General features: G+C 36.4%; 1 protein-coding gene across 7 annotated transcripts; it reads left to right on the forward strand.

Moving 5' to 3' along the window:
- The first annotated feature begins 60,076 nt into the window (after nucleotides 1-60,076).
- On the forward strand, nucleotides 60,077-238,660 carry NLGN4X (neuroligin 4 X-linked). 7 transcript variants are annotated; one of them, XM_030476301.1, is made up of 10 exons: nucleotides 60,089-60,488; nucleotides 79,127-79,335; nucleotides 89,357-89,518; nucleotides 91,295-91,376; nucleotides 114,460-115,305; nucleotides 158,970-159,029; nucleotides 162,363-162,515; nucleotides 223,139-223,324; nucleotides 224,743-225,532; nucleotides 233,236-238,660. In XM_030476301.1, the coding sequence occupies exons 5-10, from the start codon at nucleotides 114,834-114,836 to the stop codon at nucleotides 234,083-234,085; spliced, it is 2,511 nt and encodes an 836-aa protein (XP_030332161.1). In that variant the 5' UTR covers nucleotides 60,089-60,488; nucleotides 79,127-79,335; nucleotides 89,357-89,518; nucleotides 91,295-91,376; nucleotides 114,460-114,833; the 3' UTR covers nucleotides 234,086-238,660. The 7 variants fall into 7 exon arrangements, with proteins under 7 accessions (XP_030332165.1, XP_030332161.1, XP_030332160.1 ...); XM_030476300.1 differs by lacking the exon at nucleotides 79,127-79,335; XM_030476304.1 differs by lacking the exons at nucleotides 79,127-79,335; nucleotides 158,970-159,029.
- The last annotated feature ends 49,698 nt before the right edge of the window (nucleotides 238,661-288,358 follow it).

The raw sequence follows: 288,358 nt of genomic DNA on the forward strand, positions 1-288,358 counted from the left end.
GCAACGATAGGTGGTTGAATCCTAGCAACTTCATTAGTTAAAACTTTGTCAGCGAAAGTTAGGCCACACTGCCTTAGCTGCTCCTATGACTGTCAAAGGGAATGAATTCTCTTCTTGTAAGTAACCCACCAAGAGAAGTCAACCAAAAAAGCTCCCCAGAACACATGCCAGACTGAAAGAGGTTAGCACCTAAAGATATTTAGGACTTATTATGGGATGCCAGGTAGGTAGACTGCATGTTGAAGACCAGCTTCTGGGGGGGGGGGTGTGTATGTGTTAGAGTGGACTTCAGTCCTGACCATCTGGAGAGGAAAAACAGGACTAGAGCATCTGTACTGCTTCTGTTTATGTAGATGTCTGTAAAGGCATCATTCTCTGCCTGTGTTAATTCATTATCTGCTGTGCTATTGCAGGGCTTGTGGGTGTGCATGTGAGTGTGCGTGTTGAGAATGTGCTCGATCTTGCTGTCGGATGGACCTGGGGACATGGAACTGCAGCAAATACAGCATTTGGACAGGGAGAGGTGAGCCCGCCTTTGCCCAAACCCCATAAAATTTGGCAACCCCTAAGACTTTCCTACCGTATTGCATTATTTATTATAGCTATTATACACATAATATAAGGCTTCAGTAAAAAAAAAAAGTAAATTAAAACATAAATTGCAAGGCTAAATGCTTGCATAGAGTTATTCAATATGTTAATTAAAGAAGAAGAAGAGAAATACTAAAAGTCATAAAATTATTTCAATTCTTAGTGCTGTTTCAGTAATATTTCGTTAAATTACAAAAATGGAGGTAACTGGTTACACTAACAATATGGTTGCTTGTGGAGATTGGAAGAGTATATGCAGGAGATAACAAAATGAGAGCTAGCCAGGAAAATGCAAAACAGTAGAAGAGAGATAACGAAAAGAGAGATATGTGAAAGGCAGGAGAGTCTAGAAAATTATCTAGCAAGAGTGGAAAACACTGTAGCATACATATACCAGCAGCTGCAGCAGTCTATAAGGCATCAGCCAAAAAAGCTGGAACTTTGGGTTGCAAATGAGAATCACAAGACAGTTGTAGCACCACAAAGAAAAGAGGATTTCTCTCTCTATTGAGCAAAACATGTAATGCACACGATTGGGTAGCTCAATATACAAAATATTCCCAAGAAATTAAATTAAATTCAGAGGGGAACAACTCAGAAACAAAAAGACATCTATGATATTAGCCTAATATGGTCTTTCAGTTATCAGTTATTCAGAACAGAAAATTTTCCGTAACTCTATTGTCTAACATCTATTTCCCCTATACCTTGCTAATCCCAAGACAATGTTTTCATCACACATGAGGAAAGATAGGGATTATTGCAAAGTTAAATCATTTGACTGCAAAATGTATTCTCTTCTTTATAGGTCACTCTAGACATAAAGAGGTAGTTGTCATGTCTCATCATATTTTTATACTACTCTGATGTAAATATACCAGCTGTATTTCCTGCTATTATGATTCCTATATGCTTCTATATGTGTAAGAATCTTACAGTATACATAAGGGATAGAAATGAAATATTTTTCTATTCCAAAATGTCAGAAGTAATTCCTATAGACTAATATGTTTTACCTGATTCTTTTAATTTAAATACATAAAAATTAAGTTCTGTTCCACAAAAGCATTAATTTTTTTTAATAGCAAAATAGGAAAATCATCAAAGTATTTAGAACAATTATATCATTCTATAATACATGTTTATTACCATATTTTATATTCATTTCAGTAGTGACTAAAGGCCATATCCAAATCATAATGCCACTCTTAGAAATATTATATGGGGAACTAGTATTGTATTCCTATTTTATTCAAAATCCTGAACTCTCATTTGTGAAAGTTCCTTAAGGAGCTCCTTAATGAGTTGTTATTAAGAAGTTCAGAAAAGTAGCTATGCCCCAATTAAATTCTACTAACATCTTCAATATTATTCAAAAGAATTCAAGTAAGATTTTGCAAAGGATGAAAAGGATGAATTTAATTTTCAGACTTTTGAAATTACTATGTCAATAGAAAAAACATTTTTTGGAAAGGAAGGAGAAACTTTGGACATCAAGAACATATTCTCTCTCATCACATAAAATTTATTTCTTTAAATTCTTTGAATTTTTTTAATGATCTACAGTAATTCCTAATGAGTGGTTTGCTAACCTTAAACTTATGTGACATTTTGCATACTCTAGACTATTAAAGATGTCTGGATGGGACTGACAAAAAAAGTTATACTTCTGCTGTTTGCTGTCCATATATACAGTAAACAGTAATTTAAAAACCTATTGATCTTTTTTTTTCTTTGCCTATTTCTCAAAATTAAAAATATTCCATAAAAGATCATATATCTGAAAAAAAGAAATTGTAATCATATGTGGAAGGTGAGAATGTCTGCTTCACAGAGGTGATCCTATTGAGTGCAAAGGAGGTGATAAGTAAAGGGGGAAGTGATAAACAGGAAGACACACAGGCGTTAAGCTGATAGACAAGGGACAGCAGAGACTTCAGCCACAACCTGATGGGCCACTGAGAAACTCCAAGCACAGATTTGGAGAACAGCCTGGGTTTTGCCACCTGTAAGAAGTGGCAAAGAACAAGCAAAGAAACAAGAACATAGGGTCTGGGGGTATTCGAGGAGAGTGTCAGTGGACTATGCAAAACCTATGGACCATATAGGGGAATGGGATGGAGAGGAGCGAAAGAAGACCAGGTGGACAAGGTTATGGATAAGAGGGTCTGGCTGTGTTCAGACCATGGCCAATCAGCAGGCTTGTCTGACCTGGCCCTGCACCTCATGCCCCCAGCCTGGCCTCTCTTCTCCTGAAATCCTGTGGTAGCTCTTCCTGTGTCTCCTCACATGCTATCCCTTGCAGGCGTGAGTGCTGTAGGGACAAGGTACTGGCTGCTGGGAGAAGACATGAGTGGATTTGGGGTCAGCGGCCAGCATCAGGTGGTGTAGGTGCCTTGGGCCGGTGGTGTCAGCAAACGGGGGGTGACTGATGCAAGTGAGGGTCTATGTGCTGACAGCTGGAGCAGGGCAGCAGACACAGATGCTGGCTGCTGACATGGTATGAGTGTCTAGATCTCTCCAAAATATTCCTTAGCAGAAAATGTGGCCATAGTTGTCTCTTTATTATTGTTGTATCTCTTGTTATTACCTTTGAAAGTGATCATTTGGAGGAGTGGGAGCAAAAAACTTCGTTCATATAAAATATTAATTAAGCCCTTTTATCTAGCACTTTAGGCGAATTCATTCAGCCTTTTGTGTTTTTGAAGTCATCTGTTGTAAGATTTATAAGATTCCAAATATTTTTAAAACTAGTTAATTTAACAAGCTCAAATGCATCACTAATTCTAGTTTTTCATTTCCTCAGGTAATTTTAGATATTTTAAAGTCAGTAAACAGCTTCGCTTATTCCAAAAGTCCTGTTGCCTGGAATATTTTTCTAATATTATTTTATTCTTACATACTAGCCTTCTAAAGAGGAATGACTTTCATTTTCTAGCCCAAAAAAAAAAAAAAAAAAATCAAAGCAGGAGTCTAGGGACCATTCAAGTTTATTCTAGAACAACTTAAAGGATTTTTCACGTCAGCTAAACGTTCTGGCAGCAATTACATCCTAATCTTGCATTGTTTGAGTAAGTCGCTTGAATTCTCTGACTGAGCCTTTCCTCACATGAATCTGTTCAATACCCAAAGGCACTGAAGGGCAGATGGTTTCCAGTAATTTTATATTGTTTCACAAGGAATTATGAAGTTATAATAATTTGCACTGCTATAGTGTCAAGGAATCTTAGGCTTGAATGATAAATTATTCCTGCTAAATGCTACACATATGTAAGAAGTAAAGATAATCTTTGTCTCAGAGACTGAGATATTGGTATAAACTGAAGGTGTAATAGATTCATAGAATCGTAGAATAGTTAGGGTTGGAAAGGACCTAAAGATCATCTAGTTCCAACCCCCCTGCCATGGGCTAGATTGATACACTCTAATCAAGAAAAGCAAGGAAACATTAAGATCATTGACGCAATTTTATTACACTGGTAGTCAGCTAGTTGTCAAGTTTAAGTGGCATCATAGCAACATAGAATTAATACATTTAAGTAAATTATAGGAAGAACAATCCAGTGAGTGTTTCTTAATGAGAATTATAGCTTAGTAGACTCTTCAGGGCTTCCTCATCTCAAGTGACATTAAAACTTCAGGTAATCTGATAAATTATTTCTTACTGAAGTCTTACCATTTCAGCAAAGAAACATGTCCAAAACCATACTGGTTTTCATTCTGGCACAGATTCCAAGACCAGAACTCCACAGATGTAATTCTTTCTAACGTTTCCTATTCTGACATTTTTTTCTACAAAGAGCCATAACAGGAAACCAGAATATATACCTATCCCCACATGACCTATTTTACTTACTAGATCAAACAGATGTGGGTGTTTTTTATCTACCTTATATTTCTCTTCAATTGATTCTTTCTGCAAAAGTCCACAGATGTCTTGATTCCCACAACATGCATACATATAAATCACTGTAAGTATATTAGTATAAATAAAGGTCTTGTGCTTAATTTATTTTTTTTTTTCCCCAAGCTACTAATCTTTCAGGGGGAAATACGGAAGGCTTAGAATGCAAGTTTTTGATTCAGATATGCATGAAATCTGCGATACAGGCAAGATTACTATGTGCACTGATTTAATTTTTTTACAAAAGTAGGCTTCCCTCTTGTAGCCGGATTCAAAATCCAACGATTTATCTGTGCTTTCTGAATGTATCTCAGAAATTAGGCAAGATGTATATATAGATATCTCGAATGTGGAACAGGAGAAATAAACCAACTTGTTTTGAGTGGCTTCTATCTGTGTCAATAAAATTATTAAAAGCATTTGAAATACTGGTATTGTACTGAAGAACAGGGAGAACTGGGTTATTCAATTCATATAGTTATGTTATAAATACTGTTTTATGGATTGTTGTCTGGTGTCTGGTTTTTTTTAAATCTGTACCTCTATCTTTAGATTTCTAAATATTACATGGTCAACTTAGACTCCCTTTAAAGTCAGCATGAGGAACTAAAAACTTACTAAGGGAATTAATCTCTGTGATTATATGCACGTATTTTGGGATGAGAAGAACAGCTTCCTGGAAGTGCTTATTTCTTCCTACTATTAAGAGAGTCTTCAATGATTAACACACATTTGTCATGCTTAGCCTCCTTGGTTAGGAGTAATGAATTCCATAATTATTTTTCTATATATTTTCAAAGGAATTTATAGGAGCTTTAGCCTTTAGTATATTATCTTAGATTATTAATTATAATTTCTGTATTCTCTAGCATCCACATTCTCTATAGCCATGAACACTATAATTTTTCTTACAGTTCTCTTTCTCAAAACCCTAAACTCCAAGTTGGTAAAGTGTGTATTTTTTACTGTTTGAGAAGATACTTAGTATAAAAAAGTATATAAAATGTTACATTTAGTAGACATTCCTTCAGTAGACTTTATTAAATAACATTTGTTCATCCACTATCTCGAGGAATGGATTGCTCCTCTCCTTTCCAGTCTCAAAAATAACCTCTGTAAAACTACTTTGCTTCTTATGAACCTAAAGGTATGTAACGCACACAATATATTTCTATTTCATTCTGTTAATGTAATTAAAATGTTAATAAAATCTCACTCAAAAAAATCTGTCAGAGGAAGAAACACTGATTTAATTTTCATGGAGCACTCTGTAGGCTGCTAATCTTCCATTTGAGCAATAAAGTAAGGAATATGCATTAGGAGGCTGAAATGTTGGTGGATTTATCCACCCACAAAAACCTCAAACATCTCCTGATATGCATTTTAATAAGCTTTTCTATATGCCCTTTTATTTTTCTTCTTATATTATAATACCACATTTTTGAGGTACAGCCAAATATGCTTATTAGTAGCAATGTTATTGATAACAGAAGAAACATAGAGAAAATAAATATTGAGCATGAGGCATTACAATTTGATACTTTTTCCTTAACAATACAATAGGATGAAGAATTTACCAGACTGCTTGTGTTTTTTCTGTTTGGTTGGTTCGTTGATTTTGGGGTGGGTTTTTTGGTTTTGTTTTGAGGTTTTTTTGTCTCCTGGATTCAAGGTGACTGGCAAGTAACTATTCTGTGATTCTATGATTTTGGATTTTAATCTCTTAGTAGCTATAAAGCTGACCATATGGCCATATAAAAAAAGACAGGAAGTTATAAAAGAAACAGGGTTTGCTTTTAATAAGCTTACCAGGCAAAATGGGAAAGAAAAGCGACAAAGTCATCAGACAGAGAGAGTGACTTTGGAACGATCACAGCGGTTTCCAGTCTTAAAGTGAGGAAAATTGTCAGATTAACACTTCAGTCTCATGAAAAGTAAACAATTCACTAAAGGAAGAAAAAATATAAACTTCACTTGAACAAAGTAGGGAAACTTTTTTTCCATGCAGTTGTATACTTCTTTGGTTTAATCCATATCTACTTAGCCTAATATTTGGGCTGGAATATTTGGGCTGGGACCTCAGAATAGTTTGTCTTTAGAAGTAGTACCAAATAAGGACTCCAGATGTAGTAGCTGGATACTGTTCAGAATAAATACTGGGGTTTTGTTTTTCTTTTTGAATCAACATTTAGGATTAAGAGGTATAAGCCAAGCAAAGTAACCCACTATGCATCCAGCAAAAATGTGGCAAATAGGGAATTCTTCAGTGTCTGCAAAAAGAAGGAAAGTCAGGTACCAACTTAACAACTGCCACATTCTTTTTCCCATTTTTTTTTTCCAGTTCTCCTAAAAACACCCCCATCTCTTTTCTTTTTGTTTTATATTTATTTTTTATTATTGTTCATCTGTCATGCACAAGCATCTTCCAAGGATAATCTATCTATCTATCTCTTTATTTCTGTTCACAGCATCTACAACATTTTTTTTTCCAGGTGAAAATTTCGGTAGAATTTTTTGGCTGCCTGGATTCGGAGATGGGAATATCAACAGTGTTCGGATTGTATTTCAACATTTCTAGGAACCATACTGAAAAAAAATAAGATCTTTCGTCATAACCTTTTCTTTACTGATAGACTTAGCCTATTACAGCTGAAAAAAAAAAAAGAAACCCAGCACAATTTGGAATACCCTTATGACAGAAACATTGCTTTTAAAGAATGCATATTTATCTAATTTCTGAAAGCAAGTCAGATTTCTGGCTGCTGATTCTGGTGCTTGAGCAGTTAATCTCTATGGCAATAATAAAATGATTCAGACTATTTGTAAAAAGATGGTCACTTGATCCTGTACCATGCATTCTAGTAGAACTCTGATTCAGTGCCTACTCATTTTTCATTGTAAAACTTGGGTACATAGAAGAAAACAAATACTGTCTTTGTAAGTACACATAATCCTTTCTATGTAAATGTTATGCAGTACTCCTACTATTCTTAGCTTCTTTCTTCAGGGAAGCATGGTAGGGCCCAAGATAGTGTGGACTGCTTTAACAGCATGGATTTGAAGAGCTTCATGTTTCTGATTCTCCAGGTATAACTGAGATGGCACTTCAGAAAACAAAACAATAGAGTTTTTTGCTTTTCTACATTGCCATTGTTTTCATACCATATTCCAGTATTCTACAATTTTTTCTTGACCTTGAGAGGAAAAAAACAAAGCAAAGGCTTTTTCCACCAATCATTTTCATCAGGAATTTCTCAAAGGAATGTACATAATTTTCTTTTTTATAGGCATACCACTGAAAATTGCAAGGGAGACCTGCACAAGTCTTGTCTTTTCTGTAAGTTTAGAAGGCAGAATAAATATATTTTTAAAGTTATCAGCAAGTTACATGCTCGTTCCAGCATCTCCATATTTGTTGTTCCTTCCTCTCTGCAAGAGATCTTGCCACACCCAAAGCTAAATTTGATTAGATAATGGTTTGGACATAAATAATTGAATATGAATACATTTTTCACTTTTCCAGCTATCAGATCACATTGGGTGAGTTGGACTGAAGCTGGGCAATAGACACTGACCGCAGGCTGGGAAATCATAATTCAGGTCTGGAAAGGACCTGAATTCAGGTGACATTTTTATTTAGTAAAACACTAAGACCCATACTCAAGAATTCATGCTGTGCTAAACTGAAATGGCCTAAGAATTTGCCCAGTGTTTTCCCTAATTATGTTCCAGTAAATTCCACTTTCCAAGTGCTAATAAACCACAGCCTCCTGGTATTACATATTAGTTTAAGGTGCTAAGGTGGCTTGGTGTGACAAGATTCAGTTTCTATACTGAAAGATCATTAGTCTGCTTATGTTCAGGAAATAAGTATTGTTGTACAACTCTCCAGATTCATATCTGAATATGTCTTGTATAACAAAACTTGAATATTCCACACAAGAAAGAGAAGAAAAGACAAAAATCACAAAAAAAAGAGACCACCTTCCACACCCCCCAAAAATGAAAAGAGATTTAGAAATGATGCTGTTATTTCTCGGTACAGTACAATATCTAAAGCTATTAGTATGATATTTTTTTCTTGCACCTCTATAAAACATTTTACAATGCCATCAACTTTTTCACAGTCTCCTAGAAGCAAATTTGGTATTTTTTTCTATAATATATATGTGAAAGAATAAATCAATTGAAATACAACCTTCAAGAATTGTATCCTGGCAGAGCTATTTTGTGATGATGTTGCTTTTCCTTGATAACTTTGAAACACGACAGATTCAGACTTGAAATACAGTGAAAATTTTTTCAAATGACAGCTATTAACCATGACTGGTATACATAGCCAATGTTGCATTATCAGATTTTGTGGTGCATCCTCTATCAATGGTAAATTTAATATCATGAATAAATATTTTTCTGACATATTCTCACTGAAGGGAGATTTAATTCTGGGTCCTTTTGCCTCTGTCATACAGATCAGATTAACACAGTAAACACAGGTAAATTACACATCAACAGATAAGAAAGCTCATGCAGTTTTGCCTCAGAATATACTGCATATCCCATTGTTAGAATTAATGAAAGGCTTGTTCCAAGATATACATACATATATATCTCAAACAGATACTTTTTTTATTTTTTAGGAATTTTTGGTTGTAATTATCACACTGTAATTATCACACTGATTTAGGAGAGTCAAAAGATATGTGGATGAAAAAAACCCTCATTCTTTGGTAAAAACAAATGCCCAATCTCCAACCTTTTATAAAAACATCTGTGTGTTATACCTAGTGGAAGGTGGCATCAAATAAGAGAAAAGCAATGATAAAAATGGGGTCAGTGCACCCATATCAAAGTGCAAATCTTCACATAATGACTACAGCAACACATCATTATAATTTTAGGCATAGAGTATTAAGAGTTCCCCAAAGTAATTAGATATTATGGTGTAATTGACTATTCCATATCTTTAGAAGGATATTAGTCTGACTCTTTAACAAAATCTGTGTAAATTATATTGCAAGAGCATCCTAAGGTGCATGTTGTGATTTTAAATATATAATCATAATTTATATAACAAAACATATGACCACTAATTATTCTTGTAAGAAATTATCAGTAAAGCAAAATGGTGTATTGTTTGAACTAGAAAAGAAATAACTGTGTCTGGAAAAGATATTTTATTCAGGTGCTTGCTTTCTTGTTTTAAATGCAAGCAATCAATGGAATCTGCACTTTTTCAGAACTTCTTACAGAATTAGTTTTATAAATGATCTCTGACAAAGACGATAATGTAAAAAACCTATTATTTTCCACAGTTCACCGGCAGATATTCTTCTGCCAAGCCGTAATTTAAGAGTACACAAAGAAATCTTAGGCAAGGTTTTTATAAGACACTAGTGGTAGTAGCCAGCTCCCACTTGTGCATTTGAAAAAATCCTCTTAATCCATTTTCCACTTACATCATTGATGCATCTATATTTTTACTATTTCTGATACTAAGGACAAAATTTAATGTAAGACAGATGTGTGCCCTAATGGTCCTAATCACAGAGCCTCTCAACAGTGACTGATATAAGGACCCATAGCATTGTGGTTGTGTCTGATTCAGAACTATGGGAGGATTCAGTTCCAGCTGCAGCTTAGAAACGTCAGAGAACAGCTGTTTTTCTGATTTTATTTTTTTCACATGTTGGGCTCAAAAGTTTTACGAATATTGCTCACGAGTTTTGCGCACATATAATTACCCACAAGAACTGGCTAATGAGATGTTAACACTAAAAGGGAAATTGGACTCTGCACATTATTAACATATATCATAAACTCTGGATTTGTTCCAAAGCGTGCTGTAGTCACTGGAAGATACTCGTTTTATTGCAGTCAGTGTTGGATGAGGCTGCCTTCTAAATTGATAGTTCTGGTAAAGAAAGCAATGGAACTCAGAAACTTCAAAAATTTTTCTAAAATAAACTATCTTTTGGGAAGCATGGTCTGAGATATGTTGTCACAGACCAACCTGATTTTTCTTCCATTCTGTTGCCTTGAGAAAGTTTCTAACTCCTTTTCCATTTATCTGATAAATATCAGCTTTGTTCTCGAAGAATTGGGCTGTATTTCCTGTATTTCTATTTTCTTGCCTATACATGGTAAGTTGGTCCCCCTCTATGCAATATATGCAATACTAGTTAGGTTACAAAATAACAAAATTATCTCTACTTGGGTGTGACCAGGTGTAGTGGGTTGACCCTAGTCTAGCATGGGTGCCCTGCAGCATCACCAGCAAACCTGCTCCAGTGTGGTCTCCTCTCTCCATGGGTCACAGGTCCTGCCAGGAGCCTGCTCCAGCATGGGCTTCCCACAGGGTCACAGCCTCCTTTGGGCATCCCCCTACTCCACTGTGGGGTCCATGCAAATCCAGTACATCAGAATCTTTATCTTTGTATCAATGGAAAACATTAGATGAGCAGTAGGTAGACACCTTTTTAACGGATTTTTTACAGGTGTTTCTTTTCACAAGAAAAGTACCCCAAATCCTACCAACTTGCATGGTTAAAAGTGTTGGATATGTAAATCAAATAAACATGTAGCATAGTGTGATGTGGTATGATATGGCATGGTGTAGTATAGTACGGTACAGTACAGCATAGCATATCATAGTATAGCATAGCATAGCATAGGACAGCACAGCACAGCACAGCACAGCATAGTGTTATTTGTGCAAATCCTGACTGTCACAAGACTCATGAACTGTTAGGAGCCTTTTACAGGTTGTAGAAGGTCAAGGGGAAAAGAAGGGAATTTGACATGATGAGGAAAATTAAAGACCAAATCAGACACAGCTGACCAGAATTTAATCTCAGCCTAGTCCACAACTAAGCCTGGTTCAGAGAGAAAGTTATCCTCAAACAATACAGTTATTGAACTCTGAGCAGTACAATTTTGACCTAGAATTGAAGTGTTATCAACAACTATCCACAACTCCAAATACTTCTGCGCTGATCAGTACCTTGGATTGGTAAAAACTATCTGCTTGGTTCTTGAAGATTGTACAAATCTGAGTTAATCTTTCTGGAAACAGTCACAAAATATCGTTCTGTGAGGAGTAAGTCTTTAGTTTTCCAAGGCAAAAGGCCATTAAAGTGACAAAAGCCACAAAAAACATGTGTTATTGAGAAACATATTCCTTATGGCTAGAAGAAATCTGTGACATATCTGACTTTTTCCAACAGAAACCGTCAAGGCATTTTTTAGAATAGCGTGTAGTAAATTACAGTGGTTTGAAGATCACTTAACTGTCTAGATCCTCTAAAACTAGTGAATATCCAACCTTTTTTCAGAAAGACAAATAATAGAAAGTAATTGTTAAGCTATCTGTTTTTCTTTCTTCCTTCATGTGCTATATGACTCCTAAGGGAGCTTCTGTATAAACATAAGTCAGAAAAAGTAAAGAGTATTGGTGACATTGGATTTCAAGAAGGGGAAAATGGAAGACCCAGGGAACTACAGACCAGCCAGCCTCACCTCTGTGCCTGGCAAAATCTTGGAGCAGATTCTCCTGAAAACCACGCTAAGGTACATGAAAAACAACGAGGTGGTTGGTGACAGCCAACATGGCTTCACTAAGGGGAAATCCTGCCTGACCAGTTTGGTGGTCTTCTATGATGGGGCTACAGAACTGATGGATAGGGGCAAAGCAGTTGACATCACCTACCTGGACTTGTGCAAAGCATTTGACACTGTCCCACATGACATGTCTCTTGTCTCTAAATTGGAGAGACATCAATTTGATGGATGGACCACTCTGGATAAAGAATTGGCTGGATGGCTGCATGCAAAGAGTTGTTGTCAATGGTTCAATGTCCGACTGGAGACTGGTAACGAGTGGTGTCTCTCAGGGGTCGGTGTTGGGACTGGCCCAGTTCAACATCTTTGTCGGCGACATGGACAGTGGGATTGAGTGCACCCTCAGCAAGTTTGCCAATGACACTAAGCTGTGTGGTTTGGTTGATACGCTGCAGGGAAGGGATGGGATCTGGAGGGACCTGGACACATTCAGGTCGGATATAAAGAAAAAGTCCTTTACTGTGAGGGTGGTGAGGCACTGGAACAAGTTGCCCAAAGAAGTGGTAAATGCGCCATTCCTGGCAGTGTTCAAGGCCAGGTTAGACAGAGCCTTGGGTGATATGGTCTAGGGTGAGGTGTCCCTGCCCATGGCAGGGGGGTTGGAACTAGATGATCTTAAGGTCCTTTCCAACCCTAACTATTCTATGATAATTATTCCATTTATATGACCAACAGGAAGAGGACATTAGTATTTCTGAAGTAGTCAACAGTAGTCATTATCATGAACAAATTACTTCATAGAAGTGGTAAGGGCTACTGTTTAAATAATGGGATGAATGAATATCTCTTCTGATTTTTCTTTTTTTTTTTTTTTTTTTTGCAATGACAGTGAGGATGAATTGCTTTCTTTCTAATGTAATTTCTTCTTACAGTAAAGACTCTTCATTTTCTGCTGTAACATACTTTCTTCGCAAGCAACCAGAAGGCATGAGGTTGTTCTGTAGCCAGGATATTACTATCAGCTACTAATCTTCACTGGAGGCTGAAATCAACAAATGGAAGACAAGAAATGAGCAAGTTTTAATCCAAAGAAGTGGACAGCAGTGATTGATTCTAGTGGTACAACAAACTTAGGAATCTGTTAATGACTTATCTGCAGTACTTTTTGAGGAATATTGGTAATCAAATACAGCTTCTGAAGTTCTCTGCTTTTGGACAGAGTGGCATATCAAAATTACCTTCTTTCACAAGTGTTTGCTGGAAAAGCTGTTTATCCTTTTGTTGTTTGATGACTGGGTATCTGCTTCTTAAGGATTTCCTTGTTGAGCTATTGCAAGTCTTTGTACTATATGTATGAGTACAAAGTTACTTTAAAGTGTGTATTGATTAGTGGCCCTGATTTCCTTCAACAGTTGCATTTAAAAAATGAAAAAAATCAACTAACATTTTAGTGAAAGCAGGACAAGTCCCAGATGTCAAGATTGATAGAAAACAATCTAAAATATTTATTTATTCTTCCCAGAATACAGCAACACCAAAAGAAGCTTAAACAAAAATGCACACTAAATAAAAAAATAAAATTAAAAAAAAACACAGGAAAAAATATACCTCAATAACATTTCGGAGAGTAGGGATAAAATCACTTGTTCATTTGTTCAGCCATATCTAAAATTAAATTTCCTCTTTGTAAGGCACTCAAATATGACAGTGATGTTAACTTGAATAGAACTCATGTAGACAGATCTGAACTTTTCTTGAAGTGGAAATGATTGATGATGTCTGCCATTACATGAAGGATGGGTAAATTGCTGTGAATGCTGTTTTATTGACAGTGCTTGAACCTTGACTGATCTTAGATGAAAAACAATGGATATATAATGTCACTTCATCACACAAGGAGCTTTCAAGACACTTCATAAATTATTTGTAATAATGTTTTACCATGTGAATTTCAGATACTACTTTGCTATAATTTATTTCTTGTATTTAAAAGCAGATAAATGTAATTAATCATTGATAAACTATGCTTGCTTATTGCTTAGAAAACTAATGCCTCTTGAGAACAAATACTATACACTATTATTTTAATGTGTACTTCAGAGACTGAACTTTTGATTTGTGCTTTGCAGCAGTGACCACTAGTAGGACTCAATTGCTTTTTACACAAAAGTCATTTGATACAATTCTGACAACCAAAAAAAAAAAAAAATTGATTAAAGTGAAAATTACTTTAACTTCTTCTTAGATTAAACTATTACCTCACCAATATTATTGCAATCAAAAAGAAGACAATTGTTTTATTTAGGAGGTCATGCTGGTTTTTTAAGTACTATTTCAGCTATCAGTCATGAATGGAAAAGAAAAAAAAAGCAGCTTAGGAAGTTACAGGATCCCTTTATAGGTGAGCACCAGGCTGTACAAAATTAAGTAGCATATCCTGGGGCTTCTGACAAAGTCATGACCTAAGTTTATGCCCTCCACCCATGCTAAGCTTCATTTGAATTAAATACTAAACTGTTTAAATTTCTCTTATAACCTTTCAAAGGTCAGTTTGATTTTTACTTAATTTTTTTTTGTGTCTGTCTTAATCTGTCTTTAGTCCATGCAGTGGACTCTAGTTGTCAGAAGTTTATCTTTGACCAAATCAGCTGTTCATGAACAAGAGCAGAAGACTGGTAGAAAAGGTAAGCTTATCAATGCTTTTGAGCTAAATCATCTTCATTTATCAGCCAGACTCTTAACCGCATGTACAAATACTGGACATACAATGTCAGTTCCTGATCCATATCATAAAGGAAGTATTTTGCACTTCTGAACTAGTAAAGTGCTATTTCTAATATATTCACTGGATCTAAAAGTTCATCCACAGAAAGAAAACTTTTTTCAGTTTGTTATCTTAATTTTTTAAGAGAATATCCTTAATATTTTTTCAGAAAGCCATTCTTGTTGGTTCCTAATTCCTTTCACTGATGGGCATTGATCCCCAGATAGGTGGACTTCTTTATTGAATAAGAGATTTTGCTTCAATTTTAAATAAAGTTTTCAGAAGATTTTAAACTTTTGACATCACTAAGATCCAATCTGCAGACAAAAATGCTTCAGTTTAATTTAATTTAACATTTTTTATAGCTGTAGATATAGATCCCTACCTCACTCCTCCCCATCTAATCTCTGGTGCTGTTTTGTCTCATGTCAATGATCCCTCTTACAGACACTACCTGAGCATACTTTGGAGGTTATTATGGGCCAAATACTGTTCTTATTGACTATGACAGATGACAGCACCTTTTCTTTTCCTGGTTAGGAAGTGTGGTGAGAGGGAGAATGTAGTGAATTTTAGGAAAACAAATAACTGGCTCATTTCTAGTAATGTAGATGTAACATTGGGGAATTTAGATAAAACATTCTTAACCTTATTTTGACCTTGAAAGAAGACTATGTTCTAGATAGTGACTTTTTGCAATGTGTGAGAATGCAGCATTCTTTGTTGACTCTCATTCAGCGTTTTTTATTTAAAATTATCTCAGTATCAAAGTGATCAGGCCTTGACATGTTTTTTTGTTTGTTTTCTTTCTTGTCAGACCTATGAATTCAATCTGAGATTGAAAAATTGGTCTGTTATGTCTCCTTTTTCCTAGACTCTCATCATGTGTAATAAGGATTCTTGAATCAGAATCAAATATAATATCAACAAAAAATAACATCTACATGAAATGGGGTAAAATCCAACATCTTCTGTAGCTGAATTAGTACTCTAGTGTTAGCTATTGTTAAAGTCTTCTCTAGGCAGGAAGGTAGTCATGATTTACACAAATAAACAATATGTTAAATAACAAGCTCCACATTGACAGCCACTTTTCTGACTATAACCACAGGTTTCAGCAGTCCATTCTAACACTTCTTCTGACAGAAAATTCACCTAGAAGATTGAATTTAATAAGGCAAAAGCATTCGTCTTGTTCTGCAAATATCACTTGCAGTGCCACCAGCATTCATGTTAAAGTGACAACAAAATCCTTCCTCTGATAGCATTTCCTTGTATTTCATACTACATAAAATACCCTGGAGGCAGGAAAGGTTCTGTGAGGTTCTCAGACATAGGTATAGGTGATTAACGAAAAAATCAACATATTCATGAACACCTATATGAGAAAGACACAGGTTTTACAATTGTACTTTCCTATCCCTGCCATAGTCCCTGGATAGAGCTAGTACCTGAGAATAAAGGAGGTGAGCAGCTATTCTGTGACCCAGAAAGAATGATGAGAAAGCAATTGGGTGGCTAACTAACTTACAGAAATTTCAGTTTATAAACTTTTTCCTGCTTATTACATGACAGGGATAGCATCTTTCCCCCCAAACATGAATGATCCTAAAGTGACGCACTTTAGTTATCCTCAATTTATTTACCCAAATTTAGAGGGAAGAGAATGGAAAAAGTGTAGCATCAAATCATATAATTCGGGGCAGGGTACATGGTGGTTGCCACAGTTGGGTTGTTCATCAGACAATTCCTGTACCCAAGCAACAGCTAGAATTACAGTTTCTCCTCCGAGCCCCATATTCTGTAAAACCTATTTCTTTCCCAGCTTGAATACCCGCTGAGGGTTAGGAGAGTGCTGTTTAAAATTCATTGTATACTAAGAAGTTTTTCGTGCTCTCAGCTTTCTAAAACTCTGCAGGTTTGAAAGAAAATAATTCAGTGTTATAAGTGAGTTTATGACTCATTTCATGCATACAGAGTGTTGTTAGAGTGCTCACCTGAAATACAGGTGCTTTTTTGAACAATTTGTTTTAAAGCGTCTTGCTGTGTAAGTCCTGATACACAATATTGAAGAGATACTTTTTTTGGAATGTCAACCTCAAATTAGATGAGAGCTTATAATTATGATCTTAACTGAACAGCTTTCAAGTCCCAATTTATAAACTTGTCATTTGTATCCCAAGGGCAAGGAACATTTGTATATCAAAACTTTGCATTTAGGATGTATTAGCATGATTTTATAATGCGTAGTCAAAATGCATTTTACTGACTTATGAAGCTATGTTTTAACTAGAAATGATGTTTATAATAATAATCTCTAAATCGAAATCTTCTGTGTGTTTTAGGACGAGGGTTTTTTAAAACCTTTGGAAAATATATTTTTCAAACCTTGGAAAGTGTCCATGTGAGGTACACAAACAAAAAATCAACAGGAAAAAAAATGCAAGAAGTTATGATGTTTATTTTCCCCTTTACCTGTCCAATTTCTGAGAATATTTTTCCATGTCTTTTAGAATATTTTACATGAGAACTAATTTGGACCGAAAACACTGTCCAAGTTACAGCTATCTGAATTGGTGTTTAAGGGCAATCTTATAAAAGCTGTAATTTAAAGACATCCACATGGTTACCAGTTTTGCTGTTCAGCAACCTAATCAACTAAAATAACCTAAAAAAGATTAAAAAATTCAAATTCTGCTTGAAAAATTGTATTTCTTTCTGTCCTAATTAAATAATTGCGTTAACAAAGTAGTAAGAAGGTGCTATCTTAATTACAGCTTTCAGTTTATCTTAATTGAAGACTACAAGGATGTTACTCTTCTATTACGCTTTCTGATACCAATGCCAAAAGACTGTTGAAACTATGTTTTTCTAAGAAGATTATACAACAACTTGAGTCGCACATTGGGAATTCACATTTTCTAAACGCATGTAGCAAAACTCCCACATATACAGAAAAGCAGTATAAAGCCATGTCCTACTTAAATCTCCCTCTACTTTAATATATTTGCAAAGGACTATATAATTGTTAAATCTCAGTAATATCAGGATGAATTTATGAAATATATATTGTCTCTTATTTAAAAAAATCATTGTTGTAGTCAATGACTAAATATTCCCAGATCAAACCAGTAGTCCTTGCTTTCTGTATACTATCTGAACACCACCATTAAAAGAGGGGTTTTTCCTGACTGTAGGACTATATCTAGCATATAGTAAAACCTGGAACATTAGCAAAAGAGATCTTTAAGCATTTTATCACTTGTTTGTTCTCAGTATTTCCTACCTATCTTGCACTGCGATTTTCATCTCTCTACAAGGTTTTCTGAATTCCTGTGAGTGGAAGGTTAACTTCTAATTATTTAAATAGTAAGTCATAGTGTAATAGAATCATTGAATGGTTTGCATTGGAAGGCACCATCAGAGATCGGCTAGTCCAATCTCCATGCTGTGGACGAAGGCATATTTCACTTAATCAAGTTGCTCCATGCTCTGCCTAACATGACTTTGGACACTTCCAGGGATATGGCCTCCACAAAAGTCAGGGATATTGATTTAATTTGAGAAAATCTTTCTAGTAAGAACAGTGAATTATTAGAATGGCTTGCCTGAAGAAGTTTTGGAAAGTTTCTCATCATTTACAAAGAAGTTGCGTAAACTTTTGTCATATACCATGTAAGTATGTAAGTCATGTCCGGAAGCAGAAGACTAAAGTGGATGATATTCTGATGTAATCTCCAGTATTTCATGTTTCTATATTTCTGTATTACCTAATGATGAAGCCAACCGTTCTGATATTATATATTGAATTAGATACACTCTGATACATATTGAGTTAGTGATGTATATCTATAGAATTGTCGTGGTTTGAGCCCAGCCGGTAACTCAGAATCACACAGCCGCTCGCTCACTCTCCACCTTCCTCCCCCCGCTCCCGGAGGGATGGGGAGGAGAATCGGAAGAATGTAACTCCCACGGGTTGAGATAAGAGCACTCCCGCAACTAAGGTATGATACAAAACCACTACTGCTACCACCAATGATAATAATGACAATAATGACAATAACAAGGGGAGAGGATACAATTGCTCACCACCCGCCGACCGATACCCAGCCCAACCGAAGCAGTGATCTGGGCCTTCCGGGTAACTCCCCCCGGTTTATATACTGGGCATGACGTGCTGTGGTATGGAATACCCCTTTGGCTAGTTTGGGTCAGGTGTCCTGTCTCTGCTTCCTCCCAGCTTCCCCTCCTCCCTGACAAAGCATAAGACTGAGAAAGTCCTTGGTTGGAATAAACATTACTTAGCAACAACTAAAAACATCAGTGTTATCAGCGTTGTTCCCAGGCTGAAAGTTAAAAAACACAGCACTGCACCAGCTACTAAGAAGGAGAAAAATGACTGCTATAGCTGAACCCAGGACAGTATCCACCCCTTATTCCATACCATTCACGTCATGCTCAGATCCCACATCTCTCAGCACACCACCACCCCTGTCCCATATATACACATATATATACACCCACACCCACACACAGAGAAAGACATCATTCCCTAGTCCATGGACCAATCCCTGTAAAATTGCTGAACTCATCCAGTCCATGATGTCAGGCTCCATCTCTTGTAATAGTCTTTCAGGGCAGGAGGGACGGTATGTAGTGTTGGGTTGTTGCCTGCTGATGATACCGCCAAACTCGTCTGGTCACTGCTGAGCTCGTCTGGTTTCCTCAAAATTCATTCTTTGTTGAGGTGATGATCGGAGGGAAGTCAGGGTCAATTGCTGGCGACCTGAGGATATCTAGCTGGTGGGCTATAAAAGTGTTATAGAGCAGGCAACAGCATACAATTGAGTTCATTGGCTGTTTTGCCCCAAAATCAAATCCCCTTGAGGTACACATCGGACTTCCCCATCTTCCCGCATTACTCACCAAGTATATCCAGGTCCCTGAGCAAAAGCAACCCCACGAGTGGGTTTGCCTTTACCTGAAGCAGGAATAACCCAGACTGTCTTCCCCAACAAATTCTTTATGTGCACCACAGGAACTTTATCCCCCTCTACAGTACGTAAAAGTTCTGATTGGGCTGGGCCAGCCCTGTTGGCAGATCCCCTACTGTTGACCAACCAGGTGGCTTTTGGTAAATGTGTATCCCAGTGTTTGAAAGTCCCACCACCCATTGCTCTCAGTGTAGTTTTTAACAGCCCATTGTACCGTTTGATTTTCCCAGAGGCTGGTGCATGGTAGGGGATGTGACATACCCACTCAGTGCCATGCTCTTTGGCCCAAGTGTCTATGAGGTTGTTCCGGAAATGAGTCCCATTGTCTGACTCAATTCTCTCTGGGGTGCCGTGTCGCCACAAGACTTGTTTCTCAAGGCCCAGGATAGTGTTCCGGGCAGTGGCGTGGGGCACAGCGTATGTTTCCAGCCAGCCGGTGGTTGCTTCCACCATGGTAAGCACATAGCGCTTGCCTTGGCAGGTCGGTGGGAGTGTGATATAGTCAATCTGCCAGGCCTCCCCATACTTGTACTTCAGCCATTGTCCTCCATACCAGAGAGGCTTTAATCGCTTGGCTTGCTTAATTGCAGCACGTTTCACATTCGTGAATAACCTGGGCAATAGTGTCCATCGTTAAGTCCACCCCTCGATCACGAGCCCATCTATATGTTGCATCTCTGCCTTGATGGCCTGAGGTGTCATGGGCCCACCGGGCTAAAAATAATTCACCCTTATGTTGCCAATCCAAGTCCATCTGAGCCACTTTAATCTTAGCAGCTTTATCCACTTGCTGGTTATTCTGGTGTTCCTCAGTGGCCCGACTCTTGGGTACATGAGCATCTACGTGGCGTACCTTCACCACCAGGTTCTGCACCCGAGCAGCGATATCTTGCCACAATGCAGCAGCCCAGATGGGTTTACTTCTGCGTTGCCAGTTGCTCTGCTTCCATTGCTGCAACCACCCCCACAGGGCATTTGCCACCATCCATGAGTCAGTATAGAGATAAAGTACTGGCCATTTTTCTCGTTCAGCAACGTCCAAGGCCAGCTGGATGGCTTTCACCTCTGCAAACTGACTCTATTCACCCTCGCCCTCAGCAGTTTCTGCAACTTGTCACAGGGGACTCCACACAGCTGCCTTCCATCTCCGATGCTTTCCCACAATACAGCAGGACCCATCAGTAAACAAGGCATATTGCTTTTCACTCTCTGACAGTTCATTATGTGGTGGGGCCTCTTCAGCACGCATCACCTCTTCTTCTGGTGACATCCCAAAATCTTTGCCCTCTGGCCAGTCCATGATGACTTCTAGAATTCCTGGACGACTGGGATTTCCTATTCGAGCTCGTTGTGTAATTAGTGCGGCCCACTTACTCCATGTAGCATCAGTTGCATGATGTGTAGAGGAGACCCTGCCTTTGAACATCCAGCCCAGCACAGGTAACCGGGGTGCCAGGAGGAGCTGCGCTTCAGTTTCGATCACTTCTGAGGCAGCTAGAACCCCTTCATAGGCTGCCAGTATCTCTTTTTCAGTGGGAGTATAGCTGGCCTCGGATCCTTTATATCCCCGACTCCAAAAGCCAAGGGGTCGACCTCGAGTCTCCCCTGGAGCATTCTGCCAGAGGCTCCAGGGAGGACTATTCTCCCCAGCTGCGGTATAGAGCACATTTTTCACATCTGGCCTGGCCCGGACTGGTCCAAGGGCTACTGCATGAACTATTTCTCGTTTAATTTGTTCAAAGGCTTGTTGTTGCTCAGGGCCCCATTTGAAATCATTCTTCTTCCGGGTCACGTGGTAGAGAGGGCTTACAATCAGACTGTAATTTGGGATGTGCATTCTCCAGAACCCCACAACACCTAAGAAAGCTTGTGTTTCTTTCTTGTTAGTTGGTGGAGACATTGCTGTTATCTTGTTGATCACGTCTGTGGGGATCTGGCGGCATCCATCTTGCCATTTTATTCCCAAAAATTGAATCTCCTGTGCAGGTCCCTTGACCTTATTCCGTTTTATGGCAAAACTGGCCTTCAGCAGGATTTGGATTATCTTCCTCCCTTTCTCAAAAACTTCTTCCGCTGTATCACCCCACACAATGATGTCATCAATGTATTGCAGGTGTTCTGGAGCTTGCCCCTGTTCCAGTGCAGTCTGGATCAATCCATGGCAGATGGTAGGGCTGTGTTTCCACCCCTGGGGCAGTCGGTTCCAAGTGTACTGGACGCCCCTCTAAGCGAAAGCAAACTGTGGCCTGCATTCTGCTGCCAAAGGGATTGAGAAAAATGCATTGGCAATGTCATTGTGGCATACCACTTGGCTGCCTTTGACTTCAGTTCATATTGAAGTTCTAGCATGTCCGGTACAGCAGCACTCAATGGTGGTGTGACTTTGTTCAGGCCACGATAGTCTACTGTTATTCTCCACTCTCCATTAGACTTTTGCACTGGCCATATGGGGCTATTAAAGGGTGAGCGGGTCCTGCTGAGCACTCCTTGGCTCTCCAGTCTGCGGATCAGCTTATGGATGGGAATCAAGGAGTCTCGGTTGGTGCGATATTGCTGCCGGTGCACTGTTGTGGTCGCAATTGGCACTTGTTGTTCTTCAACCTTCAGCAACCCCACAACAGAAGGATCCTCTGAGAGACCGGGTAAGGTGGACAGCTGCTTAATTTCCTCTGTCTCCAAGGCAGCGATACCAAAAGCCCATCTATACCCTTTTGGGTCTTTGAAGTATCCTCTCCTGAGATAGTCTATGCCAAGGATGCATGGAGCCCCTGGACCAGTTACAATGGGGTGCTTTTGCCACTTCCTCCCAGTCAGGCTGATTTCAGCTTCCAGCATAGTTAATGCTTGGGATCCTCCTGTCACTCCAGAAATATAAATGGGTTTCGCCCCTTGATATCTTGATGGCATCAGAGTACACTGTGCACCGGTATCTACTAGAGCCTTATACTTCTGTGGGACTGATGTGCCAGGCCATCTGATCCACACAGTCCAGTAAACCCGATTATCCCTCTCCTCCACCTGGCTGGAGGCAGGGCCCCTCTAATAGTGATCACAAAATTCTCCACTTCTGTCTTGTAGAAAGGGATTAGTATTCCTTATCACAGGAGCTGGAGTAAAATCAGCTCTTTCACTCCATCTGGGAAACTGCTCACCAGAGACTGGAGCAGCAGCTTTCCTGGGAGGATCATCCTTGACCATTGTTCTCCTCTTCAGTTCACGCACCCGTTGCTCCAGAGCTGAAGTAGGTTTTCCATCCCACTTTCTCATGTCTTCTCCGTGATCCCGCAGGTAAAACCATAGGGTGGCCCGTGGCGTGTACCTCCTATATTTTCTTTCTCAAGCAGTAGGGCGCCTTCTGTTAATAGCTGAGACATGGGTTGGTATGCGTGGAGAGCTGGATAGATCGGATAAATCGTCTCTCAATTGTTTGAACTCCTGGGACAGTTTTACCACAGCTGAAATGATGGAAGGGGTGAGATTGTCTTCGAACTCTCGGAGTTGACGAATCAGGCAATCCACTGTTGGTGATATTCCGTCATTCCAGGTCATTGATGCCAATGTGTGGGCATATGATGATGGCGCACTCCGTGTAAGTTTCTGCCACATGGGTCGTGTACATTCGACTCCATCTGGATCTACGGATGTGTTCCTGGCATCCGGCCTACGATAGATCATCTCTATAATGGCTGATTCCCTCAGGGACTGGATGCCTTTCTCTATCGTGGTCCAGTTGGCTGAGCGATTCATAATATCGTCTTTGTAGGGAAACCTTTCCTTCACAGCTGCCAGGAGCCGCCTCCAAAGACTGAGGGCTCGCTTCTCTCTTGCAATTGCTTTGTCAATTCCTCCTTCCTTAGCAAGTGATCCCAGCTGCTTGGCTTCCCTACCTTCTAGTTCGTGGCCGTCGGCCCCATTGTCCCAGCATCGGAGCAACCAGGTGACAATGTGCTCCCCTGGAAGACGGGTGAAATCTTTTTGCATATTCCGCAGCTCAGTTGAGGTCCGGGGTCGAGAAATGACCTCTTCTTCTTCTTCCTCTTCCTCTGACCCACATAGTAGTAACTCTTGTTCCGATGCTGTTGCATGTAGTAATGGCATTGGGTCTTCATCTTTCTTCGCTTCGCGGGTTGCTCTTTGTGCCTCTCGTCTGCTTTCGCTTACAGGGGCAACAGACATTGTCACAAACTGGCCATTTGGTTTAGCTGCAGTGTTTGTCACTGTGGTTGGAGTGGCTGCAGTGTCTGCCACTAGGATTGGAGTGGTTGCAATGTCTATTGCTGGGATTGCTGCAGCTGTTGTGCTTGGGAGTTGAGTAATGCCAACAGCTGCATTGTCTGTTGCTGTCGGGGTTTGAGTAGCTACTGTGCTTGTCACTGGGGTTGGTGTAGCTGCAGTGCTTGAAGTAGCCATATTGTCTGTTGCTGTCAGGGTTTGAGTAGCTACTGTGCTTGTCACTGGGGTTGGTGTGGCTGCGGTGCTTGGAGTAGCCACATTTTCTGTTGCTGTCAGGGTTTGCGTAGCTGTTGTGCTTGTCACTGGAGTTGGTGTAGCTGCTGTATTTGAAGTTGGAGTAGTTGCGTTGTCTGTTGTGGTCAGGGTCTGAGTAGCTGCTGTGCTTGTAGTTGGCATAGCTGCATTGTCTGTTGCTTTGCCATCAGATCCAGAGACATTTTTTTCCCTTTGAAGGTGCTGGATAGTGTTGAGCAGGGCTCTGTAGGCATAGGCCAAGCCCCAGCACGTTGCCAAAATTTGTCCCTCTCTGGTATAACCAGGACGACAGCACACCTCATTTAAGTGTTCTACTAGTTTTTCCGGATGTTGCACTTGTTCAGTGGTGAAGTTCCAAAGCACTGGAGGGGCCCACTGGCCTAGGTACTTGCCCATACTATCCCACACACCCTGCCTCTCATAACTGTCCAGCCTCAGGGAAAATCTCCTGGTGGTCCTCCTATACCGTCGTCTAATCCTAGACCAGATTCAAACCTGATACTGCTGAATTTTTGAGATTAAACGAAATAGGATGTTCCTACGACGGGATGGCCGTGGGTAAAACACACTCCGTATGTTTGCCAACATGCTGATCCCCAGCACAATCAGCAGGCAGGTTTCAAGGGTATTCAAAGGCCATCTAAAACCTTCAGAATTCTCAACTGCTGTTGCAAATAGGCTGGTGGGGGAACGGGGGGTGAAAGAGAATGCTTCCTTCGTAAGTTTACCCCCCGAGGAGAAAAAAAAAGATATGCAATTGCTAAAATATTTCATTATATACCTCCCAATGTATAGAGGTGATGGCCACACTGGAAGCACAAACCGGACCAGTTTCATGATCAATGAGTCTGTTGTATTACAAGTCATTACCATGAAGTATAGTGAAACAAGCCCAGGCCCCCCAGTCGATAAACACTAAAACAGCAAATAGCGGCTGTAAGTAAGGTACAACATGCTGAAACTCTGAGATCAAGCGCAACAAGTCTGAGAGCCAAATAATCACCATTGTGACGAGTAGTAACAATGAATGCTTATCACAAATATGATTAAACACACTCTGGTCAGATCTGTCGTTATCTCAACCTTTCGAGCCCCATGTTGGGCGTCAAAAAGAACTGTCGTGGTTTGAGCCCAGCCGGTAACTCGGAACCACACAGCCGCTCGCTCACTCTCCACCTTCCTCCCCCCGCTCCCGGAGGGATGGGGAGGAGAATCGGAAGAATGTAACTCCCACGGGTTGAGATAAGAGCACTCCCGCAACTAAGGTATGATACAAAACCACTACTGCTACCACCAATGATAATAATGATTAGTGAAATAACAAGGGGAGAGGATACAATTGCTCACCACCCGCCGACCGATACCCAGCCCGACCTGAGCAGTGATCTGGGCCTTCCGGGTAACTCCCCCCGGTTTATATACTGGGCATGACATGCTGTGGTATGGAATACCCCTTTGGCTAGTTTGGGTCAGGTGTCCTGTCTCTGCTTCCTCCCAGCTTCCCCTCCTCCCTGGCAAAGCATGAGACTGAGAAAGTCCTTGGTTGGAATAAACATTATTTAGCAACAACTAAAAACATCAGTGTTATCAGCGTTGTTCCCAGGCTGAAAGTTAAAAAACACAGCACTGCACTAGCTACTAAGAAGGAGAAAAATGACTGCTATAGCTGAACCCAGGACAAGAATGCTTTCAGAATCTCCTATACCCCACACTGACCTGATTTAGAAGTGCTTTGTCTGCATTTTTGTCTTCCCATCCCACTCCCCCCAAGCTCTTCTGACTATCAATTAAACTTTCAGTGAAAGAAAACACTCTTGATTAAGTTTCTATGAGAAAAGATTTTATTTAGATTGATCCCTACCACTTTTTCAAAAATCTGCTGGAAAATTCATAGCCATTTCTGTCTACAGGGTAATGAAATCAGCTTCTGCTGTTTGATATTGATAAGAACTTTTTTTTTTTTTTGTGCACTTTCATGGAGGAAAATGTACATAGAAGAGGAAAGAAAAATACGTTGTCTATAACAAATGTCTATAAAATATTTTTCATTTTTAAAGATCTCTGAAATGTTTAAAAAATGTGGCTCTAGTCTTGAATTTATTAATGTGTTTCTTAAGCCTTTTGCTCTTTGTGTTTAAGAAGGCCAAGCATACATGTAACACTAAAGCTGTGTAAAGATTTATGGAATAGTATCTATCATCTGTACAGTTTTATCTCTGAAGTTAAAACACTGAAGGTTTTTTAAGATTCCTTACTTACATGAAACTATAATTTCAGTAAAGATCTTGGATTTCTTACCACTGCTTCTCCCAGGATTTTCTTTAACCTTAATTGGAGAACAAAACGTAGACTTGGACAACTGGCTTCTTGGTCTGCTCTGATCCTTTCACACATTTCATACCACTGTCAAAGGGACTAGTTGCTCTTGCTGTGCAGATATTTTTAGTATATTTTTATAGTTTCCCTTACAATATGTTACCTACACAGAACATGATAAGAAAATACAATTTTCTTCTACCAATCTGCAAACTAATTTCTTCTAATTAAGTTGCACTTTTATGAGAAAAAAACAGTTTACACCTAACACTTAGTTCTTGGATACTGGAATAGTGAACTGTAGGACTATAAGAGGGTCTAAAATCTTATCCCAAGTTATCTCAAAATCTTTAGCTTTTCAGCAATGGCCTAAGAAAAGTTTTCTGACTTTAAAGCAAAATATATTAACCTTTCAGAAAACAAATAATACTACTTTCATTTTTTCTGTAAGAAATAAGTTTAGCCATTAATAAGATTTTTCTGAAAAGACAAGATGTTAAGAGTTGAAAAGTCTACATTTTAACTGATAGGAGTTTCTTTTGAGGAAAAAAAATAGAATAGAAAATAATTTGTTAATGACTAAAATTCTTATTAATCAATACCAGCCTCCAGGTAGGAGAATTGCAATTAATTTATGTTTCCAATTATATTAATTGAATATGTAAATTAATTTATCACTTCAGTTGACCAAGGTATAAGGCAGTTCACAAACTGGTATTATATTTACATTTCATTGTGTTGAAGATTATATATGATTTTAGGAAACTCAGGTTAAAGCATCAATAAAGTAATCAGGACAGTCTAATGAAATACATAGAACCAATTTAATTTCCTTTTCTCAACTGTAGTTGTACTTTTGTTTCAAAAAAATGCAGCTATATCTACCGTTTGTCATATTTTCTTACCTCCAAAACAGGTACCACCTGTCTGAGTTCTTACCTTGTAAATGCAGGAATCTTTGTTACTGTCCATACAAACTGAACTTTGAACATCATAGGCTTCTTAGAGAGAGTGGGAGGAAAGTGAGGACAAAGTAGCTAAATGACCTTGCATTCAGCTGACATAGCACAAATTCAGGAAAGTTTTATTCTAAACATTACAGAAGTCATCTAGCACAATTTTAGGTGTTTGCATGTATTCATGAATGCAGCAAGGCCATGGTGGAATGGGCTGTTGTTTTCCCCAATCAGAGATACCACGTAAGTTAGTATGCTCAGAAACTAACAAGGTATAAGCCCATCTCAAAATATTCATTGGCTGTAAGTGTACCTTTAGCCAAAATGGATGTGGTCAGGCTTTTCACAAACAAAGTTTACTCTCTTGTCCACCTCTCTGAAACAGAAGAGTCTCTCAAACCTATTTCAAAGTTCAAAAGCCAGGGGCACAGAAAGTTCAAAGGGCTTGTCTCAAATTACTTCAGGATTTTCTATTATATCTAGGAATTAAATCAAAACCTGATGTTGATGATTACTTCCATAACAGCAAAACTACTTGTCTATTTTTGCTCCTAAAAAGGAAGGATATTTCTCCCTTATCCTATTGTTATATTCTATAAGTGCCTTGTCAACTTTTCCATAGAGGATGTTTGGGTTTTTTTTTCTGTGTGTGCTATATTTTATTACCTATTTTTTTACATCTAGAAGAAAAGCCTGTTGCCATGACCATAAGGACCATTTTGCCTTTAGGAGTCACAGGCAGAACTGTCTCTCTCTTTCCTCTTGCTGGTGAATATTCTAGCTGTTGCCAAATTTTCTGTTTCTTGTCTTCCAGAAGAGAAGTAGCGTATCCTTACCAAGGCATGCTTAAAATAACATGAACACATTATTCACAGCTTAAATTTTCTACATAGAGTAAATGCATCATTTTGGAAATAATCTAACAGTACAATAAAAATGCTTAATTTTAAAGGCTACCTATCTGTAGGTATCTGATTACCCTCTGTAAAGTACATGGTAAAAAACACAAAGCACATGACAGTTATAAACCCTCGGTAATTGCTGCGAATGAATTTGCTCCATTTCAGGGGTTAGGAATATTATTAAATATGGCTTAGATAAGCCTCAGCAAATTATTTATTGGGCAATAATCCTTAAAATAAATTTACTTTTACTGGTGGTTGACCAGTTATAACTGTTTAACAAACCATTCATAATACAATAAGTACAGGCATAAATGCTACATAAACATCAACCAAGTAATTTTAAATTAATGTAATCATCTGTTTATAATACTTGGTTTGATTCAGTGATTAAAGCAGCCCTTACAAGAAAAGGAAGCCAGCCAGGGTTATTTCGTTTGGGTTTATTTTGTATATGCATGTCTTGTAGGTTTGTGGGGAAAATACTGAGATAATCATAAGGTCACGCAATGAACCTTTAAGTCACAGATTTGATGGGTGCATATTTTTGCCCAATATAGATATATGTTGCAGCTGTTATTAGCTACTCTTTGAAAAATGTCTTTGCAAGCAGGGCCATTTCCTGTCTTCCAAGAGTTAGCTGTTCTCAACTTTCACATGATCGCTGTGGACAGTGAATATCCAGCAGCTGCGATGATTCACTTACCTGATACAAATCTTAAAAGGTAGACGACTACCATATTAACTATTTTTAGTTGCAGTCTATTAGAAGACCCACTGAATTTTCAATTTGTGTTAGAAAATGCAGATGATGCAATAATGTTTCACCACACTCTCTGGAATCCTGAATTTTAACCATTTTGATGGATACTTTCCATGGCAAATCTTTGCCTCAGGTTGAAATTTTCTTTTGGAAAGTTCTGCTAAAAATAATTGGTTTGTAGATCTGTTGCTACTGTTAACTGTTTTCTCTAAATTGCCCTTGAATTTTGGTGCAGGGATTTGCATTTTTGCAATTGATTTTTTCCTTTAGAAATTTGGAATGTTTTATCTATTAATATCTAACACACAAAAAAAAAAAATCTCTAAAACTTTGTGCTTGCTCACATAACTATCTTTTGCGTCCCATAAAGACTAACTGGAGCAACTGACTTCTAGATGAAAGCAGGGTAGAAGAGAGGAACAAAGCTTTGATGTAAGAAAGGCTGATCTTGACTAAAAGATGGAATAAAATGACAAGTTTTGACTTCATTATTTCATGTTTCTTTGGTTTTCTTTAGTCATCCCTGTGAGAAGACTCTCTGGGGAAAGCAGGCAGCTATCATTCATCCATTTTTACAAACAGAACTAAAAGATGTCAGAAGTGCATTTGATTTTAAAAACAAACAAACCAACCAACCAACCAAATACACAGACTTCTAATATGATGGCTTCTTAATAAAGCTAAAGTTACATGTTCTTTCCTGCAAAGACTAGCTCATGGTTTCTCAAGGATGTGGTGCTCTGGCATACAGCAAATTCTTTTGGTTGGGACAAGGTGCTCTTGACATACAACAAATACTTTTAAGAACCATTGACTACATAAGTCAGGGCCAGGTGGATAACATTAGTTCAGTCAGTCTTTTGCAGTATACAGATGATACTAATTTTGTAATGTTAAGATGCCAAAATATGTATTTGTTTCATTTGGTGCTTTTAGTTTTTCTAGCTGTTAGCACTGTGTACAGAGTACAGTATAATGTTTTGTCAGATAAGTTGTCCATGAATCATACAGAAATCCTGGAGCAGAGCATGAATGCTAGCAGAGCCATCTCTACTGCAACAAACTAGGAGACTCCTACCCATCCTTTTTCAACCCCATTTTCTTATTCTTAAGAAGCTGAACTTCTAAACAGAGCATGCTTCCCCCTTCCCACTTTCTCATGCAGCTTTTGGGACCGAAGAAGGAAAACTTTAGTCCATTATCTTTATAACAACCTTGGAATTTGAAAAGAAAACTGTTGCAGTATGTAAAACTATAACATATTGTCTTTACTTAAAATATGAAAGAAAAAAGTTATTTATTTCATTATGGCTTACTGTAATTTTATTTATATTTTACATCTAAATTTATATTGATATTGTATATATAAAATTTGTTTCATACTAAATTTACAACCAAAGTAGATGCTGTGAAAATATGCACCAAAAGATTAAATTTAAAGTTGAATTTCCTAAATTCCCTACAATACTTCTGATACTAATAAGTATATAGGATTTTACTCTGTTACTTACATTGAAGCTTTGGAAATCTAGCCTGCCTACACTGTTAATGCAAAGTTTCTAAAATCTCATGCTCCTTCTTGAAATATAAGATGGGAAGATTGTGCAGACATCTGAGCTGGCCCTGCCTTAGGCCTAGAAACAGAATGGCTGCATTCAGACAGTGCATTCTAAGAGCAACCCTACTGTAACTAAATGAGTTTTTTCATTGAGTCAAGTACAATCATGTTTAGAAACTTTATGCAAAAATTGCATGGAAGTTAGCTTACATGCTCAACATTAGCAGACTATCAAATTTAAGAGTGTGGGGGAAGCCCAGTAGGAAAACAGAAGCCCAGTGGGAAAAAAGAACAAGATTAAATTTCTGGTGGTGTGCAACTGGATGATTGTAAATAATTTAGAAGAAATACTGATATTTCAGGAGGAAAAAAATAAAGAATATGTCCTAAGTTATTAGAAATGTAAGTAATTTATAATGGCTATAGTCTGGACTTGCCTCAAACACTAATCAAAGACTGAAGTGTATAAATATAGCAGAAGACTTCTTGACTGAGTTCCAGTGGCAAACACTTGGAGGGAATATTTGATGAAATTATAAAGGAGTTACACAGTTTGAGTTTTGTAATGTTTTATTAAATATGGGTAATTCAGAGTCCTGTATGTTAGCATGCAGCATTAATAATACAATGACAGCTGGACAGAAGGAAAAAAAAAAAGAAAATGAGCAATTTTTCTATGAGATTAGTTTTTGCAGAAGATTACAGTGAACCATTAATTATAATGCAGATTTCTTGCAAATTCCCCACAGCAGGGAGGAATTTGCAAGACAGGAATTTAGTTTCTGAAAGAATATCAGAGTGGATAATGGAATCAAGGCTGTGAAGAAACAACTGCGTTGTATAGTTGTAGTCACCCCTTTTTGCTTTGGCTTTTGTTTCTAGCACCTAATTAAATATAGACGGGTTTAGCTTGAAATAAACTTTTTCCTTACAGTGACTGTTCCGGTTGATCACAATATCCCATTTTTTTTCCTGAAGACAAATTTCTCATCTGAGGCAAGAACTTTAACGTGAAATGAATCCTGCCATAGAAATTTCCTTTCTGTATTTCTCTTATTTAACATCATTACTGTAGGTAACTGTGGAATCCATGCATCCTTCACTGTGGTTAGTATACCCCTCTTCTGTCCACTACAAGTTAATGCTAATGACTGTTTCAGCTTGTGTTCGCTTACCTGAAGGTGAACAGATAGATCTCCAACTCCATTGTTTTCACAGAGTAATTAAGCTGTCCACATCGGTAGGGAAAATCGCACTAAATTGGTGTCTTCACTATAAGTTGTCCCCATGCGGTAAAAAAAGCAGGAACATGCTCTTAAAATTCAGGGGGAAGGGAGAAGGAGTAGGGGGGGGAGAGCCCTTTAGTTTACCTATGATTAACACTGAAACCCTATTCTAGTTACAGGATCACATTATGGAATTTAGAAGGGTTTAAGAATATTTTTTGTTTGCTTTCCTGTACAAGCCATCATCCTCTGCTACCCAATATATTAAAGAAAAGCACTAACACCTGCTTGTATAATTCCTAGTGTTTCTTCAAATACTGCCAAAAAGTCTAGGACTGCTTTTGCAGTTTCTGTTGCAGTAAATACCAATGTTATTCACGCAGCCCTAAAAAATTGTGGATTGCTGGGTTTGTTGGGTTTTTTTGTTCTGTTTTTTTTTTTTTCTTTTTGAAAAGCAAGTTTTCAGTGAGATTAACTATAAGGAACCTCTAAGAAGAGTTTTTTGAAAGCTCTCATCATGAGGACAGAATTCTGCTCACTTGTGATCTGTGATTGTGTCACTCACATTTTGGTTTTCTAGCTCAAATTTCTCAGGAAGGCAACTATAGGTGGTGAACAGAAGTTCACCTTCCCCCTATATCGTATAGTAACTTTGGTATGCATTTTTGTGCGCATAAAAAATAACCCCAAATTTATATTCCTGCAAAAATATCTCTGTTTCCTTGTTATATACACACAGGTATAAAACGAAAGAAGATAGAGGGTTATTCACTTTTATGACATTGTTGTCTATAATTGCTTATCTTGGTTCTCTGCCATGGTTTAATTGTGTTATCGGTTTAACATCCCAGAACAGAATATTCCCTAGTTGCTTGACATCAAATTTCGTTTGCATAACATTTTAATTTAAGTTACTGTTTAAGTACATAATGATCTCTTCATATTGCCAGATAAAAAATATAACAATGTGCCTGTTTTAACTTTACGTAAGAAAGCAGGGTATGTACTTTGAGTTAATTTCCATAAGGTCTACAGAGTATAAGACATACTAAAATTACCCTTTTGGTCTATTTGAAAAAGCTATTGGTTTTTTAAAAGGGCAGTAACCTCAAGCATGTATCCAAAGACCTCTTGTAAAATACAGGCATGAAGACATGGTATTTATATTGCATGTTCAAAGTTGTCTTTGCTACAGAGATAATTGCAAATGGGTGAGCTTTTTTATTTCTAAATTGAAAAAGTAATTTTAGCTCCTTTTATGTATTGAAACACCTAGAGACTGTAACAAATAAAAATAGCAATAGCTAACACCCATAGCTTTACGCTACCCAGAAGGCCTGATCGGAAGAGAATTTGTGACTGCTGTGAGGTCTGCTCTCTGCAAAAAATAGGAGTTTGGAGCAGTTTAGTAAACTAGGTGAAAAAGACATGCAGCAGAATTGCTTAGGTGCAGAATATTCTGGAGACAGAACCTCAAAAGTACAAATGAAGGAAGTGCCTGCTTTTGATAATTGTATATCTAGGGAAACAGGCTTTATGCGTATGGTTTCTCCTATTAGAACTTTCCTGTTAGGTGCCAGATATTGCTAATCATTATGAACAAAGGAACAGTCATATGCAACGGGTAAGTTAAAATGGGCATTGATAGGAGATGCATTTTACTGTCCACTTTGCCATGCTAGCAGTGACATTAAACTGTTACAGTAACAAACATGATATCTTTGTATTGTAATCTGCCATTAGAGGGAGATGGGTTTCCTTAACCCTCTACGTATATAGCTTCTAGTGGATTAGTGTCCTTACAAGTACTAGTAAAAAGCACTCTGTAAAAAGAATAAATATTGTTGATCTGTAGCTGACCCGAATGGCTGTTCATGAGCCTGATCCAGAATTCTCATGTACTATGGAGGCCACCAGCTTCTCCTGTATCCATGTTAATAAGGAATCCAAGGTTCTTCCTGCATTTTCAACATTTGATACAGGTAACAGTTTGATCTTCTCAGATATGGGCTTTATCTATTTCGTGTACTATTCAGGAAAGTAAGGAAAGCATTTAAAATGTTATATTTTAGAACACATATGTTGACAAACAAGCAGATTTAAAGCCTCCTGGGTATCCTTGGGGTATAGTTGAAGTATTGACTCCATGTTGTCCTTTTGGGAGCTTATAAAACTAGAACTGCCAACATATCACAAGACATTCATTCAGAGCAAATCCTCTTTAAGTGTGGCTGATCAAAAATATATGGCACTAATAATAAGCATGTGTAGGAATACTGTTCCTGGGCTTGTGAATCTGGTTATCTATCTCCAGAAAAAATAAAGCAAAAATAAATTTTTACTTTCTTCAAGCACAGTTTGCACCTCAGACTTAGGTCAGATAAACCAGCTGATTTTTGTTGAAGCAAATCTACTGGTTTATTTACTCTTTCTTCAAGGCTTTTATAAGATTTAAAATAGCTCATAGGATAAAAGGAAAGTCACATTCTGTATCACAGCATGGCAAACTATTTGAGTAATGCTTGGAAACTTACCAAATGCTTTATAATAAGTTATAAACATCATCCCAAAATAGTAATAAACAATTAATAACTTTCTGCTTATCTTACTTTTCAATGTAAAAGAAAAAAAAAAAGTGGGTCACTGCATAAAGTTTAATGTATGTGGCATTATTACCAAGTATTTTGTTAGCTCCACATTATAGAACCATAAAAAGGTTCAGAACTGGGGGCAAATACCTGCAAAAAGCACAATGATTGGGAATGAATTTTCAGAATGGAAACAAACTTTCAGAAGAAGCTGACTTGTATGCAGACTTCCCTTTGGTAGGATTTACACATGAGCACTGAACAGGAAGACAAAAATCAATCTGATTCCCAAAGAAAGCCCTATGTAAAAATTATCATTTGCTCAAAAAAGAAAAGGGAGAGAGTGCAGGGGAGGGGTGAAGAGGGAAGCACTCTGCTGTTCCTATCAATATCTTAAAAATGGGCTTTTATTTCTTGATTTTAACTCATGCTGATGTGGATAAAGGAAGCAAAAATCATCAAGGCAAAGATTTCAAGAAACAGTCTACATCATTCAGCCTTCCTGTGAACAGGAACATGGGCAGAATATTAAGAAGAAAAAAATGCTGTCATTAATAAGCTACAAGGAAGTACATGCATACAGAGTGCTGCTACATTCATTCTCCAACCATGAGGATGTAAAGGCTTAAGTTACAATATTAAGGACCAAGGGATCTGTCTGTAGATGCTGCTCAGAAAGCATGACATTGAACAGGGGAGGGAAGAGAAGGGAGGGTTATTTCTCTTGGGCGGAAGATGGGATGGGGGGGTAGTGATAGAGAGTGTAAGTTTTCAAAGCTGTTACACGAAGTAAATGTGTTCAGCAATTCGAAAACATACCTGCTAATAGCACGCTGCAGTACTCAAGTGGATCTTGGTGTTCCTAAGCTAATTGGTATAAAAAATAATATGCATTTTGAGGTAGTGAAATGGCATAAATCATGCCACAGCAAGCCATCAAAATAATCTGCTGTGAGCGCTCTTGGAGATTATTAACTTGAATGTGAGTTTCATTGGGTTCCTGTGTCTGACTCTAACCACAAAGGAAAAATAATCTTAAAACCAAACCAAACCAAAACCAAAACATAACCAAAACCAAAACCAACAAAGCAGCTTTTGGGCAGAGTTTGTCTGGATGGATTCAATTTGACAGGTTTAGAACCAGGTGATAACAGAGGAGTCAATTTGTAGCCATATACAAAAGCCACAGTTGCATGCCACAGAGAGGAAGAAAACGGAGTTGCCTTATTTTTTTCGCTGTTTTATTTCTTTTTGTGTGTTTTTGTTTTGTTTTTTTTTAATTCCTGTTTTGCTACATCTAGCTAAAAGATTAAATAAAAGAAGGTTTAATATACCAAGGTCAATCACTGCAGTTTTAACACCTTTGTAATCTGGAGAAAGATCTTTGAAGACATTTTTGAGGTGAGTTCTCAGAAATCTGTTCTTTCTCAGTTTCTGCAGAAAGAATACTAGTGTTAAGCAACCTGAGCATTTTAGATTTTGGAGTGAAAATTGTGTGACCTTAAGTGTGTTCCCTCACTGTATTAGAAAAGTGATTACCTTTTCCCCAGGGCAGACTCTTTTCATTCACATGCAATTACTCTTATACTTGTATATGTTACACACTTAAAATGCACACTGTGAAATCTGTATCAGCAAGGAAACTATTCTGGATTCACTGAACAGACATGAGTAATCCTACACTGCTTGTAATATTGCTGTATCTGGCCCAAAAATATTACGGCTGGCAAGGGCAATAAATAGCATTTAGGCCAGACATAACTTAAATCATTTTAAAGTATTAAATTGCTATTTTGTTTTCTAGCAGAGAAATAGAGGTCTATTGATAACGAAAAAGCTGACATATTTCTCATGTTTCACTAGAAACATTGGTCTATGTGTTTAATTGTTTGTAAGCACTATTCCCTGGTCTACTGTGGTATGTCACTTAACTACCTTTGCACTCTTTTGCTTCTGTTCTCAGAAGAGGCAATTCTCCTAAAAGACTTGAACGGACTGCTTTGGTATGCCTCTCTGTTGAGCCTCTCTTTAATAGTCTAAAAGATGCTTTACCCACATCACTACAGTTAGTGACAGGTCAGGGACTTGCCTTGTTTTTTGTGCTTTCAACAGAAGTCTAAATCTGTCTCTAACCCGTCTCTTCCATTTTCTTATATTTCTTACATTCCAGTAAGAATGTGAGTTATTTATTTGTTTATTTATCTACATATTTATTTATTTTGCCATGGGCTGTAAGAACCTCTCCTACATTCAGGACAAGCCTTGCATTTGTGTTTGTACTGTTCCATGGTGGGGCAAAAAAAGCATCTGTTATGGAAAGAAAAAAAGTTTGGTCTTGAAGATCTGTCTGTTTCACACTTCTCTCATAAACACTCCTTAAATGAAGAGCAATAGACCTACAGTATATGAATGGCTATTCAGGGGGCTTTGTTTCAACCCAGCCAACCTGGCATGGAAAGACCTGAGGTGGAAATAACTCAGAGTTATTATGTAGATGTATTTGTTCAGCTTTCATATGTAAGGGAAATGAAAAGAGATACTGCTGTAGGAGCTAAATGATATTTCATGTACCTGTTCATGAATGCAACTGTGAAAATATTTTGTCCTCTCAATTCCTAGTGGAAAACAATAAATAAATAAATCAGGTTTTTTGGCTGATAAAGAGGAAATTCAGATAGGCATTTTGTTATTGAAAGGGGGCAGGCTGCTAAAGAGGAAGTTCAGATAGGCATTTTGTTATTGAAAGTGGGCAGGAGAAGTATGTATATAATGCTGTCTTCTATGGGTGTATTTTTAAAATTCATTTTCTCAGACTAAGCAAGAGTAGTAAGGCAAAAAAGTGTAGTAAATAATATTTATGTTATTCATTTCGCACATTCAGATGATAACCTCTACTTGAAACCAAGGAAGGAGTAGCATATGTTAAAAACTGTATTGATTTCCTCTGGCCCTCCTATATTGATATCCAATGGGTCTGTTTAAATAGCCATGCTCTTTGTATGTGTATGTTTGTTGCAAAGAAATTAAAAAATGAAATTTTTCTAATCAGTGTTTAACATTACTTATGAAATAAAGCAAATCAATTTTATATTCCATGTAATGAGTTTCAAAGATATGAAGATATCTTTGATATCATGGTTGGAGGACTTCAATGAGATTTACCTGTAAGAGTTTTCTGAATTTGCTTTATCATGGCATGGGTCAGCTCTAGAAACAGTTTAGAAAACCCTGCCTGGATAACACTGGGTTGTTTCTGGATTTTCTTTCTATTAACAGTCTGTGAATAGGAAACATCACTCTAAAGTAAAACAAGGTACTATGAGAATCTCAAAGCATCTGTTGTCACTATAAACTCTTAACTTTTAGGGTCTAGTACTAACTTGTAGGAAATATCTGGTTTTAAACAGCATTTTAGTAATAAAATTGTACTTTTCTAGATGTTTATTATCATCTCAGGACTATGAAATGAAGCAGCAGAGGCTCTGTAAAGTCTTGCTTTTTGTCTAGATGAAGAAGCTGATGGTCTCAATTGGGAGACAGAGTTAGCTCATTTTACTAACTATAGGCCATGTAGCAAAGACAAACCTAGAAGGAATAAGGAAAGAAAAAAGAATGCATATCAGAGGTAGCTTTTGCTATTTTTATATGGAAAATATCTTCATGGACATACCTTACGTTAATACTGTGATTTGTATCTTAACTACTAATGAAAAGAGCAGATAAGTAACATTGAAAATAAGGGAATCTCAAATATTTTTTCTGATTTTTTTCTTCAATTTTTATTTCAAATCATTACATGGCCTTGGGTAAGGTGTAACAGAACAGAGTATCTTCTTTCACAGTGCTGCAAATAAAATATTAAAATGGTGTGTTATATGTGTTATCATCTTTTTATAACTAAACACACAAAAGAAACTGTAACATCAAAAGCTGAATATAATTGTATCACAAATTGTTTGAAAGGACGAAGAATGAGTGGTGAATGGCTTCATCCAGAAAGTCTGTCACTTAGACTAAAACAAATCAAAACAGAAACAACCAACACTTCCCGAAACAACCAAACTCAAATTGACACATCTTTTATTTTGCTATGCCTGAAATTGTTGCCCGGGAGGCAGTGTGGTGACCTCTGCTCTCAGCCGTGATCATGGCATCGAAAAGTGTCATTGTGAAAAATTGGAAAAGTACAGAAATTCCATCAATGACTGAGTAGGCACACACAATACAGGATGTGCTTGTTACAGAAAAAATTGACACATTACTTATAAGATAAATGCAACGAGGCTGCCACCTGGTACCCTGCTTTTCTAGTTTTCTCAGGTTTTTTTCTTTTTGTCTTCTCTTCAGATGTTGTACACATTCTAGTCACCAAAATTTGAACAGTTATAAAGACTGATAAGAGCATATATACATATATATATAAGTTAACACATATGAAGAAGCAGGCTACATTTGCACTGAGAAAACAAGGGCTTGTGGGCTGCACTGGTGCTGTCTAGCACCGTTCATTTATTACTGGATAGCGTGCTGTAACAACAACTTAATTTACAAAGAATAACGTGTCAGGGACAGCCAGTGGTGGTACTGATAGTGGTGTACAAAGATTTCATTTACAGCATTAGGACACAGTATAAATTGTTTGTGTATTCCAGGAAAAAAGATTGGATATATTCTTGTTTAGAACCACCTAAGAAAACTCAAGGGGTTTGAAATGGCATTTTTAAGTACACATTATGCTAATATTTGTCTTTTATTTTTGTTTTGCAAACACAACATTTTTAGTTGTTATTTGATATCCTATTCCTTTCATCATTCATGTCTTGAATATCCTCTTTCAAAATTATAAATATGTTTGTGGTAGTGGTCTTCAATGATAATTATACAAGACAGATGTTAAGTTTTTGAGAGAGGATTGTAAAATATGCTTTCCTGAAGAACGAAAGTGTAACAAAACACTTAAAGCACTCTAACCCCTATTAAAGATAGCTTTCACTGCATCTCTGCTTCTTATGGTCTGACACTATTTTGTTCTGTAACCTTGTCAGAAGTATAAGATGACTTTCTTTTGTACTAGTAGTGCATCTGAGGTGTATAACTACCTCAAAATGTGTACATCTCAGAGTGCTAGATGAGCTCACTTGTCACTCACTGGTGAAACTCTCGTTCTGCTGCTTAAACCAATGCTTAAGTAGCACTGCCAGGACTGTGATTCTCCAGTCACATATGATAAAGGAGAAGGAAATACTTCTTGTAGGTGTACCTTAGGCTGCTATTGCTCTGGTTACTTGTAAAACTGAAGTGATTATAGCACACCGAATAATAAAATCAAAGTTGTTCAAAACATATTTTGATTTATAAAAATACATCTTTCCAGTGTATGGAAAGTCCTTACAGAAAGCATCAGAGATATTGATTATCTGTCTTCTTTCATAGAACTGTATTACACAGAAACACTTGGAGAGCAGCATACCACTCCACATACACAAGACAGATTTAGGCCTTCAGTCATATTTGCAGATCATCACAATACAAGTGTGATTCACATATAGTATAGAAATGGCTTTGATTAACGCAATGTTGTGATTGTAGTCACAGTGCTCAGTTTCTATATGGAACATTAATTGGACAGGTTTTTCTATTATTTGATATATTTAATAGAATGAGAGAAATAGGAATATTTACCAGGGGAGGCACCATCTAGACTGAGTAAGTGTATCATAAAGTATCCTTTGAATTTGGATTCTGGATTTTCTGTCTGTAATAGCTTCAGATATCAGCTTCATGTTCCTATTCAATTTACTTCTACTTTCTTTTGTCTTACGCACTTGGAAGGGAAATGAAATTCTCTTGGTGGAGAAGATATGCTTTAACTTGTCACATTCCTTACAGGATATTAGTTGGAGGGGCATCTCCAAGGAAATTTCCAATCTTGTTAACTCTGATCTTGCAGAAATATTATTCCATCTAAAGAGAGGGAAATGTTCCGACTGACTTGACTGATCCTTTATTTCCAAATTGTTCCATTCAAGAGAATATGATTACTAAAGATTACTTTCAAAGTAAAATATTACTCATTGTAGACTACAGCATTGGAATTTGGCCTATGTTTGTAGTATCTCTTTTGAGTGGAAGGAGGGAAAGGCCATAAAAATGGCAAAACTGACCACACCACTGTGAAATTTCTCATGCGAAATACTTTCTACAGATATCAATGCCTAAATGGTGAATCTAAAAAAAATAGTTTTCCCTATCAAATCTTTTCAGCATTTTAGTGAGATATGATGGTTTTTGTTATATTTTGGTGTGTAATGCGACTTATTACACTCTTAAGTAGCTACATAGTCTGGCTTCAGGGATGTATTTCACTGAAGTCAGGTGTTATGTCAGTTGATTCCAGAAGCAGTGAAATAAAAAGTATAAGAAAAAAGCAAAATGCTAGTCTGTTTCTCTGGGGTTTTTTATAATCATGCAGTAAATTGTTTTTGTAGTCAGATATACAAGAGAGCTATTGTTTCCATAGAAAAGCAATAGAAGCTGAAGCACACAATGAGAGAAATGAGCGCTAGTCATCCACTCTTATCACTCACTTGCTCTGTGGCCTGAAGAACCCCTGTTCTGTACTTTTAATCTGCTGAATGAAAACCATTTAACAGCTGATGACAGCTGTTGTGCGTTTCATGCTTTCACTTAAACAGTGAGAAATGAAACACTTTCAGTGTGGTTGTATGTTCTGGATATGAACATATTAAATGAACCAAAACAAAGCAAAGGAAAACAAAACAAAAAATTTAAAAAGCCTCTGAGTGAACTGGCAAGAACTGATTATGCCTTAAAACTGAAGTTTTCCTGCAAACCAAATTTAACTGTACTGGGAACCTCCATCAGAAGATTAAGTGATCCCTGAAAAAAAAACCCTGGAATTAATCTGGGATGAGCTAGTCAGATGGCTAGGCAGTACCTTATTAAAATTGTCAAATGACTAGAGATCAACATTTTGTGATGTCACACTGGGAAATACAGCAGAACATGCCGCAAAAATTTATTCCTAAATTTGCTGATATTTGCCTTTAAATAACATTGGTTTTGAAGTGAGACAGTAGTTTCAGAACAGAGGCAACTTATCATTCTCCCCCTGAGCTTCATATGGGTAGCCCAAATGGAGATTCATTTTTTAATAATCTGGAGATTATTAAAGAAAGTCTCTTTCTGGAGAGACTTGCATTGAAACTCTGCAAAAATTTGGGATAAGAATATTCCCATTAGTGAGCAAAGGAATTTGGATATTGAAGTTTCTGGACTCTTGGTGTTGACACTTGCTAGTATTGCCAGTGTAAACAGTTTGTCAGGCATTATCTTCTGTTTCAGGTATGTCAAATATCTGACTATCTTAGTAGCAAACAAACTAGAAAGCTTCTAAACAGGCAAGTACGGGCATCTGGGATAGGATAGGTCACCAGCATCCTTGTAAGCGTGCGACAGCAATTCCCAACCTTTTCAAACTGTGATTAGTCATCTAATTGCGCGTCCAAATTTAGTTGGTGCATTTTGCATGCATAATTAAGTTATTTCCTGAAGATCTATCCTAATTTTTAATTACTGCTGAAGCTAGCGTTAAATATGGAGTTAGCCAGTCTGCACACCAATTTCCTTTAGAAACTGGATGCAGACAGCTTGTGACAAGCGTGAGTATTCATGGAATACAGAAACTGGCTGCTGTCTAGGCTAGGATATGTGAACTTGACCACAGGTTCAGGTTAATTCCCTCACTGTCTGGCTACAGTGAAATCATTCAGTATTAATTGGTTACTGAAGCATTGCTCTAATATGCAAAGGAAGAAAACTTTTTACGCTTAAAGAAATTCTTCTGAAGCTCTTGCTGTTTATACCTGTTATTATACAAAAATGTAAAAGCTTAATACAGAGTGACAGAAACCCTTATCTAATCTGATTTTCAGTGCTGAAATAAAAAACTAGATGACAGTGTGGCTGCCTTGTTTTGGTATATATTTCCATATCTTGTCAATCAGATTAAAATCTCTGTATGCTACAATTATCTGAGTAGCAGCACCACTGAGACAAGCAGGAGCTTTGCCCAAGTAAGGATTTAGTAATTTGGCCTGCCTCTTTCTTCTAATCCATGCTGCTTTGTGAATATGAGGAATTTTTCCTATAGGTGTACATCCCAAAGCTCCACAGATCAGTCAACACACTCTGAAAACAATAGTAGCACTAAACTGATACTCTTTATGAGAGCTTTGCATTTTGCTAACAAAGATGGTCACAAATTTGCTGAATATGTCTCTGTTAGCAACACCCTATTTCATTCTCCTTCCTCCATCATTCAACAACAAATGTCTTTAATAATAGCTCAGATGCTGTGTTCTGATTTTCATCTCAGTCTCTGCTCTGCTGCTGTAAAGAAAACCTTAACAAAACAAAAATGGAGGTCCTAGCTCCATTTTCCATTTGCTCTTTCTAGCCTTGTTAAGTTAAACTCTTAGTGTGTAAATTAACCTGAATATGCTCCACTAGCCTTTTCCAAAGGGGTAGTGTTGGTCAAAGAGATCACAGAAAATAGTATTTTTCTCTTGCACGGTTTCTTCTTCCTTAACATCCAAAAGCACTTTGCAAAGTTTGACTGCATTTAACCTCCTGCACTGTAGGAGGCAAATGTTCAAATCCCAAGGAAGTAGCAATATGAAGAAGGAATAACTGATCTCCTCATCTGCAGGAGGGCTGTAGGTAAGATTTAATTCATACAATTACCAAATGATTTACATATATTGTATATTCCCAAGACTGATATTTCTGTACTGGGATTTATGTAAGAAAACCCCTTTTTTGTTATGTATTTTCTCACTATAATCAAACATCCATTTTATTTTATCAACACTGTGGTGGTAGATGTTATCAGTAGGGTCATAAAGGGGCAAGACAAATTTGTGTGCAGCAGATCAAGAAACGGACATTGAAAGGACCATTCTGGTGTGTCCTGTCTAGCTTTTCTAATATAACAGGTAGAGATATGCGTAAGTACAATGCTTGGTCACAGAAAGTGACCAAGCTTATGTGTTTAAATATGGTTTCCTATTGCTGCTACTGCCATGCAAAAATATTTGGCCACAGAGACTACTGGGCTGACCCAGTACAGCATTTCCTCTGGTTTTATGTAGGTTTCTTCCTGTTGATATTCCCATCACCAATTCTAAGTAACAGAGCGGCTTAGGTATTACAAAAAGTATTAGAGGAATTTTCTTTCCTTCTCTTTTCATGAATGTACCAGATACACTTGTGACTTAAACTTACCAAATCTTCTAATTTGAATTTTGTTTTTAAAGAAACTGTTAGAAGTGTTCAAACAAGAGGTTCAGTAAAGGCTTACAGGTTCTGTTTTGTTGTGGTTTCTGTTTTTAAACTAAACCCGGTCTTTGACTAAAAGATAATCCTAAGCTTTAAACTGAAAACTGATTCTGTCTTTTATATTAATCCTTCATCATGGCTCAAAATGATTTTCAGTTCATAAAGATGTGGCTAGTAAGTCTTTCCTTCCACTCATCTCTTGTGTTGGTCTATGCTCTTTTCACTCTGCACTTTGCTTGTACACTGTCCTGCGCTTAAAGCAAATTATATCCATTCATAGTTAATTATATACTTCTAATAGAAGCCAACCTTTAAAAGAAGGGGAGACCTCTTTTGAGACACTTTTAACTTGTTCTTCAAACTATAAAATCTCTTTGTCCTTTCCTGGAGTTTCAAAATTGAAGTAACAATTATTGATTTTTAACATACTCTTCTATGATTCAACCCTCACTCATGTGCACATTTTTACACCTTTCTTTTTCATCTTTATTTTGTTGATTATTTATTGTACTCAGCTACCATAGCTATACATTGCTTTATAATTTAGCAGAAAACACGTGGGTATTATATGCCCTCATAACTCCATGAAATATATACCATATAAAAAAAAAAAAAGTATCTTGTACTGGTATTCCTCAGTTTTCCAGTGCGACCAAGAATATTCACTGTTATTAAGACCTGCAGTGTCAATTCTGACATAAGAGAAAGACTGTTAATATATATAGGGGATATCGTAATAGTACCTTCATCATAAGAAGCTTTGTTAGTTCAAAGGTAATAGTTCACTTAATAAAAGCCTTAAGTAATAGAAAAGTGTAAAAAGTCAGTTTCCCTGTGTCAAAAACCAATAGTATGGCATGCTTTTGGTTGAACTTTCCAAATATTGTACTGGAACTAAGTTGGGAAAAGTTCATACTTAAACTTCGCCTATCAGGGTTAAAAGCTTTTCCACATCTAATAGATACAGCTATATTATTTTCATCTTTGGCTTTAGATATTTGACTTTAACTGTGTAAGAATAGGGACTTGTCTGGGTGTTTTATGTGACTGTGGGGTTTCGTGCTACAGACAATAAAATTTGTCTTGCTGTCTTCTCTGGTTTGCTCTCTTAAATTTCAGACAATTCTAGTGCCGTTTTTCATATGAAATTAAATTTTACACCCAGCAGCATATGGAATTTAAGCTAATGGGTCCATCTGGGCTTCCACTCAGTGCAATTATGAGATTTAGGATGTTCTCTATGTAGTTCCCTGTGATGACAAAAGAAGGGATGAAAACTGCATGAAAACTACCACCCTGGTGCATCTTTGCTACAATTTTAAAATACACAACACATATTATGAGTTTGCAGACAATCATTTTGGAATGAGATCATATCTGACTGATGCTTCTGCTGCAATAAATACCATGCAATGTAAAAAGTATGGAAACGTGATCTTTTTTTCAAAGGCTTTTATTGATTTTAGCAATGTTTTCAGTATAATTTTTCTTTGTGATGTCTTCTGATTTCTGTTTCTAGCATATAAATCCACTAGAGTAGTATCATGGAAATGTTACTGAAGGGAAGTTTCAGAAACTAATTGCAAGATTTTCTTAACAGCTGCTGTTGGTTATACAACTCTGATACTTCTAAATTAGTAGAGGGTTTTATGTCCTGCTAATAATACATTGCCAAATAGCTCTTTTCACATAGATTAGACCACCAGTTGCACACTGCGGTTCTGACAGGGTAAGGCATGAGGAGAGATGTATTTGGGTACATCCCATGTCATATAGGGATTTCAAAGGTTTCTGAAGTCAGATTCTGAAATCCTTCTTAAAGCTTCTGAAATCAGATTACTCCTCCCCCTCACTCAAACACATCCTTGAACAGAGGTTTCATGTCCTTAATAATGCTGTATTGTACAACTGGGACGGCACATTTTGGATCCCCTGAAGTTCCTTAGTAGATATAAAATAAAATTTCAGAATGAAAACCCATACACATCAGGTGCAAAATTAGCATTCAAAATAAAAGGTATTTAAAATCTGAAAGAAAAATACTGCCCTTGCTATAGCTATTCTTTGGGGGCTTGGGGGGTGCATGTGTTTTGTTGTTTTTTTCTTTGTCTGAAAAATGTAAACTTCAGTGATCAAGAGCAAACATACACCCACTGTTCAGGGCGAAATTATTAGTCCATGTACTAGACCTTCTCTCTTCTTAGCCAATAAGCACTAAATGGTTTTTTGTCTGGTTGATTTTCTGCTGCCATTCGTTATCCTTGAACACTGGGTAATTGAATTAAATGACACAGACATAACAGCATAAGAACTGATTCCGAATAGTTAGATTAGATTATCCTACAATCTTAAATTAAAACTAAATTTGGTGTGATTGTAAGTTCACATACAAATCCACACACACTTTTGCATTTCTGTAACATATATAATTGCCTTTAATTACAGGACAATATGTCACAAAGAAAAAAAACATTATTTTCATTTTAATTTCCTACCTTAATATTACTAAAATGTTAAATCTTTTATTCATCTGAGATAGAACAGTAAGAACAGGGACCATGAGTGTCCATAATATTACTGACACAAAAGATATACAAACAAGTATATGTGTGTATGTGTATATACATGCATATTGGTCTACATTTCTGCTTGTTCAATTCAGTAGTAGATAGATAGAACATCTTTATTGGCAGGATCTGCTTGTCCTTAAGCTAGCATGTTAAGGACTTCATTTTTGACCGGGGAGCTCCTTGTGAGAATGTAATATAACTAGGTTTAGTCTTGCCCCAAATAATGTTTTCCTTTACTTTTCACAATATTCTATTCATCATTTTGAGGGTTGAACAGTACCAAGCCAGCCTGTTCTGAACAAATGTGACTGAGAAGCCTCTGCTCTAAAGAACTAGCTTATAATGCAAATAGGGAAACAAAGAACATGTCCTATTATCAGCTAATGCAGTGACTCACAAACTTAGGATTTATTTCAGAGGCATGACCTTACAGAAGTCATTTGACTTCACAAAGATGTTTCCAACTTAAGCCAGAGTGAAGTATTCACACTGACAGGAGGTTGCTGGCAACTTCATGTTGATATTACTGAACTACGAATCAGAAACATGCTATGGATTCTCTAATCCACTTGGAAAGTTGAGAAATCGGCATTTTATCTTCTGATACAGCTATAAAATGGAGAGAATGGAAACTGTATTGTACTTGCTTTTAATTTCTGCACATTCTAAACATTAACAATGTCCTGTATGCTTTATGTAATAGGGAAATATTGTAGTAAATGAGATTCTTTCATTGGTGAAAACTTCTGTATTTGTAAAACAACTTCTCAAAGCTTCTAAGTGTTATGATTAGAAATGCAAATATTTCAGAGGATTTTATTTGCAATATAGTGTAAATATTTTACACACACATATTTCTATACCTATATGTGATGCTGGCTGATCATACACAAAGAGTGCAACATTTTGACTTATGAAGAAACACAGTACAATTCTCTGATAATGAGCTGGAATTTTATTTTATCTCTTGTTTTAGTGACATGTACTGTGCTTTCATCTGGAATGCCAGGGGTGCTACACAGATCAAAATTCTCAGTATCTACTCTTCTAAGAAGGTCATTTGTATTTGCTTCAAGACTAAGATTAGATCATGAAATATGTTTATTGGCTAAATCTAGACTCCAGGAGCATTTAGAGAAGTACGTCACAAAATTTCCCATGGGTATATTTTGGCAATGAAAGCCTGCAGTATCAGAAATGTATGTTGACTACTAGTAAAAGTCATGAACCTTTCACTATAATTTTCTTGATTTTAAGTATGATGGCAAATTAGCAGACACCAATCACTTTTTTTTCTTTTCTTTTTTTTTAACAAAAAAGGTATCTTTCTGCAGCAGAAGTCAGTGAAAGATGGTACTTTATAATTTTTGATATTGAATTCCTGACAATCATTAGCCACAACCTGGACTGGATCTGATCATGCTACTCTTTGTTTTCCTTTGTCAATACTTTATCTCAGTTTTTGGAAACTTCTCAGAAAGCAAAAGAGTACAGCTGAAAACTAAAAGACTAGACATGGCTTACATGAGCAATAATTACAGAATTACCTTAGACAGATTAGGCGAGCATCCCAGACCTATGGATCCGAGGACATATTTAGTTTCAGTATCACTGAATCCCTATCACAAATATTAGTTCATAATTTAATTTTTATAAAATAAGTGATTCCCATAATAAAAGATTTTCTCAAAAGGTATGAAAACATGCCTGGTGGAAAATCATTTATTATATCCAGAATTAATAATAGTGTGTTACAGATACTCATTTATGTATTCTCTCCTCCCCCTATTTTTTTAATTTTTGGTGTAAGGAACTATTACATTTTTTGACAGTCACAACAAAAGAACAAGTGACAATATTTGAAGTGTTATAATTATTCATGACTTAGCAGGAAGAAAGCCCTCTTTCTCCCTCCATGCTCGCAGGCCCTCCAAAGCATGCACCGTTAAATGATCAAACATTCCAGTCATAGTTAGGGAACAATTTAACGTCTGCTAAAGTCAATGGGAATCTTTCCACTACTCTTTGCATTAGCTTGCTAGATCATGGAGTTTTTAGAATAGGAATTGTCTTTTCATTAGGCACACACCATGCAAAGCAAATATAATCTGAATCTTGATAACATAATTGTACAGATACAATTATCATAGAAAATAGTAGTGGGTTTTCAATGCAATGTGTCAATGTGTGGACTATGTGAGGGAAAAAACTTGTAATCCTTTAAAATATTTCCCTTTTTCCTTCCTTTTTTCAGTGCTAGGTAAAATCCCAGCCTCCTTTACACTAACTTGCCTTTGGTACTGGCTTTAGTAATGCCAAGATTTCTCCCAAAATATGAGTTCAACAGATAAGCCTACATGATTTTATTTAAGATAATTTGATACTATGACATTCTTCATTCTTTGCTAATTGATTCCCATTGGCTACTTTCTAACAAATATTTGACTAAACCACAATAAAATAAATTTTAAATACTGAAAGGTAGATTAAATTAGATATTTTACAATACTTCAGACTTGCATGTAAACCATATGATTCCTATAGGTTAGAGCTTGTTTATCAGCTACCACTAAATGTTTACTGTAAGGTATATCATTAGTTTTCCTTTTTTTCCCATACTCAGAAGTATAACCTATCAAAAGAATATGCCTTTTGCCTTGAAGTCTAAGTATTTTTAGGTCAATTGATTCACATCTATAGCTTACTGTGTGTTATTAGGTTAGTCAGCTACTGACAAATGTAACAGAGATTCCAAATAAGATTATTTTTATACCACTGTTTACAAATCTTAGTTCTCAGCTGGGATTAGGGAGATTAGAAAGTACAAACCATTAAAAAAAAAAATCATGAAGATGTGTTAGCTTGTGGCAAACCAGCAAATCTGTTATCATCTTCAGTTATCTTGTCTGTGTTTAGAACAGAAAAGTTGCCTATGGCTGAAATTATTCAGTAGAGACAAACAGTAGACACACATGGCACATCCATACCATGCACAATGTTCAACATATAAATTTGATTTTGGGTGCTAGCTGGATCCAGCTGGCCTCTAGCACAGCCTTAGGGCTTATGTCATCTGCACTGACAGACAGAAATGCCCAAGGAGCTGCTCTGCCAGAAAGAATCACTCAGTGCTCACTGTTTAAACCCCTTCCACCTTTGACGTACCATTATGATGTCTGGAGTTGGCAAAAAGTCAATGTTTGCTTGCATCAAGATGCTTCTGCCTGAAGATATCATTCAATTCTTTTACACTGCCAGACTGACTCCAGTTGTATCTGCGAGGGGCAAAGCCTGGATTCCAAGTTATTTAAAGCGTGTCTGAAATAATAATAAAATGCTCCCCCAGCTAATTGAGTCAAGTCCAAAGGGATCCATAAACAGGATTTTTTTGCCTTATTCACTCAAAGCCTAATGCATAAAGGTAAACTGTCATTAACTTTTCTTATAACAAAAGCTGCCACTTACAATAGTGAATGCTAGTCTCAATTAACAAAATAATGGTAAACTCTGAGGATCAGACGTGCTACCCATGCTGTTGACCTTGCTATGGTATGACAGCACCTCACAGAGTGGTGGGACAGACAGTTGTATATAATAACCTCCTGAATAATCAGAATCTTGTAAGCCAGAACACTTAGAAACCACCTTCTGAATGGAGCTAAACAGCTGCTTGTATTGTTCAAATTTATTGGCTGCTATTTTAAAACTTGTTTCCTCCAAACCAAACTTGCAAGCAAACACATACGCTTTTCAATTTTCTGTGACCTTACCAAGTCACACCTCACTTCACATAACCTCAGGGTTTCAACTTGATTGGGTTTGGTTATTTATTTACTTATTACTCCTGTAAACGTCTAAAACCCCAGCTACACTGACTTCATTCTGTAGGTTAATTAGGAGCAACAGTGTGGTTCACTAAAGGCCTAAGTCATGGCTTTCTTCGGAGTCCTCTCAAATTATTTCATGATAATACCCACTTCCAACATAGAATGCCATTACGGTGTTATCATATTCACTATGATCTCCCAAACTGCAAGCCTAAGTATGTTTAGGTCAATTGATTCACATCTATTGCTTACTGTGGAGACACAGCAGCAAAATGTCAATGCTATCTGATATTTTACATTTCAAGGAATCCAAGTTTGAGAAATTATTCATGTAATCATCATATTTTAAAAGGCCATAAGAAAAAAAAATGCAGGAGAGAGGCTTTTTTAAAGTATTGAACCAACAATTATTCAAAATGTGTAGGAAAACTACATGTACATTCTGTTAATATTTGCCAGAATACAGTATTTCTTTCACAGCTTGCAAGCTTAACTGACCTAGTTGAAGTGAAGAGGCAAACTGCATTTTTTTCCACCTTTGGTCTTGACAAATGCACTTTTAGAGATGAGCTATAAAATGTTCTGTGAGTCATGTCAAACTGTGATAGAAATCCACAACATTCACCTCACTCTCTTGAGTACAGTGAGTGATCAAGGGATGCTGAGAGACAATAACTGCATTTGATCATAGCAGATGGTTTTCACTCACCCTGCTGACTGCATGGAATGACTGACAACCATATGAGGAAATAATAAGTGTTAAAAGGGGCAATGATATGTTGGGACAAGGGAAAAGAGAGACCCATAAATCACTCTTTTGTTAAAAAAGAAAATTGTTATGGTTGTGATAGTTGCTTACCATTTTTCATAAGTGTGTAACTGTAATCTTATGCAACTCCTCTTCCTCCTGCTGCACCCACCCGCTGCCTCGAATATTAAATATATGTAATAAGGGCATCAGGGTAGACAGTGCCTTTTTTTATGCAATTGCTTTAAGCCTCATGGGATGAAACTGCAATAATATAAGTTTTAATGCAAATAAGGTATCAATTAATATTACAATTTTATTAATAATATGATGACAGCAAGGACACATGTTGACCAGTTATGACTGTCATGAGGTATGGCAATTTTGTGCAGGTCACCTTTTTTAACAGGATAATACAATGCATCTTTTTTTACAGTCCTCTGTAGCACACCGTCTGTGTTGCTGTTTGACAAAGAATTAGGAGATTATTTTAGACTGTCTGGTCTTAGATGTATCCTTCCCTCTCCCTTCCCCAGGCTGCCACATGTGTAGAATTATAACAGAATCACAGAATGGTTTGGGTTGGAAGGGACCTTAAAGATCATGCCATTCCAACCCCACTGCCACGAGCAGAGACACCTCTCACTAGACCAGGTTACTCAAAGCCCATCCAACCTGGCCTGGAACACTTCCAGGGACGGGGCAGCCACAACTTCTCTGGGCAATCTGCCTCACCACCCTCACAGTAAAGAGCTTCTTCTTAAAAAGAAGTGTTTAAAGCCATTTCCCCTTGTCCTATCACTACATGCCCTTGTAAAAAGTCTCTCTCCAGATTTCTTGTAGGCCCCCTTTAGATGCTGGAAACAGCTCTAAGTTCTCCCCTGAACCTACTCTTCTCCAGGCTGAACAACCCCAACTCTCAGCCTTACTTCACAAGAAAGGTGCTCCAGGCCTCTGATGATCTTTGTGGCTCTTCTCTGGACTTGGTCCAACAGATCCATGTCCTTCTTATGTTGGGGCTTCAGAGCTGAGTGCAGTACTGCAGGTGGGGTCTCACCAGAGTGGAGTAGAGGGGGAGAATCATCTCCCTCAACCTGCTGGGCCACACTGCTTTTGAGGCAGCCCAGCATATAATTGGCTTTCTGGGCTGTGAGCACGCATTGCCACGTCATGTTGAGCTTCCCGTCAGCCAACACCCCTGAATCATTCTATCTGCTCCTGTCTGTCTATAGAGGGCCTTATCCGCTCAGTCTTCCTGGTCAGACAGCCTGTAGCAGACCCGCACTATAATGTCACCTGTCCCTGCCCTCCCTTTCAGCTTGACCCATAAGCTCGCAATTGTCTCCTCACCCATCCCAAGGTGGAGCTCCATGCACTCCAGCTGGTCATTGACATAGAGGGTGACATCCTCTCCTCGTCTCCCCTGCCTATCCTTCTGAAGGGCCTGTATCCTTCCGTTCCAACACTCCAGTCATAGGAGCCATCCCACCATGTGCCAGTAAGATCATAGCCCTGCAGGCATGTGTATGTCTGTAACTTTTCTTGTTTATTCCCCATGCTACCTGCGTTTGCCTAGAGGCATTTAAGCTGGGTCCCTGATGAGGCTGACTTACTGGCTGGAGTGGCAGAAATTCCTTTGTGCTGCTTGCTATAGATGACAAAGAAACTAAGCAAGCTTGACTTTTCATTACTTGGCATGAATTTAGCACAGCTTAAAGTCAAAGCAAGCAGCAGAGCCATAAAACTAATGCAACACATGGTTAAATAAGTGTGCTTAGTTACATTTATTGCATGTATCTACAGTAGTTTTGAACGTGTGTACTGTGATGGTGTTCAAAGCCCCTTATAAAAGTTAGGACCTGAGTGGGGATAGATAAGAAAATATGTCTCCCGGAGAGTTTATATTGTAAATGTCACACAAGAAGATGAAGGCTGAGAGGGATACGACCTATAAATAAATGAACATGATGATGACTGACAGAGTTTTATTTATTAAATGTTTGTTGTTGCTGCTTTTCCCTAGATAACTCATCCTGAGGAATTATCTTTCAAACTTGTTGAAAATAATTAGCAGAAAATATCCATGGCAGATGAGGCTTTGAAAGCTTTTGATAGATCCTGTCTAGGTCAGTGGAATACTTTGCCAATGAGGACTCTGATAGCACTAATGGAAGTCCACCTGAGCCCTACTGATGATAATACTACCAGCAGACACACTGATAAATTATAATGGGCACAGCAGTAGCAGCAGCCACTCCAGAAACATCCTTAAAGTGAATTTCCTTTAATGGCTGGGAAGACAAATGGCTCACATTTTATCATTGGATTCCTCCTCTTTCAGAAAATTGCCAATAAACTTCCTGTTCTTAGCCAAAGATTTGGCAGGGACTTGAACATACCAGATTTAACCCATTCAGTAGCTTTCATCCATTCATTTATGGCCGTTATTTGTTCACACCATTCTTCTTAAGCCAACCGATCTTATGTCTTTTCATACCTGAAATTAAGATAATTTGTTTTTTAAATGGTTCACAAACTGAAATGGTGTTTCTAGGGAGATCAAGCTCTTCTAAAGTTGTTATTCGGAAGCGATTGCCTGTAAATACTTAAATTCATGAGGTAGTTCCCATTTAGATTTTGGAGTTTCTTTCTGATATTCCCAGACCCTCTCAGCACGAACAGCTTGTACCTAACTTCCTAAACACAGCCAGAACCCCAGAGCATTAACTGTGGGCACACAAACAAATGTCACCAGATTGCTGGGGCTTAATGAGCTACCTCACATTGGCTGAGCTTGTGTGCTCTGTTAGCTCTCCGATTTTCTTTCACTTAGCAAACATTTGCAACAGCCACAGTTTAAGACATTATTCCCCCATCCCAAGTTGTTTGCTCTTGTTCTGCTGCTAAAGACCATTCTTGCAGCTAGCGTGGCAGAACAAATATTCCTTTTCTCTTAAAGGATAGTTTAAACTGCTATTCATTGCTTATTTAATATAGTCTGTTGCCTTATTCTAAGTGGTTAACACATGCAAACTTTTCTTATGCTGATTTAATTTCAGAGAATGATGATCTCTGGCAGAGGGTGGCACTAAAGCTGGAGCTAGTTTCCCTAGTGCTTGTCTGTAAATGCTTTTAGCTCTTTTATTACAAAGTAAAACACATTACTTGTAATCTGTGAAGGAAATTGCCCCACATTTGGGATAGGCTAACAACATGTTGATGAATAGGTGACTCAGTTGACAGGCAGAACTTGACAGCGTTCTCATAGCTTGAGGATCTCAGGTCTGGTAAGTGGCTTGATACTTGAGGCATTTCAAAGAATATTTATGCCTATACAGATCTTTATATGAAAGTCACTGTCAGGGACATTAGTGCTTCCAGAATCGCCTGGTCACTATATAATGTCTCTTTTTGCTCAAACATTCAGAGAGAGAAGTTAGGAGACTTGGATTCAATGCCTTCATTAGTCTGTGGAGTTTCAAAAATTTATTCTCAAAAGACTGCAGTACAATAAGGGTTAGTTTAGATAGAAAGCACTGTCCACACTCCAGCTGAAACTGTACTTTGAGTAGCAAAAGAAACAGGAATATTTTGGCCAGGAAAAGCATGAATGATATAATCCAGTGAGAAGGGCATTTGGAAACAGGTATCACTATACTACTGAGACTGTCTTTTATGTAATTATTTTGCAAAAAGGAAAATAATTCCACACTTCTGATCTTCTAATTGCCTCTCTTTGTAGCCCAAAAGCAGGAGATTTTCTAACAACTTCTAAGAATTATTTTTGCAGAAAATTTACTTGCCATTTGAAGCTTGCAGCTATAACATTCTTATGAAGTTCATAGGTCTGTGAGCAACGTCTTACAGACCACCAATTGTCAAAGGAGTTACCTGCAGAGCTATTATGTTTGGTTTTGAACATCCAGATCCTGAACACTGTGGCTGTGGATGAAACCTAAATTGCTGAGGAGAGCTGACTTGTGAATGCCTGTCACATTCAGAGGTGACATTAGCATTAGGTATTTAGGGACTGTATTTCATTTCTCTTTGCTTTCATTTAATAATACTTCTGCTCTCCTTCCTGTGCTATTCAACTGCAATTAAAGATGCACACACATACTGGTAAATTGTTTTTTGTTTCTTATATGGTGTTAGGCATATGCTTTTCTGTAATCCTTAAATTATGCTATAAATAATTCTTTCTAATAGTAATAACTCATCAGTCAGCATAGCACCTTAAAACTTAAAAGGTTATGCAGAGCTTGTAAGGTCTGACTTCAAGGCACTTTGTGTCTGTTTCTAACCTAAAAGAGAATGGAAGCAGAGGTGGATAACTAGCCTCTGGTTATCTCAATCTTTTATATCAATGAAAGTTACAAACCACATTTGTCATGATCAAATCAAGATTCCTATGGATATGTAGGGCAAACTGCACTTTCAGCATTTATGTGAACAGTACATGGAAATCCCCCCAAAGTATTAATCTGAATAAAATTCTAACCATATAAACCCCCAAAAAAAAAAAAAAAAAAAAAAAAGGCTGATTATACAGCACAGGGAATAATTCAACTTATTATTTAAGAAGACATGGTTTTGTCTGTTTGCCTGTGGTAGGAGCTTTTTTAATGCTATTAATCATATTAACTACCATAGCACTCAAGCAGCCTAATTGTACTGTACCTGTATAGTGCCTAATACAGAAGACATAAAGGTCCATCCTCCAAAGATGCAGACCTGAATGGCAATAGGGATGTGAGCTGTGAGTCTGAATAGGGATTGTCTTGACTCACTATCATTATAAATATCACCTCAGACCTTGTGCTGTGTTGATTAGATGCTGTGGTTTCTGGGCAAACTGCATTGGCAGAGCACATTTTCAGCTGTCCAGAATATATTGCACAGAAACATGCTGCATACCCTTTCCACATATTTCCAAACATGCAAACTGAAAATAGCCGTAAGTTAATTACTGATCTCATGATGAACTTATTTGTGTCTGAGTGATATTTTGAAGATTAAACACACTACATTATAGAAAAGCTGCTATTGTGGTGTTGCCAGATATTGATCAGGAGTTTGTCTCCTTAATTAGGTCTAGTTTCAGATAAAAGGAAGAGCCTTGTTTTGAATAATCATGAATGCAAAGAGAGGGTATTCAAGAACAGGAGTCAGTTTCCAGTTCAGACAAGTACACTGATAACTGAGGGAGGGTCTTCATAGAGCAAGTGTTAGCTTTTTTTCATTATTATTCTCTTTTTCTTGTGGAAAAAATCCAGCAAAGGCTAAGCATGTAGGATCTTGGTAAGGATCTCAATGAAAGTATTAAATAATTGCAGGAGAAGTTTGCAAATACTATCTATAGTGAAAAATATTAATGACAACCCTTTTTCCATAGATGTTAGGAAACATCTATGCACTGTAAATTGATTTCTTTATAGAATGATATATATATTAAAACTGAGAACATAGGTCTCACTTTAAGATGAGAGAATGCATTTTTGTAAATCAAAGGAAAAAATGTTGAAATCATGATTAGTAACTAGGAACATGAGTTCCCAGCACATACGAAGGTCAAGATCAAATGTGATCCTTGTAAAAATAAAAATGACAGTTTGAGTAAAATACTGTATTAATAGGACCTCAGTGACAATTCCATATTCTATTCCAGAGTTTACACTTTTAAAAGGATACTGATAAATGGTGAATGTTGAAAAAAGCCTTGCAAAGATAAATCATAGTCTGGAAAGCCTTGTAGTAAGAGACTAAGGAAACAGAATCTAATTATCTCAACAATAAGAAGGTTAGAAGGTTGACTAATAATGATCTGTAAAGTCTGTAAGGTCTAAAAACCAAGTTAATACTAAAAGGCTCTTTAATTCGATAGACAAAGCCAAAGCGAAGTTCAATTTTGTAGGACTACAAGTCAGGAATGTGAGTTTGACAGTGAGAGTAATTAGGTACTGGTAAAATTTACTCAGATGTTGTACAATCTGCAAAATGTGAAAACTTTTACTTTTTTCTTTTTTTAAGGAAAAACTCACTTTAGTTCAACAGTAAATAGACAGCTTTATGTAAAAACAAACAAACAAACAAACAAAACAAACCAAAAAAAACCTCCAAACCAAAACCAAATAAGCAAACCTGAGGAAAAAAACCCCAAACTGATGAAGCACTTAGCTGAAATTATATGAAAGATCTCTGTAGATAATTATAATGGCTCTTCTAGCTTTGACTTTACAGAAGGATGTTTAGAGCCCAGCAACAGTTTCCACTCTTCCAGGACTGAAATATTGGCTCTGTTAAAGTCAATACCTGTAATCCCCTCATGAAATTTAATGTTGCATCTCAAGAGGGGTATAACTACAAATTCCTGTATTTTGCTCCCTAAAAAAGGACCTAAATATATGAAGTGAACTTTCTGTGTTATTATCTACATCTACAACATTTTCCGATTGGATCTTTCTCAGAAGGAGAAAACACCACATAAAGTTTTAGTAAAAAATGCTAAGGAAAATGTAATTGGAATGCAATTCCCTTCCCTTCTGTTATACTTTCTTGCTACAGAAATGAAATTGTGGGAATTTTACTGTGATTGGACATGGGAGACGAAATCATGCCTCAGTTTGACTGACACACAAAAAGAGGTTGCATGGGGTGGAACCCAGGAGAGTTTGGCCTGTCTTCAGTCAGACTGTCATGTATTGTGATTTCTTTAGATTTCACTGCTTACAAGTAGAGTTGAGTTGGGTTAACACTATAACACAATGCCCCCTTGTAAGAAGATATGGCGTTAGCAAGTGGCATTCTTCTCTCTGAATGATTGCTCCTGGGCTCCTGCTTGCTGTTGTAAATATGCGGTGGATTGCTGCAGATACTCTCCCAAATAAGCCACAGCTTCCAATTGTACATTTAGCTTTTCGAAAGTTGTAAGAGGAGAAAAGCACATTCCACTTTTCTGAGCAAACACCTTTTACTAAAATCCTTTGATCGTGTAGTTGTGTAGAGTCTATGGAAATTTTAACTTTATTGCTGTGTTTAAGAATATTTGGTTCACAGTTGCAACCATTAGTTGCAAACATTAGATATGATCCTTCTGTAACCTGCAATAAATTGCCTCCTGATATTACAACACAGGTGGGAGATCATTATTCAGATTAACTAGTGCATACTTTAATATCCTCCAAATTTATCTTGTAAAATGCATGACATACTCATCAAAATAAAGACTGTCCTGCAAAATTTGGGACAGATGGCTGTGCAAGATGACATCTTTTCTAAATGTGTCAAAATGTTCACTCAGTCAAGCAACATGATTGGTTGCACATTCTGCGTACATTATTAAAATAACAAAACCAGTAGAATTCACTTGCATGAACACCTGCTGTTAAGAGTCACTTAAAATAAGTAATGCAAAACATATAATTAAGTAATATAAAAATAATTATTTCCCTGACAAATAAGTTAACAGATTAACATAGCTATTGGATTGCTTCAAATGTTTTAAGTCAGTGAATTACACCTGTACTTAGATTTACAACATGCAAAAACCAAAACATGCCTTCCTAAATGACACTGAATGAAGTATCCTTCATACCGTATAACAAAACACTATATAAGAACAGGCACACAACAAGCCTACTGTTGCCTGTTAGATGGTATCTTTAGATCAGATAGTATATATTCCTTTACCACTTGAAAGAGGAGAGCATAGAAGTGATTGATACGCCAAATATCACAGCCAGAACACAGATTTGAGAAAACAAAGCACTATCTGCTCTCTTCTGAGAATCTGACGTCGTGGTAGAAACAAAGCATCTAGAAAAGGAGAGCTGCTGCTATATTTTTTCCTTTTCTTCAGCATGTGAAAATGTCAGAGACTTAGCTTATGAAGTCTAATCGAAGTTTTGCAGCAGGAAGTCTCCTCAAGGCATGAATATGATTTTTGCTTCAAATTACAGAAAGATCTTCAAGACCTCTTTATTTTGTTCTCTGTTTTGTTCTCAGAGATGTCAGCCAGTCCTCACCTGATCTCAGTGCAGGGTCTTGCGCTCTGGGTGATGTTAAGTGCTGTTATTAAATCTATCAAAGGAACATGCTGTGGAGTGAAACAAGGCGTATGTGTTGGAGGCCTGAGCACATATTTGCTACACCACCCTCAGTCTGAAATTATACACGGAAAGTGAACCAGAGACCCTGCATTGTAGTACTTTGCAACAACCACAGGCCCTCCTCTTCAGCCCTTATACTTGACCTTCACAACAGTGGTTAGCCAACTAAAATAGGGACATTAAATAACCGGTCTCTTTGTGGGGGGGGAAAAAAATTTAAAAAATCAACCAAAACAAAATCAACCAAAACCACCACCACCACCAAAAGTCTAACACACAAAACCGCCAACCACAACTGAAATAAAACCCTGTTCAAAACGATTGGGCACTGCGCAAATGTCTACTTTGCTATTTTTGTATGGGAGGAAAGGCAACAGGAACAAAATGCTTCAGTGGTTGGTATGCAACTATACTGCTCGTTGCGTGCAAATGCATCTTGGGGAACATGGTAACGACAGCCTGGTACTGTAGAGACTGCAGCTTTCAAGGGTTAACAGAGACCGCACTTGCTGAATGCGATCCCGGAGCAAGGAGAGCGACAGGCTGAACTGCGTGATTCCCTCCCGGTATCCACACCCGTACCGGCACACTCACCCCGCGGTGTGCACAGGCCCCCCCCTCCCCCGGTGCCGGCGGCCGGCCCCTGCTCCGCGGGGCTGCGGCGCTCCCAGCCCGGGGCTGAGGATGGAGACGGGGTTTCTGTAGCGATGGGGCCGGCGGCGGGGAGCCATTGGCTGCCGGCTTCGCAAATTTCATTCAGTTTGGTCCAATCGCAGGAGGAGAGAGCCTGGTACAGCCTGGACCTCTCCCCCCACCCGCTCTTCCCCCCTCTCCCTCTCCCCCCCTCTCCCTCCCAGCTCGCCTCGCCTTGCAGATCAGTCTCTCCCCGGCTCGGTCTGTCTGCATAGGCAATCACGGCTCCGGCTCGCAGACCCAACTCTCCCTCTCGCACTGATTGCAATGAATTTTCTGCCCGAATGTAGGTCGCTTACAGCCGAGAACACGAGTTTCCTCCAAATCCAGTGTTGCTGTCTTTCTTGTCGTTATTTTTAAAATTTTTTTTTCCGCGCGCCCCCCCCCCCCCCCCCCCCCGCCGTCATCGTTGCATTCCTGTGGAGAAGGGAATCGCGTTGGATTCCAAAAAGGAGAGCAGGAACCGTGTGTGAATAATCCCGGCTGCATGATAGCCCGAGAGGATTTCCTGAAAGAACCCGTCTGTGTGAAAAAGACCGCTGTGCTTCTGCAGCTATTCCGGTGTTAAGGTAGGAGTGCTGGATTTGCCGTTCGAGTGCTCATTTTCATTTTTTTCTGTTGCTTCCCCCCACCTTTTTTTTTTTTTTTTTTTTTTTCCCCCCGACGAGGGTGGGGGAGAGGGAGAGGTGTTGCAGTTGCTACTCTGGCAAAGGGCGAGCAGTTTGCTGCAGTCGTCTGTGCTTTTACTTTTGCCATCGTGATAAAGCGATACTTTCTTTCTGCCATCTCCACCATCATCTGCGATCTCGTCACATATGCATATTTATGCAAATTTTTTTTTTCTTCATTTTTTTTAAATCCGCTCCGGTCTCGTCCCCTACATTCCCCCCGTGCACCATAATTTGTTTGTAGGCATTTTGCTGCAATCAGCTATTTGGAAAGGCTCTGGGGTTCTGTGTGAGATGTTTACAAAGTAGCTCTGCCTTACAGCCAAATAAACAGAAGAATGTGGAGGAGCTCAGGGAAAAAATATCTGCAGTACAGGCAGCGAGGGAAAGAGCGAAGCTACAGTTTCCTGCCAGCGGGGAGAGGGGCCCGAGCGGTACCTCATGCCCTGTGTGTGCCTCTGGTTATCGGGGAAACACAAAACCAACACGTAGGGTTCTGGTTAACCACTTCCCTGGCCACCACCGCAACCACAGAGAGGCAGAAGGGGGACGGCGGTGGAGGGGAGAACGAGGGAGGCTGCTGCTTGGTGGAAATTCTGTGTCTTCTTGGATTAAGCGGTTCACCCGCTTTGGCTTTAGCCAAACCGCGGTGGGTTTGGGGTTTGCCGCCTTCCATTTTTATTTTTTTTTTTTTTTTTTTTTTTTTTCCCCTCTTTATTTTCTTTTTCTTCTTTTTCCCTCCTTTTTCCCTTTGTGGGCTGAGGTAAAACGCCCGCTCCTGTGGTGGGCATAGATTATCTGCACGCGATGGAGGGGGGAATCGGCGCTGGGCAGAGACAGCGTGCGCAGAGCCTGGCGGGGGGGGGGACACAAGAAAGAAAAAAAGGCACCCCCACTGCTCCCCCCCGAAGACAGATATCCCCCCCCCCAGCGCCAGCTCGACAGTAAATCGTCCCTCCGCACAGCCGGGGGGGCTGGCGGTGTGAGGCGCCGCCGCGGTTTGCCCCTTTCCCAGGGGAAAGGCCCCGCAGCCCCCACCGCCCGCCCGGCACCGGCCCATCACACGGGTGGTGTTGGAATGGGGGGCGGGGGTGGGGGTGAGCAGCGGAGACGCCGGCAGCCGCCGTTCAGCCCCAACACCCCGCACACGTTTCCGCGGGCGCGGAGGGCCGGGGCGGACAGAGCGCGCCCCCGCGCAGCGTCTGCGGAGTGGGGGTGTCGCGTGGAACGGGCCGGTGCCAGTGCCCCGCGCGGGGCTGAGGGCCGGCGGCGGCGCGGCCGGAACACTTGGCTGGTTCGGGCGCGCGGCGTTTGGGGCGGGGGGGGGTGCGGTGAAAGAAGAGAAGTTTGCGGGGGACGCGGGTGCGGCAGCGGCGGGGCGCGGCCGCCAGGTGGCGCTGCGGGCCCTACCAGCCGCGCTGCCGCCTCCCGCACCGCAGGGGCCGTCCCGCGCCCGCCGTTGGGTCGCGCCGTTGTTGGGGCGGGTCGGGCGCGTTGGGGCCGGGGGGTTCGGTGCTGTTGGGGTGGGGGTGAGCGCGGGGAGGGGGGAAAACGTGCCGGAGAGGAGGTGGGGGCGCAGAGCGCCCCTCGCCCCAGGGGCAGGCCGGGTCCGGCCGGGCTGCAGCGAGCAGGGACAGGTGGCAGCGGCTTGAACTGATGGTGGTGCGGGATACCTGTGGTCAGTTTTTGCGTCTAGAGGCAAAATGTGCGGAGGTACTTACTGCTACTTATTGTCCTAAGGGTGGCAGGAACGCGTATGCAAGTTTAGATGTTTTGTATTTAAAAAACAACCATCACTGGAAAAAAAAGGGGGAGGGGGGGAGGAATAAAAGGAAAAAAAAAAGGAAAGTAAAAAGAAAAGAAAAAGGAAAACGAGAAGAGAGCTCTTTAGCCGTATTTGATCAGTGTTGGAAGCAAATGCCTGTAAAATTCTAGACTTTTTTTTTTGTTTATTTTTAAGTGGTTGATAGTGTTAAGGGCATACATGCGTATGGTTAGAAGTAGGTGATCAGAAAGCAAAGGTTAACTGGATGAATTTACAAGCAGTAAATGGAAATCTCTTATTTTTCTCCTCCCAAGCCATAAATATAACTGCTAATTTAGATATCTCATTAAATGGAAGGGCAGTAGTCCACATCCCATGGGACACAAATTAAGTTTAAAAATTATCAAATGGAAAATCCTGTTAGCATTAAAGAAATAAACTGATTTTTCTGTCACCGTAAGAAAAGAAGTAATAATTTTCACTAATTTTAAGTCCCAGATATGAACACAACTCTGCTTTGTAAAACTCAGCTGATTTTGTATATTAAATGAACCCTGCATTTTATTTTCATTTTGCTTACAACATAGGCATTCAATATTCTATTAATATCACCTATGTGCTCTTCTATAAAAGTAGCATCCATATAGAGGTCTGTTAAGGCAGGACATTTCAAATATTTTTGCCTGTACTACGGAGTAGAGGGTTGAATGCGTGGTCTTATGAGTCATATTCCAGCGAAAGATTAAAGACTGAGAACATGAAAACATGACGTGCAGTTTCTGGTAACTCAAAACAGCAAGATCTATGATGGCATACAATTTTCTCTGAATAATATAAAATGAAACGTAACTTTGACCTCATTTTTATAATCTTGAAACTATTACCCTTTTGTGTGTAAATACACCTGTTATTGCTCTCTTCTCTAGTCATATGGCTGTATATCATACAGATGCAGTTACTGTTGGTATACTGTATGCAACTACCGTCTAATAAGTTGTACCAGATACTAAAACTGAAATTCATTTTGGCATCCAAAATGTCTTGGTCCTCAAGAGGATTCTAATTCAAAGCTAATTCAAAATTTTTTAATTTTTTTTCTTCATTTAATTTAATGGCCCTTAGGTTTGGTCTCTACTTGAGAACAAGACAAGAAAATACACGTTTTCTTCCTTCTTCATTTCTGGAGGGCGTGATTACTTGCCTGGTATTTTTTTAAATGCAGTGCTGTATCACAAATATGTAGATTGTAAATTCAGAAATTCCTAGTGTTTGTTCTTGATCAGTAAAACGCAGTGGTCAGTGGTGAAGTGTCATTTATTTTAAAGGTATCACAATGCAAGCAAACAAAACCAAGCCTCATAGTGTAAATGAAACAGGCCAACTGTGTTAAAATAAGACAAGTGGCAAAACCAGTAGGTTTACTGGAGATGCTGTGCTAGCCTATCTGTTGTATATTCTTTCAAATACTTTATCGTTTTAGCTGATCCTATGTTCTTGGGCAGATCATTCACCTGACAATTTTTACATTTGATAAAAATGTCTATCTTAATAGGCATCTTTCAGCTGAAGACCTGTCACAGAGAGATGAAGACAAGAGGCAGAAAGAAAAGCTGTGTAACTGCAGCTTTGTGTAAAAGATATCATATAGAAGCAAGGATTTGTTTGGGCTTTTTTTTTTTTTTTTTATTTAACAAAAGAGTGATTCAAGGAGCATTTACTGACGGCTGCATAGAGGTTTGCACATTTGTTTTTGACAGGTTCTCAATACAGCCTCCTCTTGGCCTTTCAAACACGCATGCTGCTATTTGATGGCTGAATCACATAGCGTAAAGAACAGCTCCACCTGGGTAGGACAGGAATAAGCATCATGCTATAACCAGCATATAATTTAGTCATTCTGTCACTTGAAGACTTGTCATTGAGATTCAGGATCTTTTCTGCACGCATAAGGTTGCTTAGTTATGTGCACTGAATCGTAAGGCTGTGAGTCTTAAAAAAAAAAAAAATCCTAATAAAAGCTTAAACATAAGCTGCGCAAATCAATGTAAGTATCTCATGTCTAGCTGCAGCTATTCTCTATCACAGTTTAACTCAGGTACTCTAAAACAATGTTTGTAAAGCATCTCTGCTGTGGGCCATTTCAGTCCTCATACCTGACAGGGTTATGTACTCTGTCAACTTTTAATAGTTCTGTACTTCTCATTGTATTTGTTTTAGTAGTTCCCAGACTGGATTTGAAGAGGAAAAAAACCAAAACAAACAAAAACAAACCAAAACTCCACACCAATAAGAACTCCATGAACACCAAAATAAAAAAAAACAACTTGCTGTCCAGTGGAGGAAAAAACACAAGTTATTTTTTTTTTTCCCCCAATACTCTTGGAAAAATTATTTGCAGTGAGATAGGGCACAATGCTAATCGACTTTAAACAACTTGAAAATGGATATAAAGGTAGAGAAGATAAAATTGAAAAATATGATTTATAGACAGCTCGCAGTGGTTGAATTTAAAGGTAGGAAATTATTCTGGAAGATGTTACAGGCAAACGTTACCCTCTTTAATCCATGTACACTAATGGAGATGAATTCTGATATTAAAAATAAGCTGTGTATGAAGCAGGTTACTTTATGGCTTGCATGCATAGCTTGCATGAGGACCTGAATAGAAGCAGCCCATGTAGAACACTGGCTTTTCCTGTGAGATCTGCAGTTGGGCTTTACCAGTGGCATGGCTAATTCAAACCAAATGCATGACCACATGCTGGAATGATCCCTAGGTAGGAATGCTCAGATTTGTACTCTAATAATCTAAAAATAAATTGTAGTCACAATGCATGGTTCTTCCTTTTGTCTGTCTTCTGTGCTGAGCCCACCCACCCCTCAGTGTCATAGGATACATTTCATTAAGTATATGCCTCTGACTAGCTTCCGTAGAGGGTTAGGATTTTCCATGCTTGTCTGTCTTCTGTTATTTATGTGCTCACTGAGATTTGCAACTTGGTGGGGAGGCTGAGCCTTTCAAGAGAGGTAAGCCTTGAAAATGAATGGCACTCTTACTAATTCTGCAGTGGCTGTTATGATTTCATATATAGAATGAATTAGCTCATTTTTATTTACTTGTATATAAATATAATTTAAATAAATTAAAAAGAAAAAAACCCTGAGATTTGGTTACACAAATCATTGAGACTAAGCCAGTTCAATATTTCACCGTACCATGATAGGTAAAATAGTAGTGGCATGATTTGATGGTAGCAGACTTTCATCTAGCAGTATATTTCAGATTTACATCTATTGAATGCAGTAGACAAAAATACATAGCCTACTGTTTCTCAGCGCAAATGAGTCCAGAGGTAAGACCTTTCCTTTGTCCTCCAAGTGGAGGTAGTCACTGTCATCTAGGAGAGGTCTAGTACAGCCAGAAGTGGAAGAGGATAGTAAATAAGATTTCTGTCCCTAAGTGTTGCTTGAAGTGGTATAATGGCTTGATTATTTTGGAAATGCCTACTGCTGTAGTGACTGGGTCAGTAGTCACAGACCCGGTACAGACCTGGAAGGAACAGATCTTCAAACTCTTGGGACTGTGCTCTGTAGTGTTGCTGTCAAGTTAATGGTCTTTCCAAGTAAGACTGAGCAGCCATACTGATCAGTGCCATCATGTGGTGATTTTGTGATATTGTTGCCAGACATCAGTGGGTTGAAGGTCAAGTTTCTTTATGTTTTGAAGTCAGTTTGGACCCTTAGTGAAAAAAAATAGTCAGTTTAATAGCAACAAGTCTTCTTTCAAAAAAAAAAAAAGTGTTTAGAAATACTATGGAGAGGGCTCAAATAATTTAGTTACATTTTCTCTAACAGAATTTCTTTTATGCTTTTGAACTCTGGTAGAATATGAGTTCATGAACTTCAATAACACTTTTGTTTAGAGTTTTTTTATTCCAAAACAGACTGTGCAGTAATTAGTTCCAAATACCTATTCTATTCCAATAAACAAGTACTACATTATGTGTCATACTTTTGACTTCTGATATATAAAAGCCCTACTTTTATCCATCCAAATGTAATAAAACAAGGACAAAGCTGATAGCCTCATTTTTAAATAAAGAATTTGGAATGGAACCAGATTCTTAGTGTTTTATTTCTGTATCTACATTTTGTACTTACTTTTGTAGTCCTGATTTTAGATGTAGTTTGTAAGTTTTCCATAAATCTTAATCTTGCAAAGTAGATGTGCTAGTCAGTTTTCTTTTCTGGTAAATAAAGTTCTTTGCAGACCCTATGCAGTACTCTACTATTAAAACCAGCAAGGAATTACTCAAAGTTTATCGGTAGTATAGTTATAAATCTAAAAATATTTTTTCTGATAATAAACTTTTTTTTTTTTTCTCTCTGCTACTTTATTTACTTTACTCCACCAATCTATATCTCTTATCAATGAAATACCTCTTTCTAGCATTTGGGCATATACAGAACAAATTATCTGAAAATTATATAGGGAATATATTTATGCTTTCAGATATGATTTTACCTTTTTCTGATCTACTGTGAATGATTTCCAGATCTGTATTTTCAAATAAACAAAATCAGTATATTATTCATATAGGGCCATATAACATATAAGCCATATGCTACCTAATGTACAATAAATTTTTACTCATTTTCTTATTGAATCTAAGCATAAAACATTAATATTAACAGACTTGTGTAATAGGACTGAGATTAACAGACCATTGACAGATTAGTGTCATGGGACAAGGTCTTGTTGGATTCAGTGCAAAGATTCCTATTAATTTGAAAGGCTTTTGGTTAGGTCCTATGCGTAGGTACTATTTGGATAGCATTATATGGAGTATTTGCATAGAACTGACAATGTCATGCAGCTTAGACGTTTTCTCCCAACTTCATGTTAAGTTCTGCTGATGAAATTGCCATCAAACTTTTGTTCGAAAAGTAAAAAAAGAAGCAGTAGGCTCTGAAAAAATAGATACATCTGCATCTCTTCATTGAGGAGCTTCTTACAGGTGTGGATGATTACGTACGCTAGAGAAGTATCCTAGATGACATATGAGCATGTACTGTCTCAACTCGTGTTCTATTGGTGTCTGTTGATAAAGTCAAATACAGGCTTGTTACTGTCTGTGATTTCTCCCTGAAGTTTCTTGGATTTGCTTTTCAACAGAAGCTGGGTATGTGGTAGTAACCAAACTGATGTAGTACACACATCCAGTTTGTACACTTTTTCATGCAGTCATCTGGTTAGGTGTGGTGGTGCTGATGAGAGTTTTTGCCTTATCTCCAAACTAGCTTTGTAATATTGTTATATCTCCTTGGATGTTCAGTTGTACTGTTTTTGGATCATAGATGTCAGTATTATTTTGTAGGCAATTGTGACAAAAAAGGGCAAAAATCCTCTCCTGGATTCCAGAGGAATTGTGGAAGAAAAGGTGAAGCCCACGTGAATCTTTGGTACATCTGCCATTACTGAAACTCTGAAGTTTGTAAAGTAATAAGACTGTATCTGGATTTAATGGGGTGTCTCAGGCAAATAAAAAAGTTTCTAGCAACAACCAGAGGAAGCAGAATAGTGAGTTATTGCTGTATGAAGTGTACCCATCACCCAAACTTTAGAGCAAACAGTTTAAGGCAGTATTTTGAGACAACATTCATAAATCAGTGTTGCTTCTCAGTCAGGTACAGAGTCACTGATTTGCTGGCTGGAGTCTCCCAAGCCAGATACATCTCTATCACTTATGTAATTATTATAATGTCTGCCTACTGCATTTTACGTCATATACATGAAAATAAAGATAAGTTCTCAATGCACAATGGCATGAGGGGAAGTAGAACTTTCTGCAAATTATGCACAGCTGGACAGATGAACTGGGGTGCCCAAGGGTGTGAATTTGTATTAACATAACCAGCAGTAGGTCTGCTGCCCAAATTAGATATATTCAGTGTGTATAGATTCCAGTGTGCAGGTGGTGAATTGGGGGACGGATGATGTAGATCCACTATTTTTGACATATTAAATAATGCCAAGTGGCATAACTGGAAATTAATCGTGGAGCTGGAGGAGATCTCCTTAGGGAAGAGCTAGCATATTAATTTCATGCTCATTGTGATAATACTTTGCTTTCATTCAGGTGCACAAGTTACAGTGCATGATAGGTGGACCTACTGCTTCAATTTAAACAGGTTAACAGTTATTAAGAAAACACACTACTTTGTTTAATATTACATTTGTTATGTTCCCCCCCCCCCCCAAGTTCTTGTAGCTGGACCATGTTTGAGTTATGTTTTTTGACAATAAATGCTTGGTGTTTATATTGGTTTGATGTCATCTTTACGTAGAGGTAATGTTTCAGATACAGTGCCTTAGGAATTTGATAATGTAGGCCTGATAGTACTTATATTTAAAGAACAGAGTACATTATAATGGCCAGTAAGATTTTTATACTACTGGAGTGTGAAAGGCATGCTGCATTGATTCGTCTGGTCCGATCTGGTAGAGAGGCGAGATGTTGCTGAAATGTAGCAGGTTAATGTGCAGTTAGCATGTACTATTATCTTACATTGAGTTGTTATGGTCATAGAGTGGCATGAAAGGACAAGCAAGAATAGTTCCCTGCCAGAAGAGCTGGCCCGTCTTAGTTTGTGCTCTAGTGTAGCAAATATATATTCCTCCTTGGAATTGTCAGTCTGTATTTTTCTTTCCCTGTTTGGCTTGGAAATAAGAAGTTGCAGCGAACTGTCCTCCTGCCCAAATCTGTCTTGTCTAAGAGCTTTGGCTTCATAAAACTGGAATTAGAACATATAGTTAGGATCTCTCATTTTCTCTACTTCTGCCTTTCCTGCAAGGTTTTTTGTTTGTTTCTTTGTCTGTTTGGTTTTTTATTTTCCTGTAACTTTGTAATTTGTCTTAGCATTCCAGATCCTTTGAAGTGCTTTTCATTCATGACTTATTAAATGTGTAATACTGCTTAATATGATGACAATGGCTTCAACACCTAAAGCAGAAACCCCATTACCTCTTGGCAATTTGCATTAGCCGTTCTGTTATGCTGAATTTGAGTGCCTTTTTGTGAAGGGTTTCTTGTTCTGGCAATAGAAATGGTATTAGCAATGTAGAAGTTATATTGGCAACGCTGTAGGAAGGACAGGAGATGGGAGCGGTTGTAATGGTAGTGTGCGAATTCTCTTAGCTCTTAGCTAGTTAAGGATGGGAAACTAAATGGAACTTGCATTTGGTATATGAGTAAATGGTCACTGGACCATAACACTTCACAGAAAAATCCTTCTGTGGTAGATTTTAGTTTCTTTTTGCCCCGGAGGGTGACCATTTGGTTAGGCTTGATAGTGCACTGCTTTCTGAAACTAGTTGGAGCTGGTTTATTCAAGAGGAACTAAAATGTGTGAAGTCAAAGAAGATACTGTTTGAAGCCAGAGGCATCAATAAGGATGATGGAGAGATGGTCCAGTTCCATTTTGGAAGAAAATTCATGGATTTGTTAACAGCAGTGATAGCATTTGTAACACCACTTCTACCTCTTAAGGCCTGAAATCTAAGCAGTGAGCATAATTATGTCTAAAATAAGTCGACTGCATATTGCAGTTCTTACCTTTTCCTCTGTGCAAGATGAGGATGCTTCTTCAATGGCCAAACCCCTCCTTCTCTTATATATCATCCTCAACTTGTGGTGTTTTCCTTCTCATTGCCTCAAGGTGAACATCCTAGTCAGAGAATGTAAACAGGCAATGAGATATAGACAGATTACCAGTTTCAGAAGAAGGATAACGTGATTAGCTTTCACAGAAAAAGAATAATAACGGAGTAGAGTGAGTGGGAGGAGGTAAGAAGTCACCTGCAGTTTCAGTAGAGTCTCAAAACAAGTACAGGGTGCTCACTAAAGAAACAAAATGAGAATATAAGAAAAGGAGTGACAGGTTGACTCTTAGGGGCAGCAGGCAGAGCATGGAGAGTAGAGTAGTAAGAGAAGTGGCAGTACTGGATTCTGGAGAGCTTATAATAGTGGGATATGAGTCAAGGCAGACTTACAAGAGGAGGTGATGCTTTTGGACATGAGAGTTTTGTTTAGTCTGAGGGAGTGCAATATTTTAGAAGGAAATTTGCTGTATGCATCAAGGCAAAATATGATTCTTAGTATCCTCACTCTCTAGGGACCTATATTGTTCTCTTTGAGTCTGTTTTCTTCTGAATAATCTTTCAAAATATTTTTTTTTGTCCAAATAAAGCATTTATTAAAATATCACCATAGTTTTTTTAAGTAAACCATACCCAGTGGTATCATCACTGAATATATGTCTAGTTAGGATTGTTTGTTTAGTTTTACCCTACTTTTCCAAAGAATCATAATAAATTGTATTTTCTGTTGAATATCAAGTATATGGCTTTTTTTTGTAGTCTTTTTTCCTTTTTTTTTTTAGTTTTTTTGTTTTGGTTTGTTGGGTTGATTTTGTTTTTTCCCAGTATGGCAAATTGTACTTTAACCTGAAGTTCCTCAGAGAAATTAGTGTTGCAAAGAAGTCCATACAGAACGTGGTGAAAAAATACCTAGGATTATATAAAGGCAGGCTTAGCAAACTACGTGGGTTTTGATGGTTCTGTCACTGGTAAATGGAGAGGCGAGGGGAAGAAAATTAGAGTAAAATGTATCTTCATCCTACTCGTATACATCACTCAAATATGTTAATGTAATAGTTGATGAGAAGTCTGTGTAGGGGCTGCTGTACCATTACTTCATATCTAAGATATATTCCATAGTTACAAACCTTTTCTCTAATCACTTTTTAAAGCAAAATCATATTGATTTACTTCTGCCTAGCCCAAAATACCATCTATTAAAGTGGTAGATTTTTGGTGAGAAAGCAGCCGGTAGAAATCAGTTTTTCCTCAGAGTACACCTTTCTTTCATGTCCTTAATAAACAAATTTCCCCTATACATATAAATGGACATAATGCATACATCATCACTTCTAAGAGCCATTTTTCTTCTCTTGCTGTGAGCTGTACATTTAAAAGATTGCAAGCATGACTAAGATCTCATTAACACTGTTTTTATGCTGGTTTATACTATTGGCTTCAGTGGCACTGTGCCTAATATTTGAGTGTCTAGAAGTATTATTGAGTGCTTAAAAAAAGAGTCAGGTTCCAGGATTTTTCTCCTCCTTCTGCAGCTAACATCTCATCATTTAATGTATTAATTTGGCACAGGTCCCTTTTCAGCTAAGAACTTGTTCTCTGTGGAGTAAATTGTTTACCGGCTATCCATATATGTTTGCCTGAGTGAATGTGAGTGAAATGGTCCATCACAAATTCATGTAACTGCATTAACCTTCTTGACATGGTGACTCTGAAAAGTCAAGACAAGGACAGAGGTGAATGACAGGAGGTGGTGAAAATGAGATTCTTGAACATGACATACACATTTTACTATGTGTAAATAGGCTTAAAACTTAAGTGATTTTTAGAGATGAAATTATCTTTTAAATTTATTTTTCACCTTTAGATGATTCTTGTTAAACAGGAAGATTTTTTAATCAAAATTTAAATTCAGGTGGAAATGTTTTAAATTATGAATCCATGCTAACTTCTAGTATGTGCTCAGATTTTGTATTTAGACAGGTAGAATTTTCATGTACAGGAAGATGAAAAATCAAATGGAGGAGGAAAAAGAAGCTACTACAACCTACTTTATTACCTTATAGCAATTTCTTTTTCTGCTCTGACACACATCAGGATTGATTATTTATAGTACATACTTTCTATGAATAAATAAGCACTGAATTTTACGTAAGGAGATATCTCAGCCTAGAATTAGTTTTCTAGAGAAGATTGATAAAGAGTTTGGCTGAAGAACTCAATTTTTTGTAGAACAATATTTTGCCTTTATTTGCAAAAACATAAATATTTTTTCCACCAAAAAAAAAAAAAAAAGGAAAAAAAAAAAAAAAAAGGATAGGTTAGAAAAGATAAAGAATCTAGTATCTAGACTGTTACATGCTTTCCAGAGCCTTTCATGTATCTTTGAGAACAGTTGGTGGTTGTTGGTTGTTTGAGGTTTTTTTGTTTGTTTGTTTGTGTTTGTTTTTTTTTGAGGCAGGAGGGAGAGCAAAGGAATGAAATTTCTTGTGAGTTTCTGGTTTTGTCTTCTCTTTTTTGTTTGTTTAGTTTTGATTTGGCTTATGTTCTGTAGGAGGGGAAGTGGTTTTCAGGTATCTAGATTGAAAAAACCCCATGCCTGCAACACCACTCAATCCTGCCTGCTTCAGAAATGCACAAGATGGCTACTTTGGGAAAGAGAGGAGAGGGCAAGAATATGATACAGAATCAGCATATAGTTCCAGCACTTAGACTGGGAAATGCTTCTGCGTTCTCTAATCTGGATGTAACTAAAGTCATGCCAGGAGTGACTCTGGCCTATCCACCACAATTTTGGTTGCCTTCAGTTCTTTTCTTTCTCCTGGGCTGGCAGCCTAGAGACATAGGAAAGAATTCTCATTCTAGATTTTTATAAGTATTTTTGCAGAAAGGGTATTGGGTCAGGCTTACATAGACAAGGTTTTATTAGCATAGGCAAATGGTGAATGCTACTTTAGCCAGAAAAAACAAGAAAAACAGGAAACAAATGGGAAGGAGGTAAGAAAAGGGCAGACTCTCCCCAGTGGCAGGCCAGGAAAAATAGTGGCAATGGTGAGGGGTTCCAGATGAGCATCTTTCTCTGGTCTTTTGCTCTGGTGCAGCAGGTGGAAACAACTAAGATGACAAGGTTGATGATTTTTTTTTTTTTTGGCATGCTTCTCCCCTCACACTGTATACAATAGACCATGTGAAAATTACCACTGGTTGTTTCAGTTCTTTATTCTGTAAGTGCTGATAGCAATACAGTAATTTTTAGGTTAAGGTGTTGCACATTGGTTATTAAAATCAGTTATTGGACAATATTTATTAAGCATTTATCTTGCTATTATCTGTTTTGCTGTGCACTATATTTTGGTTATCCCTCATATAAACTAAAATCTACAAAACAAAAGGTAAGGAAAGCTCATGTGGAAGGGTGGGCAAAAGAGCGACCATTCTCAATGCAGTGGTAATTGTTTCCACAAGTGCCTACCATAGCGAAACTGCTGGGATTTGCAGTTGCAAGACTGTGAAAATAATAACACAAGACCTGGAGTTTGAGAACATCAAAGGAAAAAGAAAAATACTGCTATGGAGTGTCTGGAAAACACTGCCTCAGTGTCAGAGGAAAGCTTACAGAGCTGCGAATTGCAGGCCCTTGGCATTACCAAGACTGAAGTACTAGCATACTCAAGGCAACGGCATTTGAGAATCAAAAATTCCTCTTAGATCCCTTAAGCTTAACATCAAAGATATGAAAATTTGGATCATGTGGACATAGCTTAGAATATTCTGCATATTGCCTTTTCCTTAGAAAGAGTAGCGAGAATTCCAATGATCTTTAGCTTGTTTGTTTAGCTTGTTCTAGGCAAGGCATAGTATGTCAGTAGAATACCTTCATTTTTAAACTATTTAGTGATCTCTTAAGAAAAAAAAAAGTCAGTTTACCTTATTTTTTTTCTATATTCATGTAACTAGAACCAGTACTTGTTTGTACACTGTTTCAAAGTATGAGGTGACTTTGTATTCCCTTATAACTTCTAGCATTTCATTATATATCTTTTGGAAGGAAGGGCATCCTTTCCTCCTAAGACTACATCATTTATGAAACAGTAATTGCCATGGTCCATTTAGATGCACTGTGACATTGTAAATCACCACAAGAATTGCCCAATATCCACATTACCTGATGCCTCAAGGTATTCCAAAATACAAAATCTAGCCACAGGCATTAACAACACACACAGTGATGGCTGTCATATCTTGGTGCTCTTCCCAGAAATGCCACATTCAGAAAGGAATGATGTTGCAAGATCAGATGACTAAATTCAATAGAAGCTGAGGTGCCACACAGAGAGTACAGAGTTATCCTTGATGGTCTTGGCTTTTGTAGTGGCAAACAGCAATGCCCACAGAATTCTTGAGCTGGATACCAACTGATTCAGTCTTCCAAACTAATTCCATCAGTGTCCTATTTTTTTCAATCATATCTTTAAGCCTAGCTGCAGTTTTCTTTCCTGAAAGAGCTATGCATTGAAGAAATGCAAAAGTTTATTAATAGTCCAAGAACTACTTTAGATCATGAGATCAGATGTCCAGTGGCTCGATGTCTCCAAGCAGTTATTCTTAGAGGTTGGCTGATGCAAACAGAAGCAGCTAAGAAATTGTGACTGTAGGTTCTGGACTGTTCTGACATAAGAACTGGGGAAAAACCCAAGAACAACAAAATAATTTTACCATGTGCCTTAGTTATTAACGGTTGATGAAAGATCTTTGCAGGGTTTGCCACTGTGAACTGTATATGCATTCAGTAAGGCTGTGTTTAAAAAAATTCTATCAAATACCTATTAGAGCAACAGAAATACAGGTGAAGAATTGCTGTTGATAGATTCGCTTACTGTATTAGCATTAAAATCCAAAGCTAGTCATTGCTTAATTGAGCTCACATGGAAAAAGTGATTGGTAATTTATTAAGCTCAGTTCCACCCGGGTATCATGTGACATAGTTGGGGGCGCAAATCTTGCCAAAGAGGCATCCATCCCTGCTTTGGGAAAGGGAGACGAGCAAGCCCATCAAGTTACCTGAAAAGTGGGATCATATTCTCACCCTCTGCTATAGAGAAATACAAATACCAAATTTATACTTTTGAGAGAAATGGAGGTGAGACTAACCTGTCTAGTCAAATCACCTGCTGCTGCCATCATAGATGGTGTGGGGGCAGCCGCTTTCTCACGTTGGTGTATTTTTGTATGTAAATGAGGAATAACAAGAGTTTCTGTTTGAGGGCTGTGCGACTTGTGCAAGGCCAGAACAGAACCATGAAATGTTAGCATCATTCTCCCTCTTCCACCCGACAGAGGCAGCATTAAGGACCATCTCACCTCCACCTGATGACCTAATGACTTCTATTAGCAGCCAATTACACCTATCAGGGTGTTGCACACACCATGTTAATACCTTCACCACATAGCTCAGGGCCTCAGGCCTCATTCCTACATTAAACTTAACATTTATTACTCTTTCAGTCTAGACTGTCCCATGCTGACCAGATGATCTGCCTGTTAGGATCGTTAAAAGTATGTGCAGATGATTGGTAAGATTTTTTCAAAATTTTAAGGAAAGACCTTGCTGGAGCTCCCTGTGGGATGGTTCATCTTGCATGTCACAGAGGCCTGATTTCAAACTGTAGACAGGTGTGTGCAAACTAGTTACTCTAGCCTTTCACTGCAATTTTTGGGAATAAGTAAGAACTTTGGGATGCAATTTACTTTTTTTAAGGTCTTTAGAATGAGGTTAATGAGATCATGAGATTAAGCACTCATGATTAATGTTTGTAAGTAATAAGGTGAAACCTGATCAATGAACAGAGATGTTATCTTGGTCATTTGAAGTTGTTTCACAGGCTATGTACTGTTGGCTTTCCTGTTTTAAGGCCTTGCTTGAGACACCAGTGTTATTTCTGGAGCAAAGGTCCCCTACCATTGCCCTTTATCATTATTTCTGTGAAAGTTACGGGTCTCCTTTTAACGTAAAGGATTGCTCTTTTCATGGTAGTATAGTTGTTGATGTTTGGTCATTTGTGTCATTTTCAAACACATTTTCCTTATGAAGGTGTGGGATTGTTGGATGTCTGATATGCTTGAATGCCATTGATAGTCTAGGCTCTGGCCTTAATTTGAGGTTATTATGGCACATATCAGAGGCCTGAATGATCAGCCCTTTTTGAACTTTCACATAGTAGCAGGTTCACAGTTTATTGTGGATTATTGTGCGTCAAGAAACTTTGTTCTTCCATCCAACATTGTCATTCAGTGGTTTTAGTCATATGTGAAAAGTAGAGGCTACTCGTTATGGACGCAGACCATTATGGATGAAAGAAAGAGAGTATTTTATATGCTGGTTATCTATGAGTACATTCTGTGCGAGACACTATCTTGGAAAAAAAAATCTGTGGCATTTCATAGGGTTTTCAATTATTCTGAATTTAAAAGGAGTGAAAAAACCCTCTCATAGTAGGCATAGCATCTGTTGGAAATAATTATAATTAATATGTTTTACTGTGGATAAAGTTTAAGGACTCAGACTACCATCTCTTACTCCTTTATGAGTTTTGCTAAGCAGGAAACAGTGGGCATGGTTGAATTTTGTTAAGGTGGCAAAGTGCAATATAGAACACTTACATCTAGAGGACAATATAGACAGTGAAAATGTCATAGGTTCAGAAGGAAAATCTCCATGTAAGTTGCCTGCCTAAACTCAAGACACAAAACGTAAACTTCCAAAAGCAGCAATATAAACTGCAGTTTCCATTATTAGCCAATCCTGAACGTCCTAAACTCCAGACTTTCTTACGGCGTTACGAGTTAATTGGAATATGGAAATTTTCATAAAGCAGAAGACTTATCTTCATTATTTATAGTAATGGTTGAGCATGTTATATAACTCTAATTTATTTCAAATATTTCAATTCTATTTTAAAATTTTACCAAAGGGTACCAGTCAAGAGAATAGGTAATATACTGGTTGTTACAGCACAGCTCTCTCAGTTCAGCAGCAACAGTTAATATTTCTCACATGAAAAAGGCTGAAGGATTAGACACATTCGGAATTTTTTAATTGAAACTCATGTTAAAAAATTATTTTTCAAATAAAAGGAGTTCTAATAAAAAATGTCTATGCATATGTGTATGTATTCTTCAGATCTTTTAAATGCTTTAAGTTTTTTATTGCCAAGCAAAAGGTTGCGTCATGTATCCACTGGGTAATCTTGACTGGCTTTTATGAATAGCCTTTTTTTTTTTTAATTAGTAATTAAAAAAAAAGACAAATGCTAACTCAAATTAAAAAAAAAAAAAAAATAGCCATCTATAGTGGTTCATTTACTGTGAACATCTGTCTCTTGAATACCAGATAGGGAGGTTTGTTTTTGTATCACACAGTCAGATTCTTGAGTGAAGCAGTAACATTTCTTTGTGCATAGATAATGAATAGCAACAATTTCTGTTTACATGTTTGGAAGTGATTACATACTATAGTCCAAAATACAATAATCTCAGAAGAATATGATCTGTGTTTTCTATAGATGTGTTGTTTTTTCCTCAGTATCTCAAGTTCATTTTCAACTTCTGAAGAATATTAGTAAAAAAAAAAATAAAAATAAGGTTTTCCCTGAGATAATTCAAATTAAGAGCTCTGTTAAACAAAAACAACAAGGTTTTGCCATGATATCCTATTGTTTACTGAGGAGATTTAGTAATTATATTATTAACTGAAACTAGCTGATTACTACAACAGAGGCATTTACCACTTGTCCATCTATGAGTCTCAGTTGCATCAAGTTAATAGAAGAAAAGAATCAAAAATAACTGCAAACAGCAATGCTTTTATGTGTTTGCAATTTAGATTATGTATTAGTGGAAGATAAGGTTTATTTGTAAAAACTTCAAATGGTTACTTTCATGCAGAATATCTTTGTTAGCATAGCTACCTACAGTGATAAATTTTTCCACAAATAGGCAAATTACATTGTGAAAAATAACATACAGAACTTTTGGAGTTTGCAATGTTCAAGACAGACTAGGGTTTTATTGCTGCAGTGTTCTAACACCAGAGGGGTTGTTTGAGGTATTAGTTTTTCAAAGCTTCTGAAAATCAGGCCACATAGCTGCCTGATGTGAGCTTACTCTTTATCATTATCCTCTATATTAATATTGACTGGACATGTATGTTTCTGGAGTCTGTGTACTCGGTGCAGTACTTCTACAAATTTTTCAGCATTGTGCAATGAGTAACTCCAAGTTACTTGGAGGGCTGGACTCAGTACAGGTGTTAGCATAGTGACGTGGCAGTGGTGGTCAGCCCTCCAGATGCTGGGTGCTTTTCTCTGGCAGAAAGTCCTCTGACATTCAGCTTCTGGGATCTGAACTGTTGTCTTCACACAGCACCACGATGTAGTACGTGATATACTAGTTTGATCCGTGTTAGCTTTGTTTTTTTATATAACTCAGGGTATATCATCTGTTCTTACAGCTTTTTGAGGTAAAATTTCTGTTGTAGTTTGCAAAATGGCAGAAGTTTTGCTTTTGTGCAAGAGACTTCTAAAATATTTTTCTCTTTAATGCTTCTCTCTTTCTCTCTTGAGACTTTGTGATAGTTATTGCTGTCACTACCATGCTCTTGTGATTTATAATTTTCCAGTAGCAGCTACCACTGAGTATAGTTACCTATGTCCTGTCAGAATTTCTTCTCAAAACTGTATGTCCAATAGGCTGCAGACAAGTATGAGACAGCAAATACGAGACATGGGTACTTGGACCAACTTCTGCAGTCTGCTGATCTCATGAGAACTTTTATTGACTTCAGAGGTCTCTGGATCAATCTCTTAGTTTCTGCTCAAAGCAACTGTAGCCTTTCTTTGATTTTGGGGAACTAAAATACTGAAAGGCCAACATATTCATAACTCATTCACTCCTGAATATCTCTGTTCTTCCAAGTAACAGCAGGGCAGAGAAAAGCAATTGGCTTCTCAACCAGACAAGTGGAAGGAGAGTAGAGATACTGGACTCATGACAATCATAAATTTGTTTTTGTTATGACCTGTAATCAACAGCATATGATATAACCTATTGCTATTGCAGGCAGGAGATCTGAAGATGGCTGACAGCCTGTAGCAAGCAAAGTCTAGCTGAACACAATGACTTTATACATAGCCCTACAGAGAAATCTTTTTATTTCTCACTGATGCAAGACGAGAGGATTTATTAGACTTCTGGGAAGCTTTGAAATCTTCAGCAAATATTCCAAGACACTGGAAACTTTTTAGGCAACTCAGTTCATGTAATGGAGAGTAAGTAAATCTACTAATATATTGATTTCCTGCCCTGGGGAAATTTAAGGGCTTTTATTATTACTGTGTTTGTTATTAGCTTGTTCAATTAATTATTCTACACTGGTGATAATTTTGGACAATTCTAAATCTCATAGATTCAGTTAGTACATGGAGTGGCTGATTAGGTGAGGATTGAGATAATCCAATGTCAGGGATTCATGCTTCTCTTGTGGGTGTTCCAGGAATCTCTCATCACTTTTAACTTTTATCTAACATTTGCTACATGGTTCATCCTACACAATAAAATTATAATGAATGATTAAGTTATGATTAAGAAATTTAACCTTGTGCATTTGACTTAATTCTAAGTAAAAATATTAAACAAAATGCATTTATTTCACAAATACAATTGAATATCAAAAGGATTTAGGGTCACATTCACACTTGCCCATATATGGTTTAAAGAGCCACAAGTCAAGTGCAAGGAAGGCACATAGGGTTTTCTACTCAATTCTTGCCTCAGTGGTTACTTATTTAAGATTTATTTAAGGAACTTGTGAATCAGTTTGCTACAGTAAGCATATATAAGTGGGTACACGTAAGTATAGATAGATATTAGTTTTAAGAGAAGGTAATATTCAAAATTGGGAGAGGGATGAAGGGAAAGCTATTAGACCATTGCAAATGTTCAGAAGGTTGATAGGTATATACTAAACCTTTTTCTAATTTTCTTTTTTTTTTTCCTCTAGCATATCCAACAAATTAAGAAGGTGAGGTGAGAGAGAAATAATTAAAATAATTTGCACTGCAGTAGATGTACAGCAAATGGCAATAAAGAGTTGAATGATTATATGCTTTGTTATTCATTTTACATTAGCCTGCAAGAATAATTCAGATGAAAAAGATAAACCGCTCAGATGTTACAAAGTAACTGATTTCAAGTTGGTTAAGAAAAACACAAATTCTTCAAGTTTGTGCATCCAGAATGTTAAGTTAAAAAAATCAGGTAATTTAATTTCAAATTATATCCTTTAATAATATCAAATCATAAGGCAATCAAATTAAGATTGCTTTGGTAAATTCAGTTCAACTTTTGAATTCAAGACTTTGCAAAAATGAATAATGTTCTTTCAACTCTTTGTTTTTCTATTTTATTTTTTTTTTTAATATGGTCTTCACAGAATATTGTGAGTTATAGGAAAAGAAAACTAAACCCCATAAGATGGTATTTACCACCTCTTATGCAAAACACCTTAAAATCCAACTTGCAAGACTCATTGTGGCCTGTTGCCATGGCTTCACTTTGTTCAGCTGACAGTAATCTGTTAGTGAAGTGAGAGGTTGGACTGCAGGTGCCAAGTCCCAGTTGTAGAGGGAACTTAGTATAGTTTTCTGTCCCAAAAAGTCCATCTTGCCTCCTGTCTCTGCCTCGTTTGCTTCTTGAGATCAGGGAATGGGATTGGTCATGAGGTTCCTGTCAAGACAGGATCCCTTCTCTTTTAATTTCCTCATTAACTCCCAATGTAACAGTAACGATGGTAGCAGCTGCCATCATTCCTGTTATGTCACATTTTGGCTGTAAAAAAGGATATACATTTTAAAATATTTGCTTTTTTATATACTATGATTTTGGTAAACTGCCAGAAATTTCCTGAAAACAGAGCGAAGAAGGGAAAACTGATAGTTTCAAGTACAGCCCAAATAAGTCAGAATGGAATTTAATTAGAAGAAGAAAGGTTTCCAGTGAAAGACTTTTTCCCGCATTGAATTTGAGGGAAGATAAATGGGAACCTTAGATATAAATTTTCCATAATTTTCTGTTGTTGCTCATTGTTAACAAAGCAAATTCTGTCTGTATTTAGACTGCAGGCTGGAGTAGGATTTGGAACAGGTGGAGCAGAGTGGGCTATTGACAGCTTCAGCCATTATGTGGAACCGCTCTGTAGTCCCCTTTACTCCTTTCTTCCTGATTTCCCTTCCTTACAGTTGCTTTACCTGTTGTAAGGAAAGTCCATATACAAAAATAAAGGAATTGTGGTTTTATTAGGATACCTTGTGACATAGACAGCTGTTGGAATGAGCCTTAGCGGAAGGCAGTGGAAACAGGGCCATTAAGTTGCAGACTTCGAGAAGCTCTCATAACAGTCATGTGAAACACGGTCTTGTGGGTTTCAAATGTGTGTATGTTTGCTCACAAGGCTCTAGTTGCCAGATACAGACTTAAGCGTTCTTCTCTTCTTGGCAGGGAGACTAAAAGTGCATTAAGGGTGACTACATCCCATTTCATGTCACTGTGTTCTTTGTAGTGTTGGAAGAAGATGGAGCTGTTTCTTTCCCTTTGTTCTGACTCTGTGACTTTCCATTAGTAAGCAGGTCATTCTGTATGAAGACTTAAATTAAGTGAGAAAGTGTTAAAATACAACCCTTGGAGATACAGGACTGTCTCAGTCCCAGTTCTACTTGTCTTGAATCATGCTTTTTCTCAGTTTTGCATGAAGATAATCACTAGAGATGTGGGAGATTATAGTTCAAGCTGGTCTTCAATTGCTAATACCAAATGATGCTGCTCCATAAGGAGAAATAATGATATGAGTAATTGATGAAGTGATTCACTGTCATGAATTAGACATAACCAAACACTGAACATCTGCTATAGCCTTTGTGACACAAGTCTGGCTTCTTTGAGTCAGGAAAGACTCTCATTTTGATGGCATACTCTGTCTTTCTTGAAAAAGGTGCATATATTTACAGATCACAGAAGCACAGAATGACTAGTTGAGGTTGGAAAGTACCACTAGAGATCATTTTGTCCAACCCCTCTGCTCAAGCAGGGACACCTACAGCTGGTTGTCCAGGACCATGTCCTGATAATGTTTGAATATTCCTGAGGAGGGAGACTCTACAACCTCTCAGAGCAACCTGTGCCAGTACTCAGTCACTTGCACAGTAAAAAAGTGGAAGCGGGGAGTGAGCGAGCGGCTGCGTGGTTCTGAGTTACCGGCTGGGCTTAAACCACGACACTGATCTTCAGAGGGTACCTTCTGTGTCTCAGTTTGTGCCCACTGCCTCTGGTCCTGTTACTGGCATGACTGAAAAGAGATTGGCTCCATCTTCTTTGCACCCTCCCTTCAGATAGTTATAAACATTAATAAGATTCCCCTGAGCCTTTGTCTGCTCATCCAGTCCAGACAACATCAGCTTCTCCATGTGGATCTTATGGGAAACTATGTGGAATGCCTAACTGAAGTCCAGCTGGACAATATCTACTGCTCTCCCCTTATTTACCAAGCCACTTTTTTCATCACAGTTTACAAAGTTGATCAGGCATGACTTGCTCTTGATACATCCATGCTGACTGCTACTGGTGACTGCCTTGTCCTCCACATGCCTGGAAATGGATTCTGGATTAGTTGCTTCATCAGCTAAAGTTTTGAATTAAGAAAAAAATCTCTAGAGAAATCAATACTTGAATGCTTCTAGCTGCACTGGTGATAATGTTGTTCATTCCTCTTCACCAATCATTCTGAGATGAGTAAGGAGGCTGGAAAAGCACGTTCCTTGCAGTTTAAATTGTATGGAGTTTAGTCTACAGGTCTACGTAGGATGTGATTATGTCTGCTCCTTGCTTGTGATGATAATCTCTACACAGGTTAAAAAGTACTTGGAAGAAATAAAGAAATAAATCATTAAATACCTTTTGGAAAGAGAAGATGTGTTAGGGAAGGAGATAAAATGGCAAGGTTAATGAAAGGGAATTATGTCTAAGTGGTCTGAGGCTGTGGTCCAGTGATGACCACCTCTATCACCTCTATATATTCATTGCAGTTTGAGACATTTATTTTCACCTGATGATCTAATACAAAATGCAGAGAGATGGAACCAGTAACCTCATTGACCCTTCTTTATGTAATGCTTTGCTAGGATGAAAGCCTAAAGATTAAGATGAAATTCTTATTTCATTTTTGATTGCTTAATTTTAAGACAAGTTCCTGTGTTAAAATTTCAGTTAGGTAATCTCAAAGTTTAGCAAAGTTTGTAAAGAGAGTTAACATCACTTCTTTTACTAGCAGATATAGTTGGGGAAAAAATGATGAGGTTCTGGATGCAGAAGACCATCTCTTAAGGGGCTGAAACTAAAGCAGCAAAATTTACACTGAACTCTTACTAGTAACAAATGTTCTGAGTATTACCTCCTAAGGAAATGTAGATATGACCCCTTTCACAACATACTTAATCTATCATTTAGACGATTTGAGATGCAGCAACTGTATGGCAGGTATACGTGCTAAGTAGGTGGCTCAGTCATGTAAAAAATGTGAATATAGGCTATAACAGAAAATGAGGGCTTCTCCAGAAAAGAGACATAAAGACAATAGTAAGGTTCATGTCTCTGTGGAGTCTAAGTTTGAATACTCATTGGAACTAAGGAATTTAATACTTAGGTTTATCTCGGAGGTTTTAGTTAGTCTGGATGGAGAACCAGGAAAAGGTAATAGAGGAATGTTATAAAAAAAATCAGTTATAACTAGTTGTTTCCATTCTTGACTGATTGTGTGACTTTATTCTGCTGCAGTTTTTGGTGTGTGTTTTTGTTTGTGTGTTTGTTTGCTTTTAATCCAGATAGTTTACATGAAGGTGTCTGTGGTAAAAGTATATCATAGGCTTATGTGATGTGGATTTTGGTGATTCTGTTATGGGTGGGATGACAAGCTGCTGCAAGAAGGATGTGCTTCTCATTTGTCTCTCATTAAAGTTGGATTTTTTTTGCCATGTCAACAGTTCACTTGCAGTTCTGAGCTTGGTAATGCTGTGTCATGGCGTCAGAGGAGCCAGGAGTATTAGAGGCTCCTCAGAGAGGGCAGCAGAGCAGGGCCTGGCAGCCAGGTCCTGTCCCACTCCATCCAGGATCAGGGCAGCCGGGGGCACCAGGGCAGCTCCAGTCCCCTGGCATCGGCACCTCCCTGGGGATGAGGAAATGGGCTGGGACATGGGCCCAGCAGGGCAGAGCTGTGGGGAGCTGGGGACCAGCCCTGCTGTGGTGTCACTGGGGCAGGGGCTGATGGCCCTGGGGGGCTGGCATGGGGTCCTGGGTCCTGAGCAGGGTGGGGTAGCCCTTAGGGGCCTGGGCAGGGACAGTCAGGGCTGGTGGTGCTCTTGGGGACATGCTGGGCTGCAAGGTTTCCAGTGAATATTTGTTTTGGAGATGCAGTAGAGGTGGGTTGCCATCTGTCGTTTGATTTACTAATGTTTTAATTTCATCCTGAAGAGCTGGGAAACACTGAGAAGGTGAAAATAAGTAAGAGCTCAGTTTTCCAGGGAAGTAAGTCTCAGAACTTCTGGCGATGTTGCTGTCAGTTGGGGCCCTCTACCTTGATTCCCTGGAAACTTTTCAGTTATATCGACTCTGAACTGCAGTAGCCTGCCTGCGCGTCCTGTCCGCTGGAAAGATGTTTGGATAGTATAGGAATGGAAAATTATGTAGCTAGATAGTCAAAGACCTAAGTCAAGACAGGTTTTGGTGAGCTGATTTCAGTTTGATTGCTGGGATTGCAATTTCTTTCACCTTACACTGCATTTTTGGGGGGAAGGTATGTGAAAAACAGCTCAGTGGGTTATATTTTGATTGTGCATTAACCAACAATGATAGTATCTGGCACATGATTTGTGTGAAGTAAATATAAGAACTTTTTCACTTATGACATGGTTTTCATGTATGATTTTTCGTGCAGTGTTCAGTCATTCTAGTCTTTCTGGCTGTGAAAATTTTAAGAGATTTTAATTTTTTTTCCTGAATTATCTAGGTCTTAAAAAAATCATATGGGAGAAAGACAGATATGTTTTTCAGAGGTTGCTCATGCACAGAGAGGCATATATGATTTCATCAAAGATAATTGCTTTACTGGTAATGACTTGGAAGTGACACTGATAGTCAACATTGCCTCAAGCATAGCAAGAGCCTTGCAGTAGTAGCTGTGTAAGTGCCTTTTGGTACAGTTCTTGCTTTTAGTTTCAGAAACAAAGAAATGATATTAAAAGGCCCAAGGACTTAACAGTATACTTGAAGTGAGGACTGAATAGATGGTCTGAACTTCATGCCACTGGGTGGATTATTCTGTCTTCCATTAATCTGATTTCCTATCTACAGTCTTTGAATGCTGTACCTTGACAAGCTTGAGGGTTATTATGTGGAGTTCTTGCTATTCCAACTGATCTTTAATTTCAGTATGTCTCAGCATGGTCTTGAAGCTCTCTTTGGATTCTGTTCCTTTGACTTTGGGTTTGTCCTTAATTTTTTTATTTTTTTATTTTTATTTTTTAAATCTCAGATTGGCCTTTTCCCCTCCCTTTTCTGCTGTCTTTCTCCTTTAGCTGTATCTTGTCCTCCTTTTCCTCCTCCTCCTTAATCTCAGACTTGGCCTTTCTCTTATCCTTGATTTAAGAATCAATCTTTTCTTTTGACACAGGGTCAGCACTCTCTCCCCTTCTCTTTGACCTTAGACTTAGCCTTTCTTATGTACTTCATTTTTACTGTGTCATATTCTACGCGCTTTGTTGGTATTGTTACTTTCTGGCCTGAAGTTTCCCTGAGGGGATTTGTCGTTCCATTTACCATTCACAATTTCTTAACATGGCAAATCACTCACTTCTGCATTATCAGCATTTCTCTTGTGTGTGTTGCTGTTTTGAGCTTGGGCTTCATGAGTTTAATTCTTCCTGACTTTCTCATAGCAGTTTGCAAATTCTTCAGAAGATTTCTTTTGTTGTGTTTTGATTCAAACTGAGTCTAACCTTTTCGTTTTCAGTCTGTTCATTGTGTTCATTGTGGTTGGTTTTTTTGTTTTTTGGTTTTTTTTGGTTTGTTTTTGTTTTGTGTTTTTTTGTTTGCTTTGTTTGAGAGGTGTTTTGGTTTTTTTTGGGGGGGGGCTTTGTGTAATTTTTGTTTTGTTTTGTTTTGTTTTTTCCCCTCAGCACATTTTTTTATTTCTGGGAGCTTTTCAGGTTTTTGATCTATAGTATTAATTATTAGGTTTGTTTAGAATCTCGATATACTGATATTGAATCCTTCCATTCTTCAGGTTTCCATTTTTTGGCATTACAAAAATCTTCAAATTTTCTAATGAAATGTGTATTGTATGCTATTCAAATATTTACCCTCATTCATCTGATGACGAGTTTTTAATCTTTTATCTGCTGTATCACACATAATATCTTTGTTTTGACAAGTAGTTCACGGTGATTCTGATGTAGACCACATAAGAAATTCACCTGTGTTTTGCCAGTCTTATTAGCAAAGATTCATATCTAAATACTTTCCAAGGCAAGAAGATTTTCCAGGAGATGTTAGTACTTCTTCGTAAAAATAGGGACTTCTTCAAATTCACATCACTTGATCCTAGCTGCTATTGTGCATTACAGCTTCATTCCTCCTCCCCGGTCTGCATCCTGTGTAGGTGGCCTCAGCCTTTCTCTTTCTGTGTTGTCATTCCTCTGCTTCTGCAGTAGTATCTTTAGTAGAAGCCTGTTTTCTCTGAAGAGCAGTCTCTGATTGTCATTTGTGTTAGGATGTTCTGACTGCTTTCTCTGCTCATCTCTGGTCTCTGCTCAGCGTTTTTCCTGACCTTCTAGACCTTACCAGAGTCGTACATTCCTATTCTTCCTTTTTCTTGTAGTTTCTCTGTGGAGCCACCCACCTGTTCTGTTGGATATTGTAATTAATTGTGGTTGAGGACACAGTGCGTCCTCTGACTTCAGAGGAGTGTCAGTCTCTTTTTCCTCATTTCTCTGAGTATGCTACCACAAAGGGATCCTTATGGGACAGGGAGGAATCAAGACCAAAGGTACATGTAGGTTCATAGGTTTAACTATTTGAAGCAGAAAGAGATGAGCAGAAAATCTTGAGGAGACTACTATGTCAGAGGGAGAAAGAAGCAACACAGGTTCCACCATCTTTGTGATCTGCTTGAAGACAAGGAATAACACTTGGAATATATACATTTCGAGGGAGTGTGTGGATGAGAGGTTTTCTGTGTTCTTCTGGTGTGCTGCTTTTGATTAAAGTTGAAAAATGTGTCCCCAAAATGGGAGTTTTTTCTTGGTGAATTCCCTATCTGTAGGCAGAGTTAGTGCACATTTAGCAAAGGAGAAGTTACATTTCACTGCCTTACATTATTTGATACTTAACTTACATTTGCCTTATGTAAAGAAGATAAGATACCACCTCTCCTTTCTTATCTGTCTGTAAGTCAACATGACCTCAGTTGATATATGTGAAGAGTGGGTTATTTGTTTTCTTACTTAAAATCCACAGTCTTTGTCTCATGGAGACGCATAAGCGTTCTACAGTTTGGTATGCCTATTTTTTTCCCCACTAAATACAAAGGAAGCCTGAGGTCAGGTTTAGTTAGTTAGCTTTCAAATACCTAAATTTGGGAAAAAGTTGATTTCATTTGCACATCTGTGATACTTTTCTAGTTGGGCTGTGTCCATTTCCTGCTGTGAGATCTACCTCTAGCTGGTTTTCGTCTTCTTAACGCCCACCTCCTCCCAAACTGTCCAGGCAATTAAGTTGAAATAGCATCATCTCCTTATCTGATACTCTGCCTTCTGGGCTATTGATGCTGAGAGAACATCATAGAACTGCCCAAATACATTTATCCACTGTTCAGTCAGTGATTTTCTGTTTAGAGTTCAAAAGATTTGAAAACTTCTTTGCTACTGAATGTGTTGCTAAGTATGAAATTCTTGAATTTAGCAGTGGGGAGAGCTTATTATTAAAATGTTCTAAAGAAAGAACTTGGTATGAAACTGAATCCATGGGGAAAAGTATGTAAACACCATAAAAGATGCAGATTTAAAGATGCTAAGTTTGCATTTAAAAGGGTACGTTTTCTCAGAGAGACTTAATGAACCTGTCTGCCTAAATTGAAGTTAATTAAAATAATCCAGTCATTGCAATGAATAAAATTGAGCATCAAAGAATAAACAGATATTTTCAGCCTATATCTGGGTATTGACAAGGCTGTCAGAGGATTTGGGAATAGTTGGAAAGAGTAGGTCATCAAGTTCAAAACAAAACATCTATGAGACAGATTTTATTTCTCAGGTAAAGACTAAGATAACTGTGTAAATATAATGGCAGCATGTCAGTATTAGTTGTTTGTTGTTTTATCACCCATAAACTCAGAGACTGTTTTGATAATTCTGAGAAATTAGTCAATTGAGTAAGCTTAAACTGAGTAACATTAGAACTAGGGTCATCGTAGCACCATAAGATTTTAATTACCTATGAGTCTGTGGACTGGTGATAAAACATGTTTTAAACTTCAGGGAAATATGCTTAGAAGGACTGCCAGATTTCCTTAATATTTTTAATAGAATTTTACAATTATGGGGAAATTGGTTGTCACTAATATGGAGATAAAATGACGTATATGTAGGCAACATCTATATTTTGTCTTAGAATTTGACTGCTAGTCTTTAAACATGTGTGCCCATGCTTCCTGATACAAGCGAGTGCAGTATTTGCAGTTGGTTTTTCATGTGGTTTTTTGTTTCTGTTTTTCTGAGAGCAATTGACTATTACAGAGAGAAAGTCTAAACATGATCTGGAAATGGACAAGACAGTGTAGTTTACTAGGGTATAGAATGTCTAAACTATAATCTAGTTATCCATAATTAAAATCAGTTTGGAAAGGATAATGAGAAGATCTGTATGACAAACTGAAGGTGAGAGGGATAAATAGGTAAAAAGATAAACTTGGAAAACATAGTTCACAAACAGCACTTTCTTAATTCGCTTTTATGCTTTAAAGCTGGAGACTGTTTTGGTGCTATGGAGAGACAGTATATGCAATCGCCATGTTTACCAGTAAAGCCAAGATGTGTTTTATTCTGTTCCTGTAGCAGGAATTAAGCTATAAAGGCTGCCGAAATAAAGAAGTGCAAGTTTAAAACAACTGAGAAGGGAAGCTGTGTTAGCCTTAGTGGATTTTCACTGTCCAGCCATTCCTTAAATCCTTCCTTATTTCTTATATCCTAGGTTTAATCACCTACTACTGTTGGCGAATGGGAATGGCTATCAAAGTCTACGCGAGCAGTGAAATCTCCAGTGAAAGTGCCACTATCATGTGGAGAGATTTAAGACATTACCGTAGCTTGGAATAAAGATTGCCCTAAACTTCAACATCTGATTCCTCAACGGGTGTGTATGAAAAGTTGTAGTGTTGCCAGGCTTCCCTGCAGCAAGTGTCCAGATGGACACTTTCACAGTTTAGCTAGAGTGTTTCACACGTTTCTTATTCGTAAGGAATTTTGCTTTGCTTCCATATTCCCAAACTTGTATGTTTTAGACATGCATTCAGATAGGCATTTCCTGGTATTTATTTCCAATTTATAAAGATAATCACCGACTTTACACAGAATTGAGGACTGTGTTTGCAGCTGTTAGGATGAATTGCACTTACAGGTAGAGGTTTAGCCGTAGTGAGTCAAAACATTAGTGAGAAAGAGTTATTCATTATGATTAAGATTGCAGAATCTGCCAGTAGCAAGTAAGTTACACCATTATAGCAAGCAATTTACACCATTGATTTTGGTCAAAAGCGAAGGCTGAAATCTGATGATTTTTCTTTAAATGGTATGAGAAAATTTTCTGAAATACAATATGGAAACCCACTGCCATGATTCTTAGGATTCTTATTGCTAAAACCTGATTTATTTCTTAATATACGGTATGAATACGTACACTTACTTAGAGAGAATGTGATTGTATGCATGTGTGTGTATAGGTATATTGTTACTGATAATAGTCCATACTTTATCAGTTATCTGGAAGTCATGTCTGTTCCTGCTGATGAATAAGGTGCAGATGGACCCTGAAAGCCATATAAGTTTGGGGAACACACTTGTCAGTTTATTGCAGAAGTGTTTCTACAGTGTTAACAGGCACTGTACTGTGACCAAATGCATTGTGTGATTTTTCAGAAATCGAGGTTGCTTGATGTATTAGCAAGCTAATAGGAATACTTGAATGCCTCACCCTTGCTCCTGTAATTATTTTTGAAATGGTATTTTTCACACAAGGTGCTTCTTTGTATTGATTAATTTATTGAAAATAAGAATAAATTATATGAAGTGCCTTGGTACTTTAAAAGAGATACAGAAACAAATATAAAATCAGTGCATAAATTTCCCCTGAAAAGTGTGTGTAGCTGTGAATGCCGTAAAATCAACTCTGCTGGCCTGTGAGGGAAGAGAAGTATTTCAGCTAATACGGTCTTGGAACCTAAGCAAATTACCTGAAATAACTTTCTTAACACTATTAAGGTTTGAATTTTAAATTGCAGTGTCTCAAGACAGTTCTGACAGTAGAGCCTGTTGGTAAATACTGGTATTCAGCCTATCTAAATAGTCTTTCTAAAATGGATAGGCGATTGGCAAATAGTCCATTGAAATGTCATTTGAAGAATTAACTACAGTTTTGAATTACCGTAAGAAAGAATAAATAATAGTCAAATGGCTTTAAAAAATGGACTATTTATATTTTAATATATTTGAATTCTTGTATTTTATATTTGAATATTTATAACACATGTTTACATAAATATTTAAAACCCCAGGGTTTTGCAGTGTGGGTTTTTTTTTTTTTCTTCTTCTTTTATTTTGAAGTGGTTGCCTTAGATTCTTCCCCCTCTCAAATGTATATTTTTGTGGTATATAGGTTTAAAAGAATTCTGTTTTTGTAGCAGTGATCAATCTGCAAACAAAAAATATTGCTAATAATTTTTATGACAGAAGTCAATGCACTATGATCAGTGTATGTATTCTCTGGGTATTAATGTTATGATTTTTCTTTTTTTAATCTTGAAAAACAGCATTACGGGTGATTAATAAGTCACTTTTTTCACCATTTGTGACTCATAAGCATGCATTTTTTTCATTCATTTACTGACGAGCACTATATATTTCTTCCTAACAGGAAAAAATTTCTGCTGCAAGTAAAATGATGTCATGCTGCCTCCTATGGGAGAGTTCTGAAGCCTCAAAAATACAACACAGTGGTAAGTACTTACAGGATGTTCAGAACAATTCTGTTTGCTGTAAAAATAATATAAAAGAGATGAGAACAAGTCTGCTGCTGCTGGTGTTCTTAAATGTGTTTGAAATACATCGTTGCAATATATACCTCCAGTTAAAATGCCTGTTTGCCATATGTTTATACAGTGAGACATGGAATACAATCCATGCTGAACTTTAGTGCTTTTTATGTCCTTATTCATGATAAGCATGATTTTTTATTATTTCTCAGTTCTTTAAATAGTGATATGAATCAGTTTGTAGTTAAATGGCATGGGATTAAACCTGGCTATTGTGACACTGCTTCTCAGTAAGGCTTGGGGTTTCCAGGCTGCACTGCATCAGATAGAGCTGAAAGTCTTTCAGTTTGCAAAAATATGTGACAAGGCTTTAGTTTAGAAATCTATGCATAGAATATATCCTATTTATAGAACATCTTAGATTAATCTAATTGCCATTCTTTCATACTGTGCCTGACACATTGATTAATGAAAAGGGAAAAACATGTACAAATGACTAGAAAAGTTTTCTCTGTTGCATAGTTCTTCCTTCTCACTTTATATGATCTGTGAACTTTGAAGCAGATGTGACTTGTTCTGTAACCATTGTGCTAGCTGCAGTATAATGACATTTCAATTCAGTGTTATCATTGGGTCCTAAATTAAAGGAGAAGGAATAGTAATATATGGTAATAAAGTTCTGAATAAAGAATAATTTGAGGTATGACACAGTTACGAGATCTAAGGGTACCGTTATGCGAAGTGTAAAAATCAGACAAAGAGAATAACAGCTTTGAAAACTCCTGTGATTTTTGCATCACTGAACGATGTTTATTCCAATTTGTAGCAATTTAAATGTAACTGAATAAAAACCACTTTATGAACAGGATCCTATTTAATAGTTTAGCATCCATGCTGATCATGATCATAGCTGAACTCTTACGGGTTGCTGTAGTGAATAGTACACATATGCATGAATACCACAGTTAAGATATAGTTACATGCTCTCCTCAGAAAACTCATGATATTTTTTCAGGAAAAAGAGCAAGTAATTGATATGAGGTAAACAACGCTGATATAAAGAATACAAAGCGGAAGTCGAAGTTAAAATAATCACTTAATTTCTTTGGAACTAATAATTTGTGTTAGGTTTACATTGTCTTCCACTAGAATTAGCCACAGCCATGTCCCAAGAAGGCAAAGTCTCATCTCAAGATCCATCACAGTACGCTGAGATAAACCACAGAAGCTCTGGGGAGGGGTCTGAAGGGTAAACTGAGGGATGGTGTGATTTTAGTTTTCACTGTTTTCTCAGCATTTTGTTTGTTCTTCATAACTCCCTGAGGGAAATTCAGGGAGAAGGAGAAGAAAGGGAAGCAAACAACATTAAAACAGAGAAGTGTGATAGAGTATATTGATGTCTGGCTTTTAACTCCCACTGCAAGTTCATGGACATCAGAAGCCAGCTGTGCCTTTTGAAAATTTCCTTGTTCATGTAAAGTGATAATTGGACTATATGTTAAAAAAGCAGGAGAGTAGAAAATGAAGTTGTAAATCTGAGTCAAATTTATTTCGGCTTCTCTGCTTGTTAATTTTCTGAAGTATATGTAAGCCACAAAGACACATGTTCAACTACCAACCTGAAGGTACTAAAACATGCATAACATACAGTATGTGTTAAGGTATTGGCTGTTTTGTCTAGAAGAAGGTTATATTCCTATGAGGAGTTTTTCAGGAGACAAATTGAAATGGATCTGAATGCTTTCAGGAAAATATACAACCCAAGCCAAACTTGTGGGCCATAGGAATCTGTTTGGATGAACGGAAGAACTCTGAGAGTGTGTATAATTACCAGTGTTGGTTCAAATAGATAGAGTTGGTCAAGATAGATACAGTAGTCGGGCAGATTTTGCTATATTGTACTCTCGTGTTTAAGAGAGATATAGAAAGCAATCCCCATGCATCGATCACTTTTACCTTTTCTTCTTGCTATCATTCTTACCCAGAACTCCAGCTAAAATTCTTCAACATCCCCTAATGTTTTCTCAAGAAGAGAAAACTGCAATTTATATTTATAGAGTATGCAAAAAGTGCTTGCTGGCAATATGCAATATAGTAACAGCAATGAAAGAAAACAAATGGCCCATGCTTTGTCCTCAGATTTTCATCTTGCATCACAGGTGTAAGCTAGTTTAAATGGTGAGATTTCATTCTAAAATCCTAACCTGACAGCTGAGTGGGCAGATGAAGCCCTGTGGTAGTCTGTGGGGTGCTGTGTAGCTTCTTTGATGTAGCCACATACTGTCAGATTCTTGATCATGTTCTCAGACTCTAATCAAGCCTTCTGTCTTGTATCATTTATGTTAACAAATGTGAAGGAATAATAAAGCCTTCATATTAGAAAGCAGGAATAAATCGTTCCAGCTCTAGTCTTGGGAGTTTTAGGAAACAGATCAACTCTTAATTCTCTGAAGAAAATCAGGGCACAATATAACTCATATTCTTAGAGCTGTCAGCTCTTCTCAGCCTACTTTTCAGTTCTTGGAATTCAGTGTTGTAGATCCAAGTCTTTGCTTTGCCTCCTGTTGTCAGGGTTTACGACTGTAGATGGAAGTGCGCTCAGCTGAGCAGTACAACCTCTGGTTAAGCAGTGCCTTCAGCTCTTATTTCTAGATTTCTTTTTGGCTTCTCACTGTATTTTACACTCTTATATGGAAAAAAATACTCCCCACATTTTTTGTGTCTTGGTGAAGTATTAGCATTATTTTAGCATGGGAATCCATCAATTAAATAGACACCACATGTCCCCGCCTGTCCTTACTGAAGAGCGTGTATCCTTCCAGTCCAACACTCCAGTCATAGGAGCCATCACTCCATGTCTCCATGATGCCAATAAGATCATAGCCCAGAAGGCATGTGCATGTCTCTTAATTCCTCTCGTTTATTCCCCATCCTATGTGCATTTGCATAGAGGCATTTAAATTGGCCTCTGATGAAGCCGAGCTGACTTACTGGCTGGAGTGGCTGGAATTCCTTTGTGCTGCTGCTCAGGTGTGCTCCTGCTGATCTGTGACCCACCCCTCTCAAGGCTCTGGGCATCTCCTGCTGGCACCAGCATCTAACTAGTAGGAGTGGGACGGATTGAGGTTCCCCTCCCCTAGTAACAATTGCACAAATACCATTGATTTTTCAGAAAATTAATCTGAAGATTACATTACATAAAGCATTGTAGAACAGTAACAAAGAACTGTTAATATTGTGTAATTTGAACATTCTACAGACTGGATGGCTAATAGAAGTTCACTGAATCATAACATCGTGAGCAAGCAAGTGAAACTGAAATAGGAAATAATCACACTGTTTTGCATAGGCAGCTCGTTTGATTGATTAGAAGTGTTTTTTAAAGTTGAGTCATGTTCAGTTCAAAGAACTGGAGTGCAAATTTTACAACTCTGCAATGCTTGAACTTGAAAATGTTTTACCACTGTGACTCATAATTTTAACTCTACGGTACTGAACAACAAGTAGCAGGGTCATACTAGTTTTTACAGGGAACTTTAAAAAAAAAAAAGTTCAAAAATCCTCAGTGTTATTTTATCCAAGAACAACAGTAAAGCTTTCGAACATAAGGTTCCAGTGTAAATGAATTACATTGTATGCAGTTGTCCTCATCCTATCAAGGTTGAAAACACACCTCATCTTCATTACTAACCACAAGACTGTGGTATGTTTGTTTTGTTTGGATAGCTCAGCAGTGTGGCAGGGGAAGACCATCCTTGTCTTTTAGTAAATATTCCTTTACTTTCCCATCAGCCATTCAGCAGCCACCTTCCTTGATATTTATATAAAAGGAGTAGCGCTGTGTAATAGCAAGATCTTGTATCCTTCTGGAGTCCCATGACTTAATTTGAGCTCTGCACACTGCAGTTTATGTTGCTTCTAGAAACAACTGACAGAAGATGATTCTGGGATCATGAACTCCAGCTTCTAGAACAAGAGATAACCATATCATGTAATCTTTTTTATTACAGGTTATAGTGTAGATTACTAAACCAAGGGCTACACTGGTTACTGGTGGAAACCAGTCCGTGGATGTCAGACACCAAGATGACTGGTACAGTTCGTTTGAGGGAAGGGGTGCCATGCAGGGAACCTTGACAGGCTTGAGAAGTGGGATCATGAAAACCTCATGAGGTTAAATAAGGACAAATACAAGGTCTTGCACCTCGGTCATGGCAATCCCCAGTATTAGTACATACGTAACTGATTAGTTTTAAAACACGTATAGCATTATAGGTAGCTCAGCGTCAGAACTGGAATGTGGGGACAAAATAAGTGGGAAATCAATAATGATAGAATCACAGAGGTATTTTTATTTTGTTTTGAATTTTTAAGAAATTATATAGAGGTGAAATCTTTTTGAATAATGCTCTTATTTTGGGTATTTTCAGCTAATTTCATGGATGTGTGCTACTTACAGTGCAAGGTTATTTATCAAACAGCAAATCAGGAGAATTAAGTTTTTCAGTTCTTTGAGAGAGATTTGGGTTCTTAAAAATAGGCTTCTAGTATAGTTTTAGGAATAAAACTTCCAGCACTACTGCAGAGGGCCTGGGTATCTCTTAAGTCCTGTGTCATACCTGCTGGCCTTCAAGATAGATATGTTTCTAGATTGCATTATGTAAAATGGCTAGATTGTATTGATTTGAGAGACACATAGTTAACCAGTAGACTACTTGATTTAGCAAAAAAATAAGTGTCTACTCTCCAGAACTGAAAGTTGCCCCTAGCTTTTGGCCTGAGAGTAAACGTGTGAGATACTGGACATCGGGCAGGTACAGAAGTGTATTTTTGTGTTTCTAGAGAAAAATGTGGTTTCAGTGAGCTTTTGAGGTACCTAGAATATTTGCAGGGATTTTGAGTGTTACATCTAAAAGTTTACCTGGAAATTACTGTGGCTCTAGACCTCAGAGAGCATTAGAATACAAAAGCCTTTATGCACCTCTGAGATTAACTAGTAAGTCACATGCAGACTATTTGGATACCATTATGAATTTGAATCTTGTGTTCCATACTCAGGATTTTTTTGGATTTAACCTCAGCCCTCTAGAAGTGCAGCTCATGGGAAGCAGAGGACTGAAGAGGTCTTCAGAGGTTTTAGTCTTCTAGGTGAAGTGAATGCCGACACAATAAGACACAGATGTTATGTACTTCTAGGAATGAATTTGTGAATGCTGGTGTTGCAAAGAAGGCTGAAGGAGAGCAAAATAGCCTGGGGTTTGTTTCTAAGAAGTTGACTACATACTTCATTTGATTGAGTATCTTTAAAAATCCTAGTATTCCATAGCTTGGGGAAAATATGTAGCACAGTGTCCAAAGAAGAGCAATGAAGCTGGTGAAGGGTCTAGAGTATGTCTTATGAGGAGCGGCTGAGAGAACTAGGGTTGCTTAGGCTGGAGAAAAGGAGGGTCATGGGAGACCTTGTTGCTCTCTACAACTACCTGAAAGGAGGTTGTAGTGAGGTGGGTGTTAGTTTATGGTTGGGCTCAATGGTCTTAAAGGTCTTTTTGAACCTAACTGATATTATCATTCTCTAGCTCTTTAGTGATGAAAAGTACTGAATTATTTATATTCTGTGCCAAATGCAAGTAATCCACAATTATGCTAATCACTGCTGTGAAAACAAATCGATACAGCTGTTGAGTGACGAGGGAAGATGATGGCATATTCCTTTCTTTTTCAAAATAAAAAAATAAAATGCTTTTGCCAGCAGGAAGCCAAACTGCTTGTAGAAATGTCTTAGAACTGAAAATCACTATTTGATTCTGAAGGTAAATGTGTTTGCTTGTTTGTTTATGTGAATGTAAAATACATTTAGCTTTAATTGCATGCCAGTTTACACCCAGATACCTGGTATCGTACACTATAGAGCAGTATTTTGTTTTGATTTTCTATCTACATTGTTCACAAAATATATACATACAACATTATTTTATCGAATCTTAAATATGGAAGCTGAAAGTATCTAAAATACTCTTTCTACAAGGTTCATTAATTAGCACATTTTCTTTCATATGTACTGCTTTGCATTCCATTGTTCTTTCCCAAGGAAAAAGTGAAAGAAAGGAAACACAACACAAATACAGTAATATTGTTATCCACTACTTGAAAAAAAGTTCATAATTACTTGTGTGTAGGTGAAGCTACTCAGGTCAGGTAAAATTTAGATTCTGTCTGTTTTCAGGCATTATAGCCTCTACTTCTCTTGAACAGGTATGAACTAATAGTATTCTCTTTTTCACCAGGTTGCAGCTTCAATAATAGTTACGGAGATTTGCCTGTCTGTGCTCACAGCATGAACATGGATTTAAAGCTTACACAATTATTCACAGAATGTTAGCAAAACCAACTTAATTATTTATGTTTTAGTATGACTTTAGCAAATAACTGACAAAATCTGGTGCTTAGCTATAATCTTAAAAATCTGCAAATTTTGTTACTGTAAGAAATTAATAATCTGCAACCAAATCCCTATTAAAATTGTGTTTTGGCTCTCCATGGTGGAAACAAAGCTGTTTTATCTGGAACTAAGTCATGCATTTAATTCTAGTGTAGTTCTCAGTCAGTGGAGTTAATTGTACTGAAAATTTGTGTTGCTTTCATCATTTGAGGCTTTGTGCTTTGTGTTAAAGGTACATAGGTGATATTTCCTATGCTATATCATAACACTGTGACTGCTTTTATGTGTAGACATGTCATGAACTCAGTTCATAAACATGAGATGCAAATCCTTCAAAATTATTTGTGAATGATCAGTAATCAAACTGTTATGCTGAGTTACAGTCTACTCTTACTTACATAATGTTACCAAAATAGGATGTTAGACTAGAAGACATGTATTTGGACTGCTAGTAGACAGCCTTGAAAATTAATGTCTTTTGCATGTAAAGTTCTAGTATAAGAGTCCTTGCAAAGACCATAATTTAGTAATATTTCATGACTGTTTCAATAATCTCAATTCCCTTCTTTCATTGTAGCTATTTCTATTTAATTATATTTTTCAATGTAAAATACACAAAGCTTTGTGTAAAGTGTTAAGAAATAACTCTTTTCCCATTTGTCATGCATCTTTCCAAAAAAGATTCACATACATGTAGAATGACCTGAAATGTAAATCCAATAAAAGGATGGAAAGAGCTCCCAGTTATAACACATCAGTAGGCAAATAAAGCATACCTACTTTGTAATGAGTAATGTAACTATTGCTATAGCTAATTTCCAGTTAATGTTACCACTTAATTTTCACTGCATAGAAAAACACATTCACCGTATTTATACATAGCATTCCCATCCTTTTACACTGGGATGCTTTTTGCAAGGTGAGTGCATATACATTGCCAAAACTCTTTGTGGGAGTTAAGTTATCTGTACATATGAAATTAATGTTATTCTGATCCAAGTACTTGATTATAAGGAATTAAAATAAATAACCACCTCCCCGCTCAAATTCAAGACTTCTGACAGAATTATGAAGATCTATTACAATAATTATTAAAATTGGGAAACCTATAAACATAAAATTTCTGAAGAAATTTTTCTATTCTGCAGTGCATTCTAACTAAAATCACATCAGAGCATAAACTGATCATAAGTTAATTTAGCTATAATTCAGTTTTCAAATTATTTATTTCAAATGCTGTATTTCTGTATAATTTTCTCTAGAAAAAGCCAGTTATTCTTGGGGAATTATAATTCTTTTATTTTTCATTTGAATGATAGTTGATTGGATTGTTTAAATGTTGTTTTATTTTAAGAAGTGTCTGATGCTGAATTCTTGCAAGATAACATGCATTTAAGAAATTGATTGGAAGTCTATTATTAGTGAAAATATTAATGTGAATATTTTTTCTAATGATTATGATATGCCAATTGTGAGTGAAAAATCCTATTTATTGCATATGTCCCGATGTTTTCAATATATTTACTTATAAAGAAAATAGTAATTTATCTGGGTAACAGTTTTGCATATTATTTGGGTCTTTTGCGTGTGTGTGAACATCAGGAGCTACTGTCTTACTGTTGTGGAGTCTCCCTTCTTGGAGATATGCAAAAGAAATCTGGATGTGGTACTGGGCAACAGTCTTCAGCAGTTGGACCAGATAACCTCCAGAGGTCCCTTCCAACCACAAGAAATCTATGATCCTGGTCTTCGTTTAAGAGCAGTTCAATTTTTCTCCCCATGAATTTAAAATAGCCATATGTGCCTTTCACTATCATTACCTGAAAGTATCAAAAAGGAGGGAAAAACCAACAAATAAAAGGTTATATTACAAGTTTGTGTAATGGTGATCAGTAACTTGAAAAGTTAGAGAATAGCTATTTAGAGACTGAAAGCGTCTATTGTTACTACAGTTCTGTTTAAAGGAAGGTGGTTGCAAGAAATATACTTTACTTGACCAAATTAAATGGAAGTAAATATTTTAGAGGCGACTGAAATAATTTTAAATTCAGATTTTATTTTTAAGTATTAGTGAAATACAGCTGATTGATTGAGTGCAAAGGTGGGAGGCTACAATTCAAAGTTCAACCAATGGCAGGACTAGAATCTGTTTTCTATACATGTAGACGCCATCACAACTAAATTCGAAAGTGTAAACAGTGAGGTAATAACCTACATAAGGGTACAAGAAATTCAGATCTGCTATTTTCAGCATAAACTGTAAATTAATTTAAAAGCAGAATTCATTAAAGGACACGTATCAGAATGACAAAGCTTTGATAGTGCAGAACTTAAGTAATGCGAATTTTCAATAAATGCGCTTGAAAAAGAAAACTAATGCATTAGAATTTGCACTCTGGAAATTGGAGCCGGAACAGAGCAATCACGGCAGTATCGCTAAAAAAATCCCTGTTTTGTCAGCTTAGTTGTCTTTCAGGTTGTGGACTTCTTAGTGCTTTTAAATACTACAACAGTATTAGTGCAACAGGATTATGAGCTTGTTAACTTCGAAATATTACCACAGTATGTTATGAGTTAATTAAAAAAAATAAAATTAAAGAGTTATCAGAACTTTTTGTGCTCTTTCTGATTGTGATGTGCTGGAATGCAACATCATACTTTTTTTCCCCAAATGACCTGTAACTGAAAGCAGTCCGGGGTTCATTTGATGCAGAATTTTTTTGTAAAAAATTGTCTCATGGAGAATTTAGTTTAAATCCTCAGCTGAACAATTTTTACCTATGGTTATTTATGGTTTAGCATTTGAAATGTATAGGCAGGAAATCAGAAAAAGAAAAAAAGAAATAATTCAGGGTAGTGCAAAGCTTTTTGTTCAAAATATGAAACATGTAATCAATATTGCCAGAATATGAAAACAGCACTTACAGTTTTTAATATTAGCAGTGCAGATATGATGTCCAGAAATGCAGCTATCTTGGTGCAAGAATTTAGGAAACCTAATTGTTGCAAATATGCTGAAATTGTTACAAGATTTCAATATACCAGGAAATCAGAGCCAGAAAAGTAATAAATCAGGACTCCTAAATGGTTACCTCCTATGGGAATATGCAGAATGGGAAGCAAAATCAAATTCCAAAACGACAGTAGTTAGCAACTTGCCAAGGTGATAGTTATATCATCCTTTTCAGGGGCAGACTTCAAGGAGAGTAGCAACTGTCTAACAAAAAGCAAAGAGAATATTTGATTTTCTTGTTCTAGGAATCAGTAAAAATACTGCTGATAAAACATATTGCACTTCCCACCACTTTAAAAATAAACAATTATATACAAGGCCCTTAGATGATGGATCTTTCTCTCTCATGCCAAAGAAGGCATTATATAAGGAATTATTTTGAAGAATAAAAGTCAGATCAGACAGGAATTACTGACATGTCTCCAATATGAGGTAGAATAATCTTCTCCTCTGTCAAAGGGATTTAATTGTCTCCCCTGACCTCCATCTGTCCCATTAATTGACTGCATTACTTTGTGGTAGATATTTTTGTTTGGTTTATTAGTGAGATTTCTTAAGATGATATGATAGAAGCACACAGAAAGCCGTAACTCCTGCCATGTGACAAGGTACATTGGTTGGTTTGTTTTCTTTCAGCTCTGACCTAAACCAGCTGACTGAGGGCAGGAAAAAAATAGATCAGTTCTTCCTAGTTAACTTGACAGCTGCAAATTGTCCTCTATTCTATTTTTTCTGCAATATTACCCTGTATGAATATGATAAAAGGAAAAACAGGAGAGGTTTGGGGGGTGCAGGGAGAGAAAACTAGAAATGCCTTACTAGATAAGTAAAATAAATCATTTTGACATTGGTTGAATTGATGGGCATATGCCTTTGTATTTCTTACATAGATAGCTAAGGAGACAAAGGGAAGCTAGAAACAAATTACCAGGGAGAAGAAAAGATCCGTAGGAAAGAATTATGTTTTGGAGAAAAGGACAAGCTAGTGGTGTGCACTCTGTGAGAAAGATTTGAGAATTAGACAGGAGACTGAGTAGGCCTGTGCAAAAGAGGAGAAGGGTGAAAAATAACTTTTATAACAGGACACATATTCAAGCAGGGGAGAACAAGAATAAGAGGTCTTGGAAAAGTACCGAGGCATAATGGTTTGTCATTAAATCATATAGGTAAAAAATATTTCTCCTCATTATGAAAGGTGATAGTGTATTTGCTTACCTTCTCCTGTTTTCTTTTTTTCAACTGTGATTAGAAATTCAGATGATGTATGAATCTGTAGTACAGTCAGTGTGAGTATTGCAGTATCTAAGGGTTACATGGTAAGAGAAATCTGTGGAAAAATTAGTGTGATAAAAAATATGATAATCATAGAATCATAGAATGGTTTAGGTTGGAAGGGACCTGAAAGATCATCTACTTCCCATCCACTAGATCAGGTTGCTCAAAGCTCCATCCAGCCTGGCTTCGATCACTTGCAGGGATGGGGCATCCACAACTCCTCTGGGCAACCTGTTCCAGTGCCTCACTACCCTCATAGTGGAGAATTTCTTCCTTGTATCTAATCTACATCTGCCCTTTTTCTGTGTAAAGCCATTCCCCCTTGTCCTATCATAACATGCCCTTACAAAAAGTCCGTCTCCAGCTGAGGGGTATGTCTCATGACTGGTCTCCGCCTGGACACTGAGCCAGTAGTGTTTCATGAGTCCTGCTAAAAAGTCATTCATAAATAGTACTCATTGCATCAAAGAAGTCACAACAAACGTGTTTTCTGTCAAGTTGAGAGACAGAAACAAAATAACCATACATTTCTAACATAATACTGTTTTTCCAGAAACCTATCACTTCTGTGTTGGTAAAGACTAATGTTAGGTGTAGAAAGTGAAAATGCAAGAACTTGTAACTTGTTCACTGACGTGATTTTGCTTCAAGGAAAATATCATGCAGCAGAGTTTTCAAAATAACACAGAGATGACGATGGTTATAATAATAATAATACAAATTGGGAGATAAAAGGAATTGAATGGTAGGTAGAAAATATGTGAAGTTTAGCCTAAACTTTATATACTGAATTTCTTACCAATGGATCCTGGCATCATCTTTCATCAACCATCAGCAGAACTAGTGGAAGGACAAAAATTATTAGAAAATCATAACAGAATATGCTCTTCCTGTTTTTAGTCATGAGGACTTGGTCATGTATGAAACTAACTGGAAAATTAAAAGTTTCTTAACTCTATCATGGTTATATAGTTGTGTATATATTGGTGAGAGGTTAGAGAAGGAACCATCTTGCTGTACATCAGCTGTCAGTTGTCTAATGTATTCTAGGCTCCTTAAACATAATCTTCAGGATGTTTTCATGGTAGTTGGCTTCAAGTAGTATTTAACGTCAAATACCTATGTTACAGTACGAAGAATTGCTGCCTGAAGTGTATGCTTCTGGTTTAGACAGAATATGTAACTTTTGCACACAAAGTCGGTGAGACGAAGACAAGCTTTAGTGATATGTCTAAAGTAGAGGAGGTGTGCTTTTTTCATTGTGCTAGGCAAAGATGGAAACTTTCCAGTAATGGGAATGGATGGGTGAGCATTTCTACGTTTGCTGCTGGGTTTCCTTTTCTACATTTACATCAGTTCTACACACTAATGAGCAAATATATTCTGTTTGAGTTCTGAAAAGACTTTAATGCAAAAAAAAAAAAGCTAAATGTGAAACGGCTTTGAAGTTTTGCATGTAGTAGAATGATAGGGGCTGTCACGAAAATAATTGAGACAGTATTTTTTACCTATGAAAAAAACATTCACTTAGTAAATCTGAGATTTCTTTTGGAATTTTTAAAAGAAAGATGATCTGATTTTTATCATTTGGGGAGGGTGGGGTTGAAAATGGATGACATTTTTAATTGAATAGAAAATTACCCACAAAACAAATTTTTATACTCTTCTCCCAGGCAAGCTTAGCTTTCTGTTCTTTTCCTGCTGCCCTTTTTGGCAACAAATAGATAAAGTTGAAAAAATACTGATTAAAAAATAACCAACCCAAAATTCAAGTAACTGATATCAAAACATCTTTTTCAAGCTCGTGTATGTATGGAATTATTCTTTGTTGTATATCTTCTTGCTACTTTGTGTAACAGTTTCAAAATTTGCATTTGCAAAGGAATGGAATTTCAGAAATCTGTTTCTTAGGTTTCTAGATAGTGTTGTTGGATTCCGCTTTGTTTACTTAGCTTTTATTGTTGTTTTACAAATTAATTCCACTCTTGCTGTTCTTGCTTACATCCTCTCATATTACAGGCTTGTCAACATGTCTGATGTAAGATGACAGCCATATTTCATTAATTTTCTGGAGGAAAATAACGTATTTTTTTCCTCATTTTCCATATTTAAGCAAAAAATGTACACTACATACAAGAAGGCACAGACAACCTTGGACTTCAGGCATACATCATTGGGCGGGAAAGATATGTCTTGTTCTGCCCATGAACCTACATCTCTTAATAAATAAAATGGTCCAGGTACTGTTCTCTGCCCTTGTGGACACAGAGCATAGCACATCTGTATAGTGAAAATCTTTCTTGCCTAAACAAAAAAGAAAACCAAACCAAACCAAGCCAACAGCAACAACAACAAAGTATTTGCCTTATTTGTACTGTCTGTGCTAACAGACACAGTGCAAACAGAGAACCTCCAGTCTGTCCTGTTCCCTGCTCATGCTTGTGCATTGGCTGGAAGGTATGAATGCTGTGACAGGATAGTACTGGAGTCCATGATCTAGCCCTATTTAGTTTGCTGCTTAGGCCTAAATTCCAGTGCTCATAATGGGACTTTTTTATGATAATACTCTGCTTATCTTTAGAGGTCTACAGTATACAATATAATTTACAACTCCCAGTACTTAAGATAACTAGAAAGTTAGGAATTTCATGATTCATTCTGAATTCAGCAGAGAGAGGACAGTAAGCAGAGTAGTAGACAAACTCTCTTCTAAGCAAGCTCTTCAGCTCAGTGTTCGGGAGGGAGAGGGGAAGGCAGCAGGCAGCATGGGAGTGGTTGCCTTCTTACTGTCTCCTGAGATCTAATGAGTGATTCTGGTAACCCTATCCGTCATAACATCTCATGGAAACTTGTCTTGCTGAGACAAGCTCTCTTTCCTCTTAAATACAGGGCTCAAGCTATCATTTAGCAGGAGAAAGCCCACTAAGTCAGGAGGAGAGCAGCATGGGAACAGGAGGACATTCTTCGCTTCTGCTGGTGAAGTTGTCCACTTTCTAACAAAGAAAGAAGCTTAAGGGGAAGAGTAAGTTAGAAAAAAAATTGGTGACATGATAGCAGAGTAAAGCTAATCTCCAGTACCAATTTGTATTTCATTAAACTATTCTGCTACAAATTGCATAAGGCTTGCTTGAAAGTGAGAATACCTGTCCAGGAGAGTTTAAACTTTTTTGGACTGAAAAGTTACAGTTTTGTTATAGTCCAAAGGTGAGAATCTCAGAGCAAAAGTCTTTCAGTTTAGAATTGACAGTGCTGCAGACAGTCGTCATAGCTGTCCCAGCCTTATTTGAAATCTAATGTTTGTAACTTGAAAGATGGGAGGTGTAGGTTTAGACTTCTTCAGGTTAATGAGGGTAGTCACTCAACTCTCCTATTTCCAGGATGAGTGCATAATCGTGACATTATTATATGAATGAAGGCAGTATCACCACCTGGTAACAGAACTAAGTAATGCAATGAAAATGTCATTCCTATGTCTCCTGTGTAATTTCACTTCTAGGAATTTGTATAATACAGTAGCAACTGAGTTTCTTTGAGGGCCATATCATACATTGAGGTGGGAGGACTATATGCCTGGTTGCTTTAAATTGCTTTTCCCACCCTGTGTGTAGTTATTGTAGCACTTGTAATGTTTCTTCTTAGACTGGAATGCCAACAGGAAGATATCAAATTCTAATCATTAAATAGACTTAAGAGATCAAATTGCGTAACAATCAGTCCCTCAATTTCTCCGTTGGTTCAGACAAGAGTTTTAGTTTCTACTGTCCTTGGGGAGAATACACATAGGCTTAATGGTGAAGAGAGAAAGAGAAGAATGAGACCTGTGAGTTTCCCTGTTTAATATTTAGACAAAACGTGATCGATTCCCTCGAGAATTTTTGTTTTCAGTCATTTGACCTTTGTTATTGGAGACAAATTGGACCTATTCCACGATAGAAGTATCTTTTTATGTCTTGTAGTGGTAGTAGGCAACAAACTTTAAGATTTTTGAAGATTTATTCAAATTATAAAGGTCTGTGCTGCAAATGTAAAAAAAAAACTTATACAATAGTGATTTTTGTATGCATGTGTTAAATTATTTTATAGCCATGAATTATTTCTTTTTACTCCAGGCATAAGAGATTTTACTCAACAGGAGCTTTTGCCTTACAGAAACTCAGAGCTGAACATCATCTTGCAGATCATAATCTTTCCTTTTGTAGTAACACTAGAAAACAGAGGTGCAGAAAAGAAATGGAAAGATACAGACTGCGTTACATTTCTTTTACAAGGTCATATCACATGTAAAAGCTGGAAGTGAAGTCAGCAGTTGTGCTAGACTGTACTGATGCTATTTTTTTGTACATTTCCCTAAAATATGCTCTTGAAGAGTAGTATTTTCTTAAGACTTTGCAGCCACAATTAGAAAAAGACCATCGAATAAATAAATATATTTTGTGCCATGCACACTATAAAAAGTATTTTAGGCACTGGACTCTTTCCAAACAAAGAAGAATTAGTAACCTGTCACACTGCCTTGCATTCAAAGTTAATTGTTGCTTTATTATTTGTGTCCTGACCTTTCTTGCATTCTACCTTCAGACTTTTAAATGGCTACAATGTCCATTCAGTCATAGGCAGCTTAAATTCATATAATGAGGGGTCAAATTTTGATCTGAGTGGAACACACCTGGAATTTTGAGATAATCAGTAATATAAAGTTTATGTTTGCAAACAGTTTATGCCATGTTTTTTTCTTCTTAATATTGACTCCTCATATTTACTTGCAATCTTCATCACTTTATCTGAAGAAACAGAAAGTATCATGAAAAATGAAAAGCATCAAGTATCGTGAACTACTGAAAATTTTCCATGCATCTTATGTGTAATAGCAGTTAAAATTAGAGTGCAAAAATCAGTGAGGTAAGTACAACTGTCTTAACTGAGCATTTACAGTTAGTCTTGGGTCCTCCTGGCTGTAATGTTTTTTTTTTTCATTTTAAATACAGAAAAAAAATAACAGAAACTGTATCTGATTGTTCAGTAACAGCTTTTTATAATCAGATCCAAGCATCTGACTTTTTACAGAATGCTTAAGAAAGGTTTGGTTTTTTTTTTCCATTTTTCCTGAAAAGTGGTGATGATCACACTTTTACTTTCCGTCTGCTTGCTTTTCAAATTGTTTTCCTTATGGAGAGAATTGCAGTTTTCAAAAACAATGTAGGGGCCACACAGTATTTTCTTATAATCCCATTGTTCTTTCTGATAGACTTAGAAATTCAGAGTAAGACTGGTAGCTGCAGGCAAGAAGCAGTTACATGAAATAAATGTGTCTCCATTTTCTGAAAAGTAAATGGTGAATGTAGTTTCTCACTTGAGGGATCTACTGACACTCTCCAAGTCTATCTGAGAGACTAACTGGAGAAATTCATAGGAAGACAAATGCAGCATGTTGTCTGAAAAAAGAAAAACAGGTTAATTTAATGTTTGTAGCTAATTTGTCTTGCTTTCCAGGCTTTATTTGCATATTTTTTTTTAAACATAAATTATCTGTGTTTGTCCTCAGTTATTTCTAACCATAAACCTAAGACCAACTTCAAGGTCCATAATGATGTTTGTATAGTTGGCATTTATTTTCACTTTAAGAAAGGGTACATCATAGTTCTTAAATTTGCATCCCTGATATTTTGCTTTCTTTTAATTTCTAATCTTTAAATTTTCAAGAGAACTGTGAATTAGTAAGTGGCACATTAGAATGTGATGTATTCTGAATCACTAAAATTTCCTTTGATCCCTATTACCTGTTGAATTGCTGTGACTGAACATCAATATATCAGGAGAACTGGCTACCATGGATTTGGAGAAGGCTGAGGTTCTTAATGACTTCTTTGCCTCAGTCTTCACCAGCAAATGCTCTGACCACACAACCCAAGTCTTGGAAAGCAAATGCAGGGACTGTGAGAACGAAGACCTTAGGCCCACTGTAGGAGAGGATCAGGTTCGAGACCATCTTAAGAACCTGAACGTGCACAAGTCCATGGGACCTGATGAAATCCATCCACGGGTCCTGAAGGAGCTGGCGAATGAAGTTGCTAAACCACTGTCCATCATATTTAAAAAATCCTGGCAGTCAGGTGAAGTTCCCGATGACTGGAAGAAGGGTAATATAACCCCCATTTTGAAGAAGGGGAAGGTGGAAGACCCAGGGAACTACAGACCAGTCAGTCTCACCTCTGTGCCTGGCAAAATCTTGGAACAGTTTCTTCTGGAAAACATGCTAAGGCACATGAAAAATAACGAGGTGGTTGGTGACAGCCAACATGGCTTCACTAAGGGGAAATCCTGCCTGACCAATTTGGTGGCCTTCTATGATGGAGCCACGGAACTGATGGACAGCGGCAGAGCAGTTGATGTCATCTACCTGGACTTGTGCAAAGCGTTCGACACTGTCCCACATGACATCCTTGTCTCTAAATTGGAGAGACATCAATTTGATAGATGGACCACTCGGTGGATAAAAAAACTGGCTCGATGGTCGCACGCAAAGAGTTGTGGTAAATGGCTCGATGTCCAGTTGGAAACCTGTAACGAGTGGTGTCCCTCAGGGATCGGTGTTGGGACCGGTCCTGTTCAACATCTTTGTCGGTGACATGGACAGTGGGATTGAGTGCGCCCTCAGCAAGTTTGCCGATGACACCAAGCTGTGTGGTTCGGTTGATACGCTGGAGGGAAGGGATGCCATCCAGAGGGACCTTGACACGCTTGTGAGGTGGGCCGATGCCAACCTTATGAAGTTTAACCAAGCCAAGTGCAAGATCCTACACCTGGGTCGGGGCAACCCCAGGCACTGCTACAGGCTGGGCAGAGAAGAGATTCAGAGCAGCCCTGCAGAAAAGGACTTGGGGGTGTTGGTTGATGAGAAGCTTAACATGAGTCAGCAGTGTGCGCTTGCAGCCCAGAAAGCCAACCGCATCCTGGGCTGCATCAAAAGAAGCGTGACCAGCAGGTTCAAGGAGGTGATCCTGCCCCTCTACTCTGCTCTTGTGAGACCCCACTTGGAGTACTGCATACAGTTCTGGTGTCCTCAACATAAAAAGGACATGGAGCTGTTGGAGCGAGTCCAGAGGAGGGCCATGAGGATGATAAGAGGGCTGGAGCACCTCCCATGTGACGACAGGCTGAGAAAGTTGGGGCTGTTCAGCCTGGAGAAGAGAAGGCTGCGTGGTGACCTCATAGCAGCCTTCCAGTATCTGAAGGGGGTCTACAAGGGTGCTGGGGAGGGACTCTTCCTTAGGGACTGTAGTGGTAGGACAAGGGGTAATGGCTTCAAACTTAAACAGGGGAAGTTTAGATTAGATATAAGGAAGAAGTTCTTTAGAGTGAGGGTGGTGAAGCACTGGAATGGGTTGCCCAGGGAGGTTGTGGATGCTCCATCCCTGGCGGTGTTCGAGGCCAGGTTGGACAGAGCCTTGAGCCACGTGGTTTAGGGCAAGGTGTCCCTGCCCGTGTCAGGGGGGTTGGAACTAGATGATCTTAAGGTCCTTTCCAACCCTTACGATTCTATGATTCTATGATTCTATATTACCACAGAAATCATACTGACATATAACTTGGTTAATCCAATTAATAATATAGTTACGTAGTTCAGATACTAATCCCTAGTGAAGTTTATCATGCTAAAATAGTGTTATTATAAGTCTGGATGTATTTTTTTGGGGGACACACACACATTTTTTGTGTGTGGTTTATTTTTTTTTAATGGTAATTTAATAATACATTTTTGCAATTTATTCTTCCAGGTAAAATGTCTACAAAAATTCAACAAAATAAACATGCTGCATGTTAATTTGAAGCCAGGCATTGCGGTAGTTACAGTTCTGAGATTTAAAAATGTCTATGTGCGGCCAATTTCAGTTAGTAACATTCCCACTAACCTAAGTAATCCAGTCCAGAAACTGCACATGCAACTGTTCATGACTGATGTTTCTTTGTGGGGTTCACTGTAACTTTGTCTGGCTTTTCTGAATGGCTTTATGTAGCATGAGGAAGACTGAAGTTAAGCTTATTTCAATTTATTAAGAAAATAGTCCTATAAGCTGGGGAAAAAAACCCTAAAGAAATTACAACTTTTTTTTTTTTTTTTTTTTTTTAAATTTGAAAGGAGATAGACAAAACCAGTATGTATTTATTGATATTTGGAAGAGTTCTGTTGTTACTGAACAAATATTTTGAATACAGTGATGATTAAGAGGTTGCAGTGCTGAATTTGAGGTAGAGGTGCATTTGGGAAGTGATTTTACAGAAAGCAACTGCATGATTAGTTTTCTGCTAAAGTTCCAAGTTATATAAATGCATTGCTAAAATAAATACTGTAGGCATATTCAAAAATTCTTATGCCTTGGGTAGTTCTTATTTACAGTCCCTTGCCCCTGCATTAATTTATGTATGTTTAAGACAGGATAATATTTTTAATTACTTTTATAAAAAAACCAAACCAAACCAGCCAAACAAAACCAAAACACAAAAAAAACCCAAACCAAGCAACCACACAACAACCCCCCCAAAAAAACCCCTAGACACAAACCACATAACAAGCAAAAAGCCAAACCACCATAAAACTACTTCATAACTTTTGAAATTGTATCTTTCAAAGGGAGGAAGAGAAGGGAAAGAAGAAAAGCCACAATTGATATTTTTGGTAAATGAAATATTTCTGAAATGTGCATATTCTGCAAAAAGCATTACATACTGTACAAAATATCACTGTGAGGAGAATGTGATTTTTTATTGATTACATTATGTGTTATTTTTGTTCCGGTGACTAGCCAGTGATTCTTAAGGTTCAGCTAATCAAGCTGACTGTATACTTTCAGAGCATATGTCTAGAGGGAGATACGGGTATTTAACCTCATTCTGTATTGAGATCAGGCCTATGTACACATCAGAAACCTTGCCTCGGTGAATTAGAGCAGAAGGGAGGGGCAGGGACTGAAGGTGGTCAGGGACTGGAAGGTGAGGTACACAGTAGGGCACTAGTTGCATCTCTAATTGCAATCTGTGACTCTATGTCTTCCAGCCTTTTTAATGATGCACATAGCAAAATCAGCTATTTCATCTATGTATTGCCAGCATGTCTTCATCCTTATCTCTTGATATTCTTACTGGAAATTCTGTGTATCTTTCTCTGTGTGTGAATCTGTGTGTATTTCACGTGTGAAAATAACCTTCTGAAAATGATAATTTCTCTAGCAATATGTCAGTAAACTGAAAAGTGGGATATTTTCTGTTGAATAGTCTCTTTGCAAAACAGTTTTCTTCAGGAGACTTCTTTTACAGACTTTCTTTATACAGTGGTCACATGTAACATTGCTTATATAAACTTTCTGAAGATACCTGTTTAATAAGAAATATTACAAATTTTTATCCTTCTGTTGCTGTTTAACAGGCTAACAACAATAACTTTTAATAATCAAACACATCACAGTAAATACTGTTTTTATTCTGATTTATCATCTTAGAATTGCTCTTTTATGGTATGTACCTTGCCTATCCTAATGCAATTCTCACTGTCTGGTGTTTGTGTTTGCACTGGTTGGCATAGGCTGCAGGTCAGGTGTAGGTCAGACAGTGGGACTGAGAGAGCTGGCTATAATCTGTATGTTAGCCAACAGTTTGTTTCCTTACAGATTCAAGATACTTAAAATCTATGACTATGTGTGCATGAATCAGAAATGCAAAGTTTGTGTATATGCTTCTGTTAAGGTACAGGGGAAAATAAAACACTATATGAGTGGATTTAATACCTACAAAACTGCTTTTGTTGGTCTTATTTCCTAGGTGGGGAATCGGATAACAAATTCAGTTCCAGGTCAATAATGAATGTTTCCCTTTTCCTCTCCTCTCACGCTATTCAAAATAACAATATATAACCAGCTACTTGGTCCAAAGTTAACCCTGTAATTAATATGGATAAGTATTAAGTCACATTTTCGACAGTTGTATATTATCTCTAGTATATGTATCAACTGAGGATTTCCACTTCATGTTGTAATTTTTCATCCTCTTCATGCTGGTAATACGTTCACTGTTGTATAGTTATCATTTCCATTTTCTTGTTTTGTTTCCTCTTTTTTCCATTTGCTGTTTGCCCAGACAAGTTTTTTCTCTATTAATTTTTCATCATCTGGGTCACTGTCTTTCCTTCCACTTCGTCATTTTTCTCAGTGTTTTATTCCACATTTCTTTTTCTTATTATGTTATTACAAACTTCTCCAGTGTGGGTATCAAGGGAATAGGATCTGTTGCTCATTCCTGATGACAGATTAAGTCCTCAGTTGGGTATGACTGGAAAATCTGCTTTGTGCTTCATGGTCAGTAAGGTGTACCAAAGTCAGGCTAGGAGAGGGCATGAGGGAACACCACCCAAAATCAGTTGCTTGCTGCTGACTTTAGTTGTTAAAAATGGTAGCAGAAACCAGAGGGGAAGACAGTGCTTGAGGAGGAATTTTCAGCTAGCTGGCCGAACACTCTTGAGTGCTCGGAGTGGGGCTGCCCCATGGGGGAGGATTAGCCAGGAGCTGCAGGCGTTGCAGGACTGGCAGGCAGTACTCTTGCTCATGGGTCGTCCTCCTAAAGCACCCCATTGATGCTGGGCTGGGGACAGGGACAGGATGCTGCCACTGTCCCATGATTATTGGGCAAGGCAGGGTAAGGAGTCAGGTCCGGGGTTGACCTGGGGACCCAGTTAGGGCAAGATCCAGGCTGATGATGTGTCTGGGCACAGGGCTTCCTGCAACATAGCTCAGGCAGGGACTGATGGCCCTGGTGATGCCCTCGGGAAGCTGTTACTGATTTGTCCTTCAGAAATTATGCTTAAATTGCAGCTTCTTTGGAGGCAGCATCTGAGCCTATTATGTATCAGTGAAAATGTCAATAGAAATTATGATTCACCCTAAGTAATACGTATCTGATATTTTTCTGGCTTCTGGTGGTCAGGTGTTTCAAAAATGTTGATATATGAGTGCTAAAATGAAGTCATTGAAGAATTCCAGGGGTTTTGAGAAAATGAGATATCTTTCTTTCAAATGCCTTTCCTTGCCTAAAAGAATCAGCATAGATATCTCCTGTGATTATTTTGGGGGTGTTTGTTGTCTTTTGTGGGCTTGTTTTGGCTTTTAGGTTACGGTGTTTTGTGGGTTTCTTTTGTGTTGTTTGTTTTGTTTTGTTTGTTTTAATTTGAAACCACTGGCAATGGCTGGTTACCTTTTTCTTTTCTGCTTTTTAAAACTCTTTTTATATCTTCATGAGAGAGAGTCTTGACTGAAAACAGGACCCAGTGGTCCAGTTATGTGAGTTTTATATACGCGTGTGTGTTCATCCTGTCAAATGTAAAGTGTCAGTATCAGTTTCCCATAACAAGGACTTTTTTAGCTGTGGATTTATTATTTGTCATTTTGAGTTAAATAATGGATAAAAAGGAACTCCTTCATTTCTTTGGTCAGGGAGGAGAATTTAAGTATGAACAAGTGCTCTGTGTTTATTTATGCTACTTGTAATTGTTAGCATCTATATGTGTGACTGGTATTTTATTGAAAATTAACAATTATATGAATTGCCATCTGTCTAAAAATGAAAAATAGAAGAATGCAAGAAGGTAGCGTTGCACAGTTATAACAATATACAGGTCAAAATCTGACTTTTGAGAGATTGTATGATGCTTTTTTCTCTTCAGTTTCCACTGTTCCTTTTTGTCAGACATAGAACAAAGAAAACAGATATGAAAAACAGTACCTTCACATCCAGTTTTGACTAATTGTTCTCATACTTGATTTGAACTAATGCTATTACATGAATTGGAATTTCTCAATTAGATAGAAATAATTTAGGTTGTCATACAGAAGTGTAGGAATACCTGTGAAAAGTAACAGTAACATTATCCAATGCAGCAAAGCATTTAATAAAGGTTTCATGTGGGAGTGCAAATATGCTTAAGAGGAGACGCTGTTTATTTAGGGCAGAAAATACCCTGGAGCTAGCACTTAATGTGATACCCTTCCTGAAAGCAGCAATGTTTGGGCTGTGGTTTGGTTTGGAAGCATATACAGAAGCAGAAATGTTGGGTTTGCGGTATAATCTCTGTCAAGCTTGTGGCTTTAACTTTTAGCTCTCTTACCTTACCTATCTTTGGAAACACATAGCTAACCATGGTGGCTGCAGTTCGTAAAACATTTGTGAGCCTTGGCGTGGAAGTAGTGTGGGAATTTAATTGTTTGGTTTGTTCTTTTTGTAGATTTAAGCCAGTATGAATGTATCTGTTGATTTGTCTTATTTTCTCTTGGATGCAGGCTGACTGAGTGGGCTGGACTTCACTGGAAGGAGCCATTTCGCTGGGAAGTGGAATAACTGTGGATCTCACCCCATTCTGCTTGCTGGGAAGTGCTGTGCATTGCCAGGATTAAGCCAATGCTGAAGTCTGGGATTGGCTTTAGGGGCAAACACTCCCTTGTTTCTTCTGATGTTGGGATTTTTCTATGGCCAGTCAGCTGAGGCTCCTACCACACATTAGCTTTTGCGTTTTCGCTGCTTGAACAAGGTTACACTTTTCCTCATTTCATCTCCTTTTGGCTACTTTTGTATTTTATTAGTTTTTATTTTGCTTGACTGATTAATTTTCTCCTGGCTGTGGAAGAAAAGAGCCCTGCTGATGTTGATTTAAATAATGTCAAAACCAATGGGACTCCTATGGCTGCCTTTGATCTTCACCCCAGTGTGTGTCATGTTGAATTCAAACTTCCTCCTGTGGATAACTGCACTGGCTATAAGATTTACTCTCATTGATGGCCAAGCACAATACCCAGTTGTTACCACGAATTATGGCAAAATACGTGGTTTGAGAACACCTTTGCCGAATGAGATCCTTGGTCCAGTGGAGCAGTACCTGGGTGTTCCTTATGCCTCTCCTCCGACTGGAGAAAGGCGATTTCAGCCCCCGGAGCCACCGTCGTCTTGGACAGGTGTCCGCAATGCCACACAATTTGCCGCTGTCTGCCCACAGTACCTGGATGAGAGATCACTGCTCAACGACATGCTGCCAGTCTGGTTTACAGCCAATCTGGATACTGTGGTGACATATGTTCAAGATCAAAGTGAAGACTGTCTGTATTTGAATATTTATGTGCCCACAGAGGATGGTAAGTACTTCAAGGACCACACAACCATGCACTCACCAGTTTTGCACATGAGTAGTAGCCAGGTCTTTAAAGCATCTTGCTCAGTTTCCTCCATGTTTAATCTGTGGAAATGGATCATGCCTCTGAACATGCATTATAAGTAATACTTTGTTGATTGAACATGCTTGCATGAGTTCTCTCTCATGTTTCAGTGTAACATCAAACCACAATTTCATTTGCAGTCAGTGGCCAGGCTGTGTAAGCCAGCCTGAAGTTTACATTTGCACTACAGCTGAGCATCATTCACAGGAGGGGAAAGAGGGAATAATCAGTAAGCAGAAGTAACACATTTGTTTTCCCATGCATTAATGGTACAAATACTGCCATGTACAAATACTGCCACATTTAAATGAGAATCTTGCCTCTTATTTTTAGTTTAGTTTTATTATAATACCTCTGAGCCTATGATTAACTCTGTTTAATTTTAATAGATAATAGAAAATTGTTATAGTAGTTCAGTCTGCATTTTTTTTCCCCAGGATTTTTACCTATGAAACTTTTCAGTCCAACTTATTTTTCTTCATTGATTAAATCTAAAATGAAGTAAACATGATTGTATTATGCAGAGCTGAACAGGTGGCCTTAAACTTTCATCTGTTTTCTGCAATCTTTTCTCAAGACAGCTACTTTAAACTACCTTCTATAGACAAAAAGAATGAACACAATTGGTAACATACAACTCTTTGAACATTTTCATGATCTCAGACTTAAAATTTCTAGTTTTATGGCATGCTAAATGTATCTTTTGTCGTTCTGAATGGTATTGCTTCCTACAGACAAGAAGACCTGTTTTCATCAGGTCCCAAATGAGTTAAGTTTATTTGATATGACAGGGAAACAAAAAATGCTACTGGCAGTTATACTTGATATTCTGCTAAAAGCCAGTTCTTTCAGCCACTTAGAATGTAGTTACCAATGCATAACGTGACAGATTTCTCCCAGATATGCAAATCCTTTCACTTTAGCTGAGGGTTTGATTTGCATAACCAAGGCATTGTTATTTCTCAGTAACCATGCTCTAAATATGCAAATTTTGTACTTTGATTATTATATCCTTCTGCCTTGATTGGCTTCTTTACTCAGAATTTCCAAGCTGTTTGCCAGCAAGAAACATACCACCTTCTTTTCCTATTCTCATCAGCTGAAGCAAAAACTTGAAAGTTAAAAATAAAGGGGTAAGGTTTGGGAGTACTGGGGGCTCTGCAAACATAAATACTACTAAGCTGCTTAAATGAAAAGTGCTCTGAAAGTGAAGATGTGTGTATGGGGGCTCTGTTGCGCATGTGTGTGTGCGCGTGCATGTAGATGAAGGACCAGATCTTTCAACTTGGTTCTTTCCCTCTTCCAGTCTCATTGCACTGCGTCTCACTCCTTGGGTAGTAACATAGACAATTCTTTCCCAAATTTGTTTATGTTCTGGATTTTATACTGCAGCTTTTAATTAGCCACTAGGGTAAGCTTGCCCTAAGAAAGCATTTCAGGTTAAGATTTTATTTGTTCTTCCTGAAGGAATCTGAGCTCTGCTAACTCAGCCTTATTTCAAAGCCCGGTATTAATAAATTCATATATTCCTCCAATCTAGTAATAAGATTTTTCATCCATTAATTAAGGTAGACAGGAAATTAGACATGGAAAAATATATACAAACGTCTAGGAAAAGAATATTTGATACTGAATAGATAATAATAAAATACCATGTGCTGAATGAGTAACAATCTATAAAATTCCTTATCTTGCCTGTAATAGCTAATAGCATTTGCTGTTAGATCAAAAATAGAAGGGACTGATAAATTTATCTTTTGTAGATGTTTTTGTCTGCTTAATTCCACAAAATATGTGTGATTCCTCCTGGTTTTAGATTTTGTTTTTACACTGAATAGCATCTAAATTGAATCTATCTTTTTTCATATATCCTCTTTAAAATACAAACTCATGCATAAAAATTATATAGCTGAATAATAAGAGGCAAGGTTTGGTGTCAGTGACGAAGGCAAGATTGCTCCTGTGCAATATAACAAGCATTGTTAACAGGTTCCAATGGGGAAATTAGAAACTTAAAAATGAATAAATGGAGTACATGATGTTTTAATTGTATGCTGTATATCCTATTACTAGTTAAATATAACTCGGCTTTTTTGGTGAGGAAAATATGCAACCTTCTGCTCGTAAAGATGATTAAGGAGAACTGACCTACAAATGCCATCTCCCAAGTTAGAGTGTCTCCAAATAATGCTAAATGTAAATAGCCTTTAATTGTAGTTCATACAATCTGATTAAACACATTATGATTCATTATGGGAGTTTTAGTTGGCAAAAATAAGCTATGTTGTTATGGAGACAGACCATGAAATTAGTTTTTGAAGCAAAATCTCAAAGTGAATGACTTTGAGTTAAATTTACATTTTCAATTCTTTCTCAAGTACAGACTTATTTAAAAGAGCTTTGAAACTGTTTTGTGTCTGGAAGAAAAGGTGGATGGAATCATCCAAACCTAATTAATGTTCTGACTGTGACACGTAATCTGAATAATTTTCTACTATTTTTTTTTTTAAACTTCGGTGAAAAGAATTAATGAATTAAGTGTGGTTACATGCAGTGCTTACTTCAAACCAATCCTAGTAAATAGCTAATCAGAATGCAGTTCAGGTTGGTGGGGGTTTTTTTGTTTGTTTTGTTGAGGGTTTTTTTTTTTCCACTATATAACATGACCTGCTTCTTATCACTTGTGTGGTTTGGACAAAGGGAACCAAATTTTGATCATGTACTTTGAATGAACAATTGAAGAATAAATGCACACGGGCATTCATCTGATTACAGAATTGCTTCACTGGCATTCTGCTGGTGTAAGCTAATGGAAATAAGAGTAGAATAGTCCCTTTAACTGGGTAGGTAAGATAAGTTATTTATAATAAAATAGTTTGAAATGTTGCTGCTTCTGTCTGATTAAATGACATAAAATTCTATAATTCCTTAAAATAGTTGGAGCATCTAGGCTAAGAAATTAAAGTGCCCTGTTATACAGTTTATGTCAGTATTAGTCATAGCCCTTCTTTTGACCCATAAGATTCTGAATTTTAAATGTCACATAGCAGCAGAATCCTGTCAGAATTTTCCATGTTAAAATGTTCTCACAAAGCAAAAAGCATCTTTGTTTTTAGGTTTTTTTTGTTGTTTTGTTTTTCATTTTTAGTGAAAATATTTTTCATGATAGAAATCAAAACACATAACGTAACAGAATATTTCTGCAATTCTGGCTATGTGGATTTTTATTCTTTTGCTGTTGTTCACTGGACAAGTGGTTTTTACTGACACTTTCCTTGGAGTAGCACTTGTATTTCAGAGAATCTAGGGTTGCTGGAGAATTCCAATGTTTTTTTTACCTTTGCCTTTGGAAATGAAGGAGTTGAGCCACTATAATCCATTGAGGTTTTTTTATTTTGTCATAACAAGTATAAATAATAATGCAGTTATTTTAAAGATATACAGTACAAGTGATAAAGATAAAATTTCACAAATTCTATGTGTGTCAAAGCTGTCATCATAAGAAATTGCTCAGAACTGAAGCAAATAAAATATTTATAGTAAAATTATCATTTTATCAAAATTACTTTCTAAACATTGGGCTTGATCTTCAGAATAATTTGTGTGGGTATGTATTGTCTTGTCTGTAATTCTCCACAAGAATACTTGAATGTCAGTTTTGAGGAGGTCATCTAGGGAAATGATATTGAGGACAGTCTGTTTATTATAGCTTCAGTCTGAATATGGGTTTATCTACAGTGGAAATGCTAGATTGAAGCGGACACAGACTGTTAATCGGCTGTTCTTAATCCTTGGCCTTTATCATTTGAATCTGTGGATGCTGAAGGAGATTGCTAACTCCTGTCATAACTGGGGAAAAAAATATGACAAAAAACAAACAGAAAAGACCCTTAACTTGGATTTCTTTCACAGTGAACTTCAAAATTTTATTAATAACAAGGAAAGATAAAAAGAAAAAAAACCAAACAAAACCCAACATGAACAAATCTTCATTTGTTTGTTTAAAACCTGCTCTGCTCAGATCAAAACAGAAGATATAAAAAGATGTTTTTTTGTTGTCTTTGCATGACCAAGAGTAAGTGTATATACTTATTTTGGTATATGGATAGAAGGTACTTTTTACATAAGTGCACGGCTACTCAACCACCATATTACTGTTAAGGATTAACTAATGAAGTATTTAGAATCTTCAGAGGTTTGTTCACTAAAAATGCTGCTTGTGAGCTCTTGCCTCATTTATATTACAACAAATACAGCTAAAGTGACAACAAAAGGTGATAGGCCATGATACTTTTTAAGGCTGAATGGGTAGGTCATAATTTTTTCATTAGATTAGGGAAACTGAGAATATTGTCCAGGATTAATGATATATTTAACCGTGAGCTACAGGAATTAAAAAGTCTTGGTCAAGAGCAAAGAGATCAACAGTGTTCCTTCTCTGGGCAATCATGTGAAGGAAAGGTACCTTCATTTTTAGACTCTCTGTCTGTTGGATTAAGAAATAGAGTAATGAAAAACTTGAACAAAGCTGATAAACAAGATATGCATTAGGTGATTTCTGTAGGTTCACTTTTTCATGTTAGTCAAATGTCTGCTTAGTATATAAGTGAGTGTTTGCAGCCTCCTCCTTGTCGTTGCTCTTGAATTGCAGTGTCTGTTTAACTTGGAAAAGCTATTTTTAGCAAAATTATACTGATAAAACCTAACTGAAAAAAAAATTCCTATTTTTCCTTTTTTTGCAGGGAGGGAGGGGTGATAGTAGAAAGATGAGTCCTATCATTGATCGCATGGAATAAAAAATTACAATTACTTGATCGCATGGAATAGGAAGCTATTCAGTGGTTTCTTTACTAATACATGAAATAAGAGTCCATACATAAAAATAGTAACATAGTGTACTAGACAGATGCAATAGTTTATAATATTGTTTTTGTTGAATTATTAATAGGTGATAAGCAATAGTAACTTTTATTTTCCAAATAAACTTGAATTTCTGTACGAGATTCTCCTAAACTGTATGTGGTTCAAGTTTCAATAGATGCATATCTGACATTTTTCAGTTAGTATCAAAATTGCAATTGTTCTATTATTTCTTCACTACTTTTGTAAATTTAAGTAGCTACTTAAGAATCAAATCCAGGATTTATGTATATAGTTTTAAGAAATTAAGAATCCAATATCTCTTATTTACATGTTTATAGCCTTGATTCTTTCTCAAAATCATTATTATGTGTTTTTGAAGTCAGTTATGAATTTTGTAATTGGTAGAGTTTAATATGTAGAGTTTAATGTAGAGTTTAATTCTGTTTTCTGAAGTATATTTTGCTATTTTATATGAAATAGTATATTTTGTTGCTATATATATTACTGTATTATATGAAGTGTATTTTTAGAAGTAAATTACATATAGTTATTTTTAACAATATTTTAAATCTGTTTTAAAACACGTTTAAGGGTTTTTTTAATAGATGATAACGTTTGTACAGTTTTATATTACAAATAATGTTTGTTCTGAGACAAAACAGAATATAACAAGAGTTTGTTCACAGTTTTGAGACTGTCACAGTTTTTTGTCAGTGACTGGTTTATTTTTAGCCTCCACCCTTTCAGTCAATTCTTTGCCTTCTTTGGAAAAATTACAATTTGTATTAAAAATTATCTTGTTATTTAAATGCATTTCAGTTTATACTGTGCAAAAATTATACACAGTAAGACATCCTTTTGTAAAATGCTTGTATCACTTTGGAAAGTGAGAAGGATTAATAGTAGATAACAATCACAATACAAAATGATAGCATTGGAGTTATTACATGTAATTCCGGTTGTACATAAACATAAACTTTTTAGGGTTGGAGAGGAAATCACTCTCCATTGTGAAAGATAAATTCTCCATTGTGTCAGAGTGCCTCAAGCGAATTCTTTCACTGTTAGGGTCCAATATATGCCCTCCTCCTAATCCAGAAATATTGCAGCATCTGTGAGAAGGAAGGCGGCATATGTCTGACTATCCTCTGCCTACCAGGATAAAGCTGTGGGTAATCCGGGCCCTTATTTTACATTCTTGCTTTTAACAGTCACAAATACCTTCTGACACGAAAGAACAGAACTCTAATCTAGATGAAATAAAGTTCTTAAATCCTTAGAGATAAATTCAGATTTAGTTGCTAATTTCAAAATGCTGTCCTTTCCTCCAGGAATTGCCCATTCCACAGGCACTTTAGAGGATTGCACCCAAATGGCCTTTTCACAGGAAGACTCAGCATTCAATATGACATTATCTAATCTGAACAGGATTTTTGGCACAGTTTCCTAGAGTTTCATCCCTGCCTTATGATGAAAAACCTGCTAGAATGGGGGGAATGGTCTTTAAAACATGACGAATTAATGTTTCTTCTATAAAGACAACTTAATGTTATCATCCTTTTAGTCAAAGAACAGTGTCTTTGGAGCTATAGAGGCTGTGCCATTTGGCTCAGTGATGCACAAGAAACAGTCTTTAGTCATGTGGGTCATGAGACAGATCATAGGCAATCTTACTTCATTCTGCCCGTTCTCTCCCACTTGTTTCTTCAGGGTGTTTTTGGGGAGTGTGTTTTTTTGGTTTTGTTTCTGGTTGGGTTTTTTGTTGTTGTTTTTGTTTTGCTTTGTTTTGGGTTTTTTTTTTTTGGGTTTTTTTGGTTTTTTGTGGGGTTTTTTTGTTGTTTGTTTTGTTTTTGTTCTGGGTTGTTTGTTTTTTTTTTAATGTAGTTTTCCTCTGCAGTCCTGCAAAACATGTCTTTGTACAGTCCTGCTTTTCACCATGTATCTTGCTTTCTGACAAAACACAAATCAACATGACACCTGCTAACACTGTGGCAGTGCCTCTGTCCTAGGACAGCGCAGTGGACCTCAGCAGAAGTCTGGGTCGTGAACAGTGTGGACTCAGATTATAGCAGTGTCATGGCTGTACATTTTGTATTTTTTATTTCCTGTTAAGGCTTTGTGATCTCATTGATCTTCAGGTGTTTTTTTACATAGATCAGAAAGTTTTGAAAATTATTTGTATCTTTTCATTTAAATTTGGTTCAGTTTCTCTTACTTAGCATACTAGTTGCAGCTTCAGATGAAATTGACTCTTGCTGAATAGCTCAGCTAACTCACAAGGCTCATAAATCAGTCTGCATCTGTGGAAATACTTAAAGGAATTGTCCCCACATCGGTATGATAGTCATAGGTAGTGTGTGAATCAGGCAAATTTTCAATTTTGTTCTAGGAATGTTTAGGTATTTTCAAGATAAATTAACAGAGATTGGAAATAAAGCAAATGCTTGTCATTTGCTCCTCAGATTTCCTGACAAAATTGTTGACAACTGAAATGAAGACAGAAATTTCTCTTGAACATAATAGCTTTTTGCACAGTACTTTGGTTTGTCATCCTTTTTAAAGTGATAGAATAGCGCCAGCATTCAAGACTTTGCGTCAGTGCTTCTTGCTTATGATTCCAGATAAAATTCTCAGAATGGCATATAATCAATTATACATGCTCTCATTTTTTGATAGTATTAGTCGTCATCCAAATGGAAAAAAAGAAAAGGAAAAAGGAAGCATTTTAAAGATAGCATATTTCATTTGTGGTTGTGATACTGTCGTTATCTGAGGGAATATGGATGAACTTACATTCTTGGGGTTTAGGGCTTTTTTATTTGGATGTTGCTCCTGGTACCCAAAGAGGCAAACAATGGGAAATAATTATTATAAATTCATGAAAATGAACTAATGCTTACAGCTATCTGGTGCTGATGTGTTAAAAATCCATTACAGAAATAATAAAAGGAAAATTTGTCTTTTACAGTTCTTGTTGTAGACAAACTTATACTGAAGAATAAATTTACTTACAATGCTAAGCCAAATTCCTACACTATATACAGGGAATTTTAGTCACAAATACTATTTTAGTGCCTTGTTCCAAAATGCTTATTATTGCTGGGTTGGTGTTAAATGGATTTTTAATTGACAGGGTGTGACATATTTAATCTAATGGAGAGAAATTACTTTGTGGTGGCTCAAACAACTATCCAGTTAATCACTGGTAATGTTTACAAGCCATCATAGCTGGAAATCATGGATACATTTTCTGATTTATTAAATATGCAGAAGGGCAAATAAAACCCAATCCAAATATATAGATTTCAGCCTCTTAGAAATAAATTAAAATCAAATTATCTTTTATGTGGTATTTTTAGTGTGGCTAGAAAATTTCAAATAATAATTTTGCATTTGTAATACTACCCCAATGATTATGCTTTTACTTGCTCTTCATTCTTTATTCAGCCAGAAGAGGGAGCACAAGTTACCAGCAAACTAATTTTTTCTATCTCTCAGCATTGAGAGTGCCGTAATGATGCTGGTGGATATAGTAGTAAACCATGAGAAACAGGTGTTGGTTTATGCCCTTTCAACAGATAGGAAGGGATCTTATCCACCTTTCCCAAGCTGAAAATTTATTACATTGCGAGTGTTGGTTCTGTTTTTATGGGTTGAGGAATTTATGTATGGAATAGAACCTACTCAAGCAAAACATGCACTCACACTGACAAACTTACATGAAACTATGATAAATAATAAAGGTTTAGATGAGAAGCACACTGGGAATGCACCAGTTTGTAATTGAATAGCAAATAATAATACTTGCTTTGAAAATCTTACAAGGCATTTGATTGAAGAATTGATTCTAAAGAAGAGAATTTCATCTATTTGGTTAGGATGATTTAGTAGAAACTTTCCTATGTAAAAAGGAATAATTTTGTCCTTCAAATTCATAATCTCAACTTAGACAAGAGGCAGATTTTTTTTTTTCAGTTAATGCAATTGACTCTCAATTTTCTGTATTATACAGTTGAATCATGGAAAATGCCAAATGCATTTTGTGTCCTCTTATTTCACTGAGACCACAAATGTTAAGCATACTGAAGTTTGATCCTCCCTGACAGCGCGTTTAGTTTTTGCTATCATCACGTTGAAATTAACAGTATAACTAAGGTATATTAAATCATCCAAAGTGCCAAATTACACAAATTTTGGAGGGCTTCCCCTCCAAAATGCCTTGCTTCCAGGCATAATGTATCTGTTCAAAAGGACTGGTATGTTTATGGTCTTGCTGATTTGAGATACTTTTATCATGAAGACTCCCTCTACCCAAACAATAGATCTTGCGCTGCCTTCAGGGAATACGCATGATAGGCTGAGTTGCAACTGATGTCGAGGGTGTGTCCTCAGGAGTTGGATCAAATCAGATGTTTACTGTGGTGATGCATAAAACCACCCATATGGAATAATTGCTATGCTTTGTTACTAAGAATTACCTCAAAGTTTATTTAAGTCAGAGAAAATGACACAAACATTATACAGAAGAGAGAAGCTTAGTATGACAGTCTCTATTGGGAATATTTTAATGAAAACAGATTGAAGAAAGAACTGAATACAAATAAATGCAGTAACTAACTTCAAAAATCAGGAAAGTTTCTTAAAATCATGCTGGATGGTCTATTCTATGTATTCTATATCATTGTAGATAATCAAGGGATTATCTGTAATGCCTTCAGTCTTATTGCTGGAACTAAACTGTAGTAGATAGATTGAATATGTAAATTTTTATTCTTAACTGTAGCCATTTTCAGAATAAACCACTGAGAGATATACAAGCAATATTTGTTTTCTCTTCATTGAGTTTCACCATTCCTTACAACCACTCATTATTACTGACTTCTGCCACCATTTTTTTGATTGTATTATAAGTGAACACCTTTGCTCACTTTACAAGTGAATGCCATAAAATAGATATGCAGCCTCAATTTCCACTTCTAGAAAAGGATTTATCCAGATAGTTTTCATGATATATAAAAAAAAACCAAAACCAAAAAACCCCAAAGTTACACACAAGAAGTAACAAAAGGTGAGGAAACAAGAGCTATGGCTTTTTAACAATTTTTGGAAAGGAGACAGGTGACAAATAGGTGGACCAGAAAATTAGCTGTGTAGTGGGTGTGAAAGGATCAGGTGAAGAAAGAAAAGCCTGATTCTCCTTTCATGTCTTACTCCTTTAATGGACTCCCTCAATGGTCCACTCTGTTATCCCTGGCAAGCTGTGTTTCGGCTGTAGGGTAGTACGTGAGAATCCTAATGTACCCTTTGATGGTACATTAGGGTTTTCTATAATTTTGTGCTTGTTGGTTGTTGCTGTAGGTTTAATTTTTCAATTTTAGCTACATAGCTCTTGCTTGCATTTTGATTGTCATTATTAAATGTTCGTTACACACAACATTGTATAAATATGCCCAGCAGGTATTGGGGATATTATAAGACTCCAAGAGAAGATAGTGTTTGGATATTGAAAGTGTCGGTTCTCTAAATGCATACGGTTGCCTATAAAAATGATGCCTGAGCATCTAGGAAGATAGTGAAAGATCTCCATTGTGTAACACCTATCTTGCTTTAGTTCAACTAGTCATATTCAGCTTTTAGCACCTTTATAAATGTGCCCTTTAAGATAATCTTCTATTATTCTTAAATAAATTGAGAGGTTAGTAATGATAAGTTTAGAATGTACCAGCACGTATAAGTTGTAAAAATACTATGAAATTAATACTTTATGCCATTTGTGAGTGCTGCTTCTGGATATGTTATGTCTAAATATTGTATCAAAATTATAAATGCATGCTATTTTACCATGCTTGTTTTGCATATCTAATATAGTATATCAGGATGGCTTAGTACTGGGATTATTAACTGACTTCTTTCAAAATCCAAAGAAATAGCTTTAGGATTTGCTTGTCTGTATTATTTTTTTTTTCTTCTGATCTTTTTCCCTCTTTGCATCAACAGAAATGATAAGATAGTTACCATTACTTTCCAAAACCAGATGATAAAACTGTGACTTCTGTATTATAAGAGGAGCTAGTTTAAAGCATATTTCTTCATGAGGTACTTAGCGAATGTGTTATTTTACCACAAGTAACCTTTTTTTTGTTTGTTTGACTTCTATTTCTTTTGTAAGCATTAGTTGAATCCACAAACACCTATTAATTTGTTTTCCAATTTCTCCATTTCTTGTACATTTTTTAGTAGAGATTTCTTGTCTAATGAACAGATGTGAAGCAAAATTGCCTGGGGTTTTGTTCCTTTTTATTTACTTTTTAATCTAACAAAAGGATTGAATTGTTTAGGTGCATTGGGACTGAGGTGGTCTGAGGGCATTTCTAACAGTGAGAGATGTGAGATAGGCTGTCTGCTGTCTTTGTGCCTTGATTGTCCATTCAGAAAATTAGGATCATTTTGATTTTCTCTTATTAGGGTTAGAAACAACTTCAAGAAGGAAATGCCTCTGGGTGATAAAAAGCTGAAGTTACTTCTTATGTACTTATAACTACATTCTTACTTTTATTTGCATGTATAGATTTTTATAGGCTCTGTCTTATTCCCCTCTGTGACCCATTTGTTGTCAGCACTTTGCCTATCATTGCGTTGTATTGTAACCTCTAAGGAAAACTCTGGAAGGTCCAATGGGCAATGGATTTGGGAGTCATTGGACTATGATGATGGTAAAGAATTCAGTAAAGTGTTTTTTCAGTAAAGTGGTTCCTTAATGATCTGATTCTACTGATAGAAGAGCAAAGCCTTGCTATCAAAGTTTACATTTAATTATTTACTCTCAATTTTCATGGGGTAGAGTCAGAAATGATATGGCAGATAGAATTTCTCCAAGAGATAAAAGACATATAGCAAATAGGACTTATGCCAGAAGAACATCCTAAGGCATTAAAATACTGAAAGATGGGAAAAATTTTATGTCTGGGTAAGGCACATAAGCTGCCAGTGTAATGTGTTGAAACTCAGAAGGGATCAGATAAATTACCGATGAATAAAAAAAAAGCTGTTACTAATATGTGTTGCATAGTTAATAGGTTTCTCTTACAAAGATTACCAAAAGCATGAAGTCAGAAATGGATCTTGGAAGAAAATATACTCTGCAGATGCAGCATAATGGCTTGGAATGTTGCTGTGACTCCTTTCATTTTCTTCATTATCTCTCAACTAATAAAGGAATTACTCCTGAGTATAATATGAAGTGTTTGCTCTAGCAGATCTGCCAGCTGGTTATGACCTAGTTGGCATAATCCTTATAGATCATTCTGAAATTAGTACTTCACATGACCTATAAACACCCTTCTGAGACTGGACTTAACGGGATATGTACTTGTGTGCTGGGTCCAGCACTTTGGGACCGTCATATGTATTCTTTATGCATGAACTTGTTTAGTGCCCTTTTCAGTCATCTAAGACTGTGTAGACCTAAGACCCTAACACATGCTGACTATTTCCACTTTCTTCTGGCTGTTAAAACAACCCTTACAGGGAGCAACCAACTACTTCTGTTTTCAGAGCTTAATTCTTTGAAGAAGTTGTATTGGTTTTGCATGCAGCACACTTACTTTGTATAGAACTTGAAAATGCTGGGTTTTTATTAGTAGAAAATACCAGCACTTTCCCCAGTTCTCATTTCCTTAATACAGCATGTGGTTGTGTGTTCCCTAGTTTTGTGGTTTAAACCCAGCTGGTAACTCAGCACGATGCAGCCTTCCCTCCACCCTAAGTGGGATGGGGAGGAGAATCAAAAGAATATAAAACCCACGGGTTGACATAAGAACAGTTCAGCAAGTAAAGTACAGTATAATACTACTATTAATAATAATAATAATGATGATAAGAGAAATAACAAGGGGAGAGAATATAAAACTAAAAAGGGAAAAGGACAACCACAATAAACAGCAGTGATGCACAATACAACTGCTCACCCAGCCCAACCTGAGCAGTGATTGGTCCTTTCCGATTAACTTCCTCCAGTTTATATGCTGAGCATGATGTGCTGTGGTATGGAATACCCCTTTGGCTAGGTTGGGTCAGGTGTCCTGTCTTTGCTCCCTTCAGGCTTCTTGTGCGCCTTCTCACTGGCAAAGCATGAGAGACTGAAAAGTCCTTGATCAGGGTAAGCGCTACTTAGCAACAACTAAGTTGTGTTATCAGCATTGTTCTCAGACTAAAGCTGAAACACAGCACTGCACCAGCTGCTAGGAAGAAAATTAACTTTATTCCAGCTTAAACCAGGGCACCTTGCTTGCTTTCTCTGGTCAGTAACCTTGTCTGTAACCTTGATTTGATTTCAAAGTCTAAATAGTTCTGTGGTGGGTGTGTTCCCTGTCTACTGACAGGCACGTTGCTCTATCTTCCCCACAACTAAGAATGACTGAAAAGAGTTCAGACACAATTGGGTGATTGCAGTATAAGATATAGCTACATGAGTTGACTGTGTGAACATTCTTAATCTGTTATAAATGCCCTGGCTTTTAACCTAGGTGTAAAAAGCATTAATTAAGGATGCTTAATCTACCCTGTTTAACTTATCCTGTGTTTATTGTGAGTTTAAGGTACACATACTATGAGCAGCCACAGTTTATCTGATGTGTTGTAAGGTAATGATTTAAACTTGTGTCAGCTCTAGTAATCACGATGACATACGAATATGTAGGTGGTAATTTTATCTTAGTCATATCTGAAGGTAATGTGAACTTCAGCTGAAACACAATAAAATAGCAAGGGCTGGCATCTTTGTATGTTCATCAGCATAAACCAAGAATGATTCCTCCTATTCCCACATGACATATTGATCAAATGAATTAACAAAGTTTTCTGTTTTCTTATCAGTACTATGAGTTTGGTCATTTGAAAATCACAGATGGATTGTACCTGTGATTTGCTATGTTCTTTGTGGAAAATTTGAGACCAGCATTTATTAGCATTTCTTTTTAGTAACACAGAACACAGTCTTGATGCCACTTATATGTTGCCAATGATAGTTCCTGAAGTTTATGAAGAAATAGATTTAAGAGCCTTATGTATTGTTTTCGAAAAATATGTTGGCTTGCCTATAGCTCAGAAAGTACATACACACCTATGAATTTTTAATGAACAATGAAAAAACACTAAGCTATTTGCCTGAAAATTGCTTTGAAAATTACTTTTGTATTTGATTGATATTTCCTGCAAAATTACCTGTATATGCTGATAATTTGCATTACACTTCAGTACTCCCTGCTACATTATAGGGTAAGCACAGATAAGCTCTCAGATAAGAGAATTAAGGACAAACTCTTCATTTTTGCTGTGAAGTCACACTTCATGGGTAAAGTTCACTGGCCACAGAAACGAGTAAAGAAAAATAAAGCGTTCCTTTATTCTCTGAAGAGGGCTGTCAGTGTTGTAGCTTGGAGGAAATTAAGTAAGCTGGTAGACCTCTCAGTTCTACCTTGAAAGGAAAATTTCTCCTGAGCACAGCCCTTCGATTTTAGAGGGAATTTCTATGCTCTGTATAGAAATTTCTGTGTTAGATATAAGCACTCTATTTGTTTTCTTAATTTCGGCAGACAGTAGGTTGAATCTAGCTCAGTCTGCTGTCAGAACACCCTTTAAAGAAATGCCTAATAGCAGCCAAGTCACTCAGTGTGCCCAAGTGAAATATTTGGGTTTAATGATGGAGAAAGCTGTGAGTACCTTTGGGGAACAATCCAAAGCTCCAGCAGAGTGGGAAAGTGCTAACAGTTAGCAAATGGCCATGACAATACATTTATGTAGTTTGGACCTTGCTGAGCCACTGACTTACTAGACAAGGTTGTTGAAGGAGGAAGAAGCAGCGGCTGCCAAAAAAGTCAGGAATTTTTACAGTCACTGGGAAGCCTGGCCTGAATTCCTACAAGACCAGAGTACGCAGAGAGCATGGTTCACCCTGTCTGGTGAGACTGGGCTGTGGCAAAGTAGATCTAAGATGGTAAGGAAAACCTACATTTTCTCAGAAATAACAGTACATATACCAAAAGATGAAAGGTGAAAAAAAAAAAATTGTGATGGGATACAGGCATTTAATTATAACCTTTCCTACTTTTTTTTCCTCCTAAATAGCACAGCATCTTCACTATTCAGAGCTATGCTCCCTTTAGTATTTCCATCTTTTGTTTTCTCTACAAATAAATTACTTTTCTACATAAATCCTTAGCTCTATTTTGTCCTTTTGGGATTTCTCTTCACAGGTCTGAATAGGCATATTTCATAGTCCTTTTTTCATCTTTTAGCATAGGCCAAAAGCAGTCCCTTAGTGAAAAGTGTATTCGTGTTTTCTGGAAAAGTCCTTGTCTATACTAAGATTATGTTGAGATGTCTTCTCAGGGTTTTATGTGCACAGACACTAGTTTTGGAGCAAGCTGTATGATAGGACAACATTGACTTGTAAAGAATTTGTGTTGTATTTTAAAAGTTTAATTATACTGCAATAAGTAGAAATGAGTTACAGGCAGGTTTCTTGTATTAGGTTAAATGTATTCGTTTCAAACAGACTTTTGCATAAACGAACTCCTAGTATCTAATATATCCCAAATGTGTATATATACCTCTGTGTGCTTGTATGCATCTATACATACACACACTTACATATACACATAGAAATGAAATTATTGCTTCTTTCAAATTTCTTTGTACCTGGTCCATTCTTCAGTAATCTGAGATGAAATGTTTTAGTTGAAGGTGCAGCCTGATCCCTTTAAGGGCTGATGAGAGATTTCCATCTCAGAGAAGATCATAATTAGTTTGATTTATGAAATCTGAGTAGTTCAAGGGAATCTATTTCAATTTGCATTTGAATGTATTAATTTAGCAGTTATTAATGAGCATTTATTGCCAAAGTAACTAGAAACTTCTTATGTTCTGTGGTCTTAAGCATCTTGCATATTCTGTTTCCTGAATTTTTCGTTCTCATTTCTCTCAAACTGTGATGTTACTCAGGATGTACTCCTAGCCATTTCTTTTCTTTGACTGTTTTACTTCATTGATACATTGGATGAACTTTACTATAAAAACATCAGTAGTTCCTGGAGTTTTAAAAAACCTTTTGTTACATCTTTGCTATTTTGTGGACTTATTTTTCCTCAATTCATTAGTTTCTTTTACAGTATTTCCGACTGGAGCATTTGAAAATAATAGTTCTGTTCTTTGTTGCACATGATGGCTGCCTGCCTATCTGTTGCACATTAGTAGTCACCTGTTCTTCCTTTTCTTTACTGTTTCTAACAATCTATATGGATGTTCCTGTTAAAAAAAAAAGGGGAGGGGGGAAGAAAAGAAAAAAAGAGACTTACTAAGGTTTTTTTATCATCGCTTCTAATAGCCCACTTGCCTATTGCACAATTTGATCACTGCATTCACTGAAGGTTTCAGTATCAGCCTGTGTGCTTGAGATTTCACTGGACTGCTAAAGAAATACAGATATATTGCAAGTAACTTGATTACGGTGTTTAAGTACATTAATAGAGAAAAAATAGCAAGTACTAAGACTCTTTAATGTAATAGAAAAGGCATAACAAGAAGCACAGATGGCATTTTGAAGTGAGACTACTTCAATACTTCAAGAATTTTTATTTTATTTTATTTTATTTTATTTTATTTTATTTTAATCAGTAAGGAGAATTCAATCTTGTAAAAAAAAATCTGATGAAGATGAGAGTTTATTGTTCATATCAGGAATGTGTCCACCTATGGTGTGCACTAGTGTAGTACAAGTCATTGGGCTCACAGGGTTTAATAATATAAAATATAATAGTAAAGACTATGACTATTTTTTAGTTACCTTTTTTTTAACTTTAAAACCACATTCTTCTTATCTTTGTTTTCAGTGATTTGGAAAATGCTTGTTAGATGGCTAGCATCACCTTCACATTGCTAGCCTGGCTAGACAATCTCTTCCTACCAGTAAGTTTTCAGTCAAGCTGTAGGAAGCATGTGTAGGACTGCACAGGTGGCACTCGGCAGGCTCAGAAAGAAGCGTCAGAGGAGAACTCTACCTGTGACCATACATTATTGTTGTCGTTGCTGTGTCCACTCAGCTTTGGTTCTTGGAAATGCATGCAATGTATTTCTTTTACTGACAGGGTCAAAGCAACATGTGGGGAGTTAACTGAAGTTAATGTCAGAAAGAAAAAAAAGCAATGTGGTACAGAGTGAAATTTTATTCTGTACTAAGACCATATTATTTCAAAGTATATTGGATAAATCCTAAGTCTTATGAATCCTAGAAATGGTAATTTAGTTTTGTTATCATTGGTCCGTATGCATATTCCAGAGATATTTTGCCAGTGGTGTGGGTTTGCCTAAGCAAAACTTTTTTTAGGAGTTAAATAGTGGTTGTCTAAAAATGAGATAAATAATTTTGTATTTGTATTTTATTTACAGCTTTGCCACCAAGAGGCAAAGTCCCTTTGTTGCATTGTATGCATTTATAATATGAACTATATTACAGCCTTTAGGCTAATGCGGGATTTAAAAGCAAATATTCTCTGACCATTTTTCTGGAGTGGATTCAGGTAAGAGAAGAACAGAAGTGGATTCTCTTTCATTCACTGTCAATATTTAAGGCATTTATCTAAAGTACAGCAGGCAATACATTTGTTTCCTCTGCTAAGGGAACATGAACCCAAAAGTTTCCTCTTAAGAGGAAAGTACTTCAGCTACTACACAATGGGTATTCCAGAGTGGCTTTTCTTAGCCATTTTCATTTCGACGGCATTGAGATTGTTGAATGTTTGTTGATCTAGACAGCATCATAGAAAATGTTGTTCAGGTGCTGTTGAGGGAGGATATCTAGTTCCTAATTCTTTCTTCTGTAATACTTACCTGTTGTTAGCTCTAGGTGTGGGAAATGAAACTACCTCAAGAAGAAAGCTTGAACTTTTTAAGAAATAAATACTTAAATATAAAGCATATTGGTTACAAAATCAGCTAAAATCAATTTCTTTTAAACCTCCTTTGAACTGTCAAATTCTTCTTCAAGTCCTCTTAAAGTTTTTTTCTGTCTTGCGACTTCTAAGATTGAATCTCTTGACACTTTTGCTGGAATGCAGTTAAACCTCACTGGACTTAGTTCTCACTGGATTTCTCATTAAATCTTGTTTCCTTTTTTTTTTAATACTAAATAAGTAAGACCTTCTTCCCTTGAAATTTTCATTGTGCAATTTTTATGCTTTACTCCAACCTAATACGAATATTTAATGCATTTTTACCCTTCCATTGTGTGGATAGTATTGTTTCTTTGCTGCCAACAGCTTTTATTTGGACCACCAGTGCTGAACTGTGTGAGCAGAACCCTACTACCATAGAAAAAAGAAAACCATAAACACACAAGAAAATCACAAAGAAGTTTTCATAATAGAACTTTGAACTAGCTTTTAATTTGGTACTGTGGAATCACTATATCTTAATTTGTATATATTAGCAGATGAGATTCTTAAGAACAGAGAGCTGTGCCTTCTCTCTGCCCTCTCTGGTATTTAGTGTTACGAGAGCTCTTCCATGGTAATAATAAATAATAATCATTTGGGTACAAAAAAATTAATACTTGTTTCTTAGACATTTGGTCTCCTATTGAATCTCTCTGACTCCCTGCCTTTTACAATATTTCCAGATCTTTCCACGCCTGCATGGCAATTCAAGGCAGCAAGAAATGTCATCGTTTTGGGTAGTCATGCTTTGCACACCAGCTGGGCTGGACTGGTTAATATGGTCATGCTGCTTGGGCTGCCAATTGTTGCAGTAGAGAAGGTAGAGTTCCTGAATCAATCCTTGTTTTCCTGAGAAGCAACATTGCTTGGATCTCTGCTATATATTTTTTTTTTGCGAATCTTTTAGCTACATAAGGCATTGACATTGACCAAAATTAATCAACAGTGTAATTATTTGTAGCGAAGGAGACTTAATTTTAGGAGGCTTATTGGCCTATGAAACCAAATGAAAAATGTAATTACAAAATAAATCTTACAGCCTTTCTCAGGAAAATTCTAGATGAGCTATGCATATGGCAGTCACAGAAATTAAAACCTTCCATCCTGGTTGTCATGGGATGCTTCAAACCAGTTTGCATTATTAATAAGCTTGAAAAAAGAGTTATTTGTAAAGAGTAACATATGTAGTCTAGTATAAAAAAATACCAGGAAATTGTCAATACGCGTGGAATACAGAATAATATTGATTAACACTAATAACTAAGAGCAGCAAAACTCCCATGGGCTGAATTTACTCTTTGACTGTGAAGTAAGAACAGCAGTATCATATGAATAACAACATTAGGTATAGAACAGCATCAAAAGGACTTTGCTTTCTTTTCTAGAACCTTAATTAAAGCAACAGAATAAAATACTTCACATAGAAAAAAGATTTAATGCTGTAATTAGATTAAGAAGGTAGTTCATTACTTTCTGTTTGGGAAATAAATATTGTTTGAGATAAATATTGTTAAATTTTGGACTGAACGTTTGTTTAGCATTACCTATTTTGATAAGATGACATAACCAGTGTTTCCATATTACTATGTTGTTCTTGACCAAACTGAACACAGCAATAATTCTATATGTCAGAATGCTTGGGATAATTCATTTTAGCTGTACTGCATTTTCAGAAATAGTTCTTTTTGTAGCAAGTACCCAGTATTACAACAAGAGAAAAACCACAGCATTGTGGGGTTACCAGTTTCCTTCAAAGCTTGTGAAGATCGTAACTTTGTACAATTGTTCAACTTGGATGTTGCAGGTATTTCTGCAGAAGTAAATGCTAGTCAAAGCTGGATGAAGCAGAACACTGTGAATTTATAACAGGGTGTACTGCAGGTGCGTCTTTCATGCTTATGTGGGACCCTTCCTTGTTACTTAATTGTATCTCTCTAACTAGGTGTAGAATTTGGCTTTTTGTTGTTAGGCAAGAATATGTATCAGAGTACCTGAGATTACCTCAGACTTCTCAACATTAGAATCATCACTGAGAATTATCAAAAGGACACGGTATTTGGGACTTCAGTGGTCTGAAGATGTCTGAAAATAATACAGATAAATAAATGCTATCTTTACTCTGAGGAGCAGGACTGTACAAATGAGGTGAATTCAAATTTGTTAGCTTGTATTTTGGCAGTGCATTTTCAGTCATGTTGAACTATTTTAGCTGAATTTGCACAAATATGTATATATTTTATTTTTATTTTTTTTTACCTTTGAAAACAATTCAAATAAAAAGCTACCAAAAGTAGAGTTTATCAATTTGTATTTTGAAGTTTAAATTGTAGTGCAAGTTTAGACTGAACTACATTTGTCTATGCCTAAATTTTTATAAAAATGCATCTTACGTTTACAAGGGAGAGAAAGGAACTAATCTGCTTTAATTTGTTTTTTTCATGTTCATAATAATTACAAAAAATATTTAATTAAATGATAAATGATAGCTCAATTTCTTGTAAATGGTAGTAATTAACTTTGGTGGTATTGGAGAGTCATTAGAAGTAGATTACTCTCTGTTGCAGGTATTCATTTAAACTACTACATTTACCTCAGTTGTATCTAACAAAGCAAGCCATTACTGTACCACTGTGTAGTTTCATTAAATTGAAACAAAAATTGTACATTTGCAATGCTGTAATAAAAATGATTTTTTTTTTTTCCCTTGTGTTTTTTCTTCCCGGTAGGTAAAACATGCTTTTTGATAGTACCAAATTCCTGGTAAATATTCAAAGCTGATGCCATTAAAAAGAAAAAGATACATTCATTAATTGGATAATTTTAGGTTCTTAATTTTGTTTAGAGAGGCTACTTTAATCATGACTTGAAATTATATATATTTGTACAAAAAGCATCCCTTAGGACTACAAGGTGTTTCAGAGAATTACTATAATACAGATGAAGTTCAGCTACAAGAGGAAGAACCTTGAGAAAATGTTGTCACCATAAAATGCAATACTCTGTTACATATTCTTATGCTTACCCTACGCTTATCCCAAATAAACCTATATATCTACAGTGCGCAGTGCTGTGTGGGGAACATAATGAGTTGCTTCACATAAACTAAGTGTTCGTGCCACTTATCAGAGCTACTTAGCTAGAGTAGGCAGAATGTGATATAGTTTTTCTGCTTCTAGTCACCAGTAAGCCTATTTGGTGCTAGCTCAGGGATTTCTACACTGCTACTTCACACATTGCAGATGATCTCTTAGGGACTCATTAAAGCCATTTTATTTTTCCTTGCATTTGAAACTTATGTGTGTTGCCTGGATTACATATTTTTTAATGTAACCTATATTTTACAAAAATATTACTCTTCTGAAAGCTCATCTGGATTTTAGTATTACTTTTTTTTTTTTTTTCTTTTTTTCCTTTTATTTTCCGGTTTTCTATCTTGTCAGTGCTTTACCACTTTGTGATGTAATCAGTAGCATTGGGTTTCTTCTTTAAGTAATAGGCTGGACAGTAGAAACAAGAGAATTTGTAGGCACATGTTTTAGAATTAAAATACTTAGGACTTACTTATAAAACCTGCCAATCACTGGTGTCATAAATTGCTTCCTAGAGAGGCTTCCTCTCTCTAGTGCTTGCCGAAGCTCAGGGTTTTTTTCTTTTTTTAAAGGCTTAAGAGAGGTTTTGACAGTCAAAATTTTTACAGCTTCTAAGTATATATGCAAAACTAGGGCTTAGTTCTCTGCTTCCTAGTTCTCTGTTCTTTTTCTGCTACTGCATAATAAATATTTACTTCTGTGAGTAATTACACTGATTTCAGGCTATTCCTAGTAATTTAACATGGAGTATATGGAAAGAGAGCAGAAATCTTACTTTGAGTTTAATTAAGAATTAAACAATATTCACAGAGTCATCAATGTGTGTAGGCAAAAAAAAAAAAAATAAAGCAGTAAACCAATTAGGGATGTGAAATCTGGAGCCTGGACTTGGAGCCACTCCTAGTTATCACATTGAACAACCTGATCTAGTTGAAGATATTCCTGCCTGTTGCAGGGGGGTTGGACTAAGCAATCCAGGAGGTTCCTCGATTGTGTGGAAGACAACTTCCTCTTTCAAGCAGTAGAGGAGCCGACAAGGAGAGGTGCCATGCTGGACCTCGTGCTCACCAACAAGGAGGGACTGGTTGGAAATGTGACGCTCCAGGGCAGCCTTGGCTGTAGTGATCACGAGATGGTTGAGTTTGAGATCCTCAGGACAGTGAGAAGACCATGCAGAAAGCTCACTGCCCTGGACTTCAAGAAAGCAGACTTTGGCCTCTTCAGGAACCTCCTTAGTAAGGTTTCATGGGATACAGTCCTAGAGGGCAGGGGGGCCCAAGACTGCTGGTCGATATTCAAGGATGACCTGCTACGTGCTCAAGAGTGTTGTATCCCGACTAGAATAAAGTGCAGCAGGAGGGCCAGGAGACCTCCATGGATGGACAAGGAGCTGCTGAGGAAACTTAGAGGGAAAAAAGAAGCTTATAGAAGGTGGAAGGAAGGACAAGCAGCCTGGGAAGAATGTAGGAGCATTGCCCGGGAAGCTAGGGACCAGGTTAGGAAAGCTAAGGCCCAGCTAGAATTAAGTTTGGCAAGGGATGTAAAAGATAACAGGAAAGGATTCTATAGATACGTAGCAAATAAAAGACAGACTAGGGACAATGTGGGCCCTCTCCGGAAGCTATCGAGCGAACTGGCTGCCATGGATTTGGAGAAGGCTGAAATTCTTAATGACTTCTTTGCCTCAGTCTTCACCAGCAAATGCTCTGACCACACCATGAAAGTCTTGGAAAGCAAATGCAGGGACTGTGAAAATGAAGACCTTAGGCCCACTGTAGGAGAGGATCAGGTTCGATACCATCTTAAGAACCTGAACGTGCACAAGTCCATGGGACCTGATGAAATCCATCCACGGGTCCTGAAGGAGCTGGTGAATGAAGTTGCTAAACCACTGTCCATCATATTTGAAAAATCGTGGCAGTCAGGTGAAGTTCCCGATGACTGGAAGAAGGGTAATATAACCCCCATTTTGAAGAAGGGGAAGGTGGAAGACCTGGGGAACTACAGACCAGTCAGTCTCACCTCTGTGCCTGGCAAAATCCTGGAACAGTTTCTCCTGGAAAACATGCTAAGGCACATGAAAAACAACGAGGTGGTTGGTGACAGCCAACATGGCTTCACTAAGGGGAAATCCTGCCTGACCAATTTGGTGGCCTTCTATGATGGAGCCATGGAACTGATGGACAGGGGCAGAGCAGTTGACATCATCTACCTGGACTTGTGCAAAGCGTTCGACACTGTCCCGCACGACATCCTTGTCTCTAAATTGGAGAGACATCAATTTGATAGATGGACCACTCAGTGGATAAAGAACTGGCTCGATGGCCGCACGCAAAGAGTTGTGGTAAATGGCTCGATGTCCAGTTGGAAAGCAGTAATGAGTGGTGTCCCTCAGGGATCGGTGTTGGGACCGGTCCTGTTCAACATGTTTGTCGGTGACATGAACAGTGGGATTGAGTGTGCCCTCAGCAAGTTTGCTGATGACACCAAGTTGTGTGGTTCGGTTGATACACTGGAGGGAAGGGATGCCATCCAGAGGGACCTAGACACGCTTGTGAGGTGGGCCGATGCCAACCTTATGAAGTTTAACCAAGCCAAGTGTAAGGTCCTTCACCTGGGTCGGGGCAATCCCAGGTACTGCTACAGGTTGGGCAGAGAAGAGATTCAGAGCAGCCCTGCAGAAAAGGACTTGGGGGTGTTGGTTGACGAGAAGCTTAACATGAGCCGGCAGTGTGCGCTTGCAGCCCAGAAAGCCAACCGTATCCTGGGCTGCATCAAAAGAAGCGTGACCAGCAGGTTCAAGGAGGTGATCCTGACCCTCTACTCTGCTCTTGTGAGACCTCACTTGTAGTACTGTGTACAGTTCTGGTGTCCTCAACATAAAAAGGACATGGAGCTGTTGGAGTGAGTCCAGAGGAGGGCCACGAGGATGATAAGAGGGCTGGAGCACCTCCCGTATGAAGACAGGCTGAGAAAGTTGGGGCTGTTCAGCCTGGAGAAGAGAAGGCTGCGAGGAGACCTCTTAGCAGCCTTCCAGTATCTGAAGGGGGCCTATAAGGATGCTGGGGAGGGACTCTTCCTTAGGGACTGTAGTGGTAGGACAAGGGGTAATGGCTTCAAACTTAAACAGGGGAAGTTTAGATTAGATATAAGAAGTTCTTTAGAGTGAGGGTGGTGAAGCACTGGAATGGGTTGCCCAGGGAGGTTGTGGATGCTCCATCCCTGGCGGTGTTCAAGGCCAGGTTGGACAGAGCCTTGGGCCACATGGTTTAAGACGAGGTGTCCCTGCCCGTGTCAGGGGGGTTGGAACTAGATGATCTTAAGGTCCTTTCCAACCCTTACTATTCTGTGATTCTATGACTAGATGAGCTTTGAAGGTCCCTTCTGGCCCAAACTATTCTATGATACTATGATTCTATGATTTGTTACATTAGGTATAAACTGGAGAAACCAAACATAGCTTCCTTAACTGGGGATTAAGGTGCATCAGAGAATCTACAAGATCTGACTATATGCAGTTTACTTTTTCTGAGCGAATTCAAACCTCACATCTGGATTTTTGTCAGAAGCTGCATAGCTGTTCAGGATGCTTTGAAAAAATAATCAAAGTGTCATTATGTTTGTTATTTTAATTAATCTATTTCTTTACTGGTAATTCTTCATTTCTTATCATGAAATTAATATTTTGCAGGTTTCCAGTTCATTTGAATATGTAGCTTATGTATTCACACATGGATTTCTGACTTCTATTGCTCTCTGACCCTTTCTGATGCCTTTGAACATAGTATAAAATGTGAATATGTTCCATTATGACCATTTATCCTGAATTTCGAATGGTTACCTTTCTTATTCCGCTAGTGTTTCTGGTAGGTTATTGGTTTCCTGTTCAATTCCTACCCCTAGGCAATATAACTATGTTATATGATATTAGATGTAGACAGGTTATTCAATCGTGCGTGCCACATATGGACTTGGGTTAAGTTGTCCTGGATTTTCAAAAGTAAACTTGACAGCAGCTTTTGACCCATAGTCATGACACTGTTTCCAGAATAAATTCCCAAGGAAACAGGATTGAAGCTAGTGTCTTGCGGTATGGTCTGAGCCAACTAGGCAATAACGAAAGGTAATCAAGAAGAAAAATCATTTCTTCCTTTGCACATCACATTGGGGAGTAAGAAGGGTCTAATTGGAGGTTTCACATAAACATTGCTTATTTTTTTGTCATCTGAACTGTTAATTAAGCTCCTGTTGGTGAGACTTGCTGTCTGCTTTCTACGCATTCTCTTCCAGTCATGTATGGCAACTTTGGAAAGGGACTTTAATGATGGAACTTGAAGGTTAATTTATATGAGCAACATGTGTAGCTTGTCATGGAATTTGGGACCATGTTCTGATTTTAAAACAGCTTCTTCAAAATTCAGTCCCTGTAAAAGAATGTCTATTTATCTATAGGTATCCCATTTGTTTGGACTACCAGAAATAATGAGTTAGCAGCACAACTTGTGTTGTTTCTTCTTGTAGAAATCTACTATTTATTTTAAATTGCAGGTGGACTTGAGATTATAGTTCTCTGTTAAACTCCTGCTTTCCCTTCTATCATTTCCAGGTTTCCATTTGCAGTATGTGTATAAGCAGTGGAACAAGCAGTACCTGGATACATACTTATGGTTTGTCATTCTAACAATGTTTTTACAATAAATATGGCAGTCACCCTAACAGGTCCTATGGCAAAGCTCACATCATCCTTAGTTGTACTGACAGTAAAGCAAGGGACAAAAATTAAATAACATACTTGCCTCTTCTGCCTGTTGACCCTTTTAGAACTTTTAGGATCTAGAAGCACGCACTCATGTACACTTACAGTAGAATCCATTTCAGAGAGAAAAGAGAAGATGCTAAATTTAGTGAGGGCTGAGGAGGTGGAATTTTAATGTACTAACTTTGTCTTTTTCTATCTTTTTCTAGTTAATTTTTCCTCAGTTGCTAAGGCCTACTTTTTCCTTGATATTTTCTTATTACAGCAAATAGATACGATAAACCAGTCTTCATCTCACTCCATCTTCACAAAATAATATTGATATTTTATGTGGAAACATATTGTTTCATAATGTTAATGGATGTAATCTGTGCCTATTCTAAAGTCAGTAGTTGTTTTTGCCACTTATATGAAGATGTATTTCTGCAAGTGCAATAAAGAATAATATTGTCATATTTAAAATAGGGATTAGGACTTCTGTATTACAACAGTGAAAGTATGGACAATGTAATGGGTTAGGATAAATAACTTTTAGTGTTTTATTCAGAATACATGAGTTGAAAAGAGTGTATCTATCTACAGCATTCAAGATAGTAAATCATGTTATGCAAAAACCTCTGTGATGGGGTCAGAACTCCATGAGACTGGAGCTTTTAAAGGCATTGTTAGTTTCCATGTGGACCTGCTGTATCTCAGCTAGTTATGATGTACTTCATTTTAAATTTCAAATTTATTTGACATTTTTGTTAGTTTGCAAACATGTGAATGAGATTATAAAAAAATGTCTGTGAAGCTGTAAATCAGTAAAAAAAACCCAAACCCACACTTACCTAACCAGAATTGATTTTCTTGTGCCAGAGTGCGCTTTTATAAGCTTCTCTAGCCTGCTCTCAGACTGTATATTCCACCTGTTTTTTAATTGCAAATGTGAAATACGATGCCACAAACTTCATAAACCAAGACATCATTTTGCCAATGACTTGTCTTGTGGGTGAAAAACTGCTGAAATGTTTATTCTGCTAGACTCTACTTACTCCTCATTAGCAGAAACCTCATTATTATAACAGCTTGTCATGTCATAAATCCTTGTTACTTGGGTGCAGGAAGGACTTAGTACTTTTCACTAAGGTGGTAGAAGATTCCATGATAAATTGTCCTACTAATTATAAGGAAATGTAGCTGTTTTAGCATAAACAAGCTAGAGCAAGTTCATGAGTATTTCCTCTAAAGGCTTTACATAATCTGCAAAGGAAGACTTTTCAGCTTAATTAATGTTTATCAGATTCTGACCTGATTGAGAGTTTAACATTCTTGCTTTAGAAAAGAAAGAGTCTTTGCTGGAGTCAATGATATGAATAATTATTTATGGCTAGATTTTGCCTTTAGGCAAAGCCTGGATTGAAACCTGATGCATAATTAGTATTGTCCCAAAAGGAGCCCTGGAAGGTGTAGTGCCTTAGGGACAGCCTTCAAGCTCAGTTCCCTTTTTCTTCCCTTCTTGCTTCAGGGGTTCACTTACTTTAACACAACAGAGTTAAAAACTGATTGCTGTTCAAACACAGCATTTAAAGATTGTATTTTCCATGTAAAGCTACCCATATTAATACAATTAAAATGTAACCCTTTACTCTTTTTCTACTTTCAGTAAAACTGACTCTCAATTGACCCGATTTCGGAGGTCAGTTTATGCCTGAGAAGTATATAGACTTTTCTGAAGTCTCAGTTCCAGAAGTGTGTTTGTTTCGTCAGTCATACTTAGTCTCTTTGACTGTGTTGTGATCTGATTCCAGGCATTTCATTAGGTTGTTTTGTTTTGTTTGTTTTTTTTTTTTTTAATAAGGTTATTTGGTTTGATTTATGTATAGCATGTCTTGCCATTAAAGGAGAAGGACAAGGAAGCATATGAGCAGAAATCAGATTAAATATTTCTTTTGCAACTTGAGAGTCGCGTGTTTTAGAGAATCAGCTGTATTGAGTATCTTCAGGCTTGTCATTGTTAGCATCTACTCTTTTATCGATTGTAGCTCCTGCTTCCTGATGACATAATACCACTCTGCTTTCTGACTCCATTCTTAGAGATTGAATTAATGTTTGTCTTTCTCCAGCAAATTCTTAATCCTTCCTTTTCTGCTAATGACTTCTCACCTGCTTAAATATTTCGAAGAAGAGGGTACATCCATTTCCTGCTGCAGCTGTATCAGCAAACAAAGTCACTGCTTGTCACCCTCCAAAATAGCAATTGCTGCCTCTGCTAGTGAAGCTACTCAGATGATTGTCTCCTAACCCATTTCAGTCAGAGTGTTTTACCTTCATCAGTTTAAAGAGCTGTTCTTTGTTAAGTTGACACATTTTTGTCTGAGGTGAACTCTGGAGAAATCACATGTGCAGTTGAATTAGCTTCTAGCAAGAAGATAATAATAAGCAGATGACAGATGGTGCAAAAAGGGTAGGATTTAGTCAAGAAATGGTAAATGCTTTCATGACTATAACTGCCAATGGAAGAGGATGCAGCTATTCATATCTAATTGAAAACCAATCTTAAAAAAATACTCCATTTACAATCAGTTCTTCAGAAGAAAGTGGTATGATCTGCTTGTGGTGTGTGTGTGTTTATTTTTCCAAGCTATGAGCAAAGTGCAAGGCGAAAAGAGCAGAAAATCAGCAAGACTCTATACACCCTCTGTGTGTGCCATTTGCAAAGATAGGCAGAATGGGAGAAACATTAACTGGACATAAACAAAACCAGCAGTAAAACATTGACGTGCAATATTTGGCTCTAATTGCTGCTGCTGCTTCGGCTGGATACCCTGCTGGGCACCTGTTCCACCATCAACCACAGTTCAGCTGCTACAGACTCCAGCACGCACATTGGAGACACTGGTGATGACCATCAAGAGCCTGCAACTGCATGGAAATCATTTCTTCACCTAGAGCTGAAGCCTGGTTTGGTAATGCAAGAGCATTACACCCATGACATATAGGAAAAGCCTACTCTAAACTCCTGCCTTAAAATCCTGTTGAACACATTCCATAAAGAAAACCTCTGACTCAGACTCTGACTGAACAGAAAGATGTATTTTGTCCTTAAGAAGGAAACATTCTTATAGTGAGAGTGAAGTATTTGGTATTCCTTCCCTGATTTACTTGCTCCTAAGTTTACTATGTAAAATATACATGTGGGTGGCTTTTCATTTCATCATCAGACTAAGCCTATCTGCATGTTCTACACATTTTTTTTCATATATTTAGAATACACTTTAGTTTTAATTGCCTTCCTTCTTTTTCTTAAAATGAGGAAATTTCTATTCATGAACAACCAGAAATACCATAGAAATACAACAATTTTAATTAACACAACCAAACCTCTCTTGGCCACGGTGATCATGTGGACAAGCTGAAAAAGTGCTGACTGAATGCGATGTGTGCATTGCATTGCGACGGGTTACATCACTAGTCGTAACATGATGTAACCCAACGCAGCATGATGTAAGCGTCGTGATACATTGGAGGTTTAAAGAAACATCAGCATTCCCTTTGTGTCCCTCTGCCCCTTTCCAGGAATGTGCTGTCATTCTTCGTCTGGGAATGAATAACCTATCCCCATTGCCAGTCTGTGAATGCTTACGTCTTATTCTTACGTATATGAATGGTCTCCCTCCTAATTATGGACAATGAAGCCTCAATCCTTAAAAGACAAATGTTATTTTTTTCTAGCTACATATAGGTATGGTCACTCTCTGTCCATTATCATAGATTTCTGATGAAATTAAAAAAAAAAAAATCATTCAGATCTTAATTTCGTATCTATTCAAATTTTTTAACTGAGTAGCTAAATCCACAGAGTTTAAATACTTCTGATGTGCATTGCCAGTTGCATGTGCAAAGGAGTGTGAGGATCACAGCTTTTCTTTTCTTTTTTTTGATTATTTGCAACTTGATGCATTTTTTTACAACGCCACTGCAGCTCTCAGTCAGTTCAGCATGTCTTCTGTGTGGATGTTAGGGTCACTTGCCTTGTGTTTCCCATTGCCATAACTTCTTGCAGCACAGATATTTGTATATTTCTTTTATTACTATGTCCCTTCTGAAAGTAAGTTATCACACACATGTACTGCAGATTTGAATTAACCTTTGAAACTAAGATACACTTCTTTTTTGTACTTGCGTGCTTGGCTTTTGTGTTTCGAGAAAGTATTTTAAGACAACTGTGAAGCACACATAATTTTCTAAAGATGGACAGAGGTCCACATTTTATGCCTAAAAAATAGTATTTATTTTATGATGCTAAAGTTGGAAGAGAATATGATCGAATAGTACAGTAAATTTTAAAGGTGGAATGAAAACAAAGCAAGGAGAAAACTTTCAGGAAACTTTATTTTATGATTCTGTGATTCCAGGTGAGTACTGGGAACAGTAGTAAGTCCTGTCTTCAATCCTAATACCACTTTAGCAGCTGCTTTTGATTTCACTGCTGTCACATCTTGAATAACTACATTGTTACATAAGTCAATGTACTCTCTGACATCATTAAAAACTGAAGCTGAAAGTGTTGGATAAGACCACACCAAAAATTTGTGTGCAGTTCCTTTCTCTGAAACTGGTAGCTCTCTTATGCATCTGGGTAAGGAATACTGGTAGTGCAAGAAACTTCTGTCTCAAAGAAACTTCACGGGAATTTTCTTCCCAGTTATATTGGTGGCTGATCTATGCGGTGACACACATAATTTGCGATCTCTGCTCCATAAGCTTAATTTGAATGTAAACCAGTCCTACTTATCTCAATAAAATTAGACATAACTGCCTTTTTTTGTCTTTTGTTGAGTTGTTGGTGTCAGTTACATGGTGTAACATGCTTAAAAGTTAATACAAAATGCTAATAAATGTATTTCTGTGCATTATGACTTCATTGCTTTTTTTTAAGTATTACCATTTTTGTTGAGATGTTAAAGATTAAGGCTTTTAATATATATTTAGTTACTTAGAGGAATTCAACACTTCCTGAATTTACAGAAAAGTTAAGTCTTACTTCTACATGCTATAAATGAACAATGGTATTGTTTTTTGTTTTTTTTATTTTTCTATTCTCTAGGTTTAACTGAGGGTTCTGATTGAATATTTTTCATTCAAGACCATTTTTGTCTTCCAGCAATACAGAGTACTGATGGAAGACTTTATATTTTTGCTATGTTCTGTCTGGAAATGACACTGGATGTGAATGTATCATTCCTGATGAGACCTGCCACACCGGATTATTATACACTAATGTACAAAATTACTGTATTTTCAGAAATACTTCATGCTATCCTTTGACATTCTGAGTGCTTTATTTGTCTATTTTCTTAAGGTTCTCATTGCTATGACTAGAGTAATGCCCAAGCCTTTTTCATTGGAAGTTATGGATAATTTGGAATCTTAACAATGCCATATCTGGCTCAAGTTATTATTTCCACTGTGCCTGACTCTTAGTTTTTAAATCTTCTACTGTGTAGGTATCTCCATATCTGTGCTAATGTTACTTTTTATTCAGAGAGAAAAAAGAGAAAAAAGCATACCTTGTTTGCAATTTATCTTAATCTGGGGCAGATATTTCACTGGCTGCAGTCATATTTCACAGACATTTAGATGTATGTTTGACTTCAGTTAAAAAAATAGCACCTTAAGTGTCATCCATCATTTATTTAGCTTTATAAACTGTCTTTGAAGATATTAATATTCACTCTGGCCTTGGCTCATATTGTTTCTATTACTGGAAAATTATACAATATCATAATTCATCTCTTTTTCCAGATCATTAACAGAATATTAAACAACATCAGATTAATATAGAGAATATTTCGCTAGGCTGTTAATCTTTTTCTATGTTGAAAATTGACCTCTGGTTACAACTGTGTAGCTTGATTTTAATCCATGACTTACTTCACCTCTTTCTGTGGCAATAATTATGTTCTCAACATCTTCCCACAGATAAAGAGTTTATCAAAGACTTTTTGAAAATCTAAATAAATTTTATCAACGAGTTTCTTTTATCAAGTATTCTATGAAGAGGCCTAAAGATTTCTAGGAGATCAGAGTGGTGCTTTTTCTTTAAGGACAGCTGTGGGTTATTTTCTATCTATGTATCTAAATGCTCTATAATGCTTTTAACTCCTCTTTTCCTTAGGCTATTGTAGCATTATTTTTCTTGATTTTAATATGCATATTTAATATTATCTGTTCTTAGAGATCTCTTCTGTCTTCTATTATAGCAGCTTATTTTAATTAGACACTGAAGTATTTTGCTGGCAGATCAATAATTTTATCCTTAAACCCTTTTTGAGAATAAAATAGTGGTTTATCCTTAATGCATCTAAGGATATAGGTGCTAATGTTTACTCTTCTGACACTTCAGTTTATCAAAATATGTTGTAACGCTTTTTTATGTGTCTTTAATACTTGGGTACTCCAAAAGAAATGCATATTATCTTGTTGCTTCCTGTAAAACTACATACCCAGAGAAGAAAAAGAGAGTAAATGTAGAACAAAGTAAAAATTAAAAAATACTAAATCAGAGAAACTGAAAAAGTATTCAGTTATTACTGAACGCTGAAGATGAGCAATAACTGAAGGCAGCATGGGATTGAATAATTTCTGTAGGCTAGTGTAGTGGAGTATGTATTATGGGTAGTCAAACATGACCCTAGGGTAAAGTTAACTGAAAAAATAGAACATCATGAAATAAAAGAATGAGGGAAAAGAAGGATCAAAGACTTGTAAGGAAGAAGTAAGAGCATCATTTTAGAAAGATAACCAGTGTGAAGAAAGTGCTAGAGGATGCAAAAGTGTGTAAAAGAATGAAGAGTTGGAAGAAAATAAATTGTCAGATGATGTCAGGTTTCTTGGTATGGAAATCTGTGAGCTACTTTTGAGAGAGGGAACATTATCAATTATTTTAATGGTCTGTTTTGTACCACGCTGCTGATATTAATGGATTTGGAACCTATTTTCAAAGGCAAGAGTCTGAATCACAAATTAGGGGTTACTGGAATTGCTGCTTTTTGCAGCAGAAATGCATAATAAATGGAAGAGGAAAGCCATGTAGAGACCTGTGAAATGAGATACTAAAATGAAATGTGATAAAGTCAGTATAGGACAGAGAAAGGCAATGCACTTTGATCACTAGGAAAATTATACCATCAGAGTTAAAATGTGGGTGGCAGCAAAGGTTTATTTAAATGCTACAAAACGTAGAACGACGTTTGCACTGAACTCTAGATGCAAATTTAGCAGAATGTCCCATCACAGTCTTGTTGCAGAAATTATTAAACATATGCCAAAACTAATGTGTCATAGATTTTAGAAAACACGCACAATAAAACCACACCCCTCGTAATGGTGGCCACACTTCTTTCTATGCAGTCAACAGTATGATTTGCTTTCTTGGCTGCAAGCACACATTGCTGGCTCATGTCCAATTTTTTCATCCACCTGTACCCACAAGTCCTTCTCCACAGGGCTGTGCTCAATCCATTCTTCCCCAGTCTGTGTTGATACTGGGGATTGCCCAGAACCAGGTGCAGAACCTTGCAGTTGGGCTTGTTAAACTTTATGAGGTTCACATGGGCCCACCTCTTGAGCCTGTTGGTCCCTCTGGATGGCATCTCTTCCCTTAGGCTTAACAACTACATAACTCAGCTTGCTGCTGTCTGCAAACTTGCTGAGTGTACACACAATCCCACTGTGCTGTTGGTAAAGGTATTAAATAGTAATAGTCTCAGTATGGACCCCTGAGGGACAGCATTGGTTACTGGTTTTCACTTGGATGTTGCACTGATGACTGTAAGCCTTTGGATAGCAGCTGTGCAACCAATTCCTTTTCCATCTAACAGTCCATTCAGCAAATGCATATCTCTCTAGTTTAGCAGCAACAGTGTTGTTGGAAACCATAGCAGAGCTTACAGAAGTCTAGGTAGATGACTTCCATAGCTTTTTCCTTATGCAGTGATGCAGTTACTACATCACTGGATTAGTCAGGCATGATTTGCCTCTTTTTTTTTTTTCCTTTCTTTTTGTTCCTCCACTGTCTGTGACCAATTTTGTCAGGGTTTGCTGGTAAGAATTATGAAATTACCCACTGTGGTGCCTGAAAAGCAAAACAAAAACAATGGACATCCTCAGCCTTTTCCTGTGTCGTTGAAAGATCCAGGCATGGAAGGCTAGAAGGAGTGTGATAACATGACAGATGTCACACAGGCGCACATGTACAACCACATAGACAGAGTGAAAGTAATGAAATTTGCCTTTTGGCAGTTTCCCAGCTTTCACCTAGTGGTTTTTCCTTTGAAATTTTGCCTCAGTTGAAAAACAGTTGGCACAAATAGGGTGTTCTTTAGGGTGGAGGGGAGAGTTCAAGGGCACAGAGTAAGTTTGTTCTGCTACACCATGTAGTCTTTGTCTCAAAGGAGACTTTGAGATTGGACAGGATGCTTTGTTGATGGCAGGAGAAAACCAAAGTAATACCCTGAGAGATTTGATCACAGCAGTTGTTTTTCTGCAGTTTTAAGTCTGATAACTTCTTGTTACTATTATTGGTAGGAAAGTTGGCTGTGGTGCTGGTATTTCCATTTTGTTCTTGTAAGTATATTTTAGTATTGATATGACTGACAGAATAACGACAACAGACAGACAGGTATAATTTGGAGTGATGCTGTGCCAGCTCTACCTTCAGACAACCTTGCTAACTCACTTTGTCAGTGACCTTCAACACACTTAAGCTCTGTGGCTTATTTTCCTCAGCAAAGCTGCCAATTATAGTTAATTTTCTCAAATAGATGGTAGGTGTTTTAAATTGTAAATTGCATTGATTGAGACAAGGAAACATTCAGATCTCTTTTTATGGCTGAATACAAATGCAGTACTAAGTTGGTTTTGGTTTTTTTTTCCTGAAGGAACTGAAGTACATATGACAACAGGTAACATCAGCACACATACAATAATATTGCTTACATAAACCAAGAAAAGCTTGACTTGTTCCTTTTCGCAAGAACTATTTATATTTAGCCAAAGACTGGAATTTGATTTCTCAGAAGTAATTGCATACATAAGCTGTATCATTTCACTTATGATTCTATGTTGTTCTTTTATGATTCCCTTTAAATGCAAAATTCAACTTGTTTTCAGGTGGAATAAATAGTAAAACCATATTATATTACAATGATATTATATTACAATGATATCATATCATTATATAATATTGTATAACAAATGGCACATGCCATGTAGTAACTATATCATACAGGAGTTTTGATTATTTTCTTCTGATTTCCCACTTCTGTCACATAATGATAATTGGCAGGCTACTTTTGTTCCTTTCTCAATTTTGAGTAAGGCATGAACCCCAACATTGAAAATGCTAAGCTTAAATTATTCATGAAACATTGCAAAATGGAAAACCAAAATGAGACATGAATTCTTATTAACTTTGGTCAATAGAGAAAAGATTATTCCACCAGAACAGATATATAATCCACAAACATAGTATGCATGAAAACTAGCCGACTGATATTATCAAGTAATGGAGCTTAGGTGTATCAGATACTAGTGAGATTGGTGCTGTGGTGCTTACATTTGAAAGTTTAAATCATGATTCCAACCAGCTGTTTCGATGCTAGCTTAATATAATTAATAATTATATATAGCATGAGTGAATTGAAATGATCCTTATTCAGTTTTAGTATTTGTAGATAAAATCTCATGATATCTCTTCATTATATGCTCTGAATTTATGCTTTGAAGCAGTTAGAATGTAAATAATCTGGAATGCTGCAATTTCAATCTGTGCTTTCACCCTCCTCATCCCTCTTCTGTAATATTTTTCTGTGAAAACATCTAAAAATCTTCCAAGTTGACGACAGGAAAGTATTGCCAGAAATACTGTTTTCAAGCTCTAATTAGTGTGGACTGAATATATTTTTTAAAGTTTTTGCTAGTATAGATTTGTGAACATCTAAATCTTCCGATGACTTTATGCATAAAGTCCTACAACTGCTTAACCCTTATTAATGCTGCATGTGCTAACTTTGTGTGCTACAAGCTGAAACCTCAAAATCAATAGCATTAACATAAAATAAGTTTCTGGTATGTTTCTGGATTATTTTTTTTGTTTGTTTAAGTCTAGATCTGACCTGTTTAATTTCCACGATTTTAGTGAGACTGGGGAGTGGTCGCTCATGAACTCCTTGCTTGTTACCCTCTAAATCAATCTCCTGACATTTGGATAGAGTTGCTCTTTTTCTAAGCAGCCCAATCCTAATGTCTTGTGGTCTTCAACTATCTTTCTATGGTAATAATGAAATAATAGAATGCAAGATCTTCTTCTTTAAAAGTATGGTTTCTGTATGTTTATTTAGAAGTCCTGACAGTTTTTCCCATGGTATCTTCTCACAGCATAATTTCCTTGGGATAAGGACAGTAATTTTGGGGGGTTTTTTTGGTTTTTTTCTGCAAAGTCATATGTGGTTTTGGTATGGAATAATAATGCATAAAATGTTTACATGAACTTTCCAGTTTTTATCTTATTTCCTAGGCACCTGCTACTCAATCTAAGGAAAACCTTTTCTGTGCATGTCCTATTTTGGGAAATACTAGAATAATTAAATATACATATTTCAGATTATAAAGCTCTTCATCATATCCAACTTACATCCAGCTCTAAAATAGCTATTAGTATATTCTATCCCATCTTTTCTTTTATTTTTTAATTTTTACCTCCTTTTTAACATTTTAGGTTTTTTATAGTCTAATTGCTTAGTTGGTTTGCTGTTGCTAATTCCAGTAGGAACTGATACATTGTTGTGTGTAAATGAAAATGTCATTGAATTCTGCTAGAGAAAAAAACTTGAAAACATTGGTTTATGTGCTAAACCCAAACCAAACCAAAAAACCCCAATAACAACAAAAACCACAACTGAATGAAGTTTTACATATATCTCATTTAGATGTTTAATATAGATCTCCTACATACCTGTAACTAGCCCTTCCAAGATTCCCAAATAAAATCTAAGATATCAGAGATCCAGTAAACATCAAAATTGGAAGTGAATATCATGCCGGAATATTACACTATCTATTACAATGGAAGAAAATTACCTTCTCACAGGATCTACTGAAATAATAAATACAATTATTTCCTGAATTCTCTGAAGGCAACTGCAAATTGAGCTTGTTTTCAAAATGAAGAATCAAAATAGCTGCACCAAATAATTAGACGTATTTTTAAGAGTTGATTATTCAGTTCACAGCTTCCAGTGTTGCCTACAAATGCCCAAAGGGAGTTTGCACAACTTCACCAGCAATTGTTAAATGCAGAGTATGTGCTTGCGTTGTTCAGCTGCTTGCAGAGGATGTAACAGTTACCTTTAGTTACTAAAACTGGCTGTTAATTCACTTTTTTACACATTCATTCTAAGCGGGACATAGGTACTTATCTCTCTTAAGCTTATTTGAAAGTATCACACTTTAGTTATAAGTAGTGTTAGGTGAACATTACAGAATTCCTTCTGCAGACTAGTTACCTAGATTACATAGAGTGTAGTTACATCTAGGCTTGGGAATTTTGGTTAATAACAAATGTTGATTTGTGCATTCTAATTTAGAAGTCCTATACATTCTTAGAAGCCTAACTGTAGTATAATCATCATGCTAACCAACCTTATGTCCCTCTGCAGCTAATTGTACTTTACCCATATCTTACACCCACTGACTTGCCAGTGCAGTATATTATATATACTTCTTGACAAATTTGCAGTGGGATTTTTATACCTACAGGGGCTCTCGTATTCTTGGATCTTTACTGTAGTATTTACTATAGACTTACTCATGTTCTCTGTCCTCAGACAAGACTGAAACTAGCTTCATGACAGTGCTGAAGCTCGTACGTACTGGTATTTTCTTTGAACAGGACTTCTCATATGCTGAAAACTTTGCATGTGCCCAAAGAGCTTTGCCGGCACAGAGCCAGTATATGTAACAAAAAGGGAAAGAGTGTATTTTTAAACATTTCAGTGTACTGAACTGATTGTTATATTTTGGATGTTGTAATTCAAGAAAGTAGCATGTAGGTATCTTTTCTGAATTTCAAAATGGCTTTGCTGATGAGGGAGGTGAGATGGATGAAAGTGAATGCTGTGCTTCTACATAGCAGTATTGTGCACTCAGACATGTTAGCATTTTTACATTCATACCTCATCAAGTACACCAGTTTAATAGAGAAATGTAAGCTGTTAGAGGTCACTGCCATACTTTCATGACAGTGTTCTGTCTGATGCTCGTACAAAAAAATACATGTGTCTAAATTAATTTAAATAACTGTATGATACATTGTATGCTTTTTAAAGAGTCTTTCACTATTCAGTTGGTAAGCATTGCAGTCTCAGTCCAGTCCTCTATCAAATAAAGCAGATTCAGTTACACTGGAAGTGCAAGAAACACTCCCCTTATCTGTTGGAGGTCACTGAAAGGATAGGCTGCACAATGCCTTCTTTCTTTTGAGCCGTTATAGACAGTTATGTCAAAGCAGTGTTCTGTATTTGAAGACTTTAAGTTCTAAATGTCATGTAACTTGTGTAACAAAGTTTTAAACCTTAATTTAAAAGTTTTAAAAATTGTTATTCTGAGTAATTTTTATTCAAGGTATTTTATTTTATTAAAAAATGTGCCAAAATTAACACAGGATGAAAGATAAAACTTAGTAATTTTACAGTTTTTTCCAGGATGAAATTTTTCCAGTATCTGAAGGATACCAACAAGGATGCCGGAGAGGGACAATTCATCAGGGACTGTAGCGACCGGACAAGGGGTGCTGGCTTCAAACTTAAACAAGGGATATTTAGGTTAGATATAAGGAAGACGTTCTTTACCCTGAGGGTGGTGAGGCACTGGAACAAGCTGCCCAGAGAAGTTGTGAATGCTCCATCCCTGGCAGTGTTTAAGGCCAGGTTGGACAGAGCCTTGGGCAACATGGTCTACTGTGAGGTGTCCCTGCCCATGGCAGCGGGTTTGGAACTAGATGATCTTAAGGTCCTTTGCAAGCCTAACCATTCTATGATTGTGTGAATAAATACAATCTAAACAAATATTTTCAGAATAAGAAATAGCTTTCAGGTGTGGTTCTTATAGTAACTATGGCAAGTGTCTAGTGTAAATACCAGTGTTTATTTTCATCACAGACCTGTATTTAACAATCTTCCTGAAATGAATGACACACTTTCCAAAAATGAAATATATAGGAAGCTTTGAAAAATTTGACTAAAGGGAAGAAATACTTCAGTTGCCCAAAGTTAAATAAATTAAGATTTTATCTTTTGCATCTTACTTGGAATAAGAGTCAATAGCATTTAGCTGGTGAATTGAGGATAGTACATATAATCAGAATGTAGACAGGCCAAAACTTCATGTAACAACATAGCTCCTAAGTGGTAACTGTTGTTACTATCTTTTGTAAGCTCTTTTTGGTCCTAACAGTGATCGGGATTGTATGTCATCTATACATCTAGTTTTTCAATAGAAGTATCTATATAGATTTTTTTTTTCTTATTAGTTCTCTAAAACTATTTGAAAGAAGCCTGTGAAAAAATATTTCCTTTTTGTTTTAATCCTCATTAATGCATGGAACACAAAACTCTGTAGGGATTTTTGCTGCATTTTCTTACAGTCCATCCAATTTCAAATATATGACAGAAAATTGTCATTTGATTCTCTTTTCTTGAAAAGAAACATTTCCTGCCTATATAGCAGCATTTACACTTTTGCTGTGGTCTGGAATTCTAGTGCTTTGGGGTTTCTTTTCTATGTGTGTTGTAGCTGGAGTCATTAAGGACACAAGCTCAATTATGTTACATGTTCCTTAGTTAGATGTTGCTGGTATACAGAACTAGCAGTTGCTACCCAAATAGTTTTGTTGTTGTCAATGTTATTAAAATAACAGCCATTGTAATCATGCGTCTTCTGCTATTCAGTGATAATATAGGAATTAAAACCAACTCCCAGAAATCTAATTCAGGCAAAGTTAAGTAAAATTCTGAGCTTTCATTGGCTTCCACATTAACTACAGTAGGAACCTAAGTCTTCATTTTATTTAGGAAAGAGATGGAAGGCATCTAAGGGCTGCTTTGAAATCATTGAATGTGGCTGTTTGCTGGAGTTTATGCACACTGCTGACAGATTATAATTTCATTTTAATACCTTTGTGGGAAGAGTGTGCCAGAGAATAAACCTGTGTTCAGACTATTAACTGTATAGAGCATTTTCATGTACATACATGTGTATATATTTACACATATGTATACACCCACACAATTGCACACACATTTTTGCCAATATTCAGGAAATAATTAAGAAATAATGGTTATTTAAATATAGACAATATGCATATATTTCTTTTTCTCTAATTCAAACCAACAGGCTTCTGAAAATACAGGTATGTAGATTGCTGGGTTTAAAACCAGCCAGTAACCCAGAACCACGCAGCTGTTTGCTCCCCCCACCACATTCCCCCCCTCCAGGCAGGATGAGGAGGAGAATTGAAAGAATGTAAAACCCATGGATTGAGATAAGAACTGTTTAATAACTAAAGTACGATATACTACTACTAATGATAATAATGATGAGGGAAATAACAAGGGGAGAGAATATAAAACTAAAAGGGGAAAAAGAAGAGAAAAACCACAATAAACACAAGTGATGCACAATACAGTTGCTCACCACCCACTGACTGATACCCAGCCCGACCTGAGCAGCAATCTGGTCCTTTCCGGGTAACTCCTCACAGTTTATATACTGGGCATGACGTGCTGTGGTATGGAATAACCCTTTGGCTAGTTTGGGTCAGGTGTCCTGTCTCTGCTTCCTCCCAGCTTCTTGTGCCCCTCCTTACTGGCAGAGCATGAGAGACTTAGCAACAACTAAAACATCGGTGTGTTATCACCATTATTCTCAGACTGTGCCACCTAGTAGGAAGTAGAAAAAATAACTGTTACAGCTGAAGTTAGGACATACATACATAGAGAACTTCTTGGTATGGCTATAAAGGTAGCTGGCAAGCCTTGGCCATAGCCATGAGCCAGGGACAGTGTTATGACCACAAAACTCTGCCACTGATAGACCCCTCTTTTTGGACGTGAAATGACTTAAGGCTTGCCCACTAAGTGAGGCTCAATGTTAAACTAACCTACCAGTCTTGGGAGAAATGCAGAGAAGAAAATGCAGTTCCACTTTCCTAACAATTCCTTGAAACTGTAATGAACTGTTGACTTGAGCTGATTGTAAAATTATCATAGCTCTCATGGGATGGGAAACCAAGAGCTTTAGAGATCTATTGAAATGGCTGTATAAATAAAACATATCACTGAGAGAATGACTATTAAATCCTGTATTAATCTGGTTTGAGCTGGAAGTTTCCAGAAGGTTGAGCATGCTCTGTGTGAAACTAGGAGGTCATACAACTAATAATGTGCTGTGTGGTTTCTGAAGACTGAGCGCTTTCCCAAAATTAAAGGGGGTCAAAAGGTGTACTGTGTGACAGATGGAGCAATTGCATATAAAATGCAAAGAAACGGCATCAGCTTAAGCAGTAGTTGAAAATTTTTTGCTGACATTAGAGGCTTCAGAATGGATACCTAAAATGCAAGCAGGGGTAAACTGCATGCATGGGACCTGACTACATTACATATATATATAATCTGAATATTATCTGAATGGAGGAAGATGTAGCATAAATTGTGAATACATCTGGGAAGACTTGCAACCCCAGAAAATCTGTTTCTGAATGATACTTTTATTCATTATCAAAGGAAATGTGAGCCAGAGGATGTGCTTAGAGTGGGGTGACTTCTTCATTTGTGATATATGTATGCATGGCACTGAGAATGAATCTCAGAATACAAGGTGACTTTACATCCATAGATAAATCAAGTGTTTTTTTAAAGTTTATTAATACATGGATCAGTGTTTTAGAATGAAAAAGTTTTAAAGATAGATGCTTTCTGAATTAAAGTTTACAATTATATTGCACATGGAGTTTCTTAGGGAGGAAAAAAGCAGCACACATGAAGTCCAAAACTTGGATGTTGACTGAGATTTAAAGCCTGTATCTAACATTTTGCAGTGAAATTGATAGATTAAAGAACATCTGTATTTCATTAACAGTCAAATTTTACCTAGTTAATTATGTACTGAATACATATAATTGAATGCACTCATATATTACATACACAATAACTGTTGTGCAACAGCAGTGGAAATGTGATCTTTGTGTGGAGATGGAGTCTCAGCCACTGCTTTTCACATTTTAACTCACTAAGCACCATTATTCCATATATAACGACAGTGTTTCCAGAAAATTTCTATAGAAAATCTGTATTCTGTCTGTATCAAAAAAGAGAAGCAAACCAGTACAGAGAATCCCAAACTGAATATATTAACAATTCTTAAATAGCATAGTTACAATTAACTGCATTCGGTCAGTTTTACAAACATGGATTGAAATTTACTTGAAACCTTGAATTTTGAGGGATATGAAGACATTTTAAATAGTAGAATAAAAAGAAGTAATAAAATACTTACTTTAGCTAAATATGTTGTCTCTGTGGCATATTCAGAGTTCATACACAAACTCATACATACAGAAATAAATATACTGCTCTTTTTCAATATGTCTTGAAAACACACTTCCAAATAAAGACAATTCAGGGGAAAAAATGGTTAACGTAGTGACTTAGACTATTTGAATTTTTTTAGAAGCCATATTTAATTCATGAGTTAAATTAGAAATTGAGTTTCCTATTCACGTTTCACTCTTATCAAGTAACCTTTAACAAGAGGTCTGCTTGCTACAGGAGTAAGGATAGTACGATGAAATGCTGGGTACAAGGATATCTCGGTGTCTTTTTTTTTTTTTTTTAGGCACAAGACAGAAATACTGCACAAGGAAATGAGTGGAAAAAGCTATGTTTATTTCCTCTTGCTCCCATAAGTACAGCCTAGGGCATGTGTGGACGTGTGTCTATGTGTGTGTGCGTGTGTCTGTGCACTTGTGTACACTTCAAAAGTATTTTGACAAAGCATACTGAATACAAATTAAAATGTATTCTTTACTAAATCTTCTAATAAATAAGTACAAGTTCTTTTCATGGTAAGTAACTGTGCTCGGTTAAATTCCAGGTTTTTCTGAAGAGCATGAAATGTGGTATAATATGAACCAAGGCTACTTTTGGACCAATTTCATGTTTGAGGTCGACTCAAATCTGTTTCTCCCTTTTACAGTCTGTTGTTTTAAATATCTTCTTGCTCATATGGGAAGCGAGATTATATTTGAAGGTCTTTATGGTTTGTCTTGGTCCGGTCATGTTGTGTAAGATTCAAAGATAATTTTATTTGCATTGTTTCCATCTAAAATTCAGGTTGTCGCTGATTCTTAGTAAATCCTAATGAGAATAAATAAAATGTTAAGTCATTGAAGATAGTAAATGAAGGCATTATTTCTTCAAGGTTACAGAACAGAATGAAATAAATTGCATTTCTTACTTAGAAACCATAATTTGGTCAATTTTTTAATATAATTTTTGGTTTGTATTCTTCTTTTTTAATAGCACATTAATTTTGTTTTTGCAGAAATCACTTTTAACTGAATTAACTGCATTGTCACAGAATATGATACTTTTTTTAATATTTTCAATTTGTTCTTGACATTTTATGTTTATGTGCAGTTTGCATCTTTTTTTTCAATTTCAAATGTAACAGATTTTGAAATTTTTGTTACATTTTTTTGTACTAGTGTTTTTTTTTAATTTTTGAGAATCTGCTGTTTTTGAATTCTCTTTTTTCCCTTTATTCTCCTCCTCACTATGATCCCAGGAGCCAACACAAAGAAAAGCGCAGATGATATAACCAGTAATGATCGTGGTGAAGATGAAGGTATTTTTTGTTTTTTCAAAGCTCGACCCTGATGCATGAACATAAACTTTTAATTTTTTATTATAATAGTGATTGTTATTGTTATTGCTGTTATTTCAACATGATTTTTAGTCCCTTATTTGCAGAAGCTCACTTCAGTGTGCTTCTTCATTTTCTTCTTTGGAAATTACTTTCGTTGTTTTTCTTTTTAAAATTCAAATTAGCATATAGATGACTGCAGTTCCTCTGTGACATAGGTGTAAAAGTTATTCCTAAATATGTGTGAAGTGAGTAACATAAATATTATTTGAAACCACATATTTTTTTCCCCTTATTCTTTCTTAGGTTGAGAAAATGGAATTTAAAAAATGCATGTGCTCTTTTCCCTCCTACATATTTCGTAAATTCACCTGTTTGAAATTCACTAAAAACCTCACATCTATCCTTTCACTTCCACTGTTTTTCCAGTGCACATGCTGTACATGATGCAGTTGAATTGTGCTTTGTCTTTGCTATTTTTATTTACTTACTTATTTTTTTCTCACAGGATGTGGTTTATTTCAGAACACAAAAATAAAGGCAGCTGTTGATGTTGCTTTATTGTTTTTTCCTGTAATCAGCTGGCCTCTGAGATACGTTTGTTCTGACTCTGACCACATTCCCACTGAAATCAATTACAATCATTTTCATTGACTTCTTTCAGAATTGGATTGGATTCACTGAAAGGAAATGCTAAAGTTCACAGTGAAGTACCCAAAAAATTTTTACAAGGAAATACTTTTTTGTTGCCTTGGCACAGCCAAGCTATTTAGGATGCACCGATGCAGAAAGAAGTCGTGAAATCTTCCTCTATTCTCACCCTTCCTTTTCATTAAAGTCACACTGACAGTTTATTTTACTTTCTATATTTACCAAGTTAAGAAAAATATTTTTCAAATTAATTGAAAAGATAACAACCTTGGATAGTTTATTGGTCTCGTTTTTGTGCAGTACGTTTTTTAATCCTCTCATGCTTGGCCAATCCAAAGTGTTATTCCATGGTTTGGGGTTTTTTTTCTTGTTTTCTTCTATCTGACATCAGTTCAAATAACTGAAATATTTGTCCTTGTTGTTCGCCTTAGAATCAGGCATTCTGCAGTGCGTACACTGTCTCCTCTTTTCCTGGGAGTTCAGCTCAATTGCAGCTACTCTATCCATACACAAAATATAATAAAAATATCTGGTCTTTGATTCACACTGGTTGCCCTCTGCTGTACCCTCTTCATTGCTGAATTATACTATTTCTTATAAAACAACAATGCTGTGCATAATACTCCAAAATTTCTCTCTTATTTTCTGAATATTACCTTCCTATTTCTGTGCAACATAGGCTTTTTTAAAAATTATGATATCATAATTTCCTATATCAAATTCTGTAGTTAATTTAAACAAAAGATAAATTACAAGCAAAACCAGAATTGCTTTAAAAGCTTAAAAGATATATATTGGATTATGAATACACTATAGTTAAGACTTCTTAAAAATTACAAAATGTTAGGTTTTCATGGTTAACAAGGGCATCCACTTTAGATCTGAGAACATAAAACGTAGAGCTCATTTCCTTTATGTTGAAGCTAATCGTGTTCCCATTGAAGGGGAAGAGGAAACCTCCCATTGACTTCAGCAGTGAAAGATTCAACCCTGAGGTAGAACTATAGAATAAGGAAAGATTAAACACAACAAATCATGCCATGAAACTTTGGAGAGAGAAGGGAGAGGTAATTCAGTAACACAAATAATTGTGTTAAATAACTGTTGCTTTCATTTTTTCAGGGCTTAGCTGTGCCTTTACAGAAGAAACACTTTCATATAGTTTGTTGAAAATACTGAGAATAGAAAAAAAAATATGTCCTCTAGAATGCACCTCATTGCTTTATATGATCTGTTTAACAGCTGCATTACTCTTATAGTCACAACAATTAAGATCTTATCACAAAAACTTTTGTTCTGCTGCGCAAGTACAATGCATAAAATACAGCATGTTTTATATATATGGTAACTCATTGCTGATCACATTTTTGTTATCTTAGAGTATTTCCTAACAAAGTTCAGGAGAAGTAAGAGTTTTGGAAGGTTTCAAACCTAGATAGCCTACCACTAGGTATTTAGCTCAGCTTTTTCTTTTACCACTTCCTTTTCCCATTATTCAGTATATGCTTATCCTACCCAGAAAAGAACACTGTGTTTTAATCTCTGACTGTTCTTGAATAATCTGCCTTCCCTTGCATGTTGTAGTATAGGACTGAAAGAAGTACTCCTATTCCACATGCAGATACACTGAATTATTTGTAAAAGATGTATGTATCTAATGGCAGTTTGCTGAATTGCCCTCTGCTTTTTAAAGGAGCTTAGCCCCTGTTCCCACTGTTTCTGTAGAGGATGTAACATCCTAATTTAGGTAGTCTGGAACCATCTCTGGGATCAGGAGCCTAACTTTTTGGTTATTAAAGGAAGAGAGATTAATCCAGTACTAAATATAACTCAATTCATCTTTATAACTCACCTTGAAGTAGGAAAGTATTACTATCAATTTCATGTAACTTTTCTTTTACAAATAAAGACCCACCTGTTTACCTGTTTGCAAGAAGTCAAGAGCTTTTTTGTGTATACAAAAGATCAGCAATACCATTAAGGAGCATTAAATCAAGGCTGTTCTTTAAGGCTTAGCTACTATGACAAGGAAAAGCACAACACAGGAGATGCCATTTGATCTCAATACAGAAAATCTGGGCCATGAATTCACATAAATTCTCTGTTAACTCCTGTGCTATTGAAAGAAGGAACAGTGTACTATGTTTACTTCTGTCAGAACAATTTGATTTTGTGATATTATCTCATAGTGAAGTATTGGGAATATAATTTCAACAATAATGTCTCAGTGTGGAATGGGAAAATATAGATCATGATTGTAATTTTATTATGAGATGTACAGATAATTTCTGTGCTGACGTATACTTGGATCAGAATATTCTAAAAAAAGACAAGACTATTCCATAATTTGATCTTTCTTTTTAGGCTTTTAGATTTTTATATTCAAATTAAATTCTTTGTAATATTGAAGATATTTCAAGTGTTCAGAGGACGCTTTTCAGAGGAAATACTATTTGAAGTAACCAAGAGAAACACTCAAGCTATAAATATTAGACTTGTAGGATGATCCTGAACTATATAAACCAGCTGATTAAAGTGGTGAAATTTCCTATTGAAAACATGGGAAATAATTAAGAATATTTTTAGCACTGTTATAAATTGTTAATGCTGTGTCTCCTTATTTTTTATTACTTTATTATGTTTTCCTTACTTGAATTTTTTCAGACATTCATGATCAGAACAGCAAGAAACCCGTTATGGTCTACATCCATGGTGGATCTTACATGGAGGGTACTGGCAATATGATTGATGGCAGCATTCTCGCAAGTTATGGAAATGTCATTGTTATCACTCTCAATTACAGGCTGGGGGTTTTAGGTAAGTGACTCTTCATCACCAATTTTATGGAAAGATGTGGTTGCTTTATTTATCTACTGATTGATCATAGATCCTTGGGCTAGTTTTAAAACAGACCATTCTTGCTGGTGGATTTTGAATTCTGCTCAATGTTTTATGGAAACTGGGCTAAGTTACATTCTTTTTGACAGCTGCCTTCACCTTAGACAAAAATGAGTGGATATTTATAATGATGTTAGTGCTGGTTTATGTTAAATTTGTCATGAGATCATATTTGCTCTTGGCTCACTGATTTAACAAGTTTTGAAAATTTGTATCTTTTTTTACTAAAATCTTCTCAATTCCATGTAAATAAAAAATAAATTAACCAAGGATGAGTACTCACCAGTTTTAAAACAATGGGTGATGATAGGAAGAGAAAAATGTTACTGTTTATTTATTATTTTTGTGTGCAAATTGTTTTTTGAGGCAGATGATATAGAGGTAATACAGACAAAACAGGCTATGTACATTGATTGAATTTATGTTGCAGGTAATATGGAGTCAAGGAGTTTCAAGGAGCAAAGTAGCATTATCTTTGTAAATAGAAAGAACTCCGTAATAATGGATTATAATATTAAGAGAAATTAATATTTCTCTCTTTCAAATAGAAAAAGCTGCATCTTCTCGACATTATAAAAATTCCTGTGTCAGCATTAGAGTGAGTAACAAAATAACCTTAGATCCATGACAATACACCAAAAGTCTTTTCTGCTGCCTTTTGTGATTCCAGCTCCTGGATGTTTGCACATACCAGGCTCTTCTCCAAACGAAGGTTTATTTATTGAAGTTCTACTTTTCCATAGAAATTCAAGCTAAAAATATGCTTATAACAGCAGACATTAGAGTTTATCTTAATGAAAAAAAAACCATATAGTTTGTATAGAATAGCATATAGACTGCTCAAATGCTCATATTTCCAGCATTTTAGATATACAAGGTAATGTATAGTAATTTAGTTCGTGTGTTTTTTGATTTAGAATGGCTTTTACAAAGATTTTTTAATCTTTCTTGATAGCAAAGCTGATCTATATTCTTGGCATGCACTATTTTGAAACACAGGAAACTTCTTTTGCTGAGTTATCTATTAATGTGGCTAATAGGTTGCCTGCTGGCTATAATTGAGATTCTATAATTGAAAATTCTAGTCTCAGGTTAACCAGAAAGCAGGCATCCTAGACAGAAAAAAAAAGGCTTTACGTAACCTTCAGGGCTATAAAACATTTTAACTGGATAATGGAGACAAATATCTTAATACCTATCTTTTCTTCTTCCATCTGGGTAAAATGTAAGCCTTTAGATTGTGCTGTAACTCCAGAATACGGACGAACAACATTTCCTCTACATCTTGGATAACTGCAGAGCTCTCTGGGAATAAGTACTTCATCTCCTTCTCTCTCTGAGTTCAGGTAGCACCACAGCAAAATAGCAGACAGCTGGGCCCAAGACTTACCAACTTTTTAATTATTCCTCTCTATCCTTTAAATAAAAGTACTCCTGGAATTTTTCTTCCTGAGATTTCTAGACCCCAGGCTTGCATGCAGCAGTAATATGGGTTGTTGATGTTATTCAGAAGGCCTTATTTTGACTTTAAGTATAATTTTGCATTTATCAAAATACATTCCATGAATAGGATCTTTCTTGGACAATAAAATAAAAAGATACAGGTTTTCTTTTTACTTCTTGTAGTGGACACTATTCAAAAAGTGGAGTGCTGCAGTGCTAAGTTTAATTTCTTGTGCACTTTACGGTTTGGGAGGATCCTGCATCTGCCAGCTTAATAGTTTCTGTTCCTGCTCATACCTCACCATGGTGACAACTGAAGACACTGCTGGAGCTAGAGGAAAGTGCTAACTTCTCCCAGTGCAAGGCAGTGCTACTGTATGTTGATAAATTGCATACTGTAACACAGAGAAGTACTAAATTCCACTGTCTGCACCCCCGCCTCCCATGCTTTGAGCACTGTGTGGGATGCTGGTATTTTTTATAAAAAGTTTAAGTTATTCAACAGTCGAGTTGAATTTTCATAATTCCCAAAGTATATATAGAATTATTTAACTGAAATAATGGAAATTCAGCAGAGTGGAGAATTAGGCAAAATAAATATCCTAATTCAAAGAATGTTGTAGTATTACAGAAAATGGGATGAACAACCTGACTCACTCAGTCTAGATACTGCTCAATTCCTCTTCATTATCTACTCACTTAGTCTTCATGGATGTGCTTTAAGAAGAAGTTTTATCTTCCCAACCTATAAACATGGTTTTAATGCCCTTTTCAGGATTATGTTGGCAGGAAAAATACAGAAGTGGGATTATGTTGATTACTGTTTTACAGTGACATGACCTGAATTGTCTCTTTCATGGTGAGACTTCAGAACGCTTAATTCCCATTTAGCTTGTGTATCAGTAAAAGTTAAATCTGAGAAATCACCCTTCATCCAAAAAATAACTCAAACAACTAACCCAAAACAAACCAATAAAACCAAAGCCATGAAGCCCTAGCATAATTTTTTTATGCAGTTAGATTCAGTCATGGTGTTATACACTTCGAAGAACAAAAAATCTTATCTTCAAAAAAGTTATAATATTCAAATATGAACTTAGTGTTCTTGTGTGAGCTATTAAAGGCAAAACCAAAGATGAATTCTAGAAATATGAATCGGGCATTTTGGAAGCCAGGGTCTTATTACAGAAAAAATGAAAAGCAAAACCTGAGATGGATTCTAGAAATATAAATCAGGTATTTTGGAAGCCAGAGTTAAGTGAAACATCTACTGCAGTAAATGAGACACACTCAGAGTTCAAAATTGTAAAATTGACTTAGCGTTTCCAAGACCATTTGCAATTTAACATTTTCTTCCTCTTAGAATTCCAAATCATGCAGATAAAAATAGCCTATCTCTATATGCCTTTTGGGCAATAAGCACCCATTTTAAGTAGTCTATCTGAAAAGGCTGAACTTTCTTGTAATAGAAATTATATCCACGTGCAATTATAGATCATATTAGGCAGTGTGTTTAAATCATAGTTTAGTTTACAAGAAGGCTCAGTACTTCTGCAAGTTACTGAGTGCTTTGGCTTTCTTTGCTGAGTGCCTGGTTTGCAAATTAAAACATCAATGGACTGAAACACTTTATGCGGTAAATGAGCTACTTAGGATTTGACTGACCATTGCAGATCCCTTCCAGCTGAACTATGTTCTTTTCTGTTCTGTGGTAAGCAAAGCAACTAAGTAGTGTATGACCTCACAAACCAGATTCTTTCAGGTTGTTGGTGTAAAACAGTCTACAATACATAAAATTTTACCTTCACTTCTGTAATTGCTGTACAGCATGACTCTCTATTTTAAATTCAGACATGCAGATATCTCTTCCCTTTGTGCCTCCAGACATCCCTCCTCTACCTCCAGTGTGTGATTCCACTAGCACAGGAAACTTAAGGATGATCTGGTAGAAAAGGCCACAGGTAGATTAGTACACATAGGAATGGCCCAGAAGCTGGAGCGTACTAAGTAAATCACAGTTTCGTGCTTACACAAGGAGGTTTATTTAAGATTAATTTAGCCTGTAGTGATTGTTTGCATTGCTGAATCCAAGGCAAACTTCACTACAATCACCTCACCTACATCTCTAAGCTTCATGCAGAAGATTTCCTGGGCAGTTTGGACTCTGGCCTGTCTTCTTACTTGGCCAATAATTGTGTCAGCTCATGTCAGTTGCAGCTGATTTTCTACTTCAGTGGAACTCCCAAATTCCTGGCAATGGCACGTAAGTGGTAATTCCACTGCTACCAGCACATTTTTGTAGACATTAGAATTACGATCTTTGTTAATTGCTTTTTGTAAATATTATCTTTTTTTTTTTTTTTAATTTTATATCTATTGTTAAGTCACAGAAATTCTATTTGTGGAAATGAAGCTGATTGATAAACTCCATTGATAGCCCATTGATTTTGGACTGTCACTACATCTTCTGATTCAAACATCAAAAGCAACAAGTACAGAAGTTACAGTGTCATCGGGACCTATGTGTACAGTCATAGATTTTTGAACATTACATATGTTCCTGTCATAGAGTACATGGTACCACCTGTGATTGTCTTACAGTCGAAAATGTGCTTAATAGCTTGTTCTGCTTTCATATGGCTTACTTTTATAGTGTCTGAACTCCCAGCAAGCTTAAGGTAACGTCTGTATAATCCTGTAGTCAGGGGCAAGTATGGATGTTCTTGAAATGTGATTGTCAAAACTGGAATTCAGCAAGAACCTTTTGACAGAGAGTTCCTCTTACCTAAATCCAAGAAAATCCGCTTCCTCTAGGCTTGATGGATTGACCCAGCTGACTAAGCTAGTAAAGTATGCACTCAGAAAATAATTTTGATCATAGCCTATATAGTCAAACTATATAGAAAAATCTCCAGGACAGTTTAAGAGAAGTAAAAAAAGATACGATTTTTAAGTAACTCACTGAGTAAGCTCGTTCATGACTCTGAGCACACTTACTTTCTTTAAGAACATTTTGTGTTAACTAAGATTTATAATATTTCTTTAACAAGTTTGTCTCTATTGTGTGAAAAAAGAATTAGAGGTTTGGTTTCTGAAATTATATACTTAGGCTGGTATTTGGGCAGTGCAAGAAGAGTGTCCTGATTTGATAAACATCTTCATAAATTATGAGTAATGTTTAGGTGTTATGTCTCTTTTTGAGACAATTTTTTGGTTTTGTGTTCAAATATGGATACAGTACCTGAACTTTAGATGGACAACAGTGGGGACTTCTGTATTTTTGAAATAAATAAATCTGTGAAGGAAACCCAATCAAACATTGACACTTTAAAAAAACAGTCTGATGTTACAAATTAGCTACTTGCGAAGGAAGAATAAAAAGCACAAAATGCTGCATCTATTGATATGAGTGTGTTATGTGTGGTTTTGAAAATGAGATAAAGCCATTTAGAGTCTTACAAATTAAAAAGCTATTTTTAAAAAAACATTCTATGAGGTTGCCTATGCAAATAAACTGGACTGATAATATTAAACATGCTTGTATAGTAAATATCATAGAATAATAGAATGGTTTGGGTTGGAAGGGACCTTAAAGATCATCTAGTTCCAACCCCCCTGCCACGGACAGGGACCCCTTCCACCAGACCTGGTTCTTCAAAGCCCCATCCAGCCTGGCCTTGAATACTGCCACAGCTTCTCTGGGCAATCTGTGCCAGTGCTTAACCACCCGCACAGGGAAGAACAACTTCTTAATGTCTAATCTCAATCTACACGCTTGCAGTTTAAATCTTGATAACATTTTTTTTTTAATGTATATATATAAAAATAACTCATTCAATCTCTGTAACTCATTTGAAACTCACAAACATTGAGACATTTTTGTGAGGTATATTTTATGTAACTCAAAGCTTATATGGTAAGATTTCTGAACATGGAAAAATGTATATGTATTAGTGGATTGAATTCACATTGAATTCACATTAAATTACTGTCAAAATTCTGTTTTCTTTATGTATTTTACTATTAAGGTGTTTTCCAATATGTTCCATGTTAATCAGTTTATACAAAAGACATGTTTTTATAAAAATATAAGGGACCTATTTTCCAAATCTGACATAAACAACTGTTGTATCTGTATTCCTTATTTTTTCTTTTGATATTTTGAATTCCTAATATAATTATTGATACTCTAAAACATTTATATTAATCAGTGACCTATTTGCACTAAATGTTAACATGCTGTGAGGTAGTTCTAGTTTACTTAGTTTACATTTCCTAGTATTGCATGTGTGTGGAAGAATGGCAGTCATCACTTGAACATTTCTGGCAACATCAAGGTAAGTGTGACTCTGTCTAGATTAAAATGATATTATGAATTTAAATATGACAATAAAAATGTGACAATTCTTTCATAGTATATCTTAATTTAACTATTAATTTAGTAATCTTCCTTATTTTTCTCTGTAATAACACTGAAAAGTAAGAATTTCTTGCATTGTAATTTATTTTTCAAAAATGATGCTTTTAGGTGATTTATCTATGTTTTTTTGTGAATTCCTAATTCCTTTTTTGAAACTGTGTGGTTTTATACTTTTCTAGGTAGTAATCATTCCATATTAGTAATTATTATTTCAGAATTTGCAGACAGGCAATAGTGAAAATTTGTATTTTAAAAGTAGTAAGTTTTTTTTAGACTGGAACTATGTTTAAGTGTAGTTTCAATTTGTTCACACTGAGTGGAGTTTTTGCTTGAAAGTTTGCAAGAAGAGCTCAATATTAGAGTTAAATTCCTCACATACACCTATAAAGTAGGCTGAGTGAATTAAAAGCTTGGAGTATAGCCTGGTAACTATTGTTCATTTTTGTATTTAACTCATGGATTTTATGCTACTGTTACAAAATTCAGAAATTAACTCAATGACAGTGAAACCTGGCATAAATCTGAAAGTGTTGACTTACTGTCATTGTAATAATTGAGATAAATTGTCAATAAAAGAAGTGTAACAAGCTATTGAAATAACCTATGATTAAGCAACTGTCACTACAAAATGATAGTTGGTAAAAAAAAGAAAGTGATTTTAAAGTTCAAGCAAAGTTCAAATTTCCTTCAACAGCTAATACAGTGTGTTCTGATTCAATTAAAAAAAAAAAAAATCACTAAAAAACCAAAACCAAACAACTCTTGCTATAAAAACTTCCATTTCATCTTTGTTACTGGCAGATCTGTTTAAACCTGGACTTACAGTTGTTCTTCTCACAACTGCAGAATTTCAGTATGAATTTTAAGGAGGTAAATGAAAGTTACTGGTTATTCATGCTTCCAAGGATGTGCTGGCCTGCTCTGCAGTTTTTCCCAGAAATCTAATCTTGAAGAAATTAATGACATAATAAACCGTCCGGTTGGTTTTTCTTTGACATTAATCCAAGCTGCTGATAGCCAGCAGGCAGTTGTGCAGAACAATTTGTGGTAGGGACTTAGAGCTTACCTACCACACTATTGTTCTTTTTCTTCCCTGTGCAACTAATACTCCTTTTTGCAGGAGTTAATCTGATTAAAGTTTGCAGTTTTGGGAGCCGTAAAAGAGGTTGGAAGCCACAACACAGCACAGGCTGGAGTGCATACCGTAAGGCATGTAGAGCTAAACTTCGATTTGAATTTGACAAGTTGCTCCTAGCAACTTGCATGAAAGCCCGTTTCCAGCTGTATTTTGTAAAGGCTTACTGGCAGCTGTCAAGTTTCTTAAGGCTGTTATTGAAACTAGATGCTGCTTAGGTTTGCTTGGTATTTTCATTTGTCTATACCTTGTGAACAGTGATAGAACTCTTACAAAAGCATAAATCATACAAATTTTTTAAGTAGTTGAGGAATTATAATGTCCACAAGAGAAATTAAAAAATGGTGGAAAGAGACTGTGGAAAATCTGAAATACTCTTGAATCTGTGCAAGAAATCTTTGAGTGGAAAGGTAGGACTTTTTCATTTTTTTCCTTTCTTTTCTTCATATTTTGGAGAACTAAGAATATTGGACTTCTTTTATAATGCTGTTCGTCTATGCGGTACATCCTGTGGTGGGAATAGATCATAAGGACTCTTGCATATTGCCCATACTGTCCATTTCTCACTTTTTTTTTCTTTTTAATATTTATTATGCAATATACATAAGTTGTCTTGTTAGCTTGGATCATAATGATTTTATTCATTGAAGCCTGAAACTTTACATTCGACTTCATGTCAGTCAAAAGCAGGTGAACTCTTTAGAATGCTTTTATATAATAGAACAAGCACAGGGGAGAAGGAAGTCTCCTCCTGTAATTTAAAACATTGCCATAATATGGATATAAGATATTTTCACAATATTTTTTAGATCCCCAGAGTTTAACAACTCTAATTTAGAGCATCAGGCTGAAATGCAATGATGTTATTATGGTAATACATACATTGCTTATATTGTAGCTTACTGTGTGGGTGAAGTTCCAAGTGCATTGAAGTCGATAATAATTTTACTAGTCAAATGTGCCAAGATTTCAATGTATTTAATCCCTTTATTTCATAAGAAATCACCAACATGTTAGTCTGTGTTTTTAAACTGAGTTGTATAGTTTCCTCAAAAGTGTAAATGCATGCTTTTATAAAGATTCTGGCTGACTAAAAGAAATACATGTTAAATCTTTTATTTTGTATTAAATCCTCCATATTTGCAGAGGGTTGCAATATATTATAGAGAAATTAGAGGGGAAAAAAATGTGAAGTGTAAATCAGTCTAACCATCCCTTGGAAATGAGCCTGATAACAAAAGCAGAATAGCAAAAGTGTGTGTGAGGTAGCTGGTAATGTCAGTATGGTGCTCGTACTGCATGAGGAGGCAGGGGGGGCATTGTGCAATGGTTCATAGAGTTAAAGTTGTATGATGGCACCATGCAACGAGATGTACTCTTGGAAGGATAGCACAAAACAAATGTATTATTTCCTGAATTACTTCAGACCACCATGTCATTCCTTGCAATCACAGACTGTCTGGCACTGAAGGATCAAAATATGTTTACTGCTTTACAATACTGTATCAAGTCTCAACTCTGTTGTACTAGCCACTAAATGAATATAAAGAGTATACAGAGCTAAAACTATGATCCCTGTGTGTTTTGGGGGCTTCCGTTTCAGAACAAACAATGGATTTTTTGCTTCAATAGCTCCGAATGCCTGTATAATACATCTGAGCATATTGAATGAATAAAGCTTTTCCTAGTGATGGGTATTAAGTGCATACTTCAATAGATATCTGTAGGTAAAGGTTACCAGCTGAGACAGGCAATCAATTTTCATCTTTTCACTTCTCTTTCTAATTGAAAATGATGACTTCCATTTAGGGAATGAAAATAATGTGTTCTTTTGGCACTCATTAGTGCCGGGTCACCTGCAATAGCACTGGTTCATTTTACAATAGGCAAAAAAAAATGGTTTCAGAATAGTCCTTTTTTCTTTTTTTTTTTTTCTTCCCCCCCCCTCCATTTCCCACACCATCTGGGAATTGTATTATGTATTTTGCCTAAAACGAGATACCTCTTTTGGTATCAGGGAAAAGGGTAAAATAAATGCTTATACTTAAACAGAACTTAAAAGGAGAAGAGAATAAAAGCAGAAGGAACATAGGTTACTTCATTGATACAATATTAATTTGCATAAAATCAGATCTTAGACATATAAAGAAAATCAAAACCAATCTCTAAGTATGCTGCATAAACCTGTGTTTTCATTTCTACTAGAAATGTTAAACTAATGTTTAACATTTACTCAGGTGTGTGACACTATTTTTGAAACAATATCATAAGTACACTTTTTCACATTTCATTTTTGTTCCATGTATAACAAATAATGTCTGACTGTAAATATTTGTGCTCTGTTAAAATATTTTTGTTTGAATTGCAAGTATCTAACTTCCTCCTGTTTCTGTTTATAATCTCATCCGTAACCGAGTTTCTATTAAAATGTATTTCAGACCACTAGAACAGTATCAAATTATACATTGATTTACACAGCGGATTGCCTCGCCCACAACCCATACCACATTGAGACTAATTAATAGTGACAAAAATTTCATGCCCATGTATTTTCAGTGGGATTCTGTTTGTCCTAGGAAGACATAAGAAGTGATTTCAGTAAATTTCATAGAGACCATAGATTCTAAACAGAATGATGCCAGGCTCACTTTTTTTTCTGTTTCAGAAATGGTCTCATCCTCATTTGCAAATGCTAAAAATCTGTTCTTAAAGGAAAGATGTTATAGTCACTAGAAAAGAATATAATATCACTGGATCCCAGGGAGAATAGATCAGCACCTCTGTCTCCACTTCCCCTCCTCAGGAAGCTGTAAAGAGCAATGAGGTCGCCCCTCAGCCCCCTCTTCTCCAAACCAGAAAACCTCAGAGTCCTCAGCCACTCCTCCTTCCAGCCCTTTCACCAGCTTTGTTGCCCTGATTGCCCTCACTGTTGCCCACAGTACTCAAAGTGAGGCCACACCAACACTGAACACAGTGGGAGAATCACCTCTTTTGAGTGGCTGGTTATTCTGTGTTTGATGCACCCTAGGGTGTGGTTTGCCCTCCTGGCTGCCAGGGCACATTGCTGACTCCTATTGAGCCTGCTGTTGTCTAGGAACCTCAGATCCCTTTCTGTAAGGCTGTTCTCCAGCCACTACCAGTTTATACTTGTGAGTTTTTTCCTGTGAGTTTGGTCAAGGATCATTTGAAACGCCAGCTAATTTTACTGTTATCTTTATAGTGCCTACTGAAGCCAGATAGCCATGCCTATGTCTGATAAGACAAAATCAAACCTAGCTAGCCTTCTACTGTTTTATGAGTGCTGCTGATTTCTTTTCTGTTAGGCCCCTTTATGAAGTTATTTATTAAAAATCTATCTTCATGAGGAATATTTTTATTAAAATTCAGTAGTTGACCCCACTTTATGACCTTCATGGAGGATATGTATATGGACAACATTTATAAGAAAATATTCTAGAGATTTACTTCAAATACAGTCTTCTGAAAGAGAATATCTATAGAGAAGAAAAAATTCATTGTGCATGCCTGCTAAAATAACACAGAGCGTGAATTATTATTTCATCTTTGTAACTGCATTCAATATATTCAGTAACCTGTGGGACAGTTTTTTTCTCACATTCATGATGAAATCATGCCGTTCAAATCAATAGGGCTTTTACCTTTCAATTTAAGGCATCCAGTTGTCACCTTCAGATGTCTTCCTTAAAAGGCAACATCTTCTATTACTGCAGAGTGCATCTTCCTTTAATTTTAATAACTTGACTCTGTCATTTGCAAAGATAATAACAGGAAGCAAATCACTCAGACAAAGAAGTATCTCAGTCTGGTAATCAGTTACCTGTATGGCTGACTCATCAAGGACAAATTGCCTGCATCTTGGTATCTGTCAAAAGATGGTACCTAAAAGAAGGATATATTAGAATTCCCATATCTAAAAATATCTTCTATGTCATCTCAAGAAGGAAAATTTACATTTAGAAACATAACAAGACAAGTTACTATAGAAGTTCTAAATTGGTGACATTTTACCCTTTCCGCTTTCTGAAGGCAGTACTCAGTGTGCATGACTTTGATATACCCTGCCTAAGGGAAATTAAATTGATGGCTTAGGGAAATGATGTATATAGAGATACTGCTTTAGAAATTCTAATGAATCATTTCTGTAACTTTCTGTTTATAAGAAGAAGTAAATAAAAGGATCAGAAAAATGAGAAATAACAATTTTGTTTAATATAGTTAATATGCATACAATATAATATATTTTACTTAGGAAACAACTGAGCTTTATTTTCACCCTTTATTGATGAAATGTAACATGCTGACTGCTTTTTAATGGAAAAGCAAGATTACATAAAAAAAATTCCGAGCAGAGTCTTTGGTTAGTCTAACTGATCAGTAACACCTGGCATTGGTTAATAATGTAACTGAAGCAGGCTGGTTCAGTGGAAAGTCCCTGTACTCAAGAGTTGATTAACAGAAAGTAGACTCTACTCAGCATGCTGGTAAGCAAGTTGGGAAGCAAGTTTTCTGGCTTTCTTTTTTTTTTTAGTTTGTAAGGACAACTGCAGGATCAGCTTGAACTATATCAATATTCAAAGAACTACATCTAATTCAGTGTGTTGTAAGTTTGTATTCTGCGTAATTGCTTTCCATGTTTCCTGTTTTTTTCCTTCATACTTCCAAAAATAGAATAATCAATCAAAAATAGTTTACAATGGTGACATCCTACAAGTGGCAAGGCTACTTCAGATTATATATATATGTATCAGGGAAGCAGCACTTGCAGATAAAAATTACTTTTTTAGTTTTTTTGAATGCCTTGTAAGCTACAGTTTAGGGGTTAACCCAGAATTCTGGACATTAGACACTCCAAAAGTTACCACATATTTACTTCTATTGCTCTATAGTGATTGTGAGGTAAAATGCTATTAAATAGCTTCAAGTAAATTTTACTCTTCAAGACAAAAAAAATATTTAAAGAAGTTTGACCCAAAATCTGTGAACTTTGTACATCATTCAGTAGAACAGGAGTCAGATTACATCATCTTAGCTAAGCCTGTTCATTTACTGAGCCTCCTCACAGATGAATATATATACTAATGTTGAAAGTAAGCAGAAGTAGTGAGAACACAGTAAGCAATAACTTCATAAAGACGTTCAGAAGATCAATGGTGAATGCAAGAATACGAGCACCATTCTTTGAATCCTAGGCTAGTGTGTTCTGTAATAGGCAACAACTACTTAGAAACAGCTGCTTTAAAAATGTTCAATATGACCTACACATCGGTTTCACTGGGGGTAAGGGTGAGGGGGGTGTGTGTGTGGAGGGACTTCAGTATGTTTATTTTGCTTTTAGGAAAGGAATCCCTAGGTGACCTTGTCTGCCATATGAGAATATTTAATAAGAATATAGTTTAAAAGATTTCTAAGTTTTGTCAAGGAAATAAAATATGCTCTTTTAATTTAATACAAATGGAAAGAACCTTTCTGTGCCTTTCCCCCTTCCTGTTTTGTTACTGAATAGAAAATGAAGTATTTGTTAGAACCTACCCAGTTTATTTCTCGCATTGTTATGCATAAGACTGGTGCTTATCTGAATCTGAGAAATTTGTTTACAAAAATAATAAAAACTGTGTAAATATTGCCACACTTTAATTATAATCCTTCATTACTTTAAACAACCATACATTTTTTTAATTAAGGAAATCCACAGTTTCGGAGAAATTGCAGTTATGACTGTTATATAATGGCTTAATAAATATCCTCTAATATATAAAAAGCACATTGCTTCTGGAAAATACAGACTATTTAAAACCACCCAACATTTGGCATATCTCTTCTGGGCCCTAATCTTTTACACTTTTATATTTCAGAATAGGATAATGTTGCCAAGCAGAATGCATAGTTGGCAGATACAGTGATTTGTAAAATACTGGGCCTTTTAAATGTAGTTATCTTAATAGCCAAAATAACAGAAAAACCCATTGACTGGAATGTTAATTTCTTCCTATGCTCCTTTTACATTTTTTGTTGTTACACAGTTTCTGTATTTTGGCTACAGTTGAAATAAGGTCAAACATATCTACTAGCAACTATTACAAGAAATTTCTTCTTATATGGATGTTTCCGTAGGGCACTGACAGTCTCCTGTGTCCTATAAATAGAGATTTCCTGGTTAAAGTAATTCTTCAAATACTGAAGCAATCTGGCACGAATGCTGAAGATAACAGTTTGTGACATTGTAAGGTCAAGAAATTACTGAAGGCCAACAAGTATTCCCTATTTGGAATCAGCCAAAATTATGAGTACTCAAGGAACTTTTTTAACACTATTTACTGTTTAGCTTAGGGAAAAAAAAAATCTTGTTCCCCCACCCTGAAGTGTAAAAGTGATATTTTTTGTAAAGCCGTAACTTCTGATTCTTGATTCTTTCTTCATACAGTAGTTGCTCTGTTATTCTGTATTTTATTTTTTACTATATGCAGCTTTAATTAAAAGTTGTAGCTTAGTCATGATATTGCCTGAAAATTTCAGACCATATGAAGTGCTTCCTGGCTTTGAAACTCCTGTAAGTCTTTGACCACTATATTTTTCCTTCTCCCATTTCCCTTTTAATGATAGATTAGGACACAGGATGGGGATCTGGGAGGACTTGTCTGGAACAGTATAATGAGTAAATCAGAGGTAAAGTTCTTTCCTTTAATCTGTTCTAGCAAACGTGCAGCTGTGGGCTGAGAGAGAGCATTTCACACATCTGATTGAAAACAGTTTCTGCAAATGACAGTTGTAGATTTCATCAAACTCATCGATTTTACCTATGGCCACATAAACGCTAAAGCTGGCGTAAGCAAGAGAACAGGAATGTGAGCTGGTGTATTGCAGCCTGAAGTTTAAAACAGCCATGAAAGGAATAGATCAGAGCACCATTCTCAGATGTTTTCAATAAAATACATATAAATTTGCAGTATCTATCTGACTGTATCAGAAACTTTGCAACCCAGGTTTGTGAAATGGTGGTCTTTTGATACAGAACTGGGCTGAAATGTGTTCATTAGACTCTTTTATCACCTGCTTCTTCTATCTCTTTTTCTGAAAGACTGCTTTAACTGTCATTTTCGTTATAGCGCTCCATGTCTTCTTGAGGTGCCAAGTAGGTTGAACATAATATCTCTGAAAAGATGATTACTCAAATGCAATCAAAGTGATCACAAATGTAAAGCTTGTAAAAAATGAAGACACATTTGAAACAGTGTGGGGTTTTGTTTTGTTTTGTTTCGTTTTTTGTAGACTTGATCATGCTTTGGTCTGTCTTATTACATACTTTTGTTGTGTAAGTTTTTTTGGGTAGTACTCGGACCACATAAAACAGTGGATATACCAGTTGCAATGCGAAAAAGAAAACTAAATTGAAAAAGCCTTTCTGGTTCAAGCTAATGATATTTTTATTCTTTACTTTGTGTATCCTATCACCTATGCTATATAAAGCAGTAATCTTTGACCCACTGATGCAGGGACATAAAATGTCGTATTTCGTTAAGTTAGTTGCTTTCATGTATTCCTCCTGTTTATACTGTGGATCTTTGTTCCTCCTGGTAACCTAGGAATCACATTCAAATCCTCTTAGAGCTGACTCTTTTTTGTATGCATGAATATCAGACATTTCTTGAATGCTGCCTACAGACAGCAGGGTTGAAGGTTACTTTTGTCATGATTTCAAGGTCTGATTACACATTGTGCCATAATCATTTTCTGAAGCGTGCTGTGTATTTTGCACATGGACTGCCTGGACAGTTATGTTCAAGGGGATGATTGGCTACTAAAGAAAGAAAAATTAAAAATCAAAAGGGAAAGAGCAAAACTGAATTCCAGGAGCAGAAAAAATGCTCAGAAACCAGGTGAAAGAAAAGACAGGTACAACCAAATCAGAACTAGGTAATTATCCTGTTGAATTCAGGCTGGATTTGGTGATGAAGCTTAAAACAAAAGGACCTCCAATTGTTAGAGTAGTTATAAAGTATTTATACATTTCTAAATGTATTGTTTTAATATCATGCCCTTTTACTTACTATGCAGATTGCCTCCTACTGCATTTTTTGTAACTGATTAATTATCTAAAGCTTCAATGCTTTTAGATGACAGAAGCTAAGCAGCAAGAATAACTAAATGAATTCTGTAAGTGTACACTGAAGGGAAGGCTTATTGTCTGTGACAGGAGTATTGTGTTCTGTGGCTATCACTAAAGTAAAAGCCCTGGTGATATAATTGACAGGCTTGTGTATTTAGAAATAGTTTGATCTGGAAAACTTAGCTTGAGCCAAGAACAAAGAACCAATTAAAAATACACGAATACTATTTACTTTCAAAACATCTTTCTTAAAGGAAGGCATAAATAACAACAAATTATATATGCTTATGTAGTCATCTGTATTAACTTTTCTAAAGTCATGCCTGTCCTAGCGCTCAATCATGTTTGAGAGATTTTTTCATTTTTCATATTCCAATTACATTGTGTTATAAATTGTAATTATCTTTTCTTTAAGTAAGTGAGCTATTTTGAAATACTCTGAACATTTTTTGGAAAAGGAGATCCAAACGTGATTTGTGATAGTGGAAATCTAGATTTCATGCAAGTAAGTTTTAGACTTTGTATGAATATGGAAAACAGAACAGGCGTCGTATTTTTATGTATACTTCTAGCAGTAGTATTTTGTTTTCTCAAGTGATTCTAATCCTCATCTACCCAATTTTATGGGCTCAAATTTCACTTATTTATTTCTCTGCCTATGTTCCATATGCAGATAAGTATGTAACTCTTTACAAATGCCATGATCATAATTGTGGAATAGGTTGAAATAACATACTTTTATTTCCTCAAAGAGAGGAAAACCCTATCAGAGACCATGACAGAAAAAGAAGAAAAACAATTACCTGTTCCTGAAGAGCAGTTTTAGAAAACAGAACTTTTTTATGGTTATAGAACAGACAAACAGAAACTGTCACAGCTGTGTCTGTAGGAAGCTCTGGCTATTTGAAGTAGTGGTTCCTTAAGCATGAATAAGAACTTGAGTACATGTTTGTTTGTTCATTAATGTTGTTGTGATCAAGTTAAAGTGAATTTCATTTGAGTATCTTGAAGAAATGCTCCTTTCACAATTGATATATACTTCATTTATGTGTTGAATTGTCTTATTAAATTCTTGTTTAATGATCATTACTTACTTAGTGGAGATTATGTCCTAAAAGCTAATCTCAGCCTCTAATTAAAGCAGAAATGACTCCACGAAATAATTACCAGTGAGAACACATGCTGTATGAACACAAAAGGAAAAGCTGGTTGAGTCCTCTTCACTGTTATGAATGCTGACTGTGTTTATTAGTATATTATAGGCTAGTAACAAAAAGTGGTATGACATGTTTCTTATAATTTCTATTAATTTAGTTAGAAAATACAATTTATCCTTTTATCTTGCCCTGAAGAATGTACTCTGTTGGGTATATGAGATGATGTGTTCACATAGATGATAACCACATGAGCTGATCTGCACACTAGCCAAGAAGAGGGAAGGGCTGGTCATATACTGTGTGGAACTAACCTCAGAAGGTTAATCTAACTGAATCCAAAGAGAATTGCCAGGCTAAAGATACTTAATGGCACCTTGTCCTATAAAATGAAGGAGAGGAGACTGTGGGTGCAAATAAAGTATGGCTGAGGCCTTCGGTCTCACAACTGAAGTCAGGAACAAGACTACATGGAAGGAGTTCTGCCTAAAAGGAGACCTCTCTGCCAGGACAAAGGATCATATGAGTTGTAGGTGTCTCCTGAGCCCTCAAATGGATGATCAGAAAAGCTCAGAAACACACATTTTTATATTTATTTTCTCTGTGGATATATCTAAGGTTCCTCTGGAAAGTCTTTGTTTTCTTTATGGTCCCTGGAGTTAAAGTGTAGACTGTAGTAGCTCCATAAAATTAAGAGATCTTGGTCTTCCCATGAACATATTTATACTACTAGCATGACTGATGGACCATCAGGATTCTTATTGAAATCCCCTTTTATGGTTTCCATCAACTTTATATCCAGGGGCTAGAAGACACTGGGGGAGTGAAGTAAGCAGAAGCGTAGTCTCAGCAGGCTCCATACACACTCAGCAAAGGAAAGAGGTTCCTTCGGAGAGTGCCTGGTTCCATTGAATCACCCTCTAGGAGAGCCCCAAGATATCACTGACTGTACTAGGAAAACAGGAAAGACTATGTCCCTTTTATAAGTACTTACATTCAGTTGCTTCATTTAAAAAAATGAAACACCTTCCAGGAATAAAAAATAATATTTTTTCCCCTCTTTTCTGATTTAATAGTTGCTGTAAAAGAAATCTTCATTTGTAATTTTGAGGTGTTTTTTTGTAAGAGTTAAGAACTCTTGAAAGAGAGTGAGGGAGAAAGATTACAGGATATGAACAATGTAGCAAAAGATATTGACAATATTTTTATAGGCTTATGTATTTCTCTTGCAGTTACAGTGGGCACAAACCACGGAAAAAGAGAATGGAAAAAACGGGGAGAATACAGTGAGATCATTGCAGAAAAATATTTTTAGTTAGTAACTGAAGGAAAAATTCTGTACAAACACTAATGACTTTATCTAAAATACACTGAACTTTTAGAGTTTTATTCAGATTTTGATTTATTTCTTTTAAATTCTGAAAAATGTCCACAGGTCTATAAGAACTTAATAGAATGGGGAAAAATTAACAAGATTAATTAACGGTTGGTGCCATACAGAAATTAGAAGTGGCTGTCAGGCTTGGCGTGACCCAAGAAATGTTTGGTATTGTAGATACAAACATATACATAAGGAGAACTAATGGAAAACTTTGTCTGGCCACAGGGACCAGGAGTGTTGGGGGCTCCCCATGGTGGGTCACGACAGGGCCTGGCAGCCAGGTCCTGTCCCACCCCATCCAGGATCACGGCAGCTAGGGGCACCAGGGCAGCCCCAGGCCCGGGCATCGGGCACCTCCCTGGGGATGGGGAGATGGGCTGAGACAAGGGCCCGGCAGTGCAGGGCTGTGAGGAGCTGAAGACTGGCCCTTGGGCAGGGGCTGACGGTCCTGGGGGGCTGGCATGGGGTCCTGGGTCCCAGGCAGGGTGGGGAAGCCCTGGTGGGCCTGGACAGGCACAGTCAGTGGTGGTGGTGCTCTCATGGGTCTGACAAAAGCAAATTTCAATATGAGGCCCTTAGTGACATGGTTTAGTGGTGGACCTAAGGTTGGGCTTGGTAATCTTAAAGGCCTTTTCCAACCTAGTGGATTCTGTGACTCTATAAAACACCAGAGTGGCAAATAGAGAAAATTATATTAATATGGAAACAGTAAGATTACTTTAGTCCTCTTATCTTCACGTCAGTTTCACAGTCAGTTGTGCATATTATCAGATGATCTGCACATAAAGATATATATAAGCTTTTCTTTTCAAAGTGACAGGCTCATTCACCGAATAAATTAATTTGACACTTGATTCTGTAAGGTGCTGAGCAGTTGGCTCTAATCCAGCAAAATGTTTCACTTCTGCTTCAATCTAATGAATCCCTCTGTTCATTTAAAATGCACTGAACATTCATTGCTAGAAAAAAGGAAAAAAACCCCAAACCTAAACAACCTCTAAACTCAAAGATGCAGTTATAGCAGATTCATTCATCCAGTGAGGCATCTAGTAAAGATCTACTTTTAAACTTGCAAAGGATTGCGGAAAATTTGATTTGAAATAATTTTAGTTTATTGTGAACAGATTATTATATCTTTTTTTTTCAGTAGGAAGGTGTTTTCTTTCTTCGCATTTTTTTTTTTTTTTTTTTAATTGGTGTTCTCAGGAATACCAATTCTCGTATGATATTTTTGAAAGGTCACAGGAGGATCAATCTATTAAAAAGATACACCATGTGGATTTTATTGAAACACATTAAATCTTTACTGATTTATGTAAACATAAATGAAATTTATGTTTACATATTTATGTTTACATATTTATGAAACATAAAATCTTAACTGAAATATTCTCCAATTCAGAATATTTGACTGGTTGAAATATATCTAGACTCAAGGTAGGAAAGAGTCAGAAAAGAAAGGATTAAGTCTCTAAAGGTCAAGTAGCACTAACCAGAATAGCATTTGTATATTTTCAGTGCTTAGGAACATGAAAGGTTATAGGACAAACAGAAACTGAAGAACAAACCGAACCAACAAACCATCAAATAACCACCCCTACCCCAAAGCAAGCTTGAACTCACAGCAGCTGTTTTTCTGACTGTAAACATGACAGCTTTTGAGAAAGAATAGAAAGAAAGAACCAGCACAAAACATAAGGTTATTTGGGGGTTGAGGTGGGGAAGAGGAATATTCCCTCCCTATCTACCTGCTGCACTATGATTCGGTAAGGCAGGTTTTGGATAAGGTTCTGAGGACCTAAACCTCTTGGGGAAACCTTCAAAGCTAGACAATATCAGGACTATAATTACCTTCTTTTGACCTGGTGGTTGTGGTGTGTAACAGTCTGGTAGTTACAGTGCTCACTTCAGAAGAGTGAAGCTGGGGTCCTAACTTGTACTAAATATTGTGGAAAATGTAACTAGTAATTCTGTGCTCAGGTGGATTTTACTCAGACTTCTGCCCTTTTCTACCCTAAATGTCAGCATGCTTTTCTTATTCTCTAGTATTCCTGAAATATTGCATTCTCATCCACATATTTTCTCAGCTTGATGAAAGGAACAGAGTGCTATGCAAGGATTCAATGTGTCTTGGTGGGTAGGACAGTTCTGGAAACAAGGCGTCTTTGAGTTGTCTGAAATCACCGCTTTGTTTTACTTGATTTACTACTTGTCTTCAGAACAGGACACCTTAGCCTGAAGTTCCAGTAAATAACATTGCATGGTATTTCCCATACTCGGTAGATAAGGCTTATACTTGACATGAGTAGACTAGATCAGCATTCTGTATCTATGAAAAGGGCCTAAGTTAGATAGTAAATTGAAGAAAGTTGATTACAATTCATGTCTTTGAATTTCAACCAGAATAAAAAGAAATTGGTTGTTAAATAATTTGGCTATGGAGGTAACAGACTGCCTGCACAAAATTATAATCCTAAAGTGTGAGAATGGGATGGAAAAATTCTCAAAGTCTCTTAATCCTAATAGAAGATCTGGTCGTTTATACTGCCCTACATGATTCTCAAAATGGCACATTATTAAACTTTTTTCTTAAGTGTTCCTATTCAGAAATATTTTTTTTATTTGATGTTAACTCTATCTACGAGCTTGGATATATGGAGTTGGAATACTTTCTACAGGAGGTAACAATATCAATTCTTGAAGACTTGGGAGGTAGAGACTATTTGGGAGCTCAGCTGATTGAGTAGACTGGAGAAATCTGCAACTTGCATGTCTCTATGCATACTACAGGAAGGCAAAGTTACTCTTATTAATTTTAGGCAATGAATTAGGAAGTAAATAAAGTCTCAGAAGTGCCTTCTATTCTGAACTTACTGGAAAGAGTCGTGGCAGTTCAGATAGATATAGAAATCTATATTTTTAGGTGAATCCTACCTTAGATTTGCAAATAATATTCCACTGAGATATTGTGTCATTTTCTGAATCACATTTTTTTCTTACGTTTTGGCCACCGAAAAAAAAAATTATTTCAAGGTGTTATAGTATCAGGAAAAGTTGAAGTCTACTGGTGGTGGGAACTGTTCACAAAATGTTCTGTTGAGTCTAATCTAGTGTCTAGTTACAATAGTCATGGTGTTTTGAAGTAGCTTTCACATTTTTTTGTGCATTTTTTTAATAATTGAAACTTTAATATTAATAGTGTACCACAAGTTTGTTTACTCCTTTGCAGCCCTGTCATTCCTACATGAATCAATGTTAACAATATAATTAGTTTATTGCTTTAGTACAGTTAAATACACTCTATAAGCTGTTTTTTGTTTCATTTTATGAATGACATTTTAATGAGAATTTTAATAATATGAAATCAGCAGTAGAAGGTTAGGTGTGCAAAGCATCATAAAATTTGTAATGAAAGAGATATGCCTTAATGGCTGGTTGTAAAAAATGCTTAGAATGCTTAAGAACCAATTGCTTTAGAAATTTAATGTCCTCTGTACTCCTGCCACATATACAAATACCTTCTTAGGATAACTCTACATTGTTTAGGTTGCAAGAGGAAAAACATATAAATAAACAAACAAACAAAACCATTCCTCAAAGTTTCTAGCTATCTTTTTGTTAGGAGATGGTGATCTAAAAAGTGACCTTTCACAATCAAGTAATAGCTTAAGGGGGGGAAAAAAAAAAAAAAGGGAAGAAGAAAAAGAATTGAAGCTTGTTAATCGTTAATTCCAAACATTATCTCAGTTCTAATTTTTGTTTCCTGAAAGGTTTTTAAAAATTAATAGTAATGGAAATAGTACCATTTAAAATAATAATAATAATAAAAAAAGAACCTGACCTTTTTAATCTGAAGGAATTCAAAAGCAGTTAAAATTATATCGACTGACTTTTAAGGACAATAATATTCTTACAGAAACTTACTAAGAAATTGCTAATTACAGTAGATAAAGCTAATTATATTGGAGTGAAGTCAGAAAGTCTATTAAAAAAAGGAAAGAGGATTTTTCTCGCATGCTAAATGTAATACAAAAATAATAACAAGCTTGCAAGCTGCAGATCTTGATAAAAGAGTTAAAAGATCCCTTTTTTCAGCACTGTCACTTTCAGGTAATGGCAACCGACAATTTGACGCAACATTCAAGTAATGGCAACAACTATTTCCACTATATGAAAAGACCTTATTGGACTCCAAAAGACCTGAAGTGTTTAGGGGATTACAATTTGTATATAATGGAATTCAAAACACATGCTTGTCACTGGAGACAATAGCTCTTTTCAGTTTCTTTATACGGGGTAACCAGCAAGACAAGGGTAGGGACTGCAGATGGTTCAGAGTCACCTGTTAAAGCAATGACTCTGAAAAGAAGTAGTTTCTTGGAGATACAGGAAAGAGGTGCTATTTCTTGTACTATTAAAAGAGTATTTCAGAGTGAAATTATCTGTTGCTTCGAGGTTTTGGTTGTACATTTTTCATACATTGTGTCACGTTTTTCTGGATTTTAGAATATGAAAACTTTGAGGAAAAAAAACTGTAATTGGACTCACGGATTATTTTGTTTTGTCTATGATGAGCCATGTCACTACTTGACAGTGTGTGTATGCACAGGCATCATTCTTCTGTTAGATTTTTGTTATGAGGTAACCTTAAAATTCAGTACCTTAAAATTCAGTACCTTTTGTATTCTTTCCTTATGCTGTATGTTTATTTTCAAAGTGGAACTACTTAGAGACTTACTTGAATAAGAAACCTGGAAATAATAATATTTTTTGAACTTTTGGAGCACTGTAAAGAGGAATTTGGTTTGATCTCATTAGTCAAATAACTGTTCAACAACAAAGGTGGAATAAAAATTTACATTAACTTCTGATGCATTTGAAGATAGATAGTCTCTGGAATCAGTTGCTTAGTATCATGGTAAGTAATTTTTGTTCCTGGGAAATAATTTGTCATTTTTGAATAAAAAAAACAAAAACAAAACAAAATAAAAACAAAGCAAAACAAAACAAACAAAAATCAACAGAAAACCAAACCCAAACAGCAGAATATGCAAACATATTAAACTAAGTCATTCTAGAGCATTTATCCTTTCTATGCTTGGCAATCTAGTAAGCACTAACTAAATGAGATTCCCAAGAATGTGGAATCTTACATGACAGTTATCCAGTATCTTATTCAGCCTTCTCAACTATGTATTCATCACTGAGTTGATTGAAGGAATAGTGGAAACAAGATGTGTAAACTTTGGAGAAAAAAATAACATTATATGTGTTAAACACCAAATAGAAATGTCATAATGACACACCCACTGGTGTCCCTTAAAATGCTGAATGAAAGGAATCCTGACATAGTTCCTAGAGGGGACAGCGTACACAATATGTAGTGGGAACCCTGCACCTCAGTTAAGAGACATGGAGAAGACCTGACAGCCCTAACAGCTTTGACAGCAGAAGATGTAGCTCCAGTGTATGGCATCTGACCTTTAAGAAAAAGTCTGTCTCCCTAGTTGTTAAATGCAAAGAATAAAAAGGATTTCTCAGAATGAGGTGACTGAGTCACCGTTTCCTTCAGCATGCCAATCCAGGACAGAACAGGATACAAATATGTGCATATACTGGGTTTTCATTTTCTTCCTCCCAAGGTTAGCAATTTACATTATTACATGATGAGTAAACGTTAAACCAGAGGAATAGAATACTGAAAAATATTGTAAAATTTCATATCCTTTGAGACCAACAAACTGAAATGAGTTTATTTTTTATGTGACCCCCAGTAGCAGCTATTTGTTATTCATGTAATGGTCTTGTAGTTGGATTCATGGCACTAAAACCAGTGAATAAGAGAGTTCTTTGTATGGCAGAGGAGAATATCTTCATTGTAACTGAAAGGTCCTGAAAAGATACCTAAGGGCAATAAGAAAAATTAATAAAATATTGTTCATATGACATAATTTTCCTATTTTGTCATGAATGTGTAGCAGTTTTCAGTTTGCAATTGAGATGTTACATGCATGACTTTCAGTTTACTTTAGACATTGTAGTGTAAGCCACCTCAGAAAGTTGGGGGTTTTTTGTAAAAAGTAGCTAAACTAATACATTCAACTGATGCATGAGATACTGGAGCAGCTCAAGAAAGGAGAGAGGAACAGAGAATCAAAGTGGGAAACCAAACAGACTAAAAGGGAATTGGAACATTTATTTCTCTTGTGGCTTGTTCAACAACCCACATTCTATACACATATAATGAATAAATATCATCCCTAGAGAAATAAATTTTATAGCTTGTCACTTGCTTTGTAATAATCATGTGAAGTTACTTTGACCACTTAAGTCCAATTTTTAATTACTGCAGTTACTAAAAATGGTATATCTTCTAATGGCCTAGTGGGGAAAAAATAGATGAAATTACTAATGAAAATAACAACTTGCAGTCATGAAAAGGAGACATAATTTTTCTGTCATTTTCATTCTTCAAACGCAAGTCAGTATTTCAAAAACATAAAAGGAGAATCTATGGGATATAACAGTACTGAAATAATCTGAAATTTTTCCAACAGACCTAATTTCAGTTCTCACACAAATTTTTGATTGTTTCAATTACCAAACGCCCACATGCATAAAATATTTTCTTCCAGGAAACTGACTGTAATGAGATTTATTATGCTTGAATTTTGATCCTGTTCTCCTCAATTCTTCTAATAGACTTCACCTACCATAGACTGAACTCAAAATCTACCCATACACTGTCTCCTTTCTCCAAGTGGGAAGTTATTTTGAATTCTAGCACATACGCAGTCCAAGAGAACTGACATTTAAAAGGGAATAATAAAGGTCCCTTTAATAAAGGTCCCTTTAAAAGGGAATAATAAAGGAATAATAAAAGGTCCCTAGCTTCAGCTAGGGACCATAGTCACAACAACCTGCTTAAAAGAAAAAAAGAATGGCTGAAATTTATCAAGCAAAATTTCATTTTACTTATTAATCTCTGAGTGTTTTTCTGTATAAAGATGGAGAATCACTTAGATTTATTGAAATGTATACAGAGTTGCAAGACAATTATTTTTCACACATAAGATTCCTGGAGGAAAGTTGTGTAAGTGCATGAGACTTGGAGAAAATGGATGATATTCTGCATTTCCAGAATGATTAGATTTACAGCTTCACTGCCACTTAATTTGCTCAAACTAGAAACAGCATTGCTGTGCAAAGTATTTTATACACTAAGATCCTCTTTAGACAGTCGACAAATGGGATGAGAAATGGAAAGAAATACCCATCAGCATACACATCATCTTCTTGTGTAAAGGGCATATTACTGAGTTTTTAAATCTTCCTGATTTAAAACACGTCCTTGTCTTTGTCTGTAAGTACAGGACATACAACAGAGGCAACCATCTGCACCATCAGTCCTTGTCTGCAGAAGTAACTTTTATCAGCATTGTAAGCAGCCAACATGATTTACAGGATCTCAATAACTCCTTATAAAGGGTATGATCATGCTGAATGTGATACTTTATAGCGCTTAAAGCATGCTTTTAAAGACTGAATTCAAGCTCTACTTTGCATCATTCTTTTGTTTCTTTATATCTTCCATGTGATTATGCGTGTGGCATACTCAATTTGTAGTACTATTCTGACAATGCACCTCACTTGCCTCGTGTGTTTTCACACCAAAGTACCAGTAAGCCTTCTTACTGTCCTTCTTAAAGGTTTTTAGTCAATGCTTGTACAAGAGATGCCCTATATTGGTAATAGTTTGGACTAGGGACAAGAATGTTTGCAACTATTTATGCCCTTATCTCTCTCTGCAATCTCCTTATCCCCTTGTTTTGCCTACGTTCAGTTGGCATGTGCAACTGGCTTTCGCACAGGATGAACAAGATGAGGAGATAGTCCTGCTCTGGGGTCAAGCCAGTCGTATATTGTATATGGCTACAGTCCTTCCCCTGAGCACTAGCCCTGCAGTAATCCAGGAGGGTCAGGGCTTGATGACTGGAAAAATTCTAATGAATAACCCTTTAATTGCAGGGATGAGCCATTTTAAGGTGCTTTGAGAATTTCTGCTATGGGTTAAATTGTCTCTATATATCTAACCACTATTCATAGAGCACAATTCTCAAAGAAATACATGTGGTTTGAAGCTACGTTTTTGTATACAACTGTTGTATGATGACAGTACCTTCACAATATAGGTGGAGTGTACAGGGTTTACTATGTGTGTATTCAAGTTAGTTTAGCTGTGCCATTTTTGATACTTTCATCTGTTTAAAAGTAAATGGTTGTGAGATGAAAGGTGTCATTTATCTTCTGGGTTGTATAAAAATATATAGTAATATAGTAGGGAAAAGGCAGCGTGTATCTGTATGTACTTCTGATACTTACAAGTTAGTCTATTGATATGAATAGTCATGAACTGTGTTCTGTGCCTTTTCTATTGCATGTTATAAGTGGCATTGCCTAATGTTTCAAATTTCCATTTAAAATCTATATTCAAATCAGAAAGAAAAGAAGGACCTTGAAAGAAAAGAAAACAAAAATATGATATAGCTTCTTTATGTCCTGGCTGAGCTTTTGCTTTAGGCAACTTCTTAAGCTGAATTACTTTACCACCTTTGAATCAATTAATATTTCACACTTTACATGAAAAAAATGCATATAAAGAAATAAAATAGTGAATAGTCTTTAATTAGAGAAAAGCTAAAAATCATTGTAGCAGACAGACAATCTCAGTGGGAGAAGTGAGAGCTCAAGGCTAGACTCAAATAGTGAAATTTAGATGTCTTCATTGTGGATTTTTGAATGTGAGTTAGGTCCAGTCGGTGAAGTCAAGGAAGCCATTCAGCTCTCACTAAAGTAGATACCTACATTTGGCCAACCGACTGATACACTCAGTTCTACTGGCTGCATAGCCTTAGAGCTCTATTGCTTACAATGGGAGTGTAGACACCTATGTTGTATGTTAACCTTGAACCTGAATAATCTTATGTTAGGTTTCTTTGTATGAAATTAATAAAGTACTGGACATATAAAAACTCTATGACAGAGTAAAATAAATGTAAAGAGAATCATTGTGTGATAAATAAATTCAGTCCTAAGCCTTTTTATTACGTTCTGACCAGATCATTTTCCAGCCAAAATGCAAAGATGGGAGTTTAGACAGCAAAAGAATTCAGGTACGACAAAGATTCAGGTAGCCATCATAAATGTTATATATTGGCAGGATCTCAAATAATATTTGATTTCAAAATCATGTAACAGTAACTGTAAAAATTCTCAAAATTGGCCTCTGCTGTTGGCAGAGAGGGTGATGTTTTTATTTTCTTTTTGATCCTATGTAGTTATTTTTTAGGAATAATTTTGAGGCTTCTGTTGATTGCTCTACTTAGAGTCCAGATCTTATTTATGGGAAAATGTATGATCCACAGTGCTGTGAACAAATCTGTTTCACAGCTAAAAATTTTAATCAGTGATTTTAAGTACTTTAATTCCTAGATACAAATATAAAACAATGGATTAGAAACCTGAACTCCTCAGAACATCTTCTGTTTATTACCTTCTCTGGCTCTAGTGAGTCTCCTTTACTGCCTCATGCCTCTTGAATTCCTGTTTGTTCAGCTAGATGTCAGTAGGAAAACAAATACTGTAAGCAGGACTTTGCTTAGAATGCCGTCTGGACTAATGTTTGGAGCACTCCTCTGGAGTGTAGGAAGTGTGATTTCAGTTCCTGAGTGGTTGAGCAGAACCAAGAATCAAGAGAGGTATTGTTTTAATTTTCTGACATCCATCTCAGCTTCCATTGATGCCCTAAAGATGGCTAAAGAGGTTGACCTAGTGGCTTATAGAGGATGGATTAGAAGGGTGGAATTAGTCTATCTGATAGAGATACTGTGTCCATTATATTTTGCACTGCTTGTTTCAGAAAGCCAATCTAGTTAAATATATGGCATTTTCTATGAAATCTCAGGAAAATGCAGAAATCCAATCCTTATAATACATTCACTTTGTATGCTAGAGAGGTCCCTCTATGTCTCCCTGGGTTTTGTTTGGGTTTTTTTGTCTGTTTGTTGGGTTTTTGGTTTGGGGGTTTTTTGGTGGGTTTTTTTGGGGTTGGATTGTTTTTTTTCTTGTTTGGTTTTGGGGTTTTGTGGAGTGGGGTTTTTTTGTTTGTTTTTTTGAGGTGGGGGACCTTGTGTTGGTTTGGTTGGGTTTTTTTGTAAAAGATTGTTTTTAACTCCACTTTCCGTGAATATAGAGGTCCCATTATGTCATTTCACAATCCAAGCATTATTCATATTGCTTTGAAAAGATCTCTGACTCAACTATTGCCATCAGGCTCTACCCCAGTTGACCCCTACACACCAGCTTATTTTCTGCATTAGTACTGCGTTATGTTGGCACTGGTATACTGCGTTTGTCTTTGGATTTTACCTTATGATAAAGGTAAAATTTTACCTTGCAAAACATTGCCAACAGAAAACAGCTACACTGATGTGGATGAAGTATTGTCCATTTACATTAGCAGACAATTTTGCCAGATTTTTAGCCATTTGTATCAGAAGATTTATTAAGGAATGCAAGGTTATTGGCTCTTTTGCTTTGTCAGAATGCTGAACTAAAATCATAATATACTTAATAATTACATTATTAGTCACAAATTTATCTACACAGAGTGTTGGTGTGATCCCTTGAATCTTTGAAGAATACCTGCTAGTGATATTCAGCCAAATGATTTCTCCTAATAGAGGGATGTCCCACCAGATTTCTTAGTGCAACTGTTCATCATTATGTACAGTCACCTATTCTGTTGCCACCATCATTCACATAAAAGGAAATTTTGTCTGTTTCTCCCCTTCAGAGACAGCACAGCACATCAACAGAGTCTTTACACCTGCTATAAATTCTTTATGAACATGTGATCAATTGCTAAGGATTTCTATTTTATTAAAAAGGCTACCAGGAATTTTCTTACATAAAATTCATATGAAATATACCCATTGAAATAAGTCAGCAATGAAACTTTAAATGCCGCTTAAAATGGAGGTATATTGAGTTGTGGAGAAAATGTTTCTCCTCCTTACTTAAAATAAAGACATAAGGCACTATGAAGAAGAAATGTTCAATTTACACCTCATTTTCATATTTGTATTTCATTTTTATTGAACAAAATTGTTGAACTTTCAAGTGTGGCTTTGGAATTCGACTCATGAGTACTTATTATTGTGCTCAGCTTTGGACAATGTACTTATTCACAACAGTTTTGAATATTTTAATTTTGTGATTAGTTGAAGAGAAGAAATGACAAAATGTATTAAGGTGATCAAATAATTCATTCAGAAACTGAAAACTATCCCTTTCAATCTACAGGACCTTCTGTTCTGTGACATGAAAGAATTGCAGGATTAGAGTAACATCTAAAACTGATATTGCTTTTTTGTTTCTTTGTGGGGTTTTATTTCACTTCGGGAAGATTTTACACAGACAGATCTTCATTTGAGTGTCCTAGAGCATGAAATACCTTCCTAATCTTATCAAAATCTTCTGAGTGTCATTGTGGGTAAAATCCTGACCTAACAGAAAACAGTTACAAATGTTTTCCTGAATTAAGTAAAGCCTACTTAAAATTTATCGAAGTTCACTATTACTATTGCTACTTTTACTAATGCTGTTAGTGTTATTTGCCATGCAGTATTTTGGTGCTAGATACACAGATTTGCATTGATGATCTCTGAAAATTCAGCCTGGCTTCTTACAGATGCAAGATTCACACGATACGTTCTAGCTATAGGCAGGAATACATATTGCTATTTGTCACAGACACTAAACTCCTTTGCTATAAATTCTGGGTTTACATATTTTTTTTCATAAAATTTGCAAGTGCAATTCTGTCCTTTGTGTTTGCTTATGAATTTGATAAAGACACATTTTTTGAATATGTTTATTTCCTTAATAATTCTGTGAGAGATTTATCATTTCTATGATCTATTTTCCAAAGACTGAAACCACTATTTTCTTGTTCTGCTTTGTGTTTGTATCCTTTATATAAGCTTTTGACACACAAATTTCTCAGGGATGACTGCCAATGTCATGTTTCATAGCCATTATAGAAGTGATTTGGGAATCTTTTGGAAAAAATAGAGAGGGACTGATTTTTACCTGTTCAATTTGAATGAGAACGGATCGTTGTTGGGGTCTGGATTTGGGTTTGCTTGGGTTTTGTTGCATGGTTGTTTTGGTTTGGTGGTTTTTTGTGGTTTTTTTTTAATCCTAATATGCAGGCTGAATATATGATATGAAATATGGCTAACCTTTGTTGGAGTCAGGGAAGATGTTTGTGCTCTCTTTAGGCAGCACCTGCCCTTAGGATTAATTACGTTTTCTTCCTGTGGGACTAGAGGAATGATACGTGTCCCTGTTAAAGAATGCGCAGACACAGAGCAATAAGCAGTCTTTCTCCTAAAATCTTGTTTTAGACAGGCAGTCACAGAATACTGAAAGAAGGGTGGAAAGGCACATAAAGAATATGGTAGTGGGAGAAGTAATGGATTATAATTTGTTTGAAGAGAAGGCATTCTTAGGACAATCTAGTGGGAAGAAATAGGAAACAGGCAGAGAAGAATGATAAGCTGAGGTGAATATGCTAAAGAAAGAGCAGCTAAGAAAATGAAAATTGGGTAGGAGATTTAGAAAAACATAGACAAAGAAATCTTATTCAAAAGCAGCATGTAAATTCATGCCTTCTTTTAGTCTAATTTCTTTGTTGTTCTCCATTTTCTCTGCTGCCATGTACCAAGCATAGGACTGAGGAGAAGCATGTAATTTAATATTTTTACATCTGGGGGCATCTTTCTCTAGTAGCTTATATCAAAGAACGTCAAACGGGAGGAAAGTCTTTAGGCAGTGCAGCTTTTGTTTTGGTTGCTTGTGCTTTTACTAGTTTCAGCTAATTCTTGTCTGCAGTCTTCTTCTGTGTCTGCTTTGCCTTATTTGTTTATCTGTCTACTCAAGTTTAGAATTCCTAAATAGCATAGGGATGTAATGGAGTAACATACATGGACAGGTAAGCCAACTGCTGCATGTAACCAAAACAAAGTGATTTTCTGTTTTGATTCAAATGGTTTATCAATTTCTTTTCAGTGTTGTAATAAATCTTTGCTATTTATTTGTTTCTAAACCATTGCTTCCAGTAAAACTGACTTCATGCTGCTTGCACATAACACTACTTGAAATAATAACAAAATCCAAGGAGATACTGTTTTGAAAACACACTACCAAAAAAAAGAAGAGGTAAAGAAAGATAAATCAGATGATAGATAACAAAGAAGACAAAGGAAAAGATACCATTTGTTTATCTGTATTTATAACAGTAAGCTGTACTTTTTTTCAACGCATGAATGATTTACTCGTATTTAAGGTTTTTTTAATTTGTAAATTTTCTTCTTTGTTGAAAACATACACTTCATTTCCTTGTAGAGTTAGAAGTAATTCAGTTCACAGTAGAAGAGGGTGAAAGACTTTGCTATTTCTCTCATTTGCATGCATTCATTCAGATAAACATTCGTAAATTCTGTATTCTACAAAACTAAAACTGGAAGGAAAGCTATAAAGCAAATACAGTTTATTTTAGTCAATGAAATATGTAAAAGTTGGATCTGAAGAACTGATTTGCTTACTAGCAAGTCTGATGGTATTGTTTTCTTACTCAGTTATAACTCAGTTGTTACCTGTATGAAGGGTGGGTCCTAGCAAAGAGTACAAATAAGGCAAATAAGTTACATTGAACTGATCACATATTGCTCTGTCTAGTCTCTTCTTCTCATAATGGTCTTATTCTGTGAATTGCACTTTTTCATATGCTATCAAACAGCATACTGAATTTTATCCTTGATTTGGTAGGGATCTTTTAATTCATCCTTTCCCATCAGAACACATTATTGAGGGAACTGATTTGATCTCTTGCTGTTCTTATCTCTGTTGAAAAATTTACAGTAATGTTTCATTTTATGGAGATAATAAAAATGGAAATTATGTTTTCATTTGCAGTCTGCAATGAATATTTTTGTTGTAAGTTAGCACTTTCCTTCAGTGTTTGAGTATCCAGCCACTGTATCCTCCACTGATAATGCTTAACTGTCAGAAGGACTGATTTACCAAACCAGATTTTGGTGATTTTTCTGGGAATTTGGAAGAGTTACTGAACAAAAGGAGGCAAAGCCTATAGTTTATAGGAAGCTTGTAAGAGTCTCCAGTGGAAAGAATGTTTTAGAAAGATAGTGTAAGAACAGAACAATATCTCTTCCACTACATGTTTTTTAAAAGTCATGCCCATTTTACGTTTATTTAATCATTGAAATAATCTAGGTTTGTGTAATAGCTTCAGTGTGAGAGCCCCAGTACAAAAATAAATTAGAGGCCAGTGGTATTGCTTTCTTTTTTTCTGAAATAGTAAGTGAAATATAAAGTGACCATGAGTCTTTATGAGGGATTAAGTAGCAAACAAAGTGGGAATTGAAATGAGCATTTTTACCAAAGAAAATAAGATGAACAAGAACAAAATTTCTTCTGAGCTTAAAGACCACTGATAGTGGAAATGGAATAGACATACAGATACACCATTATTGTTAAGCATATATATTATTCTTCTGCAGCATCACTTTAGACTTGAACTAGAAATGTGGCTGGTAGTGCTCTGTGTACACAGTATAAATATTTGTCTAGCCTTGAGCACAGCAGATTTATTGGCAATCTCAGAAAATTGTCTTTTTCTTACAGTAAAACTTATTTTCAGGTTTAAAAGGCATGAACGATTTTTTTGGTCAAGTTTATATTCCCATCCTCATAAATGAAACGTGTTGATTTAAGAACAGTAAATCTAAAGTGAAAGAAAAAAAACCATGGGAAAAAAATAGCCCCGCTCCCATCTCGGCATAAATGTGTCTGCAGAGGGAGCTATTTTGAAAGACATACTGAGGAATTCTTTAAAACTAGCAACCAGATGATGATGTTTGTGCAGGGGTACTTGGCTTCTTGCTTCTTAGCTATTTAGATGATACAAAGAACCTCAGTCATCCTTAAGATATTTTTTTGTTTCCTTGGGCTTGTGTTTTCAATTTTCTCCTTTTTCCAGGCATCGAATTCCTGGGTACACAGTCATGATGATAAAATAATTATACCTTTTTTTAGCACTGATTATACTGCATGCCACTCTACCACTGAGTTTGCTTGGGAAATAGGACAAGAATATGAAAGGGTACATCGTTCAAAACAATATTGATGTTAGTTACAAATGCCAGTCCTTTGGCTGTACTGTCCAGTGCAGGGTTATGTGAGAGTTCTGAAGATCCTCTATGAAACCTGTCTAACAAATTCTGCATTTATAACTGTGTAGATGCTCATCCAGCATTAACATGTACGTAGCTACTATAGGATTTAGCATAAAATAAGTAACTATATTTTACTTAACCATCCATTTCATAAATTCTGAGAATCTCATAGTAACTTCTAACTATTAACTGCATCACAGTAATAAAACAAAGGCTCATAACTCAGCCTGCATAAAAAATGGGCAGAGTTGCTGTTAGGCAGTTTCCATTGACTGACTAAAAGAAGAACCCAGATGGTAAGATTCAGCAAGGTCCTTAACCTTGGTAAAGCTAGATGAAGAGGAATCCTACTCTTAAAAGCTTTTCTGAAGTCTCTAAGTTTGGTTAAGCTCCTTTAATACCTTAATACCTTCATTTGAGCTTATGTAGACATGTTTTCATCACTACCGAAGGGAGTATTTTGAGGCCCAGTGTAGAGAATTCTCTCTGCTGTGTATCTGTTCAGATGGCATTCATAAGAAAAGTCAGAAGCAGAGCAGGATGGTAAAAACCTGACAGGAAGAGAACAATGTAAGACAAAACATTTCCAATTTGATTTTCACTTGTTATGTTAAAAAATATTTGAATTAAAAAAGCTTCCTAAACTGACTGAGAACACATCAAAAATGTATTGAAAGTTTGAACTGACTCATGTTTTTCAGTATTCAAGACAAAAAATTACTTTTCCACTGCTAATAGGGCTTCAAACTGACATTGATATTTTAATGTAGAAAGTTTAGCTTTTTTCACTTCTGTGTCTTCTGTCAATGGCTGAACAGAAATTTAACATATTTAATGTTCTACATAAGGCCACAGAACAGAGCCTGTTAAGGCTCTAATTTAATATTCTAAAAGATTACTGTTGTGCTAATTGTATGGTAACTCTTTATAGATTGATAACTCCTGCAGTCCCTATGCACAGTTCAGATTGCTAGTACTTATGGTCTTTAATTTTTTTATTCAGAGTTTGAAACGATACTGATTTTAAGGAAGTTTATCCTGAATGTAAACTTCTGCATCTGTGTTACTATGTTTCTTTTATCCAAATCTCGAGCAAATGGGCATCTTCCTATGGATCTGCATGGATTTGGAATTTATACTGTTGAAGAGTGCTCTTTCAGTTAAGCTTGAGAGAATGGGGCTCACTTCCAAAGATTTGCAGACTTTGTGTCTGATCTTGAATTTACCTGAGCACCCAGCATTCAGTTTTGTTGTGTGTTACACAATTCTGTCCCATTGTCCTTTCTATAAGAGGGATGATTACACTTTCTTTTACCAACTGTTCAACTTCCCTGTCTGAAGTCTAGGAACACAATTTGGAGCAGGAAAGTATCAATGTTACTGGCTAACTGACATTTTTTGAAACCCCTATTTAGATACTGCCTAATCCTTTAAGAAGTAATATTTCTTTCAGTTCTGAATCTATTGACAGAAGGGGTTTCCTAGATCTTCTTTGTAAAATTCAGAAACTTTTTTATCTATTTATTCCCCTTTCATTCCTTTTTTTCAACTGTTTCTTTAAGGAGTTTTAGAAGACAGTGAGGATAGTGGCATAAACAAGTATTTTATTTAATGAATTTATCCTGCTTATTGTAAAAAAGTATTAGTATTGAAATAACAAGCCTATTTTAATTACAACGATCAAGCTGACTTCATGCTGACCATATAATAGTAAATAAATATTCTTAAGATAGCTATGATCTAATTCTCATCTCTACCACAGTTTATTACAGGGTCAGAACTAGCAAAACATGGCTTTCAAAGCTTGGTAAAATACACAAACATGGATAGGGAACCTGTTTTGAGATGTGAAAATAAATTAAAAATATTTAAGCATAAGAATTGAAATTATTCAGACCTCTCAGTTACATGTAAATACATAGCCTGCAGTATTCCAGTGTGCCATGAAAGTATCATTTTAAAGCAGTAACATGGAATTCTTTAGCTGATGATCATAAGTACCTCATCATATGCTAGAAAGAGCCAAACTGGAGTGCATAATTGACTGTAAATCAGGAATTATATTTTGTCTGGGGCTGTTACGCATTAATTTTCTGTATTATTTATTTCAGTGAAAGCAAATTTTTTTTATACTATCAGAAAGAACATGAAGAAAAACATAAAAATACAAAAGTGTAGACGAAGTAAGTGGGAAAGAAAATCAGGAGCAGAATTCAATATAAATATTTCTTGTTATCTTGTTTCTTGATCTGCAAATAGCCAGTTTCATCTTGTTGGAAAGTTCTGGTCTGTCAAAAGCAAATGTTTTCATTAACATCCATTTATTTAGCATCAAGTTCACTAGCAAATCAAGGACAGAATGACTGTTTGAGAGAGTCATTCAACGGTGCGGCTAAGACACACCTACCAAACTATCATTTTTCTTGGCAGTGGAAGAAGTGGGAAGATTGCGTAAGGGAGCTAGTTTGAAATCCCTCATCAGCCTAATTTGGAGAAGAGAGATAAACTTGGGACTAGCCTTTCCCAGAGGAGTACCCCTACCTATCGGTCCTAACAATAAAATGATTGAAAGAAATCCCGTATGCATGGACTAAATTGTGTCCAAAAGTTCATAGAGAAATACCCGAAGCAGCAATGGTTATTCTAGCTTGAGGTTTATTGTATGGCTTCACTAACAGAAATAAGCAGCACTGTTAATTAACACTGAAGACTATAAGGCCAGGGGGAAAAACTCTCCCTTATATTTTTTTCTTCCTTTGTCACTGCTGACAGTTCAGGAAGTACAGATTTTTCAGCTGTTAGTAATCATCAGCCTTTCATGGAAGTAACTAGGAGGAGGGAGAAAGATGTGAAAGAGCACACATTAAAGGACACTAAAATCTGTCCAATGTCAGTGCATATTGCCTCAAAGCTCAATATGTAGTATTTCACCTATTCTCTCCTTCTGCATTGTTGTGAGAGCAACAAGGACTGAAATGAAATCATAATAGATAAAACTATGAATTATGTTTACTAGATGATGTTTTACTACTTCCGTGGGTGAGGGGAAGTTCTTACAGGTTGTCCTCTTTTTCCATAACACATCGATCTGAAAAGTTTATAGTTTATTGCTGTTTCACATTCATATGTAATAGTTTTGTAAGGTTTTTTTCTTTGGAATTTTGAGGGATACAGTCCTTTTCTGTACTCCTCAATGTGTTGTTAATAATATTTCCATGTGATTTATATATATTATTATTTCTCTGTCTCAGAGTTCTTTTCCAAATTATTGTTTTTATATTAGCCTCTGTCATTGACCCTCTTCTATCTAGGGCTGAGCATGGGTGCTCAGCCATGTAACATGTAACTTAGTAATGTAACAAATATCTTTATATCAAATGTAAAATACATCTTATATAAGAGATAATAATACATATCTTAGTATATCCTGTGTCATTATAATCATGAGTCACGCATTTCTTTCTTTGGAATTTTCATCTGATACTAATGTAGTCTGTTTTGTAAAGTTTCAAGTTTGGGTCGTTTTCTTAGCAATGTTTTTCATTCTTTAACTCTTATGATCTCATTTACTTACCTGTGAAACTTTTTATACTGGCAAGTTTACTGTGAAAGGGATGCTGTGCTATGGTGCTTGTCCTGCGGTCTGATAGATCTGGTTAGTGCTGGAGGACATGCTTCTTAACTCTGCCTTTCAGTTTGATAAACAGGCTGCCATTTGGGGGAGTTGTTCCTCCTGCAATATAGATGTGGTTGCAACTGGAGAAGACAGTTTCACATCATTTAGCTTTAGACTAATCAGAGAAATAAGTAATAGAAAAACCTCTTCTCTAGTGGAAAGTGCATAATAGTGTGGTATTTTTAGATAAAGCTTTAGATAAAGCTGGCAGAGGGTAAACATTAAAATTACAGCTACTGAATTTTACATTTGGGAAATGGTTCCTACAGGATATGCAGTCTGATTTTTGCAGTTAGGAATATTAGTGGGTCCATAGATTTCAGAAGACTTAATCATGTGAGCAAAGCTATCCTTGTCCATGAGTATTTATCAGCCTGGGATTTAAACAGGTTTTCTTCCTTGAAACAAGCATAAGTAAAACCCTTCAACAAACCAAAACAAAACAATAAACAAACAAAACAAACAACAACAAAAACCAAACAATAACAAGAAATAAGCACCATGTTATCGTAACTGTGTTAGGCTTTAAAGGTTAGAGTAATTCTTCATTTCAGCATTTTATTTTGCTTCACACAGGAGACCTGTTAAGTTGCTGGTGAACCTGTTGTTTGTTTTGAGCTCTCTTTTAATTTAATTTCTTTGCATTCCCATGGCAATGTCCTTTTTACATTGTGAGGCATTTAATAAGTAGGCAAATACATGTAAGTTCCACTATGAACTGAACTGCTCAGCTTAAAAGAGACAATGAATTTGTCTGTACTGTTGTCTTAAAATTAAATAACTAAATACTGAAAATGCTTGTTGCAAATTCATTCTTTATTCTCTGTTGTTTATTCCATGACATTTCTCTACATCCCTCGGTTCCTTGTAACAGATTAGTTAAAAATCCAATTTAAGATGCAGATTCGAACCATTTTTTTTCCATAATTTACACTTGTGGTCTAGCCAGTTACTGTCTTTATAATCATGTCTTATATTTAAATATTATGCCTTTTATTTTTTTTTTTCTAGTTCTCTTTCTCAAATCATCTTACAGGAAAGGGCTAAATTCCATGTAAATCCTTTTTATCTTTTTTGTTTACTTCAGTGACAGGAAGAACATATAAATGTGAATATTCATGTAAAAGCAACAGTATAATTATTTTGTCTTATATTTGTTGCATAGTAGTAACATAGATTGTGTTACATTTTTTCTATTACTAAAAATTATTAATTTTAAAGGAATATGGCCTTCTTTACCAGGCTTCAGTTTAAACCCTGAATTCCCCCCCTCAATCCTCTTGAAATATGTTAGAAATTTAGCCTACTGATTTTTCTCTTTATTTCCAAAAACTTTGACTAATTTTATATAAAAAAAATTTACTCACCAGCAGAAGAAAATAATCCTTAGCTACAGTTGCAATAAGTAACACAGAATCCCTGTGTTTGTCTCACTCTAGGTTATAGCTGCCTTGGTTGTGTTTTTACGACTTTTCCTTGCTAAATAAGTGAGTTCTTGTGATCAGATGAGTATTTTTATATTTCTATTAAGTCATGTCTCAATCTTTCTTTTGCAAAACCTCAGGAGACTTGGGCTCCAAAGTCTAAAGAGTAGGATTACTTTTATTAAATGTATATGCTTAAAATGTAGCAGATATTAGCATTGACAGTAAAGGGAGATCTAGAGGTCTAACTTAGCTGTCTACACTGACAACATTTGAAAATAGGAGAGATGATTCTTACTGTTTTTTCTCTGTCATTTTCCTGAGTTGCTATGTTTTTTTTGGCTTATCCCTTACTCACACTGATAATATTTTAAAATAAAAATCTCAGAATGGATGGCAATGTTCTTAATAGGGACAATGTCATCCCCCTTTTCTTACAAACTGTTCCCTTCTTATATTCCCAAAGATAGCATCAGTCTATCACACTAGAATATTCTCTTGCTATAAATAAACCCTCAAACACCCAGGGCTTTTTCAGTCATTGATTCGTAGTGTACTGCCCCATTGCTCTTCTCACATTCGCATACATTCCGTAGCTATAGCTTCGATTACTGTTCATGTAGAAGTCTGTGCTTTGCTTTGGATAAAGAATTCTGTTTGAAGAAAACGGAACAGAATACTAAGTGGATTTGAATCATGCTGCCTGGGTGTTCTATCCTCACTGGATCAGTCATCTGTAAGATTTATTATCAGTGATTTTCTGTTTACTTTCAGATCATTGATGAAGACATTCACTTTACAGCATGCTGAGCTTAGGACTGGGAGCCATGTACTTCTTTATTCTATTATTAACTCTAAAAAATGTTTTCTCTGTGTCTTGGGTTTTCAGTTTCTCTGTTCCAGTTTCGTCATTTGTAAGATAAGGATAATTCTACTTTCTAACTCTCCAATGACTAAAAAAAAACCCCACCACCCCCCCCACCACCAGCAGCACCACCACCACCCCCCTCAAAAAGAAAGCAAACCCTAAAGCAAAACAACAAAATATTGGAAAGACAGAAGAGTTGAAGAGGAGGGAGTGAGACAAAAGTAATCTTACCACAGAAATTGCTATGTAGGCCTATACTTCAGCAGATGGTAGTTATGGTGCGGCTAGAGAGTATTTATACACACTTGTGTGTTTCTTCTATAGCCACCTTTACCATCAGTCTCTTTTCCAGAATAGCAAAGCACTAGGTATTTGTGCACTTACGGTACTTACTCCAATCTTAAATATGTGGGTGATACCAGAAGAAACACCGATACAGACTTGCAATAATTTCATATGAATTCTTTTGGTATTAAACTGTCAAAAAAGATCTGGGCTTTTTTGTCCCAAATTCACACCATTTATTTCACTTGATTTGGAAAGTCTTAACGTCTTTGAAATTCTGTGTAAACAAGATGTTTTTAAAATCCAGATTATGAAATGAGCAAGTTAGGAACCTGGAAGTAGAAGGGAACTTGGAACCTTTCTCTTTCAGATTCTAGCAGCTGAAAATTTCTGCCAAATGACGTGGATATGACCTAAAATTTAAGACTCTGGAAGCAATAGATATGTTGCACTAATGAGGAACTAAAACTTCCCGAATCAGCCTATGAAAATTAAAATACCTGTATCCCTCTATCTTCTCACCAAAAAGGATATTTTTTGTGTGTGTGTTTAAATATTTCAGGTCAGGCAAACTCGTTAAAAATACACTGAGCTTCTGTCCAGGCGGTTGGGTATTTTCTTATTCTAATTTTCATTCTCAGACACTGTGCTCTGGTGTTAGACAACACAGATAAATATATCCATGAATTGATGATACATCTCGGCAGCTCTTTCTCAGGAGGCTATTTAGGCGATGAAAAATCTTGGATAAAAATAGGGGAGAAAAAGAAACAGTGTGAATGGGCTCGATGACCCACTTACAAAAATATTTGGTGACCGGCCATGAAATAGTTAGAGAATGAAAAAACACCACAAAAATTCTGCATCCTGTTGGGAGCTCGCATATCTTCAGTAAGAATATTGGTACAAAGACTTATTGTTGCAAACAGACAAATAGTGCTTGTGAGTCATTGCTTTGATCCCAAAGTAGCATGCAAGCAAAATTGTCTCTTTATATAATGCAACAAATTCAGCAAATGATGACAAACAACTCACCAGCTCACATAAAAGAACACTCACAATATCCAGGCTGCTTCAAAAGTTCCACTAATTGCTAGGCAAATACCAATTACCACTAGCTGGTTTACCGCTACTCATGTATTCTGCATACATTTGTAATGAAAAAGCAAAGCCTTCTACATCTTATAAACATGAGGATCTAAAACAGGGAGCTTTCTAAAATGTCGTGGTTTGAGCCCAGCCGGTAACTCAGAACCACACAGCCGCTCGCTCACTCCCCCCCCCCCCCTTCTTCCTCCCCCCGCTCCCGGAGGGATGGGGAGGAGAATGGGAAGAATGTAACTCCCACGGGTTGAGATAAGAGCAGTCCCGCAACTAAGGTATAACACAAAACCACTACTGCTACCACCAATGATAATAACGATTAGTGAAATAACAAGGGGAGAGGATACAATTGCTCACCACCCGCCGACCGATACCCAGCCCGACCCGAGCAGTGATCTGGGCCTTCCGGGTAACTCCCCCCGGTTTATATACTGGGCATGACATGCTGTGGTATGGAATACCCCTTTGGCTAGTTTGGGTCAGGTGTCCTGTCTCTGCTTCCTCCCAGCTTCCCCTCCTCCCTGACAAAGCATAAGACTGAGAAAGTCCTTGGTTGGAATAAACATTACTTAGCAACAACTGAAAACATCGGTGTTATCAGCGTTGTTCCCAGGCTGAAAGTTAAAAAAACACAGCACTGCACCAGCTACTAAGCAGGAGAAAAATGACTGCTATAGCTGAACCCAGGACAAGTACTTGGCAAGTTGTTGTTTGGGTTTGTTTTTTTTTTTAATATTCCGTAGAAATAAGTGCTGGAAATTATTTCTGGAGAGATTATTTTATATGTTTGTAGAGATGTTGAGATGTTTAGTTGTCAGCCCTTCCTTTTAGTTACTTGTTCTTGAATAGATGCTCAACTCAGAGCATCTCTCCATGGAGCTTGCAGATGCCTGACTCCACAGTTCAGGTCTGTTCTACAAACATAGAGCGTTTAAGTTAGTGGCGCAGTCACTGGAGAAAGATAGGTAGCTCTGAAGATCGTAGGGAAGAATGACTTTTTCTGGTACAGGTTTCTCCTAAATGAAGACCAAGCAACCATCCTACAGAAAGGAGATACCACTGGGAGCCTTTCCCTTAGGAACCAGTCTGATTTGCATTCAGGAGCAGGCAGTGTATAGAAACAGCTGTTTCTCTTCTTACACCGGTAGTATGCACCCAAGATGTGGGAAGCCTATTTTACTGACTTGCTCAGCCCCAAAGGTGATAGTCCATATGATGATAGACTGTAAACCCTCTGGTAAGCTGGGTGACTATTCGGACAGGCTAGAAAAATTATGGGGCCATAACATGAAGAATCAAAAGGAAGCTGGATGCATGAATGATGAAAACATTTAGAGAAGGGAAGATAGTGGCATCCGAGTAAATTTTATATATATATTTCATTTGTATTACTGTTCAAATTCCCATGGGAAAAAAACAAACAAAACCAAAACAAAGCAACAAAGCAATCACAGTCGAGAGAATCAGTTCTGCAACCTTCTTACATTTCCTTTTCTAGCAATAAACACAACCCAGTGGGTTGATGCATTTGACAAAAGGCATTTTTTTTTTCAGTTGTTACTTAATAAACACTACACACGCAGATATATGCATATAAAAATTGCACTGGAAACCAGAAAACACAGATAGGGCATAAAAGTACAGTTCAATTTAAAATCAAGAATGGGAATTACAATTTCTGCATAATAACAGTAAGAAGTTACACAGTTCTTCAAACACATGTTTGGAATAATGTAGTATTCTATTATTTTTCATTTTATGATGATCATAAGAGAGAATAGACTTAGAGAAAGAGTATTTCTTTAAAATTGTCTCATGATGTAAGTTGGAAAATACAATTTTATATGATCTTATGGATTTTTCAAGAGAGACACTTTGCATTGTATTTTCATCCAAACAAAACTAAAGCAGTAAGTAAAACTAGGAATGTTGAATGCCATAGCTTATCTCTTTGTGCCAGCAATCTAGTGAATGGGCGCAACAATCTATTTAAAAAATTAACTGGTGAAATGCTTTGAATATAAATGAAAGGCCATAAAATCCTTCTAGAGTTGTAAGAATTCAGTAAAAATGTTTTTATTGTCACAATATATGAAGCAGTCTTAATGAAAAAAAAGGGCAGAGAACTTTAAAGAAAATGGTAGAATAAAGAATGATTTTCATATGTGATTGCTTTGTTTGTTCATGTGTATTAGGTATATAAAGTAGCCTTCTGTTCTGTATCTAGGCAGCACAAAATTGTTCCATTTTTAATAGTAAAGTATGAGAGTAAATAATAATTTTAATAGGCACATACTACAAATGAAATAAATGACTGGTTTACCTATCTGTTAAGGGTAAAGAGAAACAAAAAAAAAAAAAAGTTTTTGAATAAAAGGTCAACAATAATCAGAACTTCTAAAAATTTTGCAACAAAGTACAACCATAAATATTAATATGTCCTTTAATTTTGTCTCTAATACCATAACATGACGAGACTTTTGTACAAAGTTACCCTCACTTTTGTTTCTGTTCATTAGGACGAATGATTTCATTCCTATCAGTAATGTACATAGGCAGGTCAGAAATAGCTACTTCTGGGGATGCAAATATGAAAATAAATTCACAAGTTTTTTGTCCCCAGATTATTTAATACTTACACTTTATTGTTAGTATTCTTTACAAGCAGGATAGAGTGGAGGAAAAAAATTAAAAAGTTCTGTCTAGTCATTCCTAGATATTCTTCATTCTGCTGAACAATAATCTAGGGACACATAACATGCAGTGAGAGTGCTTTTAGTGTGGTTAATGGTAACTTTTTTTTGTTTCAGAGGACTGATTGTCTCTTAAATTTAGGATTATGTTCATGAATACATCATAGTTGGGATAAATATTAAGTGTGAAGATGATTTAATTTTGGCAAGCACTTTTCCTCTCTTCAAGCTTATGAATTCCTGGAATTAAAGGATAGGAGCAACCAATCATCTTTGGCTTTCTGTAGAAACCAGCACAAAAAGCTCAGCCAAAACTGCAGAATGTGAACTCCTAGTCTTCAGAACTGGTTTCTAAAAAAAAAAATCCCAATCATTTCTGTTACAGTCTTTGGTTGAAAATAACAAATAGAAAATTATCATTTCTATAATACTGTTTGGAAACTTTTAAACAGTGAATATTGAACAGTTTCTAACCTTTTTTTAACTCTCCAGAATAACCAACATAAAACTTCCGGTTTCATAACCAGAAGAATACAGGATGGCAAGATGGAAACAAAGTCCACATACTTAGCATTTACATTTCATAAAAGAAGATGTATATGTGCAAATCCAGAAGCAATTTCAGCTTTTCTGTATATCTAACACATCTTTCAAGACCTGCTGCCTTGATCTTTTACTGTCTTCAAGAATCTGAAGGCATCAGAATGGTTCCAGATGATACGTATCTTTGGGTTTATAACCAAATTTAATCAAGGCTTTTCAGGCTTCTAAGATGCATTTTCTGCTATGAAGAAGCATTTCAGAAGATCTGACTTTATCTCACCTGAGTAATCAATCTAAAGTCTGGAAATGGTCATACTACATTTTATAAAATACTTCCTTATTTTCTTTTGCAGCAGATGGATTTCTTCATTTTTTTTGCCTGGTACTGTTATTAACTGTCATATTCTCACAACTATTTTGCTAGATATTGAACCCTACAACCGCTTAGATCTGAGTTAACTTGAACACACTGAGGATCATTTCGAGCACAAATTAGTAAGGACTCTCATCTTTTACTAGTAATACATTGAGTGTAGGTGTATTAAGAGTGTTTGCTGTTTTAATGCATGCCATTTAACGCCAGAAGAAGAGCTGGCTTGGTTCTGCAGGAATGAGATTCATGTGGGAGATTTTGATAGCGTGTTTCATTTTTTGTAAAAGAAGTGGTAGTACAAACTAGGATGTGAAATACTGTAGATTTGATAAGCATGTTAACTGCTGTCACAACCTTGCCTAGCTCTGAGGGGTGGAAGCAGTCTTTCCAACCATCCCTCCAACCTGTGCTGCTTCCCAAGAGGAATCTGTAATTTCTATCTTCCTTCTGGTTTCCTTAGAGAGCATTAAATGAACAACTCCTTCCCTGCTCTTTCAGCACCACTTTTCTTGATTGAATTGCTCCATGTGGTACACTCCTGTGGGTGCTTCCCTTCCTTGCCCCTGATGTGAGGGGTACTCCCTCCCTCGCATGTATCAGGAGGTTGTGCTTGCTGTGCTCTTAAGAGATTAGTCCTGTTAAACTCCTGTTGTTGGTGTGAAGAGTGATTACTTCAGTGGCAGTTCAGAGCAGGAGAGTGATTCAGTGTTTTAATTTGCCCTCTAAAAAAGGTTTGCTGTTTTTTTCTCTCTCTAACCCCAATAACTATAAAAGATTTTATGAAGATTAATCATCATTTGCAAGAACTTGCCCCTGCGAATAGGATCCTCCCACTATTTGTATCTCTGAGAAGTCAAATTCTTGATGTTGTTAACAAATATTTTCTAGCAACTGATCAAGGATTTGTGTTATTTTGTTTTTGAAATGTGTTGGTTTGAGTACAGTGGCAGTGTGTATTGGGGAGGGTATCCCCCAAAATTAACTCTGAGAGTAGGGGATTGTCACTGAACAATTTACAATAGTCTCTCAGAAATCAGCAAAACTGAAGCCATCCAGAAGAAAAAAATGAAGAGCTAGAGTGTAATTTGGAGATACTTAGAAACCCCAAAATGTGTTCTAAAGCCAATTCTAGTTCAATTTCTTTATTCCAGTATTTCCAGCTTTCTCACATAGTGTTAAAATCACTACATGAATACATAAATGTAAACAATGTAGTAATTAAAACCGTCATCAGCTAAATGGAGTTTAGCCGAAGATTCATAAAATAGATTTCTAAAACTAGAGAATAATAATTCATTATTATTAGCCTTTTTTTAGTGCTATAAAATATACATTATTGATTAGAGAAGTAAGCACAGGAAAAATGTTCAAAACCTAAACACAAGTACAAATATACTAGTGGAGAAAATCCCACATTATCTGGAAGATTAAATTAAACAAATCTAATTGTCATTTCCTTTTCTAAATTACGAATGTATTATTGAAAATCTAATTCCTCCCTAAGGCCCAGAGTAATTCTATTAGTAAGACATTATATGGCACTTAAGAGAAGGAAGTTTATGTGATGCCTATGAAATGATGGCTATTGTAGCAGGAACTCAGCTACCAACAGGTGATTTTTATATTAAAATGTCTAAAGAAAAGCACCAAATACACAAATGATTAGATACAAAGACAAAAATGCTATCAGATAATTAAAAAGTAGACAATGAGTAAGACAATCTCTTATCAGGACCACATGTTAGAGAATAGTTGTCTTAACAAGTCACTTCCCCACTCTAATTTATTTTTATGGTTATATTGTTACTTACATACTATATTTCTATAATCATATCTTTGTGATTTAGGCTTACATAGAGTATGATTGAGATCAAATCTAACTGAATGCCATGTACGATCCTTGAAGCGATACTTAATTTAAAATTAAGAACTGCATGGTTGAACGAGGAGTATGTGTATATATATTTATCTTCTAAATCATCAGATATTGTTCAGGACGAGTACAAAATAGCAAAACTATTTCACCTGTTAAGATAATGTGGCAGGGCAAGACTGATCAAGACCTTCCAAATTTATTCAGAGCATTATAGAAAAACTTATGAAATTATATGATGAAACAAAGAAGCAAATCCATGTTTTCATTGATTTGAGCATCACATGTTATTATCCTAAAAACTCTTTTTCTTTTAAAGTTGAAGAAATTCCTCAGATTACCAAAAAAAGCCCACCTATTTTATGACTCCACTTTAAGAAACTTGTTTGGCAAACATTATAGTGATAGATATTTAGCTTGATGTTTCTCTAGGAATGTTCTAACTTAAAATTGTCAAAGTATGCTTCAAAATACTTAGGATTGCTGTGTGTAAATGACTGGATTACTGAGGCTGTGGAAGTGTTAAGGGGTTTACACTCGCTTTTTTCTTTTTAAGAGTAATAATTGTGACACACAGTAGTTCTGCTGTTGTGGTAAACTCCTCTTCAGACACACTAATTCAGAATATTCTGTGCATTTGAATGTGCAGTAGAATTGCTTTTGTTCACTTTCTTAGAACTGTGGATGCTGAAGCACATTATTTCAATCTGTTTATTTCTCACAAGGGATTCATGGTATCCAGAACCAATCTGAGACAATCTATTTTAATATATTCTGGGAACTTCAGTGTCAAAAAGACTTAGAAAAGATCATTTTGTGGAAAACTTCTTTAAAAAATAATTTGCATGTAGGACATTTTCCTATCAGCAGAAGTCACCCCAAAAAGAAAAAAAATTGAGTATATTACTAGGAGTTCTAGAAATCGGTTAATGTTAATTCCTGAAATGTTACCTTATCTTGTTCCAGTCTTCTAAAGCTCTATTTTGAATAGTAGATGGAGATAGATAGGGCTGTGTGAACACTTTTATCTTTTAAAGATTTCATTTTAGCCATTTCTGAAGCTGTTGAGTAGACCACTCAGTGGAGGCAACACATACAAGACGTAAAGGCTGGGAGACGCAGTGACAATGTTACTCTTATCCATGGCTTCTGGCACGGGGATGGTTCCCGAGAGCCCTGTAAATCAGTGAAAGTTTAAGCTTTATCACAGCCTAGTTAGCCCACTTATACCTGCAGGGTTGTAGAGTCTAACTTTGGGATACACCTAAGACATCCTTACATGCTAACCAGACTTGGGGTGAAACATTAAATACACACACATGTGATCGTCCTGAACACTGAAATTTAAAATTTAAATTCAGCAAACTCGTAACCTTTGCAAACTTGTTCACCAGTTAGCCTTGCTTAAACACAAAGTTTAACCATTTATTGAGCATGTTAAGAAGGAAGAGAACATGGAACATCATGTTTTATTTTTCTTCAAACCTTTGTTAAAAACTGATGCCAAAGGAAATTTGGTATTTGCATATGCCAGTATCTGCCAGGACAAGCAAGCATTTTATCTGTTGGATAGGAAATTTCATTTTAAGGGAGCATTTAGTACAAAAAACCTAGTGTTCAAGATAAAGAATTATGAATTATTTACTCTGGCTGAAAACCATTTGTGCTCTGCCTTTCTCAAAGGGGTCTGTAAAGTATAATTATTAATCATTTTTAGAAGATATATACAGAGTATGTAGTATTAAAAAACTTTTACTAACCTTATTAATAACTTTTCAACTTTATTTTTGGCTCTCAGGAATGTTATTAAAGGTTTTGTCAGTGATTAGTCACTGTCAGACTAGGAAGTGGTAAAGTTCATTTCTCCCCAGTCCCTTTCCTAAGTGCCTTGTCAAAGAGCTGAGCATTTTTTGGGTTATTAAAGAGACTATAAATTCTAGTCAAATATCAACAGAGCTGATTTGTCTAATTTCTCAGAAAATCCTACTGCATGACATGTGCTTTCAGAACAGCATGCTACTTAATTTATACGTTATTGACAGCATAATTCATAATGTTATGCACCACAAATAAATAACGCAAGGGTGTTATCAGTTTTTTTTAATAAAGAAATCAGAATGTAATTAGCTTATCATAACAACCATTTGTTAAGATTAAAATAATACCACATTCCTGCTCATTTTTAACAATTCACTGTTAACTTAAAAATACGTACTCACAGTCTGGTTTAAAAGTCCACCACACTCCACATAATGAAAAGCTCAGCTCTTACGTGAGCCTAAACATAGCATTATTTATGATGCAAAATAAATGTTTATGAATTTTGTTTCACATAATAGTAGATTTTTTTTGGAAATTAAAATCACAATGGAAGGTAGAGAAATAGTGCAAGTGCTGCTTTATTTGTGCAGAGTCAATTTAGCTGTTCTCTCAATACCATATGTGCTTGTTTTCTGTGCGTATCAACAACAAGCATTTTGCTTCAACAGTGTTCAAAGTATGTTTTTGAAGGCAATGTCTAGAATTGATCCATAACCAATGAATTACTCCTGCACAGGGCACTGATGAGTGTCCAGGCTTCAAGCCAGATGAATATTACCAATGCAGAATCTCTTTTCTGAAAGAAGAAAGTTCGACTTGGATGCTTTTTTCATCATAAATTAACTGGCACTGATGCAGTAGCTTCTGGCTTTCAAGTGCTGCTGAGTGAATAATAGCTGGTGCATTAGGCCAGGTACAGTTGTTGTATTTCAGTTCTGTGCTTGTAAGCATGTTCTTCTGCCAGCATAAGACAGGAAGAAGCAGCAGCTATAATTTTAATAGGCTTTGAATTCTGCAGCTGGTATTCTGTATTCCAGATGTATGATATTTTTCTGTCTTTTAATTTTTCTAGCTAAAACAAAAGATTTAAAAAAGCACAGTTCGTTTTCAGTTTTATAGTCTAAGCTGTGTAAATGTTAGGCACTGTTTGCTGATTTATGGGAATGGAGGTTATACCTGAGAACAGGCAGCAACACAACTCAATGACAGAAGTTATTATGACTGCTTCTTGCAACTGAGAATGGTGCCTAAGAGGATAAGACAGTTGTCTATGGAGCAGAAGTGAGACCGTTGCCAGTGATCACTTGTTAACCATCACCCTCTTACAAATGGGCAGTCCTCAAGAAGTCTGTCATTTGAAATCACATAGCCTTTTATAATAGATTCATGATGTCAGGCCATATAGTAGGAAAATATTTTTTGTTAGATGCTGCACTCTCTTCCTTGCATTTTCCTACGTTTTGCATTTAGAAGTTCTTACCTCTTCATGTAGTCCATTTGAACTAATCAAATTTATACCTTTTCTTCCTTTTATTTTTCTTCCCCCCCCCCTTTTTTTTTTAACAATCTGTCTTGTGTTGTAGTAGTTGTCCAATATGTGTTACTCCTCTGCTTTCTGATATTTTGCTGCATTCATTCTTCCAACTGTGGATGCAGTCTTAAACTCAAAATGAGACACACAAGAAAAATGTGAACAGAAGCACAAAAATTCAGCTTCCTGCGAGGGACATGCATTGTGGCTTGGGGACGAGATCATAACTGACCTTTGTTTTCCTGTTTATCGTGGAGCCACTCTCCTATCAGATCAGCTCACTGGAAGTCACGGTTTGTGCAAGAGACAGCTGCAAGAGGCCATAACTAATCCCTGACTGGAGTGACCGTTGCCATGTTTTTTTGTTCTGTATGACTCTTTTCCCACTATAGGGCCAGTACAGAGAGCATTATCCTACTTCCATGTCTTTGCTATCCGTTGAATTTTTAAACTCAGCTCATCTTCCTGCCAGAAGCTCTGTGGGCTGGATTTTACCTGTTGTGTCCCTGTTGCGTCCCTGTTGCATCCCTGTTGCGTCCCTGTTGCATCACTGTGAATCTGCCTTGACTTCACTGAATTCACAAAATCAAGGTTGCTCTGCTATATTTATTGGATAACAGCAGTGCTATTTTATTTAGTTAGCTATATTTAGTTTGTTTATTTACTTACAGAAATATTCAATTCCAGGTGTCTTTCCATTGGCGGTAGTGGGCATGTATATAATTAATATTTCAGGTCAAACAAGTTGAGTGAAAATGATTGTAGGCAATTGGAATAATGCACACTGATTGGCATGCTAATGGCCCTTATCTAATGTGTACAAAATGCTAATTCCATGCAAAACCTCATTTTCTAATAATTTCATTCACTCAAGACAAACTGATTAGCATAGGTGCTGCCAGTTGCAATGCAGTTCTTACATAAGAAAGCAAAGAGCAGTATTCTTCTTGAAGAAGAGGTGGTTTATGCCATCATAAGAAAATAAAACTGGAAGTCAGAAGATATATGTGAGTGCTGGTGACTACTTCCTAAACTGCCAACAGGATTCATTGGAGGGCCACTTGGGGTGACTTAATTTGGTTGAATACTAAACCGAATATTTGGCTTAAGAGGATGTCTGCCTTTTTTCAGAGGTAATAGTACTATTATACTAAGAGCTTATTGACCAGTAGAGAAATATATGTTTCAGTGAGCTGCTTTAAAGTTCAATTTTATTTCTCTTAGAAGTAGCATTATATAAAAACAACAAAAACTGTTGGTTAATTTAGTTTAAATACTAAACATAAAATAACCCAATGAAGTTCTTAATGTTGTGAGCCCTTATTTTTCATTTTCACAGTGACTTGTTAGCACTTTTTTTTTGTCATCAGCATATTAGTGCAATAATATTGTCTGCTTAGTCACTTGGTTTTTTTTTTTATCAAGAAAAATTATGCCTAAACCCTTTTATGGAAGGATACCAATCTTTTGTTGCTGGTAATTAAAGATAAAAATCCACTTGCTGTTCTTACAGCTGGTTGCCATTTATGTCATGCAGTTTAACTTCCCTGTCATTTGGAGGGGTAAACCTAATGTCTTTGCTTGTCTTAAAAAATACATAACTTGTGTGGTTTTTTTTCTGTGCCCTATTAGGTTTTCTCTAATATGGGTGACTAGCTAAAGATGTCATGTCTTCATAATAATATTGATTATTTAGTTGAAAAAATTAGAAGTGTATTAGTTTAGTCTTAGTCTCATGCAGGTTTGTCGTGGAGCCACCGACCAATACCCAGTCCAACCCGAGCAGCAATCTGAGCCTTTCGGGTGACTCCTCCCAGTTTATATACTGGGCATGACGTGCTGTGGTATGGAATACCCCTTTGGCTAACTTGGGTCAGGTGTCCTGTCTCTGCTTCCTCCCAGCTTCTTGTGCCCTCCTCACTGGCTGAGCATGAGAGACTGAGAAGTCCTTGATCAGGGTAAGTGCTACTTAGCAACAACTAAAACATTGGAGTGTTATAAGCATTTTTCTCAGACTAAAGCCAAAACACAGCACTGCACCAGCTACTGAAAAGGAGACAAATAAATGTTACAGCTGAACTCAGGACAAGGTTTCTTCTATACTTAATAATAAAAAACCCTATTTCCAGCTTTAATAGACCTACAACACACCTCTTCTTGATGAAATAGGTACTTCTAAAGTCACCAGAATCTTTAGAAGTGGGGTGGGGATTGTGCCACAACTGTGGAATTACATAATGGGTCTGGCTGGGATAGGGTGAAATTTCTTCAGAGCAGCCCACATAGTGCAATGTTTTGGTTTTATGGCTAAAAGAGTGTTGATAACATGTGTTTTGGCTGTTGCTGAACAGCTTTCACAGGGCCATGGGGTTTTTTATTTTTCCCAGTCTATTCCAGAGCCAGTGAGCTGGAGGTGATCAGGAGGCTGAGATAGTAAGCAAGAGTCAGGACAATTGACCCAAATTGACCAAGGAGGATATCCCATGCCATATAACATCACACTCAGAGGACATAACATTAGAGGAAGAACTGGGGTGGGTTTGGCTTCCAAGTAGCTGTTGTTCAGAGACTGGCCAGGCATCAGTCTGCCTGTGGGAGGATGTCCTTTCTTTCATTTTTTTTTTTGTTTGTTTGCTTTGTTGTTGTTTCAATTTGGTTTGGTGTTTGTTTTTTGTTTTTTTTTTTCTTTCTTTCACCTATGACACTGTCTTTGTCTCAACCCACAAGTTTTGCTGCATTTGTTCATTGCATTTTCTCCTCGTGTATTTCTGGGGACAGGGGGTGACTGCATTGCAGCTTTGTGCCACCCACAAAGTGCCTGGGTGCTTGGCTGCTGGCCAGGGTCAATACACCATAGAAAAGCAGTGGCTCATTCAATTGTTTTTCTGTAATCATAGTGCATTTGTCTTGTTAAATACCTTTGGATTTGACCCTCTAGATCAGTGATCGGAGAAAGCATAGGCTGACTGAATACACCAGGTGTTCGTCAGTGTCCTCTGCAACACACACAATTTTTTTTACTTTTTCGTTTTTTCCTGGCAATGACATTCTTAGAACAATTGATTTATTTTAGCTTGGGTTTTTTATGTTTTAATCAGGCTGTTTATAATGCATTCAACAACAATCTTTTTATTGGACCTGCTGTTTTACTGATTGTATTTTATGTAGTGGCAGGTTTAACTTGTGAATATTTGGATAAATAGTAAGTAAGAAGAAAATAGATCAATTAATGTGTTCTGCAACAATTGTTGCTGTCATCTTTATTTACTATATTTTTAAAAAAATTTACATTCAGAACATTTGGCAAAAGCTGCTTTAGTGACACTTCACATAGAGTTATGTGCTACTCATCATGAATCATAACAGAATTGAATGTTGAGTATGTGTTCAGTCTGTAGTGCTTCAGATAACATCCACTGACCTAACCTCATTGCACAGTAGTTTCAGAGCATTTTGCAATGAACAAAGCAAATTTAAAAGCAGTTGAAGTCTCATGTACAAATTTTAATTGGATTCGTTAAAACTATTTCATTGTAGAAGTATCATAATGACTTAAATGAAGGAAACTTGTTGACCTCTCTAGTACTCTGATAAATTTATGCTAAGAAACTTTTCACTGTTTAGAAATGTGTATAAAAATGGGGTTTAAATCTTGTTAAAATGCATTCTATTGTCTGTCATTTCCTGCCTCCTCCCCCTCCCCCCACCAAGTGTTCTTATAAACATATGCTATCCAGGACTTTTTCAAAAGGCTTTTATGTATATAAGACTAGATATTTGCCTGAATTGTAAAGAACACACTTTAGATTTCAGTACCAAAGCAATATAGAAAAAAAAAATTAATCGTATTCTCACTTCACCCTCTCTCTGGCCTATTCTTTTGTACTGCATGTGGTAATGAGACGTTCTTACTAAACAAGCAGATTTAGGTTTTGTCCTCACAATAGAAGTCATTTGAAAGAATTCATCAAGGTAGAATCGTAACAGACTTTTTTGGTGCTTAAGCCTGAGTTAGAAAATTGGATTAAAGATATCACTATCCTTTGTATTTTAACATAATCTATTAACTCACATCAAAATTGTAAGATGTCTTCACTACAGTTTTCAGTTATCATATCTTGAGTTAAAATTTCAAGGTTGTCTGGAGCTGCTTAGGGGAATTAGCCATAGCAGGCAGAAATTTCTTTTGGTGACTGCTACTTCAGCAGGCCATACTACTGCTTGAGTTGCTGAACGTTACAAAATTTGCTTTGACAGTAACACCTGCAAACAGCAAACCATTTTGTAGCTGAAGGAAAAACATTATTGTTTTGTTTTCATGATGAAGAACTATCTGTGTAACTATTTCTGCACAGATCCGTACATGGCCAGTCCACAGTATTCATATTTGTCTTACTCACTAGATAGTTGTCTCACATTCTGCACAGAGTGAGTCTGTGCAGCAGTGATGCTTACTCAGCTTTATATGAGCCATTCATGCTGCAGGGACAATTCAGCAACGTTTTTCTTTCTACTAAATGTGTGCTAAGGACACGATCACTCCATCTTGCATTCCACCATCTTTGCAGTAAAGTTTAAATGGTACTGTTAAAGTTACACACAGTTGAAACAAAAAGGAATATATAGTTACATTGATTCCAACTAAAATATCATCTAACCACGCATCCTGTCACCAAAGACAGTTGGGGTTGTTTGGGGGCAGTTAAGGAAGGGTAAGCGTAATTCCTTCTAATATTCCTCTATCCTCCCAATATTTATGTCTCAGGGACTTCCTGAACCAGCTGTAGTCTCTATGTACTCTGTAATCCCCAATGGGTTTCGCTTCATATTTGAATACGTTAACATTTGAGTTCAGTAGGTACGCTTTTACAGTGGTAAATGTGATATATACAGACAAAAGCTAATAGAATATATGAAGATTCTGTTGTATGCTTGTCATTTGCTCTTTTCTTTGAACATCGCCCTACTATGGCACTTCACTAATGAGAACAAAAAAGACATGATTATGCTTTGAAGCACACTCGCTTGTATCTTACTTATATTACTTATGTCATATTTCTGATCAGGTGTTGTACGAATCAGTCTTATTTGTGATAACTTTGCCTGACAAATTGCAGCAGGGCTGGGCAGCAGTTGTGAAGAGGCATAAAGTCAAAAGAAATGCAAAGCCAAACAATACAGCAGAGGCTTAAAAAGGAGGAGACAGATCAAAATGCACTAGCTTGTTGATCTTGTACATATTTCCTGACAATTAATTTCTTGTTGTGCTATCTTGGCTACTCACTGTGTCTTGCTAAGTTTGGTATTAATTTTTATGTAAGGTCTATGTCTCAGAAATTAAACATTTTGTTTACTACGAGTACTAGAGATGACTTTATTCTCTAGGTAGGGACCGACTTCATCTAAATTTGCCTGAAATATAGGTGTCTATTCTAAGCTGGTCTTCTACATTTGTCTATTTTCTACAGAGGCATAAAATTACTTTTATGGGAATTTGACCAATCCAAAGCTAGAGGTCTAAAAAGCTGAAGCTACTTCTAGAGGTATTTTTTTGTCTCTCCACAGTAGCTTAGACACAGGTTTTTTAGGTGTCTAAAGTTGTAATCCATACATCCTTCCATGTCTCCTGTGATCTGGAGCTCAAATATGTCAGTTATGATCGATGTTTCTTGGCATACTCATGCTATTCTCCTCAAACTAACTATTCAATGCCCAATAAATCACCACATAACTTTCAGTTGAAAATGCTTTTGTCTAAGTATTATGATAGATTATATTCCAATATCATATTTAGTACAAGTTTAAGGCACTATAGTTGTTAAGCAGCCTACTGAGTTATTTGTATATCTGGAATATGTCCACAGCTGAGATGCAGCTGCAGCTGAGCCTGCTCCTTGCAAATTGAAATTTCATGGTTGGAAGAAAATAATTTTGATCCTGAGCATGTCCACACCAGCATTTTTAGTTCCAGTCAAGAGTTTCCACAGAAAACCCCATTATTGTTACCACCTCCTTGCACATTGTTTCACGTTGCTTCACAGTGTGGAGAGGTTCTGTAAAGTACAGCCTGGACCCTTCCAGGTGAACCTCAGCTGGCAGATGTGCTGACCTTTATACACTGTGTCCACCAGTAGTCATTCATTCAGCCCACAGGACCGGACGAGAGTTAGGCCACAGTAAAAAACAGTACATAAAAGATGTACGGTGTGGACACGAGGTCCAACTATTCTGTTCTATGCTGACTCTTGCAGGTCTGCACATCATGCTAACTTATTGATGGCCTCCAGTGTTGAGGCAAGGCTCGAGGTAGACAGAAGTAAACTGTCTGGGTGGATTTTATAGATACTGCCACCTGCTATTTGTCACTGTGGGTTCTCACATAACTTTTTAGTAGTTAAGGGAATATCACACTGGTTTCTTGGGGTTTGTTTAGTCTCTCAGTAAGATTTCTGTGCTGTAGTGGGAAAACCAACATTAAAGATAGACTTAGAGATTTCCTCATGTGTAAGTGGGATTTAAAGGAGCTCTGAGTGTTGCTTTGTGTCTTCACTGCATTATTAAAACAGTGCAAGTGAGAGCATGTAGTTTATGAGTCCATTCATTTTTAAAGGCTGTGGAAAAGGAAAATTCCCAGTATTTCCATTTTTAGCTTCTTCCTCCTTGGCTGTAGCTAATCTAGTAAATAAAACTAAAGCATTAATCTAGACTGCATCCCTTAATAGATTCAGAGAAATATACATAGAACTGTTACTTCAGAAATCTCAATTTAAAAAAGCATTACTTTTCTCTACATGAGACTGTAGAAAAAATTAGATACAAGATTATTACAAGTAATACAGAAAAAAAAAAGAATTCTTTGTGTCTCCTCTTCTAAAATTATGCATTTTTTATTTATTTTTCAAGAATAAACTGTCATAGGGAAAAGCTGCTCAATTCGTGTGGTTTAAATGAAATCAGATTATTCATTTATTAAGGACATATAACTAACCAGCAGTCAGTGAGCTGTACTTTCAGGGTGAATATCAGCATGATAAAAGATGAAAGAACTACAATACCTGTCACTTAAGAAAAATCAGTAAAGAGTTGCAAGTTCTAAACACCCTTCTATAACTAACTCTAAGAAGTTCTAAACACACACTGTAATGTATGGGAACCTAGCTGAGAGTTGATTCCCTCTAATGACTGAGGGACATAACAAAGGATGTTGTTTGCCACAGTGTATTTGGTAGAGTATATATGTTTATGTTCATCGTGACTGTTTGCTGGAAAGAGACAGGAAAACATAGGTGTGCAGCTGTTCTATAACCTTCATACTTGGCCGCACTGGGGCGCCTGGCCAACGCTCTCAGTGTGGACAATGGTGAGATCATGAGAAACTGTACACGAGTAAACAATTAGAGATCTGGCATAAAGCTGGTTGTTTTGATATGGGTATAAAAGTGGGACCCTCTTGTGGCCATGAGAGAAGCCTCACCTGTGGGTGGACGCACCGCATAGGAATTTCCCCTATTACCTGAGACTCCTGGCATCAGCTGCAATGGGGCTTCCCAGCTGGAAGCGCAGGCCTGAATGATGATTCAGTGGTAATTGGTGATGTATTTCTTCTAAATCTCTGGTCTCTCTATACAGTAATAATTTAATGCATTGCTAACTTTCTTTGGTACTTTACTTACATACTTATATCTCTGATTTGCTTTATTCACTATATAGAGAGAGATATTTACCTAATTCACATTAGTATGCTTGCTTTAGTGTGCTTATTGGCTTTAGCGTGCTTGTTTAATAAACTCTGCACATTATACAGCTAGTGTGTGGTCATTTTGTGGTGTACCCTGTCTGTCAGCAGAACACACACACAATCGCACAGAGCTAGGTGTGTACCAAGCCAGCCCCAGGCTGCATGGGTCACCAGCAGCCCTATGCATGGCAGTGGAAATTCCGCCATGCTTCATGTGGGACATGTGGCTGCTCCAGCATCAGGTAAGCTCCTACCACTCACTGTCCCACACAGACTAAAAAACACCCCTCAAGACTGCACACACACCAAGAGGGTCCCTGTGTGTCAGCCCACATGGACAGCCCCTGGCTGGGTGCAGGCGCTCCATGGAAGGGTTCTCTGTCCAGGCTGGAGGGAGTTTGCAATGTCAGTGGCCACTTCTCACAATGCCAAACCATGTCCAGCTGCTTCCCACCTCCCCCTCTCTACTTTTACAAATTGTCATGCTTCTTTTGCTCTTCTTTTCAAGCTGACCTTTGCTTCACAAGACTGTAATTCCCTGGTTACTACTCAGTCCAGATAGTGGTCATCTTTCCCTCTGGTACAGTAAGTTTGGAGCAAATGTACCTTAAGACAACTTGGTGTATTTCAGTCAACACATGTGGGATGCCCTCACATTTCTCTTTTTCAGCTGTTGCTATCCAAGTAATTTTGCAGTGGGAGAACCATGCGGTCATCCTTCGAAATCATTATGTAAGGGAAGACAGGTTTCTGAAGTCAAATCCTGAATATTACTGTTAATACCTTTCTGTATCATTATGTGGAAAAACAAAACAAACCTCTTCATTTTTCATATTCAAATATTGCCATTCTTTGTTGCATTAGGCTAGTGGGAAGAACTTTCAGGTTCTATCAAAACCCTAAATCTATGAATTTTCAGATCACAGAATGCCCTTCACATCACACCGAATCATAAAATAGGAAATATTATTAACTGCACTTTAAAAAAAATACATAAAAGGCACAGAATGTAAATCCTCATCTCAGAAAAAAAGCTGCATTCTTCTTTGTTCAGGATTTTAGAGTGACACATGAAGATCCTGTTTTGAAATCTTCACAGTGGTCGCAGAAAAAAAAAGTAAATCTTAAGTGGTGTGTATTTCTGGACAGATTTTTTTCTTTGCCTGAATTTCTTGAAATTGCTTTGAACAAATATTTTGATCTGGTATTCAGAGCATGAAAGAAAATATATCCTCATCAAGAAGAGGCAGATTTATTTATTCAATTTATGTCATGTGGGGCTGACACTTTGCCATGATGATTAGTTTTTAAATTAAGAAAAATTGTCCTTGCAATTAATGAGAATCAGCAGAGAACTTAGAAACAAAAAATCTTCATTTGTCTAACATCAGATACTCATTGACTGCAGTTTTACTCAGTCACCTTTTAGTACATTTGGAAAGAATTCAAAATCACAAAGATCAACCAGCTTTAGCCTGATGCTGCTAGAAGAGCTAAAACGTGTTTAGGCTTTGAATACTAATTACCATGCTGCTTTAAAGGTTACAACAGTCACTTGCTCCCAGGGAGGTCATAGTTCTGATTGAATAAAGGCTTAATTATAGAATATTATGGAATATTGCAGTGAGCTGCAGCAACAAAGCCAGCAAGTGAAATTCTTTCATTGGCAGTCCTAAAAAGATAATAAGGGCATTTGAAAAAAAGAAAAACACATTTGTCAAAAAAAAAAAAAAAATGAGGCAATTATGGATTAATAGTTTGTTTATGTTGTTCTCCAATAGTATAGAAGAGAAAAAAGATGTTACTGCTGTTCCAACTACTGTGCTACCATTATTAGAGACCTTTTTATGAGAAATCCGTATTAAATGCTATGTAACGATAAGGATATGATTCTTATTACTGCAGTTGTAGCAACCATTTTGTAAAACAATACAAGGACTCATCAGATATGATACTTGCTGACATTAAATACTGATAAATAAGTACTAATTAAATATGAAAAGATTCTTTTGGGTGCAAGGTAATACATTCCATTCGATCATGCTTAACCTTGCATGCGGAAATTTATGCCACCATAACACAGGCCATATAGCATTCCATATTTAGAACTTAGTGCTTATATGATCTTGCTTTTAAACTTTGCAGCTGGATTTTGTATCTCATTGTAGGAATTTTACTACAGAAAACATTATGGTAAAAGTCTGATAGGTGGAAATGCAGGACACATCTAATTTCTTCTTCTTTTTCCATGCTTTTCTTCTTCCACTTCGTCTGTATGGTGAATCCCTTCCACCTAGTGAATTTTCATTCTTCCTATCACTGGAAAAATAACTGCAGCTAATGCAAAGAGATCTGTTCCCCTCTGCCAAAGCAGGTGAAATGCAGTGCAAGGCCTTTTTTTCTCTAAGGACCTCAGGCTTCCACTGTAGTCTTCCCTAAAAGCATGAAGGTTTTGTCGCAGCAGGCAAAGGTGGCTCAAGATTGCAGACTCTCTCATCTCAAACTGCTCCAGGACTGCAGATATTCTGAGTCCTGGGGCCCTTTTCTGGCAAATTTGTCTGAACTGATAATTAGTTTGGAAACACCAGCGAAGTTTTGTCTTGATAAGCAGCTGTCAGCAGTGCCTAAATCAGTTATGTCCCTCTGAAAACTTCCGTATGTTTTCAGGTAAATTCTAATAGACTTCTGACTTCCAGTTGGCTGTCAGGATAAGGTCTGTAGGAGTTAAAAAGTGAGTACGTGGCTTAATGTGTTAATTTGGGCATAGTTCAAGGTCTTAACTGTGAATGATAGGCAGCGTGGATAACTACAGTGTTTCACCTTAGCTGGTTTCAGAAAAACAAAATCTCAGTCCTAGTCTTTTGGTCATTTTGTTCTCAGTTGCAAGACAAGCAGCAAATGTGTCATGCTTTGTTTCTAAAACCTGAGAACCACAGCACAGGAACAAAAAATAGCAGTGCAGTTTTCCCTGCAATTTCCAAGGAAAGAGAGAAAAACTGATTTGTTCAGATAAAATCTCTCTAGTAAAGGCTGAATTGCCAAGGATTTACCTGCTATCTTCCTAATAAATATCCTCTGTGAAATTGGAGTGTATTTTTTCCTACGCTTTTTCCTGCTCCGTTTACAATTTTCTTTATCCTTCGTTTTATATTTGTAAGTATGTCTATCCATATCACAAGTACAATAATTTAAAGAGCTATGTAGTTCAGGACAATTTTGATCCACAGTAAGAAGCATTTAAATTAGTGTGTTAGGGAGCCTTGTTCTGAGTAAAAAACTGGAGATAACACTTCTTTGCAGAAAAATTATATCTTAAGTTTTTTTCATCTTACGTACAGTTATCAAATGTATAAAATCTTCAGTCTGTACTGTTGCATTGATACAGAATTATTTCCAAAAGGAAATAATTATTTTTCTCAAATGTGGCCTCTGCAGTAAGGAGAAACAAATCTAAGACAAACAGCATACAGAATGAGTTCCGCTGCCTTCACTGGAGACATTTAACTAAGACTGTGACCTTTAAAAAAAAAGAAGAAAAGAAAAAGCCCACAAGATGAAAACATGGGAAGATGTGAATATGTGGATACTCTGACTCTGTATCTGGTGAGCTAAAATTATCTTTTTTTGCCTTATAGGGTTTTTAAGTACTGGGGACCAAGCTGCAAAAGGCAATTATGGATTGCTTGACCAAATCCAAGCTTTACGTTGGATTGAAGAAAATATTGGATCTTTCGGAGGAGACCCAAAAAGAGTAACTATTTTTGGATCTGGGGCAGGAGCTTCCTGTGTCAGTCTCTTGACACTCTCTCACTATTCAGAAGGTAACAATCGTCTGAGCAAAGTACTTTCCTCTTTTTTTTTTCCTTTTTTTTTCCTTTACACTACAGTATAACAAAAATGGCCATATCAGGTAGGCTGAATTAGAATCATATGAGGTCTGTAATTTTTGTAGAATACCTACTAACTAATGTTCTAGATTTGTATTAGTCAACATAAATATTATTATATGAAAAATTAGATGCTATTATAGCAGAAATTTCATGCAACAAATGCCATGGGCAATATAAAGCTATCGGCAGTCTCCACTGGCTCTTCTATCAAAGAATTTGCCCTAATTAAAATGGAAAAGGGAAGTGACCTTTTTCATTTTTTACACACTCTTGTCTGCATTTCCAACATGTATTTAGATGCTTTTCTTACTTAATAATAACATAACTTAAGCTTCTTAAAAATGTATTTAACTTCCTACAAGCACTTTGTGATCCCACACAGAGTTCTTAAGATTTTGGTAAGTGTTTGAGCTGTGGGATTTCTATCCTCAATACCTTACCCTTCCACCCCTCATCCCTTCTCCCCCATCCCCCCAAAAAAAGACAAAGCTTGACAGTGTAAACCATGTGCAGAAGAGGCCCAGGCATTTCAGTTTATGTATAAAATAGGCCGTATTAATGATCTTACCATGAAAAAGCAGATGGAGCAGATTCACCAGTAAGCTTTTCAGTGCTCTGACACAAAGAAGCTCTTCAGACTCAGTCTTTCATCTCTCCTTATATTAATACATATAAAAAAAGCCAGAAAGAACTATTGAATATCATCCTACACACTTCCAAAATAATGTAAATATATTTTAATTCAACATATAGGCAATGCTAACACACACACACAAATTAAAATGCTAAAGAAAAAATTATGTAGAAGACTCAAGCCTATTAAATTGATTGTAGCAGAGCAGATTTTTTTCAAATTATGTATATGATGCGTGGCTTCTGTGAGGGAAATGAGAGTGCGTAATTTTCATTTGACCTTTAAACTACTGAAGAGAGCATTTATGAGAGTCATTTACGTGGCAAAGAGGATATGATTGCTTGTAGCTGCCACTCCTTTAAAGAAATTTTTACAGGACTACCACTGTGCTAAAGCCAGGGGACTTCCATTAAAGGTGCAAGAAAACTGCAGTACAAGCATGAGTTTTGTTCCTGAAGCAGTAACCTGAAACCATCATGCTTTATGTGTGTGAGCCTCAAGAACAAGAGGTACTTAGTAGCCTCTTTGAGATACTATGAAAAGGTAGCAGTGAGTAGAATATATGGAAATTTAGGTATATGCATCCTTTAGTGATTGTTCAATCAAAATTTTCTTTGCTTAGTGAAAGCTGCTTCTAATTTTTTCTTTTTTTTTTTTTTAATTTTTTAACATATATATCTAATTGGATTTGCATTTAAACGGTTTGCACCTGCAGGTTTATTCCAAAAGGCAATCATACAGAGCGGAACAGCCCTGTCCAGCTGGGCAGTGAACTATCAGCCTGCCAAATACACTCGGATATTGGCAGATAAAGTCGGCTGCGACATGCTGGATACCACTGATTTGGTTGAATGTCTTCGGAATAAGAATTACAAGGAACTCATTCAACAGACCATCACTCCAGCCACGTACCACATTGCCTTTGGGCCTGTGATAGATGGAGATGTTATTCCAGATGACCCTCAGATTCTCATGGAGCAAGGGGAATTCCTTAACTATGATATAATGTTGGGCGTGAATCAAGGGGAAGGTCTAAAATTTGTGGATGGCATTGTAGACAATGAAGATGGTGTTTCCCCCAATGACTTTGACTTTTCTGTCTCCAATTTTGTGGACAATCTATATGGTTATCCAGAAGGGAAAGATACACTGCGAGAGACCATTAAATTCATGTACACCGACTGGGCAGACAAAGAAAATCCCGAAACAAGACGGAAGACCCTGGTTGCTCTTTTTACAGACCACCAGTGGGTTGCTCCAGCTGTTGCTACTGCTGACCTGCATGCCCAGTATGGATCTCCAACATATTTCTATGCATTTTACCACCATTGCCAAAGTGAAATGAAACCCAGCTGGGCTGATTCAGCTCATGGTGATGAAGTCCCTTACGTGTTTGGGATTCCTATGATTGGCCCCACAGAACTGTTCAACTGCAACTTTTCCAAGAATGATGTCATGCTCAGCGCAGTGGTTATGACATACTGGACAAACTTCGCCAAAACTGGGTAAGTTTGACCCCCAGCATTCCTTTTTGTTGATAGTATAGTTCTAAAATAGTCAGCATCCCAGTGTGGTGGCTTCAAACCCTGATTTTGCAGTAGTTTTATAGCACTACTTGCGTAAGACAGAACGTAACTGGGGCTTCTTCATATTTAAAAGATTTTTAATTAGTGTGTTCCCTCAAACTATTTTCTTTCAGTAGCTCAGTAAGAATAATAATGCAGTGTACTTTTTATTCAAAAAAGAGGGCAATTATTAAGACAAAACATGTCTCAGAAAAGAGGGCTCACCAAGAGACTGAAGAATCAGAGGCAACATGTTTGCTACTTGAAGAAGGAACTGTCAGGCAGATAGCACGCATCAGCTACAAAAGAAAGGAAGGTGGTTTTAGTGACCTTCACAGGGGTGGGGACTCAGGGAGGAATTGGAACAGAAAGGCAAACACTGGAAAGAATTTTTGCCTCTGAGGACTGTAATGACAATAATAAGTACTTGACTGGAATGAAGAAAAGACTCAGATATAAGTTTTGCTTTGAGAAGGTTAAAAAATTTAAATTAATTCTGCTTAGGAAACAAAATAAGACATCAGTGTTTTGCTGAAATAGTATTGTAAATATCAAGGAAAGAACTCTCAAGGCAGCTTAATCTGCAAGTGCTTTTAGTAATTTCTGTCCTCTTCCTATCACATTCCTTTGAAAAGTATTGCAGTGTTTTACTTGAGCAGCAAGGCCTTTTTTGTTAACCTTGAGTCTTGGCTACTGAATTAAAACAAAGATACCTGTGGCACAAAGGGGCTGTAAATCTTTCCAATGAATGTTGAATGGCAGGATTGGGCTCTGGAAACTGCAGCTTTACTGCACTGCAGTGAATGGTATGCAGCTATATAAGAGAAATTCAGAGATGCCTAGCGTGATATACTCAGAGGCTTCAGCAGCTCTTGCAGACTTTAATGAATCCAGATGGCGTTCAAGGGAGAGAGATTTTGCAGTCTTAACAAAAACCTCAAGCATGAATTCAGTAAAAAACAATCAAACGCTTCAGGTCAATTTAAAAGGCAAAAAGAAAGCTTTTGTTGCATTTTAGACAAACAGGTACTTTTGCATGGAGAAATCCCACAGTACTGCAACAATAATGAATGAACCATGGAATATTTAAATGCATTTGGAAACAGGAAGGCATCAGGGCAAACTTCAAGATGAAAGCTAGGTTTACGGACAGAGAATGCTGCATGCTGGCTGTACCACACACTCAGAAAGATGATTATCCCATCAGTCTGTCTTTATTTTTATAGATGAAGTGGCACATATACATAGAGGACTTCAGATCCTCGCAAATATGTATAACTGGAATTACTATGAAGATGCAAGATCTCCACAGTCTATTACTTACAATTACTCTATGACTATTCCCCGTAGAATAAGAAGTCATATTTAAGCAATTTTTTTGAGGCTGTCAGGAGCTTCTCACAGTCCCAGCTGCCACCATCACTCATAATTGCAAGCACTTTCCAGCTGTTGTTACTTGAAAGCTAATTTCAGCAGGCTATACATGCCATCACCCAGTTCTCTGGTTATGAACCCATTGCAGTATTGCACCTAAAGGCACAACAGGTGCTTTGGGAGAGCCATTAGCCATTTCTGGAACTTTGCCATTGCTGATAACAGGAATGGGGGGTGTATCTTCTCTTAGAAACTTGCTTCTTTATAGATGGTCTAAAAGATGTGTCATTAAAAAAATTACCTCTAGCTGTAAAATTTCAGTTTTCACAAGGAAAGGAGCAACATGAGATGCATGACGTGCCATTTTTGTTTGTTTGTTTATATGAACAATGATTAATTGTTCTGTATAGTGCAAGAGAATATTTTTCAGGAAATAATACTTTAAGATTACGTATGCTCTGCACCTCTGGTGCCTCCGATGGAAAAGGAAAGGTTGTAGCACCTCCAGCCTAAGGGAACAGGAGACATATTGGGGTAACCATTCTCCTCTCTATCCTCCCACATGTAATCAGGAATCCATGTGCCCACTCGGGTCCTCCAACTCTCAAAGAGATTGATATAGTTCAAGACTGCATTGTGGGGGGCTTTGTTTCGTTTTTGTTTCCCAACCCCTTTTTTGATTATTTCCCATCCTTATTCTGATAGAGCTTGGCTTGCTTTGTGTTTGTACCCATAGCAACAAATATGAAAAATCTGTTAACTGAAAGATTTTCTTATTCAACGTTTCCCTGTTGGTGAGCCTTCAACATTAATACTGCAGATTTATTTATTTCATTTTAATGTCTCTGACAATTTTCCAATCTTGATGACTCTCCCACAGAGGTTGCATCCAGGTATTTGTTGTATAATTATGGCTCAGGTGGTGCATCGTTCTGATGGACTGTGCTGGGCTTTTAACTGATATGCCACCTGCTGCTAAAAAACACACATTGTTTAATGGGCCTACTGCCAAGGCTGGGTTTGGAGGGCAGGTCAAGCTTGTAAAATCACTAGGTGTCAAAGAAACAGCATAAGGCACAGTGCTTTTATTGTGTTTTACTTTAAAGTCAGTTACTGAAGCTAGCAAACAGGAGGTGACAAGAGTGTTTAATGGCAAATGGATGATGCTTGAAATGAATACCTGGAAGCCACATTTTGCTAATCCTCCATTTTCTACCTTTTTATTACTTTTTTTTTTTTTTTAACAGTGTTTTGGCCTTTCCAAAACTATGTTTCTAACATGCCTTAGAAATAGGAAAGCAATTTGTTACAGAGTAGGTGTGAGAAACTACATCTGGGATACAAAAATGACATGAAAATACAGCGTTTGATTCCACTATGTGCAAAATTATATGTGAGAGCTTCATTAAGAGGTGCACTTAAAGCTTCAGTCTGCTGCCAGTAGTACTATCCTCATTGTAAGGCTAATCTTATATGCTCAAATGTTCTGTTAGTTAGGGCTACATTAGAGCCTTCACAGGTACATCAGCAAGGGGAGAGTGAACAACATGAGGGGATGTGTGCCAGTCCTTCACAAATACACTGCCAGACACACTCTTGTGAAGAAGGATTTGAAGTTTCACAGAGTAGATAAGAAGCCATGCTCTCATTAGAGGCATGTGTCAGGTTTCTAAAAATTACCTTCTTTTAAGGAGTTACAGTACTCTATTTTTGCTCCCAGTCATCCAGCTCTACCTTGTTTGGTGATGGGAAAGATAAAGACCTAAAGGATATATCCTTGTTTTCCTTGTAATTCAGATAAATACTTCTGAATTATTTTACTACCATTGATTCTGAAGTAGAAACCTAACTGAGCTATTAAGGATGTTTGTGTTTTATATTCAGTTTGGCTTTCAAATGGAAGACAATTAAACTCCCAATGATTAAAGTGTATTTTCAAATCAATTTTCTGTGAAGTCCTTAATGAGGCTGCTGCATTTCTTTTTGATAGTATTTGTCTGATGAAATAACTGTCTCCAATGGCCAATCTGTGTTAGCAAAAAAAAGCTACTGTACTTCTGGTTTACTTTCCTTAGTAGTTACAATAGCTGACTAGGAGCATGGCAACAGTGGGACCTCGTGACAAGTGAGGGAAGGAGGTAAGGGAAAATATGCTTGTGTACCAGTGTTTCAGGCAGAAGTGTCTGTACCATCGTAAATATTATGACAACGTGAAGAATCAGTAGAAGCATGAAGAAATGCCACAAAGTTTTTCTCTTTCTTTTTTTTTTTCTTCCCCTTACCCCCTTCCGCCCCCATATGGAGAAAAGAGGACTGCTGAAAGAAAATAAATGATCAAGGGGCCTTTCAGTGTCTTGGGGACAGACTCAGTATGTAACTGTTATGACATTTTGCTCTCCAATGCAGTTAGAAAACGACACATAAGAATAAAACACTTAAAGTGCATTAATGTAACAGTTCCGTTGTCTTGTGTGATAGTTAACACTGTTGCAGAAGTAGTTAAAATGGTATTATAACAGGTTATATGGAATTCGGGATAAGAGTAAATTTCTTAAGATTCCCCATCATTCTTCCTGTGCCAGTATCACCAGATATGAAATACTCAGTTCCCTCATTGCCTTTCAGGTCAGTTACTAATTCCGCTTGTGAACAGGAATGTGTTTTGCTCTTCAGTCAGCATCCATTGCAGACACATTTACTTTATATCACATGAGAAAAAGTCAATCCTTTGAATATACATTTGTAGCGCTTTGAGGTATGAATTAAATGACAATAAATAGCAACATGTTAAATTGAGCAAAATCAGTGCAGACTGAAAGCAGGGAAAAAAGTGGTAGGTGAAGTCAGATGATTCTACACATTAATAATAACATACCCTAGATAATACAAGAAAGACTTCTTATCCTGGTCTTCTATCACATGGGTGACAAGTTCAGGCATTTCATGATGGGGCATTTTTTGATGGAGCAGCTGTTTAAATTGAATTCTAAATGTGGTGAAAATAAATAATCTGAGAGCAAAATGAGCAACGATAATCATCAATTTTATTCTAGCAATAGGATGAAGGAAAAAAAAGCCCCCCTGCTAACAAGTAAGTTATCCAATTCCTATCAGATCCATTGCTGGATTACCATGATTGCAACAGGTTTTTAAAGGGAGGTTTCCTAGCAGCCTTTTTTTTTCTGTAATTGCACACTTGAGCATCAGATATGTCCACAAACACTAAGGTGATGTGACAGGCTAAAAAAACCCAAATTTGAAGTTAAAGAAACAGATCAAAAGTTTTGTCAAACAGCTGATTCAATAGGAGAAATGAAATAGAACTACATCTGTATTTTATACCTATCTATAATACTGGAAAAGTATTCATAATAGGATAAATTGCCCAGCTACCTAAGGAAAAAACCTGTTGTAAGTTGTAACCTTCTGATTTTATGAATTGTGTCCAGTGTACATAGGAGGGCCAAAGAAAGTGAAAGTTCCTCTTACCTATATCCACCGAATATTTCTGGTGAATTATCATTACTTTGTAAAACTGATCCGTGGATCATTAGATCCTTTATTTAGGACTGGACTTAGTTATTACAGTTACTAGTTTTCTTCTTGTTAAAAAAAAAAAAAAAAAAATCATTTAGATACCTGTCCTCCAATTTCAGAGAGACTATTCAGATCATTTATTCAGTTATTAAGTGATCAACCCTAGAACTCATGCCAATGGTAGAGTTCTGATGCCCTCAGCAAAAAATTCCTTGCTGTGGGGCTGGCTGATTGTTTTTCTGTTCAGTGGACAGTTTCATGCCCACACGCAGCCATGTAAACAAATCTTGAAATACAAGACTACACTCATGTAATGTAATTTTGTCTTGTGTTTGGAGGAGGTGGCAGCATAATTGGCTATTTCTGACAGGTATAGTTAAAAAGGAGAAATGGAGGTAGAGAATGAAAGAAAGGGAAAGGAAAGGGAGGTTGATATTTATTTGTTTTATAGGCTGTTCATAGGGGAAGGGAATGCTAATTTAAAAGATGTTTAGTTGCTAAAATTATCATCTGCTCTCATTTTTATGGGGCCATTAAAAAAAAATGAAATAAAAGTGCATGTCCAGCTTGGCTCACTGAAATGAGTACTCATCTTCTTCAGCTCCTGTACCGTGTATCAAGTGCAACTTGTTCACATGAGCTAGTTTAATTTATGTGATGTTTCATGTAGAACCCTTCCCAGAGTCTTTTGTGTTGTGAAGCAGAACAACAAATGGGGAGAACATAAGATGGATTTTGAGTTTCTGTCAAGAAAAAATGCTCTGCATTTTTATAATCTTGCTGATTTTTAATTTGCTTTAGAATCTATGTGTTGAATGCCAAAGAAGTAATATAGTAATAGATGTATTTGAATTGGGCCAATATCTTCTCTGGATTTGCCAATTCTTTCAGTCCATTCTTTAAGAACAAAAGAAATAAATACTTTTATTTCCTTCTTGAATTCATGTTAGAATCCCTCAAAGTAGCAGCACACATCTGCTGCTGTACTGCTTGGAGGTGGATATAACTCTTTGAGCTTCAACTAGAATGAATAATTACTATGCAATTTTCTTTTTGTCAGAATTAACACAATTTAGCTAACTTACTACATAAAATGATAGATAGATTTGATACAGTAACATAAAAAATAAAAATAGCAAAACACCCGCAAAAACCCCCAAACACCTAAACCCACAAGAATAAGTAAACCAAAGTACCAAAATTATATCGAAAAAGAATTCTTTCTTTCATTCAAAAAAGGTAGAGAAAAATTCTTTAAGGTAAACAGATGAATACAGGAGTCATACAATTATTAAAGTCAAATTACTGGCCTGGTTGAAGAACTAAGGAGTAGCTCTTTATGAACAGCAAAAGAATGCTAAAGTAGGCAATCATGTTCATGAGCTTTTGAAAATGTAGAAAGAAAAAAATCAAATGCTTTCAAATCTGTAGTGGTGGGTCTTGGTATTCCCGTAACATACATCAGAGTATACTGGAAGAAAAGGAAAATATTAGAATAATTTTCACAGGAAATAAACTAATGCATATGGGAATGGAAAGAAGAATAGAAAGTTCTCAAAGTAATGCACAGAAAATCAATCATGTACATGGTATAATATATCACAAAGTTCCAGAAAATACTCTTTGCTGCAAAAGGAGATTCAAACTCACGCACAACAGAATATTAAAATTAGTATTTTAAATTTCTGTGGTTTTGCATGCCAAGAGGAAGCAATATTTACATAAAATTTACCAAAATTATAAGGATACATAGACATTAACCATGTTTAAATGTTTTTTGTGCCATTGGTTTGTCTTTATTCTGAACCTTTTTTCTTAGAAGAAAGGAAAAAAGAAAAGATGGAAAAAGCATAATTTCAATTAAATATTTGAGTTACCCATTTTGAAATCATCTCTGAGTCATGTGCTACTTGTATCTCTGCTGCTACTTAACTACTGTAAAACTTGTTGATCTCAGCTAATACATTTCTCATCTCTACAAACTGGGACAGAATTAAGGCTCACTGTCGTACAGCCATTAAACATAGTCATTTAGAATCGATTAGCACACAGAACTTTAAAATAGTAATCTGTTAATGCAAATAATGGAAAGATTTGTGACATACACATTCTTCAAAGGCTTTTCCCTAAAGCAGGTATTTGAACAAAAATGGGGATTAATAACTCAGTAAAGGAACGCAAATAGTTCCCAGTAATGTATTAGCCCTGCTACTTCATGTTTTGAAGTTTTTTAAGTAATATACACAGCTAGTGTAAATTCTTACGGTCACATGGACTTCCAGCATTGTCATGAGGATTAGATCCCGTATTTACTACTTACAGCGGCAGAAGTAGAGATACCTTAAGTGAGAAAATTAATATCAAACCTTGAGAAGAGCTGAACCCACACCTTAGCTATGGATAAAGGTAGTCAGTACCTCTCTAAGACAGCTTCAGAGATTGATACTGAAACACAGAACTTCAGATGAGCTTTTGCGAACTTCAACACAACCCTTTCTCCTTTTTAATGTAAAAAAGTATTATAGTGTCTGAGATGCACTGTACAGTAAATAATTTTTCTTTGTTTATTTATTAACATATCTTTTGAAGTTAGGGAGGGATTTTTAGCTTCTGGTTTTAGGTTATATTAATTACCAGATAAACCAATAACTAAAAGATGGAGGTTTTTGGGGGTTTTGCTTTTGGTTTAGTTTTTTTAATGAATATAATATTGCCTGTTTTTATTTCTGTAGCGATCCAAACCAGCCTGTTCCGCAGGACACAAAGTTCATCCACACAAAACCCAACCGCTTTGAAGAAGTGGCCTGGTCCAAATACAATCCTAAAGATCAGCTTTACCTGCATATTGGCCTGAAACCCCGAGTTCGTGATCACTACCGAGCAACAAAAGTTGCGTTCTGGTTGGAGCTCGTACCACACCTTCACAACCTGAATGAAATATTTCAGTATGTTTCCACAACAACTAAAGTCCCCCCTCCTGACATGACATCATTTCCTTATGTGACGCGACGTTCTCCTGGTAAATTGTGGCCAGCCACCAAACGCCCAGCAATGACACCTGCCAACAATCCCAAGCATTCAAAAGACACCCATAAAACAGCTCCAGAGGATACGACAGTTCTGATAGAAAACAAGCGAGATTACTCCACAGAGCTGAGTGTCACCATTGCTGTGGGGGCGTCCTTGCTGTTCCTCAATATTTTAGCTTTTGCTGCGTTATATTACAAGAAGGACAAGCGGCGTCATGAGACTCACAGGCGCCCTAGCCCCCAGAGGAACACAACCAATGATATAGCACACATACAAAATGAAGAGATTATGTCGTTGCAGATGAAACAGCTAGAACATGACCACGAATGTGAATCGCTGCAGGCCCATGACACACTAAGACTAACCTGTCCGCCTGACTACACGCTTACTTTGAGAAGGTCCCCAGATGACATCCCGTTAATGACACCCAACACCATAACCATGATTCCAAATACATTAACAGGAATGCAGCCTTTGCATACTTTCAACACCTTTAGTGGAGGACAAAACAGTACAAATTTGCCCCATGGACATTCAACCACTAGGGTATAGCTCAGCCCTTCCCCCTCTACCCTCACAAGCCACTTGGAAGAAAGAAAAAAACAAACAAACAAACAAAAAAAAGAAGAGGAAAAAGTTATAATACCATCCATTGAACACCTTGTCAAAATCTAAAGTAAAAGCAAGTTATATAGAAGGACAGTCATTATTTTCTTACTGATCCTTCCCACAGAAACTCACTGATGTTAAAGATCAACTACAAACCCTGTGAAATGTGAAAAGTGTACATTGCTGTTATGATACTGCTTTAAGATCTCAGCCAATTTGATTGAAAGTTGAGGCCAGAAGAAGTCACTTAAAATGGTGTTCTGAGTGTAACAAGCAAAGCAGAGTCTTCTGGAATGCAGAGCCAGTGACTGTACAGGTGTTTTGGATTTTGGTTTGGTTTTTTGTTTGTTTTTGGGTTGGGTTTTTTTTGTTTGTTTTGTTTTGTTTTGTTTTTTTAATAAATAAAATCATAAAAAAATTCTTTATGTGCCATACCATGAATGGCCCTTGCTAAAACAAAGACATCACCATGGGCTTTTACCCAGCATATGAAGCTGTAATCCAGATCGGGGAAATAGAATTTTATTATTAAACAGAAAAATGAAAAAAAAAAAAAAAAGAGGAGGACTGACTATGCAGTAAAATACGTATAGTTCTGTGCAAAGAGATGACTTGCCAGCATGAACTATATTTAAAGAAACTTTGTAAAATTGTACATAGCTGTGAGTTTAAAAACAAAAACAAAAAACAAAAAAAAAGCTTTTATTGATGTTTTCAGTTTGAAAAGAGCTTTTAGAAAGATTGTGCATTCGGTTGTGACCTATGTGTATATACATTAGTCATATCACCTCCGTTTCCTCCAAGCCCAAAGGAGGAATTTCTTCTTAATTACTAGTGGTAAACAAAAACCATGAGTTTGTTCTAACATGTTTCATTTATATGAGGCCATGGTGTCATGCAGAGGATACAGTTGTCTGTGTGACCTGTGTATTTTCTTTTACAGGTTACACTAGTGCATGTTAAAGTATTCATAGGAGATTGTTGTTCTTTTCTGAAACTTTTTTCTATAATTTAATTTTGTGTTAGCCTTTGTTAAATTGCAACACAGCAATGGATTGGAAAATACAGAACAAAAACCACAAAAGAAAATAATTACTATTTTAAGCTTGTTGGACTGAACCAAGAAACATCCAGTAATATATATTCAGAGTCCAGTTTGTAGTTCTTGGTTATTGTGATACATTAGGAAGAGTTTTGTGCCCTGACAAAAGCAAAGAAAGCCTATGTTTTGGTCAGCCTTTTCTGAGGAAAACTAGCACTATATTCACCAGCAGTTGCAGCAGAATCTCAGCTGAGAAAGCATCTTTTTAGCTTTGCTAAGTGAAACAAAACCACAATTTGAAAGTGGGGAAATGGTGGGTTAGTTGGCTGGCTGGTTTTTAAAGTGTTTAGAAGTGATCAGTGTGTAAAGAACTTCTTTGCCCAGTATCCTGTTTTGTGCTTGAAAGCGTACCTGTCAGAAAATATTTTTTTTTTTCTGATTTATCACACACAGCAGTCCCATAGTCAGTGAACATTATTGAGAGAGAAGCAGAGACATCAGCTGTTCTTCATCTGAATAAAAATGAAAATCTCAGCAAGCAGCACTCTCGGGAAGGGCAAAATTCTTAGCTGATTATTCCCTTCTGTCCTTCCTTTGCAGAGGTAGGAAAGCAGAGGTATCAAAATAAGGAACTTAGCAGTTTGATTCAAACAACTGATTCAAATGTGGAAACTTAGAAATAAGTTCTCACAGATGAAGATTGCTTTATATTTTGTCTTTGAAAGTTACTCCATCATTGAGAGATAGTAACCAAAGATACTTGAACAAATTGGTCTGCACTTGAATATGATTATCCCAGATGTATTTTCTATTATTAATGAACAACTAAGCTGCATCAATATCATGTCCCATAAGTATCTAACACAAGATGCCTTGTACCTCTTATTGTTTTCTATGCTTTTTGTTTTCTAATAAAATGTCTTGGAATAGTCACCCCTACAAATAAAATCAAAGACAAAGTAATCACCGATTCACTGAGGTCTATTCATCTGCACAACTCCTTGTTGTAGCAGGCAGTAAAACAGATTCTGAAGGGAAGAAATAAAAAGTTAATTACATGATAAAAATGCAACATGTGGCTGATATAATCCTTTATCTGTCATAAATGTGCTATAAACCTGACCTGGATGCTCAGCTTGGAATGCAATGAAGCAACAGCCCCAAAGTACAACTGTAGCAAATGGAAAACTGTTTGGTTTGGGTTTTTTTTTTCACTGATCCATGACATAGTATTGATTAATGCTGACTTCATATTAGGCCATTTCCACCACCTATGTAATGCCTCAGCTGAGATGCACCAGTTCATAAGTCTTAAAAAAAGGTGTAAAAAAAAAAAAAAAAAAAGGGACAAAAAAAGCAAAAAAAGGTAATGATGCTTGGCATCATAATCAGTTGGGTATGTTTGTAATGTGAATTACAGTATTTGTTTAGTACTTCAAATTGTTTTCTGCTAGCAATATGTACAGTACTGCATCAGGCTTGTGACATTTGGGTAAAAAAAAAATAAGAGTTCCTGTAAGTGAATGATTTTAGCTTTTAAAAGTAATTACAATCAAGTTGATTTAATAATTTGATACATCTGGAACAGATTTGTAGAGTCTTCGTAGAATTCTATAATAATGATATCAGAGTATACTTTGCAAACTGTAAAAGAAAAACAAAAGTACTTTCCCAGGCTTATATTCTTGACCTTAAGAGGCACACAGGGTTTAATGGTTTCTTCTATTATTGTTTTGCAATTTTTTGGTTTTTTTGCCTTAAGTAATGATAGAAGATATATATGGCTGGACACATATGTATAAACTTTTCAGCAGCATTTTTAATAATAAAATACCACTGTATTTTCTAATGCTTTGTGCAAAGAACTATGTGTTCATCCTTTTGTGTAGAAAGTCTTTCAGAGGTGTGTTTGCTGCCCCATCTCCATTTCATTATCTGATGTAAATGATGCCTTGGTACACAGTACAAAAATATTAAAGTAACAGAGGTTGCACTTTTAAGTTTGCATTGAGTTTTCATGGCTTTTGCAGTTCTATAAGCCTGCCAGTAAAAGGAAAGAAACTCAGACAGTGACGATATAAGAAAATATATTTATTACCTGCATGCAGTGCAGCTCCCATTGAAGCAATGGTTTAATTGTTTTGTTAGTATTTTCTGTAGCACTGAAAAAAAGCTTAGGTGAGCAGCTTCCCATGTTAGTGTATAGCTTAGCAGCTGAAAAATATATCTTCCAAATTAGGGATCAGAATAATTCAGATAAATATAATACATCCAGCCTCCACAAGTAAATATACTTTCATTTTATATTTAAAATTTAGATGAAGAATGGGTTTTGTTAGGAAAAAAATATGTAGGAGTAGCGATATAAGTTACCAATATATTTATTTAAGGGATTTACATATATTGCAGGTATGTTAATATCATTTTTCCTTCAAAAGTTGAGTAAGTAAATATAGTTTGTTCTTTTATGCTGTTAAATTCCATTTATCAGCATTTCCTTTCACTGGAAAGGTACATAGACAGTAATTTGAGCTGGGTGTTGTTTGCTTTCTGTAACTATTCTGCTGAATAGAGGTACTAACAATAATATTTGATTAATTTTGAGCATATTATTGAAGAGTATTTGCAAAAAGCAAATTTTGAGTGATTCATAGCAGATTTCTGGTATGAAGAATCAAGCTTTGAGACAGAAACATATTATGTGCCTACTGACCTAATCAAACAGCTTGAATTTTGAATATTGAATTTGTATATAAAGCTCTTGCAAATAAACTGCAGATTTAGAATTGTTGAGCATATATGTTTGATTACAGCTACACCTTGAAATTCCGCAGCCTGCTCTGAGATAATTCATACACCAGAAAAGGGGTTACAGTTATGTCATTTATGTGAATTGTTCACCTTAAATTGCTGAGTAAACTTGATAAATTTCTTTTCAGTTAATCAGTTTTACATTAAAAAAAAAAAGCTTCACAAGTTTGTTTACGCTAACTAAATACTGTGGTTTTTTATTTCTTTGCAGTCTGAAATATAAATCTGCAAATTAGTATGTTCCTATCTGATTTTGCTGACTATGACAATTTAATGGTATTCAATATTACATAAAAATCATATGAAATAATAGCATAAAATTATGTGCTTGTCTCAGATTTGTAGTTTTATATTTGTATTACTTGATTATTGTCAAATGTTTGTAGTATTTTCATCTACAGCTGTTTGACATCACAAACCTCATCAGCCTGAATCTCTCCAGAGGCCGTTAGCAGCTGGTAAAACCTGGGATTTGCATCCCACTAGAAATTATGGTATTATGTATTTAATATCATAATATGTTAAAATGCTTCTCAGCACCTCAAATCCTGAAAACAAGGTATTAACTTTTTATTAATGCAAATGAGAAATAAGGTAGGGGTTTGGAAATGTCTAAACATCTCGCTTGAGCTGTAGCATAATTAATAAATAATATTTCACTTTGGGATGAAGTTTTGATTCAAACCATTTTGTTTGGTGTTCCACTGTAGCCACCAAGGTACTCACTGTGTCTACTTTCTCAGTGTTTTATAGTCCACTTGGACTACTTTATCCACATTTTACTGTTGTAAAGAACCCCAGATCACTCAGGGATAACATAGAGGCAGTCCAGCCGCGAAGTCCAGACCAGAGAAAGAATTTTGTCATAAACCAAGTGAACTGCAGACACAGTGTTAATTAAGGAGAATATACGTTAATATTCCAGCAATTCAAATGCAGAAAAAGCATGCAATCAATTAAGTTCATTCCACTTTATTTAATGGAAAGTTGTCAAATTTTTGCAATACCTACATTTTCCTAACTTCATTTTCCATTCTTTCCCAAAAAGAATAGCAAAACATTTTCAGCCAGTTATAGTCACTTCTGGAATATCCACTTAATGTAGATGAAAAATGAAATAGATGACATCTTTTTGTTTTTCCCCCTCCACAAAGACCCTCAAGTACTGAAAGCATAAGAAGTTCTTCCTCTACTGCCTTTTTTCAGGGATTATAGGTTATCCAGATGCTTCAGAGTAGTCCCATTCACAGGAGTCCAGGCTTAAATACAAGGGAAAAGCCAGACACAGAACTGGCATATGTTGACTTTGACTTAGACTACACGGCAGTTATGTTTATCTCCAACAGCCAAAGATATGGCACAGAAATACAGTGAACTTTATCTATGTTATATTTAAAAACTGCATTTCTAGGGAGCACTTTCTCTTTTTTCAGCTTTTAATATCTGATGTCATACTTTTTACCATACCTAACTCACAGCAGTCACTCATTTCATGTCGTCTCATCTCTTTTATTATTATTTCATCAGGTACTTCCCCAAGAGCTACAGATATGTGGGGGTCTTTTCTGTCACGCAGTTAAGTTTGGCCCCAGATTTGTTACATTCTGTGTTTCATTTGACATTTTTCTTGCTGGTTTTAGTGTTATAAAACTTCAGCTGAAGGAATGTGTACATGATGGTATTCATCATCCTTGAAATGCATCAATCTCTATGGCTGTCTGCATTTTGTGCCAGCCCAACAGCTTTGGTTTGACATAGTGTATGTTTTAGTGGGAAATGTCGGCTTGAAGGCAGGCTCTCCTGTTACTCTGCAGTTTATATTACTGTTATTACTCACTGTTAGCATTTATTTGTTTCCTATATCAATCTTTAATGAAGGATAAATTAAATTGCTCTGTCGTTCTATTCCACAGCAAGATTTCTCAAACCCCGAAAGATCAGTATTCTTAATTATTGGTTAGATACACTTAATTACACTGTACCATCAAAACATAAAAAACTTTCTAACCCATTCATATTTCCCGATTCTCCCATCAGTGCAAACTGTTAGGGGGCTGGTACAGTTAGCCTTGTATGACAAGAATTCATGGTATACTGCCTTCCACTTGCTGGGCACTTGTTTCATGTATCTGGGGAAATAAGAAAATTACCATTTTCATGCATCAAAATCTCATTATATCATGGCAAAGATAAGCAAGACCTAGGGTAAAATTCATACAAATTGCCCATACTGAAGCTCACACTCCAATATCCTGCACTGGTGGTTATTTTGTACAGGCAACAATTTGCAGGTCAATAGAGAGCATCTACATGAGTGCTTGGTACACTTCAGTCACTGAATATCTCACTTCAGAAACTAGAGTGGAATTTGTGAATTTCAGGAAATGGAGATGATATTGCAAAGGTATATTTCATGGAGTTTGTGCTTTCAAGAATGCCTGTAAACAGCAGCAGCAGCAAACAAAGTGCAAGAAGAATGTTTTAAAATAAATAGGAATCAAATGCAAATTGTTTCTAAATTGATTTGATGGGAAGAAATATGATATTATGTGATATGATATGACCATACAATAATATAATAAGTATCTTCTGTGTGAAGGGCCAACATAAAAAAAGGGCAGGTATCTTCAAAGGATACATTTTTACAGGGACTAGTCGAATGAAATCACTGCAGATAATGAGATTATAATGGGACTTTGGACTGAGATGTTGTGTCATAATGCTTTGCCATATGGATTTAGAGATGTTGAACATAATCTACAGTGCTCATCTGGGTACTGAGAAGTACAAAATTCGATCTCAAGATGCCCTACTTTAGCCAGGCAACAGCACTGCTATGGTAGATAATGCAGTAAAGTGAAATGTGCACTTGTGTCAGGGAATGATGAAAAAAACATTCAACTCACTTTATTCCAAGAAAGACAAAGTGCCAGACTCAGTAAATAGGGAATAATGACAGTACAAGCCAGGCACGGGTCCTGCCTGGAGAACCATCTTGCATGTAGGGCCAACAACAGGATTATGCTCCAAATCTGCTTTTTTTTCCTCACTTGCCTGGTGGTGTGGCATGGAGAGGGAAGGTCCCTGGAATATGCTGTGTTCCAGTAACCACTGGCCCTTGAGCCCTCAAAAATCACTGACAACTGGTGTACTTTTAGGTCCCTCTAAAATGGAGCTGGGACCAAGAAACAATAGGAACTGTTCACTTACTACTAGCATTTTTTTCTCTTCTCAGTGAAGGACAGTTGAGAAGTAGGGAAGAAGAGCAGTGTGCTGCCAGCGTTCGCCAGTACTGTGGGAGAGTCAGCCAAGCTTCTTGCTCAGTTTTCAATTGGGCTGCCAGGTACACGAAAGGAGGCACTCAAGAAGCAGTGGTCAGTGAGGGAGTTGCTAAAGATGGGACACTAGTCACTTGCTGAGCTGATTTTTGGGGCTTGAATGCCTCTCTCCCCCCCATTATAATAGGCTTATTAAAATATTTCTGTGCTGCTCTCCAGACTGTAGATTCGACACCATTAATTTAGCAGAAAGTCAGTAAGACTGTGATTAAAAATTAATCAAATAAAATTTTCATTACCAAAAACTAAAACTCCAGCACTTGCAGAAGTAATATTCAGTGTGGCTTGAATCTTGTGATCTGACTACAAACGTGTCCAAATCAGACACTTATAATAAGAGAGTTTTGATGGAGGCACTAGTATAAATCATCAGGTGTATATGCATATAGCTAGGATGTGGTGTTTCATTTGCAACAGCTCTATAAATTGCTGCTTCAATAAAGAAGTTACTTTTTCTTGCTGAGTCTGTGGGATGTCATGCAATATATGCCAAGGACACATGGACCAACTGCCAGCAGCCCTCAGACCTACAGCACACAGCTAAAGAAAAATGAAGACATAATGTGCTGGAACTTTGGAGAGCTGAGACCTTACATTAGGAACCTGGTCTTCTCCAGCTCCTGCTACCATCCAGATCTTACATGTAATGAATTTTCCTGTGGAGAACTGTTTCTTCCTCCAGAAGGCTGCCATGTAACTAGGGACATGGATTGAAAAATTCCTCCTTAGGGTGGTGATGTCTCAGTGAGTGCACTGACCTCTGCAGAGCAAGTTTACAGACTTCATTGGCACTCAGCAGTTTACTAACAGATGACTACTAGGAAATGGCAAAATCTATTCAGTAAGTACCATGTAAGAGAGAATACCAACCACAAAATGGAAATTAATTTCTGTTAATAAGATCACTGCTGTTTAGAAGCACTTCAGCAATTTCAAAAAATCCCTATGAACCTGGCATACCACACTTAATAATCTGGAGACTGCAGGTAATCCTGGAGGAATAGGTAAACACTAAAAGCACCGATGTGTGCATTTGTACCAAACTGGCTGTCATTCTCCATTTTGAACTCAAGATCTGAGCTCAGCTTTATTTTTCACCTGAAATTATTTGGGTTTTGCAGAGTGGGGGAGTTAGCACATTCTGAATTTCTAAGGTGTTGCTGTCATCTCTGCTTTCCTTAGAAACAGAATAATTAAAAATGGGAAAATTAACATAGTTTAGTCATCTTAATGATTGCCTGAAGGAGACAGTAAAGTTGTTTGAGAGACAACATGTTTGAGTATACAGGGTTTTGCAACTGTCAAATTCTTACTGATAAAAAGTAAAGGTATAATAGCATTTTTTTCTTTCTTGAGGGGGTAGAGTGTTATCCAACTTGACATTTAAGACTGTATTTTTTTCCTCAGGAAGAATTTGCAAACTTGTAAAACAAAGGCAGACTGATTCAAAGAGGTAAACAAGAACATTTATCTTTCTTCTCTTTTTTATAAAGTAGAAAATTTAAATTTATGAAAAAACATAAACCAAATTGTATTGATTTTAGTTCTGGGGTTATTATATGCCTCCATAACTTTAGCAATTGGTTTCAGAGCAGTTTCTGCATTACAAGCTTTGAAATGTTGTGGAAATATGAAAACAATATAATTTTATGGGATATTAATTTGAACAAAGGTTTTTTGGTAGATGTACCATTTCAATTATTTTAATAGGCAATGATATGATTTATGTGCAAATACAGAACCTTTGTAGGAACTCTTGCTAGCTGAGAATTTTTGGATCTAAAAGTCTACATTTTTAGATATCTGGGATGTATTTCCACACCTATCTCTATGTGCAGATAGAATTATTATATATATGTAGTTATTATCTGCTTCCTCCATGACACTTTCCAGTTTTAGAACATAAAAGCTATTTTCAATTATTTACAAGTCACAGAATATAAAAAATACCAATGCATTTATGCATTTCAAAGGTATTTTAGAACTGGTCCTTTTAAACACATTTCTTTTTCCGGAGATATGCAAAAAGTTTTGTTCAGAAGATGCACACAGACAAATGTAACCAAGGGAAAGGTCAGAAGATAACTTGTCTATTTTCACTTACTTGGTAAAAATAATGCCTCAGCTGCAATAGTTCTGTTACAGAATCTAGTCCTCAGTTGTTCCTCAAAGAAAAAAGGATTAATACTGTTCATCTGTGAAAAATCAGGTTACAGAAATGTGGGTAAACAGAGTGATGCAGAATGGACAAAGCTGAGGAGGGTGGCAGAAGCTACAGAAGAAATGTGGTTGCTAACTAAGGACACGTGAAGAGGAGCTGGGAAGTGATCTAAGCCTAGGTTGACCGAACTCAGACAGAGTTCAGAAGCAGCAGGATAAACCAGAAACCAGTAAGAGAAAAGAACCAGCAAGCACATAATACTGAAAATAAAAGTTCAGAAAATAATGCACAGGACAAAGAAGTAATGCTGGACTCCCAAGGTGTGTTTGCATTCATATTTTGGGGGGATTGGCAATATGCTGTTAAAGGAAATTTCCTAATCCCCGTTTATCAAAGTTTCCTCACAAAGTAAACTTTGGTGTGCGTTTCTAGCAATCTTGGAGTGGATGAGATGGATTCCTTTTGCAGATATATACTGAAAGATATGATCTAGGAGTGCACTGCATGCCTCTAAGCAAACCACTGAGGTTTGTGAATGCAGACAATTCTCTGACACTTCCCCACAGCCCTGGCTGTGTATTTAACACAGTCCCTGTTGTATTTAACAGGCTAGCAATTTAACAATATGGCCTGAGGGTATAAAGTGATAAACTTTTCCCACCGCATGAAGGCTAATTCATCATGCTAAGTTCAGTTCATGGCACAGTGCCTTTGATTTCAGTCCCAAAATGCATCCTTAACTGCCAAGTCCTAAAACCGTTTACAAAACACTCATTTTTAAATTCTGCTCAACACTATGAAAAAGGGAAAGGGTAGGTGCCACCACTGACTGTGCACAGATTATACTGACAAAAGGATATTTCTTTTCTCTATTATTTTAAATAAAGCGAGCACACATTTAGTACCAAATCTGATTCTGTTCCTGGTGGTTTAAGGATCCAGCAGTGCACTGAAGTTTACTTGTTGTCCACTTCAGAACCTGAAATCTTTTGTTACGTATGTTAGTGGGAAAATATGCACCCTTTGTATTATGTGTTTCTAACACTGACCTAAAATGCCAGCCACCTGTGGATGTTGGGTGTGGACATATGCAAGAATTTTTTTTAAGAAAAAAACAGTTTCACAATTTTAAAGATTTTTATTTTCTTAATGCCTCATTTTATTTTAATATTTTTACATTATCAAATCTAGGCACTTCCTAACATATTTTTTTAATAAGTGTTATATTACTCATTGTGGTAATTATTTTCATTACAAGATGTGGGGGAATGAACTATGAATTTCAGTGTTAGATTGCATGATTCTTCCCTGCTTACATCTTCTGAGTAAATATTATATCCATGGACAACAATCAGATTTGTCACTCCACACTGCAAAAGGAACAGATAAGTACCTCTTCTGGTTTCTTTTCTGTACCAGACATAGTGAGGATTTTCATGTCAAAGTTGGGCTTTTTATTGTCTTAGTCTTGGATATACCAGTTTCAAGCCCCTCTATTAGCTAAGAAAAGGACACAGAAGAACACATGCTTTCCATACTTACATAACAATTCTGATATCAGATCAAATGAGAGAACTTCTAGGATTTTTCACTAATTACTGCGAAGCCTAAATTTTGAGATTTTTCTCAATTTAAAGGTATGTAGGAAAAACAAACAAACAAACAAACAAACAAACAAAAACCCCAACCCAACTTATTTACATATTTATGAAGGACAAAACTATGGAAGGCTTCTTACTCTCACAGAAAACAAAACTTGCAACCGATACTGAGCCTGACCCACATCATATGTAGTATCTACTAGTCTAAAGAGAGGTCTTTACAGTCTTCAGAAGTAGAGATTAACAGAACTATTTTAAAAATAAAATTTTCCATGTTGAATAAGAGATTAATCTTGATTAAATTTATTTTTCTTTTAAACATGGTACTTTAAATCTCCTTTAATTTCTCTTTTTCTCTTTTTTATCTACTGAACAATCATTAGCTTAAACTTTTAAAGCTGATTTCTAAAGATCTTTCGTATATGTATGAAATCTTTAGAAGAAAGAATTTATATAAAATCACCCATCAGTTCAAAGAATCAAAGTAAACCAGCTGTTTACATAGAATTATAATGTTTTATACTCTTGGTGAAGTTACATTAATTAAAAAGAAAAAATCCACCTATATTTGTTAGAAAAAGGCATTTTAATCTAAAGTAATATAGCTGCATTGAGTTTCTGATGCATTTGTGAACGAGGGAATCAGAACATCAAATTATCTTGATTAATCAAAATGTCTTATGTTTCATTTTAGCAAATCAATTTCTCCATGCAAAAGTTTAGGATTAGAGGGGCTAAAAGTGTAGTTTATGTAAAGCAATTTCAAATCAAGCAACAAAACTAAACAAGAATATCCTCAAACCTGAGTAAAATATTTCATTTTCTTTACTGAACAGTTGAATTATGTCAACCTGATCATTATTTAGTTCTGAATATCTGAATATTCCATGAAGGAATAAAATTGTTTATTGCAATGTTTTAACCAGACTAAGTCTCTCAAAACTGATTTTGAGGCATATTAAATAAAATAGATTGATTTTCTAATAATAATAAAAGAAAAAGAAATCAAAATAAGAAGGTGGTCAGTAAAAGTAAGAAATAATTGGTGGTTTTAATTATGGGTATGTGGGAAAAGTATTAAGTATTGTAATGCCTCACATAAAAGCTGAAGACATTAAAATTGTTGTATATTGATGAAGTTTTGACTCTCAAACAACAAAGTTTCTGTTGTGGAGGTATTTTGTGAAGTTCTTGAAATATTTTTGGAATATCTGTAGCCCCTGCAAAAACATTAGCCATAGTAGAATAGAATGACAAACAAAAATATTTATATTGAGCTTATATTTATAAATCCCCCCCTCCAATAATATTGGAGTAATATTTAGTTAATTAGAAGAAAAGCAAACATATTTAATTATTATAAGACATTCCAAGAAAATCAAAACTTCTGTATCTGGGTATCAACAAAATTATTAGGTCTCCTTTTCATAGCCCAACACCCTATCGCAATAAAATAATTTGAAATTGTTAAAGCTCCTTTTAATCTTTATGAAGGGGAATCAAATAATAGCATTGTATTAAAGGAGGTAGTGAAAAGAGTCCTGAACTGAAAGTGAAGTTTGCAAACATGAAATGGAAAATCTTTCTCACCAGATGTTCAGAAACATATGTTCCTCTAAAGAAAATGTTTTTATTGCTGTTGAAGCATTTGAAAAACACAGATATTCTTTAATTCTCTCTCTTCATTAATAGCTTTTTCCATGGCATTTAATATCAACAAATCTAATGATCTGCACACTCAAATAGATGATACTTAAACACTTCAGAGCACAGTGATCTGGAGATTTAGGAAATATAGGTATTAATATGACAGTCTTAGAGGTTTAGGAAATTGCCTCTTACTGACTGCTTCCTTGTTTGTAAATGAACAAGATTATTGCATGCAGCAAGTGGAGTTCCTTCTTCCTGTTTAGCTGCTCAGGCAGAGGAAAAATAGAAAGCATTCAGCAGCTCAGGACTGCTGCATTCTGGTTCAACTGCAAACATCCTTCAAGCTATCCACAGTTGTAAATGAAGAACTTGTTTTCTAATTTCTGTTCTGTGTACACTACTAACACCTCGCCTAAGAATAATGAGTAATGGGATAAAGAATGGAGAGTGACACTGCAGTTCAGTCACTCTGCAGTCATTCAGCTATCAGGAAGAAAAGAAAGAATGGAAAGATGTAAAAGGAGAGTGAATCCCAGGGAAAAAAGCACGTACAGAGGAGATAGAAACTGAATAGGTACGATGCTGTGCTTGGAGAAATAGATGCTAAAATAGGAAAGACAAAGGGCTGTGGAATTTGTAGAGTGAGAGCTAAAACTGATGGAGAAATTAAGAGGGCAAGATTGACTTGGTGTTTAGGTAAAGAATTGATTTTCAATAATAAAAATTGAATTGCAAATGTAGACAGGGGGTAAAGATACAAAAGATCTGTGGCATAAAACCTCAGAATAGGTGAAAGCAGGGTTTATATTTACAGAGGCATGATACTAGCCATGCATAACAAAGCAGAATGAAATACAGTGTGTGAGAGAGATCATAAGGGAGATAACTGTTAGGAAATATTATATAAAACAAGAGAAGGACAGAAGACTAGAAGTAAAATAACAAGAGATAAATAATGGGGCTGAAGAAGTTCTTGCATTCTTACATTTAGGTAGAAAAGTAGAAATACTATGCAGATATGTAATTTCAGTATTATAAATCTGGATAGTGCGTACATAATGGTTATAACAGTAATAGGCAGCAGAGGTTGGTGAAATTGTGGGAAGGTGCAAATGCAATAATATTGTGCAAATTGCATGCATTCCCACATTGGGGTGCTGATTGGCGGCCGCTGAATATGAGCCAGCAGTGTGCCCAGGCAGCCAAAGGCATCGTGGCCTGTATCAGCAATAGTGTGGCCAGCAGGGCCAGGACAGTGATCATCCCCCTGTACTCAGCACTGGTGAGGCTACACCTCAAATACTGTGTTCAGTTCTGGGCCCCTCACTACAAGAGAGACGTTGAGGTGCTGGAGTGAGCCCAGAGAAGGGCAACAAAGCTGGTGAAGGGTCTGGAGCACAAGTGTGATGAAGAATGACTGAGGGAACTGGGGTTGTTTAGTCTGGAGAAGGGAAGGCTCACCGAGGATCTTATCACTCTCGACAACTACCTGAAAGGAGGTTGTAGTGGGGTGGGGGTCAGTCTCTTCTTCCATGTTGCAAATGATAGGACAAGAGGTAACGGCCTCAACCTGCGCCAGGGGAGGTTTAGATTGGATATTAGGAAAAACTTCTTCTTTGAAAGGGTGATCAGGCATTGGAACAGGCTGCCCAGGGAAGTGGTGGAATCAGCGCCCCTGAAAGCGTTCAAAAAACATGTAGACGAGGCCCTTAGTGACATGGTTTAGTGGTGGAGTTGGCAGTTCTGGGGTAAAAGTTAGACTTGATGATCTTAAAGGTCTCTTCCAACCTAATTGATTCTATACTTCTATGATTCTAAACGGTATAGTCCTGACAGTTCTGGCATTTTCTAGAACATAAACTGTTTTGATTCTTTTTTCTTATCTTTTCTGGTAACATGGGGGCTGTAGTGGCATATCAGTAAGGCTGGTGAGGCCATGACCCCACAGTCTAAGTTTTCCATGAAAAAGGTGAGTGATTGCAACCTGAAGATGAAAAAGGTATTTTTCATGCATTCTAGAAAATGAGGTACTGTGTTCTGCTCAGAGGTTTTCTTCTAGACATACAGAAGAATACCTTAATTCATCTTTGTTATCACAGTCCATTCGTTTCTCAAACTGTAGAACATTATAATGTTTTCTATGCTATGCACTACTGAAAGCCAGCTATTCCAGCAAACGGTGAATAAACAGCATTCCCTTTTCAAATATTTTTTTTTCCTTTCTAGTATTTAATTGTGGAATATTTGGGTGGAAGAGAAATAGTCAGTTCCTGCTTCCTGTACCGTATTTCGTCACTCTTCTAAGAACAAAAAAAAGACCCCAAGATGCAACATTCCTATCTTGCAACGTGCTTCACCCACTAGGCTCTGCTATGTAACTAGTACTTAACTGTCCTGTCCTTCTTCCTCCTCCACACACGCACACAGGTGTATGCATTTTAGCTTGAGCCTTGGGGGAACCATGTAGAGCATGAATGTAGACTTAGGAATACACCCAAAGGCAGTTTGGGCATAGTGTATGTGACTCGGCTTGTCTTGTCTTGCTTCTTGTCTTCCCACCACTACCCAAAGGGACCTATTAGATGGGTCCCCAGGTGTTCCTTGGCCCAGTGCCAGGCCAAGACCTGCGAGAAGCAAAAGCAACCTTCTCCTTTCTTGACAATTTCTTGGGGATGAAATATTTGACTCATGCACCTGCAATAACAGCTCTCATTTCAGTTACTTGGACAAGAATTCTCGAGCAGCAGAAGGTCTAACAGAGGGTGGAATAATGAAACATTATGCCAGAGAGAAAAGTTTGGATGAAGAATAACAACTTCAATTATGAAGAGGCACATTATGCTATGGAGACATACTAATAACCCTGTGGTGGTCTCTTGGCCATAGTCTGCCGTTGAGAAAATTCCCCCCAAGCTCCCTAAAAGGATGAAAATTGTAATTCCTTAAATTGGACTACGTTGAAAATATCTTATTTCCCTCCCACCTGCCCTTCTTTTTATACCACATTTAAATAGGTACTTCAGAATTAGAGTTAATTAACAGGCAAAGATTGCAAGCGTTCACACCAAAATTGACTCTTGAAGATGTTGTGGAAAATGTTTCCCATTATTCATTTAGCTATCATAACAGGTTCATCTCATACAAGGTCAAATGATCAAATAATATTTAGACATAAATCCTGCAAGAGCTAGGTGCCCATTAGTGACTTTGGAAAGCACTATGTGTTCTTCTGCAAAGCTTTAATTCCACTAATTCTTTAATCACAGATGTGCATACTGGTCTAGATCTCTTCTCTCTAAAACCAGTAGCAACATTTCCACTGAATTCAACACTGCTGAACCAAGAACAATACTCATGCTCTCTTTAAAATAAGACAAATGCATAATAGTTGCTTTGTCATTTGCAAACAGGTCTTTTCTGTGTGTTTTTCCTCTCTGTTAGAAGCTGAGAAAAAAAATTGCTGGTGCCATTTTCATAATACATTTGAACTTTAGCTTATCCATAGCAAGATATTTACAGTTAAGACAGTATTTATCATGTGTTTGCAGGATTTAGTTACAGCTGTCTACAAAACATTTGGTAGTAAAGTTTTTTATAAATAAATATCACTAGAAGTGGTACTTACATACTAAGTCTCCAGTCTTAAGTCATATAATGGTCATAATTTGTCACTGAAGGTAGGGAACAATGTCAATTATTACAAAACAACACACAGTTTTACGAGCAGCGTGCTACATGAAGTACTATAGAAACATACATTCAGAAAAGAAAATGAAGCCCAAGAAAAAAATTCTTCCTTGAAGAGATGTTCAGATTACTTCACTGACATCAAAGAATAATTTATTCCGGTGTTAGAAAAACTGTTTGGTTGGGTTTTGGGGGTTTTTTTAAGTCATCAAAGTTCTATATAATATTCATATTTATATAGTTATATAAGAAAGACGTCCTATTTATACAGGAAAGATTTCCTAATTATACAGGAAATTCATTAGTTGGATACATATTCATAATTCTCACTTCAAATTCATAGCAAAATGGGGTAACTGACACAAGAGGGAAATTACAAAAAATCACAATATTAGACAAAATACAAATTAAATGTCACTTTAAATTTTAATATCTGCCTGCTTCTGACACTGTGCAAATTTTACCGTTTATATTCAATTCACATATAAATATTATATTATTGTCTGTAAGAATTTCTTACCTTTTTTTTTTTTTTTTTAATGAGGGAAGGGGGAATGATAAAATGATTGAATTTTTATTGCACTAGAATTTTTTAACTGAATTGTATTCATATTGAAATTTTCAGTATATTTTTTCCAGAAATAAAAGAATAAAACTTGGCTATCTTTGAAAAATATGAAACAGACTGACTCTGATTTTTTTTTATACTTTGTAAAATCAGCTTTCTGTTTTCAAAACCACATAAGGCATAAAAAAAGGCCAAGATAAATGAACTAACAAATTATTCCATTTACCCTGCAGCTTATACATAATCAGTAAATCATGCTCATTTGGCCCAAAGAATTAAGAAATATAAATAAAAGATTAAAACATTGCACCAAAGAAACACAATCACACTCAACATGATATTAAAACCCCCGCATTGTACCATGACTTACACACTAATGCATTCTTAAAAGCTTCACTACAAATCACAAAAGAATAAAGGAAAAAAAAAGACATGCTGTAGTTAGTGTATCTTATCAAATTGTATATGATAATTAAAATCATTTAAGCCTAAAAATGGATAAAAGAAAAAGAAAATCACATATGATATAGCGATCTGAGTTGTATGTTTGATTCAAAGTGAGCAGGGTGATTTTTTTATTATTTAAATCTACAGTAGATAAATAATTGTCAAGAAAACAAGAATTTGAGTGTTTCCTATGACACTAGTGATATGTCTAGAAAAATGATTGTTCTCATTAGAATACATTTTCACTTTATGCTTCTTGTTTCACCGAAAAGGTTGAAATGTGGGTTTGATTTGATACAGACATTTATGATGCAATAGCATTTAATATAGAAGCAGAACAAAAGGAGCAAAGTAAAACTAGTTTGTGCAAGCAAGAGTACAGTACCTTTTCTGATGATGATATTGAAATAGAATATATCACTTAATTGAATTGTACACAGCTCTATTTATGGCAGCTGAAGATTTGTCACAGAAAGTCTTCCTTGAAGGGTTTTATTACAGATATCTTTTCATTGTTGTTGTTATCTGCTTACTGTTAATGAAGATAATAGAATTGCTTGTACTCTACTCTGTGCTTTGAAAACAGTATAGACAAATGATTGAAAACGTGAGTTCCCATAGTACTGCAATGCTCAGATCAGATTTTGCCCATGTGTCATCACTGCCACCCTATTTGCCTTAATTTAAACATAATTTGTGATACCTGAGCCAATTTTACTCTTTTTTTTTTTTTTTTCATGTTACGAGGTGAGCCTGACCAGACATCTAAGGGCTGTGTTTGGACATATTTTTCTCTTCGATTTAGCAGCAGTGTTGATATTTTGTATCTCTTCTTCTATTTACTTTTCCACAGTTACATGGCTATTCCATGTCACTGTAATTGATACTACACATGATATAGTTTTGTTCTGCAGTTTTGTTTCTTTGTTTGTTTTTTCTTCGGGTTTATTGGTTTTGGTCTGCTGTCTTTTTTTTTTTTTTTTTCTCTTAAGGGAGCCATTTCCTTTACGTTATTTTAGTGATATTTTAGCAAGTTTTTCAGTGGATTTTCACTCTTTAAAGTCAGCTTCTGTCAGGAGTAAAATACATAATCTCTTCCCTGAGCCCCTGAATTGATTTGGTGTTTGCCTTCAAATTAATTTGCCAGCAAAATGTAAAATCACAACAGGAAACAAACAAATGATCATGACTCTTACATCAAGCTACAAGAAAAGCTGAGAAACACTACAAAATACCTATCCATTCTCCAAGCAACCTGGTTTTAGGGTGGAGGAAAGTGAAATACTTCTATCTGAATGGAAGTAATTGCTCTGCTTGTTCTCCAGTCCTTCACATGTAAGTTTCAGGTCTTGAACTTACTGTTAATGGCAACCTTCAAATCAGAAAACTGTTCCCAAATAAAATACTCATATCTCACATTTTAGGGAAGAGTATATTCTACTCTTAGCTACAGACTATTGCTGTGGACTTTACAGAATCCCAGGATCATAGAGTGGTTGAGGTTAACTCAACCTGGTTAACCTGACACCATTGGGGTTTTTTTTATAAAAGCCAAAGCTTCACAGGAATGTTTCTCCTTTCTCATCTCTACTGGGAAGTTTTTCTTTAGAGACAAAACAGAATAAATTCGCATATGGGACCTACAAGGTGTTTTGAAAATATCAGCTCTCCTGGATTTCTTGATGCTTTTGAAAGGACAAAGACTGCTTGGCTTGCCTTTGGGGTCTTTATGCTTTGTAGCAGAATGCAGGGAGAGTGTATGAATGAACAACAGGTAGAAAAAATTGTTTCTACTGAAATCTCTCTCGGTTTTCTTCACCCAAACTTTTACTGCATTTTGCTCAGAAGGGAAGAGACCAAACTACTTTAGTTACTAATGTTAAATAATTGCATTTCTGTGCTTTGACACAGACGCTAGCCTATGGCTGAGCAAAAAAACAAAGGAAACATTATGGCCAAATCATCTTTCTCAGTCGTGTACTAGAGGATATTTCAGGATTTGGTCCATTACTTGTAAAAGATCTATCTCTTTCCTCTCCATAGCTTGTTTTGTAGTTTCTGAAGAAAACTGATAATCTTTCTTTCTCTCAAAGAGCTTTTCAAGAACCTGACCAAATAAAGTCTATATTATGTTACGCTGCTGCTAATTTTTACTAAGCCCAGGTTCATTGGCAGATAGAATTTGGGAAAGCAATGCCTTAATCCATAGTCCTCAAATTTTGCCCTGTGCTTTTTCCTTTAGAATTGGCAGCAACTACTTTTTGTGTTACTACTAAAGCCTGGTACGAAACAGATCTATTAGCTCTAATTCCTAGCAGGGAATCTAAACTCATAACTGAAGACAAGACAAGCAAAGCTATGCAATCTAAACTGAGCATCATGATATTAAACTGTATAATTTTGTAATCCCCCCCAAAAAACATTGCTAGTTTTCCTTATTAAAGGACAGAAATAAAGTTATGATATTTGAGAAAGAAGCAGATAAAAGGATTGCTCTATCTGTTGTATTCCTTTAATATTTTTTTTCCTTCAAGTAATTCAACTTAACATTACCATCATCTACATGCTTCTGGCCTCACATGCCTTGTTACATTCATGAAATTTGCTAAATTGATGCAATGCCCTGACAATATCAACTTGGCAGATCACTTGTGATGGTAATAATAAGAACAGCACCAACATCTTCCTGCCTTCAGCTGCCTAATGCTGTTAACCCTGTGACTCATATTCCTCATATTAAACAGGACAAAAAAATCTTCATAACTGTAATATCATCATTTACCCATAGATAAAAAGCAGTCATTTTACATAATAGGAAACTTATTTTCTTTTTCTTCCCCATCACCATGTCCCTCAGCATCTTAACTTTCTCTAAAGAAGATTTTAAGTCAACCTTTTTATATCAGACTTCCATGTCTACAACTGATGTTAGTTTGTATCGACAAAAATAATGCCTGAATAGTCTCAATCAGATCTCTGAAGTAATCTATCACTAGTCAGTATTGCTGAAAAGCTAATATATGTAAAAAGCAAGCATCATTTTTTGGAAGTATATTGATGTTAAAACTCTGTAACTGAAACATTTGATGAGTTTTACAGGTATTATATACTCATCTATGCATTTTTCTCAGAAATCTTTATTTTTTGTCTTGATACTATTCTCTAGAAATGTCGGAAGTTAAAACAAATAGCTTTTATGATTTTAAAATACAAACTGTATCTTTGTTTTAGAGTAATACAAGATATTCCATATAATCTGAATTAAATTTTTGAATTTAAGACTAGTCACAAACCTTACTTCTGTGAAACTAGCTAGAGATGGCCCCAGACTTTTGATATACTTTCACAGAATATCCTTCAACTATACAGCCAATACAGGTTACTATTAAGAAATTGAGTGTAAATTGAACAATTAGAATGACTTTCCACTCTAGCCGGTTATTGTACTCTTCAAATCAGAAGAAAAGCAGCAAGTAATCCTGATGATTTAGCGTTTGCAAAAAGTCAAAATGTTCCATTTTTTTCTCCCTGTGATTTTATCTGCTTTAAAGATTTGATAGGCAAAAGCAACACAAAGATAAGGAAAATTCTCAGTGATATTGCCAAGATTGTTGTTTCTGTTTCTGCCATTTGCATGAGGAAGAACCATTCTAAAACGAGTGGAACCTTCATAGAGTGTAAGGAGATAATATTCTCCCATTATTCTGCCAGCCAAATAATTTATTATGAGCACTCCATATGCAAAACATCGAAGTACTCAAGAGAAATTAAATCCCCAAATATTCTTGTTTGATCCTCTAAGGAATCCATTCTGCATTATTTCTCTTAGACTATTTATTAGCATATTATCAAATTCAACATCATATGGCTTGATCAATGAGACTTAGTCACTTCGTTTGAGAATTTTAAAGATCAACAATAGAGCTTATCAGTAGGATGTCTTTCTTTGTAATTTCCCTTACATATCATTATATTTCAACATTTTTCTTGTCACTGCAGTTTCATAAGTTGTCCTTATTCAGTGATTAATTCCTCTGTGTAGATGTCTGTGTAAAAGTATTTAGTATGTTTCTAAAAGCAATCCAAACGTGTTGGATTTCTGCTGCTGAATTGTGCCACTTTACATTGCAAGCTACTCGCACTATATAAGATAAACTTCACTACTGTTACTTGGGATAAACAAACTAGAAGAAACTTTACTGAAACAAATAAAGTAGACACTTTCTACTGAGCAAAGAAACAAACCACTCAACCTATTGCTTTCTGTGAAAAGTTATCTTTGGGACTGAGTTTGTAATAATTAAAATTTTTAAGTGTTCTGAATGAAATGGATGAACACCTTCCCATTCATCTTCTCCCAGACTGTCTGTAATTTTTTTGCAAGTGTTTGGATGGAAAAATAAGAAGTAGAAAAACAACAGTTTCAAAGTACTAGATTTTTTTGTTGGTTTGTTTGTTTCCCATTTTGAAATCAACATGTAGCAATTGCTAACATAATGTATTTCTGATTTAAACAAAAAGAAAAATCTTTCAAAGAAAAGACAGTATCTTGTAACTCACAGTATTTCTGCATCAGAAAGAACATTAACTAGGGCTTTACTACTATTCCTGGGTAAATCAGAAGTATTTTAATACATTTTTATTCATCAGAAGAACCAAAAAATGTTAACTGCTCATACAGCATTGATTTTAGTGCTACATAGGATCCTTACATAACATCCCAACTTTGTATTTTCTTAGTTGCTTTCTCTTTTTTTTGGGGGGGGGGAAGGAGAGGGATGGTCCTATTAAATATATACTTTCATAACAAATTTGCTGATGCAGCAACTTGGTTTTTGTTTAATACTTAGTTATTGTATCATTCCTGTTTACTAATTTTTGTGTAAGAAAAATATGGCTAGGATATCAGTTGCTTGTTGACAAAAATTCAACTTCTCCTAATGAAATGCTACTCTTAAATTGTATTTATCTGACATGCATTTTTTTACTTTCATTGTTCAGACTGTCATGGATGTTAGGGAGCAGTCTGTCACATATCCCCAAAATATGTCCAAAAATGGGTCTTTTATATTGTTATAATTTATACTTGCTATTTTTTCATGATGTAAAGGTGATCAGGCATTGGATACAGGGAAAGCACTGCCAATCTTTCCAACCCATTTCCACTCCAGCAAACCCTTCCTGCTGTATTTGACTAGTCATGCTTGCAGGAACATTAATTTCTGTGCAACATTCTTTATCCCCCAGTAGACAGGTAGTACGATGAAGTCATCGCCTAAGAGTCAATAGCAACATGACGATTAACCTTGAGAGGAGAGCACAGGAAAAACTTGTGTTTTCAATATAGATTCTGACCAACATGCAGAAAGTTGCTTTGTATGGATGAGATGAGTATTTTGATGTTTTAAAGCACTTCTTTTTATGAATTCAGAGAATGGAGTCCTGGGATGAAGCTGTGACTTTCTAAATATATTTTTTCCTAACTGAAATTATTTGAAAACAGATCTTTTCCTGGTAAAATTTTCATTGTGCTTTTCTTACACTGATTTCTTCTCCATCTCTCTGTTCCCTCAAGCAGGTTACCCACTAAATTATATTTTAAGTTTTTCCCACAGAAGCCAGTCTAAGCTTCCATATTGCTTTGTGACTACTACAGGTCATGAACTTACAGGTGGAACAAGGACAAAACGCAAAAAAAGCCTGTAAAAGGGAAGAAAAAGATATTCTAACATAGTTTGGAGGAGGAAATAGAAACAGCATTAGCTGGACTGGTTAAACATAGAAGGGACAGCTAGGAGTCAAACATGGGGAAAATCATCGCCAAAATGCAGCGGGGCATTTTCCTTCCAGATCCCAGTGAAGAACTCTAGAAAGCTGAGTTATGTGCTTCTCTGGAGACAGAAAACAGTCGTGTTTCTTTTTTTTCTACTAAAACAGGCTTCAGCAAAAAGCCAGTGTATTTTGCAACCATGTGGACTGTCCTTCATTCTGGATGTGTGAAGATTTCCAATATATGTTGTCTTACATATGCCAGCCTCATGGACACAGAGATATATTAAGTATCAAAAGGCATTAAGCAGGAATATTCAGAAAATAGAACCCAATCACGTATTTCTGTGATCTGCTACATCAGTAGTGCAGTATTACGTGTTCTTCTGCACGTCTATTGAGATCAAGTGGTAAATAAGAGAGAAACTCTCCTTCAGATTAAGATGCTTAAATGTAAGTGTAATATTGGGGTCTACAGTACACTTTAGATTGTGTGTGGTCTAATCCATAGTCAGCTGAATTTACAGAACTAGTGTATTCATCCTAAAGTAGAAGTTTACTGGTCAGCTGAGAAGCTTTTTAGCTTTCAGTGACAGTTGTCTAGACCTTTAGATTGTAATGACACTTTACAGACAGCCCTCTTACCTACAAATTCACGTTCCAACAACCTGGCTCCAAGTCTCACCTCTGGTGTCCATGATGAAGTGGAGCCACACTCCCAGCAGCTCAGAATATCCCAAGTATTTCCAACATTTATAATAAATAGGAAGACATAGTATTATCTCAGCAACATACCTTAAAATGAGATTTTATATTCTACTGTATCAAGATGGCAATCAATTTATATATTATTTTGTTGCTATTTATCTTTTTTTTTTTATTCCCAACTGAAATATTTATTAATTCCTGTTTAATCCCTATTCCACATTGCTTATCCTTTTAGTTCTGTTTCTTCGGCTAATTAACATTTCACATCTCCTAATTTCTTTCCTGGATTTGAGCAATTTAGTCTTATTAGCACTTCAAAATCAGAGTGAGAACTTTGAGCAGATTGCTTAATTATGTGAGTAGTTAATTTGCCATTATGTAGAAATTCATACATAGTAAGTAGTCTTTAACCTTTTAAAATTTTATATGAAGATTACACTATGAAAGAATTAATTTTTTTTTTTTACTAATTGTTCTTACACTGTTTTGAAATTAGTTATAAGAAGGAGTTAAATAATGTATCTTAGTACTTGATTTTATCAAAGCTTTGTGTAAAACTAAGAATACACCACACGTCCCTTAACACTTTATCTCTTCATCTAAGATACTCTGAAATCATAGCTGTCTATCAGAGCCTTAGCTTGATAAGGAAGAATGTCTATAAAGATATTCCAAGTCAATTTATAAACTTGGCAGTATCTTTTTTATATCCTCTAGGAAAAGCCTTGTCAAATGTCTAACCTAAATCTGTATAACAAATTACAGATAGTGTCTTCTTTTAAAGGTTTTACTTCGTAGTTGACTGGTTTTAATTTTACAAGGAGATTGTGATAAGGTCCTGGACATCCAGATACAAGCTCTCTGTTCTTTCATCTTTCAAAGGAATAATATATGAGTGTTGCTACCAAACAAAAAGTGTCAGAGATGATTGCTTTCAGTCATAAAAAAGGCTTTACTCCTGTAAATTAACCTACCCAGTCTGGTGAAGAGCTGCAAACCATGATTTTTTAGTACACAAGCAACTTGGAGAGGGACAAGAAAAGGGAGATATTTCTAATCTAGAACAAAATACTCAGTTGAACTAGAGTACAAAATGTTTAAGGTATTTTAAATTACAGGGCTACTTAGAGTTGTGCTGTCTGAAGACCAGACTGCAGATGGATGTAGATACACTCCACTGTAATCAATGGGAACAGTTCATTAAATATCTTTAAAATGCCTGTCCAATGGTTCTGACTCACAAAAAATGTGACATTCAATATCTAGTACAAGTCACTGTGTCTCAATTCATCCTCTTCTCCTGGGTTCTTCCACCTCTCGTTTGCTGTATAGCCTGTTAGGTTTTCTCTCAGACAGATCCTGAATGATCAAAGTTTACAGCCAGATGTATTAATTTAGACAAAATTTGTGGACGTTTCTTTTTAAAAACAAGCATGATTCAGTGACGTGTTCCGAAGTCAGTTATGTGGTAAGGATAGGAATCTCTGAGGGAAGGAACTACACTGGATGAAGGACAAGCCCCTTCTTCAAAGCAAGTCACCTGCACTAAGGAAACAAGTCTGTACCTCCCAACTTTATAAAGTAATCTGGTATGAAGAGTTTGAGTAATATACTCTTCTGTAAATTATTTATTCAGAAATATGAAAACTGTAGAAACTGAAACTATTTGTGAACAGATTTAGTGAAAAAAAAATTGTTTTATTTTAATTGAAGGTTTCATATCAACATTTTCAAAATGAATTTTTTTTTTGAAACATCTTTTTTTCCATTTAGAAACTATTTTAAATAATAAAAAAAAATTAACGTTTTACTTTCTCTCTATATAAGGACAATTTTATCTAGGGCAAATGGAATGCTTTGTTTGACCTTTCATAGTTTTGCAAAAATTAACACAGATATGTTTCTAGTCATCCCACCTTTTTTCTCTTTTAAACCTAATTAAAAATTCAGTGCCACTTATAAAGAATCAGTTTCTTGTGCAGCTCTGCTTAAGATTCTAAGTCCCACTGAGTTTCAATGAGTCCTTGTGTTTAATACTGTCCCACTGAAGTCAATGAGTGCAGGATGAATCCCTTTATCCCTCATACACTTTGTAAATGCATGAGTCACACACCATGCAGCCAGGGAAGTGAGGATATCAGCCAGAATTGTCAGGACTGAAGCCAACGCTGCTTTGTTGATCTGCTCTTAGGAAGAGCCATGGAAGAATGCAGATTAGTCCTTGCCCTTTGCTGAAACGAAAAACACTACTTAATGTTTCTAGATGCCTCAGTTCCAAACATCCCCCAAATGCTGTTATATTCTGATTTCCCAGACTATATTTTATAATAACTGTAATACCACTTCAGTGGGAGTTCTGATTTATTTTTATTAGCATCTTTACCAGCTAAAAAAAATATTTCTCATTCTCTATATATACATATACGTATATCAGGTTTGATATACACATTCATATGATGTCTTCATTGGTTCCCCACTAGTTTAGAACTAACATTTAATAATTCTTGATAAATAAAACACACATACAAAAATAAATTACCTATCAATGTATTACGTTTGAAATTTATGACAGTACTTGACAGAACCTAATTATACTGACAGGTACTATTACAGTCCTTTTCAAAACATTACTGAAAACAAGTGAAATTGCATCACAGCTGCTCATCTGCTTCAAGATATATTCATCCTCTCCTTGTGCAGATAGAATATGTAGAGGACCTTTGAAAACAAAAAACTTGAGAGTAGAAATTATAGTGCTGAAGATAGTGCTATTGTAGATGTATTTATCAATAAAAAAGCAGCAATAAAAAATTATGACATCAAACTTGGATAATCAAAAGGAATAATTTAACAAGAATATGGCCTGTTTGTATAAGGTTCAGTTTCCATATACCACACTTCAGCAAACCAAAAAGGAGAACACTTCCCTATAATGAGCATCTCCATTGCCATGGAGCATTTTCCTTGACTCCTTGACCTTGGATGAAAAATGAGCCTTTTAGTGACAGAGGAGTATTATGTTCAGCGTTTAGAATTAATCCAACTCTGAGCTGGATTAACTGGTCCACAGATTCTTTGGGCAGACCACCAGAGCACAGAGGACAATGTATATAATGGAACTTTCTGAAATTATTTCCAGTCCAGATATATTCTCTTGTCTCTTCACATTTATGAACTACAAAAGGCAGGGCTTGAAGCCTGCTGGAAAGTTAGCAAGTTCTTTGCCAAAACTCATGAGTGCCAGATAATGATGAAGTTACATGGGCATCTTGGTTTTGCATTTAGAACTACATTTAGTTTCTCAAAGCTAATCATTTATCCCTTCCAGCTCTGTAAAACTGCCAGATCACAAGCTCCTGTAACCAAATACTTCATTAATCCCTTTAAGGCAATTAAAGACAGAAAATTAAATGACAAGAAAATAAAGAAGTGGAGGAAATTCCTCTTTTCCTTCATTCTCAGTACAATTTTATACTTTGGATAGGGAGACATTTTGGAACAAACTATCAGCATTTTACAGGTAGACAAGAGGGTGATGCCATCAGGACCTTAGTGCCAGTCTTCTGCTCTGCCTTCACAGAATAAGGAAAGTAGGATTAAATGAATACTAGCTTGCAAACTGGCAAAGATGGCATTTGATTCTTTACCATCCTCTTCTCTTAGACCCACTGAAACCCCCAAAGGGCTGAGGGAAGGATCACGATGCCTGTCACCAGTGAGACAGCTAAAGTCACTGCATGACAACAATCTCTTGGGGTAGGTAAATAAATATTTTCACTGCTTATTTACATTCATTTCCCCCTGCTTTTTGAAAACTTCTTTTTGAGTAAAAGACATGTAGAAAAGTAGTTTTAAAGATGCTTCCGACAGCCTGGATCCCACTAGAGAGACAGTGAGAGAAATAAGAGCCATATGCACACCCTGAAATAGTCAACCCCATTTCATCATGAACCCCTATGGCAGAGTGGGTGATTCTTTGCATGTGGACATTCTGACATCTGGTGTAGTGCCAAAATTAGAGATTCTGCATGTTGGTGTAGAAGCCAGCTGGAAAAAACGGTGCAACATTAATCTGTTACTGAACAAAAAATCACGCCAGTACTAAATGCCGTTTTTTCACAGAGCTCAAGCTTGCTAGCAGTTTGGCTTCAGTGGAAGATAGGAATAAAGGAAAAATTTCTTTTTCTCTTATTCACTCTTCTAGACTTTATGCAAGCGTAATTAGAACTTTTAAAATAATGCACAAAGGTTCAAAATGAGTTAACTGAGGAAAAGCAACACTTAATAAATTGTAACACTGTTTTCTGGTTAGTAAATTGGTTGTTGGAGAAGACTCTATTAAATCTAATAGAAGATGTCTGACAGAAATAAAAAATAATGGAAAGCATCCTCAGCCAGTGTGATTTCTTTAGTATTTCTTGGCACTATAGTAATAGGTGACCCTGTTCAAATAGAGTGGGGTTGTATGCATTGTCTTGTCTGCACTCCAAATTTTTTCTACTGTTCTTCCTTTAAGATTTCCTGACAACAGTGAAAAACAAATCTTGAACTGTAAGCTGAGTTATGTTAGCACCTAAATTGTTTGCTTGCAGCAGCACAATGTGTAAAGTGTGCATTATTTATTCCAACCAGTTACATTGCTTGTCCATTTTAGTTCAGTGTAATTTTAGAACTGTAAATGAAACCATGTCAGTCAGGCTTAATCAGGTATATATTAACCAGAACTCATCTGAGAAAGAAACAACAAAAAAAGAGACAAACAAAAAATGAAATTATTAGCATTAGGCTTTTAATTTCCAGCTGTATCAAAGACTGCTGAAGTCTGTCGCTAGGCTACAATTAATTGTACAAAATACAAATATTACTTGACTGACCAGTTTTGTTTCGTTTTGTTTTTTTTTTCTTTTTTTAAGACATCTTCTTTATGTCTAGAGAACAAGTACATACAATATACTTGCTATAAATATCAGTTATCTGGTTTTGCAATGAAATATCAATTTAAAAATAAAGGTATTATATCCAAATTACAGCTTATGAATAAAAAGTGGCCATGAAGGTGGAAGGATTACTGCAGAGGATTCTAGTGCTTTCATTAGCAAAATGCATTTCTGAGTGAAGAGTTTAGCTTGAGAGCTTTGTATAGTTCTGATCATTAAATAGTATGCAGAAGGAAGCTATTTCCATAACAATTTGATGAACCTTCCTGCTTTTGAGAAGCAGAATATTAGATGATGGTCTCTAGTAATATCCAATGGTCTCTAGTAATATCAAAACCAACTGAAAATTTCTTTAAAGGGCATGCCTGAATTGATCTAAATTGAAAACATGCAATGTTATGTCCTAGAGTCCTTGTTGTACTGCTTTCCTAGATTCAGGTTTTTGTTGGCAGGCACTTTGTAATCTTCCTGGTTGCATACACAAATTCCATGCATACCCAGAAACCAGGTGGTACTTTCATGAGCCTCCATCATAAAAAGGCAAAGCACTATGGACCTAAAATCCATAAACAGTGTAATACATTTGTTACTAAACAAAGACGGGAATTAATGCATTAGAGAAAAATGAAAGTCTAAGAAAAGCATTGTTGCAAAACAGTCTTTCCTCTGAGCTTGCAAGAAAGAGATATACAATATATTTTCCTGATCTGAACCCCATCTGTGTTAGGAAACATGGAGAAATCAGAAATAAATCATTTAAAACTGCTTTTCCAGGCAGTCCATAGGTCTATGTAATGTCTCTTATTTGAATTATTTGCAGTTGAACAATGATGGCTAATAGCTAGCCAACTGGCATAAAGAAACACCACTCTCACTTTATCAATAAGGGGTAGACAAAGCAATGTTTCATGTATTGTTTTGCACATCACTTTCTTTGCTCCAAGTGGCATCACAAAAAAAACTTCCTTCCTTCCTTCCTTCCCTCCTTCCTTCCTTCCTTCCTTCCTTCCTTCCTTCCTTCCTTCCTTCCTTCCTTCCTTCCTTCCTTCCTTCCTTCCTTCCTTCCTTCCTTCCTTCCTTCCTTCCTTCCTTCCTTCCTTCCTTCCTTCCTTCCTTCCTTCCTTCCTTCCTTCCTTCCTTCCTTCCTTCCTTCCTTCCTTCCTTCCTTCCTTCCTTCCTTCCTTCCTTCCTTCCTTCCCTCCTTCCTTCCCTCCTTCCTTCCTTCCTTCCTTCCTTCCTTCCTTCCTTCCTTCCTTCCTTCCTTCCTTCCTTCCTTCCTTCCTTCCTTCCTTCCTTCCTTCCTTCCTTCCTTCCTTCCTTCCTTCCTTCCTTCCTTCCTTCCTTCCTTCCTCCTTCCTTCCTTCCTCCCTCCTTCCTCCTTCCTTCCTTCCTTCCTTCCCTCCTTCCTTCCTTCCTTCCTTCCCTCCTTCCTTCCTTCCTTCCTTCCTTCCTTCCTTCCTTCCTTCCTTCCTTCCTTCCTTCCTTCCTTCCTTCCTTCCTTCCTTCCTTCCTTCCTTCCTTCCTTCCTTCCTTCCTTCCTTCCTTCCTTCCCTCCTTCCTTCCTTCCTTCCTTCCTTCCTTCCTTCCTTCTTTCCTTCCTTCCTTCCTTCCTCTCTCTCTCTCACTAGCTTTTTCTCTTTCAGGTTCTAACTTTTCCTGTATTATTTATAATTACTTATTAATTAATAATGATTAAGTACTTATTATTGATTATTAATAATATTTCAGAGGATTATGTGTGCTAAGAGGGGAAAAATGATCCTGAAACTTAGTAATATGTACAGGATTTACAGCACATGTAAATATAATTGTGTCATCCATAGACAAAAAAAGTGCAACGCCTTCATCAACAAAACAGAAAATGTTTAGTCTGTGTATTGGGACTAAAGTATATCTGCATGCCCTACTATGTATATCCATGTAGTTAAATAAAAAGGCTAAGGGATGCCCAGCTCTGAGGCCAACTGGCACAAGCAAATTCATGCTGACACTGCACTGAACTTATACTTCAAATACGTGACTTGTTTTGAAGAAACTATGTTTTACAGCAAAGCTGAGGAGTGCTGTAACAATTGAACAGCATGGTCAGCTTGGGACCCAAGGTTTAAGTTTGATCCTCAATTATTTAGCAGTACATATGTTCCTGCTGCATTGCTAGTTAAAGGGCTGGGCATCGCTTGAGGAACACCTGAGGAAGTGCTTGAGTAAGTAAAGCACAATCCTTCATATAGATGAATGAATTGATCCCCGTGGATAAAATTGATTCTGATATCAAGGAAAGCAACTTATATTTGTCAAAAGGTCAAAAAGTCTAATGATGAGAAAGCACTCTTCTAAGAAGAAAGCTATTATTTAACAGAAGCAATTAGCATAAGGCTGTTTAATTGTCAGTGCACAATATGCTGCTTCAACTTTGTGCATCTCTGAACCAAAAAATGAACAGCAGTAGAGCAAGGCACTTTAGCTGATTATTATCCATGTGCCTGCAAGTAAACCACAGCATCTCTTAATAAACTCTTTATTTACATTTTAATAATAGAACAAAAATTGTCATAAATATTTAAGAACTTATGTGAGACACTAATCAATCCGTGTTATTTTATACAGATTGAAAGGGCATCTTCTTTTCTAGAAGTATTTAAGTAATTTGTGGTGGTATTTAGTTGTTCTCCCTCTCAGTGTTGCAGCTCTGATGAACTGAATGGGTGAATTAGTGCTCCAAGGGGAAAAGCACATAATAAGCCCCTTTGAAACAACTTGAGAAGAACTGAATAAATTGTAGTTTTAGTTATGTTAATGAGACTTTGAGGGGACAGTGCAGCTAGGAATCACAAAGATCCTACAACAATGCTGGTATGCAGTAGCTAGTTGGAAATCCCTTCCATAACTCTCAAAGGCATGGCATTATTTTCTTATGATGAACAGACTGCCAAGACCTATTGTTTTGTTTCAAAGGCAGAGTATCATTCACCTCATGGCAACAAGGGGCATGACTTTATCTGGGACAGAAAAAAAAAACCCAAACCCTACCAAACCAAAACCAGAGCAAACAGAAATACTCAAATAGTTCGTAATTCTCTAATACTGTTATCTTGAACATGAGAGTTTTATGCCGGTCCTGTGGCAATATGAAATATTCTGCCATAGAAACCTCTATTATCCTGTCTGAAAGTCGAGTTCATATGATTTCTCCTATGAAAGCTTCTTAATTTGTCATTTGTTCCAGTAACTCTTCTTTGTGCTTATTCAATTTTGAGTTTTATTTTCTTCAATACGTCTGCTTGAAATTGTGCGCAGAATGGTATTAACAGATGAAATCCTGACAGTAGCAGTTACATTTACACCTCCTTTTCACTATTACATATGTCCTGAGTTTAGTAAGATTTCCCCACTCCACCTGTTGCACTGTACAGGAGATTCAGCAATCTGTAGTTTTGTCTCCTGTTCCATCTTGCCTTGTATTTTAGGAGTACTTTCACTGCAACTCTCCTCACCATCAGCTGAATGAAATGACCAGCTTTAGGACCAAGAGGAACACGAAAAGCTAGAACGTAACACCAAGAAAAGAGGTAGAAACTAAGTATGTGTATAACAATTTTACCTGCATTATTCTTTTTTATAAAAGAAATAGATGTAGACTAATAATGATTCTTCAATTAGACTATTTCAATTACAGTAACAATAATTTCTTGGCTTTACATAAATACTGGGTGTGGATTTTGCTGATAAATAAGCTCAGCCTACACATCTTTTGGAATCCCAGCTGTGAATTATGCTAGAGTAAAAATATACGGTTGCAAGAGTTTATGATGGATCTAACTTGTCTGTTCTTGCATACTGCTCCAAAATATGACACAAGCATTTCTTAACTGTCCTAAATTATAAAGGTTAGGTAGATTTTCTGTGGGGAAAAAAAAAAAAGAAACAATGCCCACCAACCCTCAAACACACACAAGCAAAAAAGGAAACAAAACAACCCTCCCCCAACTTCCTTCTTCTTGAGAGAAAAACTTCCTGTTTCTAGAAAGCTGATGGCTATCTGATCCTTCATGTCTAGAAAGATGATGGAGGTCTGATTCCTTTTTGATTTATGCCAAGTTACTGCCTGAATAACATCTAAGAGTGAGCAGAGTTTTACAAACTGTTTTTGGAAAAGACAAAAAGTAAGTCTTTTCCTCATTTTACAGTGTGGTCACTTCTGAAATGTATTTCGTCTTCTTTATTTAAGACAATGTAAGTAGAACTGCTTAAGTCCCTTTTAGTCTCTGTGTTCATAGCTTAGTTGTTTTGCAGTTTTCTTTGTTTCAGGTTCAGAGAAGAGTTCTAAACATATAGTCATTGTCACAAAATTTTAACTTCCTGTCAAAAAAAGACTATATTATAATACTTTGTGTTCTCTTACAGTTTGACTTCTAAGAATAAAAATCTGGCTGTATAATTCTGTTAATGAAGTATATGATAACTTTAACACCAATATATTTTAAATTCTACTTCTCTGACAAGATGTATCCTTATCATAGAATCATAAAATCATAGAATGGTTTGGGTTGGAAGGGACCTTAAAAACCATTTAGTTCCAACCACCCCGCCATGGGCAAAGACACCTTCCTCTACACCAGGTTGCTCAGAGCCACATCCAACCTGGCCTTGAGCACAACTTCTTCCAGTGTTTCACCACCCTCATAGAAAAGAATTTTTCTTGGTATCTAACCTAAATCTACTCTCTTTCATCTTAAAGCCATTCCCCACTTCTTCTATCACTACATGCCCTTGCAAAAAATGGCTCTTCAGATTTCTTGTAGGCCTCCTTTAGGTACTGGAAGGCTGCTGTAAGGTCTCCCTGGAGCCTTCTTTTCTCCAGGCTGAACAACCCCACATCTCTCAGCCTGTCTCCATAGGTGTGGTCCTCCAGTCCCTTAATCATCTTTGTGGCCCTCTTTTGGACTCACTATAACAGGTCCACATCCTTTTTATGTTGTGGGCCCCAGAGCCAGATGCAGTACTCTGCAGGTGCAGTCTCACAGGAGCAGAGTAGAGGGGCAGAATAAAGTTCCTAGACCTGCTGGCCATGGTCCTTTTAAGTAGATTTTACCTGGTAAAGCTAATTACTGGTATCTTACTGATGTATCATTCATCATGTATCAGAAATAGATTTTTAACAAGACATCATCATTTGCTAGGCATTCTGTTAGTAGTATCATTTTTATTCACACTGTTCCCATAGTCTCACAGGTTTTCAGTAACAAAGGGTAATACTGGCACAACTGGGACACTGCTTGTTTATTTTATTGGTGTTTGCTTTTATTTTGGTCTTCTCTATTATTGTAATGGTATTTGAAAAGTTAATATTTGGATGTCTCCCCAGTGTTGCATAATTCCCTGATACATTTTCAGATTTTAACTTTAAGATCTAAGCTCATTCCTCCTCTAGTGTAACTGTCCCATTCATCAAAAGACATTTCAGGTGCTAAAAATGTAAAACCAATTTCAATAAGCATGTACTTCTTTTTATCCAAGGAAGCTTTTGATATGGACATACCCCCTTTATGGAAAAAGGATATAAAATCATTCAAGAAAAGTCTATGGTAATTACTAGTAAAAATCCCAAACAAACAAAAAAACCCCACAACCCAAAACAGATGTATTTTTCAGAGTTAGAACCCTTTAGAAGTTTAGACGAAGACCAAAACCTCCTACAAAAGCAGCTACCTAAAAACCCAAGAAGTCAACCATTTTGTAAACATTCTATACTCCATGTAAAGCATGTAAAGCTTTTGTACCCTACATATCTAACAACATTCATGAACAGAAAAATATTATTTGTGGTGTCAATACTCTCAAAATGAGAATACTTAAAACCCACCAGTTACACTAGTAAACAGGAAAACAGAGTTTCTCAGTGCAGAATGAATAATCATAGCCTGGGAAAAGTGCAGTTGAAGGGGTTTTTTGGTGGTATTCAGTCTTAGGGGGTTTTATTAGGTAACTGGTCAGTAGAGATCTTGTTTTGCTGTTTTCTCTAAATGACAGTTTTGTCATGTGTAGCTGTGATGGACAAAGCAGAAAATTCAAGCAGTTTTGAAGCAAGACATTGCTTTTTTTAGGGCAAAAATGACCTAAAAATTACCTCTGCGAGATCTGACCACCTTTTCTAACTCTGTTCTTCTAAATTAAATACATGTGCCCCTTTTTGTCTCTCACTTCTTGTCATAGTTTCCATGTTAGTCTCCTGCAGAGACCCTCCATCTCTTAATGATTATTTAAAAAACAGGGTTCTTGTAGTCCTAGAATAGATTTTGTTCAATGAAACAGAGCCTCAGGGCATTTTTGCAGTTCAGTGAGTCTCGTCTGAGACATTTTTGGAAGCATATCACCTAGCCAGATTTTTATGTTTTCATTTGCATCAGACCTTCCGTACATCTTTGCTGAATTTCATGCCACTATGTTGAGAGAATGGAAAAACTTCATAACATTATGTCCCTTGTCTATGCTGCTGATGATCCTGCAAATCAAGATCTGTAGTCAGATAGCACCATACATCCTGAATATTGTAGAGTATAAGAGGAGATGTAGTTCCTTCCTGAGTTCTGTGAGAAATAAAATCTCTCCCTCAACTTGCTAACTATTATCTTCTGTTGAGAAGTTCTCTTCTAGAGAGCATTTTTGCTTTGGTAGTTAGTTCATACTGGCTGAGTTGAAAGATTTCATAGAAATGCAACAGTTTTAATGAATTCCACTGGAACTTCAGAAGTGGGAATATTTCCATAAGAAGAAAAGACAAATATATCTTTGCTTTCTTCTAAGGCAGGGGCTCCTGATTCCTGTCTAAGATAAAGAGCAGGTGGCAGAGAAGGAGCAAGTAAGGTGTCTCAGCTATCAGAACAGGTGAAAAAGAACATTGTAAAGATTAAACAAAAGAAGAAATGGAACTGGCTTAGTATTAGAGAGGAGGGATTTGGGTCTGGTATGAACAAGAAAAAAGGGGAGCTGACTCATAGAATCATAAACCCATTGAATGGTTAGGATTGGAAAGGACATTAATGATCATCTAGTCCCAACACCGCTGCCATGGGACACCTCCCACTAGAACAGGTTGCTCAAAGCCTCATCCAACCTGACCTTGAACACTTCCAGGGATGGGCTATCTTTTAAAGATATCAGTCTCAGTTCTTTTTTCCTATTGACACATGGAGTCGTATCATGTAAATACTACCTGTTTCACCCCTTGGATTTTATTATCAGAATGTGAAATTGCAAGAAAAACCATGTTATTTTCGTAATATTGGGGTTGAGGCTAACCTACTAAGGAAATCAGACAAAGGGCTTAAAATACCATGACTCAAACAGAAACACTCTGTGGTTAAAGATGATATTATCTTTGTGCAACCTATGAAGCTAAGCCAGTGCAAACTGGTTCTGTAGTTAAACAGTAAGTTGGGATACCACGTCCACCAGAGAGTTATGAAATCAAACCATAAAAGGACACAAATAAATAAGAGGAAGAGATGTACGAAATCGAGTAAGGATAGATGTAAACAGGGGAGAGACAGTCAGCATTTAAATTAGACACATTGGATAGGCTGTAAAACTTGGAGTACCTAACCAATGGGGAAACAAGGGAGGGAACTTGAGGATGTGATAGGAAATACAAGCCAAAGTTCTGTTTTTACTGTATGTGCCTACTTGCTAGGACACCCATTTTTGCCAAAACGTTAAATAAATAGCTGCTTCACCATTGTGTCTAACCTGAGCCATTACAAGACAAATTTTTAAGTTTCTGACAGATGCAGGCTCGTATAGTGTTTTACCTATGGGTCCTGCCTGAGCCTAGAGACCATTTCTCACACAATTACTTCAGTATGACTCTATAGTACGTCATGCTCCATGCTCAAGAGGTTTGCTTGAACTAAGGTATATACTTAAAAAAAAAAATCCAAATAAACATGTATTTAATATTCAGTAATGAGTAGTCCAGTGACAGAGAAACCATCATATCCTTTATGATTTATTCTAATATTTAGCTACAATTTTGACTAAAAATATAGGTAAATTTGTAGAGCAAATTATTTTAATTCTGACCAAGTGTTTTAATTAAATTGTTGCATGATAGACTGAGAAAACTATCTAATGTTTTTTGTTAAGCAGTGTATATTAATAAATAAGATAGAACAAATTAATTAAGGATTCCATATAACAACATGATTTACTAACCTTTTAGTCTTCCAGTCTAAACCCTTTGCTTCCTGTTTTCCAAATACTTCACACAGCCTCTTGGTTGTATGCAAAACAGGATAAGGCAAGACCTCACTACATCTCTGGAGTTCTTCATTGATGACAACAAACTGATTTTCAACTTCCTCTTCAATCTTGTTTGAGTGGATGCTGCTTGGGATCATTTGCCTCATTATTTTGTTTCAGTCTTCCTACATTTCATGCAAAATTCCTGAGCTTCACATCATCTGGTCAGACCAGTTTCACAAACATCTCTTGATGCTTTCTGTATGTGGGCGTGAAATCATGAAGAGGTAGAAAACCCCTTTCTTTCCATAAGATGTCTCATTGAATTTTTTTATACTGCTTTTTAGATGCTATTCCTAAATCAGAATCTGATTTCCCTTGTGTCTGTATAGCTCAGCCTTTGAAAAATGGCCTGGATAACAACAGTTGCTACACAGGAATGTGAGTGCAACCAGTGTGTGAATGAAATACCTCAAAATACCTGAGAGTATGTTTGCCTCAAATTGGTAATGTTAGAGAAAAAGATAAACATAATTTTTATTGAACAGGAACAAGGGAATTACAGAAAAATGTGTGAAATAAAGGAATCCACTTGCAAAAAAAAAAAAAAAAAAATTTAAAAAGCTTGAACATTTGTAACAGACATTGCAGTGGGAAGAGAGCAGCAGCCAAACATGGTCTGACACTGTGGGAAGTCCAGCCTGGAAGAAGAACCCTGCTGTGGGGCACCTGGGACCGGCCAGGGGCCACTCATACAGGGCAGCATGCAGAGACCCTTCCATGGTGTGTGAGGCCTTGTGGGATGTTTCCCTCCTGAGCAGGTCAGTGAGCAGTTGTGAGTGGTGGGGGTAGTAGTGCTTTAACATAAAATGCAGAGAATATGACAAAATTTTTTTGGGAATAGTTTTATATCCTTGGATTTGCATGCAGTTTTCTTTACCTCATTAGCTCATTTTTTTCATCTTCACTGCTATTTTAGAATTTCAGTGACTTTTTTCATGGTACAGACTTTTTTTTTTTTGGGGTGGACACTTAGATGTTCCGTGTGACTTGCTTTTTCTAAAAAAAGAACAGATTGCATTGATGGTGATATTCAGGGAAAAAAACCAATCTGCTAATGACATTGTTTCCTTTGCATGTTCTCCAATATGATTTTATTCTATCATCTGTTCATACTTACCAAACTACTCTATCATGCATAATGTTTCATATTTTTGCACTTTTAAAAATATATAAAATCTCATTTGGTTAAGAAAAGAAATGAAAAGAATCTTTATAGCAACATTTTTTTAAGGTTTCTCCTCCAAATGATTAAATAATGCCACAGGCTTATTTCATGATTATAGCTAAGTATTTACATCTTATCATTGAGTTATTAGAAAAAATATAATTAGAGAAGTGCAAAGTATTCCAAAAGAATTTGAATAATCAACTAATTGGTTTTCAATGGTCCATGAAATAGATGAATTATTCAGTCTTCACAGCAAATCTAAACTCTTCAGATTTAGATAAGATAAGCTCTCCAAAAGTACAGGATCAAATCTTGAATTAGAAGTACATTCTACTTCAAATGAGGGGGGATCATGTAATGTATCTTGAACTTTTATTGCATGGTAAGATGTGTCAAGAACGCAAATGCTGAAAAATACTGGAAACCCACCATATTTTTCCCTCTCTTCATTCAAATCCAGAAGCTGACAACCAAGTTGGTATTCTTTTGGGGATTTTGAAAATCAACTGTGTAAAAATGGGATGAATATTTGCATATCTGTATTATCTGAAGCATTCTTTCACACAACTTTAGTGAAGAAAGTGAAAATATTTTCATTTTACTGTTTAGTTATTTAGCATGAAAAGGCTTGTTAGCAAAAAGAGAATGAATGTATGGCTACATTTATTCCACTGCATGTTGATACTGCAGTATTGAAATCTAAATACCTGCTTCCAGCAAGGCAGAGATCTTAAAATGAATATAGAGGCTTCCCATCTTTTAAGCAGGTCATTTCTTCTGGAGAGAGCTACAGATAGCTCAAACAAGGAAACATCCATTTTGTGTAGAGAAAACATCTGTCTTATGGGGTTGTTTTTGAGTCTTGTGGGGTTTTCACAGCTTATGCACATTGAATGAGGCACAATATAAAAATAGCCAATATAATCTTATAGAAAATCAGTCACAGAAATGCCTGTCTTCCTTCTAGAGTTCCTTTCTGAAAGCGTATGCCTAAAAGAAGAGGAAGAGCACACCTTTGGATAAAATCTAGTAATTGTAGAACTCATGGAAAAAGTACTTGGGTTGTCCGTAATTCTCAGCTATCAAGATTATTTCAGCAAAATATTTCTACTCCTCAAGCTCTAACCACCAGGCAGGATGCAAGATGAGACCTTTTTTCCACTTGTCCTTTTGGAATACTAAAACAAATAGGAATCTGACTTGGTAATGTGATGACAAGGACAAATCTAATCAAACCTATTCTTTCACCCTAGTATGGATCAGACAAAATCCAGCAATCCTTAAAGCAACACTGCAGCAGATGTACTTGTAGAAAACATAATGGAAGGTGCAACATTTATCAATGACTATTAACTGGTTTATACCTATTTTTACATATACATGTCTCACAAAACATTTATAGCCATATTCAGAGGATTTAATCTCAAATTTAAATTCAGACTCCTGCAGTGAAACTATGTCAGTGTTTGAGACTGTCTGAAGGAAGGCATTTTGCGAGCAGTTTCTCTTATCTTAGATGTTCACATTACAGTAGATCAACCTTTTGGGATTCTCTCCAAAAGCAACTTTATTACATCTAAACAGGCATCTCAAGGAAAACACTAACAGTGGGTATGATTACATTTGGTCCTACAACTTCTAAGTATAGCCACTGAAGTTAGTGCTTCTCTTTCCTTATTTTCTTATTTTTGAATGTATTTTTGAATGCTATAACTTTGTCAGAATCTTGGAGAATATTATTATCCTTTAACGCTAAGAAATAAAATTGATCTGTTAGCACTTTTAGCTTGTATCTCTGCCAAATGCCAAATTGTTTTCTACCTGACTTGAGACCGTCATCAGCCTGCTATACTTTTAAAAATCTCAGATAACTTGGTATCTTATCACTGCCTTCAGAGACAAGTTCAATGCCTGGCATATTTAATCTGTCCATTTTGCCATCTACGTCTATTTCTAATAATGTTCTTTTAAAGGAAAAATATAAATCCTTTCATCCCTTTATATTTATATGCTTTAAATAACTCTAGATTCATTATCTACATAATAATTTCCACATGATCTTTGCTCATCCATAGTGTCGTTTAATATTATTGCTATTAAATATGGACATTTTCCAACAGTTACTTAAGAGATCCAATTCACACAAGGTCATTTTGAGGTAAAATAACTTACTTTAGCATGTGTGAGAAAACCATTCCTAGTGACACTAAAAAAAAATAGCAGTCCTGTTCCAGACTTGCCATAATGGCAAATATGTCAAGTCTGTTAACCTGGATTGACAGCATAGCACTGAAATCTGGATACTTCTGCTACTTTAGCACTGTGCTTCTCTGACCAAGAGTCTCACAGAGAGCAGCAGATGTTCATCAAGATTCTGTGTAATTGCCAAGATTTCTCTGAAGAAGACACATCTAGCTTGAAAAAAAATTAAACGCGCAAGCACAGTCTTCATCACTGTTCAGGCTTTGATATTCAACAAGTTAAAATAAGGTCTTAGTCAGTTCTATCTCTCTCCTTCTTTTAGACTGACAGGCTAAAAGTACAAACCAGACTAGTAATTCACAGCACAGATGGTGCTGAAGACTGAAGGCAGTGCTGGAACTAAAACAAACTATGTGGAGGGTTTGGGGATTATGTAAAAACTGTGACAATTTATCTTAAAAGTTGCAACAAAAGCAACTTGAATTGGTGGGAGTTGCCAGCATTGTTTGCATCTTGGAGTGACATAAGCTGGCTGAGGCATGATTAATCAGATGGAAGAAGTTTGAATTTGCCTGCAGGTATTTCAGTAGATTCTGTATAGACAATGGCCAGATATTGATAACATTAAAAAGGCATGTGTTATGACTACTTTAATATATTTTCTTAAGGGAACACAAAATGAAATAAAACTCAGAAGTCTATTTGACAAGGATTCTGAGACATCTGGATTGGTCAGGCAAAGATATCGTTGCTTAGAAACTTGTACTTACATTTTTACCAATTTAAAGAGAAAAAGGAAAACATAACATGGACGTGGGGATTTGTTTCTGATTCCCAAAGAAAAGTTGTGGAAGCTGGTTTAGGACAATTTTTTTTTTTCAGTAAAAGAATGGAAAGAGGCTTTACAAAGCAAACTTTTTTTTGTATTCCATGTGCTACTGTAGTTAGGAAAAGGTAAAGATTTAAAGCTACTAGGCATAGTAGCTTTCTACTGTAGAATAAAGAGTACAATATATTCTTTCATCAATCATAATTTTAATCAAAGACCTTTTAAAGATTGTAAATTACTTTACTTTAAGAAAAGACAATAAATTCCTAAATAATTCCTAATGAAGAAAGAATTCTAAAATTCAATGAAATATGCTTTACATTGCTCCACACTCAAAGAGGTCACTTACAATAACATGAGCCAGAAGTCTACGCACATTGGCACTATCAAGTTAAATCTTTCAGACATAATGATGTGATTGTATCCTTCCTAGAGAAAATGGAGGTAACACAATAGTTCATTGAAAAACCCTTTTCAGTGAACAAGGCTGGTTGAAAGCAGGATGTTGACACTGTTAAGAAAGAGACAAATATCACACAGTAATATGGAACACATTACGGTTTCATTATTATGGCAGTAATTCATCCATATGTTAAATGCTGCATCTAACTTTTTAAAGTCATATTTCAGAACTAGACAAAATTTACATAATAAATCTAATTTTCACTGTTGAGGAGGATGGGGCAAAAACTTTATTCAGTGAAGTGATGGAAAGACTCAGATTATATGAATTGGAGAAGGAAGGATGGAAAGTAAATGTGGTAGTATAACATTCAAGTAAGGCTAATAGAACTGCAGGATCAATGTATGTAAGGGAGAATGATGATAAACATATATCGTGCCTGGATTCCTGTCAGCATAGCTACACAGACAAAATGATGATCAATGTAATTTCTATTTACATTATTTTGTAAGAAATGTATATTAATAAATTGATCCAACTAAGAAGCCTTATGATAAATTCCTCTTATTATGTCAGCTAGAGTAAAATCAGGCAAAGGCTTGATAAATCCCCCCTCTCCAAATTAAAGATCAAGCAAACTGCCAACTAAACTCGGTTCATGCCTTTCCTGATTGTAAAATCATTTGCATAAGAAAAAGAGCACTTGAAATTTTTATATTGCAAGAACTAAAAACAATTTATTGAATATTTTTCTACTCCTGATCTTTACTAAAGGAAGCATATTTCTTCAGCTTCATGAAATGTGTCATCTAGTAGATTTGCGTCCTTAAGGCAGGCTTTATTAAGTCTTTCAGCTTGGTGATGAATCCAAAAATGACCTCCAGATTATCTAATTTGTAACGCCTTAGGTGTTATTCCATGCGTAATTTTTTTGCATGTTGAAATGGCAGTAGTCCTTGTTTAATATCATTCCATCTAAGAATAATGTAATGAAAGTGACTACATTTCTTAAACCAGGAGTTAAAAAATAGGGTATAAATTGATAGTGCACTTCCTTCTATCCACTGGATCTCTGAATGAATAGATAAGTGATATAATGTCTACTATACAGTAAACGATGTGCAGCCAGGTATTTATATATAAATTCACACTTAAAGATTTTATACATGCAGTTACTGATGGATGCTGTTAGAGTATGTGGAAGAAGACTGCCTGCTCCTTTAAGGGCATCTTGTCAAAGTCTTTCTCAATGGACAAAGGTCATTTCAATGCAAAAAGGCATGATAAGAAATGGAGGAAGCTATAGGCAGTACCATACGGAAACGCAAACCTGACCAGTAGATGGTAAGAGAGAGAGTGATGAGAGCAAACTTGACTAGACACACTAATTGGTAAGGATATGTGTAATGTGGAAATGTTTATTTTTTCAGTAAGATTATCTAACCTTGTTAAACTAGGATGAAGAAGAAAGGGAAGGGGACAAACCTGCAAAGACATAGAACCTGACCATACCAGTACTTGGAATATCTAAGACTACATGTGCTTGTGACCAGAGAGCATGCACGCATATGTGTGTGTGTGCGTGTCTGTGTTCATGTGTGCCTGCACAGCCAGGTAGAAGAGGTCCTGGACTGCTGGAGAAAGATCATAGAACTGTAGAAAAGAAAGATCATAGAAACATAGAATATTTAGGGTTGGAAGGGACCGTAAGATCATCTAGTTCCAACCCTCTGTAATAGGCAGGGACACCTCCCACTAGACCATGTCACCCAAGGCTCTGTCCAACCTGGCCCCAAAAACTGCCAGGGATGGAGCAGTTACCACTTCTTTAGGAAACCTGTTCCAGTGCCTCACCACCCTCACAGTAAAGAACTTCTTCCTTATTTCTAACCTGAACTTCCCCTGTTTCAGTTTGAACCCATTACCCCTTGTCCTTTCACTACAGTCCCTAGTGAAGTGTCCCTCTTTGGCATCCGTGTAGGCCTCTTTCAGATTCTGGAAGGCTGCTACGAGGTCTCCACTCAGCCTTCTCCAGGCTGAACAGCCCCAACTTTCTCAGCCTGTCTGCATACAGGAGGGGAGCTCCACCCCCTAATCATCTCCACGGCTCTCCTCTGGGCCCGCTGCAACAGCTCCATGTCCTTCCTATGTTGGAGATACCAGAACTGCACACAATACTCCAAGTGGGGTCTCACAAAAGCAGAGTAGAGAGGCAGGATCGCCTCCTTCAACCTGTTGGTCATGCTGCTTCTGATGCAGCCCAGTATATGTGACTTTAAAACATATCTTTTGAAAAGCATGAGCCATGCTCTTCTATCACTTAACAGATGCCATAGAGGATAATGTTCAGGACATTGATATTTCTTATGTTTTATAAAAATATTTTTTTTGTCCTTTTATGTTTTATGTCCTTTTATGTTTCCACTGTACACTTATGAGGGAAATGTCTCTCCTATAATCATGAAGACATTGTCTTTAATTTATTTTCATTTAGTTTCATCTAAGTGGCATTTAGCACCTGCAGAATGGATGGTTGTTGACATGTTTTCTAATTGCCCTCTGTTCCTACACACCTTGATAGATTTTGTACTTATTTTCAACTATTTTCACCAGTCAAAAGTCTGACTCTGCACTGGAAGTGCCCATTAAGTGTGTTCCAGGTTTGCAGAGTGCATTCTAAACAAAATTGTAAGTATCAATAGACATGCTGCATCTGAGTCCATAACACTTTTCAGTAGATTGCAATTAAGAGAGTGGGTTTATCTCTATTGGATAGAAAGCTACTAAAGCTGCATATTTCCATTTGTTTGTTTGCTTGTGTGTTTGTTTCAGTTGATTATTTAGTTATTTAATTGCTTATATGTGAAAGCTTAATTTCAAGGTGCTTTTTGTGTGAGAGGTTAGGATGCCTGCATGGTAGTGCACCAAGTAACTACCTAGTCTTATTTCAGAGAGGACATATTGTCTTTTCCCCTGAGGTTTTATATCCATTTCTGTGGCAAGAACATTTCATTGTGACATTTTGAGAACATAATTTATTTCTAAAACTGCTCCAGCAAAGCTCATCTGATTATGTCTTATTGAGGACAATATGTTCCTTCTAGAGGATATTAAAAAGAAAAAAAAAAAAAGTAGGTTTCCTTACAAGGAAACCTTAAGAAACCTTAGGTTTCCTAAGAAGGCAAAAGGCTGAGATGCTGGAGTGATTTGCAAAGGACTAACAGCATAGCGAGAACACCTTTCTCCATCCAGCTAACCTGGTTTTCTCTGATCAGACCAGGCATCTGGAGAGGCCAACCAACTCACTTCAAGTGAATACAGTGTACTACAGTTCATGCCTTTGCTGTAGGACCAATTTTAGAAGCATTTTAGGAGGCATTTTTCTGGCTGGAATATCAGTTCTTAATATCATTTGCTTAGTCTGGAGCTCCAGGATGCATCATGTTTTCCCAGGATCAAATCAAAATGGTCACTAACCTAATCAGTTCTAAAGTCACATCCTTTCTTTTTAAAATAAATGGGATTGTCATTGATCTCTTACCTTTGCTTTATAGTACCATTCATTTATCTTGTTGGAATCATATTGTGGGCTGTTTTGTCAAATTCTGTGTCCTGCCATGCTTCAAAAAGGGAGATGGACAGGACCACAAAGAGTTACAAAGAGTAATGTTCTTGTAGCTCTTACAATCAGAGCTTCCTTGTAAAGGGGAAGAAGAATCATAGAAGTAAAGCAGTAAAGGTTACTCAACCATCCGGTTCATTTCATATCTCAGTCACTATTTCTTTTTTTTTTTTTTTTTTAATTTTGCTCTAAACACGTTTAGAAACTGTGGATTCATCACTAATTAAAAAAAAAAAAAAAAGGAACACAAAAAAACCCACAAAAAAACCCAAAACAAAAACGGAACAAACAACTCTCCCAGAAAAAAAAGCAACCCCAAACAAACAACTAAAAGAAGGCTATGTAGAATATCTGCTCACAAGGGAAACATAAATGTCTGTTTTCCTTAAGCATCTTCATAAACAGTTCTGATACATATATATATAAGAGAACTAATTAGAAACATTCTGTCAAAATAAAACTCTCAATGAAAACAACCCTAGGCACTGATTGCCAGCATGGATAGTTCTTTAATTATTATTCCCTAAGCAAAAATATTTTTACTGGAAATTTCCAATTTACTGGCTTCAGCAAGAAATTAGAAAAAAGCTCTTTTGGTGAATTTGGGGAAAAAGAAAGAAAAGAAAAAAAGAAAAGAAAAAAGGAAAAGATTAAACAATGTGACCATATCACCTGTTAAAAACAGACTGAAATTAATCCTACATTATCCAGAGTTACATCATAGGAAATCCAGCTGTGAATTGTTTCTTTGTTGGTTTTGTTGTGCCTTTTACATGATCTAAAACAAAACAGTTTTTTGTACATCTTTTATGAGAAATTGTTTAATATATCCTGCCAATTAAGGATGCCATCTTTTCAGAGGGTAAGCGGGTAATTAGAACTGGTACTTTTGGTCACTTTATGCCAAGCATAAAATTCAACAATTCATTTCACCAAGAGGTTTTACCATTCTGCATGGATAGATATATCTTTGAAGAAGATGAGGGCAAAGATTCCCTGAAGGAAATGTATTAATCACTTAGTATCTTTTAGAGACACAGCATAAGCTATATAATATAGGTCAACAACAAAAGACATTTACATTCCACGCTTGTCTAAAAGAAATTCTCTGGCTCTTCAATTAGGATTTATACTCAGGTTGGTCTTCAATTCAATTTAAGAAAGCAAGAATTCCTACTAATGCAGAAAGCCAACTCAAGTACTGACCCCCACTGACGTCCCACGTTAGTCCGTATTTGAAGGCTTGATATAAATCCTGTCTCCTTACTGATTCTGTGCATAAATACAGACTTCCTCCAGGGAAACAAATACAATATTTTCTTCTGTCAATCCCTTGATAGAAAAAACCCCCAAACATATGATCACCCAATTCCAAAAAAGATAAGCTCATTTATCCCTTATGTTATAGGGTCATGAGAACAGATAAAACATTACCCAACCATTCAGATTTTGTTTTGGTTTTTGTCTGTCAAGTATTTGTGTTCCTCTTAGAACATTCAAAGCTTCTTATAGGAGATGACCAATTCATTTTTATATGTAGAGAGCATTTAACCTTACATAATCAGGACTGTGTGTTCCCTTATTTCTATTGCTCTGCTCTTAGCTATGGATTCCTGTTTAACAACACTGAGAAAGCTAGAAATATCAAGGGGTGATCTAACCCACTTCATAAAGACAATGTAAAAATGTTAGGGTTTTGTAAAGGTCTTCAGCTTGCTGCAAAGTCTGATAACATAAATGAAAATCTTTTTCCTTTGTTTAACTTCTGTGCCATGTGTAAGAATATGAATAAGAATATGGAGTCTAAATACAAGAATATGTGAGGGGATTGATTTTGCTTATATAAAATAGAAATGAGTATTAGCTATTTTATTCTGAGTGGCCAGCCCATATTACAGTAGTGGCAACATTTTTTCCTATTCAGAAACTGAGCTATATTCAGCTACTGCTTGTGGATATATTTGTAAAGGTCATTATTCAGCAACAGTCTTACCTATACATTACAACATATAAGAAGTCCATTGAAGCATTCTTCTGAGACTCTGTTTTTATTTTGAAGTATGTTTTCTCTACATATTTTTCACATGCCCTTTCTAGAGGGCACAACCCGTCAATATGTCATACTGCTGCTGGATTTCTTTAATTGACCCCAGCCAAATACTTCTGAGTGATTTGGTAAGAAGCACTCAGTTGCATTGAGAGCACTGCATTCCCATGGATCTGATGGGGACCCAAGTCCAACTTCTGTTCTTTCATTTCACAAAACTGCTTTTCATGCCTTTCAAGCAGAATCACTCCTTCCTACTAGAAGTGCTTTCAGTGCTTGATGTTAACAAACTCTGTGCTTCCCACTGCAATGACTGTATGAATGTAATGAACTTCTGGCATTGATGGTGCCACCATGCACTCTGTTAAGGGAGTAACAGTTGCTCAAGAAGACAACATTATTATGCCTGAGATTTTGTTTGCTTGTTAAATAATCTAATTAGGCTCATGAAGGAAACAAGTCTGCTTTGCAATGGAACATTGGCTAAATGAATGTCTGAACAAAGATACATCCTTCATAAATACTATTGAGTATTATTAAATCAGTTCTTGACCAATCTGCTCTGAGCAGAACATCTTACTTTCACGTAATGCATATGCAGAAATCATTAGTACTTTGCGTGTTTATAATACTATAATGTACATAATGAAATGAAAATTAATCAGAATTCAACATTAGTTCCTCTCCTGTTATCTTTGGAAAAAAAAAAAGTATAAATCAATTTCATAGAAATGTTTGCTCACTGTTGCAAATACTCTGATAATTTATTTTTTTTTCAGTGTAGATGAATTTTACAAAGGTATTTGCAGAAATTTAAGATACAAAGTTTTAAAGTAATTCCTCACAGAAAATGAGGCCTAGACAGTTTTGAATGGGTGAGTTAAAATGATTAAACCATGAAAGCACTAAGCAGGATAACAGCCAAGACGTTTCTGAGAAAATATATGAAAATGTGATTTTTATACAGCTCTGAAAATACAAGAAGAAAATGTAGAAAGAAAGAGAAGTTTGTCATATTTAATACTCCACTTGCCATCATTGTATTCTAAACTTGTCCTTATGTCTTTCACATTTTGCTACAGCTTTCTTTCAGATGTCTGATTTTTTTCTGATTCCTAACTGTTTTACAGAAACCTTCCTCTGACTCCTAACTGTTTTACAGAAACCTTCCTCTGAGTCCTGAAATCCAGTGAAGGTTCGGTCTTCGTATAATTCATACAGAGGGTAACACAAGTACTGCTATACCACCATCTTTTGAAGCTCAGGTCTGAAGTAAACAGTATGAAGTAGATATTGTTCTTTAGCAAGGGAATGAAAAAAATATGTTTAAAATATTGGAAAGCTGATTCAGTCTCTAACATCAGAGAGTGAATCCCATAATAACCTGACATTATCTTGTGGCCTTTCTCCTTAGGGAAAACTTATATCATAGAATATACATGAATCAGCCCAATGCTAAACTGTCAGGATCAGGTTCATTAATTAGATAAGATTCCTATGTATTTCTCTGAAGTACAGAGGGATAAGAAACTGGATGAAAATTATCATCGGGGAATTCTCTTTATATTAGATAATTCCCTCTGATTTCACATGTGGCAGATTGAGGCCATACACCTGCTGTTTACGAAAATATCCAAGTCTAAAAAAAAAAAGCTACAGTTTGTTCTGCTTTATATTTCCACTAATAAGCTAAAAAAGAACATTTCATCACTGGTAGAGTAGGTTTTTGCTAGGGCTATCTGTTTTCATTGGGTACTCAGTGACGGTCTCAAAGAGATCCTGAGAAACAAGGGCACTCTACTTTTGCTTGTTCTTTGGTAAGAAGGGAAGCACATCAAGACAGGACCATTTTTTTTTTTTAAGATTATTATGTAGTACCTCTATGCAGTATGTAGTATGTATTATGTATTATGTAGTATTCAGTATGCAGTATGCAGCATGTGGTATGTGTATTATTATTACGCACTACCCTTCTGTAGTTGCTAAAAAGAATTTTAACATAAGATTATGACCATATTGAAAAGAGAGGGGAAAAAAATAAGAATTCCATACATATTTTACAAATTAAGCAACATTTAAAATTTTAATGTTGAAGACTTTAAATATATTTATATAAAACACATCATTAGAGCAAGGACATAAAACTGAGAAAATTAACCCTGGTCATTCTGATCGTAGTTGGACCTAAATTGAACCATATTTTGCAGTTTTTCCTGATTTAGTAGTGCTTGATTTGGAGATTATTTCCACATTCTGATTAAATTTTTGTATAAAATTAATAGTGCACACTCAGCTTTGAAGAACGATTTTCTAGGAATTATTAATAGATTTATGCTGTTCTACATCTGCTGCCACATTTTTCTCTTCCTCAGTCCTCTCTTTATATGTCAACAGTTGCTTAGGAGAGAGAATATGTATTCTCTCATCCCTTTAATTTTTATCTTTCATTCACCTTTCAGCTTACCTCTTATTGTATTCAGTAGTTATTTAAAAATTTATTGACTGAGTAACGAGGGGAGAATAATCTTCGAGTGTTATTATTTGTGAAATGTACAGTTACTCTGTAGGCTAAAACCTGATAGTCATAGAATTATTATTTCACTATAATGTACTAGTAAGTCTCCTCCACAGTATGAGAAGGTCATTAGCTTGAAGCATGAAGCATGAGCACTGCTGAAGGCATAGCTTTGTGTTACGGGATTTTTTTATTTATTTTCTTTTTTTTTAATTGCTTCTTCCTTGTGGTTAGATTAAAAGGTGTTAGACATTTTTATAAATACGAAACAGTAAATCTTTTTCTACTATAGATGAACCACAATGCTGGACCACTGAGTCAAAGATAAAAGATAAAATTTTTGTACTTAGTACTATAAAACATTTACAAGACCTAAAGTGTCTACAGTGAGAAGCAATTCAAGACAGTCAGAAAGGACTTGCTTCATTCCTGCAGTTGCTTTTGTGATTGCTTTCTTTATCCCTTGATGATATTGCATCTTGCTGCTGGTGGTTTCTGTTTGTTAAGCTCATTTGGAGCTGCCTTTGAGACCAAAGACATGTTAAGAAATGAAAGGATATGCAGTACTTTCTGTTTTTACCACCTCAGAGCTGTCCTCTTTAGCCAGCTTAGGCTGAGGAAATCACCATTTCTTTCAGGGTGTGTACCTCAGGTAAAATTTTATTCCTACCTATCACACTCACGTGGGATCAGCCTTGTAAAAATATCTTCCAGTTATCTGAACTAAATAATTCTGTTGGTCATGCTGTTGTATTTCATGCCTTCACTGTACAGGCAAGGATGTGCATTTATTCTTCCGTTCTTCTGAGCACTTTTGTGTAACAAAGCAAATGAGTGGTGAGATTCTATTACTAAGAGTAGCATTCAGGTAGAATTTCCCAATCTGATCCTTATCATGTCAGAAAAAAGGTTAAGCTTTTCACCCCTTCCTGAGCAAATTGTGTTATTTTAGAAGATCCTAACTGACATATTTCACCTATATCGTATTCAGAATCAGTTTTCTTTTCAAATGCTTAGAGCATTTTTTTTTTTCTTGAAATTATTTAGATTTTCTTTTGAATATCTTTGTATCTTTTACTTCATACAAGGAAAATCTCAAGGGCATTTTAAGAAAATAACGCTGCTCAGAGAGAAAAATGAGTTTCTAAAGGAGCTCATTCAGTTTTCTGTAATGGTACATACGAATATAATGTATATATATCAAATGGATATGTATGTAGGATATATGCCTATGTGTACATTTAAGTGCATCTGTGTGTACACATGTACGTGTCTATGCATATATATATTAAGTTATATGGTTTGTATTTAGACATATTTAAAAGTAAAACTGAACTTTTTTTTTTTTTTTATGGATTTCTTATATGCTCCTACAGACAGACCCAAGCATGCATGTATGCATGAGTATTTATGAATAGAAACCCTGGATGTAAAATACTGTGTGTTATCTGAGATACAGTAACATCTACTTATATATTTCCTCCACCCACTTGTGATTTAAATAACTGTTTCTTAGAGTATAATTATTTTCCCACTATTTCATAAAAAAATACAACTGATTAGTCTAATGCCCTGTTGAAACCAACTTCAACCATTCAAGTTAAGCTGGTTGATGTAATCTGAAATACAATTTGAACAGTTAAGTACATGGCTCAAAAATTGTATTTGGATAGCTACACATCCATAGAAGAAATTAGACCTCATACCAGTCTTCCAATATCCAAAGGGGACCTATAAGGATGATGGAGAGGGACTCTTCGTCAGGGACTCTAGTGAGAGGACAAGGGGTAAAGAGTTCAAACTGAAACAGGGGAAGCTCAGGTTAGAAATAAGGAAGAAGTTCTTTACTGTGAGGGTGGTGAGGCACTGGAACAGGTTGCCCAAAGAAATGGTAAATGCCCCATCCCTGGCAGTGTTCAAGACCGGGTTGGACAGAGCCTTGGGTGACATGGTCTAGGGAGAGGCATCCCCGCCCATGTCAGGGGGGTTGGAACTATGTGATCGTACAGTCCCTTCCAACCCTAACCATTCTATGATTCAATGATTCTATGATTAAAAGAAAATACGGTGACACAGGCTATAAATTCAGGAACCAAAGGGATATATCATGGACAGTTGATATTTGAGATATGTGCTGAAATCCATTCTAATAACAATGGAAGTCTTCATCCATTACACATGAGTAAACAGAAAAAAGGTCAAATAAAGCTTGGAATAGTATTTCAAACATATCCAGCTAAAAATTCTTCTCTTTTATCTTCTTGATACAAATTCCTTTGCCAAATTACGAATAGTAATTCTTCTAGCTGAAATAGTAATAATAGTGTACCAATCTATTGTATTGCTCAATATAAGAAAAATCTTTCCCCTCCCCCCAAAATTTAAACTTAACAAAATGTAGGGAAAACACTGAGGATTTTTCTGTGTCTTTTCTGTGTAGTTTGCAAAGTTCTTCCAAACACAAAACATATAATGCTAAGCATTGTTGTTTGGAGTATATGCACGTTCAAAAGCAGCCAGAGAAGTGGTCCTTGTATGGTCTGTGTATTGTACCCACCCTTGAGCAGAAGACCCACGTGAACTTCATGAAGTCCAACAAGTCAATAAGGTCTTTCAGCTGGATTGGGGAAATCCCCAGTATAGATGCAGGCTGGGAAATGAATGTATTGAGAACAGCCCTATAAAGAAGGACTTAGGGGCGCTGGTGGATGAAAACTTGGACATAACCCGGCAGTGTGCACTTGCGGCCCAGAGGGCCGATCCTATCCTGTGCTGCATAAAAAGAAGCATGACCAGCAGGTTGAGGGAGGTAATTCTCAGCATCTACTTTGCCCTCATGAGAACCCACCTGGAGTACTGTGTTAAGTTCTGGGGCTTCCAGTACAAAAAAGACATGGACCTGTTGGAGTTAGTCCAAAGGAAGGTAACAAAAATGGTTGGAGGGCTGGAGCACCTCTCCTCTGAAGGTACTCTGAGTGAGTTGGGATTGTCCAGCCTGGAGAAGAGGAGGCTCCCCAGGGACACCTTACTGAGGCCTTTCAAAATATAAACGGGACTTACGAGAAAGGTGAGAGCACCTTTCTACCAAGCCCTATCTTGACAGGACAAGGTTCAACAGTTTTGGATTGAAAGCGGATTGGTTTAGATTGGACATAAGGATGATCTCTTTTATGATGAGGGTGGTGAGACTGGAATAGTTTAGCCAGAGAAGTTATGGAAGCCCCATCATCTTGTGTCTAAGGTCAGGTTTTATGGGGCTTTGAGCAACCTGTTCTTGTGAAAGATGTTGCTGCCCTTGGCAAGGGGTTGGACTGTATGATCTTTAAATGTCCTCTCCAACTGAAATAATTCTATAATTGTATGTTTCAATTTTATTTTTTTTTATTTTTATTTAATAATATGAACCTTGTTTAAGAAAATGTTTCTACAACCATGCCAAAGGTTTTCTACCCTGTATTGCCACTTAGGTGACCATGGGCTTTATCATAATCTTTGTACTAGGAAAATATTGTTAAAAGTTGTTGTGTTTTGCTTTTTTTTTTTAAATTGTTCACTGAGCTCAAAAGTCAAAGGGATTTATTTTGCACAATGCTAATATAATGAATACTGTTAAGTGTATTACAGATTTTTATTATAGATTAATGGATAATGAAGCTAGCTACCAGATTCCAGAAAAGGTTGGATTTTCAGACATATGCAAACTCATATATTGTATTGGTACACAATAAACCATAAATAAATAACCTTACACTTAAGTAAAAATAACGTGAAGAGAAAAGTTTGATGCTAGTTATAGGAAAAAGAATCTTGTTATTAGACATAAACTTGCATACTTACTTTTGCTGCATTGAGAAATGAAAAAGCTGTGTCGTTTTACTATTTCATGGGGGTTTTTTTATTGCATAACCAATAAAAACTACTGCAATAGGGATTTAATTTCACAAGTTACGAGGAAATGAGTGCAGTGATCATTCAGAAGATTTTTTTTTTTTAATTTCTTTTTTTTTTCGGAGATAACTGATGTCTGCAAAGAGGGAAACTTCATAGTTTTCTTTTTCTCGTCATTACTAGTAACATTTTAAAAGTAGTAAAGGATTTCCCTAACCTAAGCTACAGAGAAGTACTTCAACATTTATTTTTACATTTTCTTGTATTTTAAAAATACTTTTCTCTCATGAAGACTTTAGAGATTAGAAAGGAGACTCACAGACTGAAAAACCGTTCACTTGTTTGAACATAATTAATAAAAATATACAGATAACATACCTAGTGAATATTAGGTACTTGATGCATGATGGCCTAAACTGTCCTTAGTCATTACTAACACTTGTTCAGCCCCTGTTCTCTTTTTTTTTGTTTGCACACACCAATGCTCGGGGTTCCCCTTCTCTTTATGGTTGCATCCTAATT

The sequence above is a fragment of the Strigops habroptila genome, chromosome 2 (genome assembly GCF_004027225.2).
Source record: "Strigops habroptila isolate Jane chromosome 2, bStrHab1.2.pri, whole genome shotgun sequence".
Classification (NCBI taxonomy): Eukaryota; Metazoa; Chordata; class Aves; order Psittaciformes; family Psittacidae; genus Strigops; species Strigops habroptila.

Excerpts from the sequence above, each read along its gene's own strand:
- NLGN4X (XM_030476301.1), top strand. The coding sequence starts at position 114,834 with ATGTCAAAACCAATGGGACTCCTATGGCTGCCTTTGATCTTCACCCCA. Across the intron at positions 115,306-158,969 it reads TTATGTGCCCACAGAGGATG|GAGCCAACACAAAGAAAAGC; the intron begins GTAAGTACTTCA and ends CTATGATCCCAG. Across the intron at positions 225,533-233,235 it reads ACAAACTTCGCCAAAACTGG|CGATCCAAACCAGCCTGTTC; the intron begins GTAAGTTTGACC and ends TTATTTCTGTAG.